Genomic DNA, 288,358 nt, shown 5'->3' on the forward strand with positions numbered 1-288,358 from the left:
AGACACTTACCAGCGCTTTTCTTGACCTCCGTGGAATAAGCAGGTATCCCAGCATCACCGAGGAAGCCTCTGGTAATCAAACTGGTCTCCTTCCCCAGCTTGCTCTCGCGTTCCCCGAACCCCGAGCAAGCAGGTCTCCTTCCCTGAGGTTTGCTGGGTGGTTCAGGGAACGCGAGAGCAAACCGCGGCGAAGCTGGTCTCCTTTCCCGGTTTGCTCTCGCGTTCCCGGAACCCCCGAGCAAGCAGGTCTCCTTCCCTGCGGTTTGCAGGGTGGTTCGGGGAACGCGAGAGCAAACCGCGGCGAAGCTGGTCTCCTTTCCCGGTTTGCTCTCGCGTTCCCGGAACCCCCGAGCAAGCAGGTCTCCTTCCCTGCGGTTTGCAGGGTGGTTCGGGGAACGCGAGAGCAAACCGCGGCGAAGCTGGTCTCCTTTCCCGGTTTGCTCTCGCGTTCCCCGAACCCCCCTTGAAGCCGCCCAACAGCACTGCAGTGTGGCCACATCTAACACCACTTGCAGCGCTGGTTGCTGTAAGTGTGGCCACTCTGCAGCGCTGGCCCTATACAGCTGTACTAATACAGCTGTAACAACCAGCGCTGCAAAATTTAGGTGTAGACATGGCCTCAGATGTTACAGAAGGCAGCATTAAACCTTCACTGTCTCCTTTCTACCTTTTTCCGTCACAGAGCTATTTTGGCTCTATCAAGCTGGCTATTGGACATTTGAATAACACGTCTGGACAAAGGAATGTGATGTGTTAGGCCCAGATCATGCTAATGATATATTCATGTCCTATTATAGAGTTATTTCAGTATCAGAAGAGACCACACTGCCAATGTTGCCATCATTTCTTAACAGCTGAGATAGAGTTTGGACTTTGTAGGTCATGTTTTGAAGCCTCATTAATATTTGTAAAAGTGCTTCTTTGAGAAAACTCCACAGCATCCTTGAGTCTAATGGATCCGTATTCTACACTTTGTACCTCAAGGTGGTGTTTTTCATTCAGAGATTCTGCCTCATTTGTCTCAGAGATCTTTTCACCATCTTCATCATCTTCACTTTCCTGCAATGAAGACAAGACAATAAGAAAAACTCACTGGACAAAATGAAACCTATTCTGATAGCAACTATAAGGAGACAGTGACACTGATAGCAATGTGAGTTTTCTGTTACCTTGGGCTGAGTAGCTCCATTACATAAGGTTGGGTTGCTGTCTAACTGGCTGTAACCGTTATACACAGAAGTAACAGGAACTCTGAGAAAGGCCAGCACTATAGCTTGGAACTTGTTTTAAGTTTCTGAAGTAGTGATCTGTTCTGGAATTAAAAATGCTACAAGCCATGAAACATACTTAAAGTCTACCCTGAAAAGTAACTATGTAAAATCACCACCCTCTTACCGCTTTGCTCTATGAGTTTATTCAGAAATAGAGTTACCAGATAGCAACTGTGAAAAAACAGGAGAGGAAGTAGGGGGTAATAGGCACTTATACAAGAAAAAGTCCCCAAAAAACAGGACTGTCCCTTTAAAAATGGGACATCTGGTCATCCTATTCAGAAAGAGATCTATTTGCTTCAGTGAAAAAAAGTAATTTTTACTACTTTTTTCTAAGCTGTGCTAGTTCTGCAGAACATATAGCTCTGGCAAGGTAAGCTGGATTTTTTGGAGGGTTTAGGGGGGCACCCTGGTGGGTCAGAATTGTTAGATTCCAGTTGCAAAGCCTCCTACGCAATCCTATTGTCCTCAACTTATGCCCTCAGTTTCCCTTGTCAAACCCACTATGAGGAATTAAATAGGTCTGCAGAGATGTACTTGAGGGCTTAAATTTGAGGACAAATGGGGTTGCACAGATGGAAAGCACAGTGTTTGACTAGTGAAGAGCCAGAAAGAACCAACCTGAGTGGAAAATCTCAAGCTGAATTTGCAGAGCGGGAGATGAGATTTTTATATTTTTAAACACCTGTAAAAACATATTTAATATGGAAATTATTGGTCTACAAACTGAAAATCCACAATGCCATTTTCACACAAAGTAGGAGTGTAGCCTATAGGGATAGATATTTGCTAGGTAAGGCACAGACATAAGTTAAGGCAGTAAAGCAAGGAGTTTATGGGCCACAGCCTATAAGACAATAGCTTAGCTAAACACAGGGCCAGTGCAACCATTTAGGCGGACTAGGCGGTTGCCTAGGGCGCCGAGATTTGGGAGCGCCAAAAAGCGCCCCTCAACTTATTTTTAAATGGTTGAGCAGCCACTGCTGCTGGGACAGAGAGGGAGTCTGAGCTGCTGGCGGCAGCCGGCAGCCCAGGGTGTCCCCTGGGTCAGGGCGCCACTGCGGCAGCCCGCAGTCCAGGGTGTCCCCTGGGTCAGGATGCCTCCACGGCAGCCCGCAGTCCAGTGTGTCCCCTTGGTCAGGGAGCCTCCGTGGCAGCCCACAGCCCAGAGTGTCCCCTGGGTCAGGGCGCCACTGTGGCAGCCCGCAGTCCACGGTATCCCCTGGGTCAGGGCGCCGCCACGGCAGCCCGCAGTCCAGGGTGTCGCCTGGGTCAGGGCGCCGCCGTCGGAGGGGGCGGCAGGCAGCTCCGGTGGAGCTGCCGCTGTGGTGCCTGTGGGTGGTCCGGTGGTCCGCGGCTTGGGTGGAGCTCCCGCAGTCACGCGGACAGTCGGCTGCTCGTGCAGCTCCGGTGGACCACCCGCAGGCACCGCTGTGGCAGCTCCACCAGAGCCGCGGGACCAGCGCGCGGGGCGGCGAAATTGCCATCCGCCTAGGGCGCTCAAAACCTTAGCGCCAGTCCTGGCTAAACAAGGAATAAGGCACCAAAGCCTCGGCCTATGCAGTTAACCAGGAGTAACCCCAGATCATAAGAAAATGCTGTAATGACTAAACTGCTAACAGGTAACCATAAGATTCTAGTTTATATTGGTTTGGGATATTTTAAATTAGGAACATTCGAAGATGGCTGATCACAAGAGTGCCATGGTAACCAAATTGACATATATTCTAATTAAGCTTGAGGTAAAAGGCCTACTGACTTGTGGGACAAAGGCACCCCAACATTAGTAGGGTGAGGAAATACAAATAAGGACAAGGAAAGAAATCCCTACTGAATATATGTTAGGCATAGCAGTGTCAGCGTAACACATTATAAAAGTTGTCTCCCAGCCTGTGCGCTTAGGAGGGGAGAGATGTAGCTCTTGGGCAGTGCCAGGATGATGAGCACTGGAACTGGTGATGAGGAGGGAGAATATGGTGAGGCAGATAATGACTAACATTTCAGGTCGTTCTGCAACGGATGGTGTGAGTATATGGATGCTCAGACGCAAATTCTGTATTATCTCTATCTATCTTGCTGGGTTGGAATGTTTGTGACTTTTCTTACTGTATTAATAAAACTATCACATATACAGAAGGTTTTCCATAAGTGTTGCAACCGTATACATCAGGGTTCCCAACTGAATAGTAATTCTAATACTACTGGCCTTGATCTTGAGACAAGAACCTATCCAAGCTTGGGGTGCTAACTGGGAATTCTTAAGTAATCAAATTAATACACAATTCATAGATCAGGCAACAAGACCATCTTTTAAAGAATAAAGCTGACCCCAAGTAAGTATTTCAGATTTTGGGGGGTCTGTGGTGGGTTTAGAATAAAAAAAAATTGTGACTAGTCCTTCTCTCTAAAAGGACCAAACTCAAATTCTATATAAGGAAATCTCTGAAATTTGGGGGAGATTCAAAATACAGACCCAGGTCAAAATTTGCAGGTTGGGCTCATCTCTGTTTACAAGCAGCCTTCAACCACGCAAAATTGTCTGAAAATGTGGTGGTGTCATTACACATCCATTTTCACCATAATTCAAAAAGTTGTTTCTTGTAAAACTTTGTTGCCAGAACTCATCCAATTTCTGTGTCCTTAGCTGAATATAACATTTCATCTGCATGCTCATTTGTGCACAGCAGTTTCCTCAAGAAACAGACATGCCTTTGATCAACTTAACCTACAACAAAACAGCCATATATCACAGTGATCAGTAACCAGTTTCTCAACATAGCAGGGCAGGGAAGGTCCTTTTGTTCCAAGTTTTGGAAGGAATGAGTAAGAGGACAATTGGAATTACACTACATTATTCAGTTGGAACAGTCTTCTGGACCATGAGCCAGCAAGGCTAAGATAAATATTTCAGTAGAGCCGACCCCTAGTGCCTTGTAAATAGCTGACAACAGAAAAAATAATACTAAAAATAGGAAGTTTTTTTTAAGGAGTTTGTGTTGTTCACACCCCAAGACTTCTCCACGGTTTTGCTGAGTCCTCATGGAATTTTCATTTACTTCTCTATTCTAGGACCACCATTCAAACGTCTTCTGTTTAGGTGTTGCCAATACAGCACCTTGACTCAGTCCAGCCAGGTGTGGCAACATTTTTCTCCAACCCCCATCCCAACAGTGGTTTCTGAATCTGCTAACATGGAGTGATGTTAGAATGAATGACCAAACTTTCCCCCACTACCAGGAAACATATCCAGATTGTCTTTGCAATGGAGCTCAACCTTGTCAACTCGCAGAGTAAGACTCCAAAAGTCACTTTGGAAGAGAACTAATACACAATACAAAGATTTAAAATCAAAACCCTGTAGCCTGAAAGTTAAATCACAGCCACTTCAATGTATATAGTCCATTCTGATGCCAGCACATCTCAAAGCTTTTCATAGGACCTGTACAGATCCAGTAAAGCTTCGAGGATCCCACAAGTGATACACTGAAAATTACATATAGAGAGAGAGAAAAAAAGAGGAAGAACACACATGCACACAGGTTGGCTTAGATTGTAAATTCTTTGGGGGAGAGAATCTTGTTTGGAAGGAAGACTGTTGGTTCTTAATAATAAAACATGATAAATTAAGTGCCATATTTGTTGTTCTCCACTTGTTAAAAAACTATGTATGCATTTCATTTACCTTCTTCTGTACCCTGTAGTATTCATCTATTGCATATTGATATTTAGGTTCATTGAGTCCAAAGAGCATGGCAAGCTTCTCACCGAGGAATTCGCAAGCTGAAAAGATAGGGAAGAGAAAGAATAACAGCACTTCTATCCCCTAGATAAGTAAGAAGCTTGTATAGAGAGCCACTTTATGTGGTGGGAGAAAAGAAATGGTTTTATACACTGACGTATATATGAACAAAAGGACAAGGACTGTCTTCATCAGCTCAGGAAATACAAGTCCACTTTCAGTATGTCTAATCCTCACTCCAGAAAACTACTTAATTTCAATCTTTTTACCAAAGAGTTGGCCAGCATTCCTGGAAATGATGTATTATATGTCACTTATACCAGTTGCAGTCTGAGGCAGTTTCTTCCATACTGTATTTCAGCTACACTTTGTGTAAACAAATTCAGCCTGGGTTGTTTTACATGTCAATTCATTCTCAAACAGTAACGAGGTCGTAGACAAGTCTTCTTTCCTTTCAGGATCTTCTTTCGATTAACGAAAGTCTCCCTTCCTCTTTATCAGAGAGAAGAGATGGACTTTATATCTCTTGTGTTTAGGAGGCTATTGATTTTTGAAGGGGAAAAAAAAGTCATTGTGACTGCTTTCAGGTGCAACTTTTTCAGACTTAGCACTGGCTGCCTGGAGTACCACAATTTATCAAAATTGTATGTAATAATGTCAGTTGGCAGAGCTAGATTGTCCTAATCCATCTTTCTGCAGTATTATGCTTGTCAACCTGTCTTCACTCTGACCCATTTCTTTTCTTTATGGCTTCAGTTTCTTGTCCCTCTGCCAATTTCTAATCTGATTCAGTAGTTCTACCTTTATTTGTGCCCTGATTTTCAGTTGGCTATATCAGTCTAATCTGGGATACTGAAGTATTTTTCTAAAGCCCCCAGGTAGATTGTGCCCACCCATTGTTTTACCTCCTGCCTACCAATTACAGTAACTCCTCACTTAAAGTCATCCCAGTTAACAGTTTCGTTGTTATGTTGCTGATCAATTATGGAACATGCTCCTTTAAAGTTGTGCAATGCTCCCTTCTAACGTCATTTGGCAGCCACTTGTTTTGCCCACTGCTTGCAGGAAAAGCAGCCTGTTGCAGCTAGCTGGTGGGGGCTTGGAACCAGGGTGGACCGGCCGCCCCCCTATCAGCTCCACCATTAGCTCCCAGCTCCCCTAAGTTCCCTGTGCAGCAGCTGCCCAGCAGGCTATCAATTGCCGGCAGTTTAGCTGTCCCTCCCCCCGCTGCCATGTGCTGCTCTTGCCCTCTGCCTTGGAGTTGCTGTGCGGGGGGAGCAGGAGCGGAACCAGAGTTTTTGGTGCCCTAGGAGGGGGTCCTTCCGCGGCCCTGGTCATTGGCGGCAATACTGCGGCGGGGGGTCCTTCCGCGCTCCTGGTCTTCGGGGTACTTCAGCGGCAGGTCCCAGAGCGAGTGAAGGACCCGCCGCAGAATTGCCGCCGAAGACCTGGAGCGTGGAAAGACCTCCGACCGCCGAATTGCTGCCGAGGATGGCAAAATGCCGCCCTCCCAAATCCTGGCACCCTAGGTGACCACCTAGGTCACCTAAATGGAAGCGCCAGCCCTGGGGGGGAAGGGGGAAGAAAGAGGGGGGCTGTCAGTGTGTCCCCCTCCTACTTGCTCCTGCACCCCACTTACCTCATCTTCCATAGAGCATGGGGGACACATGACAGAGCTCAGGACAGAGGGAGCTTGCTGGCAGTAGCTGCAGTCTCAGCAAGCTGATCTAATTAACAAGGCAGTGTACTTAAGAGTAGGGTCAGCTACTTAAAGGGGAAATGCACATCTCTCTCTCACACATGGTGTGTGTCTCTGTCTGTGATGCTGTCTCCCCTCCCTCCATTCCTGCTGCCTTGAAGAGTGTGAGAGTTAATCCTTGAGGACTCAACCAATTGCTAGTTCATCATTTAGCAGTAAGGCATTCCCTGGGAAATATCCCACCCTCTGATTCCTCAACCAAGCTTGACAATCATCATCACTGTCAGGGGCGACTCTAGGCATTTTGCCGGCCCGAGCACGGCAGGCAGGCAGGCTGCCTGCCGCCCTCACAGCAACCGGCAGAGCGCCCTCAGTGGCTTGCTGCCCCAAGCACGCGCTTGGCATCCTGGGGCATGGAGCCGCCCCGATCACTGTGTACCAGTATTAAATTGTTTATTTAAAACTTATACTATGTGTGTGTGTGTGTGTATATATATATATAATATAGTCTTTTGTCCGGTGAAAAAAAAATCTCCCCTGGAACCTAACCCCCACATTTACATTAATTCTTATGGGAAAATTGACTTCGCTTAACATCATTTCACTTAAAGTTGCATTTTTCAGGAACGTAACTACAACGTTAAGTGAAGAGTTAGTGTAATGCCATTTATTATAGGCGGGGCAAGTAGTGACGACTATAGTTAAAGTTGCCTAACACTTTCCATTATAAAGATCCTGTTTTCAGCTGCTTATGACTTTGCCAAACTTAAACTGCTGGAGCTGAAATTTTCCATGCCTGGTGTCTGTCTCAAGCTGAAATTTTTGCAGAAGTTTCAACTAACATTATTGTCATTTCCAAGAACGAGGTTAGGGAAAAAATGGTTATAGCTGTTTCGTTGAGGAAGCTGTGGAACATCCATGATTTAGAGCACGGACTTGAGATTTGGCTTTGCCCTGGTGTCAGGATGTACCTTCTGCCATCCCTATGAAAATTTGCCCAGATTTGATCACATTATAAGCCATAGTATAAGAACATAAGAATGGCCATACCGAGTCAGACCAATGGTCCATCTAGCCCACTATCCTGTCTTTTGACATCTATCAATGCCATATGCTTCAAAGGGAATGAACAGAACAGGGCAATCATCAAGTAATCCATTCCATCGTCCAGTCTCACCATCTGGCAGTCAAAGGTCTAGAGACACCCAGAGCATGGGGTTGCACCCCTGATCATCTTGGCTAATAGTCATTGATGAACCTATTCTCCATGAACTTATGTAATTCTCCTTTGAATCCAGTTCCAGTTTTGGTCTTTACAACATCCCTGAAAAAAATCTGTTAACATGTGCACAGTAGAGATTTGTTAAAAGCTGGAAGCCGAGTTCTCAGAAGATTCCATCTGCACTGAGCATGCTCCATCCCTCACAGCTCTTATGTGTTGACCAGACTGTGCATGAACCATCCCCAAAGAGCGTCTGAGCGTCATCATCCCTAACTGAGTAGCTCTTTCCCTTCCACTGTTTTGCCCAGTTCCCAGGAGCCACTGTAACTGAGACCAGGGAGACTGCATCTCCTGCACCCTCAATGGTCCCCTTGCTGGTACCCAGAAAGCACAGAGGAGCAAGCAGCCTGACTAGAATGTAGAGGTATGAGCAGGAGAGACAGGGAAGAAAAATGCAGGATAGGGCAACTGGAACAGAGAATGTGATGGACAGGAGCAGAAGGGGACAGGGCCAGTGGTTATAAACCACTAAAGCACCCTTTCCTCCAGAACCTGGAACTGAACTCATGATTCCCAAGTCTCACTATTCCTTTGCTGTATAGCAAATAGCTGTGAAACCCATGGCCAAAGTTTGCATCTTATCTTTTATGTTGACCTGCCACTAGAAGGGGTAACAACATTCTGCTGTTCCTTTTAACTCAAGTGGCAGAGAAGTCAACTGTGCTGTGTATCTAAATATCCAAACCCTGGTGATGACCCCTGTATGTGTGTGTGGGTCAATATAGTTTCACAAGATAGTTTTTTTTTTTAAATTCAATTTCCTGAAAAAACAAAGTTAAAAGAACATTAAGGTGCCAAAGATGCCAGAATTAATATTGCCTTGCTTTGTGATAGTCTTTAATTTTCTCTTTTTTCCACAGGACCTCTGCCTCATTCAGGACACAGGACAGACTGTGAATGGATCCTGGGAATGGATCGTGATTGTGTAGTGAAGGAGATTGTTGTCTGCAGGATCCCTTCCTCATTTGTTGCACAATTTGGAAAGTGTGCAGTGAATGAGGCAGGGATTGCAGGAACAGAAAGGACAGTGTCATGATTAAGATAATCGAATGCTGTCTCGGAGAAAAGGATTCGATCCCAGCCTCTGCTGAAAAGTTCCTATGTGGTGTCAGGCAATAAAAGTTTTCACAGGTGGCCATTGTGTGCACGCATCTCATTTTCTGAGTCCCAGATTGACACACATGAGATCTGAATTGTAGAAATGCTGACCTCACAGCTGCAATAAAAGTTAACAAGAGCTTTGCTTCGAGCATTAAGCACCTTAATATTCTATGTACTTACAAAAAACACATCTCAAATAGGGCACCCAAAATTAGTTGACACTTGACAATTTTGGCTCTAATTTCTGTGCATCAATTGCCAGTGTGTAAAAGGGAGGTAATATCTCCATACCATAGAACAGTGTTGTGAAAATAACTCCATTGTGTTTGTGAACCACTCCAATGACAGCACTAAGACGACAGCATCATAGAGACGCTCAGGAGGAAATTAATAATTCTAGGGTTTTGATGGTGTGCAGTAAACAACACATGGGGCACACATGGAATGAAGAGGATAAAATCAGATACTGAATAGCTAACTGTTCACTGAGCACCATCCCTTGTGTGTACTGAATAAGGCAAGGGTTTTATGGGGGAAAGTACATCTCTACCCCAATATAATGCAGCCCTCAGGAGCCAAAAATGTTTACCATGTTGTAGGTGAAACCACATTATATTGAACTTGCTTTGGCCTTCAATTGATGGACACTGATCCCCAGCTAGTTTTCAGCACCCTTACAACCCCTACTCTAGGCCGAGGGGTCAGCATGGCAGCAGCTGTGACCACAGCAGGTCTGAGTTACACAGCAGCTACCCCCGGGCTGTTTGCTGCAATCTTGCTCTAGGCAGGGAACAGGGAAGTCCTGTTTTCCCACCCCAGGTCTCTGTCCTCTCTCCCTTCCCTGCTGGGTGAGGTGCCTCCTGGGTCCTGCCTCTCTGCTGAGGGCTGTGCTGGCTGGCCACGGCCTTTGCTATGTGGGCAGCAGGGATTGTGCGGCCTGACTCCTCAATGGGGAGCTGGGCCCTGTGGGGTGGAGTGGGGCAAGCCTCCGGCAGGATGCTGTGCCGTGGCTCTCATGTCTCTCCCGCTGTGTACCACCACTGCTGCCCTAGATCACTGGTAGATGCGGGAGCCAGGTGAGGTTGGGCTGGGTGGCCGCTCCGGAAGTGTGTCCACTGTAGTGGAAAAATAATGAGCTCTGTTCAGGTAGAGATGAGTCGACTCATGTGTGCTGATGCCTTGCCATGAGGGGCTGACGGGCTGTTACCTAGAAGACTCCACTCCTGCCTGTCTCAGGCTGGCTGGTGAGTCCTGTACCTACCTGTACCTCTGATCACTCACTTGGGGGGGGTGAGGAGTTTGTTGGTTTGTGCACTGGGAGTTGTTACCAGAACTGTGCTGCCAAGCAGTGCCGTTGTCTTTCTTTCTCTTAGCCAACAGTGGCACAGCCCACCCCCCAGAGTGCTGCTTTACCACATTATATCCAAATTCATGTTATATTGGGTTGCATTATATCAGGGTAGACATGTATGTGATCATGTAACTAAGAAGATTATATCATAATTCCTATGCATAAGGGGGCTACATTAAAATTGCTCAGGCACCCTTAAGTCTGGCATTTCCTAGCTTTTGAGTGCTTGACTCTGAAATTTTAATGCTCTTTTAAAGGTAATTATTTTGGATGCAGTATTTGATATACTGTCACACTAGAAATGAAAAGGATACCTAGCACCTGCCAACTAAAATGACATATACAGATGCTAGTGTTGGTTAAAACCATCACTGTAACAATGAAAAGCTGACTTAATATTAGAGGGCTGAAGGAAAGTAAGACCAGCTTCATGGCAGCAGACCCACAGGAAATCATCTGCTGCGGAGGTTATTTTCAATGAAACCTGCTCTTCTTCAGTAGCAGCAGCATGGCACATTGTGCTAGACATGTGGGTACCTGATATCAGTTTTCAGGTATCTAAAAGGGTGTCATCAGGAGGAGGGAGAAAACTTGTTCACCTTAGCCTCCAATGATAGAACAAGAAGCAATGGGCTTAAACTGCAGCAAGGGAGATTTAGGTTGGACGTTAGGAAAAAGTTCCTAACTGTCAGGGTAGTTAAACACTGGAATAGATTGCCTAGGGAAGTTGTGGAATCTCCATCGCTGGAGATATTTAAGAGTAGGTTAGATAAATGTCTATCAGGGATGGTCTAGACAGTATTTGGTCCTGCCATGAGGGCAGGGGACTGGACTCGATGACCTCTCGAGGTCCCTTCCAGTCCTAGAGTCTATGAGTCTATGAGTAGTACAAAAGTCAGAGTCCCCAAGGCTGCCTAGCCAGATCATGACCTACTGGTACAGCCATCAGGCTCCTGCCACTGAATTCAGGTTGCTCTCTTGAGCATGCTGAGGCAGTCCCCACAGTGGTGGGAGCTTCTTTCTTCTTGCTGTAAGAAACTGATTTTTTAAAATGAAAATGGCCTGATCCCAAATAATCTAACCTAAAGTATTTCGTATTTAATAGTGTTACCTGGATGTCTATTTCCTTGAAAGAAAATACCTAGAGAGAGAGAGAGAGAGAGAGAGAGAGAGAGAGATATTTTATGGAATAGCAACACTAAGTTTTGAGAGAATACATGAAAGATGAAGGAAAACATTCTGGTGGTGGTCATATATTTTAATAATATTTAATGGTAATTATATTCAACTCATCTAAAATAACTCTCCCACTGATGCCAAAAAAAATATACCTACTAAATAGTGAAGTTGTTGCGATTCGAACTGCCCACAGTCGCAGATAGAGCCCCCAGGAGAGTTTGGACTACAAAACAGGAACAAAAGGAAAACCTTAATTTTAGACATACAAAGCAGAACTAGTCCATGGGGTTGTACCAGAGATTAATTTGGCCCATAATATTTGCCATATGCAAGGGCTCTCTCATTGTGTAGGGGAGAAAGCTAATTGTTTTCTTCAGTCTCTACAAAGGGTGCTGTTCAAGCTAGCTAGTCTCAGCTGATTTACAGCAAGTCTCTGTCTAGGGATACCAGTCTCATTTACCAAGCCAACAAGAATCATCAGTACAATGAACATATATACAATGGACCCTTTGTGTTCTAATCTTGCAAAATACATAAACCTCTGAGGAACTTTGAACTCAATGAGACTTCCTCATGTGAATAAAGTTGTTCACAGGTTAAGTATTTGCAGAATCAGACCAAAATACTAAAAATATTTGGAGATTTGACAGAAATAGACACATGTAAATGTCAATACTTAGCCTAAATATAATACATTACATTTTCAGAGATATTTACAAACCTTACTTATCCACACTGTATCCCTGAGAGGTCAGTAACTTAAGGCTTGTCTACATGGGGATGAATTAACACAAATTAACTAAGGCCTTGTGTACATTCAGAAATTAGGCCCGTATAACTTCATTGGGTTGAAGTGTGAAAAATCCAGAGCTCCAGTGGGGATTTAAAGGGCCAGGGGCTCCCCACAGTGGCAGGAGCACCAGGCCATTTAAATCCCTGCCCAAGCCCGGCCGCCGGAGCTCCAGTGCCACTTTAAAGGGCCTGGGACTCTCTGCAGCAGCTGGAGCCCTGGGCCCTTTAAATCACTGCCACGGAAGCTGGTCCAGTCTGACATGGCGTACTGGCTCTTGCCAGAATGCCGTACTGGATCATACCGGCTTACTTTCACCTCTGCCCTCAGTCTTGTTCTCATTTTGGAGATGAGGAAACGGATGTATGGCATTTAGGAATGGGTCACTGAACGCCAGGAGACATGCTCCTGCATGTTTTTGCTTGGGGACATAAATTTCTTTTGGGTAGGTTTCTTCTCATCTCCTTGCTGCCTCGTCACCACAAGATGCAGCTATCATTAGGTAGGGGTATAGAATAAAAGCCATGAATTTTTCCTCCTGTTTTGATCTGCTTAACCACTACTCTCACCTCAGCAGTCAGTCCCGTGGGCATCAGGAATAAAGCACGTTAGCAGGATGATAGGGAACCCCCCCCACCTTGACACTACCTTACCCAAGGCCCCAGGCTTTTTGCTGAGAATAGAGTAAGAGTAGGCCCAAAAGCCTTTAGCTAGAGCAAGAGTTTTAACTTTTGCTAAACTTGTTTTTCTGTACAAAGGGCATGCTGAGGCAGAAAGATGTGGTCAGGGCCCCAAAAAGAGGAACTAGAATTGGATAAAGGGGAACCAGAATATCTGTTAAGTTACAACAGCTGAGCCTGCTGTCAGGACTACAGAAAAGGTGCTAGAACGGTCAAACCGCAGACTTGACTGGCAAAGACAATAACAGGAAAAGCCATAGATGGAGAATTAATTGGTCAGCTTGCTTATCATCAACATTATATTCCAAATAAGGCAAATAACATGTATAACCAGCATGCTATGTTTTGCGGTTTTAACTTTTATAAGCTTGGTAAAATTTGTAATATGTAGAGCAGCCAGCCTCTTGCGTGGAGTCTATGCTGTCTCTCCCTGCATATATGCTTGTATGAAATAAAAAGAGCCTTGGGATGTCTGATCTAAATGCAACGGTGTGGTCGATTTTCCACAACAAGGAGAACTTGGAGAAGCTTGTACTATTGCTATCTAAATCTGTTCTGTGACTGGTTAGAGAAGTCACAATATTTACAGAGAGAAAAAAAAAAAAAAAGAGGCACGTGATTATCTACAGAGCTAGCTATTATGGCTGTGAAGAGTGCAGTGTTCTCTAACGTGCATAGAACAGAAACACTCCTCCCCTCTTCCAGTCTTCCCAGAGTTTCCTAAAAGCTAATAACGGGGCTCACCGTGTCAAGTGGCTGCTGCTGCTCCTCCTCCTCCTCTTCCGTACTATACTCTTCCATGGTTTCACCATTTGCAAAGTAAATGATCCTCCTTGGAGACTTTGTTTCTCTCCTGTCTTTATCCTTCATCTCATTGTGCTGGAAGCCATCCTCCTCCTGCTCATCAGAAAACACCCACCAGGAGTGCCCTCTTAGTACACTGAATGGACAATGGACTGCATAGTGTTTAGCTTCACCTTAACTCTTAGGCTAAGGAATGTCAGGACTGGGTTTGAGAATCTTATTTAAGCCCTCAAAAAGGTATAAAGAGTCCTGCATATTTCAGTTTGGGAAAGAAGAAAGAGGCCCAGGGCATAGCCGGAGCTACAGAAACCTGGCCTGTGTCATGATTGTGCATCCAGCTCTTACAAGAACAGGTACAATTGTTGGTGTCTCAAACAGCTCTTCCATGGGTCTTCAAATGTCTGTACATGTTTTCTGCCATTGACTCAGAGTATACTACTACGATCTAATATGAGACACACTTCACGACAGCAAAACAAAAAGTGTCAGAAGGGCCAAATCATGCAACATGAATGGCGCTCAGCACCTTGCAACATCACAGCCTAAATCAGAGGTGGACAAACTACAGCCAGCTGGACTGTCTTGCCTGATCCTTGCGCTTCTGGCCAGGGAGGCTAGCCCCTGGCCCCTCCCGCAGCCTCAGCTTGCCGTGCTGCCAGTGTGCTGGGCAGCGCGGCTCCGAGACCCTGGGTGTAGTGTATTAAATTGCTCCCTGTAGGAATGTGCCACTTACAGAGCACCAGACCCTCAGCCATAAGTAGCATATTCCTACAGGGAGCAATTTAATACACTACACTCGCCCTCCATACATTTTGGAACCTCAATATGGCCCTCAGGCCAAAAACTTTGCCCACCTCTGGCCTAAATGAACAATTTGCAGCTTTCCACTGTGCAATTGAACAACAAGGCAATACTATTTATATAGCACCAAAATGTGCACTGAGGGCTTCGCAAATAGGGATGACAAGTCCCTGAGCATCACAGATCCAATGGGGGAGAATCATGATTTCCTTTTTCCACAATTCCTACTATTTTTTTCTTTCCTTTCCCCTTCTGCCCAATTTTAACATTTGCCTTTTAAAGTGCATGACTTGGGCCCATTTGGGTTTTGTCTGGGTAAGGACTACAGCAAAACGGACAATGCATACATCTTTTTAAAGTTTATCCTTTCATAATGTCAAATTTCAACAACAGCTATATAAAATATAATCTAGAGTTAAGGCGGCAAATAGGTATGAAGCAGCTATGGAGAAATCCTTAAGATAATAAATTTCTTAAACTACTTATACTCTTAGCCCAATGACATACCATAATTTTATTTTTAATTTCTTTCATATTATCCCTTCCAATATATAGCATTCTTCATTAGCATTCAAAATAAATATCTTACTTCAAGTCAGACAGGAAAAGTTAGTTATATATGCTACCTGCTACTATGTTTTCCCCATTCCACTCCACTAATCAATTTTGAATCAGTCACAAGCAACAAGACAATAGATCATTCCTTTAACATTCCAAAGACAGAATAAATACTACTTTACAGTGTTCTCCTTATGCTTGAAGGAGAACACCAGTGGGATCAAATAAATACATTGCTGAAATATATAAATGTGTGAAATCTCCAGCCAACAACAGATCAAAAGCAAATTCACCTGTAGAATCTCTCTGGTATCTTCCATCACTTGAAGTTGTAGTGTAAAAGCTGATTAAGTTGTTTCCAAGCCAAGTAAGGGAAAAAACCTAGAACCATGACACTTAGTGATCATGTACGTAATTTGTGCATGGGAAAAAACCCTGCTCTGTAGCATTGGGAGCAGCTCAGGTCTGGAGGCAAGTCAAAGAAGGTAAACTCAGTGCTCCAGGATGCAACTCTCTGAAAGGACTGGCCTGTGTTTGAATTGTGGGCAGGACCTTTTTATTTGCATGTTCAGCAGAGTTAAGATGACAGGTTGCAGTGGAAAAAGGAATGTGGGCAAAGACATGGACATTTGCACGTAAATAGCTTGGGGGGAATGAGGGGGGTAGAGGGCAGTGTTGAAAACCCTGCAAGCTGGGTGTTTTTAAAGCAGATCACATTTCTTGAGGACATTTTCAGCATTTTGCTTCCCTTGGGTTTTGCTTAATTTATGAAGTGAACTTTGACTTTACTAAGGCTAAGTCACAGGTGTAATATTTACTTTTTCCAGCAAAGTGAAGGAACCAAGCACGCACCAGGCAAACACAGATATTTCTTGCAACTGGTATGACACCTACTGGCAGTTAGGAGGAATAGGCCCATACATCAGCAACTGCTAAACAACTTCTTAGCAGAACTAGCCAATCATCAAAGGAAATCTAATAAAATAGATCAATGCAACGTATCTGGCATCTTTGGTATTGGAACAACAGAGAAGGCTGCAAATGTGGGTGAAAACAGGCCTACTACTAGTTAGGAAGTACAATTTCTTCCCCTGCTCCAGGTACCTACTGACGTAACCTGCCCAGTAGCAATAGCAAAGAACCAAATCACCTTATCAGTTAGGTGTATGCACATGGCATTCTTTATCTTCTCACTGTGTTAAGAATGTTCCGTATGTTTTCAATTTAGTGCAAATGCAATAACAATACTCATTTTAATGTATTCAAAGAGAAATATTCCCTACTACTGTAATTAACATTTGAAATGCAAAGCCAAAAAAAGGGACATGTCTTAGATGGACAAAAGTTTGAATAAAAATAATAAACCACTATGCTCTAAAGTGTGCAGTCACAATTTTCAGACCAAATGTGTGCTTTTTTTTTATTAATAATAATTATTATTATTATTAAGTGAGGTACCCCACTCTTTCCTCAATTTACTCTATTCAGAGCTCAACCAGCGACTCACCTCAAATATTAGACCATAGCCCCTGAAGATACTAATATCAAGCAGGGGAGAGATTGTGCATATGAAAGACCACAGTCCTGGGTCCCTCAGATGCCCAATGGAATCCACAGATATTCTCAAGAGCACGATTGGCGCAGAGAGGGACTACGTGAAATCAGAATATACCCTAGAGGCTATTGTGAGCTACTTATACCAAAAATAGAAAATGGCATGAATAATCTCAAGATGAGTACTGAAAGATAGGGACTTTGCACAGCACTTGTAGGCTAAGTCATCTTGAATTTATGTTCCATAAAAGTTTCTCATCCTATTCTCTCAATGCCAAAAACACCTCATGTTGGCATTTTCCTCCAGCAATGTATATCATTAGGGATAGAGTAGAAATGCAAGGAATAAGCATTAGCAGGACCTATGTTAACTCTTCAGCTTCAGAGACTTTAGATTCCTTCTATTCCCATGTTTGGTATCACCACAAATATCCTCCAGCCTAGAGGGGCAGAATAAGTCTTTCTCCAGATCCCCCCTGAGCCGCATTAAGATAGGTCAGGAGTAGCAGGTAATAATGTTAAAAGCATATGAACCTCTGCTCTCTCCCCCGCTCCCAACTCAATTGAAAAGGGAAAACAGGACAAGAAAATGTGGGAAGCAACAGAACTGGGTCTTTGTGATCTTGTGAGAAGGCTCTAAATATGAGCCCATCAAGAGCATAGACTCCATTTGGACCCAGACCAGGACCTGGGTGAGATTACATCTTCAAAGAACCTGGCTAGAATGGTTCCCAATAACTTACTATGTAAAGCAGGGGTGGGCAAACTTTTTGGCCTGAGGGCCACATCAGGTTTAGGAAGTTGTATGGAGGGCCAGTTAGGGGAGGCTGTGCCTCCTCAAATAGCCAGACGTGGCCCGGCCCCCGACCCCATCTGACTTCTTGCCCCCTGATGGCTCCCCGGACTCCTGCCCCATCCAAACCCCTGTTCCCTGACAGCACCATGGGACCCCTACCCCTGACTGCCCTCTGCCGCCCCATCCAACCCCCTCTCCTTTCTGACTGCCCCCAGTCAACCCGTGGTCCCCGCCCTCTGATCACCCTGACCCCTATCCACCCTCCCACTCCCTGACCACAACCTAAAACTCCTCTGCCCTCTCTTCAACCCCCCTTGCTCCCTGCCCCCTTACCGCACTGCCTGGAGCAACAGTGGCTGGTGGCGCTACAGCCACGCCGCCCAGAGCACCATGACAGGCAGCCACGCCACTGCGCAGCACAGAGCACTGGGTCAGGCCGGGCGCTGCAGCTGTGCTGCCCGGCAAGAGCTCGCAGCCCTGGCACCTAGAGCATTGTGTCAGCAGCGGAGCGAGCTGAGGCTGCAGGGGAGGGGGAGCAGCAGGGGAAGTGCCGGGGGCGAACCTCCCAGGGCAGGACCCGGCCAGGAAGGTCCTGGGGGCTGGATGTGGCCTGGTGGCTGTAGTTTGCCCACCTCTGGTGTAAAGAACCAGAACAGTCCATGTCATGGACATTAGTGCCATGATTAATAAAAGGCAACCTGGGACCTTGTCTGCTTCTAAGAGACACTTGGTTATCAGTGCTATGTAAAAACCTGAGAGCCTAATCAGGAACTTTAACACCCTAGTCCAAATATTAAGTTAGAGCCTTACAACTTTTCTGCTTTCACCACTGCTGGCACCAGAAGTGGAGGAAAAAAAATTAAGTGTGAAATTTGAAAGCATGCAATGTACATTTATGCCTGTTAAAAAATGAAGCAGCATATCAAGAATTGCATTAACAGTTTATTTTATACATACAGAGGACAATACAGTTTAAATTTTAATGTTTTCCCATGAAATCTCACTAGTATCAGACTGCAGCAATCAGTACAACAGAAACAAAAATAAAGGAGTATTTACAAGCACATTGTACAGTACTAAAAATGAATTAGAGTTACTAAAGTGCAAAGTTGGCTATACAATACTGTACATAAACAAGTGTCTGCTTTCTTTCTTAGACTATGCACAGGTATTGCATTGTCATGGTATATCAGCCAATTAGTCATAGTAAATACATAAACGGACCAAATCCTGCACTTGGATGCACATACAAGACTCCAATAGAAGCCCGTGAGAGATGAGCATGCACATTCAAGGACCTGATTTAGTCCTTTGGATGTACAGAGTGTTACGTGCTAAATGATTACATTTCATATTAACCTAGTAACATGGATCATGGAGTGAGACACACATCGTAAGTGTATTAATTGCATTTCGAACTATTTTCCTATAAAGGATATGTTTTGCTTTAATTATTAAGCTACTATGAGCCCTCGTGTTAAATATTTTAAAAGGACAAAAAACACCAAGAGTCTGATGTTTAGCTAGTACTCTAGTGTTTGACTTCACAGTGGAGGCAAAATTTCCAGCCACAGAGAAGTGCGAGCACAAGTATCAAGTCTGACATCAGACGTTTACATCAACTTTTTTTTTCCTGGGTGTAAGTAAATGTAAAATTGCACCCACAGATGGAGACCATCACTAAAACCACGTCCTCATTGTAAGAAAGGAGAGGCCTACTAATTCTGATGTTAATATTAGAAAGTCACCTTATGAAATACATTATCTTTTAAAAAATTAAAAGGAAATCTTAGCAGAAGGAAATGTATTATATATATTTATATGTGCAGACCAATTGAAGCCCCTCAGTTAGGCTAATTGCTTAAGCAAATGGAATAATTAACTCAAAGAATGGAGTGTCTGTATTTAAATACCTTAACAAAATCTTCCTGCTTCGTAAGAACTCAAAAGGGAATCACCCATTACAGATTAACATCCTCTACTTCTTTTCAGACTAAAATGTCTATATTCCTTGCCAAGGTGGGCGAGCTAGTATCTTTTATTGGACCAACTTCCGTTGGTGAGAGAGAGACAAGCTTTCAAGGTACACAGAGCTCTTCAAGCTGGGGAAAGGTACTACGAATGTCACAGTATTTAGCTTGATGCTCTTAATTTCTGAAGAAGAGCTCTGTGTAAGCTCAAAAGGTTTGTCTCTCACCAATGGTTGTTGGTCCAATAAACGATATTATCTCACTCACCTTGTCTCATTATCCCAGGACCGACATGGCTATAACAATATTCCTTGCCCACAAGCAAGACTACTCGTATTTTAAAGCCTGTGGTATGTAGTGAGTAAACAAAAGTAAGTCTTGAGAAGCAACAAAGTTTAAGAGAACGGACTCATTCTTTTAATCAGTTTTTAAAGCTATCATCTTGTGGTCACTGGAAACTTCTACAGCCTGGGACCAGCACAAGGTTACAGCCTGGCTTAGTAATGCCATTATCTAACACTTGAGTTGTACACAGTCAGCAAACATTTACAGTGAATTTAAATCAAACAAGCCACTTAGTTCCAGAATGTAGGCGATAATACAATGCCAGGGTCTAAATTCCAGTAAATATGCAAGTTAATAAAATAAACTTTTGGAAGGAAGATCTGGTCAATGGTTACAAAAAAATATAGATTTGGATTTTAGGAAGAAATTTATATGCTACAGCACACACATGGTGAAAAGCACCAATGCAGGTGCATGAACATACATGTGCAAGACAATAAAAACAGGCGAATCTGTGCAATAGTCATCAGCAGGGATTAAGAGAAAACTGTGTTTTATTAAAGCTTAACTTTAATTAGAGGAGATAAAATTGTCTGTCAGTAGAAAAATGCCTCAGTACAGGTTATTAAGAATAAAAGAGTAACAGAGTACATACTGCAAATTTAGGACTGGGAGCATGGAGCTACTCACAGCTTCTTATCCTTTAGTAAAATGAAAGCCACATAACTGCAAGGATAGAATATACTTTAAAAGAACAGGATTTTGTGGCAACAATACACATTTGTCCTACTTCCTACCTCCATTCTCCACCTTCAACTCCTTCACCACTACCAGTGTGGGAGATCCTAAAATGGCCCCTATAATTATTCAGAAGACTGGAAGTTTCACATCAGTAAATCAACACTTGGAGAAAACTTGGCCAAACATACTCAGCTACCTTCCTTCAAAACTTGGGATGCAACAAGAAAAAAAATATAGAGAAGTTGTGAGAGAGAAGTATCTATCCAGGTACTTATTGCCCTGCCCCCCCCCCCGAAACATCTAAATACCTCAAATAGTTAAAAATATACTTTATCTTGTCCTTTACAACCTGTAAGAGAAATAGTTTGATTAGTTTATAGGGAATGCATGTATAGAACTGATTAGGAGAAAGGAAAATTGAAGAAATGAGTTTTGCATCTGATCTGTCCATAGTGGTTAGCACCACAATCATTCCTATCTCTTGTAGCAATGAGTTGCCTGGTCCAGTCCAGTTTCTGTGAAAGTTCGATTTCCCAACTTCATAAATTACCTCTTATTGGCCAACAGCTTCTTTGTTCCAGCTGTTGTGGAAAGTCCCGGTCTGCCAGGAAGCTACATCCAGTCCCACAGAAGATTTTGAATATCAAGACAGTCATTGAACTGATCTCTGTACTGAATGGAGACAGCAGAGCACTGGAGCATACTTTCCTTGTAACCCGCGATGCTAAACACATGGGTTGCTGTGCTTATTATCAGCAGATGCTTCTTCAAGGTGCAGAGCTTTATTCCTAAGTGTAATGACTTGCAAAGCTCAAGCCTGGAAGGAACGCACACACACGAACACACCACTGTGACTAGTTGTGTGCCAGACAATCTTCTGACCAGTTACAAATGAAAATAGATGTTTCTGCTGTCACAGTTCTATTGAACTCACTACTGCTGAATGCCCATACGACACCAAGGCTGCAACCTAACTTGTCTAAGTCCTCAATAGTGGGGAAAGTTAAACAATAAGTTCTTCAGAGCACTTCCTTCTTCCAATCAGCCTCAGTCTTGCCTGGGGTCATTTTTTCCACAGCTGCTCTTTATCAAGGTGCTCTTTTCAGCTAGCAATTAAGGAAGCATGGGAGAAGATGCCATTTATGTTTGAGGTAAAGGAGATCTAGAGCTGGGTCTCCTTTGTGCTGAAACGCCAGCAATACTCATTGTCTTAGTTCTATGAAGCCATTGACAGAGCAGGTATTACTCAATTGAAAATACAGCACATTAATTACAGCCAAATGCATTAATCTGAGTTCTATGAAGCCACTGAATTTTAAGTACCCACAATTCACTCATTCTGGACCCTGCACAGTATTAAACTCTGAAAAAGTCAGGAAGTCTGACACCATGATATATTCATTTTAAGATCTTTTCCACTTACTTGCTGCCTCATACTCTCATGCCACCACCAGACTCCCAGATTGAGATGAAAAGGCTTCAAAGTAAGCAGTTGGATAAAATAAACAAGATACAGAGGAAGCAGGTTACTATGAACTTGGGTATAGGGAAACCTGATTTAAAGTGAAGTAGAATGGAGTGTCCAGTTGTTTCAATTGAGTATAAACTGCATTCTGATTATGGAGAAATTCTGCTTCTGAAGAAGTATAGTGAAGTGACTTCACTATAGAAATTTCCACATGGATAAATCCCAGCTGAGAATTCCTTTTTTCATTTATCAGAAACAGAATGGGAATGAGACAGGGTTTTAAGCCTTTGTGAGGAACATGACTAAAAGATTGCTTCTGGAAAGTTTCCATTTGTATCTTGTTTGTTCTGGGCACTTCACACTATTAGTAATATGTAAAGAATTAAACCTCATGGAAAGAAACCACATATTTAACTCTACTACCCTTTCCTATGGTGGGAAATACTAACTTCAGTATGCTATTCTCGGTATAGAAGCTAACCTGAGAACCACCACCTAAACTTAAAACACTTTCTATAAACGTGGACATTTCAGCGCATTCTGAGGTCCCATTTAAAACAACAAAAAGCCTGGCTATAAATAATTTCACTTATAAATCCAGCCACATTCTCAATGAAGAGACTTCTACTAAACATAAATCAGTAAATTAAACTTTAGGATTAAGAAGAATTAGAAAAAGGGATCTGAAATGAAAGCCCCAGAGTTCATTAAATACAACTTGTAGAAGGAATTCAAAGCACTTATGGTGTTTAAGAGATCTGGCATCCACTGTCTTTTTGAGGCTTTATATCTGGCTCTTTCAGAGGTTTCACTTCTTCCTCTGGTTTTGGCTTAGCCTGCAGACAAGAAAAGAGTTTGAAAAAGATGAATAAAAAGAATCATGGGTTCCACACAATGTACATATTATAGGTTTCAGCAGCGAGGCCATGCAGAGTTTAGATACACTTGTCTGCTAGTGTTCTCCATTCTCTCAGCTCAGGGCTTTCTCGCTTCTCTAACACAAAGAAGTTAGATCTGCTGTATTTCATGGTGGCTTAAAATGGACAGCAGAGAATGGACTAAATGAAGTTCATCCAATTTACTGCACCTACTTTAGAAGTACAGCTGCATTGAGTTTGAAGGCCATTGCATTCTTAACAACATGACCCTTAAATTCTATCTTAAGAAATGCAGACAGGCAGACTAACACTACCACCACCTAACTCCTATATTGCACTTTTCATTCAGAGACATCAAAGTGCTTTACAAAGAAGGTCAATGTCATTATATGAGCCAAAGACAACTAGGAAACAATGGAGCTTCTAGGCTCTGGACTAACAGAAGTTGTTCAATGAGGAGAGAAGGTGGCTGGGAGCTTGGATTGTTGACCTATGACTGACTCACGGTGTGCCTTTTTTGAAGTGGAAATTCCACCATCTATCTCACAAGGGTGTGGCAAGGCTCAAATGAAGAGTGCTATAAAAAGATAAAATAGTAAGGACTGGTGGAAGGGTATGTTAGATAGTTGGTATCATCCTGTCCGATGGTGTTCTTTAGCAATACCTCAAGCTACTAAAAGCAGATGCTTTAACATTCTGTGCCCATGTAGACAATTTGTATTTATCTAATTACATTAGGAGCTAATGCCATGGAACAGTCTAAAGTACCTCAGTACCTCACCAATTTCACTGAATTTAACCTCAACACTCCTCAGGTGTCCCAGCATTCCTCCAGATTTACAGATGGGGATGCTATGGCACAGAGAGGTTCAGTGATTTGCCTAGTCACATAGTAGAACCAGGAACAGAACCCAGGTTTCCCCAATTCCCCTGCATAGAGCCTACACCTCAAGACCATCCTTCCTCTGTGTTTGTTCTATTGAGCAGGATAGAAGGCACCAGTGGAAAAGCAGAGTGCCAACTCTCTGCTACGCATGGGATAAAACCGATGGGAGGGAAAGGAGGAAAAACATTAAGTGAAATATTCTTACACTGTCATCCTTTGGCCTCTTGGTGAGATCAAATGCAGCAAGTGTTTCAGGCATCCAGTGTGCATGCAAGGCAGGAAATTCAAAAACGATGGGTTCTACCAGGCCATAGTTCGCCTTCAGCTCCAGCTGAGGAGCCTCAGGTGGCACTTTCTGAAAATAACTAAGACAGAATTTAATATTTTAAATACATTGTAAACAAATATTTGCAGTTAGTTTATTTGTCTTCACTTTTGGGAGTAATCTGGCCACTCCCAAAGGCACCACACTATTACTGCTGAAGTAGTCCCTTATTTAAGGGTCTTAATGCTGGTATTACGAAAAGGTGTTCAGGGCAGCAGGTTTCCGTGATGGTTCACAAGAACAGACTATTTCCTATTTGTGCTTCCTCCTCCCCATTGGCTACCTTAGTCATTTCCATCTGATAACAGATTGGTTTTCTCCCCTTTGTTTTGGCAGAAGCAGAGATAAATGCTGTTGTTTCAATTTACATATACTTAAAATAAAAATCCAGATTAGGGTTAGCAACGCTTTAGGAGAAAAGTGAAGAGGCAGATGCAACAATTTTCCTCAGTCTCCCTGAAGTCAGATGCTTGGCATATCAGCATGCACTGATGCTGGCAACACTGCAACCACCAGAGAGCCCTGCTAGATCACAGAACCTGAAACAGTATTTTTTTATATACATCTTTTGCGAAGTCACACCACGCAATAAAAACTGCCACTTACCTTATGCTCAACACATATCGTGTTTATGCTTGAGCAGAGTTCTGTGACTATTTCTCTGTCATCAGTATAGCATTAACAACATCTCAGGGAACAGGCCCTGAGCATGTGAATTTGGGTTTTGTTGTTTTTTTAAAAGGGACATGCCATCAGACGTCTATGAATCTTTTTATATACTACTGTTACAAGTCAGAAATACAATCCATGTAACTGAAGAAGCAAAAAAAAACCTCTCTATTTTTAGTTTACCGTGTTATTTGACAGCACTTGTGTTCTATGATTGGCAAGGGGATTCAGGGGCTGGTGTAGTTCTTGTAATTATTCTGAACTCACTAGATTCAAAGTTGATTTCCCTTCAAGAGTAAGTTTCTAAATCAGTTAACTGAATGACCTATTTACCATAGTTACTTGGGACACTTGGCAATTAACAAGGCCACAGAGCTCAGGCAATATTACTGATTAACTTTAGAAAAGCCAGCAAAGGAAGTACAAATATAGGTTTTTATGTAGGTCCTACAAAAACAATGGCAAAGTTTAAGAAAGTCACAAGCAAAGACAAGATTCAAAGTTTACTTATATTACAGATACATGAAGAAAGTAGACACTCTTCCAATTTATTTAACACACTGAAGCAAATTATAAAGGGAAAAAATGTTCTTTGTAAAAGTTTACAATCTAACCTTAAAAGTAGTAATAAATGAAGGATTTTTTTTTTTTTTTTTTTTTAAATCTGTGTAGAGTAGCGTACCACGTAGGGAATATATACTTACATGAATCCATTTTCTCTCTGGCATTTTTCTAGGGTATTCTTAACCAGACTTCCCAGTTTCCTAAAGAAGAGGTGGCCAGAGGGTTTGGCAGTAGTCCCAGGTCCTTTGGTTTCACCATATTCTTTGCATAATGCTTCAGCCTTGACAAAAACTTCACAAGAAACCAATGTGAAAAAGTTAGAATTGGCATAAAACTGCACTTATCTCTTACTTCAATTGTAACAGATGCAGTAATCCCTCCAGGATTCTGATTAGATAAAGCAGACGCAGCTGGTTTCAGGGTGACTCTTCCAACCATAGCCAAAACATCAGTATAGTCAGTAAAAAGGTAGAACAGAGAAGAATTCTTATTTGCAGAGACAAGTAGAAGTGGGACTGTAAAACAAGAACTGGAACTACATAGCCACTGAACACAGTCCTGAAAGAATTCAGGGACACTAAGGGGAACACCACTGTGGGTGTCTGGTATGAGAATAAGTCAAGCACATTAAAGAAGCCTGAAATGTACAGCTGTGCCCTGAGGGACCAAGGGAAAATGCCAAGAAGGATGCTTTTCTATGACTCTTGTCTGCTTAGCCTGTCAGAGGGGAAGAAAGTGCTCTCTAGAAATGCAAGACTTACTTTATTAAAGCTAATCCAAAGTGAAATAATTGCTCTTTCCAGTCATGGGAGCTTAGATAATGCCTTCATTCATATGACTGAGTATTAACTCAATTTTTTATAATATTACCATTAGTCCCTTGATACAAATATTTAAGTTCATAGAATCACAGAAATGTAGTGCTGGAAGGGACCTTGGGAAGTCATCAAATCCAGCCCCCTACGCCGTGGAAGGACTTAGTAAACCTAGACCATCCCTGCAAGGTACTTGTCCAACCTGTTGTTAAAAACATCCAGTGATGGGGATACCACAACCTCCCTTGGAAGCTATTTCAGAGCTGAACTACCCTTATAGTTAGAATTTTTTTCCTAACATCTAACCTAAGTCTCTCTTGATACAAATTAAGCCTATTACAATTCTCGTCCTAGTTTCTGTGGACATGGAGAACAATTGCTCACAGTCCTCTTTATAATGGTCAACATATTTGAAGACCATTATCAGGTCCCCCCCGCCCTCAGTCTTCCTTTCTGAAGACTAAACCAGTTTAACCCTTCCTAAACCTTTTAGCATTTTTGTTGCTTTCCTCTAGAGTCTCTCCAATTTTTTCCCATCTTTCCTTAAGTGTGGTGCCCAGAACTGGATACAGTACTCCAGCTGAGGCTGCACCAGTGCTGAGTAGAGCAGGATAATTACCTCCTGTGTCTTACAAAAGACACCCCCCCATTAATTCACCCAAGAATGATATTAGCCTTTTTCACAACTGCATTACACTGAGGAGTCATATTCAATTTGTGATCCACTATGCCACCCCTCCCAAATGACCCTTTTCAACAGTACCAGTTACCTCCTGTGGTGTAACTGTGCATTTCCTTCGTAAGTGAAGTACTTTGCAATTGTCTTAGTTAAATTTCATCGTGTTGATTTCAGACCAATTCTTTACTTTGTCAAGGTCATTTCGAATTCTAATTCCGTCCTCCAAAATTCTAACTCCTCCTCCCAGTTTGATGTCATCTTCAAATTTTATATGTGGATTCTCCTCTCTATTGTCCAAGTCATTAATGAAAATATTAAATAGTACTAAATCCAGGCCTCGCCCCTGCAGGACCCCCCTAGATACAGCCTCCCAGCAAACCATTGATAAATACACTTTTGAGTACGGTCTTTCAGCCAGCTGTGTGCCCTCCTCATAGTAATGTCATCTAGACCACATTTCCCTACTTTCCTTATGAGATTGTCATGTGGGACTGTGTCAGAAGTCTTACTAAAAAAAATCAAGATATATCACGTTACTGCCTCCCCTATCTGCTAAGCCAGTAAGCCTGCCAAAGAAGAAAATTAGGTTGGCTTGAAATGATTTGTTCTTTACAAATCTATGCTGGATATTTCTTATAATCTTATTACCCTTCAGGTGCTTACAAACTGATTGCTTAATAATTTGTTCCAGTATCTTTCCAGATATCCAAGTTAGGCTGACTGGTCTATAATTCCCTGGATCCTCTTTGTTCCTTTTTAAAGATAGGTATCATGTGTGCCCTTCTCCAGTCCTCTGGGACCTCAACTGTTGTCCATTCTGAGATTGCTTCAGCCAGTTCTTTAATGACTCTAAGATGAATTTTATCAGGCCCTGACAGCTTGAATACATCTAACTCAGTGGTTCTCAACCTGTGGCCCATGGGCTGCTTGCAGCCCAATCAGCACACAGTTGCAGCCCATACAGGTAGTACTGGATGCAGCCCACAATGGCAAATAAGTTAGATCAGTGGTTCTCAACCTATCTAAATATTCTTTAACTTTTTCTTCCCCATTTTGCTCTGAGTTCCCTCTCCCTTGTTCTTAATATTAACTGTGTGAGGATCAGGTCACCATTAACCTTTTTATGGAAGACTAAAGCAAAATAGGCATTAAACACCTCAACCTTCTTGATGTCATCACTTATTGGCTTTTTTCCCCCCCACCAAGTAGAGGACCTATACAGTAACTCCTCACTTTAAGTCATCCCAGTTAACGTTGTTTCATTGTTACGTTGTTGATCAATTAGCAAACATGCTCATTTAAAGTTGTGCAATGCTTCACTCTTACGTTGTTTGGCTGCCTGCTTTCTCCACAGCTGGCAGCCTACCTACGCTCCCAAGCACCTCCTGCTCCCTGGCAGACCCCGTGGATCAGCGCCTTCCCCCTTCCCCCCAGCAGCAATCAGTTGGCTTGCAGCATTTCGGGGGCAGGAGGGAGGAGCAGCAGCAGCAGCTTCCCCTACTCTGCAAGCACCAGGGAGAGGGCGGGGGGGGGGGTCAACCCTCAGCCAGCCCACTCCCCCCTCCTCCCAAATCCCCAAACTTGACCTGCCTCTTCTCCCCACCTCCCTCCTCCTTTATTTTCCATGCTGCCTCCTTGCTCCTGCCTCCCCTCCCTTCTAAATGATGCAAGCCAGCTCATTGCCCTGGGCAAGAGGGAGGAGTGAGGACTCTGAGTGCAGGCTCCTCCTCCCTCCTGCCAGAGCCAATCAGGTGGTTTGCAGTGTTTAGAAGGGAGCGGGGAGGAGCGAGGACGCAGCGTGGGAAGTAAAGGGGGAGGAGGTTGAGGGGGAGAAGAGGCAGGTCAAGAATGGGGGTTTGGGGGAAGGAGGGAGTGGGCTGGCTGAGGGTTGAGCCTCCCCACCCTTCCCTGGTGCTTGCAGAGTAGGGGAACCTGCTGCTGCTGCGCAATGTGCTTCTCCTAGCCTACACCACCTTTAGCCTCCTTGCCTGCCTCATCTCCAGTACCAGTGGGCTGTGCCTGTGAAGGGTAAGGCAGGGGCACCTCGTAACTATAGTATTGTACTGTACATACAGTACGTTTGTAAACACACAGCACGTACAGTATGTTTGTAAACACACAGCACATGCACACTACTCCCCCCAGTGGAGTATTAAATTGCTTGTTTAAAATGTATATGCCTTTTGTCTGGCAAAAAAAATTCCCTGGACCCTAACCCCCCCATTTACATTAATTCTTATGGGAAATTGAATTTGCTTAACATTGTTTCACTTAAAGTCGCATTTTTCAGGAACATAACTACAACGTTAAGTGAGGAGTTACTGTACTTTCCTTCATCTTTCTCTTGCTCCTAATATATTTAAAGAACCTCTTCTTAATGCCTTTTATGTTCCTTGCTAGGTGTAACTCATTTTGTTCTTTCGCCTTTCTGATTTTATCCCTACATGCTTGTGCTATTCTTTTGTTACTCTTCCTTAGCAATTAATCCATGCGTTCACCTTTTGTGGGATTCCCTTATGATTTTCAGATAATTAAAGAGCTCCTGATGGTTAAAGACACACTTTTTTACAGCCTGCCAAAAGCTTCAATTTATCTGGTATTTTTAGGCTAATGGGATAAAGGACATTATAAGAAAACAGAATATTGCATTACCAGATGTAACAAGGGAGTTGAATACTGCCTCTGTTTCCCTTTCTTGGGCTTTCCAATAACTGCACCCAGACTGTCATGCAAGTCAAACAACATCCCTTTTTGGGGTCAGGTTTATTAAAAGATCAAAGTACAAATGTCAACTTAAAAACAAGTCTTCCCAACACCAAAGTTCTTCAGACCTTTAATGGGCTCATAGTTTGTTTCAAACCCAGGTCCTGCTGACTGGCATTTCCTCAAATCTCTTCCCTCTTAAGGCTTCTGCCCCCCAATGCAGGTTGCTCCATCCAGGCCTTTTTACCTGGCTAGCATGGACAGTTCATTCCACAGTCCTCTGTGATCCTGGTCCTCTAAAGATCACTTTACTCTCTGGATCCTCTGATGGAGTCTTCCTGCAGATCCCTCTCCTTCCCCAAACTGACAGAACTCCCTCTCACAAGAACTCCAGTCTTTAACTGCATCTTATTAAGACATTCAATACCACCTTGCACACTCAATCTCCCCAGGCCAAAATGAGGGTGCAGAACCTGTAATATTAGGTAAGACTGAACTAAAGAAAGTTTTCTACACCCAGAGTTTTGAGTCAGAAATTCTAATACAAGTGTACTATACCAACAAGAAGAGAGCCACTGGTTCACAGAAGACAACATTAAAAGTAAGACCAAACAAGTGCAAAGAAATACATTTAAACTGCTCTTGAACTCACTAATATCCAATTACTGTACTTTTCAAAATGGGTATTCATATCTCTACTTTATCCTTTATCCATGCAAGTAACTCATGTAATATTAAGTAGACCCATTCGTTCTATCACCGGACCATAGCAGTTGGAAATGGAAGAGTTTTAGAATTTGGAAAACAAACTGTCTTCAGCCTCACTAAGCAACATCTAGCAGCCCTGCACTTGTAACGCCTACAAGTTTAGTAAGAACGTGCCTAATTCTGCTTTCGTATGATGCGCAGCCAATCCATCAGGAACATGACTTAATACAGGGTTTATATCCTCCTCCCAAAATAGGGGTGTAGCAAATTAAGTGGACATTGGTCTCCTTGTTGTATATTTTCTTTGTATCACACATTTGTGGATTCTGGACACACAAAGGACTCTAAAGGTCTTCAGTGATTTTAGACAGCTAGTATGCATTGATTGCCTACTCAGATACAACCTTGATAATGTGTTTATTTGGCTTTAACACAAATATCTGGATATTTTGTGAGCTACTCTGAAGTATGAAAACTAAAGATTTTTAAAAATCCTCTAAATAGTACAACAGCAGATGTTCCATGAGGGATTTGAGAATGTGGCAACCATACTTACATTTTTCTGATTCCTGCAGAGATCTGATTGCTTCTCCACATTTATCGCTGGCCAGCAGAGTTTGACCATGGTAGCAGTATGACTGGTGAGAGAGAACGATATAGGTGCAGGCATCAATCGCACATTTCCTGTCAACATATCAGTTCTGCTATATTTCCTTCTCACTGGATGGGGATTATGTACAGCTGAACACAAGCCAAAATGGTAGGATCTGCATCTCTCTGAGGCTGCTGTCAGTTGCACAGTCAACCAGCAGGGGGGTCCAGGGAAGTAATATGAAGCAGCACTTACTGGTGCCTAAGCACAAGTCCCTTCAGCAGGAAGAAACCCAGTTGTTTTCATGGCGAGAATCAGGTACCATGAGTGTTTAGGGTTTTTAAATATATGAAAAAACTTCACTCAATTCAGAAAGTCAACAAACATTCCAGCTTTTCTGAATTGTTATGGCAAGGTCTAAGTGGGACTTCACCACAGTCCCATTTTCTCGCTTTCATAAGACTATTTTGGGCTCTTATGCTCAAATAGTGGTCCTACTGTTGTGCAGTATCAAATGCTCCCTTTCATTTGTAAAAGCCCACTCCATTTAAATTAGGCCCAATATAAATATTCTCAAGATGCAACATATATAGTTCCTGCTGTACTGTGAAACCAAATCCGACAGCATTACCTTATTCCATCATTGTCCATATTACAAGAATTACACACAGATGGTCTTAACAAATAGCACAAATCAAACCCAGCCCAGCCTTAATTTTCTCACCCATTCACAAGATAAACAGCCTCTGGCTACAGACCCAAACTAAGAGAAAGTCAAAGTATTTTTCTTTTTAAAACCAAAATATAGTCTGACTAATTACAGAGCTGCTGATCCTTGATGGAGAATGTTATGCCAGATCAACCAGGCTCTAGCAGAACACACATCCTACAAGAAGGCTTGAGGGTGACAACTGATATTATCAGGTCCTATCTCATCCATAAATTCAGAGATGTGATGAACTCAATTACACCTGGAAGCAGACTGGGAATCAGTGCAGAGAATACAGCACAAGTATTAAATGCTCAAACTGACCTGCCCCACTTGTGGAGGTAACTAACTACACTAAATTCTACAGGACACAAATTGCATCTTATTCTAGAACAGCGTATTTTTAAGTACTACAGGGATTGCAATCTCTCATTTTATGATGTGGTGACAAGGACAAATGATAATTGACTCCCACTCCCCATCTAACTCCTAGATAACCTTTAGAAACCCAGATTGGTTACAGAGTACTCACATATGCCATATAGAAACATGCCTTCAATTGTAAATACTTTCTCCATTTAATAGTGTACGCTGGATCCAAACTGGATAGCATTTGATCTAGAATTACATAAACAATTTTTTTTCTAAATCATTAAAAAAAACATTCCAAGCAGCACTGTGGTCTTGTTAAGTGTATCTATCGATCATAAGTATGAAATAGCTATAACCTCAATGAAGTGCACCAATTATACCTGCAGCTGCAAGGAGACTTACGCTGCATGAAAGTATCAAGTTCAAAAACAATTAAAAACCCCAATTTTTAAAAACAATCTGGGAATTCCCTTTCGTTTGCTAAACAAACATAATTTCGTTGCTAAACAAAGACTAGGAATTCCCACATACAAAAGTTTCAGTTTCTGTTTGAGGTAGCCAAGGCAAAAGAATACAGCTTTAGGTTGAAGCTTTTCTCTATTTCCTTTAATTAAAATTAAACAGATCATATTACTGCAAAACTATTATAAAAAACTTCTAAATATTTTTTAGTCACTTTCATTAGTATATTCTAATAATAATTTTATTTTTTCCAATTTAAACCACTATTTACCAGTGCCTTATCAGAAACTAGTTTTTCCTAGGAAATACCAGCCCTGCCCTGAGGAGCTGCTGTTGAACAACTCAAGACAATTCTTTAAACTTCATCCACCCCCTTGTCTACTAACTTATTATCCTAGCGAGCTGAAGAACAGAACCAGAACAAAATCACCCACAGAGCTAGTAGGACACTGCCTCTAGACTCACCCACTATAAATCTGTTATATTGAGAATTGGCACTTGATGACTGTCCGTTAGAACATGATTTCAAATTACTGACTGGAAGCACAGAGATGCTGTTAACGCTGTCCACAAATAAATTGCAGCAGAGTTACTGCTCTTGATTCCATATTAGTGGTTTGTTTGGTTTTCTGCAAGACATGCAAACTATATCACTAAGGACTCAAATGACGTAATTTGACTTACCAGCTTTTTGGTAGAAATTGGCTGTTTCATAGGCTAGAGCAGCTATCAGACCAGGATTGTGTTTCAGCTCAATAGCTCGGGCAATTGTCACTAAAACCATTAATAAAATGTAATTGCAGACAGTCTCATCAAACCTACTTAGGGATTTAGCAGTTTGAATACTTGAGTTCTATTAGCATAGAAATAACTGTGTGCTCTGACACTTGACGCAAGCTTTATAGACAAAATTAAGGCATAACTACAGTCTGAATAGAATAGCTCGAAATGATTACAAAAGAAAACTTGACAAAATGGGCAGTGGTACGCTGCAGTGAGATTAGTTTTCAATTTTTTTATTTCAAAATATTTGGACCTTTAGTTTATTAGACCTTTTCATATTGTATTAAGCAAGGGTGCCAACAAGAATCTCCTAGAGAACTTCTCTAAAATTGATCAACAAATATTTGTAAGGTTTTATTGCCATTTGTTTAACAAAAGTGAAGAGTTTGATTCTGGCTACACAATCAACCCCAAACCACAGTACTTTGGGAGAACGCTGGCTGTCACTATCCAGAAGGCATTATGAACCACAAAAGAAATCCACAGATAAATACCCCCATTATTTTTTTACCTTCTTGAGCTTCAGCTTGGCACTGGATGATGTAGGAGTCTATAAGTCGAGTCTCTAAATCCCTCCCCTTTTCTACAGGTGTAATCAGTTTGGGGATATGGCTGTCCTAAGTGGTAGAGAGACAGTCAGTTTCAAGGTTAGTTCAAATCTAAGACACTACTACTAAATGTCCGTGTTTTTTCCAGATACATTTTCTATTACTAAATGGGTATAAACTACAAGTGAAGGAGTCAAGGTGATCACCGGCCATGTCCCTATAATACACCATTGCCCTTGCCTTTCTACTTTGACTAACAGTCAGCCATAGCAACTGACTAGTAGCGTGACTCATTGATGGTATGTTATTTTCTGCAGCATTCAAAAGCTCCACTATCACTGTAAAAATCCTCTGCACATGAACCAAAAAAGGCTCTTAAAAGTCTTTTGTAATGCACTGACAATTCACTGAGTGTTGTACAGGACAAGGAGTAGACAAAGTCTCTGTACAGAGAAACTTACAACTTAAGAAACAGGAATAAAAGGTACGTTTTCTACCTTCAAATGTTTAAAAATCCCAGCTGCTATCTTCAAGCTTCTGTGAACATCTTTTGCTTCATCTTCTGTTATACTGAAAGGTTGTTAATGAAATATGTAATTCTGCATTCAAGTTAATATTACACAGCTGAGTTATTTACCAGCTCATAATGTTACAAAACTGACTACTCATACATTGGTTAATCGCCTTATATCTAAAATCCCAAAGACCTGGGATTTTGTCCATACATTACTCTTGTAGAGTAGTTCTACTTGTTCACTATTCTTAGTTTTATTGCCTGACCTTTATCAGCATTGCTTGGCTGTACTTTTTCCTCAGCACAATGCTACTTATAAGGACACTGTAGTGGCTGTGTTTATATGTGAATTTAAACCAAGATTACAATCCCTCTATTTCACACTTAATTTTCAAAACTAAATCCAGTCATTAAACATGCTCATTGTAGAACAGAATTTTCTATAATTTTCAGTCCAATATTTAATAGTTTGCGTAGAAAACACTAAGATTTCCCTTTACATTAACATTTTTCAGGCTTCTCCAAGTGAACACCCACAGTGACTAGAAACTTCCCACACACATTCATTTAGAGAATGTGTCAGTGAGGCTACTTTTCAATCTTCGGTTGCAAAAAGTTATTTCCTTTGTTTGTCATAACTTATTTTACTTCTGTAAAGAAAAGCCAACAAATTCTCAAGTTCTGCCAGTTATTTCTGTTCATTGAGGTGTTGGAGGAGCTACGCGAGCATGGGGGAAACTAGCCTTCATTCCAATGTGACACTTTTCCATGCAGAAATAAAATATTCCAGATTTCAGTGGAGAATAGGTTTATAAAAATATATTAGATCTAGGTATGGCTGAAGTTTAAATTGCGCATCTGAGTGTGATGTAGAGAAATTTGGTGTGTGCATTGTGGCTGGTTACATGTTTCAAGTGCAAGGAAGTTTCTTGGGAAGGCAAGGAGCCAGAGTGCATCTAAATGTTAAAGCATGTGAACGAAGTCTACTTTAACTGAGGATTTCCTTTTTGTTGGGACATTATTGCAACAGAGTTGCTAAAGGAGGAAAAAACACTTACTCTTCTTTCCCAGCCAGTCTCGATGCATATTTTGTGTACCAGAGAGCCACGTTAAATCCCATGGAAACCAGTTCGAACACAGCATCCTGCTGGGCACTAAAAATAAACAAATACATTAAAAAAAAAAGCAAAACAAGCAATTTCGTACTTTCCAATTTGTTTAGACAAGTTCTTTAATTTGTACTTCAGCAACATAAACTGCAGCTACCTGCATAAAGTAGGTTTGGTTTTCATTTAAAATGTCAGAAACTTCCAATTTATAGCTTTTCTGTTTCTTGGATTTTCTAACAATGATTTAATCTTTTGCTTATCCCCCAAGAAGTCAGGTAAACAAATCCCACAGGGTGTTCAGAAAAAATCCATGTGAAAGGCACATATTTGGGGTTGGGAAAGAGAGTTTAGCAGAATTTTTATGTTAACAGGGTGACATACTTTATTGAGCTTTCAGTGAGGTTAACATTTCTCTTTCATTTATTTTTAAAATGCTTGTTTTGTGGAAAACCTAGGTCTGCGATAACTAGTTTAAACAAACAAAAAGATGTAGCCTTAGACCTGTTAACTTGGCAGCTGTTTTGAAGTGCTTTCTACAGCATGCAGTTACTAACTACAAATAAGAGAATAGAATGTAAGAACAGAAAGTTGCATAGATGTTAAAATGCTCTTATGATAAGTTCATCCACTTAAAGGGTAACTTATTCAGCTTGGTTTAAGGACGCGGCAATCAGAAAACATAGAAAAAACATCTTCCTATTAAAATTTCTGTTTACAGCTTATCTACAGTACCCAAAAGAGTGCTATATGCTTCAGAAGAGAGGGAGAGAGAGAGACCCTGACCAGAACAGTTTGTCTATATTTCAGGTGAGACACGATAGGGGAGGGAGGATATCACCAGAAAGTATAAAGGTAAGACTTAGTTTCAGATTTCCAGCGCCAGAAACAACAACAATTATATACATTCTAATTCTTATTTTATACTATTAATTGTGTATGGTTATTTCTCATTTTGCACTGTAATAGTCAGTCTGTTTTCGGTTGTAAATAGAGGTTGCAGAAAGCCCCGACAGACTGTTTGGTTAAGTAGTGTCTTAACCTCAAATAAATGAAAGAGAGGCACTTTGGCATCTCCAGAACAACACTGTAATAGATATAAAGCAGAAGAGCAAGGCAACTATTAAAACACTAATGTAATCAGCCTCTTGGAAACTACTTATTGATCAGCATTGTGCAACATTTACTGTAGTGGCATATCTATACTATAATCTAAAGAACCTGGCCACAGACATTGCAGACTCCATAGAACATATACCTTGGAACTTGTCCTTGTAATGTGTCTGTCCACTTAAAATTCTGAATATATCGCAACTTGCAGTCTTGGGAAGAGTTATCCAGTGAGACTATAAAGCCTGTCCAAATAAAAAAAAAAGCCACACCAACAGGCAATTTAAACATTAGAAGGCAGCAATATAAAGATGCAAGTAGAGATGTAGGCAGGTGGAACAGCAAAAAGAGTCTCTCGGACTTTTATTCTTCAGAATGTTCAGAGAACAAGATTTAAAACAGACAAGAGCAACTGGTCTTAATAGACACTCCCTGCTCAGACAAGCTATTGCCTCAGCCCTGTGAGCCTCTGCTGAAGATTTCACTGTAGCATGATTCAGACCCAGCTCCTGGTGTAAATGGACTGTTGGTAGTTTAAACACCTTGTCATCTAACTATACTCAGGAAAGGTCTAATCAACATGATGCTTGAAAGAGTCATCAGCTACAGTAGGGTTCCTAATACTAGTAGGAAATATTTGAAAAATTTGACACAGAAAAGGTTTTAGGCCTCATCTTCACTGCAGTGTCAGCTCAATTTATAATTTGAATTTTGCCCCAACCTGATTCTTGTCCACACACAAATCTCTTAGGCAGTGCTTTAAGCTTGAGTTAGTTGGTCTGTCAGGGGAGAGGTTAAAGCTTCAGTACCGCCAACACTTGTTCACATTAGTAATGTAACGGGGAAGCAACACCTCAGATGCTAATCCGATCACTCTAGGTATCTTGAGTGTTGTTTTCACGCTCACTCAGGGTAGGCTAACTTGAGTGGAATAAACCAAGTGAACTAACTCAAACTAACTGTGAATACAAGCCCCAGTGACTGGGTATGGATTCCTTTTTATTGAAGGCACCCTCCTCCTCCATCTGTCTTCTCTGCAGCAGCTCGGACAGTACCCTCTCCTCTATCTGGGGAACCTGATTCATCTGCAGTTTCAAGACCCTTGTGTGACACAGAGGAATATTTACTATAGATTATTATATCTTTTAAAAACGAGGATTAAACATACGGGGGGGGGGGGGGGGGGGAATAATGCTGATAGAATAAGCAATCGTCATTTAAGCCAAAGTTAACTTGATTTGAAAGATTCACATGTCAGGCTGGGACACAGAAGGCTATAAGCATACTAATGAACCATCAGGACAGACAGCAAATCATTGTTTGTGGAAAAGGCAAGCTATTATATATGTAATTTCAAAACTGTTTCAAATCAATGTAGGAAAGAGCTGAATGGAGGTGGACAAGGAAGCAGAGGTTCATATAATATGGAATAAACTTATAAGGTACAGTAGAGCTGGAAGGGGGGAAGATTTCAAATGAAGACAGCTGCAAAAAAAGGGTAATTGTCCGGAGGCCAATATAGCCTAGAAATCCGTAACTAACATGTTTAATTTAAGCTCAGCTCTGCCCATTGCACAGAATTCAAGGATGTTACTTGACTGGCCTGTAGAGCAATTTGGACACACAGGGAAAATGCTGAGTCAGAGTGGGTCACTAAGAACTTGGCATGCTGAGGGGCGAGAAAGATCCTGAGGAAGCATGACAGACATCTGAGCCATAAAATGTAAGTGAATATCTACTGAAAACTAAGATACCAAAGTGATGAAGGCCATATCAGCACCTGGATAACTGTAGTTGCAAGACTGCTTTATTTAGCTAAACTACTACCTAATGTTAGACCTGAGATTATTTTACACTTTTGATTTGGTATCCTCTCCATTCTGAGAGAAGTCATAGACCTGTTTTTAGGAGTAATGCAGTCTATTCTCAGAGACAAGGAAAATCAACTTCTCTCCTCCTCAGAAAGCAGAAGGTGGCTGATACCCCTAACCTGGAACACTTGGTTAAAAGGCAGAGAGTAAAGGACTGTCCATGCTCCTAGTATTGCCAGGATGCTGACTGAGGCTTTTAAGGCTATAATGGGTGACAGGAACAGGACACACCGTTTTTCCTGGTGACCAGATAGTGCCCCTACATAAATTGGTATAACAAATGATTATGAGTTTCATTAAACCTAAGATTATTATACAAAATATTTTGTTTGCAGCTTGCAAACTTCTTACCTTGCAAGAGTGAAAAGTACAAATCAGTTGCATTCTTCATCATTTCTGGATTACAACTCAAATCAGTAAAGAGCTCCAAGAGTCGTACCCTGGATGATCTTAAGTCACTGTGTTTAAAGAAAAAAAAAAAGTTATACAAAAAGATGATCCTTTTAATACACCTCCACACTGTTTCTTATCCTTCTAGCTAGGTGCAGTATCAATTTAATATCTGAGATAGCCACTGGAAAAAAGACAAACAAACACACTTCTCAGGGAGGGATCAAATAAGCATTTTAATCTCTTATAGGACTCAATGTTCACTTCAGCATATGTATTTTCAGTTTAAAGTATGACTCGTTTTGGACATATATGTAGTAGTTATCAATTTCAGTAAATGAACAATTTTAACTGCTTTTTAATCCAAATTTTAACCCAACTAACAAATATTTGTTATCCACCCAAAACTTCAGAGGTAGATCACTGTATCAGTAGTCTACTAGAAAACATTATAATTAGAAGAAAATCTATAATAGCGTGTTCCAATAGTACCTCTTTATAACTGTGTTATGCAATGATCTCAAATTACATCACTGACGTGAATTAAGCCTCACAATACACATGAAATAGAACAGTGTTATACTCATTTCAGATCCATAAACAGAGGCAAAGAAGGTAAGTAACTTCCCAAGGCCACACAGCAAGAGTGTGACAGAAGGATAAAACCCAGGAGCCCTGACTCAAAGTCTCTTAATCAAAAATATATGCACACACTGTGTAATTGATTCTCATGCTTTTGTACATGAAGCCATGTGTTTGTATACTAGAATGCATAGGAACTGCTGTTCATCCTTTCCAGAGAAGTTAACATGGCAGGGGCAATATCAGCATTTGGATTTTACACTACGTGAATAGATGGAATTGTAATCATGTTTCAGTATTTATAAGATTGACTTAAATGCTTTTTCAGAGCCACTCATCTCTACAATAGAACACTTTTGGTATATTAATTTATGTACATTACTTACACTAATCCTTCTGCAATAGGATACACATACAGAGCAAAAAAGTGACAGAACGTCTAGTCCTTCTAGCCTATGTTTTGTTACAATAGGTTTTGCTATGTAGCATCAGATTTGTAAGATTACATTAATCATTCTCTAGAACTGGACGCTGAGAATGCCTCCAGCTTCATTGTCTCGCAGCCTACAAATCTCTAGTCTCTTCAAACAATACTAAAAAGATGTCCATGGTACACCCTGAACACTGGAAAAGAAGTTAGTGTTAGTTTGAAACACACTTACTTGCAAATCTTTGTTGCAGCAGGACTGCTGGCTACCCCATAGAAATTGAATGTGACAGGAGCTGTAGCCTTTAAAGGGTTGCGATGAAACCAGTGGGTCATTTCTCTCAAGTACTGTTTGCGATTCTATTTATTGGAAACCTAAAGATTGGAGGAAAACAGTTACATGAGGGTAACTGGGGTGCTCCTCTTTCTCTAGTGCATTTGATGCGCCATTTGGGTCTATGAAGTGCATGTGAGACACATTTTTCTTTTATGAAATGAATTTGCAAAGCTCTATAAGTAATTTTAAGGAGCTGAGGGCAGGGGAGACTTGCTGGAGATCCTAGACCTGTTACAGATATATTGATGTGTATTTACACACTTTTTTAAACTCTGAACTCACCACTGTAGGGCACTATTCTACAGCTCCTTTACAGGTTTAGCTCACACTGAAGAAATGGGAGATTGCACAGGAAGGCCCACAACAGCAAGCCCTTACTACAGTACAAGAGAAACTGTTTAAGCTGGTAGGCCATAAAGTTTTACTTGCCTTTCCTCTCATGCTTCCTCAGCAACAAGAAATCTTCCACTCTTCACAATGACTTTCCCTTTAACAGAAGGCTGGATGCTCAACCACAAACAAGGCAGTTTCCAATCTGATTGGTGTTTCCATACAGCAAAATTCTTTCAGGAGACACCAGTAGTAAAAAGTGCCTTTTTTTCACTTATATCTGATAAGGTAATAGTTTGTCTGATGTGGCCTGTGGCACAATTATCCATGCCTTTTTAATATCCATACTTGATTATTCCAATGCCTGCTATTTAAACCTACATTTGGAGACTGGAAGACTGCCTTCCTATAGCATCAGCAGAAGAGATTCTTCTGAAGAGTGTCCGGACTTCTGGGTAGGGTACATCACTGATTTACAAAGCTCTTTTATGGAGAGGATCCGGACTACACGAGAGACCTTCTTTACATTTTTCTATGTCTACAGTCCCTAGCACAGTAGCTCTGGTCCATGACTAGGGCTCCTAAGCAATTCAGTAATACAAACAATAATAATCATACTAACAGTCCTCAGAGCGAACTCTCCGGGGTCTAATAGTACAGAATATGCAGCAGAGGCCCCTTGACATCAGAATTTGTTTCCTCCAGACAGTTCTAAAGTCAATTACCGTTTAGAGCCATAGTGTGTGGCTATTTTATTTTTCCAGATCTGTCTGGAGTAGAGGTGGAGAGAGGCAAAAGAATAGATTGTTGGCCTAAATAATTAGTCAACTTTTTCCTGGTGTGTGGAAGAGAGGAGAATCTTTCTGTGGACAGAAAATGCCTCATTGTATTTTTCCCCCAAGCCATAATGCACCTAGTAACATTCGCAAGAGGGAAGATTTTAGAGGATTCAAAATAAGATGAAATAGAGCAGTGGTCCCTAACCTTTCTGTGGCCAGTAGCACATTCGTGTTTTCAGAAGAGTGGGGAGGGCGACAACAATTTTTCAAGGCTTATTTTGTATTTGTACATTAAATAATAAAAAAATCATATTTAATACTACATAACATATGAATCGATAAGATTAAAAGGGTAATTTTACATGTAAAAGGTATTAATTAAATTATTTGGCAATTTCTCTTTCACTTCACCATGTGAATTTGCTCTTTTTTATCTACCTGTAAGAAAAATTAAGGAGTTTTGACAAAATAAATATCAAACAGTTTTCGTTTTATTTATTTAAAAAAACTAAAACATTGTTGAACTGCTGGTCCAAATATATTTATTATTCTTACTTTAACATAGAACGAAACCTGCAAACCCGGAGTTCTCTGTCCCTGGCAGGCGCAGGGCCGCAGCTTCTCTCCAGTTTCGAAGCCAGAGAGAAGCCATGGCCCGCTGCCTGCCAGGGACAGAGAATGACGGCACCTGCAGCCCCGGAGTTCTCTGTCCCCAGCAGGCGTGAGGCCCTGGGTTTTCTCCCCTGCTAGGCACTAGGCGGGTCCCGCGCCTGCCGGGGACAGAGAACACCGGCACCCGCAGCCTTCAGCCCCAGAGTTCTCTGTCCCCAGCAGGTGCGGGTCTGCGGCTTCTCTCCGGCTTCAAAGCTGGAGAGAAGCCGCAGCCCCGGCTCTGCCAGGGACAGAGAACTGGGCTCGCAGTCTGCAGCCCTGGAGACACCAGAGAGAAGCTGCAGCCCTTACCTGCCAGGGACAGCACCCACAGCCTGCGGGCCCTGGAGTTCTCTGTCCCCGGCAGGCGCGGGACCACGGCTTCTCTCTCCTCCTGGGCACTAGGCGGGTGCACATAAATGCCCCGGCCGGCACCACGGCACCCGCGGGCACCGCGTTGGGGACCACTGAAGTAGAGGAAGGTATCAGACTATATCTAGAGAGCTCTCTTTCCTGTTCTGAACCCTGTCCTCAAAATGCCAGCACATTGACAACCCCGGTGGTCAAGTGTCTGAACAAACTGTCACTTTAACAACTTTGGATAAAGCAATCTCTTGTTTGGGCATTACAAGGAAGCAGTTGGCCAAAGAAAGTGCTCAGAGCAATTACAAATAACTATGTCTTTTTACAAGTATGTACAATCCCTGTATTAGATTACTCTGCTATGCGGGGACCAAGAATATTTAAAAAACTGAGACTAGTAACCTGGCCAGTTTTAAAGCTCTCGTAAATCTGCCCAGTCAAAAGCTGGGTGAGTCTGTCCTGCACCTGGTAGCATCACTATCACGTTTAATGCTGTATTGCATATAACATACACACGAGCGTGGAGAGCTTCTGGGAGAGTTTGAGCGCCTCCCGCCCGTGCATCACCCGCTGCTTGGGGAACGCGAGGGGCTGCCGGCCCGCCTGCTACAGCTATAACAGTGGGGTGCAGTTTTGTCTAGACCCCGGAGATCCCCTCTCATCGCGCCCCCGGCCCTGTCCCCCCAGCGTGGGAGGCAGGATTTAGGCCACCCAGCGAGCCAAGGCAGGAGGGCCGCACTCCACAGCGCCCTCAAAGGCCAAGAAACCCAGCGCGACCGTCAGGCCAAGCTCACAGCAACGGAGTCCCGCCCCGCCCCGCCCCGCCGGCCAGGTTCACTCACTAGCGGACAGGTCCGCACCACCCAGCCGCCAGCTCGCTCTCTTACACTATGGGCGGGCGGGGGCTGCTGTTTACCTCCGCGGACGAGCCTGCTTCTGATGCGGAAACCGCCCCCCTGCCCGCTGGCGGAGCAGCCTCAGCTCACAGCGCGACCGCTTCCGCCCTCACTGTTCCCAGATTCCCCCTCCGAGCAGCCCTAATTCCGCCCGCATCGCCTGCGCCTGCGCAGTACGGAGCCCACACCAGTCTGTGCGCAAAATGGCCGCTGGCACGCAGGCACAGGTAGAGGACAGCCGATCTCATTGAGAGCCCGCTGGCTGCGGATGGCCGGGTGCATCGATCCGGGCCAGCGTCCTAGAGAACTGGTTTCCCCAAATCTCTGGCCACTAAGCGTGCAGACCTGCTTCTCCCGCACCCCAAGGAAGGTGGTGGCGTGGAGGCTACTGTTGCCCCTCCCCCACTCGGGCTCTAGATCTCTGAATGAGCAGATCCACAGAGAGGTGGCGAGTGTCTGGCTGAGATATCCAGCCAGAACCACCCTTCCCGAGGCAGCGTGTATCACACTCTGCCCGCAGCCAACCCGCCCCTCTCTCTCTCACACACACACAAAATCTCAGCACCTTTGAAAAGGCAAGTTGTGTCTTTCTTCCGGTACCCCACCTGCAGCGAGTGGCATATGGAGCCAGCTCTATGCTGCAGGCGATGCAGAGGTTACAAACTGGTCCCTCCACTCGAGCCCCAGAGGATGCTGCTAGGAGACTGATTTGATGACAAGTTGAAGTCCTGACTTGAGCCTCCCATTACGGCTAATGCACAGCCAGTCCAAATGAAAAAAGAGTAGATCTCATTGGTTCCCAAAGCTGCTACTTCCTTCAAACAGGTTACATGTTATTAACGTAACCCCCATCAAATTCAGAAATCCTGCATCCACCCACATCCTTAACATCTATCCAAGCACAAAGTTCCGAGTTTTAGTCCCCGTGTAGGTGATAGTTATACTCGCTTAGTACTCCCACCAGGTGTATGCGCCTGGAATGCTCCTCCTCCACACAGATGGCCTCCTATTATCATTACAATTCCACTAGCTCCAAGCAAGACTTGACAATTACAACACCTTCATCCAGACCAGCTAGTCTGAACCGTTCCCTCTCTAGCACTACAGATAGGACGCACATAAAACAGGGCTGGACTGGTTCAACCAGTCAGTCCCACCCTTCAGGGCCCACTTAAGGGAAGAATCCTCAAAGGTGTCCGACACCATCAGGTGGTCCAGAGACATTTATACTGAACATATCACAGGACACCACCAATACCACACCGAGTAATCGAGACAGCTGACCAGGAAAATAACCCACTTCCTTTCCTAGCGGACCAAGGGATGGACCCCACCCATGTACTTATCCGCTCCACCGATACTGACTTGGACTCCTTATTCATTCCATGGGTGGTGTACCCAAGCCCACTTATCCACTGACACTTTAAAAACCCTTGCACCCCGAACTGGATCTATGCCGGTTATGTGATATATATGAATCTTTTCATCCTTGCAAAGGATATCTGTAACTCCCCATAACCCAAGCCTGACCCCAGACGTACAGTACCTTCTCTCTCAACCTGTAGATATTTCATTTCAAATATTTACTTTAATAAAATTTTTTAAGTTTGCGCCTCATGACATCATTGGGGGGTGGGGCAACTGTATCAGCCTATGGGGCCGTCTACTTGAAACCTTTAACTACTAAAATACACATAGCTCTGGGAAAGTCTGGTGGGCCTCCGAAATACAGGCAGGAAAACACACTTGTCTCAAGAGAGGAGACTAAACACAGCCTGCAGACAGACCCCTAGAGAGGAAAGGGGAGTGTGTGAAGCGAGGGTTATTAAATACATTCCCCTGTAGCCGAGGAAACAAAGGAGGAGGAAAGGGAGAAGCTGACAGCGAGGAGACTGATTTTCCCACTGCAAGGAAACCCGCCATCTAATAGCAACAAACAGCCCCCTACTCAGATACACAGGACACTTCCCCCCACACCACCCCAACGCAACCCTTGCTCTGAGCGGCACTGGGGCGGCTCGTTACTGCCTAAAGGCGCAGGCCTGCCCCGGCGAGCGCTGCGGGAAGGCACTGACCGCTCACCTGGCACTGGGCAGTTCCCGCACAGGAAGAGCTGGAGCAGCACCACTCGAGGAACGCGGGGAGCCCCCAGCCAGGAGCAGGACGCTGCTACCAGTAACCAGGCACCAAACTTCAGGCCCGGCCAGGACGAGCTGAGCTGCCTGCTGACCCCGTGACCCCCTGTCCCATGACACGCACCGAGGCGGAAGGTGTCTGCGCCGTCTTCCTGGAGCCGCGGGCTAGGGCGAGGCTGCTCCGATAGCAACTGCACCCGGCGCGTCCCCGCCCCTTGGGGCCGAGGGTGTGGCTGGCGCAGACTAACTCGCTGGGAGGGGGCGGGGCTGAGTGGAGGCGGCCGCCGGGTTCGGTTGTAGCTGCAAATGGGCTTGGTCGGCGGCTGGTGCTGCTGCTGGGCTGGAGGGAGCGGCGCGCCCGAGTGATGGCCGGCCCCGGGCTGAGCATGCTGCCCTAGCGCGGGGGCCATGTCGGAGGCGGCTCGGAGCCTCCTGCAGCGCTGGGGCGCCAGCTTCAGGAAGGGAACGGACTTCGACTCGTGGGGGCAGCTGGTGGAGGCGATAGACGAGTATCAGATGTGAGTGCGGGGCGGCGCCGGGACGCGGGCGGGGGGCCAGGAGCGGAGCCGGGCAGGGGTGGAAGGGGAGCGGGGGCTGGGATACTGGCTGGGGGTTGGGAACGGGGAGGGGCCGGGCTGGGACACCGGCTGGGAGTGGGGTGGCGGGACCTTGGCTGAGGGAGGGGCCGGCATGGGCTGGGGGCGGAAAGGGGCCTTGGGAGCGGGCACTGGGGCTAGAGAAGGGACTGGTTCAGTAGTGTCCGGCCCCGGCGTGCCAGGCGCTGTACACCCCAAGCAAGGTCTTGTCCCTCACAGTCCAGGAAGTCGGGTCCCCTGTGAGGGACGGCGGCAGAGAGACCGCGCCCACCTGAGTAGCGCCCTTCCTGCCCAGGCAGAGGATAACGTACTCACCTGATGCAGCTGTGTTGACCCTGATGCCTCTGGGGCTGGCACTTGCGGCTGGTTTCTCCCAGGTGTGGTGGCAGAGGTGGGACTGTGGTCAGGCCGGTTGGTCGCTGGGGACAGCGATTAGATCAAGGTTCTCAAACTTTTGTACTGGTGATCCCTTTTTTATTATATATTTCACATCTTTATAAATGGTGGAGACTGACAGCTCATGACTCCCCCCCATGTAATAACCTAGTGACCCCCTGAGAGGTTCTGACCTCCAGTTTGAGAACCTGGGGATTAGAGTATGAGTGGTGTGTGGGATTTCTTTTTTGGGGGGAGGGGAGGGTTAAGGGTCTGCCTTCTGGAGTTGGGGCTCAAGGGAAATCTGGGGAAGTTAGGGAGGCTGTCAACTTGCTTTGGATGTTAGTCTGTGGATATGGTGGAATCTGTGGATATGGTGGAGTCTGTGGGTAGCTGAAGGTGACACCTGAGCATGGGACTTGGGAATGTCCCAAGCTGTTGGAAGCAATAGTTGAGTATGAGATGTGGGTACCAGGTCTGGGAGGAAGCAGATTTTATATATGGAGATGTACCTATTTCCTAGAACTGGAAGGGACCCTGAAAGGTCATTGAGTCCAGCCCCCTGCCTTCACTAGCAGGACCAAGTACTGATTTTGCCCCAGATCCCTAATTGGCCCCCTCAAGGATAAAATTTACAACCCTGGGTTTAGTAGGCCAATGCTCAAACCAGTGAGCTATCCCGCCCCTCAGATGGGGCATCTCTGGGCCTAGTCCATACTTACTTAAGAGAAAAGGCTGTCCCATCCTGCTCTTTGGCAGATATGAGCTGCTGTTGACTTGGCAGGGAACAGAGCCCAATCTGCATGGGCAAAAGACTTACTGCCCAATTTGCATCATAGAGGCTCCTCCATGAAAGAAGCGGAACTACCCTTGGGGTCTGGGGGCAGATACTGGCTGCAGTTGTTAATGTCTCTCTTGAGAGGGCAAGCTTCCAAGCTCAGACAGAAGCACTGGTTAGACCTTTGATCATCCTTGGTGTGTGTGTGTCAAACAAACAAAAAAACCAAACCCAAAACAATAACCTTTGCCAAATACTGCCCTGTCTCTGACTTCCTTTTGAGGCATGGATAGGAAGGTTATCAAGGTAATTATGAGACAATTGCAGCTATATTCTGAGTCTGTAGATTTCCTTGATCTCTTTTTTTGGGTATAGAACAGATTGCAGTGACATCAGTTGTTGACTCCTACTGATTGAAAAAACTCAACTGGTTGTTAATATTGGTTCCATCACCAACTTTTTGATGCACCATTGATCTAATGGTGGTGACTGCCTGTGGAATCCTGCAGAGGTGGACAACAGTGACTCTTCAGTGAATTAATTCCTTAAACTTGGAGAGGTCTCAGTGCTGGGCAAGTTCATCCTGCCACTAAAAGGCCCCCTCTCTTTTGCTCTATACTTTAAATCACTCCATACAGTAACAGTATCTGGATAGTTGATTGGTTGGGCTGCACCACAGTTTGGCTGTTAGGAAATTGCCTACCAAAAGAGAAAAATCTTGCACTGTGATTTGAAGGTTGGAGACTTTGGGCTCAGTTTGATCACTGGATGGTGAATTTCCTAAGAGGCCGCTTGCTTGGAAAATCCTTCAGGTTCACACTTGTGCTCCATCATTTATTGTATTCTCAGAGAATGATGGCAAAAGAGATGGTTTCTGAGATAGCCAGATCAAAATCCTAAATGAGTTAGGAAGACAAGGGCCAAGACTCTGAATCTGAAACTAGGCTTGTAAATCAGAATAAATTTTATAAAACACTGATGTTTTGTGCTATCATCGCTTCTCTCCACTTAGCAAATGGGGTGACACAAGTTGAACTATTTGGTTTGCTGTTGGCCTTCTGAATAATGACAGGGTATTGTAATAATCAAACCTTGGGATGGGAAGGAAAATAAGGAGCTCTGTTGCTAGTGTAGTATTTGAAAAGGGGCAGAGTTCCTTCATCTGGTGAAAGTAAAAGAAGGTGTTTCTAATAGTTACTGATATGTGGACATCCATAAGGGAAAAAAAAAGTCAACCATAACTTGAAAGTTTGAAATCCTCTTGGCAATCTGAGAACAGAAAATCTCAGTAGAGGATGGTATCACACTTCCTATCAGTTTCCCTAAGTGAAGGTTTGTCCAGACTTTTTCACTTTGAGGTCACTTTATGATGGTGCAGGGTCAGAATACCTATCTTCCTACTGCTTGATTTGTAAAATAATTAATTCTGCAGACCAATCCAGTTTGAGAACTTCAGCTCTAATTACTACTCCCTTCTCACCAGCTTCACTTCTTTTTGATCAGGACTGAGCTGAAGCAGGTGTCTTCCACATGCACTCTTATTTCTTTCTGATGTGTAACAGGAGACTCCTTTTCTAACACAAGTGTACAAACATATAGCTGAGTGTCATCAACATGTTGGTGACAGTGCAGTCCACATCTGCTGATGATCTCTCAGTGGTTTTATGTGCTGAATAAGAGAAGTGACAGGCATGAGCCTTGAAAAACCCCAAAGAGGGAACCTTTCATGAGAAGGAAAATGGTCCCATTGCAATCCTCTGATCTTTCATAGGAAAGATCAAAGCCAGTTTAACAGACTCTTCGCCTCTTCTAGGCACTATGGGCAGGTTAGTAACATCTCTTGATCAGTCCCATGCAGGCTGCTAATAAATAATGGATGGATATTTGGACCTGTTTTTAGCTTAAGGAGATACATCAGCATGGTTTAATGCTGCTGCATGTCAGGCCCTAGTCTGAAGCCAGATTAGAAGGGGTCTGTCTAAGTTGTCACAGTTGACTGAAGTTGACTAGCTCCAATGGTATCAATTTACTCAGGAAGTGGAGGTTGAAGATGGGATGGTCACTGCAAGCTTGCTGGCATTGCATAATGGCTTCCTGAGTACAAGCTGGCTCATAGCATGGTTTTAGTGCTGTTGATGGGTTCAGAAAAGAACTAGAGAAGTTCATGGACTTGTTAATGACTATTAACCAAGATGGTCAGGGACACAGCCCTATGCTCAGGGTGTCTCTAAACCTCCAACTGCTAGAAGTTGGGAGTGGACAACAGGGGATGGGTCCCTTGAAATTGTCCTGTTCTGTTCATTCCCTCTGAAGCATTTGGCACTGGTTGCTATTGGAAGAGAGGATACTGGGTTAGGTCGTCCATTGGTCTGATCCAGTATGGCCATTCTTATGGGACAAAACAACTGTTTGCCTCCTGCAAGTGTCTGTGAACATGTGGTCAGGTCTTTGCATGGACTTTCTGCACTTCCAAAAGCAATTCAGAGTGTTGGTAGAGCCTTGAATGGACAAGGACAGGCTGTCTGAGTGACCATCTCTTGAACCATCCCCGCAGTTCAGATTGGCTGGAAGTCCTGTGCATTGTCATCAGGGCATTCTCAATTCCCTTATCCTTGGAATCCTCTTCCCTGGGCAGTTCAAATAGAGCAAATTTTAGTGTACGATGCAAGATGCTTTTACTTATTTTCTTTCTTAAATTTCTGACAAATGGAAAGATGGTTGTGCTTATACTTCTGTAATCAAAAGCAGTGGTTCTGCAATGCTGCCTGTTGTGGGTGGCTTAGTATCTAGCTGATATGGGGATAAATTCTTTATAAATCATTACAATTAGTACTACTGTGCATACAGTGCATCTTCACACTGGTTAAAGCACAGCATGGGGGCAGTAGATCTGGGCTATATTTCTGTCATGTGGGACCTTGAATAAGTCACATAACTTCTCTTTGCCTCCATTTCCTTGCCTATAAAAGGGGGATTAAAACCACTGTGGTGTATGGCTGCGCTATTTTTCCCTCCTCTGGTTGGAAGGTGCTATAAGAACTTAATAACTACTCCAACTCCACATGTCCTCTTGCTGGGTTTTTGATTTGTAGGATCTTGAGCCCAAGAGACAGAACTGGGAGTAGAGACTTCCAGTGGCAAGTTACCTAATCTCTCTGTGCCTTTGTTTCTGCCTCTGTAGAATGGCATAATGTGTATCTCACAAGTGCTGTAAGGCTGGATTCATTCAATAGTGTAAGTTATGGGGAAATCCCAGATGGAAGGAGCTGGAAAAATGTTGAGTACTGTTGTTGTTTTGGTGCCCTTTTATTTATCGGGAATGACAACAATTGACACCGAGGCTCCATTTGTTTAGTTTTTTCCTTCCTCACTGGAAGGAATTTGCAGCTCTTCCCATGGATTCTCTTCAAAATGCCCTTTAGTTTCCTTTCACTTTCTTTGACTATTTGCTTACTGTAACTTTCCAATCCAACCCGTTGATGCTCCTCTCTCTTTGATTATGGGTGGAGTCTCCACTCAGCATGTGATGATGAGAGGAGCAAATATCAACTAAGCTATCCAATACAGTTTCAGCCCATCCGTGCCTGCATTTAATCTCCAACATCAGAGAACATGTAGTTACTACCTACTGAACCAGCTGCTACTCTCCTCCTAGACCCATCACCTTTCAGGGGAAGAGAGGGGTCTGATTGCTGTTATAAAGCCTGTATTGACTTTCTTTAAAACAGATTTCCTCTACTGGCAGTATAGCGTAGAACTAGTGGTTTGGTTTTGTTTGTTTTTTAAAGCACAAAACAAAACCATGTTTACTACTGGTTTGTGAAAGTGGCTCCAGGTTGTAAAGGGATTAGTTTCCCAGTTTGCCTAGAGCAAAAATTAAAGCCTCATGTACCTTGCTTGCTCCATTTTTAAAAAAGAGGTTAATGTGTTTGGTGCTGCTCTGAATATATTTTGCCCCTCCACCTCCCCATCCAACTTGAGTGAGCATCTCCATGAATCCCTGTTCCAGTGATTGTATAATGCAGAGGTAGGCAACCTATGGCACGTGTGCTGAAGGCGGCACGCGAGCTGATTTTCAGTGGCACTCACACTGCGCGGGTCCTGGCCACTGGTGCGAGGGGCTCTGCATTTTAATTTAATTTTAAATGAAGCTTCTTAAACATTTTAAAAACCTTATTTACTTTTACATACAACAATAGTTCAGTTACATAATATAGACTTAGAGAGAGAGACCTTCTAAAAATGTTAAAATGTATTATTGGCACACGAAACTTTGAATTAGAGTGAATAAATGAAGACTCAGCACACCACTTCTGAAAGGTTGCCAACCCCTGATATAATGATTAAGGATATGGGATGGGTAGTCTACCCATTATGGGTGGTAGTGCCTAGGGGTTAGCCCAACCTGTGTCACCTGAAATGGCCCGTTAAGATTTTGGACGGTTTTGATGATTGCAAAGACCTAGGAAAGAAGAGGATGTTGGTAGAGAGAAAGCAGTCCTGGGAATTAATAGTGTTTTGAAGAAAATCAGTTATTGTTTCTTTAAGGACCCAAGGCCAGGAGCATTGCAGACAGGGAGAGGAAGGGGACAAGGCTCCCCATACCGATTGGGGATAAGCTCGGAGAAGGAAGATAGTGTATATGCTGCCTCCTCCTTCACCGCATGGCACATACTAGCAGGAGAAGGCTGGTGCTGAACACTCTGAGCCTGAGGACTAATTAGGGAAAAGAGGGCAGTTGAAGAAGAAACTTGCTAATGCGCTACAGCTGGCCTACACCTCACCTCCAGGGAGGAAAGCAGGGAATTCCTGGCATAAGAGAGTAACTGTTTAGAGTACAACCCCACCTCCATAAAGGGGCCTCCTGAACAGAGGTAAGAAAGCTAACCTGGACTGTTATATGGACCTGGAATGGGTGTGAACTGGGTCAACTACTAAACTAAGTTACACTTTGTAGAAAGACTTAATAAATCAGACCCCACAAAAGGGAATCTGTGGCATTACCCAAGGTATAATCTGGACTGTTGAACAGCTGTGTCCCCTCAAATCTGTAATCTGCTTCACTGTGAGAGCAACCACTCCTGGTCCACTCATACACAGCCTACAGCATGTAAGTACTCCCAGCTATACTATGAATGTATGACCAGCCACTCTGGAATTACAGTGCAGAGCAAACCAGCACATTCTCAGTTCCAGACTTGCCTCTTGTACTGCCTGACCCTCTCCTGGACAACACACATTCATATAAAGTCCATCATTTTATTAATAGAAAATTATATGCACAAATCCCGTTATCTCAAATGGAGTTTCCCAAACATTTCAATCCAAGCACATTGGTTTAGACAAACAAAAAGTTTAGCCATAGAAAGATAGATTTTAAGTGATTTCAAATTAATGAGGCATAAAAGTCACAATGGGTTACAAAAAAATTAAAGGTAAATTAATATCTCACTTAACAAGCTAGAAAGCAAAAGATCTCTTTCACTACATGCTTCAGTAGTCCTGCTGGCAGAATTCCTTTCAGACAGGATCCCTCCATTAGTCTGAAGCTGTTACTTTTCCCCTCAGGTGTTGTGGCTGCCGTGGATTGAGAAAGGGAGGACTTTTTGAGGCATCTGTTCCCCATTCTTATACCTCTTCCTCTTCTTTGAGAACCATTTACAGCTGGGGTTCAGGGGAGACAGTCTGTGGGAATGGGAATGTAAATTTTTTGCTCACCCCCTTTTTCCTGCCAAAGAATGGCCACTTAACTAGGTGATGGTCCATTTGATTTCACTGAGATCTGGCTGAGGTGTCAGTTTGCTTTTTGTCTCTGAGGAACTGATTTGTGACTGCTTTCCCAGATTTGGAATATGTCTTAGGGCTTGTCTACACTTGCCAGTTCTTTTGCCAAAAACTGGCTTTTGGTGACACAATAGCATACACACTGCAAGGTCACTTTTTCGAACCCCCTGCCCCCATTTTACTTTTGGTGACCAAAACTTCCACCCCTGCGAGAGACTTTTGTCTTTTCCCCTCCCTTTATTGTCGACAAACAGCCAGTATAGACAGGTGTTTTTTTAATTTTATTGGCCTCCAGAAAGTATCCCACAATTCCCATGCTGCCGCTCTGGTCAGTGGTTTGGATTCCACTGTCCTGCAGCCAACCTGCCCCTCTCCCTTGCAAGCCTCAGGAATTTTAAATCTCATTTCCTACTTGCTGGCTTCCCAGAGGAGCTTCCCAGGTGAGCATGGATGGCTATCACACCAATGTGCTCCTGCTTGGACCACCGCTGAATTGTTGGATCTGATCAGTATGTGGGGAGAGGAGTCTGTTCAGTAGCAGCTGCAACTGACCCATAGGAATTGGGACACATGGGCAGATTTCTCGAGGCTTGTGTGAAAAGGGCTATGATCGGGACATGCAGCAGTGCAAAGCGAAGATAAAGGAGCTGACGCAGGTGTACCATAAGGCGCGGGAAGCGAACCACCGCTCCGGTGGTGCACCTAAGACCTGCCACTTCTATAAGGAGCTGAATGCCATCATTGCTGATGAACCCACCTCCATCACGGATTGCCCTGTGGATACTTCAGATGCAGCTGAAAGAGGGGATAACCTGGAGGCTGAAATTGTGGATGAAGAAGTCTAGCTAGAAGAGGATGTGGTGCTCCCAGTGGGGTTGCCGGGTGGGGTAGGCAGCCAGGAGCTTTTCTCCACTCCAAAAGTGCTCAGTGGGGAGCTCGACACAGATGAGATTCTGGGTAAGTTGCTGTGGCTTGTGTAGGGAATCGAAAAGTGGGAGGCAGGTAATGTTTTCTGTCAGCTGGACATTGCCCTTTGTAGCTAATCTGCATTGTGAAGCAGGGTATTGATGGACATCAAGACCTGCAGGGAATCCTCTAGAGAGAGGCTCTGGAAAGCTTCCAAGAGGTATTTCTTAATCCTCTGCCGCAGATTCCAAGGGACTGCAGCCTTGTTAATTCCCACATTATAGGAAGCTATACTATGCCATTTAGCAATCACTGGAGCTGGTATCAACGCGATGCACAGCTGAGCTGCATATAGACCAGAGTGAAAGCCGCAACCATTTAGCAGCTGAGTCCTGGTTTCTCTGGTCACCCTCAGCAGAGAGATGTCAGCCAGCAGGTTGGCTGCTTGTGAAAAAGTGTGGGATAATTTTAGGATGAGTTCCCTGCAGAGCTGCCCTGCAAGCTGTGACCTTTTCGTCCATACACACGACCATCTTACCACCTTCCCCCCATTCCCGAACTCACCATGATTGGGGTGCTCGCGGAGCTGTTTGCCTGCCTAGAGTCTCAGAGAAAAAGTGATTTCTACTAGTAAAATGCCATTGTTACTAAAATGTTTCAGTCATTTGCCTGAATGTAACAATCCCTCTTCTGTTCAGCACAGACCTGGAAGAACACCTCATGCACCCCCGCGAACTGGCTGCGGCAGATAAGAAAAAAACCTAGGCTCAGCAAAGAACACGTTCCTTGAGGTTCTGCAGTGCGATGAGAGACAGACGAGGGAATGGAAAGGGTGCTGGGAAGCCGAAAGGCAGGACAGAAAAGAGAGTGCTGCTTTTGCTAGGCAAGTGACAGAGTGGATGATAGAAGTTATGGCGGTTCAGACAGAGATGCTCAAGTCATTGATAAAGCTGCAGACTGAGCAGATCCGTGTTTGAACACCACTGCGGCAGATGCACAATTCTTTCCCGCCCCCCTCTATGTCCACACATTCCTTTTCACTTCACAGTACTCCTGAGTTTCCCCATCACTCCACCCCCTCACAGCTTGCACAATGATAGCCAGAGCTACACACAGTTGTGAGGTTTTATCCTTTTTAACAATAAATAAAGGCTAAGGTATTTAATGGTACAGCGTTTTTATTCTGTGTTCTACAAAAGCGTATCGCAGTCAATTCACTCTTGGGAACAGACTTCTAAAGCATTGTGTTGCATGGATCTTGGGCCCCAAAATCGTACATGGATGCAACAGGGAGGCAACTCCAAAGCAGACGTGTTACTGCCCCTCATTGTCAACGTGGTTCCTCAAAGCCTCTCTGATGTTAATAGCAGCCCTCTGGGCTCCTCTGACAGCCCTAGCATCTGTCTGTTCAAACTGTGCAGCCAAGCGCTCTGCCTCAGTGCTCCATACCTGAGCAAACATTTCACCCTTAGATTCACACAGATATGCAAAGTGCAGCACGTGGCTATGACCATGGGAATATCAGTAAGGTCTAGCCTGCCATTTAAACCTCCAGCAAGTTTTCAAATGGCCAAAGGCCCATTCGACTACCATGCGGCACCTGCTCATGTTGTTAAAACGTGCCTTGCTGCTGTCCAGGTGCCCTGTGTAAGGTTTCATGAGCCAGGGCTGTAAAGGATAAGCCAGGTCTTCCAGTATTACTGTGGGCATTTCCACATCCCCAACTATAAACTTGTGGTCTGGAAAGAAAGTCCCCACCTACAGCTTTCTGTGCAGGCCATCGTTCCTGAAGATGCGTGTGTCATGCACCTTTCTAGACCAGCCTGCATTGATGTTCGTGCAATGCCCCCGGTGATCCACCAAGTGCCTGCAACACTGTGGAGAAATATCCCTTCCTATTGATGTATTCAGAAGCAAGGTGGTCTGGTGCTAAAATTGGAATGTGTTGATTTGCAACTGACTGGTAGCAGTCTGGATTCGCAAGCTTCCACACAGTGATTGCAACATGCTTTTCTACTGGAAGGGCAGCTCTCAATCTGATGTCCTTGTGCTGCAGGTCTGGGGAGAGCTCAGCACATAACTCCATAAAGACTGCTTTACGCATCCTAAAGTTCTGTACCCACTGGTTGTCATCCCACACCTGCATGGCAATGCGATCCCACCAATCAGTGTTTGTTTCCCTAGCCCAAAAGCGATGGTCTACCATATGCAGCTGCTCTGTGAGTGCACAAAGTACTGATAAGTTGCTGCCGTCCATATCGCACTCGGGTGTCTGCAATTCATCCTCTGCTAACTTTGCGAATAACTCTGTGAGTAACTGTGCTGCCACGTGCGATGTCCTCACGACAGCAAACAGCACACAGGAGAGAAGTGCGGGATCCATCCTCTCTCATTGCAAATGCTGGCACGCACTACAGAAGAATGACAGTTGGAAAAACGGCACGAAAGGAAGCCGGAGACCTTTGGAGGGGTGGGATATAAAGCGGTGCATGATGGTACATTTTGCACATCCCAGGATGCGCCGCGGTCCGTTTCCACATTCCCACAACAGCTAGCGACGGATGGTGTCGTCAGGCACTGTGGAATACATACTCACAGTCTATTGCTCTCGCTGTCGACAAAGGTGCCCCAAATACGGACACAATGTGTCGACAGAGGGAGCAAATGTAGACATGCTTGGGCGACTTTGCTTTTGTCAATTTTTCCTTGGTGACATTAGTTTCATCGAAAAAACTTGCAAGTGTAGACAAGCCCTTAGTAACACCATACAGTAGACATCTTAACTTTACATACAATGTTGCCACACATGTTTTACCAGGACAATAAAGATTAGCAAATCATGAGTTTTCAGATTATTTTACAAGGCACAGATTTCATTGTACAAAATTTATCATAGCCTTGAAAAAGGAGTGGATGTAGGGATAGAAACTGTTATGGGTACACATTTTGAACCACTTTAGTCTGGGTGATTGAAACAATGAACTCAAGGGCCACAAGGGTGTGTTGCAGGCCAGTGCCCCGTAGCAAGATCCGAAGGTGCTTTGTAACAGTGCAATCTTGAGGAGTTGTACCTTAATCCTAAACGTTCCTCCTGAGCTGAAATGTGATGTAGAATCACTGAACAGATAGTTTTTTTCCATCTCTATCTTCTATCAGTCCATCTCCCGATGCAGAATCATTCCCTAGAGCACACCTTCAAATGCTTTGTCAAATTTCCATGATCTAATTGTCAGGACTCCTTTCTTCCTGCTATGCAACAAGGGAAAACATGTAGTGTTCCTCCCTAAAATGTCGTCCCACTACTTTTAGTTATACCCCAAGTAGTATCCTTAAATAAATACTCTGCCTCTGTAACATTTACATCCCTCACATATTTGTAGAATCCTTATTTCCTCCTTTGTTTTTATTTTGCCAATGAGCAGTGTAAATTAAATTATTTTCTCACTGCTGAAAATGACCCCTTGTGGGTGACCTGGGCTTGGGAAAATCCATGTTTCCACGGTACATGTTATCAGTCAGACACCTTACATGAGCACTACATTAAAATCTAAAAACAAAAATTGAGGTGGTAAGAAAATGCCCACTTTTTTCTACTGGAATGCTCTTGCTGTCATCAAATGCTGAAGTCTGGCATATGACCATTGCATTATTTTTCATTTATAGAGGTCCACTGGGGAACTCAGTGCTACACAGAGGACGTCAGTCCCCACCTCAAGAAGCTCATACTCTACATTAAATACCATCCATCCAATCTCTCTCTCAAATCTTATGTTCTTGATTCAGGAAAGTAGAGGCTGAATGGGGAAAAGGACAATGTGTCTTATAGACTGATTTCTTTCTTTTTGGCAATTTAAAATTTTCAAGGTAATCCAAGAATAACTAACAAACCACATTTGCAGTGTTCAGATATGTTCCGTGTGTGTTAGCGTTTGGACTAACAGCCCAAGTCTCTCTATTCCTAGAACAGGACCAATACACATTCCTAGAACAGGACCACACATTCTCCTGCCAATGTATCTCAACCCTGTTCTGAAAGGACCATGTCTAGGAGTGAGAGGATCCAGGGCCCATTCAGTCCTTGGATATTTTTTTACTGAGACTGCCAACAAGAGTGTCTTGGTATAAATCGCAGGGTGTTTTGTGTTAAACAGATTCACTGGGAATCTGACTGAGATGATCAGACTCTCTTTGCTGAACAGCCATCTAATGCTAGCAATTTTTGGTCACAAATGATCCAAGCTGAGGTTGGAAGGACAATGAAGGTCACTACATCCCAATTCTAATCTCCTGAGTCATCCATTCCACCCCTCCTCCCAAATAGTTATTTAAATTGGAACTTGTAGAGGGATTGGTGTTTACTATTAAAAACTAGGTTTTACCTTTTCAATATTATGTTTCTTACTGAGGAAGAGACACTTTACAAAAATATTATATATATGGAGATAGAGCTGGAAGGGACCCTGAAAGGTCAAGTCCAGCCCCCTGTCTTCACTAGCAGGACCAAGTACTGATTTTTGCCCCAGATCCCTAAGTGGCTCCCTCAAGGATTGAATTCACAACCCTGGGTTTTGGAATCTGGTACCAGTGAAGTCTTTCTTACCAGCAAGTACAGTATGCATGTGAGAGATGAATCAAGAATGAGCTTTTGAATTTTCTCTAGGTTTTTCTGCTCCAAAAACTTTCCTAAATGACCTTTCAGAATGATAAGCAGTTGTGGGGAGAGAGTCCTTTTCCCTTTCGTATACCCAATTCTGTAATTCTACTGCTACAGAAACTTCAGAAGTGCTGATATATTGGAGTTTTTAAAAGAAAGTTTGTGATTCTATTTCAAGTTCACATGGAATGCAATCCCAATAAATCCTTATCAGTAACTTATTGCAGACTTGTAATGAGTTTTTGTTCTCCCATAGATCTTTGACAAAACTGCCCCTAAAAGCTTTTTCATGCATCTTGTTTCCAAATTTAAATTAAAAACCAGTGCTCTAATATCTCTTACCTCATTAGAATGGAAGGATGTCAGTTGCTGTGTTAGAACAGGATTAAAAATTTAACCTCTGAAAAGATTTTGGAAAGTAACAGTTCATCCATATAAAAATAATACTTTGCTCTTATAGGGTTTTCATCCATAGATTTCAGTGTTTTATAAAGAAGGGTAGGTATCATTGTCCCCATTTCACATATGAGAAAACTGAGCTGCAGAGAGAGTAAGGGTCTTGTTAATATGTGACATCTGTAAAAACAGCCACATTAGAAAAGCATGAAGTTAAACAAAAACACCATTTGGATTAATTTTGGCACCCTCTCTCCAATAGTAAATGAATAGAGCTGTGCAAATAATAGATTTTTAAGTTGCTGGCTGAACTGGAAAAAAGAATCATTTCAGATTGACCCAAAACAAAAATATTTTGATATTTTCCTAGCAAAAAGAAATCCCCCCCCCCACCACCTTGTTTTGGGTCAGATAGAATGTTTTGTTCTCACTTTGGGTGTCTAACTTTTTTTTTTTAATTAACAGCAAAGGACATTTAGAAATGCCACTCACAAAGCTGGAGCGGGAACAAGTTCAAAATGTGCTCCCTAGTTCAAAGAATCAAGTCCTCCTGTGTATGGTATTGTCAGGGCTATACCCCAGATTCCTACAAGTTCTCCTGTATAGAAGTTACAATGCTTTTTTCTTCCTTGGCTTAATTAAATTCCATGACTCTCATGCTTTATGATAGCAGATAGACCTGTTAATGCTTTCTTGCCCGTTAGCAGATGGCATTGGCTTTTATGAGCCTTACTGTGTCAGTTTTATCAAGAAAATTAGCATTTTAAACAATATCCAATTTGTTAAAATATGATGAAATCAAATAAATGCATATTTTGCACTTGGTGCTTTCCAACCAACAGTCAAAGTGCTTTACAGAGACTGGTAATTACCACCCTTGCTTGATAAATGGGGAAATTGAGGTCCAGAGAAGTTAAATGACTTACCCAATGTGTGTCAGTGAGTCAGTGCTCAATTCAAGAGAAGAACTCTGGTCTCCTAATTTCTGCATTCTGAGGGGATACACGATTGTATCTGCACTGAAGTGTGACAGTCTTTTGTTTTAATACTTGATATTTAAAGTACAATGAAACCTATCCAAGTGACCACCTTCATTGGAGGGCTCTCAAGGCAGGAGGTTGTCTAAAGTATCCCCAAATATAACAAGTCCAGTTCTGCTCCAGCTTCATGAGAAGACCATTTCTGTTAAGCAAGTGATTTTGCCAGTCCCTTCTACTATGACATGCACAAATCCTCATTTTGCTCCTTTATGATATATAGAAGGCCTGAAAGGTGCTTCTGAAAAGTTTGCTTGTTTTACTTTAGACCTCCCAGGGATGTAAAATCTGCTTTTTCTGGAAGACCTCTTGTGTCTTGATAATCAGTCATCTTATCTGGGGGAGTTGGCATATTCAATCTTCAACAGACATCTCTTCTCTAGAATGTCTGTCATTAGAGTTAAATAGGTGTTAAAAAGTTAGACAAAAAATTGTTACTTTGACTCTCGTGATGATTTAGTTTCAGGAGTTTTCTAGTCATTACAGAATTATCCAGAGTAAACAAGATGTGTATTTCTAAATAAATGTTGTGCTTGTTTTTCATATTAGAAAGTTTTAGGTGGTCCTTATACATCATAAAAAGATGCAGTCCCACTCTTACCTTTTGTAGATCTCCTGTATGTCTTCTTTAACTGTCTGGTGTGATCATGCGTTTGTCAATACAATGTCCACAGTCTAAGGGTTTTTAATATTAGGAATATGCAAGCACAATAGTCTACAAAACTTTTAGCTAACTTGTTTCTGACGACAGCACCATGGGATTCAGTGTTTTGTTCCCAATCTACAGGAAAATATTTAATACTCTTCCCCCCTTTTTCCCCATCCAGATTAGCAAGACATCTACAGAAAGAGGCCCAGTCTCAACACAACAACTCAGAGTTCACAGAAGATCAAAAGGTACGTTACTGTTCATTCGGTCCATGGGTGCTTGATCATGCAAGGTCCTGGTCGCTGGAGTCCTCTTGAAGGCTCTCAGAGGACCGAGCCCTCTGTTTTTCTTCTCCCTTGATGGAGAAGGTACTGTGAAAACACAAAATAGCATGGCTGAAATGTTTATCATTAGATGTGACAGATATTCTGATGTGCAGTATTCATGTCTTACAGTCTGGCCAGAATCCTTCATAACCAGAGTTTTTCTTTTTGGGTGACCTTTTAATAACTTATAGAACTTTGGCAAGGAATTAATTTAATTTTGTAAAGTCCAAATGTAAAATGTCTTGAACTGCAGATGTGTCTAGTGCGTGGGGGAGGATGTTAAATTAACATGTAACACTTGATGGGAAGTGAGACTGCCAAAGTCTTCTAGAGCAGGGGTTCTCAAACCTTTTCTTTTGAGGCCCTCCCAACATGCTATAAAAACTTCACGGTCCATGTGTGCCACAACAACTGTTTTTCTGCACATAAAAGCCAGGATGAGCGTTAAGGGGTAGCAAGCAGGACAACTGCCTGGGGCTCCATACCACAGGGGGCCCCATGAAGCTAAGTTGCTCAGGCTTATCCCTGGGTGACAAGGCTTGCGGCCCTGGGCTTCAACCCCATGTGGCAAGTCAATGCCGGCCCTGCTTAGTGGTCCTCCTGAAACCTGTTTGTGGCCCCCCAGAGGGGCCCCGGACTCCTGGTTGAGCACCACTGATCTAGAGTCTTCACTCTTTGCAGTCTTTCGACTGAACAAGGTTGTAGTGTGTGTTCTGTTATATTTTGTCTGCATCATGTTAGTGTAATTCTGGAAGAGGGTTTGTTAAAAAGGAAAACTCCAAAAGATTTTCTCAGCACTGAAAACCAATTTTAGTGAGGTGTATTCAGTCTGATAAACCTCCCCAATCCTGCTGTTAATACACGGGACTTTGCTACCCTTGTGATATTTTGTGAAGGAACAGGGTTTTATTAGAAGTGATGGCCATTTAGAGAAGACTTGTGATTACAGGTATTGTTTATGGGAGCAATAGCTTATTTAGGAATGGAATTTTCCAGTACATAACTCAGTTCAGTATACAAATTACAGAATTATGTGTGGATTAGAGAAAAAGAACCTAGTAAGAGATGCTTTATGATCTGCTGTGGACTGAGTTGGAAGGTGTGGTTGGTTAGCAGGTGGTGTTAATCTCACTTATGGCAGACTGTGATTAACAGCATGCTGTCCTTTATGCTGTGTATCAGTATGAACTTCACTGTTTCAAGATGATTGCAAAACTGGGTTCTTTGAACTTTGTGGATAATTTCTTGCCCCAGATAAGAGTATGTGTGTGTCATAGGGAGGGGAAGGCTGCTCCCTGTGGAACAGATCTCTTGGAGGGCCTGGTAGGGTTGCCAGGTGTCTGGTTTTCGACTGGAACAATCAGTTGAAAAGGGACCCTGGTGGCTCCAGTCATCACTGCTGACTAGGCTGTTAAAAATCTGGTCGGCAGTGCTACGGGGTTAAGGCAAGCTAGTCCCTACCTATCCTGGTACCATGCTGCACCCCAGAAGTGGCCAGCAGGTCCGGCTCCTAGGCAGGGGAGCCATGGGGCTCCACACAGTGCCCCTGCCCTGTGTACTGGCTCCGCACTCCCATTGGCCAGGAACCAAATTAATAGGCAGCAGGTTTAAAACAAACAGAAGGAAGTATTTTTCACACAACGCACAGTCAGTCTGTGGAACTCCTTGTCAGAGGATGTTGTGAAGGCCAAGACTAAATAGGGTTAAAAAAAGAACTAGATAAATTCATAAAGGATCGGTCCATCAATGGCTGTTTTCCAGGGTGGGCAGCGATAATGTCCCTAGCCTCTGGTTCCCAGAAGCTGAGAATGGGCGACAAGGAATGGAAAACTTGATGATTACCTGTTCTGTTCATTCCCTGTGGGGCACTTGGCATTGGTCACTGTCAGAAGACAGGATACTGGGCTAGATGGATCTTTAGTCTGACCCAGTATGGCCGTTCTTATTACATTACTTGATCTCTTTAGTTTTGGCCATGTCTGTTAGCCTGCCCTTCTGGGTGAAAACAACTAACACCCTGTGCAGATCTCCACACAATGCATGTGACCTTTCAAGTTTCTGACTAAAAAATGCTTGCATGAGCCTTTTAGAAAATTATTCTTGGCCTTATGCAGTGTTGAAAAATCTTATTTTTTGTGTGCTGATAACTTGCTGAAACACTTGCACAGCTGTTTAATCTTAGCATGCCTCATTAAACTACTGGTCTGCTAACAACTTGGACCTTTCTTGAAAACCAAACTTCGCTTAAGCTCTCTATTTGTGCAAACATCTCAAACTGCATTACAGTTAGCACAGTCATTACTCACACAACAGTACAGACAAAGCCTTGACTACTAGATCAACTGACTTTTTCCCTTCTAAACACTAGTTTACATTGAAACTGGATCTTTAACAGCTCTAACTAGCAGAGTTCATTACAGCTTCAGTACTGCTAATAAGATATTAAGTGTTTTCATTGCTGTAAAAGGAGCCCCTGCATGGGATAGTTGCAGCTGAAAACGATAGTGTTTAGCTGCATTTTGTACTTTTGGGTTGGGTGTGGTCCCTTAAAAATAGTTATGAATAATGGCTGCTGGTATCTTGCCATAATTCAATAGATTCCATATAAAACCTGTTCTTTTCTATTTTAAACTCCAAATCTCTCCAAATTTAATCTGTTCCTAGTGCTGTGTTATCATTCTTCAACTCCCAAGAGCCTAATGACACACACTTTGCAGTTTCATCTGCCCCACTATAAGGAGTTAGCTGGTTAGACCAGGCAGCTGTAAGAATCTAACTTCAGGATGGGATCTGCTAAGCATAGGGGTGGGGTGGTGGTGGTGAATTAATACTGTGTGTGTGAGACTGAGGAAGAGCAGAAGTTAAATTATGTTTACATGTCTTGCTCACATCACACAGGGCTGGAGATTTAGTGTACCAATCCTCTTGCTAATTGAGAGAGTAATTGCTCATTGCTCTCAGTCTCTAGAAGCATAATTGGGGGATCTGTTCTATCTGTTGCATTTTCTTAACACTCAGTTGGCATGCTCACTGCTCCTTTGCACTGATATTAGAATTACATTTTATATGTAGAGATTCTGCCTCCCTAGGGGAGCTCTGTCCTCTCTTTCTCCATCACTTCAGACCTCCCCATCCTGGAGGTCCTTCATTTGTGGACAACCTCTTTCCAGTCGTTTTCAAAGAACTCCCAGTGCTGTTGCTTAATTGACTAGAGAGAATACCAGACATTCTCTTCTGGGGGTTGAGCATGCCGCATCAGTAGCGCTACTGTCTTTGATTCCTGTCCCATACCCAACCCTGACCGTGGGACTAGGCCATGCATTAAACTGAATGTGTGGAACATGGGTACTCAATCTTCTTAACGCTAAGGTATTCGAATGTACTCCAGAGCAGGAGGTACATGATTTCTAATATGTATTGGTTGAGGGCAGAGAAGCAGAGTTTTCTCTCTAACATGAGGCAGATGTCATTCAAGCACAAAAGAGACAGAGCTTTCTCAGGGGCCAGCCCAAGACTGGAGTGGACTCCCATAAGAACTAAGGACCATATCAAATCTCACCAGCTTCCAGTGGAAGTGCAGGGCACTCTTCTTTGATTTTGCCTTTTCTAATGTAAACACATAGCAATGTATTTTGTGTATATGTTGTAAACAAAAAAAATTCCAAACCTAACACTTCACTGCACACACTTCTCTGCCAGGGAGAGAAGAGAACAAACACGTGACAGATGTTAGGCCAGAGGGTCCCAAACTGTAGGGTGTGCCCCAGCAATGTTCGGGGGGGCAGGGATCAGGGAGAGAGCGCTCCCAGTCATGGTCCTGGCCCAGTGCCTGATCCTACCCCCAGCTTTGGCGTGGCTCCACACCTGGCTGCTGGCCCAGCTGCCAGCATCCACCACAGCCTGGCTATGGCTCCGCTCCCACCCCTAGGCTTCACCCCATGCCACATCTCTGTCCCTGCTCCCAGCCCTACCCTCAGCTTCGGCCCCCTTACCCTGTTCTCCCCACCCCTGACTCCGTCCCCCCAGAGTCGCAGGCCCACTCCTGGCTCTGGGGTTGGGGAGGGGCATGACCCTCAAAAGTTTGGGAACCACTGTGTTAGGCACATTGTTTAGTGCACTGCTGGAAGGCGCTCAGATACTACAGTACTTAGCATGGTATGAGAACCTGTGTAGCCTAGAATAGAACATAGTACAGTAACTCCTCACTTAACGTTGTAGTTATATTCCTGAAAAATGTGACTTTAAGTGAAACAATGTTAAACAAATACAATTTCCCCATAAGAATTAATGTAAATTGGGCGGGGGGGTAGGTTCCAGGGAAACTTTTTTCACCAAACTATATATATTTTTTTATATATATATAAACACACACAGCATAAGTTTTAAACAATCAATTTAATACTGCACGTAGCAATGATGATTGTGAATCTTGGTTGAGGTGGTGAAGTCAGATGGTGGGATATTTCCCAGGGAATGCCTTACTGCTAAATGATGAACTAGCAATTGGCTGAGTCCTCAAGGGTTAACACGTTGTTAATGTAGCCTCACACTCTACAGGGCAGCACAAATGGAGGGAGGGGAGACAGCATGGCAGACAGAGACACACACCCTCTGTGTGTGGGGGGAGAGAGAGATGCTCATTGCCCCTTTTAAGTACGCTGACTCCGCTCTAAGTACATTGATTTCTTTTAAGTAGATCAGGAAGTTGAGACGACAGCTGCAGCCAGCAAGCTCTCTCCTACTGACCCCTGTCATGTCCCCGCCTTGCTCTATATGGAGAAGGGTTAAGCGGGGGGCAGAAGGGGGGAGTGGGAGACCCTGACATTAGCCCCCTACTTTCTCTCCCCTCCCCCTGCACAGCAAGCAGGAGGCTCCTGGGAGCAGCTCCAAGGCAGAGGGCAGAAGCAGTTCATGGCAGTGGGGGGAGGGACAGCTGAACTGCCTGGCAATTGATAGCCTCCCGGGCAGCTGCTGGACAGGGAGCTCAGGGGAGCGGGGTGCTGATAGGGTGGCCGCTGGTCCAACCTGGTTCCAGGCCCCCACCAGCTAGCTGCAATGGGCTGCTCTTCCAGCAAAAAGTGGAGAAAGCAGAAGGCTGCCAAACGTTATAAGGGAGCATTGCGCTACTTTAAACGAGCATGTTCCCTAACTGATCAGCAATGTAGCAAGGGAACAATATTAACCAGGACAACTTTAAGTGAGGAGTTACTGTATAAACTACAAGGAATCTATGCCTAGATCAGCACCATCTCATGAGGTGATGTTTAAAACCAAGAAGGCAGGATCACTGTGCAGTAGGTATTGGCTTTTGACTGACATGCATGGCTTGGGAATTGACCTAAATACTGTTGGAATCAGCAGTAGATCAGTCCATTACCTCTTTTCTATTTTTAGGTAGTAAAATTGCTACATGAGGAACCCAAACTCTTTTTTTTTATTTTTTTAGACTAGGCAATAACAGATGCTTTTATTGGACTTTCACCTGAGCTTTATCACCCATTATATTGAACTTGCTTTTCTCCATAGCTTTATCATAGTCACCATTTTTGTCTTATTGGCCATATTATATTTCTCTGTTTCTCTTTGTTAACCTATTGCTAGTTGCTTTGTTTCCATCATTACCAAGACATTCTCTTCTAGGTGCTGAATAATCTTGTGACTTTCAAAACTGTAGCCCTTGCACCGAAATACTTTTAATGGGTAGTCTTGACCATTAGTGCCTACCTGATTGGAAGCTTCGTTCTTCCTGAAAGCTTTTATACTGGTGGCACTGAAGATTATCTGCATCATTGCTTGTAAGCCTTCTACCATTGTCTGTTTCTCTAGCTGGCCACTTTGAAAGGCCTTTATGAGAGATGTAATATATTGAAAGACTCCTCTTTGCTGATGGTGTCTTGTCTAGGGCTCTGGCTCTGGCTCTTTCCTCCACAACTAGATGAATTGAGGCCTTCTAAGGATTCCACCTGTGGTAATCTCACCACAGCATCTCGCGCATCACTTCTGTATATGAAGGGAGAAATTGCAACCTATTCTTGATCAATGGCAATCTTACATGGCTAACAAGCTTTAACTGAAGAGGTCTCTCCTATTTGGGTGAAATTGTTAACCCATTTGAAATTGTTAGCAGTGTTTAAGTACCCTAAAAAGTTTTACAAGACTTGCTTCGAATTCATATGGACTGCTATTCCTAGAATGTTAGCTGTTGCAATTATATGGACCAGTAAGTTGTTGGTTTTCTGTTGTTCAAGGGAGTTCTCGTCTATTCTTCCCCACAACACACAGAGCAAAACACAGACAAACCTATGCTTAGGGTACAGTAGGACCTGCTTCTGAGAGATTCTGAGCATCCACAACTTCCACTGAAGGGTGATCAGTATACTTCTCTGGATCAGCTCCTCATTTAGTTTTGTAATCGGGGGGTGGGGTGGGGAGACGGGATCTACAAATCTTTCCTGGAAGGGTAAATGGGAACAAGTAATTTCACATTTTCAAAGTCATTGATCTTATTCTCAGACATGTCCCCCATCACTCCCAGAGTAATCATAAGGTTTATAAGCAATTTATGGTGTGGGAGGCAGTGCCCCGGTCTGCAGTTCGTTCCCTGACACATTTGTACCGATGAGCTATGTGGAAGGAGTTCAATTGCCAATGGTTATGTAATATTGTCCATTGCACTTTCAGTCTTTGACTTGTATATATTGTTTCTAGATGCCAATATTAAAATAATGTTTGATATTAATATTGCTGTACAATCAAATTTTTGGGGATGTGAAAAAGTGTTTGTAAGCTTGTTTTAAAGAAGGGGGCTGTTTTCTTGAATGTAGTTGTATGCAGCTTTAATTGGCAAACAAATGACGTAATTTCCTTCTCTTCCTTACAGAAAACCATAGCTAAAATTGCAACATGCCTAGAATTGCGGAGTGCAGCTTTGCAGGTATAGTAACTTAAAGTATTCTCCTGCCATATCCTGTTCTGCTCTTTTTCTTTTGAGTTTTTATGAGTGTCAACCAAAAACATGGGAAGACAATTCTCTATGGAAATCTGATTTGTGCAGTCAGGGAAGTGACTTTGCTTCTTAGTTAAATGTTTCTATTCCTCTCTCTGTTAAGTTTCAGTGGAATGAAGTGGGGAAGTAGGTAGTGTGTAAGGTTTTCCAGATGTAGGCATGATTTCTGGTTGACAAAGTTAGCAATCTCTTTGAATGCTGGGACTTCTACCACCAGGTAGTTGCCTGAAAGTCTCTGAATGCTTACGGGCATTTGTGTGCAATGGGTTTAAATGGGTATGAAACTGCAGGCTTCCTGTTTCCTGTTCCTTGTCACTTCATATTCCTTCCATAGAAAATGACAGTCATGGTGGTTTGCACGGGGGCTATACAAACAGGAGCAGAAATAGCACTGGAGTGAACTTTACACAAGCCTAGCTGTTTTCATGCTGTCCCAGCTAGACCTCAAGGAAGCACTTAAGCAGTTTTCACTCTGCATAGATTCATGTCCTCACTACTACTCCACCAGAGGAAGTTGTGCAGATACAAATGTGGGGGGCGAAGGGAAGAGAGTTAACTTTAAAAAGGAGGTGAGGGAGACTTCTAACAATGGGAGACGGGGTGACAGAAAATGAATTTAGGCGCTGAACTGCAGTGTAGGTTTTATTTCTTCCATTATTCATCTAAATAAGGTCTTGTAGAAATCAATTTAAGATGTTTCTTCCTGCATTTTGACCTTGGCTTTTATTCCTTATACCTTTTTACCCCTTTCAGTAGCTAATGAACAAGTTATTTAAAATCCCCTTGTGTTATCCTGGCTGCTTGTGAAACAATAATAGTTACAGTCACAGAAAATGCAGGTAGGGGTTGTACTGTGTGATGGTTTATGGACTGTGTGTGTTAAATATGATTTGATTTATAAGAAATTCCTCAAACTCAGTCTTGCCAGGAAAGAAGCTCTGGCCTCTGTCAAAATTACAGCAGAAAAATCTTGCTTTAAAAATTGTAAAATATAAGCTCTGTTTGCTTTTTGTGACTTTAAACATAATCTAGTGTCCAATATGTGTTAAGACTACAAGGTTTTGATTTAATTTCTGCCTGTGTTAATGCCACATACTTTTAAAAATGGCTGAAGATCTGGGAAGTCTCTTATCTACCTAATCAACAGTGAAGGCTAGCTGTATTGATATCCAAAAGAGAGCGCATCCCCACCAATTGAAGAGGAGGCAGGCTCCATGGTATACTTGATAGCACAAGACTGGGAGTCAAGAGTCCTGGGTTTTGTTCCCAGCTCTCCGTTGATTTTCTGTGTTACCTTAACCTCTCTGTTCTTCAGTTTACCAGTCTGTAAACTGAGGTAATACATACTCACCACTCAAGTCCTTTTGACATCTGTTGATGAAAAGTCCTAAGTATTTTCTTCATCCTCCATTGGCTGAAGAGCCAAGTGGAAGCAGAGCTGACATTTTTATTTTTCCATAGCTGCAGGGAGCTGAAGGTGAAGTGGAATCAGAAACCACTCCCACCCTCTGACCTTCTAGTGGATAAGCTCAAAGAGTGCAGGTCCTTTCTCCCAGCAGCCATTGCGGTAGGACAAAGAGTGAATTCAGAAGCTGCATGCCTGACCCTGAACTGTAGCCGGCCAAAGAACTGAGTGAGGAGCACACAGCACAGACTGCAACCAGCCTTTTCTCCCTGGGTGCAACTTCCTTATATGAGAAGGGAAATAGCAAGGAGCATCCCAAAGCTGCATGATCTGATGTACGCTTTCATCTTAGAATGGGGTTTGTAATGGTGTTGGCGGCTATTTATAATCTGCAGCATTAGCTGGTTCATGTTACTCTACAACTTACCACAGTTCCAATGTGTCTTCCTTGTAACTACTTATAGGGGTGGTAAAGGGAGATCTTCAAACACTAGTCAGAGCCAGATGCAGCACGGGCAGGGACTGAGCTCTTTGGGGTAGTTAGCAGTATTCAGGTACTTGGGTCTTGGTTGGCTCATCTTTATTTTTTAACTTGGTCACAGGCCTTTGAATAGAAACTGCCACTTGTCCCAAATCATGTGATCACCAGCCAACCCACTCGTTTGTGACCCATACCAGGTTAAATGTAGAGTGAGACCTGATTGACAAGTGCCTGAACCCACTCTGCGGCCAAACTCAGAACATAACTAGACTAGCGAGAGAACTGATAATCCCTGCTGGCTTTAGCTCTGTAGCCTTAGTTCAGAGGGTTATAACCTCATCATTAAAATCTGCACCAACATGAAATTTGGAGCCCCTTTGAACAAATACAAATTATTTTAGTTGTTTTGTGATGCTGTCCTCCAGCCTCCAAACACTGGTGTTTCCTGGCTCATCCTTTCCCAAGCTATGGCTTATGCTAAGCAAGCCGCACTTCTCTAGGCAGTAACTCGGGGATTTTGTACTGTTTTAGGTTAGGGTCATGGGATTTTTCAATCCACCGTCTCATTTTGGGAAGCCATACACACACTACAGTTACATTATGGCTTCCTGTCTGGGACCAAAGTGTCTGATTAGCCTGATCAGCCCCTCCCTTCTGGTGGCATGGTATATAACCCCACTGCACTAGCCTCTCTCCTGTGACATGCCCAGCTGCTGCTAACACTTGCGCAGCAACAAGTGGATCCTTAAACTTGGGCCCTATTTGGCCTTATGGAAGCTTTAAGAACAGTGGGTGACCTGGCATTCTGTGGGTGCTCTCATGCAAGGTTGTCATGGTATAATTCCCCACTCTGAACCTTAGCGTCCAAAAGATGGGGTACCAGCATGAATTCCTCTAAGCTCAATTACCATCTTAGTACTTGTAGCGCTGCCACCAACCAGGAATTCCAGTGCCTGGTACACTCTGGTCCCCCCAAAACCTTGTCCGGGGACCCCCAAGACCCAGTCTCTCTGGATCTTAACACAAGGCAAGTAAACCCTTTCCCTCACCGTTGCCTCTCCCAGGCTTCCCCTCCCTGGGTTACCGTGGAAGATCACTGTGATTCAAACTCCTTGAATCTTAAACAGAGAGGAAAATGCACCTTCCCCCCTCCTCCTCTCTCCCCCTCCCAGACTCTCCCTGAGAGAGACAGTAATCCTAACACAGAGAGAAATTAACCTTCCTCTCCCCCTTCCCTCCTTTTTCCCCACCAGTTCCCTGGTGGATCCAGACCCAGTCCCCTGGGGTCTCACCAGAATAAAATAAACAATCAGGTTCTTAAACAAGAAAAGCTTTTAATTAAAGAGAGTTTTTACTGTTTTTCTATCTTTGTAAATTTAAATGGAATAGGTACAGGGTCTTTCAGCTATAAACACTGGGAATACCCTCCCAGCCTAAGTATACAAGTACAAATTAAAATCCTTTCAGCAAAATACCAATTTGAACTCCTTTCAGCCAAATACACATTTGCAAATAAAGAAAACAAACATAAGTCTAACTTGCTTTATCTACCCAGTACTCACTATTCTGAACTTATAAGAGCCTGTATCGGAGAGATTGGAGAGAAACCTGGTTGCACGTCTGGTCCCTCTGAGCCCCCAGAGTGAACAACAACCAAAAACTAACAGCACACACACAAACTTCCCTCCCTCAAGATTTGAAAGTATCCTGTCCCTTGATTGGTCCTCTGGCCAGGTGACAGCCAGGCTCACTGTTCTTGTTAACCCTTTCCAGGCAAAAGAGATATGAAGTACTTCTGTTCCATTAACTCTTAATCCATTTATGACAAAGGTGTTGAGTATTTTCCACTCCCTGACTGTAAGTGGAATTTAAGGTACATGCAGGAGCACTCCATACTGTGCAGGAACAAACCCCATCTGAACCACAGTTCCTAACCCTAGAGCTGATCCTGGGCTTCAGAACACCTAGAGTTTGGAGGGTTTAAAACAGACCTCCCTTGTCATCTTAGCACTCATGTCTGAAAGTGTAAATGAGTTGAATTAGGCTGTTTTGAAATGTTCTCATTTCCAGGCTCACAATATGGAATAAACTTGTTTTCTTCAGGATCATTAAAATGACATTGAAATAATAGGGACAAAATTAATGAAAGGTTTGTACTAAAAACCCTCTCGCATAGAGACCCCATAGAGAAAACAGCTCAGAACAGATGGACAAAAGCTGGAACAACCCTGCATGCCCATTCTGAAATAGCAATAGCAACAGACGGTGCATAATGAAACCTAATACTATCTTTCTTTGCAACCTCCTAGTCCACGCAGTCGCAGGAGGAATTTAAGCTGGAGGATCTGAAGAAGCTAGAACCAAGTAAGTAGTATCTGACATTTTAAGTGGGTGATTTTTATAATTACAGTGGAAAGTCTGAAAGTCGCAGTAATGCTGACTAGCCTAAATGTGGGTAGACAGCAATGCTGTTAAGGTTATTCCTCCAAATGTTTGCTACCACATACATTCTTTAATAACCGGGCTTTAATGTAGTGCTGGAAGATTTAAATATGGATGTCCTTATACTTCAGTAGTCTAGGAATTTGTCTGGACAGTGCTCTTTAAGGTCACTAATAGTATTATATAGCACAGCAGAATCCATCCAGTGGTTTTCAAACTTTTTTTTCTGGTGACCCAGTTGAAGAAAATTGTTGATGCCCACGACTCAGTGGAGCTGGAGATAAGGGTTGTGGGTGGAGGGGAGGGGCTCTGGGCTGGGGCAAGGGTGTGGGAGGGGGTCAGAGCTCTGGGTTGGGGGTGCAGACTCTGAGATGAGGGATTTGGGGTGCAGGAGGGGGCTCTGGGTTTTGGGGGGCTCAGAGCTGGGGGATTGGGGCGCAGGCTTACCTTGGGTGGCTCCGTGTCCGTGGTGCAGTGGGAGTACTAAGGCAGGCTTCCTGCCTGTCCTGGCACCGCAAACCACGCTGCGTCCTGGAAGCGGCCAGCAGCAGGTCTGGCTCTTGTCTGCCGGCATTGCCCTCCTCAGCTCCCATTGGCTTCTCTGCCAATGGGAGTGCAGAGCCAGTGCTCAGGGCGGGGGCAGGGCACAACCTACGAGTCAGATCTGTTGCTGGCCACTTCCGGGGTGCAGTACGGTGTCAGAACTGGTAGGAACTAGCCTGCCTTAGCTGGGGAGCACCGCTGATGGGACTTTTAATGGCCCGGTCAGTGGTGTTGACCAGTGCCGTGGCGACCCAGTTCCTTACATTCTGTGGCCCAGTACTGGGTCACAACCCACAGTTTGAAAACCACTGGAATATAGAATACAAATACTTTAAAAATTCTACACTGCTTAGTTGAATCTACAATCTGCATGTATCTTTTTGAACATTGAATTGTAAGCTCAGTGGGGTAGGAAACATGTCTTTCTCTGTACTGTGCCAAGTACATCGGGCCTCAGCAAATGATTCAGAATATACCCTGATACCAAATCAACTATTACCCAACACACTGATGGTATTGTTGTAATGATGTCAAATCCTGCTGAGAAAAATAGAAGGAAGATCAACTTTGGCAAGTCAAGTGTAAAAGTGTAGTTAGGCAAGCCAAAATATATATATGTATTTTTTGGTCTTCTGCTAGTTGCTGTTCAAATTCTAACAGTAAACTTTTTTTTAAACTCATCAGAAGCAGGAAGCCTGCCAAAAAATCAGTGGGGCCACTGGACGATCGAGGTGCTAAAGGAGCACTCAAGGAAAACAAGTCTGTTGTAGAGAAGCTAAATGAATTCTTTAGATTGGTCTTCTCTGTAGAGGATGTGAGGGACATTCCCACACCTGGAACATTCTTTTTAGGTGGCAAATCTGAGGAACTGTCCTAGATTGAAGTGTCAGTTGAGGAGGTTTTGGAATTAATTTATCAATTTAACAGTAATAAAACACCAGGACTTGATGATATTCAGCCAAGGATTCTGAAGAACCTCAGATATGAAATTGCAGAACTATCAATTAAATCAGCCTCTGTACTAGTTGACTGGTGGTTAGCTAATGCTCCAGAGGTGATCCTGGTAAGTACAGGGCAGGAAATCTAACTTCTTTACGATAGTTACAGTTTACCTGATAATAAACAGAATTATCAGACACCTAAATGAACACTGTGTTGAGGAAGAGTCAACACAACTTTTGTAAAGGGAAAATATATCTCACTAATCTATTAGAATTCTTTTGAGGGGGTCGTCAAACATGCACAAGCATGATCTTGTTGTCATAGTGTACTTGGACTTTCAAAAAGCCTTTGAGAAGGTCCCTCACCAAAGGCTCTTAAGCAAAGTGGGCCATCATAGAGTAAGAGGGAAGGTCCTCTCATGGATCAGGAATTGGTTAAAATATAGGAAACAAAGGGTAGGAATAAATGGTCAGTTTTCAGAAGGAAGAGAGGATCCCTCAAAGATCTATACAGGTACCAGTGGTGTTCAATGTATTTGTAAATATTCTGAAAAGAAGGGATAAACAATGAGGAGACTAAGTTTGCAGATATTACAAAATTACTCAAGACAGTTAAGTCCGAAGCTGAATGTGAAGATTTACAGAGAGATCTCAAAAAATGGGTGATTGCCTCTTTCATTTTGTTGACCAATGTTGATAAATGCAAAGTAATGCAGTTTGAAAAACATAATTCCAACAATATATACATACCAAATGATGGGGTCTAAATTAGCTGTTACCACTCAAGACAGAGATCTTGGAATCGTGTATAGTTCTCTGAAAACATCCATTCAATGTGCAATGACAGTCAAAAAAGCGAATTTTAGGAAACATTAGGAAAGGGGTAGATAATAAAACAGAAAATATGATAATGCTACCATATAAATCCATTGTACACTTACCCCTTGAATACTGCATGCAGTTCTGGTTAGCCCATCTCAAAAAAGATATATAAAAATTGGAAAAAGTACAGAGAAGGGGTATGGAAAAGCTTCCATATGTGGAGAGATTAAAAAGACTGAGACTGTTCAACTTAGATGACTAAGCAGGGATATGTAGAGGTCTATAAAATCATGAATAGTGTGGAGAAGGTGAATAAGGAAGTTTTATTTAGCTCATCACATAACACAAGAAACAGAGGTCACCCAATGAAATTAAGTCAGCAAGTTTAAAACAAACATAAGGAAGTATTTCTTTACATAATGCACAGACCGCTTGTGGAAATCATTGCCAGGTGGCAGTGTGAAGGCCAAAAGTGTAAATGAGTCCCAAAAATAATTAAATAAGTTAATGGAGGATAGGTCCATCAGTGGTTGTTAGCCAAAATGGGATGTAACCACATGCTCTAGTGTCCTTAAATCTCTTGACCATTAGGTTTGGACTGGATGGTAGGATATATCCGCTTGATAAACTGCCCTGTTCTGTTCTTTCCCTCTGAAGCATCTGGCACGGGCCAAAGTCAGAAGACAGGATACTGTGCTAGATGGACCATTGGTCTGACCCAGTATGGCTATGCCTATGTTCTTATGCTGTCAGGTAAATCTCAAACCCTTATGTCCTTAGTCTAATTCAGTAATGACCTGGACCAAATGTTGATATCTCTCAATTCAGAAGTCATTTTTCCATTTTAGAAATAAGCCAAATTTGTGTGCTCCATTCTCCCTTTGGTAATATTAGCCATGACTTAACACCATATATGGTGACTCTGAAGTCACAGGATCTGCAGCCGTGCAAAGTACCATGAATGTCTACAAGACTGTCAACTTCTAATACTTCCTTCATAAACAAATACATTTTTCCTTTTCCCCAAAAGAGTGAAAACCTACAAAACCAGACCACTTACTCTAACATGCCTCGCAGTCATATCTCCTACTGGACCGATCTGATATTTCATTGTTATCATGTGATGTCATTGGCATGAGACTAAGCAGAGGTGGTACATTGTCACGCGGCTGTCTGACATTCCGCTTGGATGTCAGACTGCGCCTCACTTGAATTATTGCTTTGGCTAGCCAGAGAACCTTTTCATACTTTTGCTGATGAAAATATGGAGTCTGGATATTTCAGGGTGTTTCCTTGGAACCACGAAGGGTATAAAAGCATGTTTTCCTGCTGAGGAGAAACAGCAGTTTCTCTCTATTATATGACCCCCATTCCTATAGTGTGTGAGCACCTCAGAATCTTTAATGTATTTGTCCTTGCAACACCACTGTGAGAGAGGGAAATATATTTGGGTGTTGTCCTGCTCAGCGTTAAAGTGCCAAAGTGACATAGGTGCCTAAGTCTAAGTAACTTGCCCAAAGCCTTGTATGAAGTCTGTGGCAGAGCAGGGAATTGAACCCTGGTCGCAAGTCCTGGACCTAACCACTGGGCCATCTTGCCTTCATCTCTGTGGGCACAATTTGCAGCAGTCACAATGCATTTGAAGTCCCTGTGCTTTGGTGGAGGTAGGTTAAGACCTTAATTGAGAAAAGCATCCTTACTGAAGAAAGTACTTAAGCGTGTGCTTACAGTTATGTTTTAAAGAGCTTTCCTGAATTGGGGCCTAAATGCTATTCTTAGAAATGGAAGGCCATATTCTGATCTCTGATACTCCACTTCCCCTGTCTGGCATCCACAACAGTAGATTTGGGATTAGACTATGGTCTGAACTATATATTTCTCCCAGCTATTTACAAAAATAATAAATGTTTCATCAACTACTGATTATAACCTCCATTGTACTTTCAGTGTTTAAGTCTGTAGCAGGCTGTAGTTCTTCAGGCAGCTTCTCTGAGCTGGCCTCTTTAAATTGCCTTCAGCTGGTTCCACCCAGGCAGCTACAAAGTCTTTCAAAGAAACAAACTGAACAAACCTTCATAGCAAAAGTCCTTTCCTCCCAGGCATCTCTGGGTGCAGTCTTCCAGCTTTGCTCTGCCACTTGGAGGCCAGGTCACACCACTTCAGTCCCTTTTCCTGTGGGTGGGAAAGGTCAGCAGGCCGACAGTCCTTCCCTGAGAGTGTCTCTGTGTAAGGAAAGAGGCACATTATATGTTGACCTCTTTTGCAGAATTTATCCTGGGTGGCTGAGAGAGGGGAGCTTTGTCTGACCCTATGCTACAAGCCTCCTCATCCTGAGCCTGTAAAGAACAATAGCCTGGGTTTTTCCAGACTTTATCACCCCAGGACCACATCCTCTCTTCTGTCACCTTCCTCTGCCATTTCCTAGGCCCTCCTCTGCTTCAGAATTCCTGGAACAGGGTAACCTGGCCTCTCAGACTTCCCCCTCTGGCCTTAAAGGAAAAGTATTCTCCCTTCAAGTCTTTTGTTGTCAGTATGATCATTTGTGGAGTTAGTGTATTAATATTTTGTTTAGCTTTCTGCTCAGCATATTCTATAAACCAGAACTTCTCAAAGTGAGGGATGGGCCCTGAGGGGAGGGGAGCACGAAATGTATTTTGGGAAGAATACATGAGGCGCTTCAGGGGATGGGAAGGGAACGTACTGCCCACATTTTACCTGCAGCAATGAATAATGAGCAAAGCTGATTCCTCCAGACAGCTCAGGCCCTCAGATGGCGCTGTGCGTTTGACTCTAGAAGACACTATGCATTTTGATGGATTTCTGTTAAGCTTGCATAGCATTGTACAGAGTTGTTGCCATCTGTACGTGAATCCATTTCCTATGATGCGATCTGCACATTTAATTCTAAGCATGGATCAGTAGTGAGGTTTTCAAACGCATTCAGCGTTGGCAAGTAGTTAGGCCAATGCTGAATGTCTCTGAAAATTCCCACCTCAGCATTCTACAATGGTCCAAAAGAATGCTGCGTAAAAGATTTATAGTGGAATTTTCAAAATTACCTGTTAAAGTTAGGAAAATAAATCCATTGACTTTCAATGGGCTTTGTGTTCCTAACTTCCTTGGATGCTTTCAAAAGTCCCACCATTAGTGGATGTTTGACACGGTTTTTTCAGCTGATGTAAATCAGTATAGCTCAAATCAATGGGGAAACATTAGGTAAGAATCTCACCTGAAATGTAGAACAGAAGTCACTTAGTAATTTAATTTAAAGACGGACAATATTGTGGTATCTTGTTAAAAAGGCTCTGTCATGAGAAACATGTTTAAGATATTAAATTACACATTTTGCCTGTGAAGACATATGCTGTTTCTAACTTTAATTCAGTTATTTTACTTACTTTTTACTCATATAGCATAGTACTTCACAATATCTGAAATTGTGATCCTGTCAGAGCTATAAGTTTTTCTGTTTACAACTGATAACTGTTGTCTGTCCTCCAGTGGCAGCAGAGGTGAATTACTGAATAATTCTTTCGGAGTGTTGTGTATTCATAGTAACAAGTCTATTTCTCTCCAAGAACAGAGAAGAATCTAATGCTGCTTATACATGAAAAATGAAGTGTAAACGCTTTTTTTTTCCCTGATACTGGGTTAATATAAAAGTCTGATCTAGTTTCTTTCTGTCTTTTAGGCTGTGTTCCCTCTTGCAGTTCACTAAGCTTGGATGGTTTCACTTTCAGTGTCTCATACACATTACTGCTTAGCTGTGTTTTCCAGCACTGTAGGGGAATTTTGAAATTCATAAAAACTTTTTCTGTTCCTCACCCAAACTGTTCTTAGTGTTTGTGTGCTATTAAAAACTGCTTTCCTCCCAAGAAGCAATAGCTATATCTCCCTTATTGACCTTTCAGGGATTAAGGCACTGGGATGAGGCTCCAGAGATCTAGGTACACTTCTCAGCCTGCCATAGATTCCCTGTGGGACTGTGGGCAAATCTCTTGATCTCACTGTGCCTCAGTTCCTTATCTGAAAAATGGTGATACTCACTTTACTTACAAAGATGAGTGAGTTAGGATGAATTCATTAGTGTTTGAGGTACTCAGCTATTGTGATGATGGCGGGTTATCCTCACTTAGGTAGATAATATCTGTAAAATGATAAGAGTCTCAGATTAAATGTACAGAATCCAAATTATTCTGTCCAGTGAACATTTAAGAGTATTAAACAATTATCAGGTTTTGCAAAGATTTTATACTACAAAACTTAGGTCTGGGCCTAAGCTTAGGTGTACAATGTTTTTAAAGCGCTCTATGCTGTTAGTATTGAAAGCAAAATGTTTGGGCGGTTTAATAGTTTAGTACCAGACCTCCTAAAAAAGGCTGGAACAACAGTAGTCCTAATTTTCAAATGGGCAAGTCCTCAGCGATCGTAGAATATCCCTTTTTAAAAGAATTCCAGGCAAATATGAATCATTACAGAAGAACCTCACTCACTCACGTCAGTGACTGGGAAACTGGTTGTAAATGGTTGGTTGAATTTTCAAATTGGCGAATAAGTCAGCAGACTTCAAAAAGAGAGGCTAATGTGTCATAGAAGGTACTTTTGGTCACTTACAGTAACACTCATTGGATACTTTATAAAATACTTACTAATGAAGTGTTCTGTAGTACATTTGGTAAAAAATAATTAAGTCTTTGTAATACAAGCCCGCCCTACAGTCCTCTGTTATGTAAATCTAAGCTGAGAAGTGGAGACTCTCTCTCTTTCTATATTGTAAGTCATATCGATTACTGAGGTTTTTCTCTGTAGCAAAAATTGTAAGGGAAAGATTTTTATATGCTGTGCTCTGTAACATACATATATTTGAGAGGATATACCCTCAGATGCTTTCAGGTGTCGTATGGCAGAGTTAATGACTAAAAGATGTACTTGCAATGGACTGGGAGACTGACTCCTCTGTGCTAAACAGCCATCATCAGGCTTTTGTCTTTGAAAAGGAAGGTAAACACATCCATTGCTAATTTAGATGCATTCTGAGTGATAGGGGAATTTTGCACACACTGCTTTAATGATGATCCTAGCCAACAAAAGTTAATAGATAATTGCAGGTGGTGATGTCTATAGTTAAGGAAGCCTAATGGTTTGCCATCATTAGACTTTTTCTGTTTCTTTATAATTTTGTCAAACTTAAACCATTAGGGCTGAAATTCTCCATGCTATGTGTCTACCACAGATTGGTTGATCTATTTATTTATTTATTTTTAAGGAAATGTCAGCTAAAACAGTTAAGGTTATCAGCAACGTTGGCTACTGGGAGCACATCAAACTTGTTCTATCTTAAGGTTTTATACTGCCGCTCACTACCATAGTATCTGAGACTGACCCACGTAAAATCAATAGAAAGAATCAAGTCTCTAGTGGACTTCATGGAGCAGGACCGCCCGGGGGGGGGGCAAGTGGGGCAATTTGCCCCAGGCCTTGCAGGGGCCCCCACGAGAGTTTTTCGGGGCCCCTGGAGTAGGGTCCTTCACTCGCTTCGGGGACCCCGGGAAACTCTCGCGGGTCCTGGGTCCCTGGAGCTTCTTCTGCTCCGGGTCTTCGGCAGCCGGGGGTCCTTCCACTCCAGGGTGGAAGGACCCCTCGCCGCCGAAGCAGCGGCCCCCTGCCGCTGAAGACGCCAGGCCCCCTGAATCCTCTGGGGCACCCCTGTCATGGAGTTGCTGGGGTAGAACTTTTTGGTGGGGGCAAAGGGTCAGTTGGGAAGTTTGTAGGGGTTTGAAAATAAAAGGGGTATTCAAAGTGAGTATCACGTATGGTCAGTGTTTAATTTGTAATGAAAGAGGTGCTGGGGCTCAAGCAATTTCTTTACATTCATGACTGATGCAGTGCTAGAGGTGCTGGGGCAATGAACTGTCAAGCCCAGAGGTGCTGGGGCCCAGCCCTAGCAAGCCCTGCCACAAATTAAGCCCTGCATATGGTGGAAAGGCTTTCTCAAAAAAGAAGGCTTTGCACCACTTTCTAAAGAGGGTCAGACTTGGGATTCACTGGGTCTCCTCTGGAAGTTTGTCCCAGAGCTGGGTCCCCTTCATAGAGAATGCTTGTCTGAACTCTCATGATTCATCCTGGTCTTTGTAATCTGAATGGTCCCGGAGGAGCACAGCTGTTATGCGGGTTCACAGATCAAAGTTTGGTCATTGATGTAGCTGGGGCTTGATCCATTCATTGGCTTGAAAATTAGGACCAAGGCCCTAAACTGACATTGGATACTAACTGGGAGCCAAGGGAAGGAGTTTAGCCCAAGCATGATGTGCTTACGGAAGCCTGAGTCATGGAGAATGGGGACAGCTACATTTTGTTCCAGATGGATGCTGTGTCAGTTTCACATTCAGCTTCAGATAAAATAATTGACAGTAATCCAGCTTGAGCCAGCTGCTCTTCAGCCAAGAGTTAATTTCCTGTAGGCAATCTGACAGGATCAATGCCAGAGAATGTCAAATCAAGTTCAAGATTTCAGTCCTTATCTTCAAGGCCTTAGTGGCCTGGGCCTAGGCCACTGCCTAAAATATCACCTAAAGATCCAGGATACAGACTCTGGTCATCAGCTCTGATCTTTGAGTACAGTGGAACTTCCTCCCATAAGAATTAAGCTCACTTCCAGGTGATGGAGCTTTCCTGGGGGATGGAGACAGTGGCATGAACTCCAAGAGCTAAGGTCCATGACACACCTGACCACCTTCCACTTAAGGTGAAAGGTGCACTTTGATCTCGTCTTCTCTAATAAATCTATAGCAATATGTGCATTTAAAAAATATTCCCCAAATCAAAATGCTCCCCCACAGCCACACTTTTCTTCCTGGGAGGAGGATGAGAGAATGCATGAACAACACACACGACAGATGTTAATTATGTTGCTGAAGGCCTTAATATACTGTGGTGAATAGACTCTTCTACTGTGATTATGTAGGATCGTGTAGGTTTGAGAAAAATGTTATGCCAGAGTAAAATTCTTACAGCTGTTTAGTTGAGAAGCTCTATTACTTCCATTCTTTGGTTGGTGAAGGGATGTTACCCTGGTGTCAGAGATGTGCCCTCTGTGGTTCCCATGACAATTTATCCAAATCTGGGCAAGTTCTGAGCTTCTGAAATCTTGGAGTTAGCACATGCTTATTAGATTTATTGGAATTTGGCAGCTAAGTTCTCTGAAGATTTGGTCTGTACTCTGGCCCTTCTCCATCCTTTCACCATTCATATCTGTGACCAGACTCCACATGTGCCATCCACTCAGAAGGACCAAGCAGGACATTCCTGGCAATTTTCTCCCCACATCCACAGGCTGATGTGGTATCAGGCAAAGGAGCTGAGAGCAGGAGCATCCTGCCTGTGCTCCCTCCTACCAGTACCCAGGCAGCGTGGAGGAGGAAGCTGCCTGACCCTGATCAAATGATATGTGGTGGATGATGGGCACAGGAACTCAGCAGGGTCAGCAGCTGGGGAGTGGGTGTGGAGGAAGGGAACTGGGGATGTTGTAAGGGGTTTTCTGGGTATTTATCCTGAGATACCTGGGTCTGATTTGCAGACATGCTGAGTAGTGACAGCTGCAACTGAGGTCAGTGGGAGCTGTGCTCTGGATATAAGAAGTGTGTTAAAATGCCAAATGCTCTTAAAAATCAAGCCCTAGGCTTCTCAGATTGGTTTTAAGTTCTGTGCTTCGGTCGTCCAAGTGTAAAATTGGTATAATAAATACCACCTCACAGGGGTGTTGTGAAGATTAAATCATTGATATTTATGAAGAACAAAGATGTGACAAAAACATCATAGAAAACTCCATGAGTAATTAATTGTTCTTTATTTACTGTAGAGTTTGGATGGTGTGTGCAGTGACAGATAGGGATAAAAAATATTGACTAGCTACCCATTCCATGAGCACCATCCATTCGGTGCACAGAATGAGGCAGGGGTGCTGTGGAAGGAAATAGTATGTGGCCGTGTAAGTAAAGATTGTATCATAATGTATACTGTCACAAGGCAGGGCTTCTCCCCAGCTTCCGAAGGATTCACTGCCACCCCTACAGTCTGAGTTTTTTTCATACTTTTAACCAGTCTACAAGAAAACAATTCCTCAGCTCATCCTTCACATCTCTGGTCTTGCTGCCTTCTCTCCCGGGGGACTCTGGCAGTCCTGCTGCTCCTGCTCTGTAACTCTCAGCCAGTTCTGTTCTCACAGCCAGTCCTCCCTCACTGGAATTCCCTTGGTAGTCCCAGGTGCTGCCTTACCCTCTTAAGTGACCAAATGCTCTAACACCCGAGAGGTGGACCTACTTCAGTTACAGGGGCCGGCAGGGCCAGCTTTTGGAAGTGTGGGGCCCAATTTGAACAGTTTCGATGGGGCTTGGCAGGGATGACTTTAAAAAAAACAAACGAAAAACACAAAACACGTTGGGCTTGTATTCACTGAGCGGTGCTCTGAGTCTTCGGCGGCGGGTCCTCCACTCACTCCAGGTCTTTGGCTGCACTGAAGGACCTGCCACCGAAGACCGAAGTACCCACCGTTGAAATGCTGCCGAAGACCCGAAGCGCTGCCAGGTGAGTAAAACTTAAAAAGGCGCATCTAGCCAGAGAAGGGATTCTCACTGGGCGTGGGGCCCATTTCAGGGGAATTGGTGGAATAGGCCTAAAGCCGGCCCTAGGGGCCAGTTACTCTGTGACCTATACAGTCAAGCGGACCAAACTAAGGCTGCATATGCAACCATAACTCTGGCCTTCCTAATTTTTGAGTGCTTGACTTTAGAACCTTGACACAGTTTTTTGGCTGGAATTTAGATTTAGGAGGAGAATTTCAGAAGCACAAAGAGCAGTTAGGCACCCAAGACCCATGGGGAGTCATTAGCTGTTAGGCACCTAACTGCCATTTGTGCCTTTGAAACTGACTTGGCTGGCTCTTGAACTGGACCCCTGCCATTCAAACTGACAGATTTAAATTGGGGAGTTTCAGCTGGGTTTTCTGTTGATAATATCAGAGGGTGGAGTTTTCAAAAGTGCTGAAGGGAGGTAGGTCCCCAGCTGAGGTGCTTCTGAAAATCCCACTCTCAGTTTTTGAATCCACTAGTTTTAAAAAAAAAAATGCATGTGTGAGAGGGAGAGTAAGGTAACTTGAAATAGGTAAGTTTCCTGTACTAAGCGCAGAGCTGCAAATTTGCTGCTGCTTTCCTGGGAGCAACTACTGCCTTCAGTATCCACTGGTTTGCTAAGGATCTCCTGTTAATCTTTGTTGTGCTTTGAATTTTCCTGGCTCTTCATGTTAGCCTGCCTCTTATGCCTACGTGGGTTAGCAAGTCTCAGCCATATTACACTTCAACAGCAGCACAGTAGGACCTTAATAGTATCTGTTCTAGATGTACTTAATTTGTATTTGCTATAAATGTACTGTAGGTGTTTAAGAAATGTCAGTTCTGGGGAATTGTCAATCTGGTTGGAGCTGATACCTGTAATGCTAACATTCCTTTTGAGAACTCCTGCCATGTATTGCCAGTACCAAAGTTATTGTCCTTGGATTGCTCCCACTACATTAAGGCCCATTGTTTCTCTTCATACTCCTTTTGTTATGAACATGGCTTCGCTGACAATGGACATGTGGCTAAACCCTCGCCTTTCTGAGTAGCTGCATCATTTTGAGCTAAGCTATTATGTGGAAGTGACCATTATTGTGATGTAATTCTAGTTGTACTGTCACTGGCTCTTTGGTGCATTTTGATGCATCTGTCACGAGTGCACCGTGATAATGGACACAGCACTATTAAGTTGTGCAGGGTAGTTTGGGTATTTTGAGTAAACTTGGTTTTCTTAGCAAATGAAGCCTGCTTTTTTTTCTTTATAGTCTTAAAGAATATCCTCACCTATAATAAAGAATTCCCCTTTGATGTTCAGCCTGTCCCACTCAGGTAAGGAAAATTGTGGATTTGTACATGTAAAAACTGAATTGGTATGAAAGGCAGCATGGTCTAGTAGTTAGAGGGGGAAAAAGTAGGCGACATCAACTCCTTGGATCACATACTTGCCATGCTGCCTTGGTAAGACAATTTTTTGAAAGCAGCCTCTAATTTTGGGGTGCCTAAACTTTGATGCTCATAGCCTTTTTTCATGCCTCAGATCTGCTAAAACATTCAATGTCACTTGAAATTAGTGGAAAAATCAGGCCCTTGGTATCCAAATTTAGAGTCCACTGAAATTTGGCCCATAATCTCTGTCTGTCTAATTTGATTGCTAGCTTTGCAGGCTCAATTTGGTTAGTGCATATAGCATTCAGATGATCAAAAGTACTAAGTGTGTGTGTTGGGATAATGTGTTGCTTCTGTGCTAAACCTGGGGATGGTGACTTTTTTTCTATTGATAAACTTTATTTTAAGACAAGTCACTAGGGTTTGTGTATTTTCTTACAGGAAGATTTTAGCACCTGGAGAAGAGGAGAACTTAGAATTTGAGGAAGATGATGAGGAAGGTGGAGCTGGAGCAGGGTCTCCAGATTCCTTTCCTGCTAGAGTTCCAGGTAGGGTGACCAGCTTCATCATCTGAAATATTTCATACACCAAGGAAGGGACATGAGACTTGTTTAGAAGCTGTGATAAGGGGAAGCCATTTCCAGTCACTCTTGAATCACCTTCAACAGTACTTCTCGAATGGTTAGACACCAAAGCAATAAATATCACATAGGAATCTTGGACTAGTGGCTGAACCAGATGGAGTTAATCAGTGAGAGCAATATTCCTCCCTTTAGTGAGGAGATGGAAATTATAGCTGGGTATTTTCTGTCTTGCTTTCATGGTGCATCGTTTGTGTGAGAGACTAGTTTGAATTAAACCATTATGGGGATGTTGCTTTGGTTTTGCTATCCAAAGGATAAATCACTATCCATATGAAAGCAGTTGATACATCCAGAGGTCCTAGTGAGGACACAGCTTGTCAATTACATTTTTGTCCCCTGAAGAGTCTAATTTTCCACTCTTATCCCCATGAATCAGAGGGATTTTGTTATCCTTATTGTTTCTCATTTCTTCAGAGCAAATTACCAAATTTAAGTTCTGGGAAGGGGGAAAAATTTTGGTACTAGAATTGTAGGCAGCATAATTGGGGCAGGGACTCTCCATCTGTGCAGACACAGTGCCGAGCATGATAGGTCCCTGATATTGATTTATTTGGGCCTCTGGATGCCACTATAATATAAATGATTCATGTATGCAACTGCTGATTTTAGTATAAGTATGAAAGCTTAATGCCAGTGTGCAGACTACACACGACTAGCTTTCTGGTACAGTATATAACTGCAATTTCTGAATGCTGTTGTCTTGCTGTACATCTGTTATCATAAGAAACTGTATATATGAGTTCTGTCAGTTTCAAACAAGCATGTCCCAGGGTATTGCTTTTGTCTTCCCCTCTGTGTGGCTGTATGTCTGTGTTGTCTTTGTTGTTTGTCACCTCTGATGTTCTGTTGATGAGAAGTAACTTGAAAAATTGTAGTTGAAGATATCCTCAGTGAATCTAAGGATTAAATCCTACACATAGTAAGGGAACTTCTTTTGTAGCCAAATGATCTTACCTTAGTAAGAAGCAAAATGGCCACAGTGGTTTGAGGTAGAGGGAAATGCTTAAATAAAACAGAGTGCCTAACATTCAACACACTGGCTACTTAGAATGCTTAAAGTAGGTAAAGAGCTGGAAGGGGAAATGTGAAACTGTTGTATTTAGGTGGCCTGTTTTGTGTCCTGCCGATATTGGCAGCAATTGAAAGATACCACCATTTAGTGGGTGATGCCACTAAGAATTGGGCGGAGGCCTGCAGTTCAATTCACAGGTGTTTCCAGTGCAAAACTACCACAATTAAAAATACACTGATGCCAATTTTGGACACCAAGAATGAACCACAGAGTCTGAATTAACATTTCATTCCAGGAGGTGGCATCTTCATTTTAGAGTTGGTGAAGGTACAATGGCAGAGCAGTGTGGAGAAGCTTATACTGGCCTCCCAGTGACGCACCTGTTCTGAGGGTAAATAGACAGAGCTCTGAACCCACCACCTCTCTAGCTCTCTGAACCCACCACCTCTTAAAGAAGTATTCAGTTCACATGAACAGAACACAGCTCTGTTCTGAAAAGTAATGAGGTACAAATGGAACCTTCTTACTTAGCAGATGTGCTCCCGGGGTGTAGTCACATCTGCTGATTGTTACAGAAATGTGTTTACTGCTTTTAGTCCTCCATGTACATCATAAACAGCACTGTTACTAAGCTGCAATCAAATACACCTTTGCAGCCCCACTGAAGGCAATGGAACTGTGCAGGTGCCACTAATTAGGAACCTGTACAACCTTTAGTACAAGTGATGTCAAGAAGGGAAGAACCTAGCTTGACATTGAAGCCAAATTGGGTTTGCAGGGTTGACTGTTAGAAAAGACAAATATTTATTGGTAAACCTAGCACGCTAGAGATAAAATCAGAGTGAGATAATACAAATTAGGCCCCACAGAGCCAATTTTACCGAATCACTTTTCAGGATAGGACCACACTTGAAGAGTAGGTAAGGGCACCCTATAAACTTAGTATTAACACATTTCGTTTGTTGCCCAACTTGCATCATGAAATGCACACCCTGCTTTCACTTAGTTTGAAGTTGCCTTCATAAAGGAAGTCAGCCTTAATGCAAACAATCTAACAGCCTTGAATTGTCTTGCCACTTGGTACAATCTGGGGTTCTTTTGCCTTTTGTATGGGAGTATTTGTGTGGCACAGTGTTTGACAATTTGGTGACCTAATTACTTAACCTTGGATGTTGGCTTGTCGCTTTTCTGTGGACAATAAGACTCAATCTAAAATAAGCTATTCACAGAACCTCCTGATCTGAGACTTATAAATCTAAGCAACAGACTGTCCCAGTTGATTCAATAGGTTACATTGTACTTTCCTCACTTATAAACTTTGCTTCTGTATGCTTTTAATTCACATTAGATTACTGTATTGTCTAATTGTCCATGGTCTTGTCTTCTGCATGCATGGCTTCATCATGCTAAACCATTCTAACATCTGCTAACTCAGGAGTCATTGAAGGTATGGTAACATTTTAATGTGTATAGTCATTGCTGTGGCGTCTTTCATTTATATCTTAATTCCAAGTGTCAAAGTATAATTATTTTCATGATGAAAGAATTGGGGGCTTCTCTGTGTATAAGTAACCAGTGAGCTGACTTGCAGCTACAGAGAAAAGAAGGATCATATTTTAGTGTAGCACCTTAGATGGAGCAGAGAGTCCTGTGACACCTTATAGACTAACAGACATATTGGAGCATGAGCTTTCGTGGGTGAATACTCTTTGCTACTTTTACAGATCCAGACTAACACAGCTACCCCTCTGATACTTGACACCTTAAATGGCTCTAGAAACTTGCTTGTCTTGATTTCTCTTGCTCTCTGTCTTGCAGCATTGCTGGTTGCATGTATAGCTGGGTTTCTTTCAATGGGGTACACGCCTATCTGGTTTTGCATTGCTAACCAGAAATGCTTTGTGACAGAAGTTGGGCTACAGAGTGATCTAGCAAATACACTCTCTTTCTTGTATGTTACCCCAATTTATTCTATGTCCTGCATGGAGATAAGCAGGGCTCCCTGTTGCTTAGGCTAAAGTAACTGAAGTTTATCTCCTGGGTAGTTTCTCACACTGTTAAAACTAGCAGGCCCATGGAGGGAGGGACTGGCATTCTGATGTCTAGTCTTCTCCACTAGACTGCATGTTCTAATTCTTTTCAAAGGTTGCTACCAACTGATTGGTGCCTGTGTGAGATGGATCCAGTAGTCTCGATCCAAATCCTGACTGCCATACGTGGTGGCTTGTATGACATGGACATACATAACTGCCACATTCTTAAGCAGTCTTGGAGGTGCTAGGGATTAAAATGGTAAGGAGGCCTGGGCAGCCTTAGAGATCCAGGAGGAGGAGAGGACCATTTGATGGAAGCTTGAATTGCTACTCCTTATCTACCCGATAGGCAAATAAGGGACTTCACACAGTCAATCCGGCACCCTCCAGGAGCAGTAAGTTAACATGGGGAAAAAATAAAATTCTTAAAACCCAAGAAAAAGGTCCAAGTCTGCCCCCTTCCTAAAGTGCTTTTTTTTTTTTTTAACTTATTAAATATCCCACTGAAAACAAAAACCCACAAGCAATAGCTGATGAAGACTTGAAATCACAGGTTTTATATTATGCCCCTGGCCGGATTCCCTGCTCTTTGGAGATGGCTTTGGCATGCCTCCTTCACTTTTGTGTTTTGATGCAGGATAGGCAGGGTGCATCTACAAGCCCGTAGGGAGCACAGGAAAGGGCTACAAACCCTCATTTTAAGCACATGTCTAATAAACATGGCAGGAAAACCCATGGCAAACCACAGTGCCAGAGAAATGGCTCCATGTTGAAGCAGGAGGTGTCAGCAATTTTCCCCAACACGAAAAGTGCCCGTTTTCATTGGTATTATGGACTATCCAATTCATTTGTTCCCAACTCTACAGTTAGCAGTCTTTATCCCATCAGCATTAAATGCTGAGTGCCAAATCCTGTCTTTAGGTATCTGAGTGCAGCTATGACCCACTCTGCTGTGAGATATGGTCCCCTGTGGTGGCTGGTGCATAGTGGCCATGAGTCTATTACAGCTGTCAGCTAAGGCCATAGAGACTCATGCTTCTGTTACTGAAGGTTCTGGGTTCCAGCCTCGTTAACGACCCCAGTGAGGTGCTGGGAATAGTCATACAACCCCTACTGAAGTCGTGGTTGCTGGGGGTGCGGTTCTATGGGCAGAATATTTGGTCCTTTTATTTTGAAGCCTGTCTCTCTGCCATAATGTAGTAAAGAAAAAAGACGGTTACTCACCTTTGTAACTGTTGTTCTTCGAGATGTGTTGCTCATATCCATTCCAGTTAGGTGTACGCGCCGCGCGTGCACATTCGTCGGAAAACTTTTACCCTAGCAACTCAGTGGGCCGGCAGGTCGCCCCCTAGAGTGGCGCCACCATGGCGCTCCATATATACTCCTGCCGGCCCACCCGCTCCTCAGTTCCTTCTTGCCGGCTACTCCGACAGTGGGGAAGGAGGGCGGGTGCGGAATGGATATGAGCAACACATCTCGAAGAACAACAGTTACAAAGGTGAGTAACCGTCTTTTCTTCTTCGAGTGATTGCTCATATCCATTCCAGTTAGGTGAATCCCAAGCCTTACAAAGGCGGTGGGGTCGGAGTGAAATGTGGCAGAATAAAACTGCCGAGCCAGAGGCTACAGCCTCTCTTGACTGCTGAACCAGGGCATACTGCGAAGCAAAGGTAAGGACCGAGGACCAATGGAGCTTCGCGACAGGTCTCGTGGGTAGAAACACGAGCCAGCAAGGCGGCAGATGAAGCCTGAGCCCTGGTAGAATGCACGGTGATGTGGCTTGGGGAAATATGAGCCAAATCAGAACAAGTGGGGATGTCCGCCATCACCCAAGATGAGATCCTCTGAGAGGAAAACAAGCAAGCCCTCCCTTTGGCCCACTACCGGGGCAGAGCTGGGGCACCTTAGGAAATGATTCTGTCAGCACAACATAATGCGAGCACTCCACAGATGTCCAAGGAGTGCAACGGTTATGCCCATTGCGTTGAGCTGTGGGTAACATGAAAGGCCAAAACACCTTAGGGAGAAAGCCGGGTGCGGTCACAACTGCACCTTGTCTTTGCGGAACCTTCGTAAGAGCTCTGATCTCAGAGACCCGTCTGGCCAAGACTAGGTTGAGGCCCCAGGGCGGGGCTGGGCGGCGCACCCGAGGGTGCAAGCGCTCCAAGCCCTTGAGGGACCTCGAACCCATAGAGCGTGGGACACTGAACGTCCATCTTAGCCTGCTGGAAGGTAGGGACGGCTGCTGAGAGTATCCTCAGCGATGATACCGCCAGATCCTGCCGCTGAAGGCCAGAGGCAGGCCAAATAGAGGGGATCGAGACCTCAGCAGGAGCAAGATCGAGCGTACTGCAGCTGTAAAGGAAACGCTTCCACCTGGCTCGGTACGTTGACCAGGTGGAAGGCTGCCTGTCACCCCAACTCAGGTACGCAGGAGCCACCGTGAGGCGAAGAGGCTGCAGGTCCGAGTGACGAAGCCTGTCATTGCCCTGAGTGATGAGGTCTGGGCTGACAGGCCAAGCAACGTGGTATGTCAGTGCTGCCTGGACCACTCTGGAGTGATCATGATGACGCACGCTCCGCCCCTGCGGAATTTGAGCAGGACGTAACGAACCAGTGGGAACAGCGGGAAGGCATAATGCAGTTGGCCGCTCCACGGTATCAGGAATGCGTCCAAGATCGATTCCGAGGAGAGACCTCGGAAAGAGCAGAACACCTGGCATTTCCTGCACTCGCGGTGAGCGAACAGGTCTGTGTGAGGAACCATTTCCACTTCCGGAAAGCGGGACGCCTCACATGGGGCAGAGTGATGACTCGTAAGACAGGAAAGACCTGCTGAGTCAAAGAGATAAGACGTTCCGAACGCCTGGGAGAAAGGACGTCGCCAGCTCCATCGAGCGGGCCATGCAAAAGACCCGGAAATGGATGGCCTCCTGACAAAAAAGGGGGGAGGACTATGTCCCCCCTGAATGCTTATGAAGCACCTGGCCATTGTGTTGGCTGTAAACACCGAGATACAACGGCCTCGCAGCTGCCGCTGGAACCCCTGGCATGCCAGGCGGACTACTCTGATTTTTGGGGCATTAATGAGGAATGCCAGCTCCCTAGAAGACCGAAGGCCTTAAGCTCGGAGGTGACCATGAGCACTCGAGCAGAGAGATGATGCGTCCGCCGTCAGGGGCAGTGAGGGCTGGGGCGGATGAAACCTCATCCTGTCCACACCAAGGAGGGAGTTAGCCACCACTCTAGGGAGCCTAAGGCGTTCGAGGGAACGGTGACTACCATGACCATTGGCTCCCTGGCCAAGCGGTACGCCGAGGTGGGCCGGACTTGGAGAGGACGGAGGCGGAGCTTGGTGTGTTTGGTTACAAACGTGCGGGCAACCATGGACCCAGGAGACTGAGACAAGAACGAGCTGAGGTCGTTGGGAAAGCCTTCAGACCTCAGATGATTGATGCCATCGCCTAAAACCGCAGTTGCGATAAGCAGGCTCCGGCTAGGTAGGAGACCAAGATAGCCCCTAGGAAGCCCAACCTCTGCGTGGGAACCAGAGTGGATTGCTCTATAGTAATCATCAGGCCTTGATCTGTGAATAAGACCGTGACGATGCCCACGGCTGAGTGGGTTGTGAGTCCGAGTCTCCTCGGATAAGCGAATCGTCCCAATACGGAAAAACGCATATCCGACATAGCTACGGTAGGCGGCGACTATGGCCGTAAACCGGGAGTATTCACCGCTGGCTATAAAGCGGAGGCATCTCTCGTGCGGAGGGAAGATGGCATTGCGAAAGTACGCGTCCTTCCTATCCAGGGCGGCATAGTAGCCCCCAGGAGGCAAGGATGGAATAATGGTTCCCAGGGATACCATGCAGAACTTCAACCTTATCCCAAACCGGTTGAGTCCATGCAGGACCAGGGAGGACTGAGACCTGTGTTCGAGTGGGGAACTAGGGCATAACGGGAGTAAAACCCCTAGCCCCTTTCGTCCGCTGAAGGGGGACAGGGCTGGAGCAATTTAAAGGTGGTACCTATGCTCCATCGTGCGCAGGACCCAGCGATCTAAAAGTAACTGGGGCCATGCCAGGAGAAAGCGGGATCAGGATCCCGTCCTGCGACTGGTACACCGCCCTCCGGCGAACCTTGGAAGGTCCGTCTTTGGTCCCAGTGGTAATTGCGAGGGACCTCGACTTTGGCTTTTTTAGGGGGCCTGACGTTTGTCTGCGACCACCTTGGCCTTGCCGTTTTCCAGAGTTCTGCCTCTGGCTAGGCACAGAGTATGGCGGCTGGGGCCATAAAGGCCTGCGTTTGGTCGCAAGCGTATACACGCTGAGACGCATTAGGACCCTATTGTCCAGCAGGCTTCGCAGTCTGGGGCTGTCTCTGCCGCGAAGATGCCTTTACCAACAAAGGGTAAATTCTTTCCCCCGTCCTCCAAGACGGCAGCGAACTCGAGGTGGGAGGTTCGAGGGAGAAACTCCTCCACCCAGGTGCTATAATTATCGCAGCTAAGCAAGGCTTGTTGCTTTGCTACCCAGAGGCGCAGGGCCCCTGCAGAGTACACCTTGCATTCGCCAAGGCTCTTTCTGCTTCGGGGCTGGCGCCCGCTGGCCATCATATCAGGATCGTGGTCCTGAGCATAAAATCTGCGCATATGGGATGACACGGATGCGCGTCCGGACGGCCATGGAGGTACTAAAAGAAGGCACGGGCCGAGTCTCTGACTCACTCGGACCTTGCCCAACTCGGCACCGGGGACCGGCATCGGGAGGCGTATCGGTACCTGGAACGAGATTCAGACCCGCAACCAGAACGGTGTCGAGAGGTCGACCGAGATCTCGAGGCTCGGAGAAGAGCTACAGGAGTCAAGGTACCTGCCCCGGTGCCAGATGTCGGAACGGTGCCGATAGCGGGTCGGCGAACGGGATACCGACCGGTGCAGCGAGTGTGACCAGTACCGAGGAAAACAGTACCGGGACTGCCAGTGGTGTCCGGCGTGCCGACAGGACTTGGAGTGTCTGCGGGACCGTGATCATGGACGGTGCCGCTCTGCTGTACTGACAGGGGACAGTCCCTTGAAGAGACTGTATTACCCGTACCGGCGGTGCCCGGGTCAGGCAGCACTGACTCTGTCATGGCACTGAGAGCCACAGCAGGCTCAACCACAGTGCGTACTGGGGAGCTGTCAGGCACCGGATTCGACGGCCCTCGTGGGGCCGGGATCCACGGTACCGAGGTCATCAGAGCTTCGGTAGGTGCCGGTGCCGGGCGAACCGAGTTAGATAAGCTGTCTGGCTGCGGTGCCGTCAGCACTGAAGCAGCGGGAGTAATACGCTCAACCACGGCGCGTGCCGGGGAGCCGTCGGGCACCGGATTCGATAGCCCTTGTGGGACTGGAATCGACGGTGCCGATAGAAGCAGCCGGAACAGGAGCTCAACCACGGCGCGTGCCTGGGAGCCGTCAGGCACCGGATTCTACGGCCCTTGCGGGACCGGGATCGACGGTGCCGACGTCATCGGTGCCGCAGCAGGTGTCGGTGCCGGGCGATCCGACTTAGACTAGCTCTCTGACCGCGGTGCCGTTGGCACGGAAGCAGCCGGAGCATTAGCTCGACCACGGCGCGTGCCGGGGAGCCGTCAGGCACCGGATACTACGGCCCTTGCGGGACCGGGATCGATGGTGCCGACGCCATCGGTGCCGCAGCAGGTGTCGGTGCCGGGCGATCCGACGTAGACGAGCCCTCTGGCTGCGGTGCCGCTGGCACGGAAGCAGCAGGAGCAATACGCTCAACCACGGCGCGTGCCGGGGAGCCGTCAGGCACCGGATTCTACGGCCCGTGTGGGACCGGGATCGACGGTGCCGACGCCATCGGTGCCGCAGCAGGTGTCAGTGCCGGGCGATCCGACGTAGACGAGCCCTCTGGCTGCGGTGCCGCTGGCACGGAAGAAGCAGGAGCAATACGCTCAACCACGGCGCGTGCCGGGGAGCCGTCAGGCACCGGATTCTACGGCCCTTGTGGGACCGGGATCGACGGTGACGACGTCATCGGTGCCGTAGCAGGTGTCAGCGCCGGGCGATCCGACTAGACGAGCTCTCTGGCTGCGGTGCCGCTGGCACGGAAGCAGCAGGAGCAATACGCTCAACCACGGCGCGTGCCGGGGAGCCGTCAGGCACCGGATTCTACGGCCCTTATGGGACCGGGATCGACGGTGACGACGTCATCGGTGTCGTAGCAGGTGTCAGCGCCGGGCGATCCGAGTAGACGAGCTCTCTGGCTGCGGTGCCGCTGGCACGGAAGCAGCAGGAGCAATACGCTCAACCACGGCGCGTGCCGGGGAGCCGTCAGGTACCGGATTCTACGGCCCTCGTGGGACCGGGATCGACGGTGCCGACGTTGTCGGTGCCGGGCGAGCCATCTTAGACGAGCTGTCTAGCTGTGGTGCAGCTGGCACAGAAGCAGCAGGAGCAGTAAGCTCTACCACGGCGCGAGCCGGGGAGCTGCCAGGCAGCGGATTCCCTGGTCCTGGGGGACTGGAATCGACGGAGCCGAAGTCATCGGTGCCTCTGCAGGTGACGGTGCCGGATAACGCAACTGAGGCGAGCTCTCTGGCTGCGATGCAGGTGGCACGGAAGTAGCGGGAGCAGGGGGCTCAACCACGGCGCGTGCCGGGGAGCCGCCAGGCACCAGCAGGAATCGTAGACTCTCTCGACCTCGGAAGAAGGGAGCGGTGCCGAGTCGACATCGGTGCCGGCGACGGTCGGTGCCGAAAGGCCTTGGTGGTACCGGCGGGGTCCGGTGCCGAGGAGGCGCTTCTGCCCGCCGCTTGAACATCGCTCCGCGCCCAAGGTGGAGGGGCAAGTGAAAGTCCCGCACCTTTTTGTTCTCGGCTTAAAAGCCTTGCAAATGGGGCACTTATCTGTCAAGTGTGATTCCCTGAGGCACTTCAAACAGGAGTCATGTAGATCTCTCTTCGGCCGCGGCTTCTGGCAAGCCGGGCCCCTTTTTAAAACCCGGTGAGCCATGCATGGCTCCGGCACTGGGCTCATGGAAGGGGCTACTTCCTGAACCCCGCTAACTAAACTAACCATGTTAGCAAAGAAAACACGTATAACCATACAAATATATATATAAAAGTGTTATAACTGCATAATTATATACGAGAAAACGAGTAGCTAGGGAAGTGGAGGTCAGCTAAGCCGCGCTCCACTGTTCCAACGACCGACACGGGCGGTAAGAAGGAACTGAGGAGCGGGTGGGCCGGCAGGAGTATATATGGAGCGCCATGGTGGCGCCACTCTAGGGGGCGACCTGCCGGCCCACTGAGTTGCTAGGGTAAAAGTTTTCCGACGAATGTGCACGCGCGGCGCGTACACCTAACTGGAATGGATATGAGCAATCACTCGAAGAAGAACTTAAACCTGTGGAGGGGATGACTGACTCCATTTGCCAAGGGAAATTACTTATTTTCACTTCTGGAGTCATAAAACTTGCAGTCAAAACCAAGGCTTTACATCAGACTTGCTCATGAGTTTACTTTCCCTTACACTGTTTGTGAATCTAGCATCACTAGCACCAGATTCTGTCTTAAAACCTCCTAGCTTTCTCTAAAATCAGCCTGGAGGAAATATCCTATAGTTGACTTCAAGGGTATTTGACTTATTAGACAACAGGGGATGGATCACTCGATAATTGTCCTGTTCTGTTCCTTCCCCCGAAGCACCTGGCATTGGCCATTGTCAGAAGACAGGATACTGGGCTAGATGGACCATTGGTCTGATCCATATTGCCATTCGTATGTTTCTTACATGCTACTGATATCTCAAACTTCCTACAAACTGCCAGCTGTGCTACAGTGTACCTCAATGTTCCGGGGATTCTCCTACATTAACATCAGTCTGTGTCTGAGCACAAGAACATCTTTGATTTTCTTGATGTTTAGTTGGAAATGACTTGGCTTCCCTCATATTCTCTCAGGTCTGGCAAATGCTTTTTTATTTTTTTATACTGCTGCCTTTTGATGTCTAATGCCAATAGATGCTAAACACTATAGACCAGTGTGTCTCAACCTTTTTGATACCAGGAACCGGCTTGCTGCCTTCCTAAACTGTCAGGGAGATCTCAGAGACCAGCACTGGTCCCCAGATTGGTCGTTGAGAAACACTGCTCTAGAAGAACCTTGCTGATCTGGTATTTCTCTTACCTCACTAGGAGTAGGGTTCGTACCAATGCAACATTCCCTTCTCTATTGCTCCCATCTCTTTTACTAGTTGTAAATGATCAGCATGAAGCTGGTGAATGGATGCCTAGACTCCCTGCAGCCACAAGTTCTAATCCTAGCAGGGTGATCTCAGCCCTTAAGAGCTATAGAAATGGAATTCTATCGCAATTTACAATGCGTGCATATCCGAGACATGAAAACCAAAGGTCCTGTCTGCTCTGCTTGACGTTAAAGATCCCACAGCACTTCCTGTAAAAAGAAGCTTATCCCTGTGTCTCTCAATGTTGTTCGATATGTTATGCACTGACTTGCCACTCTTCACTTCAGAGCTGGTGACTGCATTTCTTTGCATCTATAAATGTGTAAACCACTTTGAGATTCGTTGGTGTTAGATGACTATATGTGTCATCAGGCTGCAAATCCTTGACCTTAGGACTAATCCCTATCCCTTCTCATTATCCACTATAGTTTGTGGTGAACAAAGGCTTCCGTGAGCAATGACAATGGGGGAAGGACTGAAGTAGAGCCTTAGCTGTAAGAGTCCCAAAGGGTTAATGTTTTGGTTTGCTCTCTGTTGCCAGGTACTTTATTACCCAGGTTGCCGTCAGAACCCGGGATGACGTTACTCACTATCAAAATAGAGAAAATTGGTCTGAAAGATGCTGGGCAGTGCATTGATCCTTATATCACAGTTAGTGTAAAGGGTAAGTATTGCTGTTTCTACTGTGTTCTGACTTCTGCTCTCTGTGAAGGGACATGTATGTTAAAGGGAAATAGGATCCTTCTTCCTCATACAGGGAAGCACTCTTGTTGGCACTCAGAGCCTCTCTGTACAATCATTTTGTGGCTTTACGGGGTGCTATCTTAGTCAAGGAAGAGAAGATTCTGATTGTGCTTCTGGGTAGGATCCTGCATCTCCTCCACTTTCCATCAGTCAAAACAAGTGGATATGAAGCTTCCTCCACTCTCTTGATTCCTGTGAATATATTCAATATTCAGACCCCTGCTTCTCTGGATATGTCTGCTGTACAATTGGACACCTGTGGCTGGCGCTTGCCAGCTGACTCAGCCTTGCGGGGGTGTTTAATTGCAATGTTGATGTTCAAACTCAGGCTGGGGTCCAGGCTCTAGGACCCTGCAAGGTAGGAGGGTTCCAAAGCTTGGGTTCCAGCCTGAGCTTGAATGACTACACCACAATTAAACAGCCCCTTAGCCTGAGCCTGAGTCAGTTGGCATGGCCAGCCGCGGGTTTTTAAGTGTGATGTTAGATGTACCCTGTGTCTCTGAGCTTGTGTACATGAACATTTAGTTTGTGCAAGCTGGGGTGTGAATCTACCCTACGAGCTTGCTGCACTTGCTGTGCATGTCTGTGTGGACCCTGCCGACTTGTGTTAAAGATTTGTTAAGAGTGTTTTGATCTAGTCTTGCCTCAAAGAGAGCACTAGACCAAAGTACATTAACAAACTGCTAGAGCATGTAAGCGGGGCGCCCATGGACGCTAGGTCCACGTCAGTCTAGTGTGGAGCAGATTCACACCCCAGCTTGCAGCAAACTCATTGTTTGTATAGAGAAGCCCTCAGTCTGAAGCCTCTTCCCTCTGATGGAAAACTGTGGAGCCTGACTCCTGCTCTTTTGTGACATACATATTCATCCTGCATTTCTCTCAGTGAGATACTGAAGATGCAAAAGGTTTGTTTTTAATGTTGCTGTGGTTCCTCAGGATTATTTTTAGACTCTTCAATTACACTTCATTCCTCGCATCCCTCCCAAGTATTCCTTGTCAGTAATTTGGGGGTTTTTTTGTTCTGTTCTTTTGCCCCCCAGCTGGCTTAGAGATCTAGATTTGTGGGACCAGGGTTTACAGTTATTGTTGGAGTCCAACATCGAATCTGGGTCAAGTCAAGCATGAAGGAATGAATTTCATTTTTGGCTATTAGTAAAGTACCAATTTTTAACACCATTCTAATATTAGGTACTGAAATTTCAGAGTTCAAAAGCAAATCTCCTATAAACTGCTATGCTGTTCTGTTTGAAATGTGTTAAGTTTCCCCTTTGCTAGTTATATATTGTAAGAACTCAAATGCTAGTAGCTGCTGGCAGGAGAGTGTGTGCAAGTGCTATGCAAGCTCTCCCCATACAACCCTGCCCCTCAGTCCTGACCTACAGTACATGTGATATTCTTCCAAGAAGCAGAAGTTACCAAGCAATGCTGTTATTAAATTGTATGATAGTCTGACTCCGCTTTCCACATACCTATTAAACTCTTAACTCCCCAGTGGGAGACTGCAAAACCTGTTTGAAATGAGAAGGAATGTACTTTAATTCCCCTCCCGAGTTTAAGTGAGTCTAGTCAGAAAAGTAACTGTTTAATTTTTTTTTAAAAAGGCATTGTGAGACCGTGTTCATTGTATCAGTGACTCCGTACACCCGTGTGGGATTTTTTTTTTTCTTCTTTTAAACTTACTATCCTTAAAATCTGTCTGGAATCTGAAAGTTGGTGCCTAACTCTTCAACCATAATAGTCTGCCACTGACTATTTAACACATTCCAGCAGCCCCAGATGCCTTCATCGGGGCCCAAATGCTAGGCACTGCCAGACACATGCCCATACAATAAAAAAGACAGCGTCTGCCCCAAAAAGCTCATGCTCTTACCATATGCTGAGGCACAACAGATGGATGAAACGAACTGGTGAGGGGAGGAGGGTGGAAGTGGGAGAGGACAAAGTAACAGTCAAACAACCGTAAGTAAAATAAACAGCAGTTTTGCTTGTTCTGGCTTATGCTGGAGCAACACAGTTGTTAATCTGTGCTCGTGTAACTGAATCCAGTTCCCTCCCCCATACCTGTGCTGGCTCTAAAGTGCAAATAGGAGTGAAAAGTAGTGAGCACCGTTTCTAGCCAGGAAAGCAAGCATATCTGCATCTGGACATTCAGAGGTAATGGGTTACGACTGTGTTTTTCCAGAGACTTTTCTCAGAATAGACCTTTAAGCTCTATGTGAAAACTTTCCTCAAAAGGGAATTTGATACTTCACTGGCAAGCATAAAAATCACCCTTTTTGAAAATAAAATTGACTAGTTCTGGCCTGTTGCCAATAGGAAGGTGACAGAACAGTGACTCTGACATTTCAAGGGGTTCTCTTTGGAGTAGAAGAAAGAAGATGCAGATTTTAGATACAGTGCTGGTTTTGGAATTTGAAGCCAATGAACTGATGATAGGATGTTATAAATATTAATAATATATAAATATGGATAAGATTTGTTAATAAGTGCATGTATGCTAATGATAAAATGACAAGTTTTTTTAAAAAGATGTTTAACCTTAAAAGGAGCTAATTATTTATTTCCTCCAGATGTGAATGGGGTAGACCTGACCCCTGTGCAGGATACTCCGGTGGCTTCAAGGAAAGAGGATACCTATGTTCATTTTAATGTGGACATTGAGATCCAGAAACATGTTGAAAAACTAACAAAAGGTGGGTAATTTTAGACTTCTGAAATGGGGTCCATGAATCTTCAGGGCAGTAGTCTTGACACTGCTCCTACTCTGAGGAGCAGCCAGGCCCAAGCTTGGGCCTGGCTGCTCCTCAGAGTAGGAGCAGTGTCAAGACTACTGCCCTGAAGATTCATGGGGCTCAAGACCCCAGGGTTGTCGACATGGCAGGCTACTGAGTGGCAAGCCAGGGTGTGTGTCTACAGTGCAGAGGCAGCTTCTTTGCGGACACTGCTACAGCTCAGTGCAAGTCCTAGAGTAGTGGCTTGGCATATTTTGCTTTCAAGTAGTATACGCTCTGTTAGTTGTTTGGACCAATCGCACTGTCCTACTGTGGTTCTGTCATTCGTGAGTAATAGAGGGGGGGTACAAGCTCAGGGGAGTAATTCTAACATTTCAAGAAACATGATTTTTCTTATCGATTCAGAAGATTTTGAGAAATAGTAGACGCCATTGTCTCTGATATATGTAGAACAGGTTACGATGACAGTCATATTTCCATGCCAAGGAATCTGTTTTAGGCAACATTTGACTAGTTTTTCTCTGATAACTTTTCCCCCCTTTAGGTGCAGCTATTTTCTTTGAATTCAAACACTATAAGCCCAAGAAGAGATTTACCAGCACCAAGTGCTTTGCTTTCATGGAGATGGATGAAATTAAACCTGGGACAATTGTTATAGAACTGTAAGTGACCTACCATATAATCTGATATATAGATGATATATAAATATACACGGTAGATTCCAGCGACATGATACAAAGGAACTAATCTAGAGCTTAGTTTGTCTGCTGATGCTTTGCTGTATTAGATATAGGAAACTGTTTACTGTCAAACTTAACACTTTGTCTCCTCCTGGTTTTCGTGATACTTTATTCCTATAATCCTGAAAATACAATTACAAACCCTAGCATTTGGTTCGGAAGGAACTTTGAACAAACCAGCATAAAGGTGTTGGGTTATATAGGAGTTCTGCATTTTGATCCTTAAGTAAAGTAATCAGATCTGCTGCTAAAAAACCCAAACATCTTCCTGACTACCAAGCAGGCCTTCTTTTAGAATGAAACCCCTGTGGCTTGCCACACACACAAGGGACACGATAAGGTCAAAAATAGCTTTCAGAAACAAATTACCTACTACAGTAAGTTGGAATATTAAAACTGAAAATGTTGAACCCCTTCACAGTTATAGGCTCACTACTTGTACTGTCTTCTGATTGGAAAATGAAAGTAAACTGTTCTGGTTTGTCTTTCTTTAATCGGTATAGATTTCTGACTCTCTTGGTGCTGTAATATGAGTTGCAAACACTGAGAGGCATGACAATGTCTCATCTCCCTAACTTTATTTTCTTTCTTATTGCTATTTATCAGCTGGAAGAGAAGGGCTGGGAGTTGTGAGCTGTCAGTTGCAAAATGGCCATTTTAGGGCTGCAGCTATTTGACTCTCCCAAATTTAAAGGGCCAGGTCCCAGAAAGGCATGCAGGTCAAAGTAGTTCTGTTAAGAGCAGTCATGCAGTTAGGGGAGAGGTGGGATGGAGAAGGTCCTGCTTTGATAGTCCCAACTACTGTGTCACATGGGACATGTTTTAATCCAAAGTAACTGTAGTGGGAAACATCTAATGTGAAAGGCTCCTGATAATAACAATTTTGATCTGGTGGTGTGTGTGGTTTTGTTTTTGTTTTTTTTTACAAATCTAAATGTTGTCAGAATTACCAGATAGTTTTTCTAATAGAATTAAACCTGCAGTAACAGGTTGCAGCTGTGTGTGAGGCAAAGCAAGATAACCCAAATGCCTTGCAACCGAATTCTCTTCTACTCAGGCTGGTATGCGTTTGAAAGTTTAACTTGCTATGCCTTGAAAATAATATTCCAAAGAAAAGAAAATGAAGAAACTCAGTTCAGTTTTTCCTGTGTAACCTACTTTTCATTATTGTTCCCTTGTACGAATCCTAAATTCATACCTGAAGCACTCTCACAGGTAGTGTCAATGGGGTCTGGGTACTGTTGGACCACAAGCATTTGAGCCTGGGTTTATTCAGATGCATTTAGTCATTATTAGCATTCACCTTCAATTTTATTTCTTGTGGTTACAGATACAAAAAACCCACTGACTTTAAAAGGAAGAAACTGCAATTGTTGACCAAGAAACCACTTTATCTTCACCTCCATCAAACGTTGCACAAGGAATGACCCTTTTGTGAGACTTGTGAACTAAACCACTTGTCACAAATCATGGTAGCTGCGTGTGTAGCACCCCCATCCTTCAACAGGCAGGAAAATGGCTGTACTCATGCCAGTAGGTCAGATGAGACCATCACACACTGCACAGCAATACCACAGGGTCAGAGGTTAAGCCTACCATTCAGGTGCAAGTTTCTTCCAGTACCTTTTGGATACCAGTTTTATCAGAAGCGTGCTGAAGTATTTTGTGACAATTTCTCTTCATAATTGAGCTGTTTGTAAAATTTCAATTTTGTAATTTACCTCTTGTTTTTACCCTTGCTTCAGAAACCTTGCTAGAGGGTGGGAAGTGCCCCATTCACCAAGCCTGAAACAGCAAAATGTCGTGGCAGGTTTGCCAGCTTGTCTACTCTTGCTATGCTTGCTATTGCAGTCCCTCACGTTTTAGAATCCTTTGCTCTGTCTTGTTGGAAGGGTGGGGGAAGGTGATAGAAAAGGGATTTTACAGAAAGAAAGAGTCTGCGAGTGGTTAAAGAAGCAGTAGGAGGATGGTGGTTAGAGAAAGAGTCAATCCAAAGCTGAAATGCTGCTCTAGAACATCTTGTCAGCCTGCTCTTTTGTCTTACCTGGCTAAGTGGCAGAGGAAAGAAGGGAAGAGTATTGAGGATAAAAGGGAAGGTGCTGGTGAGACAGCCAAATTGTCAACTGTTTATCTCAATACCATTCAAATAGTTTCCAGACTTGCAGCATCCAGTGTATCATGTGATTTCAGGTAGAACTTGTCTATTATTACAAGTGTTGGAATCCCTTAAAAATCATGAATACTTACTTAAGGGAACAACCTTCTTACATTCTTTTTTCTATACTTTGTATTTCCTACCCACTTTCCCAGACAGTGGTGTACAAAAGGGCATGTGTGGGAGAGCTTTGGGGGCCCATCCTACTGCCTTTGCTGTCAGTGGGAGTTTTACCATTGATTTCACAGGTGGTGGGATTGGGCCCTTACTGTTCAGTGTTTCTGGTGGGGGCTTTATGCTAACAGTTTGGAAGTGCTGTGGCTATCTCAGGCTGTCAACTGAAGACAGGCTCGCCTTCCCATGAGAAACTGTTTTCATAAAACCTGATTGTGGATCTTTGTATACCTTTATTTGTATGCAAGTCTGGAAACTTAGTCTAAAATAACCTGGTTTTTATGTAGGTAGATAGGATTATCATTTATTTTCTATATTATTGAGATGCATAGTGTGTAATAAGCTGCAGGGCATTGGCTTATTATAACATGAATATTTGCATCCACCTTTTGACTTAATAAAGGGACCGAAGTAGAACCCATTCAAACTTTTCATATATTCAATGAGTGGAATATTTAATACAGTTCTTCAAGGTCTGATGTGCTTCATGTGTATCTTAAATAGTGTCTACATGCACACTGCTATGCTAACAAGGACCAACTCCAGGAGAATGCAGTGTCAAGTGTTAGCTCTTCTAATAGCTTGGATGTAAATGTACCATTAATGCCTTTCTTTCTGCACCATGTAATACTAACTCACACCAGAACACAGTTTAAAAAAGTATGGGAAAATTATTTTTTCACTTCACGGCAGTCTGCTTACGGAGTGTGTCGGGATATTCCTTTCTGCCTCTAGTACAGTGATTTGAAAGGAACTGTAATGGGGATAAAACAAGGCCTTTTGGAAGTTGGAAGCTGAATTTAATCTTGTCTTCTCCCCCTTCTTTCCTTTCCTCTCTGGCTTAATTGTGGATGAGTTCACCTCAGTGAGCAATTTGGCTAATGGCTGAAGAACTGTGTATTTTCCTGTTAGAGTTCTTTAAGGGACCCAGTCACATTATAACCTTTTACAACAATGTCATGCCTGAAACAAACACTAAATATCTTGATTAGTTGTTACATTTATTTTAAATATAATCTGCTATAGTGTTCCTCCATTGTGTCTGCTGGTGTTGTACAAAGGAAGGAAACAAATTTATTAAATAAACTGACTATATTATAGGTGCAAAACCACAGTCTTTCACCCCTGCAAAAGGTGTAGTGTATGACTTTGATCATCTAAAGCACTTGCTTAATTGCAATTATTTGCATGCTTAGTGTCAGTGGGTCTCTCTGCATGCACCAGTGCTTTGCTGAATAAGGTTCCAGGCCTCATGTAGCCTTTTTAAAGTCCATTGTAAGAGGCTTCCATCTTTTCTGATGTGTACATTTGTCCTACTAAACAAACAAATATTTTGTGGTTATGTACTTGTCTACACACCAAGTATTCAAATACATCTCCATATAAACTGTCCTGTTAAGTGATCATCAGTCAGTAATGGGGGAAAAGTTAAAACATACTCTCACCCTGTTACAGTGATTGCTGGGGATAATCCTTTCAAAGTTAAGAACTATTTAAGATGTTAATTGAGGGAAGTAAAATGAAGTGGAATAAACTTGCTTGCGGGGGAGTATAATAGGTTAAATTTTAACTTGAGGGATCTGATTTTCAAAGATGGGTGTCCTTAAAATGCATATGTAATAGATGTATACAGTTAACCAGTTACATGTCTACTGGTGAATGGTTAATGAGCCAATGTGTACACTAGTGCCTACAAATTAAACATGTTTTCATGTGAAACAGAGCCAAATTGTCACCCTTGATGTCCTTCCTCAGCTCTTGAAGTCCCTATTAACTGCAATTGTATAGAATGTAAGGTGCAGTACAGTTTGAAACCTTGTTTGTTTCAATATACAAGTAGAGCTTTGTATTTAACTAATTGTAGATTAATGTTTGTAGAAAGTCCATTCTCTCTACATTTTTTTCATCCTTCATGATGTAGCGATCCCTGAAAAACTTTCCCAAAAGTGAAACATAGGGTGGTGCTGCTTGTATAGCTATGCACAGTGGTGATCTACAATTCTGCTGTATCAGCCGGAGCTTGAGTTTAGCTAAAAGGTCATTTCTTGTTATGGTATTTGAATAACCTACCTACAGTTAGGAGGCAAATAAATGGCTGCTTGTATGTGGAGGTAAAGATGTAGTTTCTGAAATTGGCCCTGCACTAGATTTTTTGCTATCCCTTTCCCCCAAAGAGAAACTATTCAAAGCTTTGTATGGCAGAGGATTCAGCTTTGCTCCCTGGAATGGATCTAGCTTCCCAGTACAGTAGAATCTAAGAATTATGAACACTTCAGGAATGGAGGTTGGTTGTAACTCTGAACATTGATCTAATACAACTTTGAAACTTTACAGAAGAAACATACTGCTTTATTTTTTAGTAGTTTAAGACAATACGGTGCTTTTGGCTCTAGTGCTGCCTGATTTGTTTACTTCTAGTTCCAAATGAGGTGTGGGGTTGACTAGTCGGTTTGTAATTGAGGTTCTATTAGTCATACCTCTTAAAATAGAAGTATGAGGATTTCCCTTGTAGCTGTTTAGCCACCTCACCCAAAGCCCAGTAGAGGCTACTGATGCTTGCAGACTAGCACCACTTCAGCCTACAGGAAACTTTTTTTCCCCTCCTAAACCATTTGCCAGGGGGATATCCTGTACGCTTAAAATATAAATCTACCTTCCCTGAAGTTTGATTTTTCATAGTTCCATTTGTTTAAACAATTTGCTAATCTCCACAATTACATAGGATAGATGTAGGTGCTTTGTAAAGGACACTTTACTTACTATTCATAATCTGAATTTAGCCCACTAGTTGAAGTTCTAGCCTTTATTATATTTTTGAAACTCGCAGGTAGAACTGTGATGCAACACTGAAGAGCTCAAACTACACACAAAACTTTGAGAGAGTTATGCTTTTGGGAGATTTTTTTTTTTTAAACTGCATTTGGCCCTACACTTTTCTGTATTGCAGTTAAGTAAATGGACCACAGGCTAGCCTGGTTTTCACTGCCATGTGTGTCAGTTCAAGGCTGCTTACATGGGCAGAAGTGATGTAAGATCTGATTACAGTTCCATAAAACCCAAGTGACTTAAATTTCTTAAGATCAGGGGTTTGCTTGAGCCTCCTCTTAAAAGGGTTGTACAACTGCTAGTGTGAGTGGCTCAGGTTTTACACAAGGAGTGTAGAGCATTTACTGTTACTGTTAACTTTTCACAAGTGGCTTACATTCACCCCAATCACAATGACTAAGTGTCTTTCTAGAGAACGAACTGGCTCAAGTTGCTTCCATGACAGATTCACTTGCATGCTCAAATAAGATCTAGCAAATTTATTTTGCTCTTTATTAATAGAATTTTCCTTCGAGTACAGGGTAGCTTGTGTTTGATCTTTTAACCAGACATCTTAAAAAGGTAAATATTTTTACAGTCCCTGTAGACCCTTGGTCTATGATAACTGCAGGTTAATGTGAGGGAGAAGACAAGTTGGGTAGCATTTTACTTACAAAAATATTTCCACAGGAAATGTTTTGATTACATTTTTCATGAAATTTTAAGTAATTCAACAACTGGTTATATAGGTTACATTAATTAAAACCAACCACACAGGTACTTTTGTATTGCACATTTAAAGAGCTGCAGGTGGCCCACAGCTGTAAGAAGCAGGCTTCAAGTCCATCATAGCATATGATTTTTGCATCCCCAGAGGGTGTGTGTTCTTTAAGGTGATCTTAAATGCACAGAGCTAGGGAAATTTGAGGGAAATATAATTCTGCAAAAACTAATATACTGAAACCAAATATAATAATAAAATTAAAAGATGGTTGTCTTTTGAAGCCATTTAAAGTCCTAACTGCATGAAACGTGCTAGTGTCCAGTCCACAGAGCTGTCATCGAACAGTTGAAGTTATGGTTTTTGTTCTGGAGGATGTGTGTAGTCCTTGGGGCCTGCTGGTGATGGTGGACAAGGAGGGGCTGGTGGGTAGTCTCTAGATCCTGGTGGAGGCAAGTCTCTACTTGGAGGAGGGGGATAGTCCCTTAAACCTTGTGGGGGTAGCCGTGGGCCAGGAGGGCCTCCAGGTCGAAAAGGAGGAGGGAAACGTACATATCCTCTTGGATCAGGAGGCGGTAATGAGCCAGGAGGCAGGTCTCTCATTCCTAATGGTAGGCCAGGTAAATAGTCTCTTGCAGCTGGAGGTGGTGGACCACAAACTGAAAGGAAAGAGGGAAAAGACTGATGATAGAAGTGCCACCTACATTGAAGTAGCAATTATACCCATTTAAGGAAAATGATACAGAAGTTTAGTTTCCTAATGTCAGCCTGTTCACATCCTGGCCCAAAGCAGTTTAGCTACAGAAAGATGTCCATAGAAACTGCAACCACAAATGCCTGCTGGGGAGATTTTTGGCAGCTAGCGTTTTTTTTTTTCCTCCCACACTATTACTACTGTACAATAAAGCTCAGCAAAGTGATACAGGAACTCACAGGGTATGTCTACACAGCAAACACACACCTAGGACAGGACTGGGCTGCAAAATTCAAGTGCAGACATTGAGGGCTGGGCTCTGGGACCCTCCCCCATTACATTTAATTGCAGTGTAGATGTGCCCACAAAGTGTTTAAAGGATAAACTCTCACTGCTTCAATAGGATATGGAGGAGCTACTGGAAGTAAAAAAAATTTTCAGCCTTGCTTCTTAAGTTAAACTCAAGCATAAGGTAATCATACCTAAGGGTAGAGGAAGGGGCCGAGACCCATAGTGCCCACGCAGTGGAGGTGGCAGTGCTCCAAATCGAACTGGAGGTGGTGTTATGGGTGGCCCAGGAAAAGATGGGGGACCTTTAGGACCTAGGTTCACCTGTTCAAGACAGTTTGAAACTTTATTAAAAAGAATATGATTTGTGAAAATAGGCAAATATACTGATGCTGAAACACCAGAACTAACCCAAGTGCCAAGAGTAAGAAAACACAAGTAAGGGCAAACAGCCAAAGAGCAGCAAGTTGTCAAACCTCCCTCCAGCCCTTTGCAGAGCATGAAGTGTGCTGCCTTTTGAAGAATCTGGTTTAGGCCACTCAACCGCATACAAATTAAACATACCTTTGGGATGACTGCTCCTATGGTACAGCACAGTCATGACCAGGGCCAGTGCAAGGATGTTTTGCACCTTAGGCGAAACTTCCACCTTGCACGCTCCCTGCACTCCTGCTGAGGCACCCCCTTGCTGCAGCTCCCCACCCCCACTCTCTGCCCCAGCTCACCCCTGCTCCATGCATGAGCATGAGCATCCCGAGCACGCCATCATTGCTTCACTTCTCCCAGTGCCTAAGCTGATTGGCGCCGCAAGCCTGGGAGGCGGAGAAGTGAAGCAGCCATGGTGTGCTTGGGGAGGAGGTGGCAGGGCGGGGTGAGCTAGGGCAGAGAGTTCCCCTCTGTGCAACCCCCCCCACTTACTTGCTGCAGGCAGCCCTCCCAATGCTCCCTTGCCTCAGCTCCCTCTGCCTAAATGCCGGCAGCAACGAGGGCAGCTGAAGATCCTGCCATCACAGTCGCTGCGGAAGAAAATGGCACCCCCCAAATCCTAGTGCCCTAGGCGATCGCCTAGGTCTCCTAAATGGTTGCACCAGCCCTGGTCATGACTAACCCCAGCTCCTAGCTGCTTACCCCTTTAAAATGCCAGTAGGCCCATACAACATTGCTGGATGTTAAATGCTAAAAACCAACTCTCTTCCTCCTGTAGTATAGGCTGAGAGATAATCTCAATCCTTCTGTAACAATTATCACATTTCAGTGGATTACTCTTACAAGTTCTCCTAAAAGAGAAATGTTTGCATGCAGTCCTTGACAAAAGCAATAGGGTTTTCATCATATTGCAGTAAAAATCAGACATAGTTACACTAACTGAGCTATCAACAGGAGTAAAGAAACCTTTAAAAACAGAGCACCCATGGTTAGTTTTGCAGAGCATTTAGCTATTCAGCAAGTTAAAACACCATGCCCTTGATTCCTCACCATCAAAGCAAAGAGTGCACCAGCACCATATCCAGCTGCCAAATACTCACTGCTGCTGCTTCAGAAGATGGAGGCGGAACAGTAGATATACTGGGGGCTTCAGAGTCTTTGGGAGGGTTTTGCTTTTGTTTTTGGAAGTAAATGACGGACAGGGGATACAGACAAGATAGAACATGGTACACAATTAAGAAGAGAAGCAGCAGGTACAGTGGGTCACAAGAAATGCTGCCTAAAGTGTTCTTATGGCAGAGGAAAAAGTTTTCATCTTACCACTCCATCCATGGATGTGGAAGGGGAGGAAGTTCTTGGCCCACTATTGACCAGGGCTGCTATAGCAGGGCCAAGATCTGTAAGAAAAGCAGAAGTTTCATACGACTTTACTCTGCTTTGGAAGAGGAACCCAGGCCTTCAGTTACATGTTTCTGGTCAATAAATAGCTAACCGAAGGGGTTGGAGGCTGCAGCTCACATTACTCACCTGGGACAGATGATCTTCCAGACAGCTCAGGTGGCCTCCTTGGAGCTGAAGGGCCATCCACTACCGTACATTAAAAGAAATATAAAATACAGAGCTCAGACACAGACTTGTTAATTCAGCTAGCTACTTCTATAACAAATCCATATCTTCTGTACACTAGCCCTTACACATCGCTAATTGCATACAGGTTCACTGGCACCACTTGGGGTAGAGAGAGAAAACTAAAGTTTGGGAGCAGTTTCCTTTTGAACCCCTTGATAGAGACAGAATTTCCCCAGCACTATTCCCCTATGAGCCAGCTGTGGAAGTGCAGGAAACCCTTCCTTAGGCAAGGAGTTGACACTTCAGCACTTCCAGAAATAAAACAGCATAGGTTTCTAAGAATTTTCACAAGGTGTAGCATTTTGGATTACCTGAGTAAGAAATTGATTTTATTTTTTTAAACAAGTGAACCCTTACAGGGAAGGTAAGCTCATTACTTAATCTAATGCGGGCAGATGCAGTCTCTCCAAACACTCTTTTGCATGTGAAAAACTCAGAGGTGTAAATACATCTATGTACAAGAACAACTGATGGAATCCCTATCTGAAACCATGCTGATTAAAAACCAACAAAAAAGTCAAATGCTGCTACCAGGCCCCCCCTTTGATCTCAGTAATACTAAGACTTTCAGACTGCAGTTTATTTTCAACAAAATTTGCATTTGGACTAACCCATACATTAAACGATAAGCTTCAAAGCTAAAATGAAAATTAACATGAACCCGTAAACTTGTGCTGAATGAGTTCTCTGGCCCTTGCTGGTTTGCATTGTTCTGCAACAACACAGATACGAATAACCCTATCCGGAGAATGCATTGTTCTGCAACAACACAGATACGAATAACCCTATCCGGAGAATTTCACAAGACGAAAAAAATAATTTCAAGAACGAGAGTCACACAATCCCTTTTTGTGCTGACTGTCCCTCTCAATGTGGTTAAAGTGAGGGCATTCAATGTATATGCCAACTTTACTCAAGTTCTCTCTTGCAGTTCACTGATAACACTGTCTAGGGACTATAAGCACTAGTAAAAGGCAATATTTAGCATCTGAGTATTTCTCCAAGAGCTCCACCAACAATAATACATTCTCAACACCTCTCTCAAATAAGGGTAGACAGGCACAGAAGTCAATTGACTTGTTCAAGGCCACAAGTGGGAACACAGATTAGACCTCGGAATTCTTGTGTTCATGGCTTCCTCCCATAAACGGCTATGGCTTCAGGAGAAGTTTCCCCCCTTACCAAATTCACTTCTTGAACCTTCCCTTCGTGTGGCAGAGAGGGGCTGACCAGGAGCATCCATCATCAGCGGCGGGGAAGGACCTCCTCCACTCACAGGTGATGGCCCAAAAGAGCCATCACGGCTCAGTGGACCTGTGTAAAGGGTGCAGCAATACTTCATTTATCCAGCACAGTTATTTCACTCTATAAATATTTAGAGCAGGACTTCACAGTCTTTAGAAGAAGGGTGCAGGCGAAGGAGGGAAGAGCAGTATTTACCTCTCCGTGCTGGGACTTGACGGTCAGGTCTGCCTGCAGTCGGCTTTACAATTAATGGTCTTTGAAGCATTGCAAGTTTTTGGTTCACTTCTATTAATCTTAAAAAAAAAAAAAAAAAAAAAGCACACGTTCAAAAATAATTACTTTGAGTATGCTTGGTCTGTTATTCAGGCCACCTGCATTGTAAAAGTTTACTAATGTCTTTCAGCATGAAGATATAGTTAATAGTCAAGTGAATTTTTAAAAGGTGTATCATTGATTCAAATAAATGGTATGGCTGACCTGCTTGTTTAATCTAGGAAGTGTAAGCTACTTGGGACAGGACTGCGACTTCCTTTCATTTGTGCCCAACTAGTGCTATGCACACTAGACTGAGCTCCACGAATAGCTTGTCACATGCTTACTTTTGCCTCAGGTTGGCAGCTTCTCTCTTTTCCTCAGCCAAAGCTCTCTCCGCAGAGCGGGCAATGAGCTGTTCAGGGAAAAGAGCAAAACAGGTACTGTGGAAACTGAATGCACTTGGGACCAAAAAAATAAGCCACCAAAGTTTCGAACTGCTCCACTCAGGAAGCTAAATGCAAATTAAATAAATCTAACATTGCAGACTCTTTAGGAAATGTAGAACAAAGGTCAGAAAAAGGAACACGCTCTTACCCAATTGTCATGGGCCTTCTTCTCATGACCAGCAATCTTAGATTTAAGAAAAAGAAAAAAAAGTGGTTTTAGCTTGGTTTATCCAATATTTACTCTCTCACTCATCATCATATCTCAAAATATATAATAAATAAATAAATAAATAATAAAAAAAAAGTAATAATACAATATAAAAAAAGCCAACTATGACCAATGAGCAGGAATATCTTTTACCTGGTTTTTATAAGATCTCTCTGTTTTTTTCAGTTCTTCCTCCATTTCCAGAATTCTTTGCCTGTAAAAGATGAAAGGTTAAAAAAATTCTCCCCAATATCCAAAGTTAGAACACTGTGAACCTCTAGTAACTGAAATTACTTGTAAACTTTCACTTCCTCGACAGCCAACACTGCTTTTTCATCTGCAGCAGACAATTTCTGCTCCTTCTCTTGACGCTCGTACTCCTCCTGGGTCAGCTTCCTGGACAGAAGAGAGAAAGTTACTTCACTATACCACACACCTAAGATCTTACAGTGAAAACTAGAAACCCGGCTTGCTGTATCTCATGCCTTCTACTTACAAGAAGAAAGGAGACACTAGAGCAGTGGTGGGCAACCTGCGGCCCATCGGGGTAATCTGCCGGTGGGCCGTGAGACAGTTTGTTTACATTTGCACAGCTGCCTGCAGCTCCCATTGGCCAGGAACGGCAAACCACGGCCACTGCGAGCTGCGGGTGGCTGTGCACATGTAAACAAACTGCCTGGCAGCCCACCAGCAGATGACCCTGACAGTTGCCCACCACTGCACTAGAGAAACGTGTATAAAAGTGGAGAAAAATGTTCCGGACCCAGAATATTCACAGCCTTCTGAGCCAGACAAGCAAACCAAATCTATATCCTGAGAACTCAAAATCTCAGGTGCAGAGCTGACCAGGAGTGAGAGAGCCTCAGAGGTCTGTTCTACTAGTAGGCAGCTCAGCTCTACAACTCCCAATTTCTCTGTTTGTGGGAGAGTTTTCCCTATCTAGAGCTGTGCAGATGACAGGTGTTAATTCAATGCTATAGATAGACACTGATAAGGAGATGGACAGATTCTACACTTGACATCCAAATGGCTTAAGAAGTACAATAGTGGTGTAAGTACAAGTAAACAGGCATTTGGTGGGTCTGGGAACAGAGCAGAGAGAAAACATCCTCTCTCTGCAACAGTTATTTAAGGGAACTGAAGCCTCTGGTAAACAGTCTCTCTGCCAATTACTATTATGTGACCAGTTACCCAGTTACCAGAGCTCCTCGTTCACCTGGTGTTTAGTTCCCACCCGCCTTCTTTCTGACTCCTTTGCAATCAGTCTTAAGTATCCAAGTTACAGGCAACTCTAAAAGTAACTCAAAAAAGTATTAGCATTTAAACTGGTAGTAACTCTAAACCTAATTACTACTAGCAGCTGCTTTCAAGCAAGTGATTTCCTTATTAGAAAGGCTCAGATGTTATCACAGAGGTCATAGAAATCACAGATTCAGAGACCTCTGTGACATTTTCACTTCAGCCCCAGGGCAGCGGGACTGGAGCTGTCAGCCAGCAGGGCCTGCTCCCTTGCAACTCCCAGCTGCTGCAGGCAGTAGGCCCCTCCTGCATTCCCGAGGAGGGATGCCACACCCAGCAGCAGGCCCCCACAGCTCCCAGCCAGCCTGGGCAACTTCCTGCAGCTCCTAGCCATCACAGGCAGATCCCACAGCTCCAAGCTGCTGCTGCTGGTGGGGGAACCCTGTGCTCTGAGGCACTGTAGATCGGGGGAACCTTTCAGCCCCCAGCAGCAGTGGGTGCTGGACCCTCCTCCCTTCCCATTTTGTCGTATTTATTTTTAATAAGGGACAGGTCACAAGCTTCTGTGAATTTTTGGTTATTGCCTGTGACCTGTCGTGACTTTTACTAAAAATAACCATGATAAAATCTTTGCCTTACTTATTAGCTATATTTGGAAAGACTTCCCAGAGGATGAGTGTTGTCCACTAGAAGTGTTTCATTCAAATCAGTTTTACAAAAAGAGTATTAGATGGATGAGAGGATTATCCTGATTTAACAATAAATTCATTTTAAAAAAATCAGTTTTGGAAAGGATCTGAATCCTCATGCTTCAGGGCACAAGCCAACCTTTAACCACTGGGGGCTAGAAGGAAACTTTCCCTGGGGGCAAGTTGTCCCATAACTGCCTCCTGCAGGGTTTCCAACACCCTCCTCTGAAAGAATTGATGTTGGCCACTGTCAGTTACAGGACTCCGGCTCAGGGTCCATCTCCTCCAATGAGGTAAGGCAATCTCTTTGGTACTATGTCCTGTTTGTGATGGCCTTTTAGTACCTTAAGTTTCCATCCCTTACTGATTTTCTTCCACATAAACAACAGTTTTAAACATTTGTCTCTTCCAGAACCGCGTTATTCTTAGTTACATTTGCCCTTTAGCTGAAAGTGTGACTCAGAGTCCAGCTCATGTCCCCCTACCAAAGAAGCAGGTTTGTACTTTTAACAACATTTCTGCAACTTTAAAAAAATCCAAATGTTAACAAATGGGAAATGAACAGTTAAGGGATCTAACTAACTTCCCAGTGCTGCTTAAGGGCATACCTACACTGTAGCACTTCAGCAAAGAGGCTACTACACTGACAGGAGAGCTTCTCCTTTTGGAGTAGTTAATCCATCTCTGCAATACGTGGAAGCTATGTCACTGGGAGAAGCCCTCCCATTGACAAAGCGCTGTCTACACTGGGGGGCTAGGTTGGAATAACTGCGTTGCTCAGGAGTGTGGATTTTTCACATCCCTCGGTGACATAGTAATACCAATGTACGTTTATAGTGTAGACCTGGCGTAATCTTTCACCACTCACTCTACCAGACATTGCCTACCCATCTTAACTTTCCTCCTAGAACTGCAAAAATAGATGCAAGAGGCAAAATGCAATGCTGAAAAGTTATTGGAAAAACTGATCCCCTGTTCCTGAAAAGGAACTTCTCAGTAAGAACACCATCACAAATAAGGAGTTTGTAAGACAAACTGTTTAGAGAGAAGATAAATCAAAAGTTTTCAGCAAAACTTCCCCCCAAAAGCTTCTACTCTAGGAGCAGATGTGTGAAAATTTCAAGAAAGTCAAGTTTCTGGGGAAGCTGTGGTCATATACTGGGCTTAAGGTTGAAGCTAGCTTCTGGTCATATCTAAGCAGTGTCTATCACCACTCCATAAGAGTTTTGTATATAAAAATTTAATCAAGCAACTCAAAGTGAGGATAGAACAGAGAAGAAACAGTAAGATGGTGCATCTTATATAGGCGGATGGGAAAGAGTTACTACTCCACCTTTAGGAAAGGAAACAAAGCTTACTTTTGAAGTGCCATCTCCTTCTGCTGATAGAGCTCATTGAGAATTTCCACTTTCTGTTGCAGAGTTTTACATTCATTTTCAAATCGAACTTTGGCTGTCTGTAGAGAACAGGAATCATGTTCCAGCTTTTTTATTTGCTCTGCAGGAGACAAAGAGGCACATAAGGCAGTGACAGGAACTGCTATCAAGCAAATTTATAAACTACACAAAGAGTATTTCACACTAAGTGGGTCTTTTGCAGAACTCACCTTCTAGCTCATGCCTTGCTGCTATTTCATCACTCAGTTTGGACTGCAAAAGATCTCTATCTTCTTCAACGATAGATAATGTTGTTTTTACCTGTAAAGAGGGAAACGAGTATTTTATAAACTTAGATAGAATTAAAAGTTATGTGGGAACTATTTGTTAAACAACATAATAGGGTATACCCTTGAGACATCCATCATCTGCTTAATCTGATTCTTCATCTTCTCACTCCGGTTATCTAGAAGAGAAAAGTAATTGTTTTTCTTGCTTTGTATTCTCTTCTCTCTAATATTGTTTAGAAAATACAGAGTTTTAAAAAAAATCATCTGACAAATATTTTAATACTGAAACAAGAACAGAATCAAGACTTTAAATCTCTCATATCACTGTTCCAGGACCATCATTTGGGACAAGTTTATTAGTCCTTAAAGACATTTTACTGATCCAAAGAGTGAGTTCTGATTACAATACCCCTCACCTCCAACACACTTTAGTTCTAACATGAAGTTGGTAGCTGTTCTTGTGGACAGTCTTTTTTCTAGCACCTAAAAACCTGGTATTCCAGCCTCCAAATTGCATAGGATGCCACAGTTAAGATTTCAATGACACACTGAGGATTTGGAAACTAGTGGAGCATCCAAATCCCCAGTGCCGCTTTGAACAATCTCAGTCTAAATCTCTAAATTGAAGCTGCAAGATTTCAGCTGCTCAACAGTTGGAAGTGAGCAGATTAAAATAACTCATTTCAATTTACATCTTGATTTTTTTTAAAAAGGTCTACTATCTTGAAGCACTCACATTAGAAATGAATGCAGCATACTATTGCAAAGCTGAGATCTTAGTTTTCTGAAAGTTATTAATTGCTAGTCTTGCTACACTAGCCTTTAAACATGCCCCTCACTCAGGCAACTCCTCTTAATGAATATAACAAATCCTATACTTTGACCAGTGACCATTTTAGTCCTGAAATTAGGAGAGATCTAATCCTCAAAGCAGAACATAAAACAGATGCTCATAACTCATTATCTATTACCTAAATATATTCCGTACCTCTCTCCGATATAGATTTGAGAGCACTACTTCATCATCTATATATGTTTAATTACTGCATGCACAAGCCAGCCATTATTTAAGATTTCTATACCTGGCAGTTCTCCATTGGACAGATCGTCTCCTGTGTCCCATCCATTTCCTTCTCCATCCTTCTTGCCCTCAGAATCTGTATCAAGTTGCTTTAGCTGCATAATGCACTTAGTCAAAACCTAATGAAGAAATCAAAGGAACAATAAATAGAAGCCACTCTACTTTTGCAGAGTAGTTCAGCCATTTTAACATATGGAATATTTAAGATGGTTGTTCTTTAGAAAGAACATACTTCGATTTCATTTTCCTTGTAGGCGAGTGCTTCTTCTATGTCCTTCTGAGACTTCTGATACAGTTTGATCTGTTCACTGAGCTCAGTGTGTCTCTCACTCCAGCCTTCTGCTTCTTGTAGCAGCTAAAAAAGCAACAAGTCAACATGATTTTTGGCTTTATTTCTTAGTAATATGTATGTAGAGTGTATTGCCAACTTTGAAATAGTAACTGATCACCAGTGACTATGGAGAGTGTGTGCTTAAATTAACTTGACATTTAACTTGAGAGGATAGATCATCCTCAGACTACTTGAAAATCTGAGTGCTCGAAAATTTTTTGCAACTTGTATTGTTACATAGTTCTACGAATGTTAGTTTTCTTCACACATCTAATATACAATACTAGAGTCAAAGTGCTCATTTGCTTCTAAATAGTAGAAATTAACCGAAGGTTACCAGCATCCCAGCCACACCCCTAACATAGTAATCAGTCTAAAGAGGGGCAGAAGAAAGAAAGACACAACACAAGAAGTAGCTTTTGCTACAAAGATGGGTCACTGTACAAGATGGGTCATGTTTCAGGACCAAGGAAAAGACAGCTTCAGAATGACTTCTTGCATTTCAATATCGAGCAAGAGTAGCAATTTTTCACAACGGCTTCACTCAGCCCTGTCCATAAGTGGTAACATTAGCATCTGAAATTTTACTTCTGATGAGACACTGGCCATCACGTCAACAATTTCATAGAAGGGTTAGCAGCTGGCTCACTGGAACTGGTGAAGCTTTCACAACATACAAATGGGAATCAACCTGCCTGCTTTGTAAGACATCTGTCAATCAGGGCTAACTCTGAAATAGCAGACTTGAGTTTTATCATACCTCTGACTCAATACTAAGATGATCCAATCAACATAAGATACTAATATTAGGATGATAGGAAAGAATGTGCTAAGACCACAAAGTGTGGAAAGGCTTGGTGTATCAGTGTATAAATACTTGACAAGCAACAGTTTAAGATCTGCATGTGCTGTGGAAACCACCTTAAAAATCCCATAGGTTTATTTATTCTAGTATTTGACAACAAGAATTAATCGCAAGAGAAATAGTTGTGGGACAATGATTTTTTTTTTTAAACAACAAAATACTCAAGTTTTCCAATAGACCTAGTGCACAGTGTAAAATATTACAGAATTCAAGGAAGAAACAAAGGTAACATCAAAAGACTAGTGAGCCTGAAATGCTTACTTGCTCCTTTCTCTTTTTGAGTCTAGCATTCTCTTCCTGTACATGACGAAGCTCAGACTTCACTTTTTCTTCACTTAGTTTAGCTTCATTGAGGACTATTTGAACCTAAAAAATTTCAACGTCATTTAAGAATTGTATGTTATGAATTATAGTATTTAAAAAAAGTGTTAAAAGCAACCCGTCCCCCACTCCAAAAAATCTGGTAGGTTAAGATTTGCTCTCAGATATTTGTGACAGTCTAGGGGTGCAATCGAGACTGGTGAGGGGTCGTGTCACTGCTTGCCCTGCAGCCCTGGGTGCCTCACAATGCTTTGCTGTTGTAGTTCCCAACCTGGGATGCTTACAACCAAACTACAAGCATTCAGTTTGAAGTGTCCGTGTGATAGACAGCCCTGGTTCAGCAGCTCTGACCCCAGGAGCCTGTCTAGGGTCCCACTCTGGCTTCCACCCACTTTTTTTTTTTTTTTTTTTTTAAATAACCAGCAAGGTGACACCAACATAATATTCTGAATTTTCCCAAAACCATTTGCTCTGTAATGTCCAGTCACTTCAGAGAAATAGTAAAGGTTTGTTTGTTCCTCTAAAGACACAAAGCACACCACACTTAACTGGGATAAATACACCCTTCCATTTCAACACAGCACTGAGTTGGTTTATAGTAAGAATAAAACACATTTATTAGCATTAGAACATAGTTTAAGTGATGCCATGTAAAAGAATAAAGTTAGAAAGGGTTACAAGTAAAGCAAAAGTGAAGACATGCATCTAAAGCTTAATCTAGCAAGGTACAATCTTTGCCTACGCAAGTTTCTCACCTATATTCAGTTCCCAGAGACGTCAAACACCCGCCCCTTTGAAGGATTAAAGGACTCCTTTTTCTCAGCTTGCAAGAGTTGTGTTCCCTTATGTCTGTCTAGTGATAGATGCCAAAGATGGCTCCTCTCCTTACTTATATCTTCCAAAGTTCAATGACTTTGTTTGAAGAGGAATGGTAACCTCATGCAGTTCTTCCTTTCCTGTGGGCTTCCCATCCCCCTGCATGTAAATTGGGTATCTACTGTTTTGTTTCCACTATGCTTAATTTACACAGAAGACAGGTAAATAGCTGCCTTCTCTCTGATCTAGTAGGGAACCTGTTTCGCCACATTCTTTAAAACATCAAGTCTCCATATTTCCTCATATATAGTGTTAATATATATTTCACAATTCTATCACCCACCAGTGTGTCATTAGCATCTAGAAAAGACCTCACTCGATGCACTTTGTATACAATATTACTGTATTATAAATCAATTGATTTAATTGTTTATCACTTGCGGTTCAACCCCAACCTTTATACCCGAGAAAAAACTTTGAAATGAATTCTTTTGAGGGTTACTCTTCAAAGTAAAGTTTATTCAAGCTGTGAGAAAGCTGACATGCAGTCTGGTGATAAAAGAAGCTCCATACTCTTTCTTCCCTACTTTTTAGCTTAATATGTAAAAATGGACCTTTGTTGTCTTTACCTGAAGACTGGGCTGGTCAGAAAATCAAATACACATTTCTTTGTCTGATGTTGACTTGTTTACTATCTCTCCCTGACTGGCCTGGTTTAAACATACTTTAATCATAATTCCAGTATATATCCTTAACTCTTAATAACCACTGTGTACATATATCACATCAGAACATTAACCATCAGTGAGTTACCAGATTTGAAGATGATACTTCAGAAAGCATATTTTGTACAAAGATTATTAAAACAATGTGTAAGGTGCAGTGTTCCCTCTAATCTTCCCCACCCATGTGAGGAATGAATTTTGATACGTGCACCGATATGGAGGTGATGTGTGACACATCTCCATATTAGTGCACATAACAAAATTATTGTGGTGGGGTGGGGCAGAGGGGTTCAGATTGTGGGAGGGGGCTCAGGACTGGGGCAGACGGTTGGAGTGCAGGGGGGTGGGGTAAAGGCTCCGGAATTAGGGGCTCATGGCTGAGGCAGAGGATTGGGGTGTGTTGGGGGGGGGGTGATGGCTCCAGTTTGGGATGCAGGCTCTGGGGTGGAGATGAGGAGCTTAGGGTGCAGTGGGGCTCCCCGGGGCTAAGGTGGGGAAAGAGGATTCCCCCACAGTGCTCTCTCTCAGCAGCAGCACCTAGGCTGGGAAGGAGAGGCACCTCTCCCCCGGTTGCGGCAGGTCCAGGCTGAACTGGGTCAGGGTGCCTGCCCCCGGCAGGTCCCAGGCCGGGGTGACGGGGTCCCCCGGTCGCAGCAGTTCCAGGGCTTGGGGAAGGGCATCTCTCCCCACCACAACCCTGAGCGATGCTTATTAGGCAGCTGCGCAGCTTAGAGAGAACTTAGGTAAGGTGTGAATCCAGGAGTGCTTAAGGTCACAATCTTAATACATGAAGATAGCTGATACAAAAACCAGCTTCTGTGAATGACTCTGAAGGAAGATCTAGAAAGTGCTTTACCTCCGAAAGCTCTACAGAATGCAGCATGATAACTTCTTGGAGTTTCTCCAAAGACTTCTTCATTTCAAATATCTGCATAAGATAGAATTAAAGGCGACTCCATTTTAGCTTCACAATTTAAATTTAATTTCAGTTACCATTAAAGAATATATTATCGAGGTATCTGAACACACCTGAAACTCCAACTAAACTAGATTTTCAGAGCCAGCTCTCAGACTAATTGGAGCACAACACGTTGTCACACCAGGGGCAGGGGAATTTAAAAAGAAAGTATTAGTTTGGGACCAACCTACACCTCTTGCTTTCTAGGCTAATAGTGTTTCAGGATCAGTTTCTCCAGCCTGAAGTGAAAGGTGCAGTTTGCTGCTGCCACCTAGCAACAACTTTTGACCAAATGAAAAAGTAACACTGGAACTCAATGGAATCTGAGTTTAGCCATCTTGGGGTATGTCTACATTGCAGCTAGGAGCATGCCTCCCAGGACACACACAGACACACTTGCTTTGCTCAAGCTAGCAGGCTAAAAATAGCGATGCGGACATTGAGAAACAGGCTAGCTGCTGAGTACATGCCCATCCTGCTCCTAGGGTCTGTACTCAGGTGGGTAGCTCATGCTGCCACATCCAGGCTGCTGCTTTGAATATGCTAGTTCAGGGGTTCTCAAATGTCATTGCACTGCAACTCCCTTCTGACAACAAAAATTACTACACAACCCCAGAGGGAGGGGGGACTGACGCCTGAGCCTGCCTAAGGCCAACCGCCCTGGGAGGGGGCTGGAAAGCTGGGTGGAGGGCAAAGCCAAGCTTGAGACCCCAGGTGGTGGGGCTCAGGCTTTAGCCCCAGCCAGTCTAATGCCAGCCCTGGAAACCCCATTAAAATGGAGTTGCAACCCACTTTGGGTTCCCAACCCCCAGTTTGAGAACCACTGCGCTTGACCAGAGCTAGGGCACGTCTGTCTCCCCAGGCATGGAGACATATCCTTTGTGTCAGGAGGATCAACATGAAAAGACTTGGATAAGGGCAAGGGAGACCTTAGAAAATTTCATCCTTGTAACAAAACTGAGGTTCCTAGGGAGGTGGTGAAATTTCAGATCAGTTAGGATAACAATTGGAACATAGTCTGAAACCAATATTGCCCGGAAATCCCAGAAAGCAGTCTTTTTCCTTGGATTTCAGTGTTTCTGCTTTTGGTTGAGACACGGAAGTGCAGAATCACGTGACTAAAAAGTCAGCCAAAATTCTACTTTGAATTTTGGGAGACGGTTTACCTCAGTTCTTTTTCTGAACTAGTTCGCTCAGCCCTCCTCACCTTGACAATTCAGGCACAGCGACCCCAAGCTAAACCCCTTTAGGGCACCACTAGTTATTACTGATATCTTACTTGGTCCTCTTTCTTCACATTCTGCTGTCTCTCTGTTTCTAGCATTGTGTGCAGGTTTCTCAATCTGTCATCTAGGAGATGGTTTGTTTCTTCAAGCCCCTTGATAACATCCTGTAATAGAAACAATTTCCAACCAACTAAAAAACGGTATTTGTATATTTTCACGCACATCATAGAAAGCATGAGCTGCTCCTTACCTTAAGTCCTGCAGCTTCATCTGAGAGACTAGTGTTCTGTTTCTGGGCCACCTTCACAGATTCCTTGGCTTCCTTAATCTAGGTGCACCGAAAGAATAAGATAATAACACAGAAGGTACAAAAAACAAATAGTAATACAGTACAAGTTTTCTGCATGTTATTTACAAACTGTGTCCCAAATGCCAAACAAAGAAACATGACAGAAGACAATATGCCATGTGGGTTACAGAAATAATGCTAAGACATTAGCTGTTTATTCATTGTACAGTAAACCAATAACAGAAAATTAAGAGGCATGAAGTAGGCAAATAGTGCAATACCTTTTGGTCATATTCTGACAGCTTCCCTAAGATTTCTGTTTTTTCTTGTAGGAGATTTTTAATCTTTTCAGCAAGTTGCTTTTCAGTCACTAAGGGAAAAAGAATAAATCTAATAATTGTACTCCACGTCCTGAGAGAAAACTCAAAGCAGCTACCACCACTTTGTAGACTGTTTTCAAGTGAGGACTATATCACAAAACAGGGTCTTGTGCAAGCCACCTTTCCATGGCACTCATGCCTTCCTGCACGACTGTGCTATAGAACTTAAGCTTTCATTTACATAAAAGGATTGGAAAGCAACTGGATACAGAGTTAAGAATTCCCCTGCCATGGGGAAACTTCAGCTGGTGCATAGCTGTGTACCTGGCTCCTGGGCATCCTTCCTCACAGAGCCCAGGAAGCCTGTCAGAGCAGGACACATTCTGCTTATGCCCAGACAGCACATTTCCTTGGGAACCACCGCAACCTCAGATAGCTCTAACTTATGTGGGGGTTGAGGTGGGGGCATAGATCTGCCCTGAGACTCAGGGAACTCTACATGGCTCCTTGATAGCTGGCTCTCTCTACTGCACCAAAACTAAAATCTGTGCAGCAGAGAATCTAGGCCAAGGTTTCTACTTCTCATGGCTGTGAAGGAAACATTGAGAACATGAGCAGATCCTAAACTGGTGAGCGGTGCTGATGAGCTTGATGAAGCTATGTTTAGTCCTCATAGGGAGTATTTCTCTGATGAAACAACAGCCTGGAGAGGTGTGAACTTGCTCCTCCATCTAAACAGCTTGCTAAAATTATCGTCTTTAGGTTTCAGTGTCAATATTATTTTGATGTTAATCTTTTTCATAGAAACATCCAGCTAATATGCTTATGCAAGTCTCAAATTGCCTCCCACATCTCCCTAGGTGTCATAAGCACCAATTCTCCCGTTTCCAGTTTTCAAAACCTCCAGCTTCCTCCATGACAATTTCTGCAAGGACGTTATGCATCCTACCCCTCCATGGCATGAGGCACCAGTTACTACTCCAGTAAACCATAAATTACAGTGCAACTGCTGCCCCTCTCCTCCCCACTACACATGGGGTTTTGACACCCAACCTCCGCCCTACTGAAGGTGCCATTTGAAGTGTTGCTTGTGGTTGCCACTTCATCCTTAACTTGGAGGTGTGGGCTGTAGCGATGAGAAGCCCTAGTATCCAATGTTTCATGTTAAGCCAGGCAGCCAATCTGTGCGGCACCTTAATATTAAAAGATAAGCACTGCCACAGCACAGTACACGTGGTCCATGCTGGCTTCCCCTAGCATATACAATAATCTTAGCTATATGTTCTCTTGGAAAGGAAAAGTCGACTAATACTTAGCCCTCATAACGTGTTTAAATGACAGTAAGAACACTGAAAAGCACAAAGCATCTTACCTTGATACATTCTACTCTTTACCTACAGGACAAAACAAGAACAAGATGAATTGGTCACAAAAAGAGTTATTCAAAGACTTCTATGAATCCCTCTCCAAAGGGGGGAAAATAACTGAGAGGGAGATAGTTAACCTTAAGTACATGTGGCCTGAATTAGCGTATTGAAAGATCTACATATATATCTCTGCAAATTAAAATGTCAAGTAACATTGAATAAACAAGCTTAGCTAATAAAAGCTTCTAGGCTAATATCCTATTTCAGAGCCTAGGTAAAGGATTGTTTATTCAACTATTAGGAAGGCACAAATAACCCAAATTAGAATAAATTAATAAAAAATTAACCAACTGTACAGCAAATGATCATCCCAAATTTGCAGATGTTAAGGGGGGGACACACACAAACCTAGCTGCAATCAGCTAGTTAAAATGAACTACATTTGTACAGAAATTACTATTTTCCAAGAAAATACTACCAACAAAAACACACAAAAAATTCTCCTTCTTATGCCCTTATAAATTAACAAGACTTTGTGTGAGATCCAGAATCAGTGTATTAAGCAACAAAGCTAGAGTGATGAAAAATCAATGCTGTCCCAAAACATGTTTGTTTTCCATATTATTCTACTTTACACAGTAAGAGGTGTTGCCAAATGTGTAGAATTTTTAAGTGTTTATTCTCATTTAATTTAAAGGCTGAAAAATACATAGTCACTTTAGCAATCTAAATTTAAATATTAATTCCCAAATGGATGACACTGGAAAAGAAAGTATATTTGAAGGCTGGTCAGGGATAAATACATTGCCCAGGGATTTGTTTGTGAAAAAGGGAAATGTGAAACATCTGTGTGGAGTGGGCAAGAAGTGGGTTATGGAGGGGCTCTGCAGCTGTAATGAAGACTAGATCTCCTACCAGAGAACTGGAAATGGTCAGGTGAGTGGTCAAATGCTTTTTATGTAGGTGGCTGGGGACTGGATCAGGCACTTAGGAGGCATAATCTGGATAGACAATTTTACTCTTCCTCAGCATTCTAAGGTTTCCATAACAACTCTGCAATCTTGGAACTATACATTAACTGTTACTGAAATTTTCACTGTGATAGTTTGATAGACTCACTCCACAAATTAAAGAATACTTGTTTCAGTTTTAAAAGAAACTGTTAAACACTAAATTAATGTTAATGATCTAGACGGGAAAGGAAAGAAAAATATTGCTTTGATACTTGTAGCATTACAAGTATTCAGCCATAAGGGCCCAACATCACAAAGTACTAAACATCAGTATGCTCATAAACTTAAAGTGTACTCACTGAAAGGCAGGTTCTCCAGAACAGTATACCTAGAGTAGCAATTCCCGCCAACGCAGTGATAATGATGGGCTCCCATGGAAGTCCATGGAAGTCAGGCCCAGGCCGAATGTCCTCAGGCAATGTGGCAACCAACTAAAACAACAGGGTTGACAACCATGAACAAAAGACATTTTAATAAAATACACAGAAAGAGCAAAAGAAGGAAAACTCAATCTTCTACTCATAAAACTAGAGAGGACTATCCAAAACTTTCTAGGGTAGTCATAACTGTCTCAAATTACTTAAAAAGAGCTCAGTGCTAGAACATGCCAAGGAAATGAAATTAGCCTAAAGAAGCATCTCTGGAGCCATGAAAAAGCTTAATGGTTTGGTTTGGCAACACAGATGCAAGCAATCCGATCACATTTCTACTTAAAAAAAAAGTCTGAATATCTGAAGAGCCGGAAAGTAATGGGCTTCTATACAATTTAACCATCAAACACTCCCTAGAAGCCACTGGTTTCTTTTTAAAAACAAGGCCAAGTGGATCACATTTATAGTTATAGATAACTAATCAATTAGCTCTTCAGCACATGAAGTCATTCCTCTTTACATTTCCTGTCATTAGCACTATACTGAACCCTAAGAAAATATAATGAAGCTTGATAGTCTGAACGTTTTCTCAGTCCCCTAGCTTCATCCTTGCCAAATGGTCTCGTCCCATCCCTGATATAAAAGTTAGGCTGGATAAGTCAATTTTATTTTAAACACATTTAGCCACTGAATCCTCTTTTTAGCCACACAACTAAAACATGCAATCTTCCATAACCTTTGAAAAATTAAATGTTAAAGGCCAAGATCCAGCTCATCCAGAGATCTGTCTTGTTTCAACAGTCTTTTTGAATATACAATGCACTTATGTGCAAAAAAATCATAATACCAACTCACAAGCCCAAATGAAAGACAATACACCCCCAAATAGTCCATCTGATGTCACAGTGACAAAAACCTCTACCTACTTTGTTTCTCATACATGCAAGCTTTAGGTAGAAGTGATTAGTGAAATTCTGGGAGAATGGGACTGACCTAACAGAAAGCTGAGATTCATGACAGCATTATAATGGGATATATGTAGCCAACAGTGATAACACAAACCACAGTAAAATGGAAAGAACAAGTAATCACAAGAGAATTTATTCCCTGGCTGGGAAGTCACTGAACATTGAGGAAACGAAGAGTCTCTTGCTACCCCAACGCACCCAAGGCCTAGCTCTCAATAACCAGCCATCTTCTCCTTCCCATCCCCCAGGGACAACCGGCCCAACTCCTCCACGCGAGGAGGGGCCAGCCCCGCTCCAGGCCTGGTTTCCGCGCTGGCTCGCTGCCCGACGGGGGTTGCGGTGACTACGGCCCAAGCTCACAGCTCTCGCTACCGCGGCGGCTCCTACCCCCGCTGCCACCCGCGGCTGAGGGCCGTCGCGCAAAGGGCGGGGGGGGGGGGGGTCCGGGCCCCGGCTCGGGATCCCGGGGCGCGTGCAGGGGAATCCACGCGAGCCGCCCGGGGGCTCCCACCCCGGCGCCCCCCGCCCGGGCTGCCCGCAAGCCCGCGCCCACCTGCAGCAGCCGCCCCATGAGGGCGGCGTATCCGCGGGACAGGGGCGCCAGCAGGAGCGCGGCGGGGCCCGCGGCGGTGGCGGCTGCCCCGGGGGGGCTGGAGGGGGCCGCGGTCTCCATGGGGAGGAGGGGGCCGCAGCCAGCGGCGCTGAGCGAACTTCGCTTCCTTCGCTCGCCTACTAACACGTCACCTCACGGTGACCCCGGCGCCGGCCTCTCGCGTCATCACCCGGCGCCGGCGGGGAGGCTCAGGAACCCGGAAGCTGCTCCGAATCTCCTGCCTGAGCCACGTGGGGAGGGAGGACACACCTCTTACCCCCCCTTCCCCCCCTCCGCCGGCCGGGCGGAGCTGGGCAGTGCGCAAGCCGTTGTGCTCCGCGAGCAGCCGATCCTGGGGCCGCAATTCCCTAGCCGGCGCCCGGGCCCGTCAGAGGCTGCGCTGGAGGCCAGACGGCTCCGTGTCCTGACCTGCCGGGCGTGTCTGCAATCACAGTCCGCTCCCTCTGCCTCGCTTACGCAGGTGCGAGAGAGCCTGCAACTTAGAGAGCCTCGGCCCGCTCTCCGACCGGGCTGACCTGTCCCGCTATCCCCGGCTACACCCAGCGGGCACCGAGTAATAAGGGGGATGATTTGGTATCATTTTAATAACGCAGTACAACTTGCTTGTGGGCACATGCCAAGTTTAGCTTTTGCCTGTAGATATACAAATACAAGCTAAATAGAGAGAGTTTTCAAGCGATGTGAGCCCATACCCAAAAGTAGTTGGCATAACTAAACCCATTCAAGCTAAAGTGGTGCACCACCTCTCTTTATACCAGCCCTCAGAACTCTCACACCGAATTTAATTTCATGTATTCCTACAATACAATCATCTTTATAAACAATTTTCAATTTGGATTGGGTCATTTTAATGCTGCACATATCTGCTTTTCTGAAGTCAGTCTATAGTCCCTTGATCCCTAAACAGCTTTCTTTGCAAACAACCCAATTTTTATGCATTTTTATACGTTTCACAAAATTGTTTTGGAGATACCTCAGGAAGCCAACTATGAATGCTCAATTTTTAAAAAATCAACATAAAATTAAATAATTTTTAAAAGTATATGCCATATTGTACTTACAATATCTGTGAATGGTCGCATGTTTTCTTTAGCTAAAACAGCCACATCATTGAGAATTATATGCCGTACTGCAGGATCTGCTTCTAAGTGAAGACTTTCAATCTTCGCGGTATCATCCACAGTAGTAACAATACCTTAGTTAAAAGGAGGAAAATGTTAATTTCAGAAATATTTTAAGTAAACATACAGTATTGCCTGCAGTACACTTTAGTATTTATTCCTAGGCCCTTTCTACAATATGGAAAATTTTCTAAAATTAGTGTTCATGTGGTTGAGACACCAAGGATTGGACCTCAGAAATACCTGTCTCATAGACTTCTGATCTAACAATGCTTCACCATGGAATTGTTGCTGTGACAAGAGATGCATGTGTAAATTCTTTCTCCATCATTACCCGGAATTCCTACTAATAGCACTTGAAAGTGATGCTTGACCACTCCTGTTCTAAAATTAGGCTATCATGCATATATACTCACATTCAGCTCTATCTCAGCCAAAAACTCGGGCTGATTTTTTGGGAATGGTTGTCTTATATCAAAGTCAGATTGGAAAGAGCGGATGATAGAAATTAACTCTGCAGAAGTTGAGTGGCAGAGATACAGAATCCATAAACTCCACATGCTCCCTAGTGGCTCATCTCTTGCCTGTCTAAGGCTATGTCTCTACACTTCCATGGTAAGTTGACCTAAGGTACGCAACTCCAGCTACGTGAATAATGTAGTTGGAGTGGATGTATCTTAGGTCAACTTACTGCGCGGTCCACACTACGCTGGGTTGACAGGAGACATCCTCCTGTCGACTTATCTTACTCTTCTTTGGGGTAGAGTACCGGGTCAACTGGATAGTGATCTGCAGTTGATTTGGCGGGTCTTCACTAGACCTGCTAAATCGAGCCGAGTGCATCGATCCTGAGGGTGGATGAAGGGGTAGTGTAAACAGAGGCCTTAGGGTTGGTGATCTCAGGCAGGACTTGCTGCCAGCTCTGTTGATTTCCTACTACTGTATAAACTCATTTCTAAGCTTACTTCGCTTACAAGCAAATACATGATTTTTAATTTAATTTTACATGGAAGAGAGTTGAGGAGGAATCTCTGCTAAGTTCTTTCAGAAAATGGTGATACTTCTGTTCTGTAGGTGAAAAAGCAGGATTCCAAGGGATTTAGTGTTCTTAGAAGGCAATGTTAATATACACCTCTACCTCGTTATAATGCAACCCGATATAACACGAATTCGGATATAATGTAGTAAAGCAGCGCTCGGTGGGACAGGGCTGTGCACTCTGGTGGATCAAAGCAAGTTCGATATAAGTTTTGGCTCCCAAGGACAGCGTTATATCGAGGTAGAAGTGTACTAAATTTAGATGAGTCTGGCCTGAATCCGCTTTAGTTTTAGGACCTTTTACTCTGGATCCAAACTTAACAATTCTGACTCATCTCATAGAAATCTAGGAATTTTCAGCCTGGCAATCTGGTCCATCTAGTCCAGTAGCAGAGGCTTCAGAGGAAGGTGCAAGAAACCCATATAGAGGACAACTGTAGAATCAGCAGGCCATTAGTGCAGTTTTTTCCTAACCCCTTTAAATTAAAGGTTAGTTTATGCCCTAAAGCACGAACATTTATATTTTTCTCTCCAACATACCTCTGGCTGATCTTTAACTACAATACTTAACATGTTTTTTTTTATTCTTACTGACATTACATCATAGATATTATAAGGCCCTAAGCAAAATAAGCAGTCATGATATAAGAGGAAAGGTCCTCTCATGGATCAGTAACTGGTTAAAAGATAGGAAACAAAGAGTAGGAATAAATGGTCAGATTTCACAATGGAGAGAGGTAAATAGAGGGGTTCCCCAGAAATCTGCACTAGGAATGTGCTGTTCAACATATTCAGAAATGATCTGGAAAAGGGAGTGAACATGAGGTAGCAAAATTTGCAGAATCACTGAACATAGTTAAGACCAAAGCTGAATGCAAAGAGTTACAAAGAGATTTCACAGAACAGGGTGACTGGGCAACAAAAAAAATGGTAGATGAAATTCAATACTGATAAGTGCAAAGTAATGCACACTGGAAAACACATAATCCCAACAATACATACAAAGTGATGGGGTCTAAATTAGCCATTACCACTCAAGAAACAGATCTCTTGAGTCATTGTGCATAATTCGCTGAAATTTCTGGCCCAACAGACTGAAGTCCTCTGTCAAGCCACAAATAAGATAAAGGTACAGATGGTACCATTGCAATTTACAGTGCTCACCCATTGTGACTCAGTTCTAACCTGGACTCACTTGTAGGAGTAAAAGGACAGCTCCGGGCCCATTCAAGCTTTAGCCTCTCCACTGAGGCCATGTCTACATCTAAAATTTTGCAGCGCTGGTTGTTACAGCTGTATTAGTACAGCTGTATAGGGCCAGCGCTGCAGAGTGGCCACACTTACAGCAACCAGCGCTGCAAGTGGTGTTAGATGTGGCCACACTGCAGCGCTGTTGGGCGGCTTCAAGGGGGGTTCCGGGAACGCGAGAGCAAACCGGGGAAGGAGACCAGCTTCGCCGCGGTTTGCTCTCGCGTTCCCCGAACCACCCTGCAAACCGCAGGGAAGGAGACCTGCTTGCTCGGGGTTCCGGGAACGAGAGAGCAAACCGGGAAAGGAGACCAGCTTCGCCGCGGTTTGCTCTCGCGTTCCCGGAGCCACCCAGCAAACCGCAGGGAAGGAGACCTGCTTGCTCGGGGTTCCGGGAACGAGAGAGCAAACCGGGAAAGGAGACCAGCTTCGCCGCGGTTTGCTCTCGCGTTCCCGGAGCCACCCAGCAAACCGCAGGGAAGGAGACCTGCTTGCTCGGGGTTCCGGGAACGAGAGAGCAAACCGGGAAAGGAGACCAGCTTCGCCGCGGTTTGCTCTCGCGTTCCCGGAGCCACCCAGCAAACCGCAGGGAAGGAGACCTGCTTGCTCGGGGTTCCGGGAACGAGAGAGCAAACCGGGAAAGGAGACCAGCTTGATTACCAGAGGCTTCCTCCTTCCACGGAGGTCAAGAAAAGCGCTGGTAAGTGTCTACATTGGATTACCAGCGCTGGATCACCAGCGCTGGATCCTCTACACCCGAGACAAAACGGGAGTACGGCCAGCGCTGCAAACAGGGAGTTGCAGCGCTGGTGGTGCCCTGCAGATGTGTACACCTTCAAAGTTGCAGTGCTGTAACTCCCTCACCAGCGCTGCAACTTTCTGATGTAGACAAGCCCTCAGACTGCAAACAACTGGCTTGGGAATGTGGACATTTTGTCCACTGGGAATTGAATAGTTGCTGCCACATTTCACATATGCCAAACAATCATCAGATAGTCCTGTGAGCCCGGGCTGAATTCAGAAAAGGACAGGCTCCATTCCCTAAAGTGAAAATCTTATTGCATGCAGCACTGGGTAGATTTTTACAGCGCTGTCTACATTTTTTTAAAACAACCAGCGACCCATCCTGTGAGTCATATCGTTCCCGTTGCCTCTTTTTTGTTAGCTTGTGACTATTTTAAATTTGAAATTCATATAGTGTGTTGATATATCATAGAAGTTTTATACTGGGTAACTGGAGATTAATGTGAATCATTTTCTCTCAATCATGTGTAATAGTAAAGGATGGTCTAGTGCAGGGGTGGGCAAACTCTGGCCCAGGGGCCACATCCGTCCCTCCAGACATTTTAATATGGCCCTTGAGCTCCTGCCTGGGAGCAGGGTCCAGGGCTTGCCCTGCTCTGGCACTCCAGCTGGGGAGCAGGGTCGGGGGCTTGTCCCGATCCGTGCGGCTCCTGGAAGCAGCAGCATGTCCCCCCATCCGACTCCTACATGTAGGGGCAGCCAGGGGGCTCTGCACGCTGCCCCCATCCCAAGCACCGCCACTGCAGCTCCCATTGGCCAGGAACTGTGGCCAATGGGAGCTACAGGAGTAGCACCTGCGGACGAGGCAGCACGCAGAGCTGCCTGGCCGCACCTCCACGTAGGAGCCGGGGGGGACACGACATGCTGCTGTTTCTGGGAGCTGATTGAGGTAAGCACTGCCTGGAGCCTGAATCCCTGACCACCTCCCGTGCCCCAACCCCCTGCCTCAGCTCTGATCCCCCTCCCACCCTCTGAACCCCTTGGTCCCAGCCCGGAGCACTCTCCTACGCCCCCAACCCCCATCACCAGCCCCACCCCAAGGTGGAGCCCTCACGTCTTCCCGCACCCCAACCCTCAATTTCATGAGCATTCATAGCCTGCCATACAATTTCCATACCCAGATGTGGCCCTTGGGCCAAAAAGTTTGCCCACCCCTGGTCTAGTGGTTAGAGAGCTAGCCTAGGGAAACTCTCACAGGGGTGTTGTGAGGATAAATGCATTAAAGATTGGGAGGTATTCTCAAATGCATGGTAATGGGAGCCATATAGGTACCTAAGATAGAAAGTTAGATTGTCCATCAGATTCAGCACACCAGTCTGAATATTAATATTAGAAATTGCATTCGTGCTATTTTTGTAGTGCACAAACACAGCAGAAGACTCCTTCTGTTGACTTCAACAAGAGCTGAATTGTGCAATTATCAGTATCATTGAAAGATTCAGGCAGGATTTGCCAGCCATTACATATTAATGTCACTTCAACCATACACCTCTTAAAAAAAATTTAAAACATCAAGAAAATTACCTGCAGCCAAATCGTCGCTGGCACTTTGAAGTGACCCAAGGGACGTATCCTCCAGTGGCAATCTCTTCTCATTATCAAGGATTTCCTGGGTTTCCTTTTTATCCAAGAGTCCCACCTGTTCCAAAATATTCATATCTGGATCAGGCTCCCTCAGTTTAAGAGCCTCCTCCTCCTCTTCAGTATGCTGTACTGGCCTCTCATCTTCAACTTGTGGGGACTTCTGACCAATTTCTTCAGCTGAACTTGGGCTTCCCACAAGATGGCTGTCATATTCAGTTTCTTTTACAGTATCTATAGTAGAGAGAAAAGCATGGATGTGGCATAGTTGGCTTGTCTTTCTCACTGGCAGCTGTACTGAGCGAAAGTTATTCGAAGACTGTGACTGACAAAGCCTTCCCGATATCCTCCACTAAATATATTCTTCCAGATGGCTATTTTTTTTTGTTCTGGCATATTTTTAGGCAAATTTCAGTGACATCCAATTAAATATTTGCATGGAAATTATGCAAGGTAAAAACACTGACCAGATGGAATAATTTAGTTTTACTGAATCTCAGTAACAAGAATGTATCAGAAAATACATGGCAAACTATTTGCTTCTGTTAAAAGGGCCCTATTATACTAGGGTTTTGTACTGCCCTTCATCTTTGTCTCCTTCACTATTATCTGACTAATCAGTCTCTGGTGGACTTCATGATAGGCTGGTCTACACTAGGGGGGGAAATCGATCTAAAATACGCAACTTTGTAGCTGAAGTCGAAGTATCTTAGATCGAGTTACCTACTGTCCTCACAGCGCGGGATCGACGTCCGCGGCTCCCCCTGTTGACTCCGCTACCGCCATTCACATTGGTGGAGTTCCGGAGTCGACAGGAGCTCGTTCGGGGATCGATATATGGTGTCTAGATGGGATGCCATATATCGATCCCCGAGAAATCAATTGCTACCCGCCGATACAGCCGGTAGTGAAGACGTACCCAAAGCCTATGGCTCATCTTCCTTGCCAAGGTTGGCATGCTCAGTATTTCCTCCATTCATTCCCTGTGTTTTGATAATATTGTGGTGATGGGATTCTGATCTAGATAATTTTTCAGTGTCTAAGTTTAATATAAAATCATTGCACACATCAGATAATGACACACTAGTTACAGGCAGCTGCTGTGGAAGGTCAGCACCTACTACATATTTCTAAAAATTCACTGCATGCCGGTAATTTTTTTTTGCCCTGTGTGAATGGGTCTTTCCTGCCACATCCATTCACTTCAGTCTCATATGCAGGAGGCCTGTTCATCAGAATGAAGCAGATGGTTGAGGCTCATCTCTCTCTCTCTCTTAGGGTTTATACGGCCAACCATCAGCACAGTATCTGAGCCCTTCCACATAAAAATATATTAGCAATAGTGGAATCCCAAATGGAGTCTGGATTTCTTTCCCCCCGACCCCAACCCTACCCCACCCTACCCACTTATGCTATAAAAACTCTACTCAGAGTAGGGTTATCTGTTTGGGGGTGGGGGGAGGTCCTCCATAGGCAAGCAAAAAAATCCCTCAACTTCCCCTGAGCAATTGTCAAATATAAGAGCCTACCTGTACCATGCATGCTATAATCCTTCTCATGTTCTGGAATGGACACAAGAGGTTCACTCTCACTAACAGATGAGTATTTGTGCCTTAATGAATATATTAATTCCTGAACATCATCCATCAGTGCACTTTCTTCATCCCACAAATCTATTTCTTTCACCATCTCTTCTTTATTTTCTGCTTGCCTTGCATCTAAAACATGTTCCACAATATCCATTATCCGAGATTCTGAAAATGTAAGGATCTGGTCCAAAGCTTGTTCAATATCCTCATAATCATGATTACCCTTTTGAGCAAGATCCAGCTTCAACTTCATGTCGTGAAACATGGCTTCTACCCTGACAATGTGCTGGGGCCCAAGATACTTTTGTAAACGTGCCACTCGCTTTTCATCAAGAAATTCTTTTATTATAGTGAGCTGCTTCACAGCCTCTCCGTATTCTGGCTCCACAGCTTCATTTGTGGTTACAGAAGTATCAGCAGGCCCTGTCTGCTCTATTATGGTCTGAATATCTTTCAGGTCTTTCTGCATAAGATCCTCTAGGAGAGGATCTTCTGTTTGATTAAAGTCATTTTTGCTGTCCACTGTTTCAAGAGACTTGTCATTTGGCAAAGTCCTTTCATCCTCTTCTTCCACTTCAGGTGCTACTAATGTTTCTTCTGTTTCTGGAGACTCCTCATCTTCTTCCATCTCATTCAGTTTAGCTCCACTGAATTGTATATCCTCCTCTTTATTCTTGGTCTCACTCAAATCTTGCATGCTGTTCTTTCTGGCATGCTTAAATGTTGTGTTTGCTTCCTCTCCTGTTTCATCTATCTCATAAACAGGATTAGCAGTTCCTGAAATAGCTCCATCTGGTATTTCCAATTCTGGGTTTGTACTTTCTCCATCTAATTTATTACCCTGTCTATTTGCAAGCCTCTCTTTTGACAATTTTGCACTTGCAGCATTGTCATCTTCTAATAGTTCTTCCTCTGCTTGACTTAGGAGGTCATCATCTTCTTCAGCTTCCAACTCTTCAGACTGAAGTTCTAGTTTCATTGTTTTTTCTCCATCTATATCGGTTCCAAGAGCTTTGTCTTTATTTTCATCCCCACTATGAGCAGTGTCTTGTTGGGTCATCCTCTCTGTGTCAACATCCTGTGTAGTGTCTGTGGATATTTCTTCAGTTGCTATTTCACCAATACTTTTTTCTAGTGTCTTCTTGCCTGTGTTTCTGGAAAGCTCTTGTTCTGCATCTTCCTCCAAATACCTGGTCTTGTTTTCTTGTTGCTTAGATTGCTCAACAGCTGTTTTACTTGGATGCTGATTGTTCAGGTCTTCTTCCTTTTTTCCCCTTAGTATTTCAGTATCTTCCTTAATAGCAACATTTGTTTGATTCTCATTCTCAGGCACCCTTGTTTGTTCAGAATCCTCTCTATCTTGTTGAATATCTTGTTTCTTCGTAGCAGATGTTTCATGCTCTCTTTTGCCTTCTAAGAGGTCAATATCCCCCAGGTCACTTTGGGATGCACTTTTTTGCTCCTCCAGTGGTTCTGGTAGGAAATTAATGGATTGCTGGTCTCCAGATGCTTTTTTTCCTTTTATTTTCTTCCACAATGTTTTGGGTTTTGTATCATTTTCCAAGCTGTCCTCCAAAATCTCCTCCTCTGCCTTTTCTTCATCGTTCAATATTTTATGAAGAGTAATTCCTTCTGGGTCATCTTTGATGTTGCCTACAAGTGGTTTTAAAGTTTCTTGCTTTTCTTCAATGGATAGTTTAGACTCCAGGCTAGGAATAGCACTAGGATCACGCACAGGTGTGCTGTGCAGTTCTTCAGTAAATGATTCTGTCTTTTCATCCATGAACTCTTCCTCAGACTGTTTAGTTTTGTTTGTTTTTTCCTTTGAATCTTGGCCATCTACAACATGTTTTTCCTTTTTGAGAAGGTCTTCTTCTATTAGATCTTCAAGCTGAACTGTTGCTGCTGTTTCATCCTCCTTACTAACTGGGATTGCCTCATCCTCTTCCTCATTTTCTTCCAATGAATCAGACTTGCCCACATCTGTGTCATCATTTGTTCTTGCACCCCCTCTGTGAGCTGGAAAGATAGTGTCCTCTACAGTTGTTAATAAACCAAAATAGTCTTTTTTCTCATTATTTCTTTGGGTAATTAACTCTGCGGCATCCTCAATTGTTTCATAGGGTTTATTCTTTTCTGACTCATGGTCAGCATATTTATCAGCTGAATGCTTTTCAGCTTCTGAGTCCACTGGAGTTTCTTCTTTTGTAAATGACAGCAAAGGAATTTCTTCAGATTGCTCCTTAAGATCTTCCAGCAACTCTGTGTAATGAGAATCAGTATTCAAATCTTCATTAAAATCATCCTCCAGTGATGTCACAAGGCTAGTCATCTCATCATCAGACACAAGGGCATCTGCAGTTGAGCCAAATTTTGTTTTCAAGTCCATAGATAGTTCTCTGTTTAAAAGTGTATAGGCATCAATCTCTTCACTCTCCTTATCTGATTCTTTGGCTGTACCTTGAGGATTATTAGAATATTTGGCATTTTCACTTTCTAGCACTTTTAATTTTTCTTGTAGCATTCCTTCTGAGTGAGGATGTGCAATTTGTTCTCCCTGAGACTTTTTTTCATGGCTGTGTGTGTTAAGGTCATCCCTCTCAGATTTGAAGAGTCCCTGTACATTCTCAGTATTTTCAGAAAGAAAACTGCCTTTTTCTTCTGTTTTGGTGAGGACTTGCTTGTTTTCTTCTGGACCTGGCTCAGGAACATCAGTCTCAGAAACATCAAAGGGCTTTACAATATCAGACCTTTCTGTCTCCTCCTCCTCCTTTTTGGTTTCTTCAACAACTTCTGTCCCTGGAGCATTTAATTCAGCTTTGCCCGTGTTCACCACAGTTTCTTCTGAAGATTTTAAAAGCTCATCCACATTATAGTTATCAAAATCATCTTTTCCTCCATCAAAACAAACAAAATCAGTTTCCTGCAACAAAGGGAAAAAGCATTGTCAGAAATTTTTTTCTATTACAGTGATGTAAAAGATTAAAACAATTTTCTTTACCATTACATGTGTCTACACTTTTCCATTAACTGGAGACTAAATCATGAAGTCCATAATCAAAACTTCCATTGATTCAATGGGAGTTTTCTTGAGTAAGGACTGAGTAGAAAAACCAAGTAAGGACCTTAGGATTTCAAACAGTGGGCTAAATCCTAAAAAGTCATGAACAGACAGGAAGTCAATGGCAGAGATGGTTATATTTTAAATAATCTATCATGTGCATCTTTGAAATTGGAACTATTGTCAGGAAAATGGCAAGGACAAGTTCTTCTTTATCAAATGGTTAGTGAGGTGCCACCATAAATAAATAATGATACAAACTAAAGGTTTGTACTTACACGATACATATGGGCCAAAATTCAGCCTGATCCTGCAACCTTACTCACATATGTATTTCCAGTAATTACAATGGCGTTACCCATGTGAGTAAGAGTTGCCGAATCAGACTGATAATCTATATGCTAATAGAGTTAAGCAAACAAAGAGGCTTTCACAGTTCCAAAGTTTTTCTCTAAGTTCCAAAAGTTCTGGGAAACAAACCTATTAATTCAGAGTTTGTATGAAACAGCCTCCATAAAACCGAGCCAATAACATTTCTTTGGGGATTCTGAGACCATTCTATGTATAGTTATTTAGTCACTTTTTGTCAGAAGAAAGAATGCTTCATTTAAGACAAGTCCAGTGTTCAAATTATGGTGGATATAGACATATATATACACAATATTAGTTGACTTATTGAAAAGTAATTAGTTTTTTCCTTCTAGGGTTATTGAGGTCCCAGTTAGCTCTCTCACTGATTTCACTCACAGTTCAGGAATGAGCCTGAAGTGTAATAAAGCCAGTCAAAAAAGTCACAATCAAAACTTACATCTGTTGGTAGTTCTAGCTCATCACTGGTGGTATAAGTATAATTTATTTCAAGTAAATCCTTTGGAAAATATCCAAATTCACTGCCAACCTGCCAGAAAAAAACAACAAAACAGAAAGAAGTTTCAATGTAAAGCTTGTAAAGCCACATATTGAAAAAAGTAACTTTAAAAATTACAATTAGTAGTTAGATATCAAACTTAAATATTTCTAGACATACAGGTTGTTACCACAATAAATTGGAGAAACAGAACAGTAAAACATTACACTTGAATGGTTTGAGATTCTAAACCAGGGATTGGCAACCTTTGGCAAGCGGCTCACCAGGGTAAGCCTCCTGGTGGGCCGGGCCGGTTTGTTTACCTGCTGCATCCACAGGTTCGGCCGATCGCGGCTCCAACTGGCCGCGGTTCGCCGCTCCAGACCAATGGGGGCAGCGGGAAGCAGCAGCCAGCATATCTCTTGGCCCGCGCTGCTTCCCGCCACCCCCATTGGCCTGGAGCGGTGAACCACGGCCAGTGGGAGTGGACATGATAGGTAAACAAACTGGCCCGGCTGGCCAGGGGGCTTACCCTGATGAGCCATGGGCCAAAGGTTGCCGATCCCTGTTCTAAACATTAATTAAGCCTCACAACACCTTTGTGAAGTAGGGAAGTACGTCTACTCCCCTTTCAAAGACAGGGCCAACTAAGGCATAGGGCCACATAGCAAGTTATGGGAAGAGTTTGGAATGAAACCCAGGAGTCACGGCTCATAGCACAATCTCACTGACTTCACAAATGCTCCGACCACTTTCTTGTGCACAACTAGCAAAAATATCTTTTTGTGATAAGGCCTACCTGTCTGCAAAAATGTCACATTTTTAAAGCAGACAACCAACCTCCTCCATAACTTTATACTTCTCCCCTCACATTTTGAAAAGATTTCTTAAAGCCAGCTTTTAGAAAATACAAAATTGCACCTGAGGTATTATAAATTGCTGAACAGTAGCCTTTTATCACACTAGTATTATCTACCTTAGTTCAGTGTGTAAAATGTGACCCTCTTTGCAAACACACTTGTTCTTCAGTAGCTACTGTTTCCAGGTGAGCAATACCTGCAGGTGGTTAGTAAAGAGTAAAGAGATGTGGCAATCAAATGCAAACAGTAGGAGACAAAAGCTCTCTTATCACTTACTAGTTAAAGATCCACAGAATAATGCTCTCGCTTGGGAGCTCTGATAGCTGCTGTCAGGAAGCCAATATGAATAGCACAGTATTGCTTCAAAGATTAGATAGCCAAAGCAATGAGAAACTGGCAGACACCCTATTAAGAGTAGAGTCCCTAGAAAGCCAAAATATGCTCAAGAATAAAACACTGCTCATTTCCTTAATATCTTGATATTTTTATTGTAGGAGCAAGAAGGCATTTGCCAATATTCTTGGAGAATATGAGTGAAGATCATTCAATTAAGGATCAAAATAAAAAAAGAACATAGTTCACGCTATCAAAATAATTAGATGGGACACATTCTGATATCAACTACACTGGTTTATAAATCCAGAGTAGTTTCAAACAGTTCAGTGAAGCTCTCTGGATTTGCCAAATCTAGGTGTGTAATACATTGATATTGTAATACACACATCAGTGAATAAAATACTGAAGGGATATTTGTTAAATATTTACCATTCAAATCCTAAATTAAATAGCTGTGGAAACTAGTTACATAACAGTAATGTTTACAGAACTGATATCAATTTTTTATATATGCTACAGGGAGAAGTAACTGCTACTATATTAAAAAAATCCTGTGTATTATATTTGAGATAGGAGCAAGCCAAGTAACAGGGAGTGTGCAATTATCCTAGAAAAGCTAGTTATAAATCCCTTCCCCTTTATTCCCATAGAATAATATTATCTTTTTCTTCATCAGTTAATATTCCATTTTTCAAAGACTCTTTCAGCTGCAAAAGCCGAAGCCTCAAAGTAGCTTCCTGATAGACTAATCTTAATGACAACAATTAGGCATCACAATTTCACACTACTTTACTATAATCCAAGCTTCCAAGCATACAAGTCCATTGCCAAGACCCAGTTTGCAATTTAACATGGCCTATGACAGAAAAACGTACTCCTATATATTGCCAAGCATGCAAAGACAAATATTCTTTATTCTATTCAGTAGTGATTGAGGCTTGAAAGGAAAATAGAAGGTCACAGCAGAGAATGGTGGGGGAAAAAAATGCATCCTGCAGCCTGTCTGGGAGATGCTCCCAATTAATTGGCAGCCGAACTGATCTGCAAATGAGACATGGGTTTAAACACATTTGCATCTAGATTTAAAGAACGGGCAGTCTCCGAAGTCTGTATGTGTCTGAGGTAAATGTGCTTGTAGTGTTTCCTTATGACAGCAACCTCCAGTAACTGATTCACAAAATGATACTGACATCTTGATGCCACAGAAAGCAATCACTTTACACGACCTGCTGAATACTACAATGATAGAAGCCAGAAAGAGAAAATATTATCCTGCTATGTCTGAGTTACAAGGTTCAGCTATTATTTAAAAAAAAAAAAAATCCACAAAAGCACAAACATCACGAATATTCTCACTTACAAGGATCCAATACAACAGGAGAGTTGGTGCAAAGAAAGGGCTGGTTTGCTCTACCTTTTTGTGTAGCCTTTGTATATAATTCAAAAAGATTAGAACCAAATGTTAAGAGCAATTTCTGAACTCCATGTGGATCTTCCAGAAATCAATTCTCTCCCACACACTTTGTTTTGAAAGTAACTCCATCCACAACCACGATTCCAGAGAAAGGTGGCCACAAGTCAAATCCTTTTTTGGGGTGTGAGGAAAGGAAACAGAAGGAATCATCTTGTGCATGACTAAATAATGTTCCATCCTGCACCATAGAGTACCATATATACTCAATCATAAGCCAGTTAGTTTATAAGCTGCCCCCCTGCCCAGACGAATAAGTAAAAAATGGAAACTTTTTATAACCTGTTCATAAGCTGACCCTATAATTCAGGGTTCAGCAAACTTTGGCTCCTGGGGGTTTGTTTACCTCGAGCGTCCGCAGGCACGCAGGTAAACCTAAGTAAACAAAGTGTCCTGGTGCGCCAGCTGCTTACCATGATGGGCCGGAACAGCAACTGGTGGGGAAATTTTTTGGCGGGGAGAAGCTGGGAGTCGAGGAGTAACCCCTGTGACCACCCCCCACGTGATACCACCTCTAGCCCAGGAACCCCACACTCTCCCCAGCCCATCCCTTCCCACCTTATCTGGGGAGGGCCAGGGGAGGAAGTCTCTGGCCTGACTGGAGCTGCTCCGCCAGGTTGGACAATGTGGCCGCAGCCTGCTCCGGCAGGCCAGATCGGGCAGCGCGGCCGCAGCATGGTCCAGCAGGTTGGGTCGGGCAGCACAGCTGCAGCATGCTCTGGCGGGCTGGGCAGCATGGCCACAGCCTGCTCTGGGGGGCAAAGCTGAGCGGCATGGCTGTAGCCTGCCAGCCCCGGAGCTGCAGCTGCTTTGGAGGCTGGAGGGAGAGCAGCGTGGCCAGAAGCAGAGAGACTCTGGCCCCGCCTCTTTCCTTCTGTCTCTGCTGACTGTGCTGCTTCTTCTTGCTCCCTCTGTTTGAGGAAGGGGCTATGTTCCACCTCTCCCTCTTTATACCCGTTCATAAGCTGACCCCCTTCTCTGATGCTTCCCTTTTTTTACTAAAAAAATTTGACTTATGAACGAGTATATATGGTTATATATATATTTGTGGGGTAGAAATAAGTCTAACACTGAAAAACTGTTACTTTAAAAAGTGGCAGCTGTTTGAAGCTGCTCAGAGATTTGGGATATTAGAGATTCTGATAAAAAATGTGGGTATGATAATAAATGTGGGGTATTTTTTATGTTGGTGATATGGACTGTTCACGGGGGAGTGGGAGTGGAGGAGGATACCTTACAGAGACAGTAATATATAGAGTTTAAAAAGTATAACGTATGAAGTATGACATGGCCCTCGACTCTTCGTGCTTTGAGGAAAACCTGGCAGCAATATTTTCTCTGAACTGATGTTTCAATGGAATTAAAAACAGAATTATTCTTTAGCACTCTGAGCATCTTCCATTGTACTAACAACAGCGTAGATCCTGCAAACCCTCCACATGCAGAATTCCCCTTGACTTCAATGAGAAATCTGCGTACAGAGGGCATCCAAGAATGAACTCCAGACTAAGATTCTATTCTTGCAACAGCATGAAGGATTTTTGCAATCAACAACAGCTTGAATAGAAGGAGGAGTTAATAGACAAGTAAAGGAGCATGTAAAGCAGTGAACAACTGCTTTAGATTTTCCAATCTGCATTAACCCTTGCTCATCTGATCATGGTCCTGCAAGTCACCCATATTTATTATGGCCCTGATCTTACAAATGACTCCACTTGGGCACAGTCACTTGCAGGATGGGGACTATATATAAAAATTTTGTTTTGGAATGAGACCAGTTCTTTAGTAATTCCGATCCTTAAATACAGTTTCATCTGGTGGCCCAAAACAAGGACAGAATAACTACAAGTGGGTTAGAAATAGCTATAAATTCTTCAAACAAATCAAATTCCCCATATTTAAGAGACAATAAAATTAAAGTTTATGGTGGAAATGTGTAGTAATACATTTCAGATGATAAACTGTTTATGTAGGTTGCAATATAATCAGCTTAACTCCTTGTATGATAAATAAGTACAGTATCCCTATAGTTACTTCTTGGTTTTATAACTCCCTCTGATCACTACATAAAAGGGCACTGAAATCAAATTTGTCCCAAAATAGGCGCATTTACAAAGCCCTAATATCAACAGAAAAGGTTCTATTTACATACATTAATTGACATTTTAAAAACATATATAAATAAGTATCCCTCTGAAAAGCTTGCAACCTAGTTATTGCAGCATTGTGTTATCAGGAGAAGCTGAAAGTGAAACTGACTAGAAACTAAAAATACAAAAATTAAACTGATTAGTCTTTTTTCATTGTTGGCTAGACATGCAGAGAGCTGCCTAAATAGCAAAGAATAAATTGGATTTTAAAAATTCTTTCCAATCTAATAATGTTAAGTATTAACACAAGTTAGGACTTTTGATTTGGGTTTTTTTAAGTATATTACCTTAAGCTTGACAATGTTCCTTTAAGCTACTGGTGCTAGCTCTGTTAATGAATATGGTTAAAATATTGATTCTGCAATTTCTTGTTTGTTGAATAATCTGTGGGCCTGATCTTGCAGCCCTTGCTAGCTTGTGAGTAGAAACTGCAGGATCGGGCCCATGTGTTAGCTTTTTGTGTTTGTGGAGAGCTGGCAGCCCTGGAAACAGGTGCCATCTAATTATCCAGGTTATTTATGGCACAGTATGTGTCATAAGGGAATTGCCAGCATGATATAATTATAAATTCTGCTTCTTTCACCACATGGCACAGCTTTCCACTTTCTTCTATGCTATTTTAATTGGATCCTACTCTTACTATGAGGCTGCCTGTCCCCACCCTAAGCAACACCTCCTGCCAGTGCATGAAGCCAGTAGTCACACAATAACAGCAGGCTTTGTGAAGGTCCAGTCCCGCTCGCTGAGGCACAGGACTTAGTTGTCAACAGCAGCATTTATCTTTGGGAGCAAAACAGTAAAGACATGGAGAAGAGCAGGGGAAAGACAGGAATAAAGATTTTAAGGGCATGACCCCGCAAGATGCTGAGCATCATTAACTGCCAGAAATACTAGTGACATCTGAGGCTGATCAGCACCTTGTAAGGTTAGACTTGTATTTTTTAATAATCTTCTTTCCTCTTCCCTGTGAGTGCCTCCATTCCGCAGATCTCATGAAAGCAAAACTTCTTCCCACTGAAGTCAACAAGAGTTTGCCATGTAATGACTTCAGGATCAGGGTCTGAGAGGGTTTGCTGAAGGGGTCTTCTTTTCCTGCTCAAGTGACCTAGGCCTGGTCTACACTGGGGTGGGAGGTGTCGATGTAAGATACTCAACTTCAGCTACAGGAATACCGTAGCTGAAGTCGAAGTATCTTATTCCGACTTACCTCCCGTCCTCACAGTGCGGGATCAACGTCTGCGGCTCCCCCGTCAACTCCGCTACCGCCGCTCGCTCTGGTGGAGTTCCGGAGTCGACAGGGAGCGCGTTCGGGGATTGCTATATTGCGTCTAGATGAGACGTGATATAGCGATCCCCGATAAATCGATCGCTACTCTCCATTAAGGCGGGTAGTCTGGCCGTACCTCTATCATCTTTAAACAGAATAAAATAAGATGACAGCCTTGTCTAAAGGTCTGTCACAGTTTGATTATGAAAAAATTATCATCATGAGAAGTCCCCCAGAGAACCCTAAGTTTTACAAATACTTCCTTATTAAAACTGAAATAATTTTCAAAGTCCAATTTACTTTTCACTCTTTATGCTTCCCCCCCCTTTACTTAATTTGGACAACAACAACACCTAGTCAATTGAACAATAAAATGATGAGTACATAAAAAGCCTTAAGCCACCGTTCTGCAAAGACTTATTCACTTACTTAAGTTTATGCAGTGTGTGTTGTGTCACTGAAGCCAATGAGACCATACACAGAATGCACAGTTAAACAGATACTTTGCAGGACTGGGACCTTAGTTTCTAATCACTTTCAGGTTCTTCTGTACTAGCACAATGTTCGGTCCGCAAATACTGCAGGAGAATTTTTAAAAAAATGGAAAAATATTTCTCTTGCTTTATTTAATATATGAAAAGTTAATTTTTACAAAACCTAATGTATGATCCAAATATGACCCAATAGCATCCCTTAAAAATAAGTGTGTTAAAATCTTGTCTCAAATGAAAATTACATCTGCTACATTATCTCTGCTATGTCAAAAAGTGAAGTGTTTTCAGATTTTTGAAAAGGACCAAAAGAAATAAAGATGATTGAAATGTACAGTGCTAAAATGGCCAATACAACTGAAATAAAATAAGTGTTTTGCAGTACTTACACTTCCAGCCCAAAGCTCAGTTGATTTTCCTATTAATTTGTAATACACATACACTGCTTCTCCTTCTTTCAAATTTATAAAGCGACAGTCTGGACCTTTAAAATCCTGCTTTGCTTTCCCTCGATACATCAACACTATACAAAGAAAACAAAAACAAAATATAGCATTCTAAATAAAGCACAGTTCCCTGAACAGTATCTGTATTAATTAGCAGGAAAGAAGGCCTTGTTGTATGCAGAATATGGGCATCTGGTCAAGGGATAAGAATATATGACTGATATAAGAGACAAAAACTTATATGGTAAGACTGTTTCATGATGTGACGTTAAAAGTTACAATCTTTATAAGGAACTTTTGAAAATGTTAAAAGCACAATAAGAAAGAGGTATTATTATTAATAATAATTTTAAATTAGATGGATCCAAAGATGTCATGTGCTTCATGACTAATCAGCTTTCATGTTATTCAGTGCAGAAATTATACCTGTAGAGGATGGAGGTTTGTTTTGTTTTTGAAGAGGGTTTTTGCAGGAGGAAGAGAGCTGGGGAAGCTAAAAAAAAACTGGTCAAGATCATCAATTTATGAAATGCAAGTTCATCAAGGCAAGTCTTTAGCCAGCCTATGCAGCAAGACAAAGACTTTGTTATACAATTATTTAAAATTGTATGATTATTTTTTGTATAAAAGTAAAAAAAAAATCAGATTCATGCAGCTCATGCCACAACAATTCATTTTCTAAGTATTCTGGAATGCTCATTCTTGCAAATCTGTGTCAAAGATGATGGAAAATTATTTCTGCTGAACTGTCAATATGACAAATGTCATGTACCTTTTCTGACTGAACTCTGGAGCATAGCATTCCCTGTCAGACAAAAGAAATACAGTAAGTCCCCTAGGGAGACAGGAAATGCCTGAATATTTGTTTATTTCCAAGAACTCAGGTTGCTCCCGTTTAAGAAAAAGAATTGGATCCTCTCTGCCTGGAAGACACGGTTTTGTCTACATGGAAGGGGAATTCAAACATTTCATGTTTACTAAAAATCTAAAACACAAACAATGTAATACACCAGGAAGCTGGGAGGGGGACTTGGCCACCCTCAGGCCATGTCTACATCTAAAATTTTGCAGCGCTGGTTGTTACAGCTGTATTAGTACAGCTGTATAGGGCCAGCGCTGCAGAGTAGCCACACTTACAGCAACCAGCGCTGCAAGTGGTGTTAGATGTGGCCACACTGCAGTGCTGTTGGGCGGCTTCAAGGGGGGTTCGGGGAACACGAGAGCAAACCGGGAAAGGAGACCAGCTTCGCCGCTCTCGCGTTCCCCGAACCACCCTGCAAACCGCAGGGAAGGAGACCTGCTTGTTCGGGGGTTCGGGGAACGCGAGAGCAAACCGGGAAAGGAGACCAGCTTCGCCGCGGTTTGCTCTCGCGTTCCCCGAACCACCCTGCAAACCGTAGGGAAGGAGATCTGCTTGTTCGGGGAACGAGAGAGCAAGCTGGGGAAGGAGACCAGCTTCGCCGCGGTTTGCTCTCGCGTTCCCTGAACCACCCTGCAAACCGCAGGGAAGGAGACCTGCTTGCTCGGGGGTTCGAGGAACGAGAGAGCAAGCTGGGGAAGGAGACCAGCTTCGCCGCGGTTTGCTCTCGCGTTCCCCGAACCACCCAGCAAACCTCAGGGAAGGAGACCTGCTTGCTCGGGGTTCGGGGAACGCGAGAGCAAGCTGGGGAAGGAGACCAGTTTGATTACCAGAGGCTTCCTCAGGTATGCTGGGATACCTGCTTATTCCACGGAGGTCAAGAAAAGCGCTGGTAAGTGTCTATACTTGATTACCAGCGCTGGATCACCAGCGCTGGATCCTCTACACCCGAGACAAAACGGGAGTACGGCCAGCGCTGCAAACAGGGAGTTGCAGCGCTGGTGGTGCTCTGCAGATGTGTACACCTCCTAAGTTGCAGCGCTGTAACTCCCTCACCAGCGCTGCAACTTTCTGATGTAGACAAGCCCTCAGACCAACAAGGTTAGCAAGACACTAGAAAGGGTAATAACCCGAACGTAGGAGCTTTCTACCAGCACCGAGCTCCGCTTTGACACCGGGCCTCCAGAAACCGGAGTAGTTTTTAAACACATTTCGTCCGGTAAGATGAGGCAAAAGCTTAGACAGAAAACAAGAGAATGTCTCCCTCCCTAGCCAGATCCTTGTCCCTCTCCCTTTACACGACACACCAGACGGGGAAGGCAGGCGGCGTACTTGCAAACAACTATTTGTAATAAACTAATAAGCAACAAGTTTCCAAGCAATCTCTCGGAAGCTGTGGGCAGAGGGAAGGGCACCAGGCATCCCTCCCTCCCCCCAAGAGAGAGGCAGCACTGGGAGAGAGGTAACCTCAGCATCTCCCTCCCCACAAGAGGGCGCCTGGGGTGGAGCAGTGGTGTGGGGGCGCAGGGTGGTAAATCCAGCATCTCCCCCTCCCTGCAGCAGGGGTGACCCCAGCAGGCCCCCAATCACTGGGAGGGGCCCCTGGAAATGCCAACAGGTCCTGGCCGCCGCCGAGCAGAGTCACCGGGACTGCCCCCCCCTCGCGGGGACCCCAGCCCCCGGCACCCACTTACTGCTGCACTCCGGGTCGGCGCAGCGCTTGCGCTCGGCGAAGCGCCGGTCCAGATGCTTAGCGGCCGAGCAGAGGGGCCGCTGCGCGGGCAGGAGCAGGGCGACTAGGGCGAGAAGCAGGAGAGAGAAGCGCGGCCGCGCTGCAGCCATGTTAGCAGGGCTGGCGGCGGGGGGAGGAGGGAGCCGGGCCGACACGTCAGCAGAGCCGGGATGGAGGAGGATGTGGAGGGAGGAGGGACCCGAGTGGGAGGGGGAAGAGGAAGAAATCCACCGCCTGTCCCAGAGTAGAGACGAGAACCCCCTACCATCCCAGCCCCAGAGGACAAGGACCCCTCCCCTGTCACCCTAGCCCCAGAGGAATTTAGGGGCCCCCCTGGTGCCCCCATCCAAGAGACCGGCTGCTTTCACGAGATTCCTATCACGTCCATCTAACCTCAGCCACGTCCCACTCCATTTCCCCTCCCTCCTTCCTACTGAGAGCCTCCTGCCATGACGCCTGATCCCTTAAATAGCTCCTACATGCAGATTTTAATAAGAAGGGAGCAGAGATATCCTAGATACTGCATGGCAGAGGAGCTCCTTGCAGAACTTTTTTCACTTTTGAAAGAGGTGGCAAGTCGTTGCTTTTGTTCAGAGCCCGGGAGTTGGGGTGCGGTGATTATTTTTTCCCTTTAAGGTCTGAATCTTTTCCACTGATGCAAAAAGTGAAGTCTTGGGGGTGGAGAACTTGTATACAGAAGTACAGAGTCCTGCTGGATTCCGAAGGGAAATTTGGTTGAAAGTACATGTAGTCTAATGCATTCCAAAAGCAAAATGTTTTCTGTTCATAAGTAGTATTGAGCCAAAGTCACTGTCTGGAGCTAGGCTGGGTTAACAGGATAAGAGGTCTGAAAGTAGGGAATGAACTCTTTCAGAAGTAGAGAGGTCTCCTTTAACTTTTCCTCTCCTTTTCAGTTCACTGTAAGGTGTAATCCTGCCTCCCTTGGCCAGGGGGACTAGATAACTTAACAGGTACTCTCCCTCTTTGAGTGTAAAGGTGATGCTCAAAATGAGGCAAAAAGTCAAGCAATAATAATGGTAACTCTTTATATTATCTTTAAGTACATTGTATCTATATACAAGATGGGTGTACCTATATAACTGTCACAAGAACACATCAACATTGTGAATATGGTACAGTAAGGAAATGTAATTCTGAAAGGTTAACAGTAGCAATGAGGCTGAACCAAACACTGGATCTTAATACTCTCCCCATCAATCCTTGCAGAAGTTCAGATCTAGATCTGAGCTTCATGACTCCATCATTGGAAAAAAAGCAGTATTGTGCATTCTGTCCTCACCCAACTCTGGCTGATTAGGCTCCAATCTCACAAATGCTTAGGCACATAAATGTATGTGAGTAGTCCCATTGAACTAAATGCAACTACTCATGGTAGAAGTTACTCAGGTAAGTGCTGGCAGGATTGGGCCCTGAAAGTGCTTATTATAACTGTTCTGTAAATTCTATTTGCATTTGTTGCTACATATTAATGTGAATTACATTAGGGCTGTTTTGTAAATCAAATACATGTTCCTTACATTGGTACCTGTATCTTGTATGCATTCTTACATTACATTATAGTTATTTAACAGTCTAGGGCAAGAGGGCTGCAAAGAAAGCCACAGGGAATTGTCTGAAGGGTAAAGGTGGCTACATGGAATGTCTTTTCCTCCCTCCATATACTTAGCTTATCTGTAAACAGTCAACCTGGCTCCTAGGCTGCAAGCAGACAAAATGATATGGTTCAGGGGGAATAGATGATGGACAATAGACACTTGTTGCTGATGCTATTGAAGTCAATGGCAAAACTTCCCTTAGCTTGAGTGGGAACAAATGGAGGGCAGGAAGATTTAAAACCAGGGAGGGCAAATTCTGAACTGGATCCTGAAATGAGAGGGGCTACTGACCAAGTGAGGGGAAGTAGTAGATGTGATATTTCATTTTAGTAAAGCTTCTGACAGTTTCACATGACATTTTCATAAGCAAACTAGGGAAATGGGGTCTAGATGAAATTACTATAAGGTGAGTGTACAACTGATTGAAAGACTACACGCAGAGTAGTTATGAATGGTTTGCTGTCAAACTGGGAGGGTGTATCTAGTGGTGTACTGCAGGGGTCAGTCCTGAGTCCAATATTTTCATTAATGACTTGGATAATGGAATGGAAAGTATGCTTATAAAATTTGCCAATGACAAGTTGGGAGGGATTGCAAATACTGTGGTGGACATGATCAGAATTCAAAATGACCTTGACAAATTGGAGAATTGGTCTGAGTAAAAAAAGATGAAATTCAGTAAAGATAAGTGCAAAGCAACTTATTCAGGAAGAAAAAAAATCAAATGCACAACTACAAATTGGAAAATAAGTGGCTGGCAATACTGCAGAAAAGGATATGGGGGCTATAGTGGAACACAAATTGAGTAAGTCAACCATGTGATGCAGCTGTGAAAAAGGCTAATATAATTCTGGGATGTATTAACTGGAGTGTCATACGTGAGACATGGGAGGTAATTGTCCTACTATACTTGGCACCAGTTAAGGCTTAGCTGCAGTACTGTGTCCTGTTCTGGGCACCACACTTTAGGAAAGATGGGGACAAATTGGAGAGAGTTCAGAGGAGAGCAACAAAAATGATAAAAACTTTAGAAAAATGGGCATGTTTAGTCTTGAGAAAAGAAGACTGAGGGGGGACTTGATAACAGTATTTAAATATATTAAGGGCTGCTCTAAAGAGGATGGTGATCAATTGTTCTCTATGGCTACCACAATTAAGACAAGAAGTAATGGACTTAATGTGTAGTAAGAGATATTTATGTTTAGGTTAGATAGTATGAAAAACTATAAGGGTAATTAAGCTCTGGAATTAGCTCCCAAGGGAGATTATGGAATCCCCATAACTGGAAATCTTTAAAAACAGGTTAGCCAAATACTTGTTAGGGATGGTCAAGTTTTACCTGGTCCTGCCACAACACGGATGTTTAGACTTGAGGACTTTTTGAAGTTCCCTCCAGCCGTACATTTCTATGAATGGGAGGATGCCTAGTGTCCGATGATCAAGGTGAAAGAGTTTTGTTTCTTTGTACACGTGGGAAAATGGAGTTGGCAAGCTGTGATTTAGAGTCCTTTTAAACTAATTAACATTTGCAAAACACTTTGAGATCATCGCTGAAGCACAAAGGATTATTAATAATTAAATGCTCAGGGGGTTACTCTGTGACCAAAGAAAGTGCAGTCCTTCGTGCTCTTCCATTTATTATCAGCTCTTATCTCAAACTATTAGCAATCATCACCAGTACTAATCACATTAGAATTACTGTTCATATGCTCATGGTTATTGATTTTTACTTTATATATCCATTTCTACATTTCCTTAGAACTGAGAGCCCAAAAGATGTAGCAAAGTTAATACTACAAATTCTTGGAAAAATATCAATCCTATATTTTACCCCACCCCAAAAAAATTAGTTTGTTATCTTGCTGTTGTCCGGCGGTATGACAAGAGAGTTTATATTATATGTAAACTGACAATGCTAACAACAAATCTCTGATGACAAGTTTGGGCACAGGTATCTTTGAGCATCCTGTTAGTTTTCTGTACTTAGCTGGGAGATGATCAAAAAACACTCAGCTGCTGCACGATGTATCAGTAGCTGGGGTCCTTCTCTCTAAGTCAGTACTTCCCTAGCATAGTGCCTGGACTGTACAACACAGTGCTGCTGATGGTGCCATGCAGTGTAAGTATCTCTGGAAATCAGTTCATTAACCTCTCTACTTCAGGTCCCTCATCTGTAGACTGCGGATACTGATACCATCATAAAGTGCTCAGAGTTCTATGGATGAAAAGCCCTAATAGGTTCTAAGTAGTATGAAGTTTACAAATGGATTTAGCCACACAACAGTTCTGATATTCAACCTGAATTTAAATTGTTATAGTCTGAAATTCTCTTTTGAAATATATCAGAGTAGCTGTGTTGTTTTTGTGGATACAGATTAACAAGGAGTCCGGTGGCACCTTAAAGACTAAGAGATTTATTTGGGCATAAGCTTTCCGTAGGTAAAAAACCTCACTTCTTCAGATATACGGAGTGAAAGTTTGAAATATAGCTTTCCAAGATTTATGTTTAAGTGACTGAAGACCCTGCCAAGAGTGAGTTAGCCATAAAATTAGATTTTATGGAAGAGCAAACAATATACATGTGAACACTCTAAAATTAGAAGACAAATACATACGTATAAAATATTTTATTAATATGCTGCAATGTACATGGAGCTCACAAGTTCTATAATGTCAAAACAAAAGAATGAAGTTTAGTTGACTTTAGTTTGATGTCAATTTCTTGTACCATAATTCTCATTCTGATTTTTAGCTGCTCGTTTCTGAAGACATAGCTGTTTGATAATGACCTCTCACTACTGGCTTCTGAAACATACATTTGAGTGTATGACTACACTAGAAAATCTGTAAACTATTCTTCAGGAAAAAAAAAATGCAAACATTGCAAGCAACACCGGATCAAGCCCAATACTTCTGAAAGTGGTTTAGTGAAACAAGTTCCTTGATAGCTTATATCAGGGGTGCACAAACTACGGCCTGGGGGCTGCATCTGGCTCTTGAACTTGTCTTGCTCCGGCCGGGGAGCAGTGTCAAGGGCTTGCCCTGCTTTGCACGGCTTTCACAAGCAAAAGCATGCCCCTCCCCCCTCCAGCTCCTATGTGTAGGGGCAGCCAAGGGACTCCACACACTGCCCCTGCCCCAAGAGTCACCCCCGCAGCTCCCATTGGCCAGGAACTGCAACCAATGAGAGCTGCAGGGGCAGCACCTGCAGATAAGGCAGTGCGCAGAGCTGCCTGGCTGAGGCTCCGTGTAGAAGCTGGAAGGGGGACATGCTGCTGCTTGAGGAAAGCACTGCCTGAAGCCTGCACCTGACTCCCCCTACACCCCTGCCCTGATCCCCCTTCTGCCCTCCAAACCCCTCGGTCCCAGCCCAGAGCACCCTCCTGCATTCCCAACCCCTCATGCTCAATCCCACCCCCGAGCCCAGACCCCCAGCCAGAGCACTCACCCCCTCCCACACCCAATTTCGTGAGCATTCATGGCCCGCCATACAATTTCTATACCCCGATGTGGCCCTCGGTCCAAAAAGTTTGCCCATCTCTGGTTTATATACTCCTCATTGTTGCTTGTTGTGTTCAGACCTCAAGAAACTGGCTATTGCTGCTATGGAATACTGTAGAGTATATGTAGTCCTTTACTGCCAGCTCAGATAAACAGATTTTATATCAATCCAGGCTACTCGTTCAGATATCGCATGGTCAACTGGAACCTACACGGTGTGTTCCTAGTTGTGATGTAGTTTTCTATTCTCTGGTCAGCAAAAAGTTGCTGCTTCAGAAGTTTTTCACTGAAATCTACAAGTAAACTGCACCTCTAACGCAGAAGTCTTTTCTCTTCTCTGTGCCTCTCTTTTTTCATGGCTTTAGGTTTACCATAAAGCGTATATAACCGAGATCCAAGTATTTAAACTTGTGTGTTATGGATACAAATATCCAGAGTTACTACTAAAAAAAAGAAAAAAAATCAGAAGGAATATATAACCACATAACAGGTTTTAAGATAATCTCTAACTATTATGAGGTTAGGGAGATACTCTTTTGGGAGGTAGATTCTTATTGTGGCATTTCTTACACCTTCCTCTGAAGCATGTGATGCTGGCCATTGTCAGAGATGGGATTCTGGATTAGATGAACCAAGTGTCTGATCCAGTATGGAATTTGCTATGTGTCCAGGGCTTCAAATTTTTATCAGAGATGTTTTGTATTTTATCTGATTTTGCTGTTAGTTCCTTCAACATGTTTGGGCTTCTCTGGAAGTCGTCTTTGGTATTGGAAAAGCCATTATGACTTATTCCTCCAGCTTCTTCACCATGGTGGCATGCATCCAGAAGTCTGATTTTGCCAGCCTCTTTCCTTTTGGCATTTTTGTACATAAGCACATTTCCCAGTGTCAAATATTTCTGGGATAAAAAAATGTTTCAGCATTTGGACATACAGCCCAGCAGAGCTGTTTAGCAAATGGGTTACAGTAGCTTTCTAGCACTGATTTCTGTTTCAATTCTCATATCTCCCCCACTATTTCAAGTAAACTCAAATCAACAAGTATGAAAACAAGACTTAGTAACCAGATTAAGTACATCATCCATTTTATGAGATCTTAGTCAACTTTTCTTTTACTTGAAAAAACCGTCTACAAAAAATACAACAGTCCTCTTCACATGGCCACAAGAAACACATAACTATCAATCAATTGGTTAAGTTAATCAGGCAATAAACCAAACATACAGATAGCAGCAAGGATGTACAGCTCTAAGAGCCCAAGTTCATTGTGGTACATCATTTTGTTATGAGCTAATCAAATTGTACTATAATCTCACAATAAAAAGATCAGCACCATTTCAAAATAAAAATTATTAGTTTTTCAAAAGGTGGGGATTAACACCTGACTGTATCCTCCACATCCTGTGTGCCTGTTCACAGGGTGCCCAGGACTGTGAGTCACCTTGTTACCCTCCTGTCTCCAGTGAGAGGGAGACTTGCATGTGCTTAACTGGGTGTCATGTCAGCACCTTGACACTACCAGCCTATTATAACACTCAAACAATCTCTGGGCTTTGCCAGCCCTTACGTTGCCTTGTAGGTTAACAACAGGTGCATCCCAGTCCCTGAGCCCTTTGATGCATTCCCCTGTAGCATTCAGCTCCTCATACACTGAACACTTAGTAATACCAGGTATGCTGCCCCAAGGGAATAGTATATACATTAGCTTGAATAACTGAGCTCCAGTTTAGCTCCTTGTACTATACCACAGCACTTAGGTATATTTTTAGTGAAAACAAGAATAGGTTTAACAACAAAGAACAGAGATTCAAAGATTCAAGTGAGCAGTGACTAAGGACAATGGAAACAGAAGGGTTACATACACAACAAGATCAATACATGCTTTCTAGGGACCACACCTTAATAGGCTAACCTCCTGTCTAGAGCAGTCTTATCTCACACATAACCCTTTTTGCAATGCTTCCAACCAAGACTGCCTGGAGTCCTGTTTTTGTAAAGGTAAATATACTGTCCATTTACTTCCTAGGTGCAGGATTACAATGCGCTTTCCTTGTCCCCCAGGTATAGTCCAGTAAATCTTTGAGGTGAACCCTCCGATTATGCTCTTTTCTCCCATCTGTTCTTCTTTCTGTTAAATTTAACAATTCTTCATCTGCATTTAGCTCAAACTGCTCATCATGAATGAGACATTACTCAATTTTCATTTCATCTGCTAGATGAACATCTCTGGTCTGGCAGGAAGCCAGTTTTTCACCTCTGCTGGGAATTAACACCTTGATACAAACTGTAAGAACATTTTCAGTACATACACATCACTCCTTACATAGTAGCAATACATATTTTACAACAAAATTTATAACCAGCGTGATACTGGTTTTCCTTTGATTCCTTACACAATATTGTTTGGTGACCCAGACTGTACATACCAGAATCATGATATTCTTGTAACCCCCTTTACCAGTTGTCATTCAGGAGTTCTTAGGGTCACAATCCCTTACCTCCAAACTCTGCTTCCCTGCCTGTCCCCATATGTGGACACCTGTCCCTAAAACCAAAGGCCCTCTGTTTCCAACTCTCAGCTGCATTACTAATCCCTACAAATCCATGGACTCACTTCACCCAACCCTCTTTCCTTAAACTGTGCACAGACCTATCCCTGACTTCATCTTCCCCCTGCCTCTTCCCAACCGATCCATATTTCAGAGAGCTCCCCCATTTCCAGTCTGCTGCACTCCTGTTATACTCCCTACATATATCCAGAAACTGTTCTCTTTCCCCTACCTGCATCCCCCTATGCACTACCCCCACCCCATTCCATACAGTCTCCCCCCCCCCAATCATTTCAGTCCTCCACAGCATTCATACAAAAGCCCACCAAACCTTTCCCTCTCATTCTTATCCACTTCTGCTTCCTTGTCTGTCCCCTACACTGCATCTTCCCCATCTTCACCTCCAGACAAGGACAAAACACATTTAATCTACAGTAGCAGGCACTAACAAAACTGTCTAGCAAGCAGCCCCACTCACTTCCTGTGGGATGGACAATGAAGTTCTGAAAGTTTTTAGTGTTGTACTCTGTAGTAATAGAACTAACCTTTAAGCCTTCTCACCCCTACTTTTTTTTTTTTTAAAACTACTACTCCTGTCTTAAAAAAGGACTATTGGATTCCTCAAAATAATGTTATATTTGTAGAATTTGCTTTTTACTGAAATCTGATAGACACTTTTAAAAGGAAGCCCATTCCAGCTACACACTTGTATCATTCCATTAAAATCCTGACCTGTCCCCTCATTTCAGCCCTGTCCAATGCTCTAAAATAAAGCATTTTTTGTTAAAATCTTTAATCTAATCTTCTCTCAAGAGTCTGTAATCCCAATTTTGTCAACCATTCTGTTTATCATATAATACATTTGCAGAAACTTATCCATGTGTAATACTAGATCGGGGTGGGCAAACTACAGCCCGGGGGCCACATCTGGCGCTCTAGACATTTTAATCTGGCCCTCAAGTTCCCACTGAGGAGCAGGGTCCGGGACTTGCCCTGCTCCGGTACTCCAGCCAGGGAACGGAGTTGGGGGCTTGCCCCACTCCACACAGCTCCTGGAAGCAGCAGCATGTCCCCCCTCCAGCTCCTATGTGTAGGGGCAGTCAGGGGGCTCCACATGTTGCCCCCACCCTAAGCGCCACCCCTACAGATCTCACTGGCCGGCAATCATGAGCTGGTAACAGAAGATGATAGGAAGGCAGAGCTGCCTGACCGTACCTCCGCAAAAGAACTGGATGGGGGACATGCTGTTGCTTCTGGGAACTGCTTGAGATAAGTGCCACCTGGAGCCTGCACCCATGACTCCCTCCCGGACCCCGATCCCCTGCCCCAATCTCCCTCTTGCCATCGAACTCCTCAGTCCCAGCCCAGAGCATCCTCCTGCACCTGCAATCCCTCATCTCCAGCCAGGTCCCAGAGCCCACACCCCCAGCTGGAGCCCTCACCCCCTCCCACACCCCAACCCTCAATTATGTGAGCATTCATGGCCTGCTATAGAATTTCCACAGCCAGATGTGGCCCTTGGGCCAAAAAGTCTGCCCACCCCTGTACTAGATACTCTATATCAAGCTATTCCAACACAGTGGAAAGGTAAGAAGAGCCATAGGAGGTCAATGTGGTTGCATGAGGAGCTTTTCAGCGATCTAAAATACAAAAGTGACACATATAGGAAATGGAAGGAGGGGCACATCACCAAGGAAGTATATATGGGGATAGTGTGAGTATGTAGGGACAAAAAAATAAAATAAAAATAAAAATAAAAAATCAGGAAAGTCAAGGTAAAGAATGAGTTACAGCTGACAAGAAATGTTAGAGACAACAAGGGGTTCTTCAAATATGTCAGACAAAAAAGAAAGATCAGGGACAGTGTGGGTCCGTTCCTCAATGGAGAACGTGAGCTGATAACAGAAGATGATAGGAAGGCAGAGCTGCTGAATGCTTACTTTGCTTCAGGCTTCTCACAAAAAAATAAAATGACCGGACGACTAGTGAAGATATCAGAGACAATGAAGGGGAAGGGATGCAGATTGAGGTAAGTAAAGAACACATCATATCTTTTGACCAAGTTGAAAGAATTCAAATCAGCAGGGCCTGATGCTATTCACCCAAGCGTACTAACAGAATTGGCTGAATTAATCTTGGAATCACTGGCAATAATTACAAACTCATGGATGACAGGAGAGGTCGCAGAAGACTGGAGAAGGGCCCACTGTAGTGCCGGTCTTTTAAAAGAGGAGCTGGGGAACCTAAAGTCAGTCTGACTTCAATACCTGGGAAGCTACTAGAGCACTGTATAAAATATTAAATTGGCAAATACCTGGAGAGTGAAGGGGTAATAACTAGCAGCCAGCACGGATTTACAAAGTACAAATCATGCCAAACCATTCTGATTTCCTTCTTGACAGGGTAACTGGTTTGGTGGATGAGGGAATACAGTGGACATAATATACGTGGACTTTGTCAAGACTTTTGACACAGTCCTACATCACATTCTCATAAGTAAGCTGAAGAAAAGTGGGCTCGGCAGAACTACCTTTAAGCAGATACATCATTGGTTAAATAACCGCAAACAAAGAGTAACTATTAATGGAATGATGTTAGATTGGAAGGAGGTCTCAGATGCTGTTCCACAAGGATCTCTTCTGTGTCCGGTGTTGTTTAACATCTTTATTAATTACCTGGATGTAGGAAGACAGCGTATACTGATCAAATTTGCAGATGACACAAAGCTGGTGGAAGGGGCTGCCAACACTTTGGAGGATACAGCTAAAATTCAGAGGGATCTTGATAAATTGGAGAACAAAATGAAATTCAGCAAAGACAAATATAAGGTGCAACAGTTAGGCAAAAAAAACTATGCACAAATACAGAATGGGGGATAACTGGCATGGCAGCGGCACTGCTGAGAAGGATCTGGGAGTTGTGGTGTATTACAACCTCAACATGAATCAGCAATGTGATGCTGTTGCAAAAAAAGCAAATGCAATTTTAAGTTGCATTAACAGAGGCATAGCATGCAAGTCAGGGGAGGGAACAGTACCACTCTGCTTGGCACTGATTAGACCTCAGCTGGAGTACTGCCTCCAATTTTGGTCACCAATGTATAGAAAGGATATGAAGAAACTGGGAAGGATCCAGAGGCGAGTAACAAAGATAGGCAAAGGGATAGAATGCAAGCCATAGGAGCAAAGGCTGAAGGAACTGGGTATATTTAGTTTGGAAAAGAGGAGATTACGGGTCGGGGGACATAACAGTGTTCAGTACATGAAAGGCTGCCATAAAAAAAGATGGAGAAAAGTTGTTCTCTCTTGCCACGGAGGGTAGGACAAGAAGCAATGGGTCCAAACTACAGCATACAGCAGATTTAGACTAACTCTCAGAAAAAACTTCCTAACTGTAAGAGCAGAACAATGGAACAGACTACCTAGAGAGATTGTGGAGGCTCCTTATACGGAGGTTTTCAAAAGGTGTCCAAACAGCCATTTGTCTTGGATGGTTTAGATAAGGGGTTCTCAAACATCTTTGCATGACAACCGCCTTCTGACAACAAAAATTATTACATGACCCCAGGAGGGGGAAACTAAAGCCCGAGCCCTGCTGTCCCAAGCAGTGGGGCCAGGGTCAAGGCCCCACTGCTCTTGGCAGTGGGAAAGCCAAATCCCAAAGGTTTGAGCCCCAACTGGGAAGCCTGTAAACTGAGCCTCCCCCACTCCCTACACTCAGTGCTGAAGTCCTTGGGCTTTGGCCCCGGGCTTTGGCTCCAGCAAGACTAATGCCAGCCCTTGGCAATCACATTAAAGTGGAGTCCTTACCCAGAGTTTGAGAACTGCTGATTTATACACAACAAATCTTGCATCTTGGACGGGGGTTAGACTAGATCAGTTGTTCTCAAACTTTTATACTGGTGACCCTTTTCAGATAGCAAGCTTCTGAGTGTGAACCCACCACTCCCTTATAAATTAAAAATATTTTTTGTATATTTAACACCATCATAAAAGCTGCAAGCAAAGCAAGATCTGGGGTAGATGCTGACAGCTCACAACCCCCATGTAATAAGCTTGCAACCCCCTGAGAGGTCCTGATCCCCAGTTTGAGAACCTCTGGATTATATGACCTTTGCAGTCCCTTTTAACTCTATGATTCTATACTGAATGCATCTATTTCCACAGTTAATGAAATTATTCACATCTGTAAAGTTAAGTGCATGTACATTTTCAGTATTGCGGCCTCACTTAGGCCATGTTTACACTAGCATTTATGTCAGCAGAACTTTTGTCGCTCAGGGGTGTGAAAAAAACACCCTCACCCCAAGCAACACAAGTTTTGCCAGCATAAGCAGAACTCCACAGCACTATGTTGCTGGGAGACGCTCTCCCGCCAACAAAGCTACTGCCGCTCATTGGGCTGTTTTTATTATGTCCATGGGAGAGATCTCTCCCATCGACAAGAGTCTCAGGTAAGTCTACACTTTGGACTTGTCCACACTTAAAATGCCACAGCTGCAGTGCTTCAGTATAGCCACTACCTACAACACCAACAGGAGAATCTGCGTAGGTAATCCACCTTCCTGAGAGGCAGCAGCTAGGCTGAAGGATGAATTCTTCAGTTGACCTAGTACTGGCTACACAAGGTTAAATCAGCTTAGCTATACTTCACACAGGGGTATGGACCTCTGATATACTGGCATAGCTAAATCCAAGTTCTCAATGTAGACCAGCCCTTACCCTGTACTGTACACACTCCAGTTTAACTACATGCTGCTACTGTATTTTGGCTTTTTACCATTTAATTTGGTTTTATATTATTTATTATCATACTTATAGAACAATCACTTATCTACGTGATCTGAGTAATCCTACTTTGCAAATCCAAGCCACTAGGTTCCGGAATAGCTCCCTGCTAATAAAGGATGTTTATACCTGTTTTTAAAGAAATTACAGGGTTATATCACAGCTCATGAAAACAGTTGCCTAACCTGAAGAAGAGCTCTGTGTAGCTTGAAAGCTTGTCTCTCATCAACAATAAAAGCTATAACCTCACCCACCTTGCCTCTCTCATATCCTGGGATGGACATGGCTACAAACAACGCCACACAAAACCTTGGGGTAACCCTTGTTCCCTCTCCCCCAGTGTCAGCACTGGCATTAGCCACCCTTTCTCGTAGCCTCTCCATAACGCGAAGTGGGGCTTCTGCCTTATCTCACAAACCAGACCCGGGCCCTAGCTCCAGGCTCAGCTAGGAGTCCAGGGCTGGCTCCGTGTTACCTAGTGCGAGCGGCTGCGGTAACAGGAGGCTCCGCAACACACCGCCTCGCAGCGCGGAGCCGCAGGGGCGGGTTGTTCGGCGCCAGCCACAGGAGCCCCGTTCCGCGTCCCCTCGGGAGAGGGCGGGGGCGGCGCCCGATACACACACACACACACACGGCAGTGAGGACCAGCCCGGCCCGGCCCCGCCCCGCGCCCGGGGGCTGAGCCCAGCTTCACCCTGCTGGGGCAGCCGGCGCCTCCCCTCCTGCAGCGACCGCGCAGCCTGGCTCTCGTGGCAGGGGCTCCTTGGGCCCCACGCGCGGCGCCGAGGTCGGACTGGCCCCTCCCCCGTCCACTGAGGGAGCGGGCCCCGGCAGCAGGAAGGGCCCTCCCGAACCGCACCCGCCGCTCCTCTTGGCGCGCGAACACCCAGGCGCACGCGCCGCACCGTCCGTCAATCACGGGCAGCTTCACCACTCCTGACTCAGCCGTCGGACCCAACAATGCGCATGCGCATCAACTCGGCTGCTCCGCCCTGTGGGTCAAAGGTCACGCCTGAGGAAACGCTCAGACCATCCTCTCGGGACCAAGTTTTAAATCGCGATTCAGCCGAGACTGCGCAAGGTCATGTGACTTACCCGCGGATAGGCTCGGTTGCCCAACCAACATATGGTCGCTTCCCTGGAGCCGTTCGGAAACGTCCGTTGGGAGCGTACCAACTTCCGGCACGTGCCGTGTGTTTAGGAGCTGGGTTCGTCCATCCCCGGCGGGGCCTGGCCCACGTGATTGGGGGGGGGTTCTTCAGGAGCGGCGCATGCAGGTGAGGAGAGCTCGGGTTGGTTAGGGAGCGGGGAGTCCTACCGTCAGGGCTCGGGCTGGGCTCGCTCTGCAGGGCTCGTGGGGGTCGCTACCCTGGGAGGGCGATGGGCGCTTCGTGCCCTTTGCCCTGCGAGACCAGAAGTGAAAGAGCCGGGCTTGGGCGGATCCCTGGCTCCGGTTTAGTGGGCTCAGCGGCGGTGGCTCCGCACATCCCCAAGTTGAAAAAGGAGAATCCCATGACTTCTGGAGCTGGGGAGTTAAGACCAGTGAAAGAAACATGAGTTGGCAACACTGGGGTGGCCTTGGGCATTAGGCAGTGGCCTGGGACTCAGGAGATCTGGATTTGGCTTCTGGCTCTGACATGGACCCCCTGTGTGATTAGGGTAAGGCAGTCTCTGTGCCTCAGTTTCCTATCTGTAAAATGGTGCCACTGTAATAAAACTACTCTGCCTCCCCATGCTCTCTCCTATAGGACTTTAAAGAAACAGTACACATCTTCATGTCATGTGTGTTAATTTTTTTTCAGGTGTAAAAGTTTTCCTCTCACTTTAAAGACATGGACAGTTTTGTTGAACAACTGAAAAGGGGGACAGAGGAAGAGTTTACAGAAGAGTCTGTGTGGGATGGGTCTGCAGTAAACACCACAAGCAGTTCACTTCCAGCTATCTATTTACCTTTACTCCCACGGAACCTTCGGCATCCAAGTAATTGTGATTCTCTGTTGACTGCTTATCCTTACTAGCACATGCTGGTAACTAACATAGTAGCATTAGAGATGTCGCTGCTACTGAACTCACTGGGAGTTGAGGGCTCTTCTACAGTACAGGATGAAAGGGAGTGCCATAAAGAAGCTATCACTGCTTTCTGTGTCTTGACACAGACCTGACTATATGCAATTTAAAAACAAAACAAAACACCACGCTGCAAACTTGTAACATCTCTAATGCTACTATGTTAATATATATCTGTATATACAGTACCTGGCTCTATTGGGCCTCAATCTTGGTTGAGGCTTCCATTAGCTTCTAATACAAATGCTTAGTAAAAATAGACAATGGGTCAAAACCAAAACGTTAGTACAGAAATCCTCTATATTTTGAGAGAGTCTGGATCTGAATTTTGCAGCATGAACCCATCTCAAGGGCAATAGTGTACAGTGAATGACCTTTGTATAATGCCCAAATTTCCCTAACTCTAATTGCCACACAGGTGATAGTGCCGTTTAACTTTGCATTTATAGCCTTTGCTATGGTCTTTTGCTCCTCTGCTATTTTTCAGACAATATGTTTCTCTGGGTAACTTCAGATCCACACAGGTGAAGATCACTTTCTATAGCTTCCAAGACAGGTGTAGTTTGTTAAGACCAAAACATAAGGGTGGCCATACTGGGTCAGACCAATGATTCATTCAACCCAGTAGCCTCTCTTCTGACAGCGGCTGGTACCAGATAATTCAGAGGGAGTGAACAGAACAGGTGAATCCTGTTAAATTGAGTGATTCATCCAGTCAAAGGTATCAGAACACCCAGATCATGGGGTTCAGTTCCTGATCATCTTGGCTGATAGGTCCATCAGTGGCTATCTTCCATGAACTTCTGTTTTTGAACCCAGTTATGCTTCTGACCTTCACAGTGCTCCCTGACAATGAGTTCCACAGGTTGATCATGCATTGTGGGAAGAAGTACTTCCCTGTTTTTGTCTTAAACCTGCTGCATGTTGATTTCAGTTGGTATCTGTTCGTTCTTGTATTATGGGCAGGGGTAAATAACACTTCTCTATTTACTTTCTCCACTGCTTTCATGATTTTACAAACCTCTACTATATCCCCCTTTAGTCATTTCTTTTCTAAGATGAATAGCGCCAGTCTTTTTAGTCTCTCTTGACATGGAAGCTATTCCATACCCCTAGTCATTTTTTTGTTGCTCTTCTCTGCACTTTTTCCAATTCTAATAAATCTTTTTTTGAGATAGGTTAACCAGACCTGAATGCAGTATTCCAGGTGTGGATAACTGACAGATTTTTGAAGTTGCACTGTAATATTTTCTGCCTTATCTCTCCGTTTCCTAATGATTCCTAACATTCTGTTTGCTTTTTAAACTGCTGCTGCATATTGAGCAGATGTTTTCAGAGAACTATCTATGATGTCTCCAAGATCTCTTTCTTGAGTGGGAACAGCTAATTTAGATCACTTCATTTTGTGTGTGTAGTTGGGATTATATTTTCCAATGTGCATTAGTTTGCACTTATCAACATTGAATTTTATCTGCCATTTTGTTGCCCGGTCATCCAGTTTTGTGAGATCCCTGTTGTAACACTTCACAGTCAGCTTTGGACTTTAATTATCTTTAGTAATTTTGAATCATTGGGAAATTTGCCACCTCACTGTTTACCCCCTTATCCAGATAATTTATCAGTATGTTGAACAGCACTGGTCACAGTACAGATCTTTGGGGACCCTGCTGTTTACCTCTCTCCATTGTTAAAACTAACAATTTATTCCTACCTTTTGTTTCCTGCATTTTAACTAGTTTGCTGATCCATGAGAGATCTTTCATCTTATCCCATGGCTGCTTACTTTGCTTATGAGCCTTTGGTGTGGGACCTTGTCAAAGGCTTTCTGAAAGTCCAAGTACACTGGCTTAACATGTTTGTTGACCCACTGAAAGAATTCTAATAGATTGGTGAGGCATGATTTCCCTTACAAAAGCTGTATCGACTCTTCCCCAGCATTCTGAGTTAATCTGTGTGTCTGATAATTCTGTTCTTTCCCATACTTTTAACAAATTTATATGGTACTAAAGCTAGGCTTGCTGACTGTAATTTCCAGGATTGCCTCTAGAGCCTTTTTAAAAATCAGCATTACATTAGCTCACCACCAGGCAGCAGGTACAGTGACTTATTTAAGCCATATGTTACATACTACAGTTAGTAGTTCTTAAATTTCATATTTGAGTTCCTTCTGGAATGCTTGGGTGAATACCATCTGGTCCTGGTAAATTAAACTGTAATAAGTCATCAATTTGTTTCCAAACCTCCTTTACTGTTGCCTCAATCTAGATCAATTCCTCAAATTCGTCACCAAAAAGAATGGCTCAAGTGTGGGAATCTCCCTTGCATCCTCTGTAGTGAAGACCAATGCAAAGAATTTGTTTAGCTTCTTTACAACAGCCTTGTTTTCCTTGAGTGCTCCCTTAGCACCTTGATCATCCAGTGGCCCTACTGACTGGCAGGATTTCTGCTTCTGATGGACTTAAAACAAATGTTGCTGTTAGTTTTTGTCTTTTTCTAGTTGCTCTTCAGATGTCTGTTTTTGTTTGTTTTTTGGCCTGCCTATTATATTTTTATACTTCACTTGCCAGCATTTATGCTCCTTTCTGTTTTCCTCAGTAGGACCTGACTTCCAATTTTTAAAGGATGTCTTTTTGCCTCTAACTGCCTCTTTTATTTTGTTGTTTAGCCCTGGTGACTCTTTTTTTTATTTATTTGAGATATACATTTAGTTTGAGCTTCTGTTATGGTGCTTTTAAATAGTTTCCATGCAGCTTGCAGGCATTTCATTCTTGTGACCATTCCTTTTAATTTCCGTTTAACTAGCTTAACTGGCTTCCTTATTTTTGTGTCATTTCCCTTTTTGAAGTTACTTGCTACTGTGATGGGTTTCTTTGGTATTTTCCCCTTTACAAGCATGTAAATCTAACTTCATTTTCATTGCTATTATTGATCGGTTCAGTACCAGATCCTGTGATCCACTTAGGACTTTCTCCTTGTGGGTACCAAAACTAGCTGCTCCAAGAAGCAGTCATTAACGATGTCTAGAAATTTGATCTCACATCTTTTTATCTTGCATCCCATCCTGAGGTGACATATATCCAGTCAGTAGGGGATAGTTGAAATCCCCCATTGCTATTCGTTTTTCTGATTTTTGTAGCCTCTCTCATCTCCCTGAGCATTTCACATTGTTCACGATTAAATGGTCAGTAGTATATTTCTACTTTATTCTTATTATTTAAGCATGGAATTGTTATCCACAGAGATTCTATGGTACTGTTTGATTCATTTAAGTTTTTTACTGTATTTGAGTCTATGCTTTATTTCATAGATAATGCCACTCCCACACCAGTATGATCTACTATGTCATTCCCATATGTTTTGTACCTTGGTATTACAATGTCCCACTGATTATCATCATTCCACCAAGTTTCTTTGATGCCTTATATCAATATCCTTCTTTATAACCAGGCATTCAGTTTCATCCAGCTTACTATTTAGACTTCTAGCATTTGTATACAAGCACTTATAAAATTTGTCAGTATTTAGTTGTCTGCCTTCAAGTGACATAATTGAAGGGGATGCTGTTTTTGACTGTTTTTCATTTCCCACCTATACTTTATCAACTTCTATTCTCTCCTCTTTATTTAATAAATCCGTGTCTCTGTCCAAACCGAGTGCTCCACACCTCCGCACCTGTTGGTTTTCCCCCAGCCCTTAGTTTAAAAACTCCTTCATAACCTTTTTAATTTTACATGCCAGCAATCTGGTTCCATTTTAGTTTAGATGGAGCCCATCCTTCCTGTATAGGCTCTTCCTTTCCCAAAAGGTTCCCCTGTTCCTAATAAACCTAAATCCCTTCTCTGAACACCATTGTCTCATCCATGTATTGAGACCCTGCAGTTCTGTGTGCATAACTGGCCCTGCATGTGGAACTGGAAGCATTTCACAGAATGCTACCTTGAAGGTCTTGGACTTCAATCTCTTACCTAGCAGACTAAATTTGGCCTCTAGGACCTCTCTCCTACCTTTTTCATTCTGTCAGTGGTACCTACATGTACCGTGACCACTGGCTCCTCCCCAGCGCTGCTCAGATATCTATCTAAAGGTCTCCAGAGGTCCGCAACCTACATCCCTGTAAGGCATTTAACCATGCAGTTCTCCTGGTGCATCACAAAACCATCTATGTTTCTAATAATTGAATCCCCCATGACTGTTACCTGCCTCTCCTTATAACTGGGGTTCCCTGCCCTTGAAGGGGTATCCTCAGTGTGAGAGGATAACATTACATCATCTGGAAGGAGGATCCAAACTATAGGCTCTTTTCTCTCTGCTCTAGCTTGATGTTCTCCTTCCTCAAGACTTTCATCCTCAGCACAGAGGCTGTCAGACTAGGAGTGGAACTGCTTTATTAGATCCCTGAAATTCTCAGCTGTGTATCTCCCTGTCTCCCTTAGCTCCTTCCGTTCAGCCATGCTAGTATCAAGTGCCCGTACTCAAATCTCTGAGGACCATAAGCGGCTTGCTCTGAATGCACATATATGCCACCAGTCCATAAGACAGGTAATCATACATGCTGCATTTAGTGCAGTATAGTAGATAGCCCCCACTGTCCTGCTGGACTTCTGTTTGCATTATTTCTACTCTTGCAGGGTTTTTGTTCTGTGTGTCTGTGTTTAGGAGCGGTTTTTTTTAAACCCCTGTTCTCCCTGAGTTGGTCCTACCCCCTTGTCAAGGGATCCTAAAGGGATTAAGGATCAAAGGATGGAAAACTAGAGCCTTGTTATTGGCAAAGATATAGATACCAAAGTAAGAGCTGTAGTTTTTGTTTTGTTTAAGAGGATCACAATCAGTAGTATCCACTAACCTTATTTTTTCAGCAACCAGAGGTCGAAAGGCAACAGAATTTCAAGAGACTAAGAAAGCTTGTTTAAATTACATTCAGGATGCCCTGCTACAACACCAGTGGCAGAGGGCTGCAGAGTTCATGACTAACTATTTGGAGACATTAGAGAATACTTCTGCTGAAAAACGGATGGCTGCCCCAGAGGTAAGTAGTAAGGAAAAATCCGTACTTTCTCCCTCAGTTGATGGAAATAATTTAAAGGGGCATCTGAGATAATTCAGGACCCATACTTATGCTCTGTTTATGTAAAATATAAATCCCTAAAACTTCATAAATCTAATTTTCAGGGATGTTTTCATAATTTTCAGGTGTCGCCTCGCATCTGTTTGCACAACAGATAAGAAAGTGGCCCAAATATGAATAAATGCCACAAATCACACCAGTAGCATGTTCCACTTAAAATATAGGTTTTCATAATTTCATTTTGAAACAGAGAAATAAGCACATTTTTCCACTGGTTCCAGGGCTTCCCAGAGAGGGGGGCAAATGGGGCAATTTGCCCCAGGCCCTGGGCTCCACAGGGGCCCCCAAGAGAATGGCTCAAGCTCCTGCCCCAGCCTGATCCGACCCCGTGTCCACCCCTTTCCTGGAGCCTCAGTGCATCCAGCGCTGTCCCTGAACAGCTGCAGCCTGACTCCGGCAGGGCCTGAGCTCCACCCCGCTGAGAACAGCATGGTAAGGGGGCGGGGCTGCGAGCTCCAGGCTGAGTGGAGGAAGCTCACAGCCCCGCCCCCTTTACCCCAGTGCTCTGAGTGGGGAGGAGCTCAGGCCCTGACGGAGCCACACTGCACCGCTGTTCAGGGATGGCCCTGGATGCAATGCACTGAGGCTCCGGGTGAGGGGGGAGCCAGGGGCAAGAAGCTGGGGCTGGGCGGGTTGCTAAGGAGTAGGGAGTGTCAGGGATCAGGAAGGGGGCAGAGATTGGGGGGGCGGTCAGGGAACAGGGAGCGGGAGGGTTGGATTGTGGGCGTTCCAGGGGTCTGTCAGGACTCAGTGGAGGGTGGATAGGGGTTGGGGCAGTCAAGGGACAGGGAGGAGGGATGGGGTCCCGGGGTGGTGGTAGTGGTGGTGTCTCTGGGGGATGGGTTGGGGATTGTGAGTGGGGATTGGATAGGGGACAGGGCCAGGCTGTTTGAGAGTCACAGCCTTCCCTACCATGAAGCTCATTCAGCAGTTTGAGGCTTGCAGAAGAGCCAAGCTGCTAGCTTTTCAATTAGGGCTACCATCCCTTTCACTTCTCAAATGCCAAATTATAGTCTATATTTAATTTCAGTGCCATAGGGAAATTCACGTCAGGGGAGGGTAGCTTCATTTAAAATTAGCCACTGGGGGAGGGATCACATGAGAAGAGCAATACCCCTCCCAACCCTACAAAGGGAGACCCCTCCCCTCCAGTCCCTGAGGCTCCAGAGCTGTCTCAAAATTTCGTCCTGGTGACCCCTTTCACATAGCAAACCTCTGAGTGCGACCCCCCGCACCCCCTTATACATTGAAAACACTTTTTTATATATTTAACACTATTATAAATGCTGGAGGCAAAGCGGGGTTTGAGGTGGAGCCTGACAGCTCTCAACACCCAGTAATAACCTCTTGACTCCCAGTTTGAGAACCCCTGGGTTAATTTAATTTTAGCACCCTGTGTCCATTCACATGCATGTGCTATTTTGAGCATTTCAGTTTTCACAACATAAGCTCATCCCAGATTCTGGACCAAGCTCAAATGCTCAGTTTGCGGAGTATGTATGTAAGCTGTACCAAAGACAAACCCACAGTAACCGTCTCCAGTTTGTGAAGGACCCCATGGAGCCAGTCTCTAGGAAACAGCTAAATGCATGGAGGTTAAGTCCATTAATGGCTATTAGCCAGGATGGGTAAGGAATGGTGTCCCTAGCCTCTGTCAGAGGGTGGGGACGGATGGCAGGAGAGAGATCACTTGACCATTACCTGTTAAGTTCACTCCCTCTGGGGCACTTGGCATTGGCCATTGTCGGTAGACAGGATACTGGGCTGGATGGACTTTTGGTTTGACCCAATATGGCTGTTCTTATGTTCTAAGCTAAAGGAACGCAAAGTTATGGAGACAGATATGAGTCAAGGAAGCCAGCAGAGTATCAGAAACCTGGAAAAATCTCTGACTGGATGGGCTCAGGCATTTGGTCACAAGCTAAGGTGATTCAGAAGTTTTGGATTTTTTTAAGCAAAATTTTTTTATTGTTTCTTTAAACAATCAGACACAGCAAACAGCAAATATTTGGCCACACATTTCTGAAACCCCAAACCATATTCAGGTTTTGACAGACTAATTTCAGCTTTTCAATTAAAAAAAAAAAACACAACAAATTTTGAAAGAAAGCGACATTGTCCCTGATTTTTTTTCTGCTTTTTAAAAACCCCTAATTTTCGAACCAAAAAAAGTTTTGATGGAAAATATTTGTCCAACCCCTTTAATGAGCTTTAGTGCCTTTTAGCACTAGCTGATGCTGAGAACCAGTGATATCTTATAAAGAAGTTTTCTCAAAACTAGGTTTGTGCTGAGATGCAGAAGGTTTATTTTTCCCAGGGCTGCCCGAGAGGGGGAGCAAGTGGGGCAATTTGCCCTGGGCCCCGCAGGGGCCCCCTTGAGAATACAGTATTGCAATTTTTTTTATGGAAGGGGCCCCTGAAATTGCTTTGCCCCAGGCCCCCTGAATCCTCTGAGCAGCCGTGACTGGTTCCCCTACATGTTGGTGTCCATTTGAAAACTGCATCTTTGTTTTTAGTTCTCCACCATCTTTGTCCAGTACTACATGAATCTTCTTGCTAGTCCCTTCCCTGCTTCCTCTGTGCATCTCAACAGATGGAAAGGGTAGTAAACTGCATTAACAAAGAGCTGTTTAAAAAAATAAATTCAGTGCAGAGAACATTGGCTACTGCCAGTTTGTTGGAATTGCTGATCTAACTGTGTAGACAAATCTTGATCACAAAGTTATTTGGGGGTGGGGTAGGATGTGTCCGGACAGAAGATATGTATTTCAGTTTGCAATTTCATCTAATTATCCTTACCTTTGTTGTATTAAGGTAACGTGAGCTACGTATACCTACATTTTAGTGGGGTAACATGAAAAGAAAATTTCGTGTTTGCTTGAGTTGTTACCAGTCCACAGCAGGCACCTACTGCCTTCTATATATGGTTTTGGTGTGTTTTGTTGAAGTATGGGATTTTTATGACCACTTGTGAAGTTTCCATTGCATTTAAGCTTTATTTTCACTTATAGTACATGCTGGTATATTTTACTATAGCAACAAATAATACACAATAGTTTTCTTTTGCAATTTAAACCACACATAATATGGTTAAATATAGCAGCCATAGTACAGTGATGGGAGACTGATGTTCTGGCTGCTGTGCGCAGAGTGTTTTCACTTCTGAAATTTGAATTCTTTTGGAATTTTTTTTTCTCCATTGGCAGGTGATTTGGAGAATAGGAACTGAAATTTTGTGCCATCATTCCAAGAGCAGTATTGAAGAGTTCAACTATTTTGCTGAGCAGATGAAAAATCTAGGAGTAAAAAGGTATTTAAAGGTGAGGATAGCCTTAAAGGAACACTTCAGAAAGAAGTATGATTTAAGTCTGTAAATTTTACCTACTGGTGTTACAAGCAACATTTAAGAAATTCTTAAGAATATTATCTCTGATAGTTAGTATCACTAATTATAGAATCAAGAGACTGCAACTTAGACTTATGTGATGGCATCATTATTTTTCCATCTCATTCCCTATATAGCCTATCATCTTTTACTTTTTTGACTGTAGCTGCACATTCTGCTGAAGTCTTCATTGAGCTGTCCCCAGGTTCCTTTCCTAAGTTGATAGTTAATTTAGAACCATGTCATGTATATGGATAGCCTGTTTTTTGTTTTCCCTTCCAATGTGCATTGCTTTACAGTTATTAATATTGGGCTTCCGTTACTATCATGTTACCTGTTCACCTGGCTTGGTCAGGTCTCGTTTTAGCTCCTCAGTCTGCTGTGATCCTGGTTAATCTACATAACTTTGTCATCTGCAAATTTTGCTGCCTAACTCCTTTCTCCCCTTTCCAGATTCAAAATACGTATACAAAACACTAGCCTAGTCAGGAATTTTGAGGTACTCTTCTGTAAATCTTTTGGCATGGTTACATTTTTCCATTTAATCCTACTCTTGCTTTCTGTCTCTTTGCCAATTTTTGATTCATGACATTATTTTTTATTATTTGTATTGCCATACCACTGAGGAGTCCTAGTCACGGAACAGGACCCAATTATGTTAAGTGCTGTATAAACACAGAACTTCAAGAGAATCCCTGCCCCCAAAGGTTTACTTTGACTTCCATCCCATTTATAATTAGTTTCTTTACTAGACTTTTGTTAAGGACCTTTTCAAAGGCCTTTAAAAAGTCTAAGCAAACTAGCATCTGATTCACATCTATATACTACTTTATCAACCTGTTAAAAGAATTGTAATAGATTAGTGAGACGTGATTTTCCTTTCTTGAATCTGTGCTGGTTAGACCGCCGCCATATGGTGATCTTGCAGATGTTTTCTTGTTCTAGTTTATCGTTTTAAACCAATTTGCCAGTTACAGATGCAAGGTTTACTCATACAATTTACCAGATCGCCACCATTTCCTTTAAAAAAAACAAAACAAAAACAACCTAATTTTTTTTAATTACAGCACTTGCAATCTCCTGTGTTTTCAGGTTTTTATTTTGTTTAACATTTCCCAGGATTTTATCAGTTTATTACAGAAATTAAAAAGTGGGTAAAAATCAGTACAAAAATTAACCTCAGTTTTCTGGTGAAATATCAGGGTTAATATTGGGATGGGAGGACTGAAAAAAATCAACCAATATAGAAACATCAGAATACTGTAAGTAAAATGAGTTTAATGCTGTGGCTTATTTTGTGAACTGTCCGTAAACACACATGCATGCACGTGTGTGTCTCTGTATCTTCCCCAACATTGCCGTACTTTAACAGACAGCTTCTCATTTACACTTAGACAAATTTATTAACAAAAACACATCAACCTAATGTATTGGATTTGCTTAACATAATTAGTATTTTCATGTATTTGGTCAAAATTCAGGTGAAAAGCAGTTTTAAAAAAATAGCATTTATAAAATCTGGGAAATTTTTTGGTAAAAATCAGTGAACTGAAAATGAAGGGCCTTATGTACTTGCTATCTTCTAATTCTTTGGAATATTGGCTGTTTTTAGTGAGGGATTGCGTATTTTTGCAAGCAGCTCAGCCACTTCACATTTAAGCGCCTTCAGAAGCGTTGGATGTATACCATCTGGCTTGTGACTTATTGCTTTTATAAACTGCTTGTACTAGCACTACTTCTTTTGACACCTCCATCACTGATAGTACCTCATATTTATTACCACAGAAGAGCAGGTCTGGGATATGTATCTTCCCTAGCATGATCTATGGTGAAGACTGATGCAAAAAATCATTTAGCTTCTCAGCAATGTCCACATTTACCTATATCCATCCTTTTTTTTCCTTTCTCCTTTTCCTAATATTGTATTTATCTCCAACGCTTTCTGCAGATACATCATTTGAATGAAATAACTAGGGCTGTCAATTGCAGTTAACTCACATGATTAACTCAAAAAAAAATCTTGCATCCGGCAAAGTGAGTATTCACCCACGAAAGCTCATGCTCCAATACGTCTGTTAGTCTATAAGGTGCCACAGGACTCTTTGCTGCTCTTTCAAAAAAATTAATCACAACTTAATCGCGATTAATTTTTTAATCCCACTTATAACAGTAGAATACAAATTGAAATTTACTAAATATATTTGGATGTTTTTCTACATTTTCAATATTGATTTCAATTACAACACAGAATACAAAGTGCACAGTGCTCACTTTTAGTTTTACAAATATTTGCACTGTAAGAATGATAAACAAAAGAAATAGTATTTTTCAGTTCGTCTCATACAAGTACTGTAGTGCAATCTCTTTATTGTGAAAGTGTGATTTACAAATGCAGATCTTTTTAGGGGGGAGAGGGAGGTTTACATAACTGCACTCAAAAACAAAACGGTGTAAAACTTTAGAGCGTACAAGTCCACTCAGTCCTATGTCTTATTCTGCCAATTAAGACAAACAAGTTTGTTTACATTGACAGGTGATACTGCTGCCTGCTTCTTATTTACAATATCTCCTGAAAATTAGCATGGCACTTTTGTAGCCGGCGTTGCAAGGTATTTACATGCCAGATATGCTGAAAATTTCGGCCACCATTCCAGAGGATATGCTTCCATGCTGATGATGCTCCTTTAAAAAAAAAAAAAAGAAAAAAAAAGAAAAATCAATTTAAATTTGTGACTGTGCTCCTTGGGGGAGAAATGTATGTCTCCTGCTCTGTTTTACCTGCATTCTACATATATTTCATGTTATAGCAGTCTCAGATGACTCAGCATGTTTGTTTTAAGAATACTTTCACAGCAGATTTGACAAGACGCAAAGATGGTACTGATGTGAGATTTCTAAAAATAGCTATAGCACTAAATCCAAGAATCTGAAGTGTTGTCTAAAATCTGAGAGGGATGAGGTGTTGAGCATACTTTTAGAAGTCTTAAAATAGCAACACTCTGATGTGGAAACTACAGAACCCAAACTACTAAAAAAGAAAATGAACGTTTGCTGGTGGTATCTGACTCATGATAATGAAAATGAACATGCGTCAGTGTGCACTGCTTTGGATCGTTATCAGACAGAACCCATCAGCATGGAAGCATGTCCCCTGGAATGGTGGTTGAAGCATGAAGGGACATATGAATCTTTAGCGTATCTGGCACGTAAATATCTTGCAACGTTGGCTACAACAGTGCCATGCAAATGCTTGTTATCACTTTCAGGTAACATTGTAAACAAGAAGCAAGGCAGCATTATCTCCTGCAAATTGTAACTAACCTTGTTTGTCTGAGTGATTGGCAGACCAAGTAAGACTGAGTGGACTTTGTTTTATTTTTAATGCAGTCTTTTTGTACATAATTCTACATTTGTAAGTTCATCTTTCGTAATAAAGAGATTGCACTACAGTATTTGAGGTGAATTGAAAAATACAATGTTTTTTGTTTTTACAGTGCAAATATTTGAAACAAAAATAAATATATTGTGTTGTAATTGAAAATATATTTTTGGATGTTTACTACATTTTCAAATATTTAAAATAAATGGTATTCTATTATTGTTTAACAGCGCGATTAATTGCAATTAATTTTTTTTTAATCGCTTGACAGCCCTAAAAATAACCTCTAATTAAAATATTCCAATTCTGTGACAGTTCTAATTAAAATGTATTTAGACTGTGTTGTATTGATGCCAATAATATGGCTCTTTTTTGCAGGTGTATGGTAGGAGGTAAAATTGCAATGTGCTGTCAGGACAGTCTGATCTGTATGACATAAAATTCAATATTATAAATTGTGTAAATTGTTGTAGGTCTGTTTAGAGCATGTCTTTCACCTCCTGTGTAATGGACTAATAGATGAGGCATACCAAAACCTGTCCCTGGCAGAAGGCTGGAGGTATGGAGAACAAACAACTGCTCAGGATAAAGAATTGAAACTCATTCAAGCTTACAAGGGGCTGCTGGATTACTATAACTGGACCAAAAAAAGAACAGCCATGTTAGAGCTTGGTGAGTACCAGTGCTGCTGCCTTTAGATAAAAGGAGCTGTTCAGCTCAGTCATTCTCATAAGTCACCATGGCTTGCAGATGATTCTTGAAGGAGGAGACATGGACATAGGTTAGAACATTGGTGGTGAAAGCTGCATTCAATCTGATTACTTGCAGCACAGAGAGCTTCTAAAATTCTGATGCATGCTTTTAATTAAAAAAAAAAAAGAAAAGAAAAAGCGTTCGTCCATTGGATCTGCAAGGTCTCCCCCAAAAGAACTGTTCTGAGTGGAGAGTTTCAAAGATTTTTGGGTCCTAATGGAGAATGCTTAATCAAAGGAGTTCCATCAGAAAACTTTTTTTTTGTTTTTAGGTAGTCTTTTCTGCATGTCAGTTGCCTGCCATATATACACATTTAGAAGCTGGCTTTCATATTTAATTGATAATTCTTTAGTTTACCTTTTGTAGAGTTGACGGGATTAATATATTATTTGAATAAAATGGATATTTATTTATCTATTTTGCTGCAACAGAAAGTGAAGCCTCAGATAATTTAGTCAGAATGTGATGTCTATAAGGCAAGATCCGTAAGATTCAGATATAATTTGATAATTTAACTTAATTGCCAGAAAACCCACACCACAAAACTGATTACCTCCACAGTTCATTTAACTGTTGGTGGGTGAGGGGAGGTGAGACAGGAAGATTGTTACTAGTATTTTTCAGCTAAGATCTAATCCTCCCACACCTGCTCCTTAAATCTCTATTCAGTATAAAAATATTTCTTTCTTTCTGCACTTGTTTTATTCATATACTAACTCTTTCTTTGTCCTTCTCATTTTTAGCTCTCACTGAGCTCCATTCTCTTGGGTTAAAGTGCTTTTTGAAATTGGATTCAAGGTGCAAACTTTTTTTTTGTAAAGCCCACCATCTCTTGGATCCTGACTTTTTGTGAGACTATCACTCATGTAAATTAAAAAAAAAACTTTTATCTTTTGGCAGATGGTAATTTTGCAGACTCTGTTGAACAGGAAATGCACAGTTTCTTTCGGCAGGCAGCAGTGAATCTCAGGGAGATAATTAAAATACCTGGAGTTTGGGATCCTTTTGTGAAGAGCTATGTGGACGTAAGAGCCCTTTTTTGCACATATTACTTAAACACTCCTTTGTCTAATCTTAGACAAAGTGGTTAGATGAAAGTGAAATGTTTTCTGATGTTTGACCACTTGCAATTAAGTTATAGTTAGGAAAGGGAGACTATGAAAATGCTACCTTTTTAAAACAATATATGTAGTGTCTTCATGTGGCATCCGCTTACATTACTTATGAAAGCAGGTTTTTATTCCTGGTGGCACTGCAACACCAACATAACTATGAGAATACAAGCAAGAGTCTACTAGTAAAATCCTTGGTACACTGATTGCAGACTTTTTTGTTACTGGTGATGGTGCCAAAATTAGAGCATGGCTTGATTTTTTTTCAGATCACAGGTTTTGCTGCACAAACGGATCAATCCTCTTTTAAATACCAGCTGATTGTAGTTGGATCCTGAAGTCACAGAACAAATATGAAATCCCACAGTCTGATTTTCTGATTATAACTGCTAAATCAACTAACTTTTAAAATTTGAATTAAACTTAAAATAGGTTTGAAACAGTTTGATTTTTCTAGAGTTGCTAATGGCACTTGATTTTCTTTGGTGCTTGCCTGCCTCACATGACTCTACCTCCTCCTGGGGTCTGCTATGCTGTCTCATTAAGTTGACCACTCTCATGGAGAGACAGCAGTCCTGTTCACTGAAAAGAAGTACTGAAACAGTGATCACATTTATTTAATATATAAATATTTAACTGTTTAATGTATTTGAAGTGCTTTTAATGACTTCTAGTTATGAATATTTACATATGTTGTGGAAAGTGAATTGCATGTAAGAGCAGCATTTTTAAGAGACATTAGATTTAAATGGAAATTTTTTAGCATTGTTAAGTACTAGTCCAGAAGCATCTAGTGTTGCTGGGCTTACTGTATTGTGCACTGTAAAATCAAAAATTTGGTGCCTCACACAGTTACAGAAAAGCGTCACCACATTTTTCCTTAATTTTCGCTAGTCTCAGTCCAGTTCCTGTTTAAATCTAAGGGAGTATTTCCTTTGCCTGCAGTAGGATTTGAATCGGAGTTTTTCTTTTCAGAGGTGCAAAGACGTCAAGGATAGAATTAGTCATTGGGAGAATTAACTTCATGCTTAGAGAGGATCTCTCTAGGTTAAAGTTGGGATGCATTAGAGGTTGTGTGGGCCAAGAGTTATGGGGATGCTTGCAGTGGAGTTACTTCTGTCTGACCTGTAAAAGACTTAATTCTTCAGGGTTGTAAAACAAGGACCTTTCAGAAACACTAACATGGATTTAAGAGTAACATTTTGAACTACTTTGTGTAACAATAGCAAAAGGCTTCTTTCCATCCTAATGATGATACTTACAGCATTGTCTATCAGTACAGTTTGTAACAATTGAAAACTAGTTGTGGCTATTTCTGATAGTTTATTACGCTGTCAGGCACCACAACATGCTCACATTTTTTTTTCCATAGCTATTGGAATTCTATGAGGATTATGATGAAGTCCGGCAAGTATTAAGCGAGTACGCTTACAATTCGAAGTTTCCTCCCAATCCCAATGCTCATGTTTATTACTATCAGTTCCTAAAGAGACAGGGTGAATCAAAGAAGACACTGATGTCTGTGCTCAAGGTACAAGTTTTGGACTGTTTTAATGTTTTTGTAACAATTTTTAATTGAATTAATTTATGTTCTGTAAATTATAGTTTTTTCAAAAGTCTATCTCAGCTTTATGCTTGATGACTTCAGCTATTACAGATTTTGTCCAAAACTTTTAACACACTTGGACAGAAGGGAAACCAAATTCTAACCTCAAAATATTGCGAGCCTCCTACCATGGTGAGAAAGTTTAAAATAAACCCTTAAATCCCCCCCACACACACACACGTTTGGTATCACCTTCTACAGTCCTGTAAATTTTATATTTGTGTTTAAGTGAAATGTTAGGAAATTTCTGGATCAACCTGTTCCAGGGAAGGAGATGCTGATGTTTCATTTAATGTATGTCACAGTTATCGTCTGCTTTGTTAGTTTTAAAAAGCACACGGTCAATTACTTAGGCAGCATGCTGGATTAAGAATTTGTCTCACGGTAGTTCTCCTTTTAGATTATTGTTACATGGTAAATACAAATAACAGAGGTATTCCCTGGAGATTAAACATACAAATTATTTCTGAAGAGCAGAGTACCTGCCGTTTTTAAACACAGAGAGTTGTTGGGGAAAGAAACTCTACATCCCTAGCACTAACATTAATCTGCCTGTGACTTGACTTAAAGGTTGTAAGAAAAAAGGGGGAGGGTGCATTGTGTCTGTGTTTGCAAGGCATTTGAGGGTGAAAGATAGGTATCTGTCTGCAGACAGAAGAGAAGGGTTGATGGGACGTACTTGCATGTGATACGTTCAACACGTACACATTCTTTTTCCCTTTGTTAATACTCTTACAGATTCTCTCACAGTGGAGATGTGGACACTGCAGCTGATGGTGTAATTTTCATCTCTGGTAGATGTATGTACTCTAGCTTTGATCGAGTTAGTGTGCTAAAAATAGCAGCGTGGCTGGCAGCTCAGGCGAACTGCCCGAGTATGTATCTGGGATCCTGGGTGTGATTTATACTCAGGCAGCTAGCCTCCGCCGCTGTTTGTGCCAGGGCAGCTACACTGCAATTTTTAGTGTGCTAGCCCAAGCTAGAAATTACGCCTCCAGCTGCAATATAGACATGCCCACATAGACCCTGATGCAGTAAAACACTCAAGCATGTGCTTAACTTTACATATATGCTTAAGGGCTTTGCAGGATCACAATCTTAGTGTCTGGAAAATTTATTCTTTTTCTTTTGGTTTTTACAGTCCAGAGCATCATCTAGTTCTGTTCTTTCCCTCGACTGTTTCACTCCATTATCTTCAACCGATCACACAGTTAACTCAATAAGTTTCCTATTGTATAGCCTGCAGCACATGAGAACTCTTGGCTATCTTGTTTTATTTCTTTGTATAGTGTACTCATAGACTCTAGGACTGGAAGGGACCTCGAGAGGTCATCGAGTCCAGTCCCCTGCCCTCATGGCAGGACCAAATACTGTCTAGACCATCCCTAATAGACATTTATCTAACCTACTCTTAAATATCTCCAGAGATGGAGATTCCACAACTTCCCTAGGCAATCTATTCCAGTGTTTAACTACCCTGACAGTTAGGAACTTTTTCCTAATGTCCAACCTAAATCTCCCTTGCTGCAGTTTAAGCCCATTGCTTCTTGTTCTATCATTGGAGGCTAAGGTGAATAAGTTTTCTCCCTCCTCCTGATGACACCCTTTTAGATACCTGAAAACTGCTATCATGTCCCCTCTCAGTCTCCTCTTTTCCAAACTAAACAAACCCAATTCCTTCAGCCTTCCTTCATAGGTCATGTTCTCAAGACCTTTAATCATTCTTGTTGCTCTTCTCTGGACCCTCTCCAATTTCTCCACATCTTTCTTGAAATGCGGTGCCCAGAACTGGACACAATACTCCAGTTGAGGCCTAACCAGCGCAGAGTAAAGCGGAGGAATGACTTCTCGTGTCTTGTTTACAACACACCTGTTAATGCATCCCAGAATCATGTTTGCTTTTTTTGCAACAGTATCACACTGTTGACTCATATTAAGCTTGTGGTCTACTATGACCCCTAGATCTCTTTCTGCCATACTCCTTCCTAGACAGTCTCTTCCCATTCTGTATGTGTGAAACTGATTGTTCCTTCCTAGGTGGAGCACTTCGCATTTATCTTTATTGAACTTCATCCTGTTTACCTCAGACCGTTTCTCCAATTTGTCCAGATCATTTTGAATTTTGACCCTGTCCTCGAAAGCAGTTGCAATCCCTCCCAGTTTGGTATCGTCCGCAAATTTAATAAGCGTACTTTCTATGCCAACATCTAAATCGTTGATGAAGATATTGAACAGAACCGGTCCCAAAACAGACCGCTGCGGAACCCCACTTGTTATACCTTTCCAGCAGGATTGGGAGCCATTTTAACAACTACTCTCTGAGTACGGTTATCCAGCCAGTTATGCACCCACCTTATAGTAGCCCCATCTAAATTGTACTTTCCTAGTTTATCTATAAGAATATCATGTGAGACCGTATCAAATGCCTTACTAAAGTCTAGGTATATCACATCCACCGCTCTCCCTTATCCACAAGGCTCGTTATCCTATCAAAGAACGCTATCAGATTAGTTTGACACGATTTGTTCTTTACAAATCCATGCTGGCTATTCCCTATCACCTCACCACCTTCCCAAATGTTTGCAGATGATTTCTTTGATTACCTGCTCCATTATCTTCCCTGGCACAGAAGTTAAACTAACTGGTCTGTAGTTTTCCTGGGTTGTTTTTATTTCCCTTTTTATAGATGGGCACTATATTTGCCCCCTTCCAGTCTTCTGGAATCTCCCCCGTCTCCCATGATTTCCCAAAGATAATAGCTAGAGGCTCAGATACCTCCTCTATTAACTCCCTTGAGTATTCTAGGATGCATTTCCATCAGGCCCTGGTGACTGCAGGCATCTAACGTTTCTAAGTGATTTTTTACTGCTCTTTTTTTATTTTATCTTCTAAACCTACCCTCTTCCCGTAAGCATTCACTATACTAGCCAATTCCTTCAGACTTCTCAGTGAAGACCGAAAACAAAGAAGTCATTAAGCATCTCTGCCATTTCCAAGGTCTCCCGTTTACTGTTTCCCCTACTCATTGAGCGTGGGCCTCATGCTGTTGTTGCAAAGTAGAACTTACCCAATCATTTTGGTAAGTTCGTATTTTGCCGTCTGCACTGATCATAAAGGAAGTGGGTGCTAGGTGAGATTGACGGGACACCAAAATGCAGAGGTCCAACTTGGAATTGATAGAGTGCAGAGTAAATACATCTTCTGCTGTCTTGCTTTAACACAACTGTCTAAATGCAAATCTGTGGGTTTAGTCTTGATCAGTTGTGGGACTGATTCTCCATTTTATGTGTTAACCGTTTCCAGTTAGTTCAGAACAGGTGTTGGTATAGCTTTCTGGAGCCACATAAGTAGGCTTGCATACAAACATACATTGCTGCTGTTCTAGTTTTATCTTACATTTAATTTACAGAAGAAAACAATTTGGTGTTTGCTGTGTTTCTGCACACTGATTTTCAGTCATCCTGCCTAGCAGTTGGTTTTCTCTGACATTTTCAGTTGAACTGTGAAACTAAGATAAACTTCCTAACAGATAAACAGTAAAATTCCTATTAATGCTGTCCACTGATAGTTGTGCCCTCTCTACGCTAAGCTAATTTTGTTCCCTTTGGGAATTATGAACTGATTTGCCTTTGCTCCCCAGACTTCAGTAAATTTTTTTTTGCTTACCATGTTTATAACATTTTTAACCACTTGATGGCACCAAAACACTTTCATTAGTGTTCAGAGTGGTAGCTGTGTTAGTCTGTATCAGCAAGACCGAGGAGTCCTTGTGGCACCTTAGAGACTAACAACTTATTTGGGCATAAGCTTTTTTGGGCTAGAACCCACTTCATCAGGTGCATGGACATGAAAAAAATACAGGAGGCAGATATAAATACATGGAAGGATGGGGGTTGCTTTACCAAGTGTGCGGTCAGTCTAACTAGATAAACCAATAACCAGCAGGATGCCAAGGGAGGAACAATAACTTTTGAAGTGGTAAAGACAGTGACCCATTACAGGACAGGTTGACAAGAAGTGTGAGTAACAGTAGGGAGAAATTAGTATTGGGGAAATTAAGTTTTAGGTTTTGTAATGACCCAGCCATTCCCAGTCTTTATTCAGACCTAATCTGATGATGTCCACTTAAGACCATTAAGACTATTAACTCGGTGGACATGTGCACAGTACCAAGGCTAGCGTTGACTTCCGGAGCATTGCATTGTGGGTAGCTATCTCTTAGTTCCTGCAGTCTCTGCCGCCCATTGGAATTCTGGGTTGAGATTCCAATGCCTAATGGGTCAAAACATATTGTCGCTGGTGGTTCTGGTACATGTCCACACCACACACCACCCCACACAACCCCGTGAAAGCAACAGCAACAATCATGTCTCACCTTTTTTCCTGGGTTTACCGTGCAGGTAATCATACCATGGCAAGCATGGAGCCCCGCTCAGCTCACAATCACCTTATGTCTCCTGGGTGCTGGCAGACGTGATACTGCATTGCTACATAGCAGCAGTTCATTGCCTTTTTGCAGTAGACAGTGCATTATGATTGGTAGCCATCATCGTCCTCCTGGGTACTCTTTTAGCGATCTCGGTGAGGTCGGTCCGGGGTGCCTGGGCAGACATGGGTGCTCCTGGCAGACCTCTGTGAGGGGTGTCTGGACATAAATGGGAGTGATTCCAAGTCATTTTCTTTTTAAGTTTCGTCTCCTGGAAGTTTCGTCAGCCCTGCCTGCAATCGTACTGTACCATCTTCTGGTGAGCAGCCAGGAGATGACGATGGCTAGCAGTCATATTGCACCGTCTGCTGCCAGCCTAAGATGTATAAGAGAGATGGAGTGGATCAAAACAAGAAAGTGACCAGATTTGTTTTGTATTCATTTGCTTCCCCCTCTCTCCCTCCATGAAATTAATGGCCAACAATCGTTTTGGTGAGGTCTGTCGGGGCACCTTGAAAAGTTTAATGGAGATTCAGTCCTTCCTGGAATAGTGGGGGGTGGGATAGCTTGGTGGTTTGAGCATTGGCCTGCTAAACCCAGGGTTTTGAGTTCAATCCTTGAGGTGGCCATTCTGTGTGACAGTTGTGTGTGTTTCTCCTTGATGCAAACCCACCTCCTTTGTTGATTTTTAATTCCTTGTAAGCCAACCTTGTAAGCCATGTCATCAGTCGACCCTCCCTCAGCACTACTGCAGGTCCCTGTTATAGCCTCTGTCCTTCATGCCCTTGGAGATTTTTTTCAAATGTTTGGGCATTTCATCTTTTGGAGTTCTGATAGCACGGATTTGTCTCTTCATACAGCAATCAGATCCCGTACTTCCTGTTCGGTCCATACTGGAGATCTTTTGCGATTCTGGGCCTCCGTCATGGTCACCTCTGCTGATGAGATCTGCACTTACCTGCAGGTTGCCATGCTGGCTAAACAGGAAATGCTATTCAAAAGTTTGCGGGCCTTTTCCTGTCTACCCAGCCAGTACATCTGAATTGAGAATGTTGTCCAGAATGGTCACAATGGAGCACTCTGGGATAGCTCCCGGAGGCCAATACCGTCTAATTGCGACCACACTACCCCAAATTCGACTCGGCAAGGTCAATTTCAGCACTACTCCCCTCTTTGGAGGAGGAGTACAGAAATCCATTTTAAGAGCCCTTTAAGTCGAAAAAAGTCTTTGTGGTGTGGACGGGTGCAGGGTTAAATCAATGTAACGCTGCTAAATCAACCTAAACTCGTAGTGTAGATCAGGGCTAAAAGGCAATGTGGTCTAGAAATCACAATGCCCCTTTGAGGGCAATGGTTTATATACTTTTATAGCTAGGTGAGATAAACTCAGTAAGATGAAGTTACTTGTCCAGAATTCTGCAGTTAGTCAATGGCCATTCTTGGTCTGTTATGCATTTTGAAGTTTATTTCTGTTCACCATGTGTTTGAGATACTATGGTACCGAGGGCCATACAAGTACCTAATGAAGGGAATGCTGTTTACCACTGTACCTGAAGTCTTTGATTTAGACTATTTCCATATACTATTCTTTCTACTAACTAATGCATTTTTTCTGTAGTCGAATTATAAAATATCAGATAAGTACAAGATATACCTCTTAAAGCTCACCATCTGGATAAACATTTAATGAATCTAGTTCTCTCCGGCTGTCGGATGATGTCTTTTCTGGTACTAGTAGATTTCTTTACTCCAGTCATTAAAATAAATGCATTTTGCCTTTCTCTCCATTCCTTTCTGATTGCCGATTGGTTGCACTCCTTGTGCTATTGGAGGTGGGAGGGTGGGATCATTGTCACTGGTTAATAATGGATCTTGTGGAACATCTGACTGGGTCAGTCATAATGGAGAAGACTGTGCAGAGCTAGTGTACTAAGGAAACCCTGGGGGAAGAGTGAAATTAATGCAAAAGGGGGAAGTAATGAACACTATGAGCTAGGTTGTGCTGAGTCCTATGTGGGTGCATAAAAGGGAGAGCGGCAGGCACAAGGAACACACCTTGCCCCTCTGCAGCAAATTCTCAGGCTGTGCGCTTCTGCTATGCAAGGATTGTGGACTAGCACCAACTCTTGCATTAGAAACTCCAGAGAGAATGGGTGTGGGAGAAAATGGGACCATGGCCCAGCACTGGTGCACTGCCAGCCAGTGGAATTGGGTCTGTCCAAGAGGAGCGCACACAGCATTTTGCTAAAGGATGTATTGGATGCTTCCTCAGGTGGCTCCTGATAAATATTGTGCCTGCATTGGGCACAACGCCTCTGTGAACTGCCTGCCACCAAGATAGTGCACCTCCCCATCATAGGAAGTATCTTAAAACTGCAATCTAGCCCTAAGTGTTATTTGTTGAAGTTGTTCTGTATGACCAAATTAAAGGACCAAAATGTTTGTTTTAATAAAAAACAGATATCATGGTGAAGCAGAAGTGTGGACTCTGCAAATCTTTTTGAAGATTCTATAACAGAAACTTTTTTTTTCCAGATTTTGCACGAGATTGTTCCCTCTCATGAATTAATGTTAGATATATGCCAGCTTCAAAAATCCAAGTAAGTCGTTTAGATGCCCGTGTTTCTTTTCCTTAAAGTTATTCTAGTACAAGTTTCCTAGAATGGCTGTTGGCTTTTCCCTGTTTAAAGTAGTTTTAGTAAATTAAAAAAAAAAAAGTAAGGTGCAAGGAGGGCAGGAGTCTAGAAGACAGATGCATTGACAGATAATTACAAACCTTTGCAAACAAGTCCTTGTCTAAATAAAAATGTGCAGACACTAATTGTCAGAGTATGTAGGCAACACAACCAAGATCTCAATAATGACTAGTGATTTGGGGTACCTCGGTGTCAGGTGCCCAAAGTGATACTTTAATGAGCCTTTGACTTTCAGAAAGGATTGATGTGCAGCACTCTGCCTGAATTTAGTATGTATTATTCGTTAGATCCAAGAACAAAACCCACATTTCCTCCAAATGAATCTTATCTTTGTCTATCTAAAAATAATCTCCAGAATTGACATAGCCCCCATCTCGATGTGCTAGTCACTTACGATGTAAGTCAGACTCTTTTCTTGAATTGATCCTCTGAAATGTAGTATATTGTAGCATGTAGGCAGTGTGGTGATGGTTCTTTAATTCCAAGTTCTTTTTTTCCCTTTCCCCCTGCCTCACTTGTCTTCCTGAAAAAGTTTCCTTTTAGGCTGAAGTGTCTCTTGTGCTATCAGCACACGTGATATTTTTGAAAAATCCATTTAGCTGTTTTTGAATTATCAGAGTTTGGCAGGGGACATCTCATATATTAGGATAATTTTTCAGATCTTTTTTTCTGCTTTGATAACTCAATAGTCTTGTTTAAAAATCCAAATTTGTCCAGTGTGATGTTTTCAATGAGGAATGCCTGCTTTATTAAGTCTGGGAACAAAATAAATTCATTGTTCTTTTCCAGTTCAAGTGAGCATTAAGGACCTGGTCCTGTGTAGTTCTAAGCATCCTCAACCCTAGCCAGGTTGCTCCCAGGGTGGCCTCTGTAGTGATTGGGAGGAGGGGGGGTTGAACTGTCTGTGGACAGCCAGGAAATCCCTGGGGGAAGGGGGGGGGTGTTGCACCTGCCCTGCCCCAACTGTTGCCTCCTTCTCAGGGGCCAGGGAGGGGGAAGGTCCCTGGACCAATCACGCTGCCCCCCACTCCCCAGGGCTCCCTGCGGCCCCTGTGTTTGTGTGTTGGACAGTCACATCCAATCCCTTCACACTGCCCCCCTTTCCCTTTCCCGGCTTAGTTCATAGCCTCAGAAAATCCCTTCAAACTGTCCCCCTTTTCCCCTCCCCTTATTTCATGGGGGGGATGACAGACCAAGCGGGCAGGGAGCGCTGGGAGTGTGTGTGTTTTGGTGGCACTTGGGGGAGGGGAGGCTTCGGCCTTCAGCTGTTTTCTTTGGAGTAATATGGCCCTCCCTGCTTTACGAGTTGTGCAGGCCTGCTATAAAGTGAACTCCTGGTTCTACTGAAGTTCAATATCCAAAACTGTCATTGGCTTTTGGGACCAGGATTTGGGCTCAATGTTTGTCAGAGCAGAAAGGTTGGTGCTTTTAAATTAGTGTGCTACCTAGCCTCCATGTGTGCTAAGAGATATTGTTCGTTATTGTATTTTACCATGTGTAATGGTGAGTCACTTCTAATGAGGAACAAACATTGCTTCCTTGATCATTTTACTCTGACATGCTGCAAGTGAAATTTTAAGAACTGTGTTCATAGCATGGGTCTGACTGTAAGAGAAAAGTATCATATCTTGTAAACAGTAGTAAATGTTGTCTTGTTGGACTAGCCTGGAGATCTGTAGGCTAATACTCGGTTGTTGTGGGGATTTGTGATTGAGTCAGTTTTTTCTCTATGGGCTTGTGGGAACTTGGAACAAACCGGAAGCAGTGTGTTCAGTCCCCTCCGGAAGGGCAGATGATCTTTGCTAACAACCACTACTGACCAGTCAGAAGCATCATTATTGAGCTCTAGGGCTCTGCTGACCAGAGGCAGCAGCCAGGGCCAGCTCCAGGTTTTCTGCCGCCCCAAGCAGCAAAAAAAAAAAAAAAAAAAGCCGTGGCAGCGCAATCATGTTGCTCCACTCTTCAGCGGCAATTCGGCGGCAGGTCCTTTGTTCCAACAGGGACTGAGGGAGCTGCCACCGAAGACCTGAACTTTCCGCTCCAGTAGGGGCAGGAGTGCTGTCCCTTGATATTGGCTGCCCCAAGCACCTGCTTCCTTAGCTGGTGCCTGGAGCCAGCCCCGGCAGCAGCCACACTGTAAGACAGTCAGTCTAGGATGAGTGAGTGAACTTGATTCTGCTGGATGGTTGCTCTTGGAGCCTCTTCAATCAGCAGTCATTAAGCAGGATTAAAAGGACAGAGAGCAGCTCCAACATAAGCTATGTTCCAAAAACTAAGCAGCTGTTGAGTACAGATATACCTTGCCAGGTTTCCAGTAGGAGGAGGAGGAAGAACCAGGTCTGGAATTGTGAAGAGGGCCTCACCAGAGCCAGCAGAATGAAGACGAACTAGATCTTGTTGCTGCTTGTCTTATGAATGAATGCAGGATAGTTCATTAACTTGACTGATTCTAATTCCAGGAAAAAGAAAAAACCATAGACTGGGGCTGGAGATTATTTTCACGCTCCTGGATTTTGCTGGGTGGAAGGAGCATGTAAAAGCTTGGAGCTGTTTAGCAAAACAGATTAAACAGATCCTGGAGAAGTAAGTATAGTATATCTAGTATTGCCATACTAAGGGAATTAAACATTACAGTGGGTCAGTCCATGTGGAGACTAGGATATATGCACTTTGGTAGCAAGAACATTGTCCGTCCTCTTATATCCTCTCAGAGGCTTGCCGTGTTACGGAACAGAAGAGTAAACTGCCAAGTCCTGTAGTAGTTCAGGGTGCTCTTTTAATACAATGTCCTATAGCACTCTGCATTCCCAAACACTGCATCTTTCAGTGACAATACTATGGTGTTTGGTCTGCTGCTGTTAGAATACTGCAAGAATTTTTTTTTTAAAGGTGATCATTGTGTGAATAATGAGTTACTGAGCCAGCGCTGAGTGACATAAACTACAAATCCAAAGGAAGCCATCTCCAAGCAGCCCACCCTGGTTAGAAGTTTACTATGATGAGTAGAATTCAGAGGAGTGGTGAATAAAGGTGTTCAAAGGGGTGATCCTGGAGGCTTCTCTACTCCCTCAAAGGCAAACTGTTCACCTGAACCATTCATAATACTGGCTGAGTGTGTCAGTGGTGCACTTTAACATAGTATGCACGTTTTGTGTGTAAAAGGTGCTCCAGGTTGTTTCTAGCTCTACCTTTTAGAAACACTTCTCAAACAGTAAGCTCTGTGAGACCAGGCTTATATCTTTTTTTGTAAAATACCCTGTAAATGTAATGCTTTTTTACAAATAGGTCTGGTGTTGAGTAAAAATAGTGTTGAAAAGCATGTAGGCCTATGTTCAATGATTTTATTTAAAGATCAACCAATGTTGCTAGTCTCGTGGATGGACAGTTAAGATATTTTCACTTTTAGCCTATTAAACCAGAAGTGTCTTGGTGGTGGTTCTGTGTAGTGAAATTTGTTAAAAACATCAGCCTTATCTGCAATCTCCCGGCCCGTGAGCCAACCCCAAAGTATAACCAAATGACCTGGGAACAATTCTTGTATTTATTGAAAAATTTACCTTCATAAAACAGCCAGTTTGTCAGTCCCTTAAGTGGCAGCTGGGACAAATTCATCCCTGGCGTCACTTCAAATTTACACATCCCTTTAAACTGAAACAACTTTGCTATCAGACTTCTTGCAAATCTAGTTATTAAATTTGCTTACTACTATTGTACTAAACTGGCACACAAGCTAAAAGGTCACTCCATTTTCTGTATAAAATTTAGTTTATTTCTCATTTCAAACCCTAATTAGTGCCAACATGCAGACTTTAAATGAGATGGTGCTGCATTCTGTAATGTAACTCTTTCTTTTCAGCTGGCAGTGCCGCACAGCCCTGCGGTGGCCACTGCCACTTTTTTCTATCAAATGTGTGGTGGATTGAATACCACTTGCATTCCAGGTCCCTGTAAGCAACATGTGAAATGTGCAGCACTCAGAGCAATGCTTTGGTAACTTCCACTTTATTTAAAAAAAAAAAAAAAAAAGGTTCCTCCCGCCCAACTCAAGTTTAGCTGTAACCTATTAACTCTCTCCAGCTCTGGCAAGCATCTTGACTGGGTCACGGAGGAGTGGAACTCTAGAAAGGACTGGTGGCCAGCCTTCCACTTTAGCCACTACTTGGCGAAAAGAAATTGGCAGGAAAATGAAAATCTTGCTTGTGAAAAAGCATTGGTGGCTGGAATCTTGCTGGGAAGAGGTAATTTTATATCTTCTTCTTCTTTACTCCATGGAATAGAAATATTGGCTAGTTCAAGCTTTAATGGCAGGGGATGTGTCTGATTTGTGTTCTGGAAGAATTTTCAGCCTTGTGATTTCAAGAAAGAGGCTGGCTTGATCCTGCAAGGGTGAATACAAGAGAGGTTCTAAAACGCTTGGTATTTGCCATTGAGGTGTAGTTCACATTTCACAGGTCTTGCTGCAGCCATGGTTCCCTTGAAATGACACTGAGCTACATTCATCCTGGTTTGAATGATTGATTTGATTTTATCTGCCCCTTGTTGAGTCATTGACAGTCAAAATAAGAATGAGCTAATAAACAGAATAAAATTAGAAGATTCAGAACACCAGAAGAAATATTAGCAGGTGATGCATTAGTGGTGGTAGCCCTGAAGCCGTCATTCCAGAAATACTATGAGGAAACAACTTCCTGAGTGTTGTCTATTATTAGCAACCTCAACTGCTAGAACAGGGCCTCATCCTCCCTGATTGAACTACCTCATCTCTACCTTGCCTGCATATATATACCTGCCCCTGGAAATTTCCACTACATGCATCTGACGAAGTGGATATTCACCCACGAAAGCTCATGCTCCAAAACGTCTGTTAGTCTATAAGGTGCCACAGGACTCTTTGCTGCTTTTACAGATCCAGACTAACACAGCTACCCCTCTGATACTTGTCTTTTTTATTAGAGTGTTTGGAGAGCTACTCAGTACTTAAGAACTATATTCTTATCTCAATAGGACCCTAAGGAAGCTAGGTGTGGTTTGGGTTGGGTGTGGTTTGCCTGGAAACTGTTTTTAGGGGCATGGTTGTTTAGTTGGGTGGCTGACTCTCAGGACAGAACAGATCTGTAGTGACCACTAGGATATCGGTCAGGTCTCCAGTATAGAAAGATGTGTATGCTTGAGAGATACCATCATGTCATTATTCAAACAAGCTTCCTAGTACTTGAATATAAGCTGTGCATGTAGTGCTTTCCTTCTTAATGTTGTATGTCCAAACTTGCATACAAGGAGAATGATTTGATTTATAAGCCTTGACGCTGGAGTATAGCAGTCCTCTGTCTATTGAGCTGAGGCAAGCAGAGCTATGTGAGGTGGGTAGTTTGATGGCAGTTCATGGAGCACACGTGGGACAAGGGGAATTGAAACAGGGAAGATGGAGAAGTGGAATGGAGTGGAGCTGTGTTTGGGTGAATCACTTGGGACTTATCAGAGCACAGCTCTGATTTGCTTTGCTAGCCCTAGGTTCTTCCAGTTCAAGTCCCACTTCTCCTCATCTTCCCCACAAATATGCCTGTATTCAAGAGGCACAGTGTCCTCATGGCTGTGAGGAGCTGCAGACAGTATAAGCTTGTAATCAGACTTGCAGGTAAAAATCCGTGCTGTCAGGATGGGGGATGAGTGTAGTGTAAATGGCTGGTCCCTTGCTCCCGCAGAGCGCACTCACTCTGGAACTCTGGCAGAGGACCTTCTGTGGATTCGCAGGGAGGACTGCACAATGCCATGGAGGCAGCACTGCACCTTCTTCCTTGCCCCCGAGAGTGAGACCTGTCTGAGTAAGGTCCCTTCTGCCCATAGTAGTAGAGTAGATGGTTGAGGCATTAGTCTGAAGTTTGTGAAATAGCTCAGATTTTCCAGCGAAAGGCAACCTTTAATGGGCTGGCTTTTCCATTACTAACACCTTCCAGACTTATTTTTGATATCGGGAACCCACTTTTACTTCCAACAAACGGCCACTGAACATTTGGCTGTTACCAGTAAGTGGGCAGTTAACTAATTTAGTTCCAGATGTAGGATGACTTTTTTGAAGCCCATTAAGCTAAGGAAGCAATGTGCATATGTTGAAGAACGAATAGGGCACATTAGTTTTACTAAATATTTAGACTTATGTGGATATGTAAACTTTTTTTGCACTCTTAAGTCCTAATATATCTGAAGGGCATTACAAAATTAGACTTGCCAGAGAAGCCCAATGAAATGTACAGTTACCTACACCTAACTTATCACTCTTTGAGGATATGTGGGAGACTTTCTTGGTCTAAATATTATAACTGCTTATTTGGTAGTGGTGATATACCTTGTGCATGCACATCTTATGCCAGTGACTTCTATTATAGAAACTTTTCTTTTAAGGGAACATTTGTGCTCAGGGAAATGCCTGATTGCAAATGCAAATTGAAAGCATTTTATGTTCTTCAGTTTGTATCACAGTGTGGTTTATAACGTCATTTCATTTTTGTTTTAGATTGCAAATACTTCAAATATGTTTCACACCAAGGCTGCATAGCCAAGAAGGAAAAATTTCAGACAGTGAAGAAATTTGTGAAGAAACACAGCTCTGCCCATTTGAGAGCATCTGGTGTTTTGGATTCCTGCACGCATCTTTGATGTTTACAAGATGTCTTTAAGGTCCTCTTATTAAAAATGCTAAATTATTTTCCCAGCTTTTCTGTGGGGCTTTTCTTGACAGGTTCTCACTACAAAGAACTTTGAGAGTGGATTGCTAGCTCAATACTAGACTCAGCATATTGCTGGCCATATTCTTGGTTTGTATTCTTATTTATAATAAAAGGGGAGTAAATCCATTGGTAAGAGAATCTGTGTTCTTTAATATTTTAGTCCATATTTGTTTGTGAGATTTAATACACAGAGCTGATGCCTCAAGAACATATTTGAAAGGTATTTAGTTGTGGAAAGGTAATTGTGGAGCAATGTACCTATGGCTTGCTGACATTGAGACTGATCCTGCTCCCATTTTAAGTCAAAACAAGTTTTGAAATTGCCTTAAATGGGAGTGGAGCAAGGCCATGTTTCAAATCCAGTCAAATTGACAGTGACATAAAATAGTTAATGTCTGGCTGTAGCAGGAGTTTTCCAAGTCATGTGTTCCCATAGGGGAACTTCCCACCCTCTCACTTCTTATGCTACAAGAAATGCAGTCTGAGAAATACTTAAACAAGTAAGCAAGACATGTTGCTGGTTGACACCATCTAGAGATTATCTTCTATGCTGAGAAATCTGTGGAATCAGTTACTAGGAAAAAAGTGTGTGGAGTACATAGGCTTAATTAATAGTGGCTTATGGTTAGGCTTGGCAGAATTGGTGGTTTGGTTGTTTTTTTTTTTTAATAATGTCCCTGGCTAATATCTATTTTGAAGCATTTTTTCTATTTTTTATTTATTTAAATTTTCACAGTTGCAGGAAATTGGTGGGGGCAGGTTTGAACAATAGATTCATAGACTCTAGGACTGGAAGGGACCATGAGAGGTCATCGACTCCAGTCCCCTGCCCTCATGGCAGGACCAACTATTGTCTAGACAATCCCAGATAGACATTTAAATATCGCCAGAGACGGTGATTCCACAGCCTCCCTAGGCAACGTATTCCAGTGTTTAACCGCCCTGACAGTTTCTAATGTCCAACCTAAACCTCCCTTGCTGCAGTTTAAACCCATTGCTTCTTGCTCTATCCTTGGAGGCTAAGATGAACAATTTTTTCTTCCTCCTTCTTATGACACCCTTTTAGATACCTGAAAACTGCTATCATGTTCCCTCTCAGTCTTCTCTTTTCCAAACTAAACAAACCCAATTCTTTCAGCCTTCCTTCATAGGTCATGTTCTCAAGACCTTTAATCATTCTTGTTGCTCTTCTCTGGACCTTCTCCAATTTCTCCACATCTTTCTTGAAATGTAGTGCCCAGAACTGGACACACTACTCCAGTTGAGACCTAACCAGTGCAGAGTAGAGGAGAAGAATGACTAGGAGGCAGGTCAGACAATTATGTAATAGCTAGACACAGATTAAAAAAGTTAGTTTGATAACAATGAATATACAAAATAAATAACCATAAATCAAATTCTAATAGGTTTTCCAGCAGTATTTTTCTTAGCTTTGCACATCTGTAAGTTTACGTTATCATTAAGGCTAAGATTTTGTCAGTTATTTTTAGGAAAAGTAACAGACTGGTCATGAGGAATAAACAAAAATGCACAGAGCCCGTGACCTGGCTGTGACTTTACTAAAAATAACTGGGGGAGGGGGGGACTGACAGGCTGAGCCCCCACCATGGCGGGGACACAGCCCCAGCTCCAGTAGATGGTGCAGCCATGGGGGATGCATGTTCCCTTGCTCCAGAACTGACTGCAGTTGCGGGATAGGTGCATGGCCCCATCTGCAGCCCGTGCCAAGCCCTAGCAACAGCCTTGGGAAGCCTCACGAGGGGCACATGGCCCCTGCTGCGGCCACTGGGCAGGGGTGCACGGTCCCTGCTGCAGCCCCCAGCTGAGTCATGGGGCTGGGGCGCAGCCGCGGGCTGCAGCTGCAAGGTGGGTGCGTGGTCCTTGCTGTAGCTCCTGCCAAACCCTGGGTGGAGCCAGGATGGGTGAGCAGAGTCCCAGCTGCTGGACAGGGGCGCACAGCCCTGCTGCAGTCATCTCCCTCCAACCGCAGGGCAGGGGCTGCAGGGTCCTGGTTCCAGCCATCTAAGCCCAGTTGCAGGGCAGGAGCCCTCATTCCCACCTCCAGCCCTAGCTTCAGTTGGTGACAGCTGAAGTGGAAGAAGTCACCAGAGGTCCAGTAAAGTCACGGAATCTGTGACTGCAGTGACCTCTGTGACTAAATCGTAGCCTTTGTCATCATCTATGGAAATACTTTTTCATCGGTTTGTGTGTATGACTTACAGATGTTTACGATAAAAACCTGGTCCCTCCAAATCTACTTACAGTACATCACAGAACACACTCATCCAGCCAAAGATCTATGAAGGTGTGGCTTGGTAGCAGATTATGTGAAGCTTTTAGAAAATTGAATCAGAGTCAGGAACATGGAAAATCAATAACTGTTTGCCATTGTGGATCATGTGTTGAACTGTAGCATAGTTGAACGGGGAAGGGATAGCTCTGGTTTGAGCATTGGCCTGCTAAACCCAGGGTTGTGGGCTCAGTGCTTGAGAGGGCCATTTAGGGATCAAAGGCAAAAATCTGTCTGGGGATTGGCCCTGTTCTGAGCAGGGGGTTTTAGTAGATGACCTCCTGAGTTCCTTTCCAACTCTGATATTCTATGATTCTATATCAGAATCTGGTCACACTGAACATGATTGCTATATCTTTAATCTAAAAACCACTAATACAGTTCAGCCTCTCCAAACATCATTTTCCTGGGCATCTGTATGTATATTGTTGACTTGTCCACACCCACCATGCTACACTGCATGGTTGCATAAATAGACTGGGAAAGTCTTTCCATATTGCTTCAGTGGCTGGTGCTATAGACAGAGGTTTGTGGATGTTTTTTCATGTGATGCTGTGCTCTTTAAGACATCATATTTGGAGATACAAAGGTAGTAGGACTGTGTAAGATTTTTCCACTCTGCAGAAGAAACCTTATAGAACTTGTTTGCAGTCCTGTTCATGGGCAAGACTGGACATGGAACACCCTGTGACGTACTATACCTTGGGAGAGTGTCTTATAAAAGACAGTTACCTTTTCCATAACTGATGTTCTTTGAGATATGTTGCTCGTGTCCATTCAATATTAGGTGTATGTGCTCACCACATGCACCAGTGCCAGAAATTTCCCTTTAGCAGTATCCATAGGGGACCATCCCTGGTGCCCTCTAGAGTGGCGCCTGCCTGGCGCGGTATAAGGGGCGCCGCCAGTTCCCCCCACCCCTCAGTTCCTTCTTGCCAGAAACTGACAGTGGGGAAGAAGGGCAGGTTGTGGAAGGGACATGAGCAACACACCTTGAAGAACACCAGTTACAGAAAAGATAACTGTCCTTGGAGTGCTTGTTCATGTCCATTCCATATTAGGTGACTCCAAAGCTGTGCCCCTGGAGGTGGGTAGGATATCACGGATGTGTAGATTGCAACACAGCTCTGCCAAACCCAGTGTCGTCTCTGGCCTGCTGAGTGATGGCAATGAGAGGTAAACGTGTGAACAGAGAACCACGTTGTGGCTCGGATGTGCGCCAGGAAGGTGCCTAGGCTCTCGTCAAGTGGGCTCTGGCAGTCAGTGGTGGCGGAACCCCTACCAGGTTGTAACAGATCCTTATACACGAGGTGATTCAATTGGAAATCCTCTGTGAGGACTCCAGGTGACACTTCATCCTATCTGCTGTAGCTGAGTCAATTTTTGGAAAGGCTTGGTACATTCTAAGTAGAAAGCCAAGGTCCTCTGGACGTTCAGCGTGCGAAGACGCCTCTCCTCACTGGTCTTGTGTGGTTTGGGACAGAACACTGGCATGAAGATGTCCAGGTTCATATGGACAGGGCCGGCTCCAGGCACCAGCTTATCAAGCAGGTGCCTGGGGCGGCAACGCCGGAGCGGGGCGGCACTTTCAGCTATTTGGTGGCAATTCGGCGGAGGGTCCCTTACTTCTGCTCAAGGGGGGGGGGAGGCCAAACCCTTGAAGCCGGCTCTGCATATGGAAGGTGGAGACCACCTTTGGCAGGAAGACCAGGTGGGGCCATAACTGAACCTTATCTTTGTAGAAGACCATGTATGGAGGTCCTGAGGTCAAGGCTTTAATATCAGAGACCCATCTTGCCAATGTCACGGCCACCAGGAACATGACACCTTTCATGACAGGTGGGAAAGGGAGCAGGAACCTAGCGGCTCAAAGGGCGGACTGGTGAGCCTAGAAAGGACCAAGTCAAGATCCCACTGCGGGACAGGAGTTCATACTTGTGGGAAGAGTCGAACATCTCAAGAATCTGACCGTCATGTCATGAAAAAACACCATCTGGCCCTGGATCGCTGAGTGGAAAGCGGAGAGGGCCAGGAGAGGCACTCTGATGAAAGAGTGTGCCAGGCTCTGGTTCCTCAGATGAAGCAGATAGTTTAAGATAGACTGTATGGAGGAGGCACACTCGGATGCCCAGCGGGAAAACCTCGTTCACTTGGCCAGGTAAATCAGTCTGGTTGAAGGCTTCCTGCTTCCCAGGAGGACCTGTCGGACCTTTATTCAAGCAGGTTTGCTCCTCTAGGTTCAGCCACGCAGCTTCCATGCCAAGAGATGGAGGGACATGAGGTTGGGGTGCAGGAGCTGACAATGGTCCTGTTACAGCAGGTCCGGTCGGCTGGGCAGGGGCCAGGGAGGGGCCACTGCCAGGATCATGAGCGTGCCAAACCAGTGCTGGCAAGACCATGCTGGGGCCATCATAAGAACCTGGTGCCTTGTCTCTCTTGATCTTTGCCTGGACCCTGTTGATGAGTGGAATCGGAGGCAACGCATCCATCAGGTTCCCTGACCACAACAGGAGGAAGGCATCAGAGTCCTTGCTGTGAACAAAACCGGCGGCATTTCCTGTTTAGCCTGGTGATGAACAGGTCCACTTGGGGAGTTCCCTACCTCTGGAAGGTCATGCAGGTTACCTCTTGGTGGAGTGACCACTTTTCGTGAGAGGAGAAGTCCCTGCTGAGGTGATCCACTAGCATGTTCTTGACACCAGGGAAATGACAAGCTTCCAGATGGATTTCGTGGCTCATGCAGAAGTCCCAAAGATGTAGTGCCTCTTGGCAGAGAGTCGATGAACGTGCTCCCCGTTGCCTGTTGATACAGAACATCAAGGCCATGTTGTCTGTCAGGACTCTCACCACCTCGTCCGACAGGTGAGGTAGGAGAACTCTGCATGCCAAGCGGACAGCCCTGAGCTCTTTGACGTTTATGTGTAAGTCATCTCTGGGGACAACATACCCTGGGCCTGGAGGTCGCCAGCCGAAGTCCAAGGCATCCGATACCAACTCGATGGAGTGACGGGGGTGTTGAACGAAACTCCCCCTAGGACAGTCATGCAATTGGTCAGCCATCTCAGTGAGGCAAGTACCGTCGGGGGAATGGTAATGACCTTGTCCAGGTGATCTCTGGACTGGGAATAGACCGTCGCCAGCCATTGCTGCAGGGGCCACATCCAGAGCCTACCATGGCAGATAATGTATGTGCATGCTGCCATGTGACCCAGCAGACCCAGGCAAACCCCAGGTAGTTAGGGGGAATGCGGAGACCTCCGCAATGAGGTCTGTCAGCATCTGGAACCTTTCTAGTGGCAGGAACGCTCTGGTGCAGGTCAAGTCAAGCACTGCTCCAATGAACTCTATCCTTTTTGCACTGGAACCAGTAGGCCCATAGGGCATGTGGCTTGCAGCACTGCAACATCCTCTTGGACCTGAGACCTGGAGTTGTCCTCAACTAGCCAGTTGTCAAGGTACAGATAGATCTGGTTACCCCTACGCCTGAGGTAAGCAGCTGCCACCGACATGCACTTGGTAAACACTCTGAGTGCTGTCACCAGGCCGAATGGGAGGGCTGCAAACTGGTAGTGGTGGGGGCCCACCGTAAACTGGAAGAAGCATCTGTGATCTGAAAGATCACTTGTGGAAGTAGTGTCCTTCAAATTGAGGGCAGCATACCGGTCTCCGAGATCCAGGGATGGGAGATAGAAGACAAGGAGACCATGCAGAACTTTAGCTTCTTTAGAAACTTGTGAGGTCCCTCAGGTCCAGATGGCTGCAGACCACCCTGGCCTTTGAGATTAAGAAGTACTGGGAATAGAACCCCTTGTTTATGTATGCAAGAGGAACTTCTTCCACCGCAATCCAATTGCAGCATCCCTTTACCCTGCACAAGGAGACTCTCGTGAGAAGGGTCCCGAAGAGGGACGGGGAAGGGGGGTGTAGAAGTAAACTGTGTGAGGTATAACCCTCCCCTGACAGTATTGAGGACCCAGCAGTCTGAAGTTATAGCTATCCGTGTGGGGAGGAAAAAGAGAGGCAGTTGGGAGAACAGTGGGACAGATGGATCAGGGGTTAAAGTCTGGTAGTTTGCCCTTGAACACACTCTCAAAACACTCGTTTGCCCCCCTGCTTATTGTGGGTTGAGCCCGACTGGGCAAAGGAAGGAGGGGGGTGGCCCAGGCGAAGCTTGTAGCCCCTGCTCTTCTTATGGGTGACTCCCTTGGCCCTGAGATTGCTGCAGTTTGAACTGCTTACGGGCTAGACCTGGAACGTACAGCCCCAGAGTTTTCATGGTAGTGCGGAAGTCCTTAAGGCCATGCAGTTTACTGGCCATCTGTTCTGCAAACAGGGCCTGGCCGTTGAAGGGGAGGTCCTGCATCAATTGCTGAGCCTCCATTGACACACCCAAGAGGAGCAGCCAGGATGCCCTTCGCATGGAGATGGCCGAGGCCATGGTGCGAGCCGCAGAGTCTGCTTCCTCCAAGGCTGCTCGGGGGGTCGCGCTCGCTGCAGCCGTACCCTCTTTGAGGATTGCCTGGAATTCCTTTTTAGATCCTTCAGGCAGTGAGACCTTGAATCTGGCCATAGACTGCCACGTATTGTAGTCATAGCGGCCAAGGAGGGCTTGGTGGTTCGCCATTCAGCTGAAGGCTGGAAGACGCATACATTTTTCGCCCAAACAGATCCAGTCTCTTTGGAGTCTTTATTCTTGGGTGTAGCCCTTGGTTGACCCAGCCTCTCGCTCTGGTTAAAGGCCTCAGCTATGAGGGAGTTTGGGGCTGGGTGAGTATAGAGATGCTTATGGCCTTTAGCTGGCACAAAATATTTGCGCTCAGCCCTTTTTGAAAGAGGTGGCAGGGAGGAGGGGGTTTGTCATAGGGCATTAATTATTTTCAATACACCTGTGTAGGGGTAAAGCCACTCTAATGGGTGCCTTGGAGCAAAGGATGTCAAACAGTGAGTCTGACGGATTCTCAAGTTCCTCTGCTTGGAGCCCCAGGTTAGAGGTGATCCTCTTCAAAAGCTCCTGATGACTCTTGGCGTCGTCTTATGGAACTGGGTGAGGGGGGACCCCATAATCGCTTTGTCTGGCAATGATGAGGGCGAAGCCAGCACCAAGGGATCCACCACATCCCCTGGTGGTCCACTGCCTGCTCCACTAGGTCCTCATGGGCCTGGGGGGATGTCTTCCCCTGTGAGGCCTCACCTCCAGCGGAGGGTGGGAGCTGTAGCCGATGGCCTGTCTGAGGCCCCCGCCACTGATCGGGCAGCCTGGGAAGGTGGGTGAACCCGCATGGATTCCAGGAGTACCGTGCTGCTGGCCATTGGCCTGGAGGCCATGCGGTCAGTTGCAGTGCCGATGAGGTCTGGTGCCAGGGCCTATCTTGCTACCAGGGACTTCTGATCAGCACCGGAGTAGTAAGCAGAATGGATGCTGCAGAGTGACCATGACCAGCTGGACAGGCATCCCTCCTCACTGCAGTGCTGGCTGCTGTGCTTTGACGCCAACCTATCTAACCTGACGAGTTTGTCCCTCGGAACCCCTGGCGATCTACGCCTCATGCTGCTTGACCTGTACCGGGATCTAGAGTGGGACTGGGATCTGGAGTGGGCTGGTTGTCTATAGAATCTCCCCGATTGAGGGGATTCGTGTTTTGGTGATGGGTGATGGGCGGGTGACCGGTGACCCTGTTCTGTCAATCCCAAAACCAGTGCTGAGATGTTGGAGACCTGATGGGTCTGTCTCAACACTCATGCCAGGGGCCTTATGCCAGGGGCCACATGCCTCTGCAGGTCTGTGCCAGGTTACCGGTGAGCCACACCTCGGTGTCCCAGAGTCCGAAGAGGGCATCTCTGAACCTACCTCCCAAAGTCTGAGGCATGACAGCTCCGTGCAGGTGAATGCTGGTGGGATGTCCCCTGCAATGGGGAGCAGCACTGCTGAGGCGGGAGACACTCGAAATGGTCCCAAGGCAGATTTACCCCTGGGCTTGGGTACCCCTGGAGCCAGTGTGAGTGGCACCGGTAGCGTCAGGATCTGCTGCACTGCCTGCAGGGCCTTGGGCATCGATGGGACTTCAAGTTGACAGAGACCCTCATCACTGTCCAGTGTGGCAGGCATAGTACGGGAGGGGTCGACCCCTCGACATGAGCTGGGGCCTGACTCCCTGAGAGAGGTGTTGAGCCACCCAGTATCAGCCTTGGCTCTCCTCTGGCCCTCTCCTTTCTCTTACGGGAAGTGGGCTTCCTGGCCAGAGAGGGGGATCAGTGCTGGCTTGTAGACAGCACAGGCGGGGTGCTCCGTACCAACACTGCGGTGCTCCCCAGTGCCGGGGTCAGCGATGACTCCATCAGAAGTGCCCTAAGATGGATGTCTTTCTCCTTTTCCATTTTGGGTTTGAATGGCTTATGCATGTGACACTTGTCACTTATATGTCCTCCTAGACACTTTTAACTGCCACATGTTACTGGTGGCAAGAAGGAACTCAGGGTCGGGGGAGCTGATGGTGCCCCTTATACCACAGCATGTGCGCGCCACTCCAGAGCTGGTCCCCTACAGATACCGCTAAGGGAAATTCTTCTGGCACCGGTACGTGTGGCGAGCGCACACACACACCTAATATAGAGTGGACATGAGCAAGCACTTGAAGAAGAACTCCCATATTCCTCATTTTTATATAATCGTGATCTTACCTTACAAGGCATGCTTTATATGCATCAGGGGAAAGGTTATGTTCTACTGAAAGTCATTTCTCTATCCATATATGTATATCATTAATGCATATGAAGTTATGAGAATTGTATTGTATGGTTGTCTCTAAAACATGCTGTAAGTTGGGGAATCAGCCAGATATTAACTCCCCAGAGGCAACAGCAAGGAAAGTAACCAGCACCCAGTGAGATGTCAAACAGCCTATCAATAGCCATTGTCCAGCAAGGAGCTATAATTCAATGACTCCCCTGCATAAGGTCACACCAGGGGAATTGTTCAATCTTGCCTGGAGACTCAGAAATGCCCCCAGACATGCCTGGACTTGTGCTCCCCAAGCTCATAGGACTGAGGGTATAAAACAGATACAGTGGCCACATGCTAGGCTTTTCTCCTTCACCCACCTACACTGCAACCAACAAGGACACTCTGAAGACTCCAACTGAAGGGACTTGGGTGTTCTATGAACGGCAATATCCAGTGGGGTGAAAAAATTGCTTAATCTAGTTGTTGCCCAGTCTAAGAGAGTTGAGAATTTTTAAACTGTGTTCTTATATTTTATTTCTTTTGGTAACTAACTCTGACTCTGCCTATCATTTAAAATCTATCTTTTGTAGTCAATACATTTTTAACTGTTTATCTTTACCAGTGAGTTTGTATGAAATGTGTGGCAAATCTGTTCAGGTTTTGCACAGGCTGGTGTATATCCACTTTCCATTGATGAAGTGGCGAACCTATTAATAAATCTGCATTGCTAGTCTTGAACAGTGCAAGATAGTATATTCCTGAGGAGTAAGGCTGGGAGCTGGGGGGATTTGGCTGGTGCCTTTCCCTGTGTGATTCATGAGTGGCTCTGGGAGCATTCATGCAATCTAGCTGGGTGTGGGGCTCCACATGCAGTTGTGCTGAGTGATAACAGCACCTGGAGGGGTTTGCTGCTGGTCACTAGCAAGGCATTGTGAGAGACAGCCCAAGCTGGGGAAAGTTCAAGGGGCACCATGGTCCTACAGTCTCAGGCTGCGCCTTGGGGATTCCTTCACACACCTGTCTTCTTAGGACCCAAGTGGTAATATCATATGGTCATGAACTATATTTGAAATCAGCCATGATACAACCTGGCTGCAACTTGGTAAAGGTGTTAGATTCACATATTGTTTATATTAAAATAAAACTCATACAATTACTTTTCACACACTAGTTACCTAGAACTGTTATTGCTAACAACCAGTTCTTACAACTTATAGGTGTATAGGGTCTTTCCTCTATATTATAACCTGTAAAGCATTTTTTGGTGAATCACCTCCCCCACTCCTGGGGTGAAAGGAAGAAGTTCTTTAACAATGCAATAGCAAGTGAATAATGATAGAACAGCACGTCCAACTGAAACTGCATGGTGAGTGTAGATAGGCAGAATGTGATTATCCAAGTGGGAATTTGGCCAGGAGTAATATTGGCTCATGGGAAATATGCTAGCTGATTTTTAATAACATCAAATGGTCAGGATCTTAGCTTTACATTTCAACTGAAAGACATTTCATCCCTGCCAAATCCAGCACTAAAGTGGACATTAATTCAGTTGTGACTTAGTAGTAAGAATGCTAACACCACTTTTTACAATACCCTGGGTTTTTGTTTTTTTGGCAGTCTCCAAATCAAGATTTGATCAGGCCTTATTTGTGAAATGTGACAAGATTACAAGTCAAAGTTTTATATGCATTGCTAGCATTAGACTTTCGTCAGAAGAGCAGAACTTCTGAGACAAAGTTTAGGTTTATTCTGCATATCCTAGCTGGGATGAACTTCTTAGTGTATAAGATTCATAGAAGTTATGCTTGATTTTTCTTTAGAAATCACAGGTAACAGTAGTCAAGCTAGATAGACTTGAGGGTTTGCAAAATTCCGTGGGGTTAGGCTCCATTTCTCCCCCAGGATCTCATCAGCATTGTCTTTGAGGGTTAGCATGCTTCTGGAATGGTCGACACAAAGATACTTGCTTCCCTTAAAGCTAGTTTGTCAGCCTGCTCTTTTTCTGGTCTGTGCTTTCTTCTGGGGTCTTGCACATCAGGATGGCTCTATCTTTCTTTGGCTCAACAAGAATTGAGAGGTGCATATCACCCATTGAAGAGGCTGGGTTTCCTATAACCTTCTGAAGTAATTGTCTCCTGAAATGAAAAGTATTAATCGGGGAAGTGGGGGGAGGAGGGTTTAAAGAGCTGAGATTTTAAACAACTTAAACCCAGTAACTTCCAGAGAGCAGGAAAAATGGCATTTGATTTTAGGCTAATCTAAAAAAAAAATGGCTAAATTTTTCTAGAATATTTTTTTTAAAAGTCTCTTGTAGACCCTGCTGTCTGACTTGTTTGACGAGTGATGGAGTTCTTAACTAACAACCACAAACCCTTCCGAGCTCTAGCGTCAGCCACCTGGGGGAAAATATGTGTGCTACATGGTCTACTAATCTAGGAAAAAGAAACAGAAACAAAGCATCGAGGAGTGGGGTGGAGGTGAAGGAAATAAGAGGGTAGAGAACAGCTTGATGGCTTTCAAGTATTTCTGCACTAAAGTCATTAGTTACACCAGTGTGAAACTAGGCTAATTGAGAGGAGAATTTGGCCCTACATCTGTCTTCATTATTTAGGCCTGATTTTCATCTCAATTACAATTCACATCCAGAGTAACTCATAAGAATGGCCATGGTGGATCAGACCAATGGTCCATTTAGTCCAACATCTTGTCTTCGGACAGTGGCCAATGCCAGATGCTTCAGAAGGAATGAGCAGAACAGGGCAATTATCGAGTGATCCATCCCAGCATCTGGCAGTCAGACGCTTAGCCGTTTTGGCTAATAGCCACTGATGGACTTATCCTCCATGAACTTACCTACTTCTCTTTTTGAACCCAACTACACTCTTGGCATCCACAACATCTGCTGGCAACAAGCACCACAGTTTGACTCTGCGTCGTGTGAAGTACTTTCTTTTGTTTGTGTTAAACCTGCTGCCTATTAAGTTAATCAGGTGACCCTTGGTTCTTGTGTTACAGAAAAAGGTAAATAATACCTTTTTTCTCCACACCATTCATGATTTTATAGACCTTAATCATATTCTCCCCTTCCGCCCCTCTTGTCTCTCTTTTCCAAGCTGAACAATCCAAGTCGTTTTAATCTTTCCTTGTATGGAAGCTGTTCCATATCCCTGATCACTTTTGTTGCCTTTCTCTGTAGCTTTTCCAATCCTCATATCTTTTTTTTTTTTTTAAATGGGGCGTGCAATGGATTTATATAGTGACATTGTGATACTTACTGTATTCTTGTCTGTCGTTTTCCTAACAGTTCCTAACATTGTTAGCTTTTTTGTCTGCCTCTGCACATTGAACAGATGTTTTCAAGGAATTATCCATGATGACTCAAGATCTTTCTTAAGTGGTAACAGCTAATTTAGACTCCTTCATTTTGTATGTATAGTTGGGATTACGTTTTTCAGTGTACATTACTTTGCATTTATCAACATGGAATTGCATCTGCTGTTTGGTGCCCAGTTTTGTGAGATCTTTGTAACTCTTTACAATCACCTTTGGACTTAACTATCTTGAGTAATTTTATATCATCTGCAAATGTTAGCACCTCACTTTTTACCCATTTTTCTAGATCATTTCTGAATATGTTGAACAACACAGGTACCTGTGCAGATCTTTGGGGAACCTCACTATTTGCCTCTGCCACTCTGAAAACTGACCATGTATTCCTACACTTCATTTCCTGTCTTTTAAGCAGGTATTGATAAATGAGAAGACCTTTCCTCTTATCCCGTGAGTGCTTATTTTGCTTAAGTGCCTTTGGTGAGGGATTGTCAAAGGCATTCTAAAAGTCCAAGTACAATTTACTTCAGTGAATATACCTTACGTAAATGAAATCAGAATTCATTCTTTTTGCTTTCAGTAATAACTCTGTTGCAACAACCACCCTTTTATCTGCCTGTTCTCATATTTTCTAAGGTGTTTAGAGTAATGTTTTTTCCTAATAAAAGCTTTTCTAATCACTAGCTGCTCCTAGCTCAAGTTTTGGAAAGATTGCATTTTTGAGGGGTGGGAGAGAGGGCAGAATTTCTTTTAGAAGAAAGCTTGCTGTTTTTGAACGTTTCGGTAGAAAGAGAGCCTGAACCATGGGCCTGGTGCAAGACATAAGGCCTGAACCAACATTAGTTAGCAAAATTATGCTATGAGCAAGAGTTAGGCCTTGTCATAAAACAGATGCTTGCCTGCAAGTTGACTGTCCGGTACATGAACTTGGCACTGGTATTGCTAACATTGCTAAAACACACTGAATGTGTAAACACATTCCAGCAAGCTAGGACAAGAACACCCCAACCTAGCAGATGATCAGATGGTTTGATAGAAGTGATGAATAGTGATGTTTTGCCTGAAACAGCAGGAGTAAAAGTACATAGACAGACAGGTGCTGAAAAGGAATGGTTACTCTGAAGCACCAGGAGAGAGTTACAAAGGGAGGTAACAAGTATATCATGGAACACGTAAGATGATACATAAATTGTTTATCCCAGATTGTTTATCTCAATCCATAAAGGGTGGGATGCCTCACCTTAAGCCTTCGTCCGGCCTGGGGAGGATCGGAAACTCCTGCCACTTACTGAGCTGAGTCCATTGTCACGGGCATACATGTATTAAGTGTACCTGTAGCACTTATAGGGCACTAATACTGTGCCTTGTCAGTAATAAACCAGGCCGAGCACCTTCGCCGCAACTGAACTGGACCTGTGGTGGTCTGGGGCAGTTTGATTGAGGTTTGCTGCCTCAGCTATCTGCACAGAGTTGGTTCAGTTCACCGTGAGAACACACACATTCAGCCAACAACTGACATGTGCTGTGAAGAAATCTCCACGTCCTCAGAAGAAAATATGGTGAGATATCTTCCTTGCATAATGTTTTATCTGGCCTTTTCTTCTAGGAATCTTATACCATTGTCAAAATATCATAATTAGAATAATTACAGATTTGGAGCAGACCTTACCATATGATGGGGGTATTCAGATCAATGATACACTGAATAAATCGTGAATCTGAACACTATGTTGAAGAACACAGGGGAAGTGTTGAAAATTTGCAACCTGGACCTGTGATGGGTTCCCCCTGGGATGCCACCTGGAATGCTGGGTGCCACTGAGCCCCCCTGACCCCCCAACCTGGGATCCTTTCTACACTGTACTACTGTGACGAGCTGCCCAGCCCACATACAGATAGGGACACACCCAGCTGCAGTTACACACACATGCTGTGACCAGCCCTGCATGGGAAAGTTCGAGCTAGAGAACTTCCCAGCAACTCAGGCATGCATCTACTCTGGAGTATAAACCCAAAATTATGCTGTCTTGCACTGCGCAGGGAACTGTACAGCATAAGCTTGTGAAATTTGCCCCCTCCCTTAATGTGGAGAGGAATACACAACAGCTTTCTGCCCCAAATTATGACTCCCACACACTGGTTTTAAACAAAGCAAAAACAAGTTTATAAACTACAAAAGAGGGATTTCACGTGATTATAAGGGACAGTAAACAGATCAAAGCAGATTACCTATCAAATAAACAAAAAGACAATCTAAACTTAATATCCTGAAGAGATTGGATATGAACAGCAGATCCTCGCCCTCAGAGATGATACAAGCAGGCTACAGATTCTTAAGGGGCTAGCTACACTTGCTTACTGCTTAGAATCCGCCCAAGTGTTCCATTCACAGGCTAAAAATCCCTTTAGCCTGGGTCCAGCACTTCCGCCAGTTCAGTCTTTGTTTCCAGGAGTCCCTTTAGGTGAGGAGTCAGTGAAGAACCATGATGATGTCACTCCTCTGCCTTATATAACTTTTGCATATGGCAGGAACCCTTTGTTTCCAAGCTTGGTTCCCACGCCAGCCAGTGGAAAAATACTGATATCCCAAGGTGGAGAACAGTACCAGGTGACCTGGTCACATGTCCCTGTAGTGTCATAGCAGCCATTTCTTGGAGGTTGTCTGCAGAGTTCTCAGGAAGGCTCCCCAGTGGGAAATAAGCTTCTTCTAAGGCCTATTGTTCTCCCTAATGGTTCATTAACTTGAATGGGCCCTTCCTAGCCAGCCATCTAGACTGAGAGCCTTTTGCCTAGTGGGCATTCCCCATTTGTAAACACATTTGTAATACAGATACATAGTCAATATTCCTAACTTCAGATACAAAAATGATACATGCAGACAAACAGGATAATCATATTCAGTAAATCATAACTTTTCCAATTATATCTCATATTACCTATATTGCATAAAATACATCAGAATTATATCATAATCATATAATATCTCTATGAAGAATATGGGGTGCAGTGTCACAGGACCTATCCACTTTTATTTCTGTATGATAATACATTTATGAAGTGTTCCTGCCAAGGTACTTCCAGTGTTGCAAAATGAGCTAAAATGAAATGACAGTAAAATAGATCCTACAAAACTCAGTTGCTCTGAAGAAGCCCTTCCTTCACAAATAAGCCATATAATAGAAAAACCAACTCAGCCAGGAAATCCCCATCCTCTGAACAACTCCTTTGCAGCCAGAGATACAGTCTGTGTCAACAAATATTCCATTTTCCTTCCCATATTTTTAAAATGGTAATCTGATAAATTTGATCACTATCTAGGTAGAGATTTACATTTGTGACGTTTAGCTGCAGTCTCTGCATTTTTCTGCTCTGCATGCATTTACAGCTTTTACAGTTCAGTCGCCACGCAATTCTCCGATGACAGGGCAGCTCTCATTTTCATGTCCTTGCACTGCAGGGCTCGGGGGGAGCTCATCACACAGTCCCATGAATGTGCAGACTCCAGACTGCTACCAGACTGCTACCAATCAGTCACTAACCAGTTCGGAGTGGGAAAGATGACCGTTGAACTTGCGTTGATGGAAGTGTGCAGGGCCATTAATGGCATCCTACTTCAAAAGACCATCCCCATGTATCAAGCCACTGCCCTCACTTCTGAGTCCCTCTTAAAAATCCATCTCCTCTTCTACAAAGCTTCTACTTGAAGTGGTGCACTCTGGGCAGCTATCCCACAGAGCACCTCTTTCTCTTTTGCCGCTAAGAGTTGTGGGAAGGCGGAAGGGGTCACGGGGCCTCTTGGGTCCAGTCCCAATGCCCTGTGATGCATTGCTTTGCATCCCAGCAATCCCTGTGCTTCCATCCACATTTGGCGCCATCTTTCAATGGTTTGTGTACTGCGCACCCTGCCTCTTTCAGGCTGCAGGACTGGATCCTGAACTGCTGACCAGAATTCTGCTCACTCTGACCTACATGTCACTAGTGGCAATGGAGTTATTCCTTAAACTACAAAGTCAAGAGTAGTGTGACATTTATCTCGCCACATGTAGTAGCTACGACATGAGATTGCTTGTGGCTTTCACGGAGGTGCTGACCACAGTGGAATGCCACTTTTGGGCTCTGTAAACAAGCACTGAGTGGTGGGATCACATTGTGATGCACATCTGGGATGATGAGAAGTGGCTGCAGAACTTTCGCACAAGGAAAGCCACATTCATGGGACTGTGTGATGAGCTCCCCCCGAGCCCTGCAGTGCAAGGACATGAAAATGAGAGCTGCCCTGTCATCGGAGAAGTGCGTGGCGACTGAACTGTAAAAGCTGGCTACTCCAGACTGCTACCAATCAGTCACTAACCAGTTCGGAGTGGGAAAGATGACCGTTGAACTTGTGTTGATGGAAGAGTGCAGGGCCATTAATGGCATCCTACTTCAAAAGACCATGACTCTGGGCAACATGCATGCTATTGTGGATGGCTCTGCACAGATGGGCTTCCCTAACTGCGGAGGGACGATAGATGGCACGCACATTCCAATTCTGGCACCAGACCACCTAGCCACCAAGTACATTAATCACAAGAGGTATTTTTCAACGGTTCTCCAGGCGCTTGTGGATCACCGTGGATGTTTCACAGACATTTACGCAGGCTGCTCCGGAAAGGTGCGTGACGCACGCATCTTTCAGAACACTGGCCTCTTCAAGAAGCTGCGAGCAGGGACTTTCTTCCCGGACCAGAAGATTACTGTAGGGGAAGTCAAAATGCCCATTGTGATCCTGGGAGACCCCGGCTACCCTTTAATGCCGTGGCTTATGAATCCATACACGGAACAACTTGACAACAGCAAGGAACGGTTCAACAACAGGCTGAGCAAGTGCAGAATGACTGTTGAGTGTGTATATGGCCTTTTAAAAGCCCGCTGATGATGCCTGTATGGGAAGCTGGACATGGCTGATGACAATATTCCTATGCTTATAGCCGCGTGCTGTACGCTCCATAATATTTGTGAAAGGAAGGGTGAAAGATTTACTCTGGGCTGGACCACAGAGGCTTAGCGCCTGGAGTCTGAGTTTGAACAGTCAGAGATCAGGGCTATTAGAGGAGCACAGCGCTGGGCCATAAGGATCAAGGATGCCTCGAGGCAGCAATTTGAGGCTGAAAGCCATGAATATTTGTTGCTATGTTCGGGATTGCAGTGCTTGTAATGCTAGAAGGTGATTGGTTCACATGATGCAAGAAGAGGGCCTTAACATAATTGTATGTTGCTTTACTGTGCTCTTTTTGCTTTCACTTAATAGAATATAGATTGCTTGCAAACCAACACAATTCTTTTATTAAAAGACAACAACCAGAGGAGAGAGTCAAATGACAAAAACACATTAGCAGGGAGGGGGATGGGGGAAGGGAAGGTCTCCAAAGAAGGAGGGGTCCCAGGATGGCTACAGATTTGTGTATCTCCAGGGACCATATCCAGTCTTCTCCTTTGGGGTACAATGCAGTGGGTGATGTACTTCAGCAGGGCCAAACTGCAGAGGGATGGGTGTTGAGTGCAGTGGGTAGTGGGAGTCCACAGTGCTGGACTGTGAGGAGGGAGGAGTGGAATGCTGCAGGTATAGACTGGAGCCAGAAGGTTGATAAGAGTGTGTTGGTGGTGTGTGTGTGTGTGTGTGTGTGTGCAGGGGCGCATGGACAAGAGTTTTGTGACAGTGGCTGCAGGGAAGGGCGGGTGTGAAGCCTCTCGGTTTGAAGAGCTAGTATCACCTGGAGTGTGTCCACTTGGCATTCCATAACGTTTAAGAGCCACTCTGTGGCTTTATTTTGGCGTGCCGCATTCTTCTTTCAGTTCCTCTTGTTGCAGTCTCGCCGCTTCTTCAATTCCTGTTTCTCGGTGGCGGAGTGCATCCATAACCTCAGGCATAAAGTCCTCCTTAGTTCTTCTTGGACGCTTTCTAATTCTGCTCAGCCATTCTGCCACCAATAAGGGAGGCTGGGCTCCCAAGGTCATCTCTGTGAAGTTTAAATGCAATGTTTTACAGAAGCAGTATTGTTTGCAACACAGACAACACTGATTCAGTGCTTTAAAACACAGCCAGTACTCACACACCTGTCACTAAGTGGCTGACCCCAGACAAGCACACATGAGCCACAAGAGCCCCAAAATGATGACTAGCTGCAGGAGCAGGATGAATCACTGTTCCTGGACCCTGCTGTACACTGGACATGTGGCTCTTGTGGAGAGTCAGCACTGTAGGGCAGGAAGCGGGGGCTGATAATCCTGTCCCCACACTTTCCACAGGATGTGATATAATTATGGAAGAGATATCACTGCTGAGGGTGAGCAGGAAATCAAAGGAGGGTCTTCTCCAAGCCTGCAGCTTCTGCCGTGGCCCCTATGCGGCATGCCTGTGTGCAGTAATGGTCCTCCTCCTCCCGATGGCACAGTGACATGTGAAAGTTACTGTTAATGGGGCAAGATATAAAGCAGCTTTGCCGAGGAACCTGTGACAGCAGATTGCCCAGTATCTCCATGAGAGTTTCCTGGAGATCTCTGAGGGAGATTCCTGTGAAGTGAGGGAGTCTATCAACATCCTGTTCCGCCACTCATAATAGGCATGCGATGGGAGACAAACCTGCTTTCTGCAACCCTCCTGCTCCCAACAAATCACTTCAGCAATTCCCAAAATCAGATCCACTTACCAGCGGCCTCCTCTCCTGTTTGTGCTTCATCAAGATCTGACTGTTGTGACTGGCTAGGCTCCTATGGGGTAGAAAAGAACTTCTGACTGTATGCATCTCTGACCTCTGAGTTGTCCTCTGCCCCTGGGTCCACCTCCCCCTCTTTGTCCAAGATTGCCTCCTCCTGGCTCGGTCCACTCTTGACTGGCCCGTGTGCCAACAAAGTATCCACAGGGGCCTTCACAGTGGAGGTCGGGTCACCACTGAGTATCGCGTCCAGCTCTTTGTAGAACCGGCAGCTCGTGGGCGCAGCATTGGAATGGCAGTTTGCCCCTTGTGCCCTGTGATAGGCTTTAGGTGGTATAATTCCTAAGGCTGGAGCACAGCTAGAACTGCACAGCTTCCTCTCCCCAAATGCCGATGAGGTCCAGCAGCTCAATATCGCTTCAAGCGGGGGATTGCCTGGTGTGTGGAGCAGTCATGGCCACCTGGAAAGATGTGCTAAGACCACTGCATGCAGCAGCGAGCCATCGGGAAGGGGACTTTCAAATTTGCAAAGGAATGTACAGGGTGGGGATGATGGTTGGTCACCTGAGGACAGGGCAGTAGAGTTCAAACTGATGACCAGAGAGGTGAGAACAGGCATTTTGGGACACCTCCAGGAAGCCAATCAAAGCGCTGTAGTCACCACGGTGTCTACACTGGCACCACAGCGCTGTAACCCCAGCTCAGAAAGCTATGCACCTCTCGAGGTGGTTGTTTTAGAGCACTACAACTGTGCAGTTTCTACGCACTCAGTGGCTTGGCAGTGTGTACGCCTTGAGAGTTACAGCGCAGAAAGCTGCTTTACTGCGCAGAAACTTGCCAGTGTAGACGGGGCCTCAGTGTAGCCATCTTCTGAGGGTATGTCTACACTACGGGATTATTCCGATTTTATAGAAACCAGTATTTGGAAACAGATTGTATAAAGCTGAGTGCACGTGGCCCCACTAAGCACATTAATTCAGCGGCGTGCATCCATATACCGAGGCTAGCATCGATTTCCGGAGCGTTGCACTGTGGGTAGTTATCCCCTAGTTCCTGCAGTTCCCCCGCCCATTGGAATTCTGGGTTGAGATCACAATGCATGATGGGGCAAAACAGTGTCGCAGGTGATTCTGGGTAAATGTCGTCAGTCAATCCTCCCTCCGTGAAAGCAACGGCAGACAGTCATTTCGTGCCCTTTTCCCTGGATTGCCCTGGCAGACGCCATAGCATGGCAACCATGGAGCACATTTAGCCTTTTTTCACTGTTACCATATGTCTACTGGATGCTGCTGATAGATGCGGTACTGCAGTGCTACACAGCAGCATTCACTTGCCTTTGCAAGTTAGCAGAGACAGTTACCAGTCATATTGTACCGTCTGCTGCTTTGCAAGTTGGCAATGTCAGTTACCAGTCATAGTGTACCGTCTGCTGCTGTCATGAGTGCTCTTGGCTGGCCTCGGTGAAGTCGGCCAGGAGCGCATGGACAAAAATGGGAATGACTCCCCAGATCATTCCCTTCTTTAAGTTTTGTCTAAAGGTAGAGTCAGTCCTGCCTAGAATATCAGGCAAGCCTACTAAAGAACCAGAGAGGCAAACAGCCGCTCCGGGTCAGAGCCCCAGACATCCTGCAGAAATGATGAGCTGCATGCCATTCTAGGGGTGCCCATGCAACAACCCCACCCATTGCTTCCCTCCTCCCCCACCCCTCCTGGGCTACTATGGCAGTTATCCCCCCATTTGTGTGATGAAGTAATAAAGAATGCATGAATAAGAAACTGACTTTATTGCATCTGCAATCAGAGATAAAAGGCGGGGGGAGGCAGCCTCCAGCTGCTATGATATTCCAGGCAGGACTGAATCTCCATTAGACAAAGCTTAAAGAAGGGAATGACCGAGAGTCATTCCCATTTTTGCCCAGGTGCCCCCAGCCAACCTCACTGAGGCCAGCCAGGAGTACTCATGGGATGATGATGACGGATACCAGTCATATTGCACCATCTGCCATCAGGAAGGGAAGGGGAAGGGATGCTGCTGTGTAGCGCTGCAGCATCGCATCTGCCAACAGCATCCAGTAGACATACGGTGACATTGAAAAAAGGAGAGAAACGATTTTTTTCCCTTTTCTTTCACGGGGACATATACCCTGAATCACCCGTGACAATGTTTTTGACCCTTCAGTCTTTGGGAGCTCAGCCAGTAAAGCAAATGGTTTTCGGAGAGTGTGGGAACTGTGGGATAGCTAGAGTCCTCAGTCCCCCCTCCCTCCCTCCATGAGCGTCCATTTGATTCTTTGGCTTTGCATTATGCTTTTCTCAGCTCCTTCTCGCAGCACTGTGTTGAGTCCCTATTGTGGCCTCTGTCTGTCATAGCCTTGGAGATTTTTTCAAATGCTTTGGCATTTCGTCTTTTGGAACGGAATTCTGATAGAAGAGATTCATCTCCCCATACAGAGATTAGCTTCAGTATCTCCCGTACGGTCCATGCTAGAACTCTTTTTTGTTTCTGGGTCTGCATGGTCACCTGGGCTGATCGGTGCTCCACGCTGGGCAAACAGGAAATGAAATTCAAAAGTTCGCGGGGCTTTTCCTGTCTACCTGGCCAGTGCATCCGAGTTCAGATTGCTGTCCAGAGCGGTCACAATGGCGCACTATGGGATAGCGCCTGGAGGCCAATACCGTCGAATTGCTGCCACACTAACCCTAATCCAAAATGGCAATACCGATTTCAGCGCTACTCCCCTCGTTGGGGAGGAGTACAGATATTGGTATTAAGAGCCCTTTATATCGATATAAAAGGCTTCGTTGTGTGGACGAGTGCAGGGTTAATGCAATTTAACGCTGCTAAATTCGATATAAACTCATAGACCATGCCTGAGTGTCTGCCTTTCACGCTGTAAATGGTCTGGGGCAGAGCTTGTCTTTATTTTTGACATCTGCTGCAGCCCTCAGCACATTGTGAGCACTAAACAAATAACGATACTCAATAAATCTGAAGAGATCCCAGCTAAGTACTTCTGATCTGATTCCACAGTTGCGATTTTCCTTTTAATGCTTTTCATTACCAGAGCCTCATTTTCATAATATAAACAGCTTTATATATATAATACATATATATAATATAAAACTTTTGGTCCTGTTTTGTTGCCTTCAGGCAACATTTGCTTTTTTTTGGTTAAGAAAAAAGCCTTGTTTAAAAAGTCTTTGGTGGCAGTATTCTCTGTGGTGTATTATGCAGTGTCTGAGCACCCAACATTCTCATTCTCTCAGCCCAAACTTGCATAAAGGCACACTAGCTTTTCCCTGCTCAAAGGAGAGACAGGGAAGGCTCTTGTCTACAAATAGAGATACCAAGTAACTCTGTAGTTGCAATTTTCTACGCGGCTGACTCTGTAGCATTTGAATTTGTGAGGCTGGAGGCAGCACTTCTTGCACAAGGGCAGAGATGGGCTTGAATTGAAATGCTCTTGCCACTTAGAAAAAGGAGAGTGCATCAGCAGGAAGGATATCACACATAGAAGAACCCAGTAGCACTAAAAGAACAAAAGCCACAGAAAACCCCTTGTAGGGCCTGATTTTCAGAGACAGCCTGTGTTTGGACCTGCAAATTGAGTAATTAGGTGTCTATTAATATTTATACCTGCAGTTCACTGTGGATGCAAAAATGAGGGTGCAATTATTTATAGATGCAAAAGCAACAACGAGATGTTGCAGTGACTAGTGCTATGCAAAGATAACCAATATGTTAGTGAAGGCAGGCCAGGGTGAGGCCTGGCTGAAAACTGGGCCCTGAGTATTTAAATCTGTTCAAGGTACTTTAGTCCATGCTAGTATTGTATTTTCTGGTTGTGCTGTATTTGCAATGTGTTGGCAGTCTAACCAAAGCTGGTAGATTGTGAGTACTGAGCAGTTGGTTGATGCGGTCAAAACTCTCCCATCGCTGACACCATGTCAAGGTTTTTCCCCCACTTTGAACTTTAGGGTACAAAAAGTGGGGACCTGCATGAACACTTTTAAGCTTAATTACTAGCTTAAATCTGGTATGCTGCCACCAGCCAGAATTTAGTGTCTGGCACACTTTCTGTTCCCCAAAAACCTTCCCTGGGGAACCCAGACCCAAACCCCTTGGGTCTTAAAACAAAGAGAAATTAACCATCCCCCTCCTTTCCCCCCAGACTTTCCCCTCCCTGGGTTGCCTTGAGAGGCTTCACACCGATCCAAACTCCTTGGATCTTAAAACAAGGAGGAATTAACCATCCGCCCTCCTTTCCCCCTACCAATCCCTGGTGAGTTTAGACTCAATCCCTTGGATTTTAAAACAAGGAAAAATCAATTAGGTTCTTAAAAAGAAAGCTTTTAATTAAAGAAAGAAAAAGTAAAAATTATCTCTGTAAAATCAGGATGGAAAATGCTTTACAGGGTACTCAGATTAATATAGACTAGAGGGACCCCCCGCCTAGCGTTAGATTCAAAGTTACAGCAAACAGAGGTAAAAATCCTTCCAGCAAAAAGACACATTTACAAGTTAAGAAAACAAACATAAGACTAATCCGCCTTGCCTGGCTATTACTTACAATTTTGAAACATGAAAGACTGATTCAGAAAGATAGGGAAAGCCTGGGTGTACGTCTGGTCCCTCTTAGCCCCAAGAGCGAACAACGAACAACACAAAAAGCAAAAACAAAGACTTCCCTCCACTAAGATTTGAAAGTATCTTGTCCCCCTATTGGTCCTCTGGTCAGGTGTCAGCCAGGTTTACTGAGCTTCTTAACCCTTTACAGGTAAAAGAGACATTAACCCTTAACCATCTGTTTATGACAAATGTGTTGGCAGTCTAACCAAAGCTGGCAGATTGTGGGTACTGAGCAGTCGATTGATGCAGTCAAAACTCTCCAAACTGTGGCAGCAACAAAAGTTTGTCACTATTTAACATCTCTGGATGAATAGTTTCCTAGTATGGATTATGGTCTCAGTGACCCTCATAGTGCAGCTGTGCATTGTTTCATCTGGTACTTAAAATTTGTCACTTTGCAGAGGTACTGTGCAGAGAATGAACTTTGGCTGTAGGGCCAGAGTTTCAATATTCTCAGGGTGAGACACACAAAAATAGCTTGTGGAAGCAGATAGTAAATGGGGTTTTCTAAAGGGAGGAGGTTGAAGATATCCCAAGGGCAGGGACCAAGAACTCTTCCTTCATAGAGAGGCAGAGGTCAGTGGGGGCTCAGGGTGAATCACAGCAAATTGTGGGAGAGCTTCAGTGGGTCGGGGCAGCACAGAACCAAAAACCTTAACACAGGAAACTGTGGTGGATTCCTTAAGATCTGGCGGTCTGAACTCCTGCCTATTCTGCAGGGTGTAAATTGCCTCCCAAAAAATGATCTGTCGGAAACACACTTCTCAGGGGAACTTTGTCATGGGATAAAAGGGAAGGTCCTTTCATGGACTGAGAACTGGTTAAAAGACAGGGAACAAAGGGTAGGAATTAATGGTAAATTCTCAGAATGGAGAGAGGTAACTAGTAGTGTTCCCCAAGGGTCAGTCCTAGGGCCAATCCTATTCAATTTATTCATAAATGATCTGGAGAAAGGGGTAAACAGTGAGATGGCAAAGTTTGCAGATGATACTAAACTATTCAAGATAGTTAAGACCAAAGCAGATAGTGAAGAACTTCAAAAAGATCTCTAAGTGATTGGGCAACAAAATCGCAAATGAAATTTCATGTGGATACATGTAAAGTAATGCACATTGGAAAAAATAACCTCAACTATACATACAATATAATGGGGGCTGATTTGGCTACAACGAGTCAGGAGAAAGATCTTGGAGTCATCGTGGATAGTTCTCTGAAGATGTCCACGCAGTGTGCAGAGGTGGTCAAAAAAGCAAACAGGATGTTAGGAGTCATTAAAAAGAGGATAGAGAATAAGACTGAAAATATATTATTGTCCTTATATAAATCCATGGTACACCCACATCTTGAATACTGTGTACAGATGTGGTGTCCTCACCTCAAAAAAGATCTTCTAGCACTAGAAAAGGTTCAGAAAACAGCAACTAAAATGATTAGGGGTTTGGAAAGGGTTCCATATGAGGAAAGATTAAAGAGGCTAGGACTCTTCAGCTTGGAAAAGAGGAGACTAAGGGGGGATATGATAGAGGTATATAAAATCATGAGTGATGCTGAGAAAGTGGATAAGGAAAAGTTATTTACTTATTCCCATAATACAAGAACTAGGGGTCACCAAATGAAATTAATAGGCAGCAGGTTTAAAACAAATAAAAGGAAGTTCTTCTTCACGCAGTGCACAATCAAGTTGTGGAACTCCTTACCTGAGGAGGTTGTGAAGGCTAGGATTATAACAGTTTTTAAAAGAAAACTGGATAAATTCATGGTGGTTAAGTCCATAAATGTCTATTAGCCAGGATGGGTAAAGAATGGTGTCTCTAGCCTCTGTTTGTCAGAAGATGGAAATGGATGGCAGGAGAATGATCACTTGATCATTGCCTGCTAGGTTCACTCCCTCTGGGGCACCTGGCATTGGCCACTGTTGGTATACAGATACTGGGCTAGATGGACCTTTGGTCTGACCCGGTACGGCCGTTCTTATGTTATGTTATGTGGAGTTTCCTGTCCCCTGCACAAGTTTTTCTATGTAGAAGACCAACTGAGACCATGAATTCTGACTACAAGAGATTTTCACTTGAGTTGGTTGTTGCCAATGGACTTGAGGGAGTTAACCCCTTTGTAAAAGCTAATCTGGCACTTCCCAAACATTTGTTCCGGGATATAGATACGTGAGGGTTTACCCAAAGAATCAGTTCAATTTTTCATTTCGATTTGAAATTTAATTTTTAATTTTGAAGAAAAATCAAAGCATCTCAAACTATATGAAAATCTTCTACAAGACATTAGCATTTTAAAAGCCATTTTTCATTTAAAAAAAAATTCTGATGACAAAAATTTTGACCTGCTCTGGTGATTATACTCTGTCCTCCATTAGCATCTTCTACCCAAGAAGCTCAAAGGGCTTTACCAATTTCAATGGACTCTTTGGAAGGGAGGACTCATTTCAGCTGGTGTCATTTCTAAAAAAACTGTCCCAGGCTGAGATAGGGGGACTCTCCTGCTCCCTACTAACACTTCCCCATGTTATGTGATAGGATATGGAAACAACTTTAAACATTTTCCACAAATGTTTATTTTTTTCAACCAGCTTTGCATTGTAATGAACTGGTGGGTAGATGTGAACATACATGTGCACACTGCTGTCTGGTGTGGAATCAGAACTACTCAGCCCTGTGTCATTGGCCCTGCACTGCTAATAGGTTAACAGAGATTCTCCTTTACCTCAAGTGATAGAGGCCTGTAGTTTGAAACAGCAAGTTTGCATGGTGTTGGTCTGATGTTCTGAGTGGCCTGTGGCATGTAGCATAATGGCAATTGTCAAGTTCTGAGTGGCCATGGATTTGTTAGCGTTAGAAACCAGATGTGCTGCATGAATATTACTGTACCATTTTCTGACTGGCAGCAAATGAGCAAGGAAAACTCTGCAGGAGAAGCTGTGACAAAGCTGGAGTGTGGTTGAGGTAGCCTTGATCTGCTTGCCATGTTTGCTCATGCATTGGAGTCTGGGACAAATGACTTGAGTCATCAGCAGTGAGCACAGTACACACAGAACCTAGAACATCCTCAGGGGCTATGAGAACTAGTTTGCTAAGTAGAGTCTCAAAAGGCCACCGTCTAGCTGTGCACACTGAGAAGGAGAAATGCAAAAATCTAATGGGTCTTTAAAAAACAATTTAAACTAGTCTGAGCTCACACATTAGTCCTAAAAGTGTGGCTGTTGCATGGCATCATTACAGGGTAGAGTTAAAGTTGTTTGTGTGCCTTAATTTGCATTTCCTACCTTCACGTTTGGATTTCTTTTAAATTTAACTCTAGCTCTGAATTTGTAGAATAACTCGTTTGGTAATAGCATCCCTGTAAAGATTTTTATCCTCACATGCACTCGACATTTATTTAAGATGGGATTATTAAGTGAATCTTAAACAGGGTGGAAGACCATCTGCTTCCATCGCTGTAGAATCTGATCCAAGTTCAACCCAGCTCTTGAAAATGAAATAGAGGGTAGGTACTGATTGAAAGTGATTCATTCATTTTCCTTCCCTGGTATTTTCACAGCTGCAGCATGCTTTGCATTGTAAATAGCGAGAGCAGATCAGGTTGGATATATTTGGATCACACATTGTACTGTTTACCTGTTATACATATTCAATGAATGATTTTGGAACCTGTTTAAAGTAAGTTGTAGGGACTAGATCTGTGAGTGCTCTTGGGGGCATGAGAAATGTGCAGAGGGGAGAGGAAGGCTTCTTGCAATGTGACGTGTGAAATACCAAAGAAGCAGCCTGCAGGGTTTCTCCCCAGCCCACAAATAGTAAACTTCAGAGGGAGAGGGAGAGAGCGAGCTCGGGAGAGCGCCAGCGAGCAAGCAAACCTGAGCAAACATTGAGTTCTGCAGCTGGCAATTTGTAAAGCTCAGAGGATGAATGGGCCTTATCTTAAAGATGGCCAGGATTCCTATACATCTAACCTCAGGAAACCTCCAGTGAAGCAGGTTAATGTTTGGCCGCACAGAAGCAGGTTTGGAGTTACCAACTTGTCCCCAAAATTTTTCTTTTGCCTCTCTGTCGCCTTGCTGTGCCAAGCAGGCATGCTCTGGGGGCACCCCCAGTGCCTGGACTACGGACCCCCTTTCCAGCCCCCTTTCCACCTGGAGTTCTGCTCTGCCTATGAAACCTTTGGCTGCTGTGACCAGGATAAGGACAACAGCATTGCAGCTAAATACTGGGAGATCATGGATTACATTGATCTCCAGGGCCACGAGCTGTGTGGAGAGTATATCAAGGATATCTTGTGTCAGGTAAGGCAGAGGGTATCAACCTGTAGTTTACACTATGTGCATTTGTTTGTGCGCACGCTCATGTGCTATAGATTTCATTAAAAGGTGATTTCTCCCTGTCATCCCTTTTTACATTTGTGATGCTGTGGGGATGTGCGGATTTGCGGGAGGGGGGCCAGTGGGGGTAATGCTACTGGATAATGGTTATTGCATAGTTTGCACTGGAATCAAAGTGTGTCCAGGTATCACAAGGATAGATGTCCTATAAATGCATGTAACAGCATCAGTAACAATAGTTAATAATGAATTACTATTTTTTGATAGCTGTAAGTGCTGATGAAATGAAGGCGTGTATCCTGCTGTTAGGAGGGGGACAATACTTGCCCCTTTGAAACTAAGGGAGGATTAAAAAGATCAATATTTATTTTTCAGTCTGCTCGTAAATACAGGGCGACTTGGATGGCAGATTATACAGGACATGAAGCACAGTGTTTGCAGTCCCAGGTCTCATGATGAATGTGTTTAGATTGTGCTCCGGCCTAGTACACTGCAAGCGCTGTGGTTATTAAAGTAGAACAACATTAAGAAGCAGCCAGAAGAATCATGCAGCTGAACGATCCCGAAGCTTCAGCTGTTGCATTCCCCTGTGCTTTTTTCCCATTGCTCATGCAAGCAGACAGTTCAGTAGTAAAAGCTCTTCTTGGGTTCCTGCCTGCACAATGATTTGTGGGCAGAAAGGACCTGACTTTTTAGCGGGTACTGAATGCTAATTATGCTGGTCATGATTTACTGTATGCCAACACAAAGCAGCCCCAAACCATATTTTTGCTTATCAGATAGGTATAAAATTCTTCCAGCTAATCCTTCTTAGCTCTCAAATATTATCCATGTTTACTAAACACTTCCACTTCTATAGTCTCATTGGTAAGAGTCTGGAGTCACCTTGGAGAAACCAACTTTCAGAAAAACAAAATCAACATTTTATCAGTCACTTACAGCCAATAAACTAAGACAAAAATTAATGTGGCCATGGCAGAACATAATTCACACTAATGTTTAATGATTGAGCGGCCTATGGAGGAGTTCCTATATTTGATGGCTAGAAAATAAGCACATACATTAATAATAACAGTTAAGACTGTTGCATCTTTATACTTTGATCATAAGTCCTGATATGTGTAGCTTAGCTTGAATTCATTGTAATCATATTTCATAGCATATTATAAAAATACTGGTGTATATTTTTAAAAATAATTGTCTTAGTAACCTGAGATTCTATAATAATGACTCATCTATTAACTCTTTGATGAGAAGTGGTTAGTGACTGCTAGTTTTTAATGACTTGCTTCTTCTCCTATTGATGTTAATGTCAACACACTGGGAACAGGCTAGGTCACTTAGTGAGATTCAATTGTTTATTGGATTAGCACAGTCAGCAAGGTTCTACTGCATAATGCTTTTTCCCCTCAAGTGAAGTCAGCCGTAGCTCTTTGATTCAATAAGTAGTAAGGACAGATCATCATTCCACCAAATCAAGGACATATTAATAATTAGTAATGATTGTTAAATGTTGACGTGATGAGTGCTTCACATGAGACAAAACAGACTATGAGAAGCTTACAATGTCAGGATCCAATCTTGCACACAGCTAAGTCAATGGAAGATGGCTTCTGCCTCCCCAAGGTGAAGTTTCTACATTGATAGAAAAAACATTTGCATCACTATAGTGTGCATCTACACCAGGGTTTCTCAAACAGGGGTCACCGCTTCTGTAGAGAAAGCCCCTGGCAGGCCAGGCTGGTGTGTTTATCTGCCCCGTCCACAGATCCGGCTGATCGCAGCTGCCACTGGCTGTGGATCGCTGCTCTGGGCCAATGGGAGTTTCTGGAAGTGGCCTGGGCTGAGGGACTTACTGCCGCACAGTTATAGCACCCTAGCTATGCCACAGTATCACTTATAGTAGAGACATGGCCAAAGCCCTTTCAGGCGTGTGCATGGAAGGCAATGCATCCATTCTATGCTAGAAATAGTGGAGAACAAACAGGCCTGCTTTTGATAGTCTTCTTGGTATGGTAGCAAGTTGGTGTTAAGAACTGATGTAATGCGCTGCAAAGAGGAAGCTATTTGTAGTGCACAACAACTTTTATTAGTCCTACAAAACCCAGGAGACATACTACACATTCCTGAGTGCTATCTCCTGGCACCTTATCGATATCTATTTACATATATACAGACAGAGAGCACTCTTGTAACGAGTGGTTTAGAAAGTATTTTTAACAGCTTTGCCTCTGTCACAGCCTAGATCTCCTGCATTTCTCTTTATGATTTTAGCTGAAATGAAAGCAAAAGATCAATTCATCAGCTTGCGTAAAGTGACATAACTCCATTTACATCAGTGGAGCTGCTCTGATTTACGCCTGCTGACAGTCTGGGCCATATTTACTAATTATTTGATTGACTGATTGAAAACATTTAGGGCTAGAAAGGCCATATCCTCAGAGGATGTAAAAGGGTAGCTAGTCTGAGATATGCCAGTTGAGGATCTGGTCCATACAGTCCAGGCAAAGCCTTGGTCAAGACCTGCCCTTCATGTCCTTAAGAAAGAGCACTGATAGCAGCTGATGCCCCAGGAGGCAATCCCTGGTAGCACCCACTAGAATGGCAGCTTCACCAGCCTTTGAGAGGATGTTATGTAAGGTTTCCCTGTTCAGCTGGTTGGTGCAGGGGGAAGGTGAATAAAACCTTGTTTAGACTAGGATTGAAAGGTGTGATATTAGCATGTACTAGCTAACGTCGCGATTGGCATGTTTTAAGACTCTGGTATAGATCAGGCACACTGCCTGTAACTTGGCATGTACTAGGGAGAATCCTAAAGGCTCAAAACCCAGAATACAAATAAAAAGAACACAATATTTATTCTTTTTGTGACCACCCTCCCCCAACCCTAAAGCCAATATCATGACTGAGGTGGGGGCTGACTCATGATTTCTAAACAAGTAGGGTTAGCTAATACTGTGAATGAGTGTCACAGGGCCTGTATGTTAATAGTTAATGGAGATACTCCTTTAGCCTCTGCTTTTTGAAGCTGACGCGTTAGAGTTCTACCCCCACTGTCTCCAGGAAGGTCTGTGTGACATGAGTGAGACAACTGTGATATACTAAAAGGCCCCAGATTTGTCACAATTAATTTAATTGTATTATGCTCACAATTGCAATTTGTTACACTTAGTGAGAAATCGGTCATTTGTCTTGATGACAGACAAGTGACATCTGGATCTGACGATCTTCTTATTTCTTCAGCTCTATTCATTAATAGAAATAATAATCCATTCCTTTTCCTTATCCCGCACTGTCCCCTTCCTCCATAGAGGAGGGAAATTAACAGCGATTAGTGTGAGATTGCTTAATCCTGGTGGTTTTACATAGACCATAAGGAATGCCTTCACCTCAGACATTTAGCCAAAACAATGGCGGTTGTCTGCATTCCTTGCAACACAGACAATGAGTTGGAAATGTGAATAGTTTAGAAACAGCAAAGGCTACTAAGTGAATGGCTGGAAAAGAATGTCCCCTGCTTAGAGGGTACGCTTTGTTCAATACCTTAAACTGTAGAAGATCTAGCACCACAATGATAAGGAGTAGAGGCTAAAGGGAGTTCATTAAGTTTAGAGGTGCTGAGGTTGCTTCTTGCTCCAATGAGAAATGCATATCTCCCTCACATGCAAGCACATTTGGATACTGTAGCAGTTGCCATAGTCTTTAGCCTCCTGAATACTTCACACAGGTACAGCAGAGAGAACTCCTGAAGTCAATGGAATGACACCAGTGCAAAACCAGGGTGAGAGGAGCATCACGATTTAACTGATTGAGTTTTTGTTTCAATAGAGCTTGCACCAACAAATATACAGGTCATGTATTAATAGAAACATTTATTTTCTGACGGATCCAAGACAGAAACCCAGCTGGGTGAAAGGCTAGTTGAATTTTGCAAAACTGGGTAGGTAAGTGTTAATACCCTCATTATACAGATGGGGAAACTGAAGCACAGAGCTGTGGGCACCCAAATGTTCAAACTTGGGTGCCTAATGTTAGGCACTTAACCTAAATCTTGCACATCTAAAAATCTGATTAAGGTGCAGAACTTTAGGCACACAAGTGTGAAAATGTTGACCTCAGTGATTTGTCCAAGATCACATAGAGAGTCAGTGGGGGATCCAGAAATGCAACCCAAGAGTTTTAAATCTCAGTCCAAGCTAAGTTTGCTCATAATTCAAGGTTATGCATTGACTTCAATGGGACTTCACACATGCTTAAAGCTAGGTATGTGCTTAAATGCTTTGTTGAATCAAGACCTTAAATATATCAGTGGCAATGTTATTCCAAAATTGTTTAATTGGGGCTATTAGTCTTACTAATTATTTTCATGTTACTGACCAATTTAATTGGATGAAGGCTACTCAGTGCATCAGGGATCTGTATACACAGACATGTAATTAGTTTGTATTTATTTTCATAGGAGTGTTCCCCATATGCTGCACATCTCTACGATGCAGAAAACCCCCAGACACCTCTTAGGAACCTCCCAGGACTTTGCTTTGACTACTGCTCTGAGTTCCATTTCAATTGCCGCTCTGCTATTACACTGCTGACTAATGATAAACACATTCAAGAATGCTGTGAGAGGAACAAAACCCGCTTCTGTAACCTCCTTAACATACAGGACCAAGACTATTGCTACCCTAATGTGCTGAAGAACACAGACCTCAATAGCAACCTGGGGTCAGTAGTGGAGGACCCCAAGGGCTGCCTTCAGCTGTGTCTGAAAGAGGTTGCTAATGGGCTGAGGAATCCAGTACTGATGCTCCATGCTAATGACAACACCCACCGCGCGTTTGTAGCTGAACAGGTGGGGATCATCTGGGTCTACTTGCCTGATGGGAGCAGATTGGAGGAGCCCTTTCTAGATATTAAGAAAATAGTGCTGGCTAGTCCATGGATAGGGGATGAGAGGGGTTTCCTAGGAATGGCCTTTCACCCCAAGCACAAACGCAACAGAAAATTTTACATCTATTATTCATACATGGACAAGAAGAAAGCGGAGAAGATCCGGATCAGTGAATTCAAAGTTTTAGCATCTGATGTCAACAAAGCTGATCCACGCTCAGAAAGGTAAAGCTAATTCAGAGCCATTTTGAATGTATCAATTTCTCATATGACCACATAGAAACCTGCCCAACTGCAACATCTGGATCTTAATGCTGAGCTCATGACCATTCAAAGTTGCGCAAATCCAGGTGTTTGGATGGGCCATTAAGGAGATTGCTAAACAGAGACAGAAAGAGATGTGAGTGCGTTCAAGGTGTGAGTTCAAGGTCACATGGTGAGCCCAAAGCAGGATGGAAAATAGCACCAAATTCTCCTTCTCTAACCATTAGACACACTGCCTCCTGTCCCTGCCCTGTGAAATGTAGCAGTACAGTGGCAGCCTCAAACACACCAACTTTTCAAACTGTGAACCCTCTAGAGAATTAACTCCTGCTCTGAAATTGCTTTATAGACAAGAATGTTAAATAGGCTCTGTGCTTTTATTGCTCACTGCAAAGGTATTTTACTGCAGTGATAATATAAAAATCACACACACATCACAGGGCTAAAGGCACTACAGAAGTTCTTAGTGGCACCAGCTTGGTCTCACCTCTAATAAAAGTTAAACTGCTCAGAACGAGAACATCTTTTCTGGGGAGGCTGATTCTGTCCCTTTCACTCATAGAAAAGGATTTAGTAATAATTTTGTTGCTTGTGAGCTTCACAGTCATGTTGAAATATGTATTTAAACCAAAGCTCAGTGCCCATTTCTCACAGTGAATGTTTAAAAGGCAAGAAACAGTTTTCACCCAGAATAAACTTTGAAATGTGTTGGAAGATTCATGTTTTTGAATGAGCACTCGTATTTTATTTCTGTGCCGATGGTTGGTGGTCAGGGGTGCAATTAAGGGAGAGCTGGGGGGACCTAGGGCCTGACCAGAGCTGGAAATTTGGCCCAGCCACTTTGGGATGGCCGGGCCAAATCTGAGTAGCATTGTGCCTGCTTGGGTCCCCCACCTCTGCAGTTCTTCAGCTCCCAAGGGGAAGTAGAGCAGGGAGACTGGGAACTCCCAGTGCCCAAGAGGGTGGAAGGACTGGATCTGGGTTTTCTTTGATGCTTCTCGGGGAAGCAGAGATGCAGGAGGAGGGGATTAGCCTGTCCCCTGTTGGGGATGTTACTCTTCAGCTTGATCACTTCTCTGGGTAAGAGCTTGGGACTGAGTGTAGGGTGTGGAGACCATGAAGCTGAGTTTGGGGTGGGGAACTCTGAGCTGGGTGCAGAGGCAGTGTGGATGGGTTGGACTGCGTACAAGGGGAAAGTGTGGGGCAGAGAGCTTGGGCTGAGTGCAGGGGAGGGAAAGCTCTAGGCTCCCTCCTTAGGAAAATTCTGGTTGCGCCCCAGTTGGTGGTGGATTCTGTGCCACAAGGAGCACAGATGACATCACATTTTTAAGCCCCAACCAGTAACAGGTTAAAAAAGGCTAATGGTGTTAGGTCACCTGACTGAAACCATTCCATCTGGTAGTGGATGAAATGAGTAGTGGCTGATAGCTGCAGAGCAGCCCAAGAGAAATAAAGCTGATGGGTCTCATTCCTTTTCCCAGTGGCAAGTGTCCGTATTACAGAAACCCCCAGTATGATGGGCACTCTGCTACTAGTAAATAATACTAATGACATTTTTGCATTTCTGTAATGCCTTTCCTAGAGGGAATCTAAAGTGATTTCCAAAGGAAATAAGCTTCTGAAGAACCCTCTGAAGGAAGTACTATTGTCCACATTTTACAGATGGGAAAACTGAAGCACTCATTAGTATCCTTGTTGGTAGTCTGGGCAGAGCGGTCAAGGACTGAATGGACACTGGGGACTGAAGTGTCCTTCTAGAGGTGGTTCTTCTATGTTAAGATGAAAGTACAATGGTGGGGTAGTGTGGGTGGAGCTTGCACTGTCACAGTCATGCTGTACATGTTCTGTGGATCAACAGAGAACTTCAGCCCCAAGGCCTTGCTGTCTGGCCCAGTTCCCTGGGTACTAACAGACCCCTGACACCTTCATCATCAACTGCTAGAAAATGCACCCAACAAAATTAGATTTTAAAAATCCAATTGGAAATATAGATAGATACGTGTTGAACACATTTCACAGTTTATTATGGCTGAAAAGTGCCGCTGGACTGTCATACTTTCTGGGAGCTCTGCCTTTACAGTAAGAAAAGAACAAGATCCACTGAGCTATTTGATTTTACCATTTGCTAAAAGGACAAGATGAAATGAATGGTAACAATCAGTGCCCACCTGCTAGTTATGCACTTATCATTACCAGGCTGCCACGTGCCTTGCAGACTAGAGTATGTCTCTACATTTGAACTGGGAGATGTAATTTCCAGCTCATGTAGATGTACCTGCATTAGCGCTGCTCAAGCTAGCGTATAAAAATCAGGGCCGGCTCCAGGCACCAGCCCAGCAAGCAGGTGCTTGGGGTGACCAACGGTGAGGGGTGGCATGTCTGGGTCTTTGGTGGCAATTCGGCCGCGGGTCCCTCGGTCCCTCTCGGAGTGAAGGACCAGCCTTGGAATTGCTACCAAAGACTGAAGCGGTGGCGGTAGAGCTGCAGATCGCAATCACTTTTTTTTTTCCTGCTTGGGGCGGCAAAAGCTCTGGAGCCGGCCCTGCAAAAATAGCAATGTGTCCCCTGCAGCACAGGCAGCAGCTTGGGTTAGCCACATACCAAGGTCAGGCAGGACTGTACTCAAGATGGCTAGCCCGAGAGGCCATCTGTGCTGCCACGGAGACAATGCTACTTGTACGTCCACGCAAGGTGGGAATCACACCTCCCAGCTCAAACGTAGACATACCCATAAATGGAGGGATGTGATTAGCAAAGGACATGAAAAGTCCTTGCTTAGCCTGGAAACAGTAAGATATCTTGGAAAGATACGTTATGCAGATAAGCAGTTCCGCTTATTGTGTGGACTGAATAGTAACACATTTCTCTAACCCAGCAAGACACTGAATCTTGTCCAGGGGCTACATCTATGATTATTTCTCTTTCCTTTCTTTTTAGGAGTCTTTTGGAGCTTGAAGAACCAGCTGCAAATCATAATGGGGGGCAGCTCCTCTTTGGCCTGGATGGCTGTCTGTATCTGTTCATTGGGGATGGAGGGAAAGCTGGAGACCCTTTTGGGAAATTTGGGAATGCTCAGAACAAGTAAGCTGGAGGACAGGTTTATGCATCTCTCACGCTAGTGCAATGCATTGGCTTAGTGCATGATGAGACAGAATTTGGACTTTTAGCAAAACAAGAGAATGGACTGATACAACAAAAATGCTACTTGACTAGTCATTGCAAACCAGGATTACCCCCAATTTACAGTACATCAGGCAGTATCCTCAGTGTACTTTTAGGATGAGATTTTCAAAGCCTGAAAATTCAAAAGCCTAGGAGATTCAGATGTCCAAATCCTGTTGGGAATTGGAATCTGAATCCCCTAAGTGGTTTTGAAGATCTTAGCCTTAATATCTTGGAAGAACTGCATAGTACTACTGGCTACAAGGGAAATGAAGAGCAATTTTACATGACAGTTGAAAATCAGTTAAATTTATGTTGTTTCCTATTCAGCGACTGCAGACAGCATCTTGTTTTCCATGCCAAACCGCATGAGTGAGTCATTTACGCTGGATATCTATATTAGTCCAGTCCTTCTGTCCTTACAAGGGACACTTTGTGAATCCAGTTTTAGTGTAAGCTATTTTTGCAGCTGAATATACCTATATAAATAACACATTGTTTTTGACAAAAACTTGAAAGTGAAGGTAGTGCCCATGGTACAGATTGATGTTTCCTGAGAACGAAGTTTTCTGCACACACCTAGAACCAGTATAGCCCATGGAGCAGCAGCGCAGGCTTCCCCCTCGCTGCCCCATGCCTCAGCTCTGACCTGGTGGAACCACCTCTAAGGGCTGGTTTTGCTATCATGATCCATCCATTCTTTTGCCCCTCTACTGAGACAAGGGTGCCAATGAGTATCATTTGTGACGGTAGTTTTTGTGTTGATTGAAGAATATTGTAATGGGGCTTAATGGCTGTCACACTGTGGCCACGTGGAACTTTACGGGGAAAGCAGAGAGAGAGACCTGATATCTCCCTTCTCCAGAAAAACACAGATCCTATGTGAGCTAAAGGAGAAACTCCATTAGCTGTGTGCAGCAGAGGGCCTATCGCACACAGCTAAGCAGTTCTGATTCCCTTCAGGAGAAGGCAGTGGTGCTTGTGTACTCCCTCCACCTTCCCCGCCCACCCACCCAATCCAGTTCATTACAATATTTCTGAGAGCTGGTTGAAATTTTTTTTAATTTTAAATATTTTTTGATGAAAAAAGGGGAAATTTTTCATGAAAATTTTCACAATGTTCCTATTTTCCCACCAACTCTGAGATTAACATTTATGAGCTTTGATTTACCTGGCAGTCTCATTAACCTATTGCTTGTGCCTTGCCTTACTTTTAGGAGTACGTTACTAGGAAAAGTTTTACGGATAGATGTGAATGGAAAAAGCCCAGATGGAAAGCCATATCGCATCCCACCAGATAACCCCTTTGTCTCGGACCCCAAGGCTCTCCCTGAGGTCTATGCCTACGGGGTCAGGAATATGTGGCGCTGTGCTGTTGACAGAGGGGACCCAGTCACTCACAAGGGACGAGGGAGAATATTCTGTGGTGATGTTGGACAGAACAGGTTTGAAGAAGTTGACATCATTGTTAAAGGAGGGAACTACGGCTGGAGAGCTAAGGAGGGATTTGAATGTTATGACATAAAGCTTTGCTATAATTCCTCTTTAGGTAAGCCAATAGCTTCTTGTGGGAGCTTTGCTTGAAAGAGCACACACCATGCAGTATGTACTTAGTTAACAACTATACTGCTGCTTTTCCAGTGAACCTCTGTAATCTGAAGTCATGTGCAGGAGGATGGGGAATATGTTCCGGTCTGATAAGAAAACATACAACCCCCAGCTTTCCAATCCAGAGGCATCAAAATACAAAACATCCTGGCATCACAAGAATTCCCTGTTGTGCACCGCATTGCACAAATGGCAAAGGACCTATGCCAGTGCCCATTGCAGTCAACAGAAATCTTCTATGGAGTCCAGTGGACACTGGATTGGGGCCTAAGTGCATTATTGGGAATAGTTGCCTTCCTCTGAAACATCAGGTGGTGGCCAGGCTTGGTGACATGATCTTGTAGCAAGTCCTATGTGGGAGGCAGTGCTTCCTACTGGATAGAGCACTGGAATGGGCCTCAGAAGACCTTGGTTTTACTCCTGGCTGACTTTGTCTTTGATAAGTCATTTCACCTTTCTTTGCCTTAGTTTCCCCATCTGTAAAATGGGGCTAACAGTACCGCTCATCTTTGTAAAGTGCTTTGATATTGACTGATGAAAAGCACAATATAAGAGCTGGGTGTAATTATGTTCCTTAAGGATTTTGTTGACAAACACCACTCTTAAGATAATAAAATAATATGTGCTGGTGATTGCCATATGGTGCCTTTACTGCTGAATATGCCAGTAGTTTTTAACAAGGTCCAGCACTGTGGCCTAAGGGCCAGAAAGTTTACCATGTGCCTGTGTTAGGCTTGACTGCTAGGCTTTAAATTTTAACTCATTACATTTTTCTATCTGTGCTGTTCAGCATAAAAACAAAATCTCAGTCATATTGAAGAAGCGAGTACAGGACTGAACGTTTTCAGGAGCAGATGTCAGCCCCTCCCCAAAAGGGCTGGAACCACCATTCATGGTTCCAGGCAGAAAGGGTGGCAGTAACTTACATTTCTAGTAATATTTGTGATCCAGCAGAATGATTTTCAGTTGCCGTCCATGGTTAGCATTTACTGTACTGGGAGCAGTTGCAATGTATAAATCTGTTGAGCTGAGCTGCAACTTCCTGCTTCCATATTTTGTCTTTTCAGTAGAAAACAACAGAATTTTTAATGTTAATCTTTGTTAAAATGCTTGCTACGCTTGGTCACATGTAACGTTTCATGAACTCTCTCTGCAGCGTCTACTTGATGTAAAGAATATTGATCCAGCATGATAATGACGTTCACTGGCTGAGTCTTGTTAAGCCATGTAGGAAGCGCTTTAAAGCCTCAGGGCCAAATTCTCTGCTGGTGTAAATGGATGAAACCCCATTGAAATGAACCAACCTACTCCCATGTGCACTAGCCTTTTTGGCCTCTATTGCATACATCAATATTGTTGACCAGTTGCTCTTTGATCAGCAAGTCCGTGAAAGTTATTCTGTTTTTGTGTGTATGTGTGTTTAACAGATGACATTCTTCCGATATTTGCCTATGGCCACAGTGTGGGGAAGTCAGTCACTGGAGGATACGTGTACCGGGGATGTGAATCCCCAAACCTGAATGGCCTCTACATTTTTGGTGATTTCATGAGTGGGTGAGAGAGATAACAGTTTCCATTCTTTTCTATTTCTTTTATATTTATACGGCTTCCATATCTGAGCATTCTGAAACCCTCTGGCCCACAGTCAGTGAAAGTCCTAGACAGTCAGTGAAAGTCCCAGACATTTAGTGTATTTAGATCAATGGTTTGCTTTGGTCCCTTACGGAGACAGCACCTGTACAATTCTGATCTGGATCTGAACTTCACCCAAGTTAGAGCTTTCAGGATTGGGGTTTTTATTCAGGCCCACCTTACACAAAATAAAATTAAACCCAGTTTAAGGATCAGGGTTCCAACTAACCTTTTACTTCCAGTGATGCATGATTTTTGTAGGAATTAACCCTGAGAATGGAAAAATGGAATCCTACAACATAAGGTTTTATTTTTCATCCAGTCGACTTATGGCTTTGCAGGAAGATGAGAGGGAAAATAAATGGAAGAAACAAGATATTTGTATTGGTAGCACTAAAGCCTGTGCTTTCCCTGGGCTGATCAGCTCTTATAACAAATTCATCATCTCCTTTGCTGAAGACGAGGCAGGTAATGCATCTCCTTAACCACATTTTGTATAGAAAACTGGGTTCTGTGTTTCAGGATGAATATATGGGGTTTGGCTGCCCTTGGGAAATGTTAGTGAAGATTGACTGACTGCGCAGGGGTTATGAAATATCTCAGCATTGCAGCTGGGGTTGGCAGATGGTTCAGATAGTTCAGAAATATGCCCAGTCATGAGACCTTGTGAGTTTTTCCCACCTACCCCGGACACACATGATGCAGAACTCAAGACAGCTCATGATAGACCTCACTACCCACTTGAAATTTGAATCTGGATCTGAACTCACTCAAAGTTGGGTAGGGTGGTTGAATTCATGTTTTGATTCATGCCCATATATATTGTTTGTTCCCTTGTTTAAATTTAAAAATGTAAAAGTATGGGTCACTGCAATGGATCCTCTTCACCCCAGTTCTTGCAGTCAGCTGAATCTCTACTCCATTAAGGCACCATTCTCATTCACAATGGCAACACTAAGTCTGGTCTGAAGAGACCTCGGTTTGGAGAGAGAGAGGAAAAACAATTCCTTTTTCTGTATCTGGCAGGAATGTCTCAAAGCTTGGTCAAGGATTTAAAATGTCATCATGGCTATAAGAAAAGTGAAATTACTAACAGATCCATTGGTCATGCCTTTGGGGCTTCCTGAGTACAAAGAGCTCTCCAATGCATAAAGCAAAATTGATCTCAAAGCTTTGGATAGCAGCCAGCTGTGCTCTGGCAGAGTTTGGAAGAAGAGGAAGCCCTCTGATAATATCTTATGGTTCAGCAGAATATGGATATCATCCTGTGTTTGTAATGGAAAAGATCCTGGAAGATCTCAGACTGGGGAATAGTAGTTTCTTACGCATTTAGCTACCATTTCCAGAAAATGAAAAATAAGGCAGAAGACACACAGAGTCCTGGGGAATACAGAAATGTTGCTTTAGTGTAAAACACTGACAGGCTTTAGCCTCTGTTCTAGTAATAAGTGGCAGGGATGAATGTTAAACTCCAATGTCAACTCTTCCTCTAAAAATTGTCAGTGTTGTAATGTAATTTGAACTACAACAATATTTCTCCTGGTATTTGCTCAAACTACAATAACCTCCCTAGATATTATACTGATGGCTAATGAAAAGAGATGTATTCTAGGGATGGTAGTCAATTTCTCCAAATATGAACCTGAGCAGCCCAGTATCAAGAGACTTTTGTACTAAATGATTAGCCATTCTAGAGCCTGATTGATTTTTTTGGTAGTTTATAAGTCAGCTAAATATTTTGTTTTTCTGTGTGTGTTTCCTCTGTTTATAATTGCTAGCTGCTTTACTGGATAAAAACAAGCCTTTTGGAAAGTACACTTATAAGATATACCCAATAAAATAATCTTTTGGAGTGTCCTCCACAGGGGAACACAATAGCCCTGATGCAGCATTGTGATTGGCACAGGCCTGCTATGCCTGCATGAAACCCCACTGAAATCAGTGGGTCTGTGTGTGGGCATTGCAATCTGCCCACATGGATCACGCTGTGAGACCATGGCCCAAGGTGTGAAGAAGGATTTTGAATAAAACAAATAGGATTGTGTCTTCCTTTCCAATTATGTGATATAATGGAGGGGCAAGGGAAGGGGGAAATGGCAGTGCACCAAATCTGCAATAATTCTCTGCATTTGCATCCGAAACAGCTTATTTTCTATTTTTCTCTCTCTCTGTTTGTTTAGGGGAGCTTTATTTTATGGCTACTTCTTATCCCAGTGCCTATGCACCCCATGGATCTATCTACAAATTTGTTGATCCTGCAAGGTTAGCATTAAGATCTGGTTTTCTCTTGCATGCTGCTTTATAATCAATACCAATTATCTAGTTGGCTCAATAGATGTGGAATATATATCAGTAATCTACTCATCTACATTTTGATCTCAGTTACCCTATTGTAAATCTTGAGCAACTCCACTGGCTTGAGTGAAGTTAATTCTAGAATTAGACTGACATTTATATTTATTTATATTACTTCAGACTTAGTCTGATACAACTGAGAATAGAATCAGGCCCAGAATCTGCTAAAAGGTTGGGGACAATAAGGTTAAAAACTGTTCACTTTTTTACAAGTCAAAGATACAACACAAACTTGCTTTAATAGTATAAAGTAATAATCAGTACCCTTCAGGTTCACGACAGAGACAGCCTTTTTCTGTCTATACGTCAGCCAAGGACCCTGTAAAATAGACAACATTAATTTTGTAATGCCAAAAAGGCCATTCACCAAAATTTTTCTTTCTTACTCAACATCACTTTAACCTGGCTGCCATGTTCTTCTCATCACAATCCCCAGGTTAGTAATGTAAAAGTTACCCCTACAAAGGGGTTAGTGACCTATGAAGTATTAAAACCTGGTAAATGGCTGATGATTCCTGACACGAGGGGGATTAGATGGGGATTGGTAATGGGTTACAGTGCTTTTACCTCTAGGCTACTACTTCAAATCCAACCTGCATAAGGCTACTCATGGAGTTACTGTCTCACTAGTGGCTTATGTGAAATTAATTAGTGTTCTCCAAGAAATTCCTCAGGGCCCTAGTTTTTGTTCAAATCACAGCTGATGCAGACTGGCCCCTTTGTTGTCTGTCAGCCTCAGCAAACAGGCCAAGAACTGAATGGGCCACGCACACAAAAATACCCTTTCACCAGAATACAGTTGGTCTTTCCAGAATACAGCTGAGGCATATTGTGTGGGGAGCTTGCATCGCCACACCTCCTGCTGCATCAATTCTGTGCCTAAAGGATTTGAGTGTTTAACATCGTCTTGCCAACATTGTTCCCTATTTCATAATGTCCTGGAGCCCGGGTGGTGGGTAAACGCCTGCTTTGGGGAGGCTAGCCCTGCCCCTTCTGCCCAAGGCCCTGCCTCCCACAACCTGGAGCCCGCAAGTGCTGGGCCAGCCCCAGCACTGGGCCGAACTGCCGGCCCCCCACCCCCTGAAGGTCCTCCCCTGCCTCAGCTGCTGGCCCCAACCACCAGCACCAGGCCATTGGCTCCCTGAGCACCAGGCTGACCCCCAGCGCTGGGTTGGCCCCCTTGAGCACCAGCCCCTGCCACCCTGATGGCCCTCCCCAGGATGAGCCACTGGCTGCCAGTGCTGAGCCACTGGCCCCCTCGGCTCCAGCCCCTCCCTGCCCTGAAAGCCCCACCAGTCCCAGAGCACTCGGCCAAGCCTCCTCACTCTGCCGGCCCCTAGGAGGAGGGATGCAGCGAGCAGCAGGGACCTAGTGGAGGTGGGGGTGGAGTGGAGGAGGCAATGGGGGTCTCGGGGAAGGGGCGGGGCCACCGCAGCCCAGGTGTCCGGTGGCTGATCAGTGGCAGCACCAGGGAAGGCTAAGCCTATTATACCCACCAGAAGGGACCATTTAGATCATCTAGTCTGGAGGTGCTCCAACTCTTTTTACTGGACTCCCGTTTGAAAATATTTCAGGCTGTAACGACCCCCTCTCAAAAAAGTGACAACCCGCGCCTCATAGCATACCACCCTTACTTCTGCGCTGCTGCTGGCGCTGCCTTCAGAGCAGGGATCTTAGGCTGCAACTTCCCTGAAATAGCCTTGTGACCTCCTTTTGGGTTGGGACCCTCAGTCTGAGAAATACTAATCCAGTCTGACCCCCTGCATATCACAGGCAATTAAATTTCACCCAAATTCCCCTATGTTGAGCCCAATTATTTCAGTTAAACTAAAACATGTTAGTCATGAGGAGACTGAACTGTTGTGTGCCACAGGCAGAGAACAGGAGAGACCCAGATGCCACCAATGCCTGACTGATGAGGTGAACTATGTCCAGGCAAATCATGCCCCATATTGCAGAGAAAGGTGAAAAAAAACAATTAAACTAATTTAAATTGAAAACAGATTAAAAATGCTTTGTAATCTTTGTTCTCCCATGAATTCCAGTATTATGAACTGAGCTTAATAGGGTTTAGCAGGGTCAGCTATGAATCAGTTCTCCAGGGTGGGTCTATTAGGCTACATTTTGATAATCTTAGGAGGCTGTTCAAAAGCAGTGATATGCTGGCACTTTCCTGAATTGTTGCCATCTATGACTTGGCAAATATTCTGTAGGAATTTCTTCTGGATTTGCACACAAAGAAAGCTGGCTTGCAGGACTCCACTGCATGTGTTCTGAGGTGTTCGTAACTCTGAGGTTCTACTGTATAAATGGAGAAACCCAGCCTTACATTTTCCAAGAAGCCTTAAGAGAGTTTCCAAGTGGCCAGCTTCCTGCAAGGAGGCAGCTCACTAATGAACAGCATTACTCCACATGAGGGCTTGCTCTGCAAGTTTTCCTGAAATGAACCAATTTTCTTTGAGTTTCAGAAGCTTCTCCCCTCACCCCATCACCTGCCTTCTAGAGCATGACTGTATGTTTAATCTTGCCCTTGGTCCTTTGCATGGGCGGTGAACCGCTGGCTGGGGGAGGCTAGCCCTCAGCCCCGTTCCTTCCACCTGAGGCCCCACCCCTTCCGCACATACACCCTGCCGGAGCCCAGAGCCCATCCCCCCACTGCAGCTGCCGGCCCCAAGCCTGAAGCTAGCTCCCCAGAGCGCTGGGAGGGCGGGGGGTGGCATGGGCCCAGCCTCTCCAGCCCCAGAGCACCGGGAGGGTGGCAGGTGGCACGTCCTGAGCTGGGACAACCCCACAGGGAGACTGGAGCTGCGGCTAGTGGGAAGCAGGGGGAGGGGAGTCTGGGGGCAGAGTGTGGGCAGGGCCACACCTGGCTCTTTGGGGTGGCACAGCCTCCCCTAGCCTATGATACCCGCCGCCCATGTTCCTTTAGAGATTTTTTTTTTTTCTTTCTGCACCTCATCTGGGTTCCCTGATAACTAGATCTCATTGCTCATCTGTTCAGCTTTGGTCTTGTCTGTTTGATTAAGCATCTAACTTTAGTAAGGGCCTGCTTTTCAGGAGTGCTCAGAATCCACAATTCCAGTGAAAGCTGAGATTGCTCAGCACCTCAGAAAATCAGGGCCTTAGGGCTTCACACACTCTGGCATCTCAACAGCGAGTGAGTTGGGTAGCAGTCTAGCTCTCTCAGTTGTGTCACAATCACAGCTCTTCCATCCTGATTTTTCTTTCATTGCAATTTAACGGAGTGTTGTTTTATTCTACTTTTCTCTGTTGAAGGTGGCCAGAGGTGAAGAGCTTGGCAAATTGGTGATATTATAGAGCAAGGTAGCTAGCAAATAACAGAGAATTTTATGTAGCACCTTTCATAATCGTATCACCAAAATATTCTTCCACAATAATAAAACTTGGGTATTTTTCAGTGAGAAAAGGCACACTTTTTTGTGAAAAGCATTCCTAATTTTTGACCCTCTCTGACTGCAAACGACCTGGTTTCTCCTGAGGGCACATGACCTAACAGGGTGGATTGATGTGTGATCTCTGTCTGTCTGAAAAAGTAAACTTCCTTATAATTTCCTAGATAGTCACGTGCCTTTTTATCTTTTAAATCTGGTTTCAAGGAGAGCTCCACCTGGGAAATGTAAACACAAGCCTATTCCAGTGAAAACAAAGAGTAAGCGTATCCCATTTGCTCCTCTAGCAAGTAAGTCCTTAGGTTTTCATTTTATTGTGTGGCACAACTGTATACAATCTCAAAGGTTGACATTTGAGCATTCATTAAAGCCAAAGTACTATGCAACAACTGTTAATGTCGTACAATAAGTATGTTAACTCATGTTTCTGTTGCATATTAAATACAGGCAGGTCTCATCTTACACGGGGGTTCCGTTCCGCGGTTAGCACGTAAAGCGAAAACTGCGTATAGTGAAACACTCATGGAGTTGAATGGCGGGCGGAATCGCCTGCATTACAGATGCAGTTTTTATATTGTTATTTTTCTTTTATTTCCCTGTTTTTGCCGACCGCGCAAAGCTGAATTCGTGCATGTTAAATGCACCTAAGATGCGACTTGCCTATATGCTGCTTCTGCTTAGTCTCCTCAGAGGACTTTGGAAGTGGCGAAAGTTAGTTTTTTGTCTTCACAACAGCAACAGAATGAGTAGAAAACATGCAAGGACAGATGGTGGTGTGGTTAAGGCACTAGATTGGGACTATCTAGGGACCTGAGTGCAATTCTGGACTGTGTCACAGACTCCCCATGTAGCCATAGTCACTGTGGACTACATTCACAAAGCTATTTAGGCGCTTACCCCCCAGACTTAGGTACCTATGTAAAGTTTTTTGGCACCATTGTGATTCACAAGACTCATGCTTGGCTGCTGCCAAACCCAGTTGGTGCCTAAACTCACTCGGTGGCTAGGTTTTTGTTGTAAAAGTTTCCTGAGCACCTCAGTTTCTGCCTCTGAGCATGCACATTGCTGACTCCCTCTAGGCATCCAAATGTCTATGTCCCACCTAGGCCCCCCGAGTGATTCATGAGCTGGGGAAGACAGGCGCTCCTACACCTAAATTGCTTCAGGTTCCTAATCTGGTAGACATGCTCATGAGCCACCTAATTCCACAGAAAACACCCAGGGAAGGGGAGAGGAGGAGGTCCACTTCCCTCATAATTTTTAGCCCACTGGTTAGTGCACTGACCTTTAATGTGTGACACACCTGGTTCACCTCTCATGTGAGTGGCCTAACCACTGGGCTGTGGGAGACTGTGGGTCTCCCTTAGTCTCTCCTGTTGAAGCTTTTCCACAGTGGAATCCCTTTTCCACCTCATGTGGAGGGGGACTTGAACTGGGGGTCTCCCACATCCCAGGCAATTACCCTAACCACTGGACTAAAACTTATGCACTCACTGGACTAAAAAAAGAATAGGAGTACTTGTGGCACCTTAGAGACTAACAAATTTATAAATTCGTTAGTCTCTAAGGTGCCACAAGTACTTCTGTTCTTTTTGTGGATACAGACTAACACAGCTGCTACTCTGAAAACTGGACTAAAAATTATGCATTCACAACACCTAACTCTCTTTGCGACTCTAACTCTTAATCTCTCAGCACTTCAGTTTCCCTATCTGTAAAACTGGGATAATAATACTTCAATTCCCCTGCCCTTTGTCTGTCGTGCATATTTAGACTGTAATGTCTATGACTCAGGGATTGCCTCCCATTATCTAGGCTGAACAGTACCCAGCACCATGATGCCCCACTGGGGCTTGTAGATGCTACTGTAATATAAATAATTAATACTAATGATAATAACGTAAACAAACTGGAGCTACCAAAGAGAAACTTTTATCTACCCTTTCATTAAAATCTGCTCGCAAATTCCATCTTACACTTCATGCATTTTGGCCTTTTTCTAAACAAATGTTCCATCATCATATTTTATTCTGAGAGAAAACAAACTTATTCTTAGCAACCCTACAAGAAGCAGCCAGGGTTCATATTTACTGGAAGAAGCGGATTCAAAATGAGAAAAGTGAGGTAGTGTTCAAGCATCACAGTTTTTAATCTCTTTTGAAAGGCAAATATGTTTCTTGTCTGCCTGCCTGCCTGTCAGTCTGTTAAGGCTCTTTCTCAGGGATATGTCTGAGTTAGTCTTTTGCCTTAAACCAGGAATGCTGAAGCATTTTAATTATTTTTCACAGAGACTGTCCTTGAACTGCTTAATAAGCCCACAACAACCAAGCCTCCCAACACATCCTCCATCTCCACAGGAGCCACCCCAACAACTTCTTCCAAAAAAGCCAAGAAGCCAGCTTCCCCAAAAAGCTCCACCAAGCTGTCAGCAGTGAAGCCAACTGTGTCTGACAAGAAGAGGCAGGCCAAAGGATCCAAGACTAAACTGGATCCAGCAGAAGAGAAGACAAAGGCTCCGAAGGTATCCAAAACATCACGTGTGACATCTTTGCCAGACAGGAAAGGTTCCCAGCTAACCAGAGCCAAGAAGAAACTTCTCCCCAAGAAAACAGCAGCAGCTAAGGAGAAAAAACAGAAGAAAAAAGGAGTCCGATCAAGGAGCTCCCTCTGAACACAAGAGAACTCCCAATGGGCCAAAAAGAAAGCAAGCGATTGAGAAAAAGATGACCAGTTTGCGTGTGGACTGGAGTTTTCCAACACAGACCTTATTAGAAGAATCAGACCTGTGTGCAGTTTTTATGCCCATAACATGTTCTTAAGATTATGTGGGGGAAAATTCAGTCTTGGTGAATGTGTACTACTTCATGAGTTTAGCATGAGTGGACTATATGTCCTATTATAACTTTAACTGCAGCAAGATTTTCCACAGCTCATAAGTTTCACATTCTTTGCAAATCTTGCTTTGAAGGCCATTTCCTGACATTAGCAGTTATACAAAGCCTCCACTGACTTCAGTGACAGTCCCACAGGTGCAATGAGGGTAGGATTTGGTTTTCCGGCATTTGGATTTTTAACCTTCAGGGGGTGCTGCCTGAATAAGGATTGCAAGATTAGGCAGCAGGTATCTATCGGTGGGCTTAACTGGTTATGAGGGGGTTCATATTTTAATCACAGTATATGGAATAAATACATAGAAGTTGGCTAACTATTTTGGTCAGTATTTTATCATCCTTTGCCACTGAATTTCTTATCTGTCAAAATATATTTTTTAAAAGAATCACCTTCTATTAAACACTCCAAAAGAAAATCCGAATGTGTATTTATTTTAGGCAGCTGTTTTAAATCACCAGAGGAGCAGTCTACTTACACATATTTGTTATTATGTGCCTAATTTTCAAAGTTGCTGAGTACCTGCAGCTCCCATTGATTTCAAGGGAGGCTGGAGTTGCTCAGCACATCTGAAAGTCAGGGCAGCTGTGGCTTTGAACATAAATTCAAGCTGACCCAAACCACCCTATGGAATCAAACTGAACCCCAAACACTGTGAAAAGAGTTTGGCAAACATCTGTGTCATGGCAATTTACACTCCCCAAATCAGATAAACAGGGCCAAATCCTGACTCCTTTCACCAGATGCAGGATACAGATGCAGCAGAATTGGTTCAGTTCTAATGCATGGGATTTAGGCCGCCGAAGCAGGGGTTTGGACCACCTGTGCATAATGGACCCATGCTCTGGTGCACAAGGGGATTAGGTGGTAAACCAAGGGTGCAGTGGAAATAGGCCCAGTTGATCTGTGAGTGAGAGGAGACGAAGCATTCATGGCAGTCGTTGAGGCTGTAGTAATGACAACAGAGGGACAATACTGCTCCTCTATGGCCAGTGAGAGGGATTCCCTCCCTCCACTGTCAGTCTGTTCCTTAGATCTCCTCTGCATATAGTTTGGTTACTGCTGGTAATATGAGGTTGGATATTGTTCCTTATGCAAAACGTCATGCAATGAGATAATTGAAAGCTGGTGCTGTAGAAGCAGCAGCTGTTTTCTATAAACAGAAAGAACCATGAAAAATCTCATAAAAACGTAGACTCATTAAAAATGCCATGAACAAAAGTATCCAGCTGATTTCATGAAGTGGGCCTAGGGTTTGGTAATCTGAAGATAGTTACTGAATTCACTGTGGTGGTGGCAGGGCTGGTGCAACCATTTAGGCAAACTAGGTGGCTGCCTAGGGTGCCTAGTTGTTGGGGGCACCTAAAAGCTTGCTCAGGTGAGGAGATGGAGTGGAGGTGAGCTGGGGTAGGGGAAGCACGGGGAGGGCCGCCCACAATAATGGGAGAGTGGGGCACACAGGGGAACCGCTCCCTGCCCCACATCACCTCCACTCTGCCTCCTCTGCTGAGGACACAGCCCCTGCTCTAAGGCCACGTCTACACTACAGCATAAAATTGAAATGATTAAAACCGGTTTTATAAAACTGGTTTTATAAAATCGATTTTATGCGTCCACACTAGGGCACATTAATTCGGTGGTGTGCGTCCATGGTCCTAGGCTACCATCGAATTCTGGAGCGGTGCACTCTGGGTAGCTCAGTAAAAGAATGAGACCAATAACTTCAATTTCTGTCCACACTAACCCTAAATCGATATAGTAATATCGATTTTAGAGTTACTCCTCTCGTTGGGGAGGAGTACAGAAATCGATTTTAAGAGCCCTTAAAATCGATTTAAAGTGCCTTGTAGTGTGGACGGGTACAGCGTTAAATCGATTTAACGCTGTTTAAATCGATTTAACGCTGTAGTGTGGACCAGGCCTAAGTCTCCTCTGATCGGTGCCGCAAGCCTGGGAGGGGAGGAGAATTAGAGTGGCACCGGCATGCTCAGCGGAGGAGGCAGAGCCGAGGTGAGCTAGGGTGGGCTCCCCGGATGGGGTTAGCTGCTGCGGGGGAGGGAGGAGTCTCCCCAGGTAGGGTTAGCTGTCGCGGAGCGGTGGCTCCCCGGGCAGGGTTAGCCTCCCGTGGCACGGTTAGCTGCTGGGTGGGGGGTGGCGGCTCCCCAGGTGGGGTTAGCTGCCGCGGAGCGGCAGCTCCCCGGGCAGGGTTAGCCTCCCGTGGCACGGTTAGCTGCTGGGTGGGGGGTGGCGGCTCCCCAGGTGGGGTTAGCTGCCGCAGGGGGGCTCCCCGGGTGGGGTTAGCTTCCGGGGTTGTCTCCCTGGGTGGGGTTAGCTGCAGGGAGGGGTAGCTGCTGCGCAGGGGGGACTCCCTGGGTGGGGGTGGCAGGCTCCCCAGGTGGGGTCTGGGTTAGCTGCCCTGGGGGGACAGGGTTAGCTGGGTGGCACAAGGTGGAAGTTTCACCTAGGGCGTGAAACTTCCTTGCACTGGCCTGGGGTGGTGGTGGGGTGTAGCTGAGCTGTGATTAAAAAAACAGCCAGGGGCACCTCTTCAGTACTGTGATGACTTGGGCACATGCCCCACACGCAAACAAACAGCAGAGTTATACCGACCCAAGCTGGCAGAGGTGCCAACCACCCTACCCAGGGCAGGGCAGGGCAGGGCAGTCCCTGCTTTCTGCCAGCACAGCCGAGGCTGCGGGAACTCGGGGTGCTTTCCCCCCGGCTTTGCTCTCCCCAGCCCCGCTCCGGGCACTGCTCCCCGCGGGACCCCGGGACAGGACGGTGCGGCGCGCGAGACGGGCCCCATTAGGCAAGTCAGGGGGCGCTGCGCCAGCCCCCCCCGCCACACACACACACACACACACACACACACACAACAAGGGCCGTGGCCGGGGGGGGCCCGTTTTCAGCAGCTCGAGCGGGGGTCAGGGGGCCCCGAGGGGGGTTTCCGGGGTGAAACCGGCGCGCCGCGGCTCTGTCCTGCAGCGTCCCGCTCCCCCGACACTCCGCCAGCGCGGGGGTCCCGGTCCCGGTCCCAGCCCAGCGCGGTGCTGCCGGTGAAGCAAACAGGCCAGTGCTAACAACGCCCCTGCAAGGCTGCCGCGGGCAGAGCCCCGCCAGGCTCCCTGCTGGGGCTCTGCCTCTCGCCCTTGTTGCTTTGGTCTCCGGGTCTAAGCCAGCCCCGGGGAGCTGGGCGCTTGCAACAGAGCAGAGCCGCTGGAGCCAACTGCGGCCCGGAGCTGCCCTCTCCTCTTGCTGACCTAAAATGATTTTGTTTAGCACACACTCGCAAACAAAATAACTTTCAGGCCCCAGCGAGGATCGAACTCGCGACCCCTGGTTTACAAGACCAGTGCTCTAACCACTGAGCTATGGAGCCACCTATCATTTCTGTTGATCTAAATGCATGTTAATGTACTCTGTCTCCAGCTCTAATGCAATTTAATAAACTATTACTGTGTACCAGGACACGCTTTAATCTGAATTAACCTATTTTTTTTACTGCATCTGGAAACTCCTCTGATTCAGTAGCAGGTATTTACTATTTTTTAAAAAATTACAGACTTAAAAAAATATATAATGAAAACTCTTTGGTGTCAGAGCTGAGTTAAAAATACCCCAGGTCCTAACCTTCCCAAACTTTGATGTCGGGAGAACCTGGAGCCAACTTTTGTTGCAATAAATAGACTAATTTAAATGTCAGCAATAATATGGCCATCGATAGTAACTGAATAAAAATTAACGTAAGTGTACAAGTATCTACATATTTACATTACACTCAATATGCTTATATCAGGCTCAGCCTAGTCTAAGTATGTATTCAGAGCACATGATCATCAGGTGTGGTATATACAGTACACACCAGACAGTATAATGGACACTTCTAATTAGGATTTTCCTGCAGCTGACATAGGTAAAAAGTGTGCTAATGCATTATTTTCAGTAGATGAGCAGACTGAAGGAATCAAATCCACCAAACACTAACTCAGTGTCCATTTCTGTGAGACAGCACCATCTCTACAGAAATAAGACTGGAAATAGAAATATAGCAAAAACCAAAATTTAAATGGGCTACCCTGAGTTTGCAGTGTTGTTGTAGCAGTGTTGGTCCCAGGATATTAGAGATACAGGGTGACTGAGGTAATATTTCTTATTGGATCAACATCTGTTGGTTCAAGCTTTTGAGCTGCACAGAGCATTTCTTGAGGTCCCGGGAAGGTACTTGTCACAGCTAAATACAAGGTTGGAACTGATTCTTTAGCATAAGTGGTTAGCACATATTCTAAGGCACCATTCAAGGTGAAGTGGCCTGTTAACATGCCAGCAGTCAGAGGACAAAAACGGGGAGCTAGTGGTTACAGATTGCAGTAATAAGCTATTAAAAATCATGGTCTTAATAAAGGCACTGTTCAGTTATATAGCTTGTGACAAGGGCTAAGATAAACAGCAGAAAGTCAGTCTTATACCCTCAATGTAGGCCCAGGGACTATAGCAATATGACTGGTAAAACTTCTCACGGACAAGCATCTAGCATCTACATTTAAAGCCATAGCACCAGGATACATCATGAATAGGTCCAGAGAATGCTTTTTAGAAGATAAAAAGAAACGTGGCTATCTTCTGTCTAAACTGTGTGTATATGTATAACAAAAGCAATCATCTATTGGTCACAGATGTTTGTGATATTTTCAGACCATCCCATGCACCCCTTTCCCATTCCATTTTTGGCACATGTCAATCTGTCTGGGTGCTAACAGAGTCAGGCTGAAGTGCCTCTAACATCTATGCATACAGTTGTCCTTTAGCATGGGTTTACATGCCTGAATATCTAGCCCTCGGTGTGATATAGATGTTACTGGAAGCCACTAGGTGGAACCTAAATACTGTATTAAAGAAGGGTAAGCGCCCGGGGGCGGGGGCAGGGGAGAGGGGAGAAGCAGCATTAGCAGATTCAAAAGGCTAAAGAGGGTGAATTTCATACATTTAAAATAAAATCAGTATAACAATTTAGTTTTTAAAATCTGTTAGCCAGACAAGAAAAGACCAAACTCTAGATACTAAATAAAATTTGTGTTGACTTACTGGAGGATTAAACATGTTTTATGTACTAACCCCCCTTTAGAATTATTTCTTTTCAGGTGTTCAGTGAGATAGTGCTGATAAAAGCGAGGGATTAATAGCACCTGGCTAGAGACAGACTCAGTGCAAAGGTCCCTTATGTAACTCTGCCTGCACAATACACATTTAATATATATGGTATCATTCTTCATGCAGAGGGTCAGCTCACAAAACCCTTTTACAAGAGAGTCTGTTGCAAAATAAAGAAATATAATGAAGGTTTTGTGGTGGCATTTGGAGAGGGACATGAAACTGTGAGCAGAAGAGTGTTATTATTTTCTATGTGCTGCATCATGAGTCTGCTTCCTCTTCCTGGAGAGAGTCATAGCAGAGGGCAAGATTTGAGTAGCAAATCTTCAGACAAAGTATCGAGCCATGGCAGCGCTTTAACATGGCTTGTCTAGTCGCGGCATAGCACTGGGAGAGAGCACTCCCAGCGATCTAAAAACCCCACCTCCACGAGAGGAATAGCTACCACGATCTACACTGGCACTTCACAGCACTGAAACTTGCAGCACTCAGGGGTGTTTTTTCCACACCCCTGAGCGAGAAAGTTGCAATGCCGTAAATGCCGGTGGAGACAAGCCCTTAGTGTGGACAAAGGCTGTTTAAATGTGTTAACTCATCCTGGTTAACCACTGGATTCCCCAAATGTCCTTCTCCATACTTAAGGGCAAAACTTGTGATTCAATCTGGAGTTACTCTGAATTTACCCCAGTCTAACTGAGATCAGAGTCTGGCTCTTAGAATTCACGTTCCATATGATCTTTCTGCATTGCTCTGAATTCAAATACTAGCATGAGAAGTAAACCACTGAAATGTCTCTTCAAGTAACTAGGCTTTAAACTATCCCTGAAATATCTTTTACATATTAAAAGCTTTCCAAACATCTTTGCAAGACTAATTATCCTGCTACTTGTCAAATTTTGTTGTTTTGTAGACTCACCCTCTGGTCACACAAATCCAGCTACCTGCTTTGGATGGCAGTAATCTGAAATAAATAACAGTGAGGCCTCCCTTTACAAATGTGGCATGTCTCATAACAAGTTGTCATGTCTCGTCTTGCTTTGTCCTTTTCATGTACACATCATTGTGCCGCAGGACAACCTTTTGTACCTGTGATGAGCTCAGCATAAATACTGATCAGCAAAACAGGCTCACTTGCTTTTCCTTGGCAGCCTATGTGTGAAAGGACTATGCACAACAGCTATCTTTTCACAGTCCCACTGTTTTTTTGTTTGAAGGATCTAGTATTGTTGACTAAAAAACAAATGAGCAGCCCTTCCCAACCCCTAAAACTCTGTACTAACCTAATGATTCACAACCAAAATGTCAGTGAGTTTCACTTATTAATTATCAGTGGTTGAGTGAGGACTAATGGGGTACTTGGTCCTATACAAACACAGAGCCTGTTTCAAAATCCATCGAAATCAGTGGAACTCTTTCCAGTGACTTCAGTGGGGCTTGGATCAGGCCCTTGAGGCTGGTAGGCCAGGTGCTGAGTGTCATCCACACCTACTGAAGTTATGGCTTTTGTTCTAACTTCTACCCTAGGTGTTAGGGTTTATATTCTCATTTGGTCAAATCGTGAGGTCCTTACTCAATTTCTACTCATTTTCCTCAGGCCACACTGCCATTGACTTCAGAGGGAGTTGGCGAAGTGAGGTGCCTCAGTACTTGGCTCTTTGTTCTGTGTTTTCAGATGTGCACTTTTTTTTTTTTTGAAGTATTGTTCTTTCAGTTACAGACATGATCCATTTGGCCTTTATACACAGAAGGACAAAATAAGGTGTAAGATACAGCCAAATAAGTGTCAACAAAAACAAATTACAATTGTTTTTCATTATTGTGCGCCAGCTGGCATGGTGGACTGGTTATGAAGTCTTTCACTTGTAGCATGCTGGGGAGCAATCCTGGCCCCACTGAAGTCAATGGGAGTCTTGCTGTTGACTTCAGTGAGTCCAGGATTGCACACCTGGGTCCAATCTAGCCCAGGGTGGCAAAGGATGAAAGTTGTAAGCATCTGAAGGGTTGGTTTGGAGGCCTTTGTAAAATGACTTTGGTGGTCTCAGTCCAGTTCCTAATGGACAAATGTCCTCATTTCACACACAAAAGAAGTACAGTACTGTCACAATAGACAACCTTGTTAGCTGTCTCTGGAGTGAGACTAAGAATTGAATGAGTCATGAAGACTAAACTCCCCTCTTCCTCCAGAAAAGGGGGACTTTCTACAATTGGGTTACAACGCATTGGTAAGAGGAGTATGAAAAAGCCTGCACTATAGATTTGCTGTTCTGGGATTTCATTCTGCCACCGTTGACGGACTTAAAATTTAGGATATAGAAGGACAAAAGTCCACAATCTTTAGGTTTAAGTAATAGAAGTAGGAGTGAAACAGAAGTTTGGGGAAATAATTACCAATAAAAATCTCATCTAAAAGGAAACCAGCAATATTCATTACTATCCCATAGGTCTCTGTCTGTGAATGGGCAAGCTATACATTTAATCTAAATAGGTATTTCTAATTGGCCTGTCATTACTGTATCTGAGCATCAAAACTGTTCTCTAGAGAAATACAGCAGTATGTTAGTGTAATGCTACAAAAGGCTATCATTTACAATAGTATTACGGCCTTATTCTGGACCATTATTGTGGAATACTGTAGTATTTTTTATTAGGGAGCTAACCTAAATCTTATGTACTATGGTTAATTTGGAGGATCTAAGTTGCTGAGAGAGTCTCTTGGTATGGTTACATAACTCAATCTTTCTTAAGATTCAAAAGGGCTAATTTAATTTTACTCACTTCAGAGATGCCACTTTGACATAGGTCGGATTAGGTTTTGTCATTCGTAAGAGTCTTCAATTGTAATAGAGTGTGGCCTGATGATAATGAGGATGCTGCAGGAACCAGGCTGAGTTGGCTGCAAGGAAAAGATGTTTTTATGTCAGCTACACAGTTTTAAAAAGGCTGGAACATTTCTTTCTTCATGCCTTAGGTGGAAAACATTCTGTGTCTCTTTATATTATAGCAAAAAAATTCTCCTCTCTGTTTTATACATCAAGAGGGCCTAATTCCTACCTGAAGGACACAATAGTCTGCAAAGCACAGAGGCAGCTAGATTGTGGCTGGTCTTTGCAGGGCACTGGTAAGGAGAACATGAGGATTACTCACAGCTGGTGTCTCCAGAAGTGCAAACCACCTCAAAGAGTGGGCATGGGGGAGGGTGATATAATGTCCACGTTCCTCTCTATACAAAAGCTGCAGGATCCTAAAGGTTGCAGTGCATGCTCTGTGGCACTAGTACACTCCCATCCAGAACTCCCTGTAGGCTGATGTGGCTCCACACTCCCCCTCAGTTGGGGCTGAGTATGAGGCCATGTCTACACTACAAAATTAAGTTGACCTAACTTACGTCGGCATGCAACTGCCACAGTAATTACATCACTTGTGCATGTCTACACTTTGTTCCTTGTGTCGGCAATGCATGTCCTCACCAGGAGCACTTGTATCGATTGTACTGTCAGAATGGGGCATTGTGGGATGACTCCAGAAAGCCAGTAACAGTCAACGAAAGCAACACAGTGTCTACACTGACACGGCATCGACTTTGACCTAACGCCCTTGTGGAAGTGGAGTTATTAAGTTGGTGTAGCAGGGCAGTTACATCAACAGGAGTGAAATTTAAGTGTAGATACTTCTATAGTTAGGTTGACATAAGCTGCCTTGCATTGTCCTAAGTCTGGAGTGTAGATCAGACCTAAATTTGGCAGTCTGGCCTGAAGACAGCAAAACACTCAATGTGAGGCCGAGAGAGCAGCTGCCACAGTGTTACTTGGTTTTACTAGGAAAGGATTTCAGCTTTTGCAGTTCAATTGTCTTATAACATTAAAAATGGATAGGCTCAACTTTCAAGACAGGTTTTTCAAAATCTTTCTGAAGAGGCAGCAGGGCCTTCAGGAATGGGCACAACACTTGGGAATGACCAGGGCCTTGGTTCTAATCCTGACTTGTTGTGTGGTACTTAATCCCTCTGCCCCAGTTTCCCACCTGTCCAACACTTCCCTACTTATCTCACAGCAGCATGGCAAAATGAGTTTGTTTGTTGCATGCTCTATGAATGTTCAGTCCTATATTGTAAAAATCAGCTCAGAGGATTTCAAGTGGGCTGTAATCAAACAAAAGTCTTCCACCAACATCATGACATGAACCTTTCCAGCCTCTGCATTTCTGATCATGGGGCAGGTTTGTTTGTTTTCTGCTGCTGTTTTCAGAACTGTGACCTGATTTCTGACAAAACCTCTCAATAGAATCCAGGATCTTTGTTCTACTGTAAACCATTTAGGCTGAAATTTTCAAAAGAGACTAAGGCCATGTCTACATCTAAAATTTTGCAGCGCTGGTTGTTACAGCTGTATTAGTACAGCTGTATAGGGCCAGCGCTGCAGAGTGGCCACACTTACAGCAACCAGCGCTGCAAGTGGTGTTAGATGTGGCCACACTGCAGCGCTGTTGGGCAGCTTCAAGGGGGGTTCGGGGAACGCGAGAGCAAACCGGGAAAGGAGACCAGCTTCGCCGCGGTTTGCTCTCGCGTTCCCCGAACCACCCTGCAAACCGCAGGGAAGGAGACCTGCTTGCTCGGGGTTCGGGGAACGCGAGAGCAAGCCAGGGAAGGAGACCAGCTTGATTACCAGAGGCTTTCTCAGGTATGCTGGGATACCTGCTTATTCCACGGAGGTCAAGAAAAGCGCTGGTAAGTGTCTATACTTGATTACCAGCGCTGGATCCTCTACACCCGAGACAAAACGGGAGTACGGCCAGCGCTGCAAACAGGGAGTTGCAGCGCTGGTGGTGCCCTGCAGATGTGTACACCTTCAAAGTTGCAGCGCTGTAACTCCCTCACCAGCGCTGCAACTTTCTGATGTAGACAAGCCCTTAAGAACATTGGCACCCAGCTCCCACTGAGTTTCAATGAGACACAGGTCCCTAACTTTGCTAGGCTACCTTCTCTCTGTCATGCCCAGTTATGACCTGTGAATATCCTGGTCACCAGAGGATGAGGATCCACAAACAAAGGCGCAAATGTTGATTCAAGAGTTTTCAGTCACACTGAGTTTTGGGGGGAGAAAAATACCCCCATGTTAGGTTTGCATAGATAAGCATTTAAATCTCAGAAAAAGTTAAGTTTTGACACGGACCCTTAACTCTGCTCTTATCTGCACATATATACTCAGGGGTTGTACCGTATGACTGGAGAATTGCTAACATAGTTCCTATCTTTAAGAAAGGGGAAAAATGTGATCTGGGCAACTATAGGCCTGTTAGTTTGACATCTGTAATATGTAAGGTCTTGGAAAAATGTTTGAAGGAGAAAGTAGTTAAGGACATTGAGGTCAATGACAATTGGGGCAAATTACAACATGGTTTTACAAAAGGTAGATTGTGCCAAACCAACCTGATCTCCTTCTTTGAGAAGGTAACAGATTTTTTAGACAAAGGAAACGCAGTGGATCTAATTTACCTCAATTTCAGTAAGGCATTCGATATGGTTCCACATGGGGAATTATTAGTTAAATTGGAAAAGATGGGGATCAGTATTAAAACTGAAAGGTGGATAAGGAACTGGTAAAAGGGGATACTACAATGAGTTGTACTGAAAGGTGAACTGTCAGGCTGGAGGGACGTTACTAGTGGAGTTCCTCAGGGACTGGTTTTGAGACCAATCTTATTTAATCTTTTTATTACTGATCTTGGCACAAAAAGTGGGAATGTGCTAATAAAGTCTGTGGATGACACAGAGCTGGGAGGTGTTGCCAATATAGAGAAGGACTGGGATATCATACAGGAAGATCTGGATGACCTTGTAAACTGGAGTAATAGTAATAGGATGAAATATAATAGTGAAAAGTGCAAGGTCATGCATTTAGGGATTAATAACAAGAACTATTGTTATAAGCTGTGGACACATCAGTTGGAAGTAGCAAAGGAGGAGAAGGACCTCAGAGTATTGGTTGATCACAGGATGACTATGAGCCGCCAATGTGATATGGCCATGAAAAAAGCTAATGCGGTCTTGGGATGCATCAGGCGAGGTCTTTCCAGTAGAGATAAGGAGGTGTTAGTACCGTTATACAAGGCACTGGTGAGACCTCATCTGGAATACTGTGTGCAGTTCCGGTCTCCTTTGTTTAAGATGGATGAATTCAAACTGGAACAGGTATAGAGAAGGGCTACTAGGATGATCTGAGGAATGGAAAACCTGTCTTATGAAAAGTATCAGAGGGGTAGCCATGTTAGTCTGGATCTGTAAAAGCAGCAAAGAATCCTGTGGCACCTTATAGACTAACAGACGTTTTGGAGCATGAGCTTTCGTGGGTGAATATGATGAAGTGGGTATTCACCCATGAAAGCTCATGCTCCAAAACATTTGTTAGTCTATAAGGTGCCACAGGATTCTTTGTCTTATGAAAGGAGACCCAAAGAGCTTGGCTTGTTTAGCCTAACCAAAATAAGGCTGAGGGGAGATATGATTGCTCTCTACAAATATATCATAGGAATAAATACGAGGGAGGGAGAGGAATTATTTAAGCTCTGTACCAATGTGAACACAAGAAAAAATGGATATAAACTTGCCATCAGGAAGTTTAGACTTGAAATTAGACGAAGGTTTCTAACCATCAGAGGAGTGAAGTTCTGGAACAGCCTTCCAAGGGGAGTAGTGGGGGCAAAAGACCTATCTGGCTTCAAGACTAAGCTTGATAAGATTATGGAGGGGATGGTATGATGTGATAACCTAATTTTGGCAATTAATTGATCTTTGACTATTAGTGGTAAATATGCCTAGTGGCCTGTGATGGGATGTTAGATGGGGGTGGGATCTGAGTTACTACAGAGAATTCTTTCCTGGGTGAGTCTTGCCCACGTGTTCAGGATTTAGCTGATCGCCATATTTGGGGTCAGGAAGGAATTTTCCTCCAGGGCAGATTGGCAGAGACCCTGGGTTTTTTTTTTTTGCCTTTCTCTGCAGCATGGGGCACGGGTCACTTGCTGGAAGATTCTTTTCACCTTGAAGTCTTTAAACCATGATTTGAGGATTTCAGTGGATCAGACACAGGTTTGATACAGGAGTGGGTGGGTGAGATTCTGTAGCCTGCGTTGTGCAAGAGGTCAGACTAGATGATCATAATGGTCCCTTCTGATCTTAAAGTCTATGAGCATGATACAGTTTTAATGACACTTATCCCATACTATTTTTCAGTTAATAAAAAATAAGATGTCAAAATTATGGTTGCGGAAGCCATGTTAATTCAGCCATATTGCACATACTATTTGTATGAAAAATCATATACATTGGTCCTAAATCATGCCCTGAGTCTTTTAGGAAGGAGGAGTCAGTGGACTTTACTACCAAGAACAGATGTATCTATGTGTATATACTCTGCTCTAAAGCTTTTCATTACAAGATCTCTGAGTAGTTTATAAAAGAGGCCACTGCCATTATCTCCATTTTATAGGGGGGGACAACTCAGGTGCAGAGATTTGCTCAAGGCCACCCAGCAGGCTATGAGCAGAGCTGTAAATAGTATCCAGGTCTCCTGAGCCTCTATGCAGTGCTTTGTCCACTATGTCAATGAAAAGGGAGGGGAAGTCACGGAGAAGAGATGCACCAGTGAATACATTAGCCCTACAATATCCATATGACCTCTTTCAGACAATCACATTCCCTCTAACAAGTAAACTGAATCAGAATCCTCAAACAGTATAAAAGTAAAGTGGGTGAAAACTCACAGGTAATCTGCAGGTTTTAGATGATCAGTGTGCGCACTCTTCTTTGTGGTTGGTAGAGGATACACCAAGGAAAGGTACATTTGCAATGATAAATAATCTCAGACATTGCAGACCTACCTGTTGCTTGGAAGCAGAGAGGTACTAACAAACCCTTTCAATTCTGAGAGCATTCACCCCACTTAACTGAGCCCCTGGGACCAACTCTTTGCCAGAGAGAGCTAAGTACAGGGTATAATCAATACTCATTGTTGTGATATCATTTTACAGGGAGGCACACAGACCACCCTGTGGAATGGAACGAACTGCCCTTCCCTGGGTTTCTGATGCAAGGGACGCCTAACAATCGAGCAGCAGTGCCAACTCTTGTGATCTTTATTTGAAGCTTCATAATATTTGCTATTTTTCTAATAGTCGCAGCTCCAGGAGTCAAGTGAGAATCTCAGTTTTCATCTTTTAAAAAAGTAAGTAAATAGTCCCCATCGTTGCAGAGATAAATGGAGAAGCGTGACCCAAGTGGACCCTGAAAGGTCAGCAACCAGAAAGCAAAAGAAACTACCTAAAATGATTTTTAAGTTTATCTCATGATTTTTGAGGCCTGACAGATGACTTTTGAAGGCTAAGGGTTGGCAATACAGAGTGAGGCTGGCAGATAGTCCTCTTCTGAACAATGGAATCTGAAAGCTCCTCTCCTCTCCCCTGTGTCTACATGCTGGCTCTCAGCTCTTCCTGCTAGGTGATTGCTTGGAAGGAAGGGCTGGCTCCTCTCCCTGTCCTGTGGGGTCACTTTCTAGTTCTCTGTTTGAACACATGGAGTTTGGTGTTTCTTAGGTCGCAGTCTAGTTCTCAGCTCCCATGACAGTCCATTAGCTCCCACTCCTGGTCTAAGTCTCAAATACAGGTTAGGCAGGCAGTTTCATTTTACCAGCCTCTGCATCTATTCTGTTCTTTATCTGTGGAGCATGCTGGGAGCTGCCAATATGGCAAGAGTGCTACACACACTTCATAACAAAAAATAATATTTAATTATATGTTTAACCAGGTGATCGGGAATAGAAAATAATACACAGGTGCTATGCTGACTAGTTAAGTTGCTGTTGGGACCTGCTGAGTTTCTTTCCCATAGCTCTGGTTTCTAGTTGAGCTGGGTCAGAATCAGAGCCCAAGATATGAATGCCCCTGAATGGCGGGAAATTGAGATCCTGATCTGAATTTTATGTGAACAAAAGACAGAAAAAACAAACAAACAAAGAAAACCAACACACTTTAGTTTCAAACTTCCCTGAACTTTCATAGAATCATAGAATTCTAGAATATCAGGGTTGGAAGGGACCTCAGGAGGTCATCTAGTCCAACCCCCTGCTCAAAGCAGGACCAGTCCCCAACTAAATCACCCCAGCCAGGGCTTTGTTAAGCCTGACCTTAAAAACCTCTAAGGAAGGAGATTCCACCACCTTCCTAGGTAACCCATTCCAGTGCTTCACCACCCTACTAGTGAAAAAGTTTTTTCCTAATATCCAACCTAAACCACCCCCAGTGCAACTTGAGACCATTACTCCTTGTTCTGTCATCAGATACCACTGAGAACAGCCTAGATCCATCCTCTTTGGAACCCCTTTCAGGTAGTTGAAAGCAGCTATCAAATCCCCCCTCATTCTTCTCTTTTGCAGACTAAATAATCCCATTTCCCTCAGCCTCTCCTCATAAGTCATGTGCTCCAGCCCCCTAATCATTTTTTTTGCCCTCCCCTGGACTCTTTCCAATTTTTCCACATCCTTCTTGTAGTGTGGGGCTCAAAACTGGACACAGTACTCCAGATGAGGCCTCACCAATGCTGAATAGAGGGGAATGATAGCGTCCCTCAATCTGCTGGCAATGCTCTTACTTATACAGCCCAAAATGCTGTTAGTCTTCTTGGCAACAAGGGCACACTGTTGACTCATATCCAACTTCTCATCCACTGTAACCCCTAGGTCCTTTTTTGCAGAACTGCTTCTTAGCCATTCCCTAGTCTGTAACAGTGAATGGGATTCTTCCATCCTAAGTGCAGGACTCTGCACTTGTCTTTGTTGAACCTCATCAGTTTTCTTTTGGCTCAATCCTCTAATTTGTCTAGGTTCCTCTATATCCTATCCCTACTCTCCAGCATATCTACCACTCCTCCCAGTTTAGTGTCATTTGCAAACTTGCTGAGAGTGCAATCCACACCATCCTCCAGATCATTAATGAAGATATTGAACAAAATTGGCCCCAGGACTGACCCTTGGGGCACTCCGCTTGATACCGGCTGCCAACTAGACATGGAGCCATTGATCACTACCCATTGAGCCCAGCTATATAGCCGGCTTTCTATCCCCCTTATAGTCCATTCATCCAGCCCATACTTCTTTAACTTGCTGGCAAGAATACTGTGGGAGACCATATCTAAAGCTTTGCTAAAGTCAAGGAATAACATATCCACTGCTTTCCCCTCATCCACAGAGCAGTTATCTCATCACAGAAGGCAATTAGGTTAGTCAGGAATGAATTGCCCTTGGTGAATCCATGCTGACTGTTCCTGATCATTCCCTCTCCTCAAAGTACTTCAAAATCGATTCCTTGAGGACCTGCTCCATGATTTTTCCAGGGACTGAGGTGAAGCTGACTGGCCTGTAGTTCCTCTGATCCTCCTTCTTCTCTTTTTAAAGATGGGCAATACATTAGCCATTTTCCAGTCATCTGGAACCTCCCCAGATCGCCATGAGTTTTCAAGGATAATGCCCAATGGCTCTGCAGTGACATTGGAGATGTTTGGATTATCCATTCCCAAATGCAGTGGCTGGTCTTTATGGCCAGATTTTTGAAAGAGTTGAGGGCCAGTTTTCACAGTTTGCCACTTTTGGGGGGCAGATTTTCAAAAGAGCTCAGCTCTCATTTAAGTACTTTAATAAGGGCCATATTTTCAAAAATGCTCAGCAATCATAAGCTGCTATTGAGACACTTATGGATAGATTTCCAAAACACTGGATACTGAACTGTTTTCAAAATCTGGCCCTTTGTCTATAAAAGTCTAAACCAACACCACACATCTGAACACTTCACTCTTTGAGGAAGTTTGGGCTTTGTCTCTTGGGCCCACATCTAGTATACAATTCTTCCTACTTCTGATTGGGCTGAAAATACTCCAAGAATAGGCTTGCTCATAGTATTTTCCACTTCTCCTGGCAGTCCTAAATGGAACCAATCATTCAGAACTGAAAGAATAATGGGAAGAGAGCTAGCCAAATCTTTTTGACTCTCAGGGAAGATTTGGATTACATTTTGTGGAAAGTTTCAGGTTGGTGCGTATTTCATTCAAATTGGCTTATCCGTTACTAGTGAAGATATACTATCTTGGTCTCAGATGCATAATCAAGGTAGGGAGATCAGACAGGTAATATCATAGTTCAAACACTGGTTTTAAGTCTGAACTTTGATAGCTTTAACAAATCCCCTGAAGCAGAATTGTTGAGCTAATACTGGTATCAAATGTGCCAAAAGCTTTAAAAACGCCACAGAGAATGTCAAAAGAGAATGATGAGGCTGCCTCACATTTGCATGTGGGGATAAATTGTTCTTGAGTCTTATCCACAAATCAGAACATTAAACTATTGTAATTAGACTCTGTGTGAGACTCTGTAGGGCATAAATATTAGCAGCTGCTCTTCATACATGACAGATCTTTTTTAAAGTTTATACATGCGTATAAATTCCCCTCCTAAAATGAAAAGAAATCTATTTAAAGGAAGACTTGATCTGCCATAGGACATGTCAGAGAGATATCTGATGAATAAACGCAAGAATATCTTAATGTTTGAGTAATGGATGAATTAACACTTCACTTACTGTACTGATAAATGCTAATTTCAATGTAAATTATATAAACAAATTTAGAAGTGACTCATTCAGAATCTTCATTCATGATTGTGTCAGAGGCAATGAATATATAAAGTCATGACTTCCACAGTATGAAGAAGACCTGATCTGACTGCCACTGGAGTCAATAGAAAGGCTCCCATAAATTTCACTGGGAGTTGAATCAGGGTCAGAATGCATCAGAACACTTGTCAAATAAATGTGATATTTAAATAAATGTACAAGTCAGATTTTATTGTGGTGCCCCATTTACCAGAATAGAATGGCCTGAACTTTTAGGTCTCAGTTCAGCAAAGCACATAAGCAGATATTTACCTTTAAGCACATTCTTAAGTTCCATTGAGTTCAGTGGGGATCAAGCATGTGCTTATGTGCTTTGCTGAATCAGGTCCTTCATGCTTTTCCTCACATTAATCTTCATGATATCTCCTATGCTGCCCCTTTGGCTGGAACAATCTTTCTGTACTCATCTGACAGATTTCATCTCTTCCATCTTTCCAGACCTACCTCTTCAAGCTATCCCTTCTTCTTTTTCTCATCATTAGTAATCCTCACACTATCTCCCCTTCTCCTGAATAGTGGCCCCATGTGAAAAGGACATGTCATTTACATTCTGTATATTTTATATGTTTATATGTTCCAGACAAGTATGGAGTGTAATATATGATCTGGACCATTCATATTAGCTCATAAAGTCCAATGTATAGGACATACACTAATTATATACAATACAATTAAAATATAAGTTGCATATCATTTTATTCCATGTTATCCTATGTCTTATCTTATGTTTGTCTTGTCTTGTTCTGACTGCAAGCTCTTTGGGACAGGGAGCACATCTTAAATGTATTTGCAAAAAGGGGTATAACAGTGGTGTATTTATTATATGCTTGTACATCTTAGTTCTATAACTAAGTTACTCTGACCCAGGGGTCCCCAACGTGGTGCCCGCGGGTGCCATCTTAATGTGCCCGAGTCCTGGTTCCTGGGAGAGCACCTGCCGAAATGCAGCAGCGGCATTTTGGTGGGGACGCCTCTTGCTGACGCTGCTTGCCGTCGACAAGTGACGTCATTGAGAGGCATCGCTCCCGAATTTCAGCAGAGACTCCTCTCAATGACGTTGCTTATTGACAGCAAGCGATGTCATCGAGAGGCGTCGCCTCCGAAATTTGAAACCTCTAAGGAAGGAGGTTGGGAACCACTACTCTGACCAATCCAGGTATATTATATACCTGGTATGCATGTGAGGCACTCTTTTTTTTAAACTTCCTTCCGTCCAATATTATATATGGAGATATACCTATCTCATAGAACTGGAAGGGCTCCTGAAAGATCATTGAGTCCAGCCCACTGCCTTCACTTGCAGGACCAAGTACTTATTTTGCACCAGCACTTAAGTGGCCCCCTCAAGGATTGAACTCACAATCTTAGGTTTAGCAAACTACTGCACAAGCTACTGAGTTATCCCTTCCCCCATCACATGTGGTTACTAAAATACACAGGTCAGAAGGCTTCTCTTCCAGGCAGTTAAGCAAAATAGCTGTAACACTCTTAAGTAAACTAAATTTAGTTTTGAACATATGCTAAATAAATATATATTTGATAAAACACCCAATTTTAAGGAGCCCCAAATGCTTTTAAATAATCAACAAACTATTGTCTTTTGTAGGTCACATGACTCAAACTTCCTTGAATTCTTCCCTGAATAAATATAAATGCTTTGAAAATTCTTTATAGGATAGAAAGAATGCTGCAGAAGCACCAATATGGGCCCCAGCCCTGCAAACAATGGCATTAATATGCACATGAGTCATCTCAAGCATAAAGTTATTCACATGTCAACATTTGCAGATTTGGGGCCTTAGATTGTAAGCTTTTTAGGGGCAGGGTTGCATCTTTCTTTTTTATTTGTGTAAGGTCTAGCACATTGTGGGCACTCTTGGAAACAGATAATAATAGGCAGAGCTATAATACAGAAAGTAGGTAATTCAATGCATAACAATGTTCATTGGAAGATAAATCAATCCATTACAGACTTTCAATTGCTTCCTGATCTTTTCTCCTTTCGTCTATAGGAAGAGGCTATATTTTGTTTTCTTAATGTCTGCTGAAAGTCTCAGATTTCTCTGCTTTCTTCATCAGACGTTCCAGTGCGATTTTGATCTGAGCTGTTCTTTAAAAAACAAAAACAAAACAAAACAGTGAGCAGTGAAAAATGTTAAAGAATACTTTTTTTAGTTTATTGGATTGATGATCAGTTGTCCCAAATCACATAGGGTGGCTTTGTGAGAAGAACAAGCAGATTGTAGTCTCCTCTAAACCCTTTAATTTACAACAATGCTCATGTGACACAAACTTTTATGGGATTGTAAGAGAGCCTCCAGCTATTTCTCCCATACTCATCTTACTTATGCTTGCTTGTTCATAAGAGCTGAACTCAACACTTTGAAGTGATTCCTCTTGTACCCTACTGATTTATGCACATTTTCTACTAATGCTGGTCATATAAATCCCTGTCATATAGAGTCATTGGAGTGGAGAAAGAGGAAAGAAAATTGTGAGCTGAAGAGAATATACCATAGTTGATTATCCACACTTTGTTGAATAGTGTACAGGGGCAAGCGTGTTTGCTTCAGTCTGATATAGCTAATACAGATGCCACAACTAAAATACATAAATTAAATCAAATCTATTAAGAATTTGTTAATTACTTGCTTACAAGAACATTTAAGAAAACTCACAGTTTCTGCAAGAGTTGATCAATGAAGTTTCACTTAAAGCACCTCCAGAGAAACACACTCTATTTGATGTTTTCTCTTGGGTTCAGTAAACTAACATCAGTTGGCTGGTCAAGTGGATGGAGTCCTCTGCATTTGTATGGGTTTTGGGGGGAAGAAGGTTTATTTTTTCCTCTATAGCCAAGCTTGCAAAAATGTATTTTTGCCACAATAAATACCTGAAAGCTTGCCAGGTCACAGTCTTATTTTGATGAATTGGCAGAATCAAAAAAACCTTTATTCACTTTCATCCAATTTTTGAGTTATTCCTTTAAAAGCCTTCTCCATTCTTATTCTCCCAATTCCCTTTTTAACATTTATCTCTTGCACAGCAACAAAAGGAGACTTAAAACTCTTATTTCATTTAAATGCTCTTTGGGAACGTAGCAGTATTCCTCCTGCAGTTAGGTCTATCAGTTGTCACACCTTGTGCCCTTGATTTTATTCAGATAAGATTGATTTGCAGAACTACCATACTGCTGTCTTGCTGGGGGAACTTCTGCATTTCTCCTCAATGGTGACTTTAGGTCAAAATGTCACATGAGCTGCTGTAACCCTTTTTAGCTCTATATGTACAAGCTTTACTCATGCTGGTGAGCCCTCATTCATGCAAGCAGTTGCAACAACGTCAATGGATTACTCATGTAAGTGCTCACTGACACAAGTACAGGTTACAAAATTGCATCCTCACTATGGATATTTCTGAAAGTGCCCCAGACTATGTCCTTTGATGTGCTTGTCAAAAATGAACTGAGGTAGATCATTTTGCTCTTATTGCTATGGTTTTGAAGCCTTCTACTGGAATGTGTTCTATGAAATTTGGGGCCATAGAACCTCTGTGATTTTTCAGGGCCAGATTAAGGCAATTTAGGGTCCAATGCACACTAACATGGCTCCCCCATGGTCCCACCCATGTACCATGGGTCAGGTCCCTAAACCACTGCCCCTCTCCTCCTTGTGAAGGAAGCAAGATTAGAGATAGGCAGGGAATCCATATCACTTTGGAAGCTGGAAAAAACTCCTCCTGAGATAATGTGGGCCAAATTTTCAAACTAGGGTCAGATGTTCAGCTAGTGTAACTTAATGCTTTCAGTGATGCTAAAACAAATAAATCCTTTCAATTATGCTATGACAATTTACCAGTTCCACATCTGACCCAGGAACTTTAATAGATATACAATCCCAATTCCGGACGTGCAAATCCTAAATTTGGACACATAAAGTAGTAAATAGGTATGTAAACCTGGAACATAAGAATGGCCATACTGGGTCAAACTAAAGGTCCATCTAGCCCACTATCCTGTCTTCTGACAGGGGCCAATGCCAGGTGCCCCAGAGGGAATGAACAGAACAGGTAATCATCAAGTGATCCATCCTCTGTCGCCCATTCCCAGCTTCTGGCAAACAGAGGCTAGGGACACCATCCCTGCCCATTCTGGCTAATAGCCATTAATAGACCTATCCTCCGTGAATTTATCTAGTTCTATTTAATTAAATAAAAATAATATACTGTGCACTTTTGCCCAAGAATCTCAGAACTCTTTACAACTATAATAAATTAAATCTCAGAATCAGCCTATGTATTAAGGGCTGTAAAATAATTACTATCCTTCTTTTACAAATGGGAGAATTGCCACAGAGAGGTTGAGTGACTTTGTCATGACATTTCTTCCCAGATCTGAACCTTAGCGTCCAAAATATGGGTGTTAGCATGAAAACCTCCAAGCTTAGGTACCAGCTTGGACCTGGTATCGCTGCCACCAGCTAAGAATTATACAGTGCCTAGCTCACTGTGGTCTCCCCAAAACCTTCCCTGGGGGACCCCAAGACTCAGATTCCTTGAGTCTCACAACAAAGGGGAATAAACCATTTCCCTTCCCCCTCCTCCCCTCCAGGTATTCCCTCCCTGGGTTCCTGGAGAGATATACAGAAGTAAGCTCCGTGAATCTAAACAGAGGGATTCCACCCTCCCTGTTTCAAGTCCTTGAAACACAAGCACCGAGAGAGCTAACCTCTCTCCCCCCTCACCCAGAGGGTATGCAAAGTTAGGCTTAGTAAATCTAACACAAAAGAGATTTTCCCCCTGACTTCTTCCTCCCACCAATTCCCTGGTGAGCTGCAGACTCAATTCCCTGGAGTCTCCACTAAAGAAAAACTCCAACAGGTCTTAAAAAGAAAGCTTTATATAAAAAGAGTGAAAAAGGACATAATATATAGTCTCTGTATCAAGGTGACAATATACAGGGTTAATTGCTTAAAGGGAAAAAATGAATAAACAGCCTTATCCAAAAAGAATACAATTCAAAACACTCCAGCAACTACACACATGTAAATACAAAAGAAAACAATATAAAACTATTGTCTTACTATCCTTGTACTTACAACTTGGAAACAGAAGATTAGAAAGCCAGGAGATAGAAAAATCACTCTCAGAGCCGAGAGAGTCAGACCCAAGACAAAGAACAAAGAACTCACACCCAAAACTTCCCTCCACCCAGATTTGAAAAGTCTTGTTTCCTGATTGGTCCTCTGGTCAGGTAATTGGTTCCCTGTGTTAACCCTTTACAGGTAAAAGAACCTTAACCCTTAGCTATCTGTTTATGACAGACTTATTCAAGGTCACACAGCAAGTCAGTGGTAAACTAGGGAAGAGAACCTAGAATTTCTTACTGTCAGGCCCCTGATCTATTGCCAGACCATATTTGCTCCTTATGGACCAGATCCTGACTTCAGCTGAGCTAGTCTAATTTACACCAGCTCAGGCTCTGGACCTCCATTTTTGAGTGACAATTTGGTATGTAATTCAGGATTTGGACATCCTCTTAAGGTTCCCAGTGTAGGAATTGAGCTGCTTGTATCTGATATCTTTTCCATTTCTCTCTGTGATGGTTGTTGCAGACAAAAAAAATCATTTAACATGTGGGATGCCATTTACTAAAAATAATTCTTTTAAGTCTCAGTCTAAATGATGCAAGCAAATCAACAGGGAGAGCTGTAATTGATTACATCAGTAAAACCTCCATCAGCTACTCCCCCAGGTTTTCATTTTTTGCCTCCAGGGCAAGTTTAAAAATAAAAAAAAGAGCAAAAGAAGCGAGACCTTTTCAGAGTTGTGACTTGCAATTGTTCAATGAAATGATAAGATTTGAATAATGCACTGAAGTTGAAAATGTCACTGTTGTGCAGGGAAAGACATCATCCAAAGCTGTCAGAATCAGAATACATAAAACTGCACATACTGTAATTCGTCCAAAATTGCTATCAAAAGGAAAATAAGGGAGATATCTCTGTCAGCCAAAATGTCACACCTCAGAGATTTAGAGGATGAAGTGATTTGTCGACCCCCATACTATTCAGTGGGGGCATATATGTCTTCTCCTTGTATAATCCCTCCAGTCTTTCTTTGACATTCCAGCCAGGGCAAGGTAGCTGCTGATATATGGTGCCACTAATCCTCTGGGGCACATGCAGTGTGAAGCTCCGCATTTGACAGGATGCTGTACATCTTTGTAAGTAAGTCTGTGGTAGAATGCATGAAAACGTTCTGTTTGCTTTTTACTATCTATCTTCATCACCCACTGACTTTTATCAGTAGTTCTGTGGAATAATCGAAAGAAAATGTTATGGAAGTTACCAGGGGACACTGACTCAGAATGACCCAGTTATCCCACCTAATAGATACATCTTTCTTCTGTGAATATAGGCTGTTGATCACCGACAGGAATTTTGTTGAACCAGCTGCCTCAAACAGGTGTTTCCATGGGACTGGTGCATGTAACATGTTGAGAGAGGCCCTGTAGAGGCGTGTGAATGAAAGGTCCTGTGAGCAGAGTTTGTGTAAGAGCAGAGGTGGCTCTATGTTTTTTGCCGCCCCAAGCACGACAATCAGGCAGCCCTTGGTGGCATTTCTGCAGAGGGTCCACCCCGGTCACATGGATTCGGCGGTGGTTCTGCGGGTGATCTGCTGGTCCCATGCCTTCAGTGTACTCGCCGCTGAATTGCTGCCAAAACTGCGGGACCGGCGGACCTCCCGTAGAAATGCAGCAGAAGGCTGCCTGACTGCTGCCCTCACAGCGATCGGCAGGCTGCCCCCACTGGCTTGCCGCCCCAGGTACGCACTCACTGCACTGGTGCCTGGAGCCGCCCCTGGTCACTCTGGAGCTGCCAGCTCAACTGAGTGGATGAGCTGATTGATGGCAGTTGGGAAAGAAAGGGAGGGTGTTTAGTGGTTAGAGCAAGAGCTAGGAAGGCAGGACTACTGGATTCTGTTCTCAGGTCTGCTGCTAACCCACTGTGTGACCTGGAAAAAATTAGTTAACCACTTTGTGCCTCAGTTTCCCCCTCTGCAAATTGGATGTAATTGTAGCCCTCTCTGGGGTGTTGCCAGAATTAATATTTGAGTTCCTTAGATAAAAGGTACTATAACTGCAAAGTATTTATTAATAATAATTGTTCACATTTCATTAATATTTATTAAAACAGTTACTGTTCTCTCGTCTTCATTCCCTGCACACCACACAGTAGTGAAGGAGTTAAGGGGCTTAATTTTCTTCCCTTAATGGTTGAATCTGTTGCAGTTGGCAAGAAATCACTAAGCTTATGCAAAAAGGGAGCTGCGCAGATTTGTTTTTGAAAGCTTTACAGAAATCACTGAACAAATTGTCTGAGCCTGGGGCATTTCCAGATTGCATATCCTTAATTGTATTAAACTCTTCAGAGCCATCTGATGGATTGTCTCACAGTTAAGCCATCTGTTCTGCAAATTTAGGCAAGCTTTACTTTATGGTATGGAGACACTCCAAGGCAATCGCTCTGGAGTTACATCTGAGGTCCCTGGGCTGCTCTTTGATGGAAAAGGGCTAGTGTTGTGTCACTGACAATAATACTCTGATTGAGAGAAACATAAGGTACTAGGAGCTCATTAGTTTTGATTAATTAGGCTGAAAATATAACAACTTCCTTGGCATATTTGTAACATTTCTGCCTGGCAAAAAAACCAAATCAAACCAGAGTTTTATTTTGTTTGTACAGTAGTTATTAGGAGACACGGGGTTTCTGTCTGCTTTTGGGACAGTAGTTCTATCTGTTTATTAGGCCTCCATTACTGTAATATCTGAGCTTTTTACAGCCCCAATGCTTCAGCCTCATAACCCCTCTCTGAGACAGGGCATTATCCACATTTCACAGATGGGAGAACTGAAGCATGGAGAGATGAAGTCACACAGGAATTCTGTGACATAGGTAGGAATCAGACCAAGGTCTCCTGATGCCCAGGCTGGATCATCTTTCCTTTCTCTCTGGCTTTTGTATCTGCCTGTCACATGTATGTGTTATATACCAGATAACTCCCCACTCAAGGTCTGCTAGTTTATGCAGTCCGACTTTCTTTTCCAAGCAGATGTCCATAAATAATATTCTAAAAAAATTAGGCTCAAATGCCAGCAGGTCATTTTGTTTATAGAATAAGTATGCTTGTTGCTGAATGGATTCTAAAATCCACTTTCAATGAAAAGATTATTACGGGCCCATCTCCACATAGTGTGTCAGAGTGCTGGCCAGACCAAAGGATGCTGGCTCAGGGTCCACTATAGGCATCACCAAGTTCATCAATCTTCCTATGTAATGCTCTACACTGTCCACAGGGAGGTTGTCTGATGCTAAAGTGAAGGACAGGTTGCTAGGGAACAGTTACAATTACAATCTACAGTCATTTCAGACTGACTTTCAGGGACATTTTAACTGCAGTGTAGATGTTCTGGATCAGGCTAGAGTCAGGGCTCTGGGACGTTCCCGGGGGAACCCATAGCCTGGGCTCCAGCCCAAACCCAAATGTCTACACCACAATTAAAAAGCCCCATAGTCCAAGCCCTCCAAGCCCAAGTCAGCTGACACGGGTCAGCTGCGGGTGTTTAACTGCAGTGTAGACACACCCTATGTATATGAACAGTGCATGGCACAATGGAGCCATGATCTCATCAAGGTGTTACCACAATACAACAATAATACTTTCATAGATGAACATCCATTTCAATGCTCTAATCACTAAACAATTCTGCCTTCTGGCAAAGAAAAAAAATAGTGACAACTGTTTTGCCTTTGTGTTCCCATAGTCATTTACAAGTAGCACCACTTCCAAGGGAGACAGGAGGTTTGAAGAGAAAAAATACTATCTCATTTGATTTGGATTCCAATAGATTTTGGAGATCATCTCCACTTAAAACTTTCCAGGTGCTCTAGTGACTGTCCTTTCTTAGTGACTTTCTTCCCCTCCCTATGTGAAAAAAATACACTACTATTACCATGGAAGTGGTAGGGAAATTAAACTCCCTTGTCAATAATTTTTGTGCAGATTCCCTCAGTCATGTCTGTACAATCTTTTGGTATACAAAAGTTGGGCAATTGCTTTTTTGCCTTTGCTCCCTACTCTCCCCACCCAACTCTGTTGGTTGATGACACACATTTTTAGTAAACAGCAATTTCGTTTATGCAATCTATTGCACTGTGTGCTTATGCTATTAGGAGTTGATGCTCAGTGCTAATCTTTTTAAAGAATATGAGTAAAAGTTGCATTTTTTCAGCCATTAGGGGAAAAACTCCTGTCTCAGTGACTGCAGTGAAAAATTTGGATGAACAGTTCAAGCTTAGATCAGTTAATGATTCTTAATGGGCTGGAGTGTGCTCTTAGTTACACCGGTGTAAATCCAGTGTAATAGCATGGAAGTTAATGATGGGACACTGTTGTAAAGCTGGGATAAGCTTTACGCCATCTCTTTCCTCTGTTCCTCACAGATTCTGGGCTGCTCTGGAGCCAGCGTAGCCAACAATGTAAATTAGAGCAGCCCCATGGGGTTTCTCAAATTGACACCAGCCTTACACAGCTGCCTATAGTGCTGGAGCACAGAGTGCTCTGGCCGTTGCCCCTTACTCCCACCCGTGAATACCCCTACTGCAGAGGACTGCAAGGGGGAGGATGGGAGCAGTAGAGTCACATATGATGGCTCTTTGCTCCTCCTGCAGTGGGGGCATTCCCCGAGGGCTGCTCTGACCCCTTTACTAGTAGAGGACAACAATTGGAGCGAGGGTCAAAATCTACTCCAATCTTCAGTGAAATGACTATAATAATTATAGTTACCTATAGCATTTTACTGGGATATTGTGAGGCTTAGAGCCTGTTAACTGCAATGTTGCAGAAATTGGTCTCTTATTGGTCTCAAATCCTGCCACCTATTGTGTGGCATCAGAAAGCTCCTGTTGCAACAGAACTCATTCTCTTCCAGCAGGATCTGAGCAGGATGTGCACTTGCCCTACTCAGTATGGAACTTAGCTTCACGTCCCTATTCAGCAGCTACTGGCAGTCTCAGAGAGGGAAGGCAGCATTGATTGGTCTCCTTTGAAGACCTCCCACTTCGCCTGCCTCCTGGAGTGGAGGTGGAAGGATCCTACAATGACCTCAGAACAGAGGTAGGTGGGAAATGTCTTTTGTTCCTACAAATTTACATGATGTAAAAATGGCAAATATTTTTGGTTTTGTTTTTTTTTCTTCAGCTGTTTTTTGGGTTTTGTAAAAAAACTGAACACCCAAAACCAGAAAACCAAATAATTTAATCTGAAAACCAAATGTTCACCCTGTTTTTTTATTTTTGGCTTTCAGTTGCTGAACGCCAAAAAAAGTGTTTGGTTTTTGGATTTTTGACAAAAACTTGGAAAGTATCTTAGAAAGTTGATATATCCTGTCAAAATGTCTGTTTTGGCAAAAAAGCCATTTTTCATCAATAACCTCCAAATGAGAAATTTTGCCCTGTTCTACTCTAGAGCTCTTGGAATTTTATCAAGATTGTAAGTTAGTCATTCAGGCCACAGATGATGATGATGATTTTTTGTGACTGAAGAAATTTTCTGACTTCCTCTGCTACACAAGTGTGGTACCGGGGAGCAGGCTTTTGCACTTAATATTTGTAAAGTACTTTGTGGCTTTTTGGTTGAAGGGTGCTGTCTAAATTCAAAGTACTAGTAATATACTAAGAACTTGTACATTGAATGTTTTGCTTTGTGTACAGATCCAATTGTCTGTTGGGTTCAGTGCCTGTGGGGAAGCCAATTATGATTTCACAATCCTGGGTTCAGCCAGGGACAGGTGTGACCTATGGCATAATTTAGCAGAGCCTCTGGGTTGCTCCAAACTACACCTTGGCTGACTTTTTGATCCATTGCAATCTGCAAGTCAAGGACTACTAGAATACAGTGCACTCCAATCACAATTCTCCTTCCCCTACATCAGTGGTTCTCAACCAGGGGTCCAGGACCCCCTGGGGGCCATGAGAAGATTTAAGGGGGTCCGCCAAGCAGGGCTGGCAGCAATAGACTTTTGGGGGCCCAGAGCAAAAAGCTGAAGCCCCACCACCTGGTGCTGAAGCCCATGGCCCCAAGCCCTGCCACACAGGGCTGAAGCTGAAGCCTAAGCAACTTAGCTTCCCGGGGTCCCCTGTGGTGTGGGGTCATGGGCAGTTGCCCTGCTTGCTACCCAATAACGCTGGCCCGGGCTTTTATATGCTGAAGAACAATTGTGGCACAAGTGGGCCATGGAGTTTTTATAGCATGTTGGAGTGGCCTCAGAAAGAAAAAAGTTGAAAATCTTTGCCCTACGCACTCCTTATGCAGAAGTGATCTGGCTATTTTGGCACTATTCCCTCTACACTCGTAAGAATCCCCAACTGGCTGTTTAAGCTATATTCCCTCTTGGTATCACAGGATTCGCTCAAAAGCGCCACAACAGGTCTCGGGAATGAGCCCTCTGGGTTTTCTCATGTGCATAGCACATTCACTTTCCCATGGGCTGACGGAACTTCAGAGGCAGATATATGTAAATGAAGTGACAAAGTCATTCTACTTTTCAGTTGTCCATTTTTCTTCTTTTTCCCCACCCCCAGGCTCTTATCTGTGATGGCAACATGTAGTGCAGGTAACAAATACAGAAACTATATTGCTAGCAGAATAAAGAATGTTCATTTTCCATTTAACCGAGTTTAGAGAGAGACCCACAGAGAACTTTCTTTCTAGTCTTTTCCCACATTTTTGTTCCAAGTTATGAATTTCATAGTTTATTCCCTAACCTCTGGAGGATATAATTGCAACACTTTCAATATATTGTCTCAGATGAGGAGAGGGAGAAAATGGGTGAGTGCCTTAAACATCAAGGGCCTAATTACTCTCCGATGGAAATTGCCATGAAGGCGTCTGAGGGCAGAGGCTCTTTTTCATGAAGTTTCCTTCAAACTCTTCTTTTGGGGTGGAGGAAGTTTGCCCTCCCCCAACCTAGCAGGAGAAGCAGTGGGCCTTTCCCTATAACATGAAGACTCCACAAGATTTATATGTGGATCTCAAGATCCCCTGGTGGCATGGGCCAGCTGTGAGGTAGCCGTCTGCGTTCACACCAGTACCTGGGCTCTTTGCTGCTCTCTCCAGCTCCTGCCAAGACTTCCATAGCCAATGGGACTGCCCTGAATTCCTTAAAGAGATATTTACTTAAGAGAGAGAGATGATGATGCATGTCCCCTGGCCCGGGTCTTTCCATACCTTCCACATGCACGTGTTCCCAGTGAGCCCTCCAGAAAACTGAGGACAGAGGGCATGCTATCCTTTCTAGTGGATGTATGTTGGGGCAATGATGTGCCCCCAGGTTTGCTATTCTTGGACTTCTTTAAATTACAGGCTCAGGGTTGACTCAGCTCTTCATACTTCTGAGGTAGATAATCATTCTGCTTACTGTGGGGAAATATCACTGATGAGACTTTTTATAAACAAGGTGTCATGTGAACAATAAGGATCCCTTGGAGTTTCCATAAGATAAAGATTTGTCCAAGTGACTGTGCCAAAATTTCCTCTTCACCCCACTATTACGCAGTGTGGAGGTTGGCTTGCATCCTTTCCCCTGTAGGATGGCTGAATTTCAGTTGTGTTGTAGGCACAGGACCAAATGCTGCTTTAGCCACTGCTGGACAGATCGTATCAGATGCATCATTTTGTCCCGACAGCCTTCTCTGTAGGGAAGGATTCTGCCAGGCAGGTCTGAGGGATGCACTGGGCTGCTGTACTGACAAGGAGCACTGTTGGCACTGGCAGTTAGAGGTTATATTCCAGCCAAATTCCGGACCTTTCCAAAGAAAGAAAGAAACTGGCTCCTGCAAGGGTCTCTTTCTGCAGTGATCAGCAGAGCCAATGATCAAGAGCCCCGTACCCCAGCCACAGCTTTGGACTTCTGTGCACTTCCCTTGAGGTAACCTTACATCATGGTACGTATCCTATTCAAAGCCTTCTCATGGGGAGACGCTGTCCCCTGGCAGCGTAGCTCTCAAAGTGGGCCCCAGCTGCTGTGCTAATAAGCTAATGGGGACCATAATGGTTTCTGAACCAAGCATAGTGAATGGCTAATGGCCCATCCACACAGAGGCTCAAACTGTGTTCAGTTAATCAGCTTCAACCATGGTTTTGAACAAATTTAAGCTAGCTTGGCTTAAACCATAGACCTTGTTGACACTGGCTGTTCTTCTGAAGAACATCCTACTTGTTGCTAATACCAATCCAGCTCCACTGGGAACAACAGTGGGAGTTGGAGTGTAGACAAGGCTGCTGCCAGAACTGTTACCCATGCTTAGAACACCAGGTTGTCCAAGCTGACTTAGCAACACTGGAAAATGGATCAGAAATGAGGGCAGGGTTCAGGCAGTCACAGTGTAGCTGGTTATTGTGGCTGGGCTCAAGCCCTTTATAAACCAATCTTGGCAATTGTGTTAGAAAACACACCTATCATAAATACTCCCTCCCTTCCCTCTCATCAACCTCTTGTGGCACCTTAAGAAAAAAACTTTCTCTGGTTATCCACACCACTTTTATTATAAACTAATTTAGATCATAAACTCCTCGGGAGCAGGAACTGTGGGCCAGATCCTCACCGGTTGTAAGGCAGCCTCGCTCCATTGCAGCTATTCTGATTTACACCAGCTGAGGACCTACCCCTATTTCTCTCTCTGTGGATGGTACAGTACCATGCACATTGTCAGTGCTTTACAAATAAATAGCAGTGTTTTAGTCTAGGCCCTTACCAACAGACACTGGTCAGAAAACACAGTTCCCAGTCAAGTGTAGATTGGGACTTAGTGAGAAGTACATGCATACATGTGTGGACTGGAGCGATTTTTCCTTCGCTGTGTTATTGCTCCGTATGCCCTGTCCAGGCTCTAAAGTGGACACTAATGCACCTCTGAGGTGTTTTTTTTTTTTGCTTTTTACTACTGATCCATTATGTAAATGAGATATGAAAATAATGTGCAATTTTTTAGCCTTCAAAGCACTGAGCATATGGTCCTCTCAGTGCCATACATGAAGAGGAATCAAATAATTGAGATTTTTTAAATGTGAATATGGTATATTCTTACAGTTATTGTGCTCTCTAAGGCATTCAGTGATTAAATCATCCTGTTGAATGATGGCTGTCTTTTAAACCAGAAAAAATACGTAAGTTTGCACTAACTTAGAGTGAGTGGGGATGTTTTCCAGGGCCAGGCCACAGTGCATTGGCAGCCTAGGCATATATGGGATTCAACAACTGCTTTCTTAATGGCTCCCTGCCTGCTTCCTCATTAGATATTGGAAAACAAACAAAACTCTGGGGAAACAGCAATGGCTGAATCAAAAGGAAGGCTATGTGTTGTGTTCCTGTCAGCTCTCATGTGTTAAACTGGGGCACTGCTTAGCTGGGAAGCCTCTGTGCTGTTGGGCATTCAGTGGACAATATGGTTCACTTCCCCCTGAGCCGATACTCCAGCCTTCTCCTCAACCTTGGTTTCTCCTCCCTCAGGCCTAGTCATTTCACACCCTAGATTTTTTTGTCCCTGCAGAGGTCCAGTCTTTTGGTGAGGTAGCTAATCATAACTGATCAGCACCCACTTAACCCTTTTGACAACTTGTAACAGGGGTGGCGAAGTTCAGGCAAACACATAGCCAGCTGTACATTTAACTAGTCATTATATATATATATAATGTTGCTAGAATGGCTAGGCATAGAAATAATAATAATAATAATAATAATAATAATAATAATAAAAAGCCTTCAGTGAAATTGCCATATCTGTATCTCAGGTGCTCTAGAAAGTTAATCTCTACTGAACTTGGCTTCTTTTTAGCTATGCCAATGATCTCTAAAGCTGCCCTGAATAATTGGATTATTATTCGTGCAGTGATTCAGACCTGCTAGCTGCTTTCTTGTTTGAGGATGGCTGGTCTATGGGACTGGTGTGGTTGTAAAAGCTTGAAAACATTTACAGTCTTTTATTCAGCAATATAAACCATCCTCTTATAAAAATGGAACTAAAACTATACAGATACAAATAAAGTGTAATCATCCTGCATTACTGGCTATGACTATACTGGAGGAAAAATGAGCCTTGTCTTTCGTTCACTCAGGGATAGTTGGGTAATAGAACTGAGAATGCAGACAGAGAGCATTGTGAGTTCAAGACTTTCCTAAGTAGTAGACAGAGTGACCCTTGTGATTGGAATCATATGGGGTGGCTCTGCCAGTCACTGCGAGAGTGGCAGGCAGGCTGCCTTTGGTGGCATGCCTGTGAAGGGTCTGGTGGTCCCGCGGCTTCGGCGGATCTCCTGCAGACGTGCCACCGAATCCGCAGGACCGGGGACCTGCCGCAGGCAAGCCGCCGAAGGCAGCCTGCCTGCCGTACTTGGGGCAACAAAATATCCAGAGCCACCCCTGGGAATCATAAAAGTCTTCTCATTGCAAAATGATGAGGAAAAACTATGCCAGACCCTGGGAGCATGGAAAGGGAGAGAATCATGTTACATAGCAACCTGCCACTGGATCTGGAATGGATGGTAAGGATAAATGGACATTGAGGATTAGGCCCCAAACAGAGTGTGTAACCCTATTCTGTGAGGGTCAAAACCACTCCTGACAGATGCCTGAAGGATCTGTCTTTTCTTATACTTTGGCTCATGATGCCAATAAAGTCTAATTGAAATGAAATGAATTGGGATGGAGACGGGAGTGGAATTTTGGACCGGGTGGAAAACTAATGTTAAAGATGTTCAGATGAAGTGATTAGGCATTTAGAGTGTCCTTTATATCTGAAGAGGCTGTGATACTCATTTTTTTTATTTCTGTGGAGGACAAAGAGAGTATGGAGTGCAAGGTGTGTTGGCACAGTTGTATTAATTTATATGCAATAAGTAGGCCAAAGATGTTAATATGAGTCTGTCACTGTCCAACATTAAGCAGTTTTAAACAAGGTTCGGGGTTTGATATAAAGACCTTAGCCTGCATAGTACAAGGGCAAACACAACATTAAAAATCCTTTAAAACTTTTTATTAAAGACACTGAAAAAAAGGAAAATCAGGTAAAGTATTAAGTAAGGCTTTAATTTTAACAACATGCCTTTCCCTTTAGCTGGAGCAAAGGAAAAGCCCCCTTGGCTGATAGTCTCGTAGATGATATTAAAGGTGGTAATAACAGTCCCTTTGGGGAAAGGAAAAGTTAGCTAAGATGAGCAGGAGCTATCTCTGCTTCTGTTGTTAGAGTCCAGTCCTGCTTCCTAGATGACAAAACAAGACAAACATAGACAAAAGGCGGGAGAACAGAACAGCAAAGATAAAAAATACATCTTGTATCTCTGGTCCTGATGGTCACTTGCTGGACCTCGCTGCTGGAAAAACACGGGCATGGTAGATGGCCTTATCAGCCACTCTGAGACCAGGCAAATTTGTACCAGCGTTGGGCTGTTTAGGATGTTACTGTTAGTTATCTTTCAGAGTCAGAGGTTTATTGCAGTGTTGCAAAAATATACAGTCCTGTCTGGCTAAGCCAGGCTCTTAGAAGGAAAAAGGAGAGAGTTAGGCAAGAGGAAAAATAAGGTTGGGGAAGGAAAAGGACAAAGAACAGTAAAAATGTTCTGGGACATATTAGCAGGAGTGTTGTAGCAAGACACAAGAAGTAATTCTTTTACTCTACTCAGCAAAGACAAGGCCTCATCTGGAGTATTGTGTCCAGTTCTGTCCAGTTTCAGGAAAGATGTGGACAAATTGGAGAAAGTCCAGAAGAGAATAACAAAAATGATTAAAGGTCTAGAAAACATGACCTATGAGGAAAGATTGAAAAAAACTGGGTTTGTTGAATCTGGAGAAGAGTGACATGAAAACAGTCTTCAAGTACACAAAAGATTGTTGTAAAGAGGAGTTCTCTTTAACCACTGAGGACAGGACCAGAAGTTAGGGGTTTAAATTACAGCAAAGGAGATTTAAGTTAGACATTAGGAAAATATTTCTAGCTGTAAGGGAAGCAATGAAACAAATAACCTAGGGAGCTTGTTGAATCTCCATCATTCAAGGCTTTTAAAAACAGGTTAGACCAGGGGTAGGCAACCTATGGCACACATGCTGAAGGCGGCACACGAGCTGATTTTCAGTGGCACTCACACTGCCCAGGTCCTGGCCACCGGTCCGGGGGGAATCTGCATTTTAATTTAATTTTAAATGAAGCTTCTTAAACATTTTGAAAACCTTATTTACTTTACATACAACAATACTTTAGTTATATATTATAGACTTATAGAAAGAGACCTTCTAACAACGTTAAAATGTATTACTGGCAAGCAAAACCTTAAATTAGAGTGAATAAATGAAGACTCTGCACACCACTTCTGAAAGGTTGTTGACCCCTGGGTTAGACAAACGGCTATCAGGGATGGTCTAGATCAGGCCTGCACAACTTGTAAAGTGGCGAGGGCCACATTACTCCAAAGAAAACAGCTGAGGGCTGAAACCCCCTAGCCTCACGAAAACCCCTGCTCTAGCACCGCCCAGCCCTGCAAAAACAAACCCTCCTTCACCAGCGCCGCCCCACCAAAACAGCTGTGGGCCAAAAAGGAAGGTTGTTGGTGGGGAGGTGATACTTGATTTTAAATCAACCAGGGGCTCCCAGCTGAAGAGGGCAAATTAAAGGGCCCAGGGCTCCAGTGGCTGGGGAACCCGGAGCTTTCTGGGGCTGGGGCAGGGATTTAAAGGGCCCAGAGCTCCTGCCACTGAGGGGAGCCCAAGCCCTTTAAATCCCAGCCCCAGCCCATCTGCTGGAGCCGCGGCTGGGATTCAAAGAGCTCTGGGCTGCCTGCAGTGGCGGGGAGCCCTGAGCTCTTTAAATCTCAGCCGCGGCCGGAAATCTCTGCGGGCAGCCCAGAGCCCTTTGAATCCCGGCCGCGGCTGAGGTTTAAAGGGCTCAGGGCTCCTCGGGGCTGTGGGCAGCCCAGAGCCCTTTGACTTCCGGCTGTGGCTGAGATTCAAAGGGCTCTGGGCTCCCCGTGGCTGCGGGCAGCCCAGAGCCCTTTGATTCCTGGCTGTGGCTGGGATTTAAAGGGTTCTGGACTCCCTGCCACTGCGGGCAGCCCAGAGCCTTTGACTCCTGGCTGTGGCTGGGATTTAAAGGGCTCTGGGCTCCCCGCGGCTGTGGGCAACACAGAGCCCTTTGACTCCTGGCCACGGCTGGGATTTAAAGGGCTCTGGGCTCCCCATGGCTGTGGGCAGTGCAGAGCCCTTTGATTCCCGGCCATGGCTGGGATTTAAAGGGCTCTGGACTGCCTGCAGAGCGCCGTGTGCGGGGGATTTAGAATCCCCCCGTGGGCCGCACAGTGATGCTCTGCGGCCGCATGCGGCCCGCGGGCTGTATGTTGTGCAGGCCTGGTCTAGATAGTACTTAGTCCTGCCTAAGTGCAGAGGATTGGACTAGATGAAATATTGAGGTCCTTTCCTGTCCTACATTTCTATGATTCTAGGACACATAAGGTGGGGGAAGTTGTGACAAAGTCTCACATCCCAGGTGATGTTTGGGATTGAACCAGAGCAAGTAGGGGTGGAAATGTCATCTGGGACCCTCTCTTTGGCCTAGTCTGGTCAGGACATCTTTCAGGATCAGAATGACAAAGGCCTGAGGTCCCAGGAAACAGTGGAGGTGGCAGCCATGATGATGAAACTTGCTCTGGTAACCTCTATCTGTTCTTCCTCATTTCCCCCACAAAGTCTCTTTCTTTAAGGCCCCACAAAGGTAAAGGTGGGTGGAATAATTCATCCCCTCACTGTTTTGTCCAACAGTTAGGTCTAATGTCAAACACAGCAGTTTTGGTTCACTGATTTCTGGACCCACATTTTCTTGTTTACCAAGAATGATCTAGAATAGTGGTTTTCAAACTGCGGTTTGCGACCCAGTACTGGGTCACAAAATGGAAGGCATTGGGTCGCAGAGGCTCTGGTCAGCACTGCTGACCAGGCCATTAAAAGTCTCGTTGGCAGTGCTGTCTGGCTAAGACAGGCTAGTCCCTACCTGTTCTGACACTGTGCTGTGCCCCGGAAGCAGCCAGCAGCAGGTCCAGCTCCGGGGTGGGGAGAGGAGGGCACAGGGTTCCATGCGCTGTCCTCGCCCCAAGCACCAGTTATGTTGGCTGGGAGTAAATTTGCAGGGCCAGTTATCACAATAGCATCCATTCAGTTCCTGAATGGAACTGCGGGGAGCTACGGGGATGGAACCTGCAGGCATGTTTGTGCACACTGTGCAGAGCTGCCTCACTGTCCCTGAGCCTAGGAGCTGGACTTACTGGCTGCTTCAGGGAGCTGCGCAGAGCCAGGGCAGGCAGCCGTAGTCCCGCTGTCCTGCTGGCCAGGAGCCACCTGAGGTAAGTGCTGCCTGGCTGGAGCCTGTATCCTGAACCCTCTCCCACACCCCAACTTCCTGCCCCAGGTCAGAACTCCCTCCCAGAGCCTGCACCCCAACCCCCTACTCCAGCCCTGAGCCTCCTCCCTCACCCAAACTCTCTCCTGGAGCCCACACCCCCTTCTGCACCCCAACTCCATGCCCCAGCCCTGAGCCCCCTCCTGCACCCCAAACCCCTCATCCCCAGCCCCACCCCAGAGCCTCCACCCCCAGCTGGAGCCCTCATCCCCTCCTGCACTCCAACCCCCCTACCCCAGACCAGTGAAAGTGTGTGAGGGTGGGAGAGAGTGAGCGATGGAATGAGTCGGGGGGGGGGGGAAGCTCGGAGAAGAGGCGGGGCCGGGTGCAGGGCAAGGGTGTTTGGTTTGCGACAATTAGAAAGTTGGCATCCCTACAAGAAGTAGGAAGAGGATTTCCTGCCAGCTTTTGAGGCAAGGAGGCAAGCTCCTCCTCTTTCCCCTCCTTTCTCCCAGTAGGATTCCGGGAACAGAGGGCCAGTGGTTACAGTATTGCTGCTGACATGTGGAGTGGTGCGGTCCACACGGGCTTATCCTTGAACTTGATAGTGTTGCCCCTGGGTTCACTGAGAGGTTTTTAACCCAAGTTCATTAATTGTCAATGAACTCAAGCTAGCTAAGACATTTGTAGATGCTAATCAGAAGAATGCTCCACAAACATTTGTTTGGGCCACAAACATATTCAGTTGACCATATGCTGAATGTAAATCAATTAAGTCACATTAAAAAGGCTAGTGTAGACATACCCTGAGTGAGAAACCAACCTTTTTACGGTCCAGTCACTCCCACTTCCCCCTCCCATAAATTCATACTTCCTCTTATCTGCACCAGCTAATGAGCTCCAACTGGCTAACTTTTGGCTCTCCTCTGCTCTGGAATCTTGGAGATGTCACACCTGGTCACTCTCAAGATGCAAAGAGGTAGCACACCTGCTCATACTCCCACTGAAATCAATGGTGATTTTTCTATCAACCTCAGTCAGAGCAAGTTAGGGCCCTTGAAGGTGGACTGCACAAAGCACCAGAGGATACAGTGCGGGGAACAATCTTGCATTGGCAAAGAGGGAATGGACTATGTGAAATCTTTTCCATCCTTAATTTCTATAATTCCATAACTATTCCTGCTGCTTAACTGGAGCTCTCCTCAGGAGATAAGCCCGTTTTTCTTCTCTCACAATAGCTCTGTGTCCTATCAGGTTTTAAAGGCCACCAAAACCATCACACAGTCCTTATGATGCTAAAACAGCACAGCAATAACATTTGCTTGGTATTTATACAAATCACCAATTAGCACTTCTAAGGGTTTTATTTCTCCCAAATAATTTTGTAATGTTTTGCCAAGCATCAGATGCAAATCCTGTCACTTATGATTTTACCTTTCAGCTATGAGACCCACTAGCTTCAGTGATGAGATTAATGTAAAGCTACCTGTGGAAATGGTGGTCTTTCAGTTCTCAGTCTAAAAGAATAAAAAATAAAGAGAAAATGGGAGAGAGGCTTCCATGGGAATATTTATTATATTAAAAGAAGATGTTAACTGACAGATGCCTAATTTTCTTTCCCTGCCACCTACTTTTTTGTAGAGTACATAGTTAATCTACCTCTCGAGGTCCCTTCCAGTCCTAGAGTCTATGAATCTATGAATGAATTCTCAACCAAACTGTTACTGAGCTGCATTAGCTTGTGCTGAAACCTTGCTGTCATAGTTAATAAGGGATATGGGCATGTAGTATGAAGACTTCAGGAAGCTTCCTTATGCATCATCTGAAAATACATGACCAAGGGGCTAAGTGCACATTTTATATTATACATGCAAAATCCTATGTTAAAGCAACATTAAAATATTTAAAATAGCAAAAAGTCAGGCAACACAAAAGTTAAGGTTCCAGTAGCAATGCTAATTCAGCCTTACTGCACTTACCAGTGCAATAGGACTGAATAGTATTCTCAGTTACTGTTTTATTGGATACATGATTAGCACAATATAAAGCTGTTTTATTATTTTCTACCATTTCTCAGCAGAAACCAGGAAGTGCAGATATCGGTAGAAGTTAGACATTAAATTAATGAAATTAGAATGAATGAAGAAATAAAACTGAACATATGTAAACTTTGAGAGTGCTGTGGTTGGGGGCCAAATCTGGATCTGAATTTGTCACTGGCTGCAAAAGAATTGATTTCAACACTCCTTCAAGTTAAATTGTTTTCAACAATCCTGTTTATCATTAATAAAATATAGCAACTAAAATACAGATGTGAATTTTGCTGTTTGGGCCTATCTCTGGTAAGCAACAAGAAGAAATGAGGAAATGATTTCAAACCCCAATGAAAGAATTTGCTTTGGTTCATTTTGATTTTTGGCTGAAGGTTCAGGTCAGTTTTTACTTTCACTGAATCAGTTTCCTCATCCCAGGGCCTGTTCCTGCTCCCATGGAAATTACTGGTAAAACTCCTATTGACTTTAATGGTGCAGGATCAAAACCCTAATGAGGAAGGTATTATGAGGTGCTGAATAAAATAAGTATGTGTTTGTAGGGATTTGTCACCACGGTGATTTCATGGAAAGTGGAAGGAAACTTCAGTTAGAACCTAAGGTAGTAGGGATCCAAACATATGACCTAATAGTTGGGTTAGAAGGCTATGCTTCTAACCCAATGCATATGACCTAATAGTTGGGTTAGAAGGCTATGCATATGACCTAATAGTTGAGTTAGAAGGCTATGCTTGTTCTGACAATGAAATAAAGGGTCTTGGATAGATTTATTAGTGCTGACAAACATTAAGTATTGCCTGTTGTCAGCTGAACTGAGAGTAATTTACCATTAATTACTTGATTTTTAAAGGAAACTTAACTTGTATCCCCTTTTTGTCCAAGCAATTAACTGTTGGTGCAAATGGTGTTATGTACAATAGACACCTATGCCTAGCTCCACAGAGGGATTTAGATGACTAAATCTCAGTTTTAGGTACCGTTGCGATCTGCAACCCCCCTGCTTGGCTTCTGCCTAACTCTGTAGGTGCATCAATTCACTCGGCATCTAAACTTTCACCATTAAGTTCCCTTGGCGCCTAAGTTCCTGCCCCTGAGCTTGCGCACTGCTGCCTCACTCTAGGCATCTGGATGCTTAGTTCCAGCTTAAGCCCCAGCGTGATCCACAGACCAGGTGAAGATGTGTGGGTGAACACACTTCTTGCCTGTGGAGCCCAATCTGGTATGTGTGCTCAGAGCATGCCTACTGGATCAGGTCCCATTCAAAATCTGGCCAGAGAAGGTTTTGATGGTGACCTTATAATTTTTAGCCTGGGGCTAGAGCACTCACCTGTGATGTCAGAGACCTCAGTTCAATCCCCCTGTCTGCAGGAGTGGGAGTGAGGATTTGAACAGGGATCTCCCATGTGAGTGCCCTAACTGCTAGGCTATGGGATATTCTGATATAAGTTTTCCTCAGTCTCTCATATGGAAGCTGTTCCACTTTAGTTAAATGTTCAAAGAGTCATTGGGCCAGAGAGACTGAGACTGAGAGTGGCTCTGTTGGTGGCAGATGCAGAGTCTAGTCCCCCTGCTCCAATAACTATTACATAGTTTATCCAAAGTGGGGAGAATTAAATTCAGGTTTCCCTCTTCCTAGGTGAGTGCTCTAACCACTGGGCTAAAAGTAATAAACTGGGCATCACCACTACCTCTTCCTCACAAGAAGTGGCTTAGGTGCCTAAACCACCTGACTCCAGGAGATGGGTTCCTGGCAGAGATAGGTGCCTCCCTGCAGCCTGGATTTAGATACTGAACTCTGTGATGGGGAGGGGCTTAGGATACACCCCTCTCATTGTAATCTACCACTGATTAGTTTAGGATGATCTCCAACTGCATGCTAGCTTTTGTGCATCCTATTCTTAAGGACCTATATCTCCCCATGTGCTGTATAGGAAGCTAGGCATCTAACTCTGGTTTTGTGGATCTTATTGTTATATTGATTTTCTAGGTGCCTATGTTGATTTGTGGATCTGGGCCCTGCCTACCTGATTTGTGGGCAAAAGCAGACAGACAGGCATCACTAGGCCTTTCTTTGCTCCCACAAAATTGCACCTGCATTTATTTGTGGTTGCTGATTTTTATGCAAAGAGAGAGAGGCCTGGATTTAAAAATTAGACCTTCAAATGAGAATTCCAGGTAATATACTTCTCACAGTCTACCATGGTGAAAATTCACTAGTGAGACACCTGTGGATATTGAACTCTTATGAATGAAATAATTTTCTTTAAAGCAAGTCTTTGCTTTTATAAAGAACTAATTTAATCATGCACTGATCAAAGGGGTAATCAAAGAGATTGGAATATCAGAGAAGGTGTCTGAAGCAGGAAAGGGAATGTGCTACTGAGAGAGAAAAGCATTGCAGTGATTTTATACAGAGGAAATTTTCCTTTGGCAAAAGAAACATCCAAATAGTTGAGCAGAAAGAGACTTCTTTATTTATTTTATTTACCTCAAGGGAGTATTTAACTCATCAAATATCAATATTATAGTTATGGGGTTTGGAGTATTTTTAATGTAGTTATATTTGGGAAAATGAAATCCTTGGTTTGGGAAAGGTTTTTCTGAGTGAAGTATTTAGTCCTTCCTGTGGTAGCATAAACGTCTTTGGTCCAGACTCTACTCTCATTTACGTGAGTCGAGTCAGTGGAATTTCTCTGGGTTGACTGCAGAACCTGGCCGGCTTATCTCTAACCAAAGCAGTTGTGGTTGCATTTAACTATCCAGAAGGGCTGGGCTGGGCTTAGTACTCTAAGCATCAGGTGAAGCTAGCTGTGCACACAGTCTGGAGGTACAAGTTTGAATCCCAGAAAGCTCCACTCAGCTATATAAAACTTATTTTTTAAAAGGTCAAATTCTGCTTACCAGTTACACCCCAGATGACTCCTCAATGCCAAAGTTTACTTCCATAGAATTTGACTCCTTAAAAAAAGTCAATAATTTTCATTAAAGAATATTTTGATTTAAACATCGAAGACAAGAGAACAAACAAAAAACTGAAGAAAGAGGTCGCCTGGCATGGAAAAACTAGATTAAGTGAAATTTAAATATCTAACTATATTAAAATAAAAAGTCCTCATTCTGTGGAATGCAGCAGAGGGTACAAATGTATATAATTGCCCCAATTAACTAGGCATAATGAGACCAGCTTTTATTGCACATATTTTTATTATTCCCTGCAGCAGAGGTGCTAGCTAGTACAGACATCCGTTCTATATCCATTGGATATGGAAAGTGTTTCCATTTTCCATAAGATCTGCCTTTTGGCAGCAGTTAAGGCTATAAGCCATGTAGGAATATAGAGGACAGATGTATGTTATAATTTATGAGGCCAGCTATGCAAAACTTGGCTGTAGGAGCAAATGTAGAGCAGGATGACTAATTTGTAGTAATTTATGTCACAATTTGTATTATTTGTGTATTATTAGTATTATAGAAATTTCTAGAGACCTCAGTCAGATCAAGGCCCCATTATATTAGGTGCTGTATAAAGAGTGCTGTAAAATTTAATTTCACCTCTTTCTCTGTTCATAAATTGTCCCTAGACAGCTTACCATTTTTCTGAGCTTATTTGTTGTTCAAAATTATTTGCAAGATAATTTCTGTGGATAATTCTCTAGGTGTATATCATTCCCCAGCAGCACATTGCAATCATTTTGATACTCTAAAATTCAGGCTGCTTTGGTTACTTTTGACAGGGAACAAACTCTGGGTCATATGGTATGTTTCTGTTCTGTAATGATTAGAATCCAATTTCCAGTGAGAATAATCAGCAGAACTCCCTGGGGTTTAAGGAGGGGGAACAGTTTTTTTACAGGAATACTAAACATTGATTAGGACACAGAATGGGGCAGAAAATGGGTTTAATCCAAAACAAGGTCCCCGTATTTTCCTCCCAGGAAGAAAGGCAAAGGAGGGAGCTCTATTTCTGATGCCACATCTCTGCTGCACTAGGCCCACCAGAGGTAGGGAATGGCGCCTGCTTTTATTGCATAAACCAGGGAATCTCAGGAAAACCTGGCTCTAACCCGACAGATCCCTCCCTATGCCTGCCTACCATGTTGTCTTTTGGACTCTCTTGAGCTGCTTGTGCTTTGTACCCGTCCAATGGTTGGATGGGTCAGAGGCCACTTAGGAATGGGCACATGCTGTGTGGAACAGCAGTTTTCCAGAGTCTCCTGCCCCACCACAGCCTTTTCTAGTACATGTAATTTGTGGCAGCTAAGCAGTTGACCATGTGAAGCAGGAATGTACTATAGAACTGCAACCCCACTGTGACAGGTTCCCCCTGGGGTGCCACCTGGAACTGGGGTACCACTGAGCCCACCTGACCCACCAGCCTGGTCCCCCTTTACATTGTGCTGCTTTGACAGGCCTTCAAGCCCTCTTCAGCACACATTCAGGTAGGGACACACCCAGCTGCAGCTGCACACAGACGCTGAGATCAGCTCTGAATGGGAAGGCTCAGCTAAGAACTACCCAGTTACTCAAGTGCACACGCTCCTTTGGAAGGTAAACCCAAAATTATATTGTCTTACACTGCACAGAGAACTGTACAGTGTAAGCTCATGAAATTTGCCCCCTCCCTCAGTGTGGAGAGGAATACACACAGCTTTCTGCCCCAAGTAATGACTCCTGCACACACCGGTTTTATACAAACAAAAACAAGTTTATTAACTACAAAAGATGGATTTAAAGTGTTTATAGCAAACAGGTCAAAGCAGATTACCTAGCAAATAAAACAAAAATACAATCTAAGTGTAATATACTAAAGAGATTGAATATGAGTAGCAAACTCTCACCCTAATTGTTGATTTAGGCAGTTTGCAGAGATCCTTGTAGCCAGCTGCCCTTGCCTGCAGCTTAAAACCCCAGGTATTCCTTTCACAGGCTAGAAATCCCTCTCGCCTGGATCCAGCCTTTCTCCCCAGTTCAGTCCTTCTTCCTCAAGTGTTTCCAGCAGTCTCCTTTGGGTGGGGAGTCAGAGAAGAACCATGATGATGTCACTCCCCTGCCTTAAGCTTTTGCGTATGGCAGGAACCCTTTGTCTCTAACTTTAGTTCCCACCCCTTTCAGTGGAAAAACACTGGTATTCCAACATGGAGTCCAGTACCAGGTCACTTGGTCACATGTCCCTGTAGGGCTATAGCAGCCATGACTCAGAGGCTCTTTGTAGCATCCTCAGGATCCTTACCTAGCACAAGGCTGGCACCTTAGAATTGCAGCAAGCAAAGTACATAGGTGGACCTATGGAAATGGCATCTCACATTGCTCACTAGTACACACTGTGTTGGTCTATGGATGGACTGGGATGGAACCAAGAGGCTGAGTAGGCAGGTTTTTCCTTCATGGTTCTTTTATTGGAGCTGTCTCTGGTAGTTGGGAGTAGGGGCCCTGGAGGAAGATGAGCCTTATGGCTATCACTGATTATGTCCCTCAACAACTGACTGTTAGAATTGTCCCAGGGTCCAGGACACCATTCTTCTTCTCATTGCAAAACTCTCAGAAGACTGAGGAATCCAGACTGTCGGGATAGGTGGAGTGTGGTCATGTTTCTTCTTCTTGCTAAAAAGTTCCCTCAGAAACGTTCCACCTTAGCAGGATGTGGGGAAAACTTCACTGATAATAATGATAAGAAGCTATTCAAACTGCTGAAGCACAACTTTGAAGGTCAAAATGAATTGTGTGATTTATAAGAAATAAACACCTACCATAAAGAAGCTATAGAATAAAGGGCATGTGTCTGAATTAAGTTTAAGTATCTCTGGAGTCCATTTTATTAAATGCAAAGGTTATGTATTATTGTGGGACTGGATGATGAAAGGACTGTATTGAATAATGGGCAGACAAGAATGGTCTTTTGGGACAATACATGTGAAGTAGATTTTCTGGGAAATACCTAGGGGGACTTGAATGCAAATCCTCCTCTCTCACTCGCCACCCTCTTATTATGCAAAAGCCCAGCCTTTTGAAGCTACGCCCTGAGGAAGGGACCATTGCTTATGAATTACCTGTTCCCGGAGTCTCAAGATCAAAGGCTTCGGCTGTATAAAGGAACGACTACCCTATGCAGGGGAGCTATTCTGAGCTGAGGCTGTTCTGAACTCGTAACCACAGAAAAACCCATTGGTGGGGTTTGAAGGACTTATGCCTACCAGAGCTCCTGCTGGAGTTGTGGGAGAGTGATCACTGGTAAACTTATTAATATGCAAGTTGGTTCTGCTATAATTTTTTAATATGTTTTCTTTGTAATACTTTCACCTTAAGAATAAATGTGCTTCCTTGGAAAGAGCTGTGTGGTATTCATAACTGTGGGCAATTATGCTGCTTATAGCCTCTGAAGAAAGAGAACAAAGTGCAGATGCAGGCCTGTAAAGGCTGTCTTGTCAGGACCGGCTCTAGGCAAACCAAGCACGTGCTTGGGATGGCACAATTCCAGGGGTGGCATTCCGTCCACTTGTTTTTTTTTTTGCTTTGGCAGTTGCGATCTCAGAGCTAGATCAGGCCCTGCATCTGGTTTGCTGGGAATAATAGTGTAGGCAACCTGGAAGAAACTTGATCAAGAGGGAGAGAGACATGGGTCTCCGCCCAAGAAAGCTGATGGCTGGGAGCCTAAAATTGGGTGCCACTGCTAGACCATGGAGAGGGAATACAGGGGCAGTTGCCGTAAACTGTGACAGAGTGTCAACACCAGTGAGGGAGAGGATGTTTCTATGGTGGTCTAGTAGCTAGGAGTAATGGGATGAAGCAGAGCAAAGGAAAATTTACAGTGAATAAATGGAAAATTTTCCTTGCTATAAGATCTGTTAAATTGTAGGATATTTTCCCAAGACATCAGGTGGAAGCCTTCATCACTTGAATAATTTAAAACTGAACTAGTGAATATAAACTCTAGGGAATGATCCTGCATTGTCAGAGCAGGAGATGGAGTAGGATTTTCCCATCTCTAATTCCTGCAATTCTATGCTAATGTACGAGAGAGTAATAGAATTCTCAGTGTATGTGCCAAAACCTCTCATTTGTGCTTTGTGGTTCCCACACCCACATGATATTTGACTTTTGTACTCTAGGTATACCCTGCTGGCTGGTTCCAAGAGTCCTCTGAACTTTTATGGACAGCTCTACATTATCTGTAATGCTTTACAGGTATTTAAATATACAGTGCATTTAAAATATGTTTACAAATTGTTATGAACACGAGGCATTAAAGACGAAGAAATTTACATGCACATGGAAAAGCCTTATCTTAAGCGGCTATTTGAAATGGGATGATTTATTGTTTTGAGCAGCTTTGTTTGAGCCATATAACATATCACACAGGGGGAGGGGGATGGAACTGTTGAGCTGTTATTGTCTCAGCTGATTTCTCATGGTTTCAGTCATTCTATGACTGTTGAGTTCAGGTGAGGACATAGGAAGAGACACTGTGTGGTGACACAAGGTAGCACAAGGAATTTTTAAGGTAAGTATTAATGTATGTAGTATAAGAACCTGAATAGAATCGAAAAAATAGGTTAGGGCTGACAACAAAGGCACCAGAGGGTCTTTTTGTGTCTAGTGGCCTCAATAAAGAACCCTCTTTATATTCATTATATCTGATTGCTTTTTTTCCCACTGTTGGGGGCCAAGCTGCAAATTTTGAATCTAGAAGTGGAAACTCATTTTCCCAGGTTTTCTGATCCAGGGTTTTGGTTCAGACTCCTTCTAGAGATAGGAAAGTAGTGTTCATGGTTTAATCTATGGCATTAGATAGATCATGACTATCTTTTTGTGATTGCCCTTTATATCATACAAAGCATCCAGGCTATATGTGTTCAGCACCCAAAAATCTGAAGCACACAAAATTTAGTGGTCACTTCTGAAAATTCTCTCTGTACCTGAGATTCCTTGTGTGCAAAATGGGGTGTTTGATTTGTTAGCTCACAGGGCTGTTATGAGGATAAATTCATTACTATTTGTGAGAAGTTCAGATGCTCTGGTAATGGGTGCTGTAGAATAGCCTATGAATAAATTAAATAATTTCATTGTATTTTGGTTTTTGAAATAAGATTTGGTCTGACATGTTTTTGTGGCTTTACCTAATTTAATTCACCATCCATGATTATAACTTTCCTTGACACTGGGCAGTAATTCATATTAATATTTAGGCATTATTAGCTTGAGTTTAATTGTGTTCTACATCTGGGCAGTGAGTGCAGCATAGAAACTTTTATAATACAGCTACAGTTTGTAGAGAGCTGCTGTTATAAACTTAAGCCACCAAGCCTTTACCACAGATCAAGCCTGGAGCCGGAACTGCTCAGACTATATTTCATGGCAGCTATATTTCAATGGAGATTCATTATTTATGAATTCCCAGTTGTTCCCATATTTGAAAACATATGAAATCTGTTGGAGTGCAGAAAATAAGTCTGAGAGAGGTCAGCCAAAATAGCAAAATGTGTGAAAACATGGCAGACCTCCACTTAGTACTATAAATCAAGTGCTGTGTTTCCCTGGCTTTCATGCTGCTGCTCCATTTTTGCTGAATTTGTCATATGATATAATGCTCTCTTAATCAGTTAGGCCACCCTATATAGTTTAGTGTTATAGGAACCACATGTGCTGCATTATTATTTGGGGATACATGGTGTGTCAAAAAAACAATTGTCAAGGTTTGAACGGTAGAGGTAATTTGGATATAGCTCTACGTAGTGGAGGCTTCTTGGAATGCTATGGAAATCAGTGAGGGTTAAGAATTCATCTCAATGAACCAATAAGAAGATTTGGTTGAGACTAGTAAATTTAAGCCTTAGTTTGTTACATTTCTTCATTTCGTAAACAGCTCATGAGATAGACTTTCTGTTTGTGGTCATTTATTTGTTCACTGTAGGGCAACCACCATTTCGCTGAATTTACACCCAGATTGAAACATTCTGATACAGAATTCTGGTTTAGCTTATATAGATGGGGCGCTAAGTGTGAACTTATCTGTGGTTTAGTGCAGGATTTGGGCTTCTATCTAGATTTGGTATTTTATACGTGTTTATTTTTAACTTGCTGTGAGGTACCCTTGATCTTGCAATGAAAATATTCCAATAAATATTAGATTTTAATGTATAACTTCTATATATAATGATCATGAGACACATGACAGATCTAATCGCTGTTCTGTACCATTCCATATGGAAATTTTGTTTAAACTGAATATTTATGTTTCGTTTCAGGTTGTGCATTGGAAGAGAAAGGAGACAAAGAAATATATAATAATTAGAAACCATGCTGGGAATACAGTGAGTTATGCGTTACAGAGATGTCAGTCATCATCGTTTGTAAAACTATTTCAAAATAGTTAGGAAGCCACTGTGGTCTAGTAGTTTGAACACAAGCTTGGAAGCAAGGTTCCCTTCAGTTACAATTTTCGTGTTTTCCATGGACTCAGTGTGACTGGTCAAATTTCTTAACTACACTGAACCTCTTCCCCAGCTGAAAAAGAGGGATAATAGTATTTACTTAGCCAGCTCACAGGAATGGTGTGCAGATAATATTTATACAGCATCAGATAGTGTCACTTTCTTTCTAAATGAATAATGAGGAAAGGTTTATGGGACTGGCTGCTGCAGAGATTTCTTTTTCTGCAAATTCTTTAAAAGCCAACTTGTCTTCAAATGTCTCATTTTTGTTTCTTTTGATAGGTGAGTTCCCCCACCTTCTCACAGAAAAATCTGACTTTTTGTTTTTTATAAGAAGGATGGCCCTAGGAAGATTATAAAATCTTTCACAAAGGGAAAACACACCTTTTGTCAGCCTTTTATTAACCACTGGATGTCACTACAACTCTACATACATACTCTCAAAAGAGCATTTATCTTGGAATGAGAAACTTGAGTTCAAAATGAAAAGTATTCTGACATGTCCATTTTGGGGAGACCAAAAATCTGTATTATAAAAAGAATGTATGTAAATTAGGGATGGCTCAATTGTCCAAGGATTGCCCAACCTGCATGTTAGAACCACAGGTTCAAATCCTGGCTGGGCTAACACAGATCTTCCTCTTTTTGAGATAGAAACAGAGACAGCTATTCAGTTTACTTTGGATGGATCTTTTAGATGTGACCTTAAACAGCCATGGTTTTCTATGGACATTAAAGATTCCACGGTGAATTTAGGGGTTTGCTTATTAACTAACCTTGGCCAAAATGTCCCCTCTCTACACTGCTGAACAATATGCTGTCTGCCAGCAACCTTCCCTCCCGGAGAAGGCTGCAAGAATTTCAAAGATACTCTGTGTACATAGCTATAAAATCATTTGGGATGAAATAAATGTAAATTATTAATACACAATGTATGTGGTTATACCAGATAACACCTACACACCTCAGTTGGTGTTCTCCTGAACTATGCCTTTATGAACTGACTACTTAGTGAATTCTTAATCAACTGTATAGTCAATGCTGTTGACGAGGATGGTCCGTAGATTGTTATCCAGTTACAGAACAAATCAGATTCTCACTTCATTGTTTCTTTGTTCTAATCATTTTGTTCTAATTTGAAAATTGACCTCCCAAGAAGCAAAATAAGCAAAACTGTGATTTCTGAACCCGAATTTTCTTGTGACAAAAATCAATTTGCTCTGCAAATATGTAATACCCATTTACAATTTTTTTTTCTAGAAACTAAAATGTGATTTATGAAATGGCTCACATTTTTGTACA

The 288,358-nt window shown here is 43.7% G+C and overlaps 6 protein-coding genes and 1 non-coding gene across 18 annotated transcripts; 3 read left to right on the forward strand and 4 right to left on the reverse strand.

Moving 5' to 3' along the window:
* Nucleotides 1–633: 633 nt before the first annotated feature.
* FAM177B (family with sequence similarity 177 member B) lies at nucleotides 634–15,717 on the reverse strand. Its single transcript, XM_030557461.1, has 5 exons — nucleotides 15,549–15,717; nucleotides 13,837–13,989; nucleotides 11,779–11,845; nucleotides 4,954–5,051; nucleotides 634–1,059 (listed from the first exon to the last, which is right to left on the reverse strand). The coding sequence occupies exons 1-5, from the start codon at nucleotides 15,573–15,575 to the stop codon at nucleotides 841–843; spliced, it is 564 nt and encodes a 187-aa protein (XP_030413321.1). The 5' UTR covers nucleotides 15,576–15,717; the 3' UTR covers nucleotides 634–840.
* A 2,810-nt stretch (nucleotides 15,718–18,527) lies between these two features.
* On the reverse strand, nucleotides 18,528–45,412 carry BROX (BRO1 domain and CAAX motif containing). Of its 3 annotated transcripts, none has more exons than XM_030557456.1 (13): nucleotides 45,201–45,412; nucleotides 39,998–40,137; nucleotides 38,715–38,821; nucleotides 36,641–36,737; nucleotides 35,335–35,430; nucleotides 34,260–34,332; nucleotides 33,726–33,831; nucleotides 33,116–33,205; nucleotides 32,130–32,215; nucleotides 30,853–30,934; nucleotides 25,532–25,682; nucleotides 24,039–24,198; nucleotides 18,528–22,905 (listed from the first exon to the last, which is right to left on the reverse strand). In XM_030557456.1, the coding sequence occupies exons 2-13, from the start codon at nucleotides 40,096–40,098 to the stop codon at nucleotides 22,819–22,821; spliced, it is 1,236 nt and encodes a 411-aa protein (XP_030413316.1). In that variant the 5' UTR covers nucleotides 40,099–40,137; nucleotides 45,201–45,412; the 3' UTR covers nucleotides 18,528–22,818. The 3 variants fall into 3 exon arrangements, with proteins under 3 accessions (XP_030413316.1, XP_030413317.1, XP_030413318.1); XM_030557457.1 differs by lacking the exon at nucleotides 45,201–45,412 and adding an exon at nucleotides 43,139–43,322; XM_030557458.1 differs by lacking the exon at nucleotides 45,201–45,412 and adding an exon at nucleotides 43,110–43,322.
* A 127-nt stretch (nucleotides 45,413–45,539) lies between these two features.
* Nucleotides 45,540–105,786, forward strand: AIDA (axin interactor, dorsalization associated). Of its 2 annotated transcripts, XM_030557459.1 has the most exons (10): nucleotides 45,540–45,771; nucleotides 60,607–60,676; nucleotides 67,635–67,688; nucleotides 71,956–72,010; nucleotides 84,269–84,332; nucleotides 84,831–84,937; nucleotides 96,876–96,998; nucleotides 99,649–99,771; nucleotides 100,355–100,472; nucleotides 101,881–105,786. In XM_030557459.1, exons 1-10 carry the CDS (start codon nucleotides 45,662–45,664, stop codon nucleotides 101,975–101,977), a joined length of 921 nt encoding a protein of 306 aa, XP_030413319.1. In that variant the 5' UTR covers nucleotides 45,540–45,661; the 3' UTR covers nucleotides 101,978–105,786. The 2 variants fall into 2 exon arrangements, with proteins under 2 accessions (XP_030413319.1, XP_030413320.1); XM_030557460.1 differs by lacking the exons at nucleotides 45,540–45,771; nucleotides 60,607–60,676; nucleotides 67,635–67,688; nucleotides 71,956–72,010 and adding an exon at nucleotides 74,982–75,147.
* A 378-nt stretch (nucleotides 105,787–106,164) lies between these two features.
* MIA3 (MIA SH3 domain ER export factor 3) lies at nucleotides 106,165–147,505 on the reverse strand. 5 transcript variants are annotated; one of them, XM_030557442.1, is made up of 29 exons: nucleotides 147,318–147,504; nucleotides 144,708–144,841; nucleotides 137,705–137,794; nucleotides 133,776–136,758; nucleotides 132,190–132,480; nucleotides 127,516–127,649; nucleotides 124,802–124,933; nucleotides 123,495–123,516; nucleotides 122,084–122,172; nucleotides 121,764–121,841; nucleotides 121,567–121,665; nucleotides 120,186–120,257; nucleotides 117,729–117,833; nucleotides 116,504–116,626; nucleotides 116,273–116,390; nucleotides 115,311–115,366; nucleotides 115,131–115,221; nucleotides 114,883–115,021; nucleotides 111,891–111,992; nucleotides 111,750–111,810; nucleotides 111,537–111,572; nucleotides 111,287–111,354; nucleotides 110,883–110,980; nucleotides 110,625–110,756; nucleotides 109,341–109,400; nucleotides 109,134–109,210; nucleotides 108,914–108,985; nucleotides 107,582–107,711; nucleotides 106,165–107,064 (listed from the first exon to the last, which is right to left on the reverse strand). In XM_030557442.1, exons 1-29 carry the CDS (start codon nucleotides 147,463–147,465, stop codon nucleotides 106,760–106,762), a joined length of 6,045 nt encoding a protein of 2,014 aa, XP_030413302.1. In that variant the 5' UTR covers nucleotides 147,466–147,504; the 3' UTR covers nucleotides 106,165–106,759. The 5 variants fall into 5 exon arrangements, with proteins under 5 accessions (XP_030413302.1, XP_030413301.1, XP_030413305.1 ...); XM_030557441.1 differs by having other exon boundaries at nucleotides 121,567–121,677; XM_030557445.1 differs by lacking the exon at nucleotides 147,318–147,504 and adding an exon at nucleotides 145,537–145,576 and having other exon boundaries at nucleotides 121,567–121,677.
* A 13,147-nt stretch (nucleotides 147,506–160,652) lies between these two features.
* Nucleotides 160,653–191,225, forward strand: TAF1A (TATA-box binding protein associated factor, RNA polymerase I subunit A). Of its 4 annotated transcripts, XM_030557466.1 has the most exons (11): nucleotides 160,657–161,084; nucleotides 161,610–161,787; nucleotides 166,731–166,900; nucleotides 170,206–170,319; nucleotides 174,237–174,435; nucleotides 175,417–175,541; nucleotides 177,001–177,159; nucleotides 184,196–184,260; nucleotides 186,817–186,939; nucleotides 188,434–188,594; nucleotides 190,868–191,225. In XM_030557466.1, exons 2-11 carry the CDS (start codon nucleotides 161,640–161,642, stop codon nucleotides 191,008–191,010), a joined length of 1,407 nt encoding a protein of 468 aa, XP_030413326.1. In that variant the 5' UTR covers nucleotides 160,657–161,084; nucleotides 161,610–161,639; the 3' UTR covers nucleotides 191,011–191,225. The 4 variants fall into 4 exon arrangements, with proteins under 4 accessions (XP_030413324.1, XP_030413322.1, XP_030413325.1 ...); XM_030557464.1 differs by lacking the exons at nucleotides 186,817–186,939; nucleotides 188,434–188,594; nucleotides 190,868–191,225 and adding an exon at nucleotides 184,644–185,265 and having other exon boundaries at nucleotides 160,653–161,084; XM_030557462.1 differs by lacking the exons at nucleotides 186,817–186,939; nucleotides 188,434–188,594 and having other exon boundaries at nucleotides 160,654–161,084.
* Nucleotides 191,226–218,496: 27,271 nt separating this feature from the next.
* On the forward strand, nucleotides 218,497–239,684 carry HHIPL2 (HHIP like 2). Of its 2 annotated transcripts, XM_030557467.1 has the most exons (9): nucleotides 218,503–219,038; nucleotides 223,534–224,186; nucleotides 227,163–227,306; nucleotides 228,605–228,936; nucleotides 230,423–230,549; nucleotides 230,950–231,095; nucleotides 232,808–232,889; nucleotides 236,600–236,682; nucleotides 238,681–239,684. In XM_030557467.1, the coding sequence occupies exons 1-9, from the start codon at nucleotides 218,661–218,663 to the stop codon at nucleotides 239,061–239,063; spliced, it is 2,328 nt and encodes a 775-aa protein (XP_030413327.1). In that variant the 5' UTR covers nucleotides 218,503–218,660; the 3' UTR covers nucleotides 239,064–239,684. The 2 variants fall into 2 exon arrangements, with proteins under 2 accessions (XP_030413328.1, XP_030413327.1); XM_030557468.1 differs by lacking the exon at nucleotides 236,600–236,682 and having other exon boundaries at nucleotides 218,497–219,038; nucleotides 238,681–238,785.
* Nucleotides 239,685–242,587: 2,903 nt separating this feature from the next.
* TRNAT-UGU lies at nucleotides 242,588–242,660 on the reverse strand. The gene has a single exon. It is a non-coding gene; the product is annotated as a tRNA-Thr (tRNA).
* Nucleotides 242,661–288,358: the final 45,698 nt, after the last annotated feature.

This window comes from Gopherus evgoodei, chromosome 3 (assembly GCF_007399415.2).
Source record: "Gopherus evgoodei ecotype Sinaloan lineage chromosome 3, rGopEvg1_v1.p, whole genome shotgun sequence".
Taxonomy (NCBI): Eukaryota; Metazoa; Chordata; order Testudines; family Testudinidae; genus Gopherus; species Gopherus evgoodei.

Coding starts and splice junctions, on each gene's coding strand:
- MIA3 (XM_030557441.1), bottom strand. CDS start 147,465: ATGGCTGCAGCGCGGCCGCGCTTCTCTCTCCTGCTTCTCGCCCTAGTC. Junction 116,391..116,503: donor ACAAGGAAAATGAAATCGAA/GTATGTTCTTTC, acceptor TTTCTTCATTAG/GTTTTGACTAAGTGCATTAT. Junction 115,367..116,272: donor GTCCAATGGAGAACTGCCAG/GTATAGAAATCT, acceptor TTTCTCTTCTAG/ATAACCGGAGTGAGAAGATG.
- HHIPL2 (XM_030557467.1), top strand. CDS start 218,661: ATGAATGGGCCTTATCTTAAAGATGGCCAGGATTCCTATACATCTAAC. Junction 227,307..228,604: donor TTTGGGAATGCTCAGAACAA/GTAAGCTGGAGG, acceptor CCTTACTTTTAG/GAGTACGTTACTAGGAAAAG. Junction 232,890..236,599: donor AAATTTGTTGATCCTGCAAG/GTTAGCATTAAG, acceptor TCTGGTTTCAAG/GAGAGCTCCACCTGGGAAAT.
- BROX (XM_030557456.1), bottom strand. CDS start 40,098: ATGACCCACTGGTTTCATCGCAACCCTTTAAAGGCTACAGCTCCTGTC. Junction 33,832..34,259: donor GGATTTTTAAACATTTGAAG/GTAGAAAACGTA, acceptor TCTACCACTTAG/GACAGCCATATCCCCAAACT. Junction 30,935..32,129: donor CATGTTTCTATATGGCATAT/GTGAGTACTCTG, acceptor CTCTCTCACCAG/TCATACTGCTACCATGGTCA.
- AIDA (XM_030557459.1), top strand. CDS start 45,662: ATGTCGGAGGCGGCTCGGAGCCTCCTGCAGCGCTGGGGCGCCAGCTTC. Junction 72,011..84,268: donor TCTGAAGAAGCTAGAACCAA/GTAAGTAGTATC, acceptor TTTTCTTTATAG/TCTTAAAGAATATCCTCACC. Junction 84,938..96,875: donor CTTTCCTGCTAGAGTTCCAG/GTAGGGTGACCA, acceptor CTCTGTTGCCAG/GTACTTTATTACCCAGGTTG.
- FAM177B (XM_030557461.1), bottom strand. CDS start 15,575: ATGGAAGATACCAGAGAGATTCTACAG. Junction 11,846..13,836: donor AGCAGCAGCCACTTGACACG/GTGAGCCCCGTT, acceptor CCTGTTTTGTAG/TCCAAACTCTCCTGGGGGCT. Junction 5,052..11,778: donor CGCAACAACTTCACTATTTA/GTAGGTATATTT, acceptor CTATCTTTTCAG/CTTGCGAATTCCTCGGTGAG.
- TAF1A (XM_030557466.1), top strand. CDS start 161,640: ATGGACAGTTTTGTTGAACAACTGAAAAGGGGGACAGAGGAAGAGTTT. Junction 170,320..174,236: donor GAGTAAAAAGGTATTTAAAG/GTGAGGATAGCC, acceptor AAATTGTTGTAG/GTCTGTTTAGAGCATGTCTT. Junction 188,595..190,867: donor TGGAATCTTGCTGGGAAGAG/GTAATTTTATAT, acceptor TTTTTGTTTTAG/ATTGCAAATACTTCAAATAT.